The 218281-nt window shown below is 32.5% G+C and overlaps 6 protein-coding genes across 12 annotated transcripts; 3 read left to right on the forward strand and 3 right to left on the reverse strand.

Annotated features, from left to right (window-relative positions):
• Positions 1 to 14327: 14327 nt before the first annotated feature.
• LOC132715089 (circularly permutated Ras protein 1-like) lies at positions 14328 to 23395 on the reverse strand. The gene is made up of 7 exons (XM_060698060.1): positions 23219 to 23395; positions 20863 to 21101; positions 20137 to 20221; positions 19075 to 19281; positions 18233 to 18419; positions 15233 to 15475; positions 14328 to 14464 (listed from the first exon to the last, which is right to left on the reverse strand). The coding sequence occupies exons 1-5, from the start codon at positions 23356 to 23358 to the stop codon at positions 18236 to 18238; spliced, it is 855 nt and encodes a 284-aa protein (XP_060554043.1). The 5' UTR covers positions 23359 to 23395; the 3' UTR covers positions 14328 to 14464; positions 15233 to 15475; positions 18233 to 18235.
• A 16798-nt stretch (positions 23396 to 40193) lies between these two features.
• LOC132715094 (uncharacterized) lies at positions 40194 to 42753 on the reverse strand. The gene is made up of 3 exons (XM_060698072.1): positions 42490 to 42753; positions 40930 to 41382; positions 40194 to 40862 (listed from the first exon to the last, which is right to left on the reverse strand). Exons 1-3 carry the CDS (start codon positions 42587 to 42589, stop codon positions 40249 to 40251), a joined length of 1167 nt encoding a protein of 388 aa, XP_060554055.1. The 5' UTR covers positions 42590 to 42753; the 3' UTR covers positions 40194 to 40248.
• A 2093-nt stretch (positions 42754 to 44846) lies between these two features.
• On the forward strand, positions 44847 to 54070 carry LOC132715095 (uncharacterized). Its single transcript, XM_060698073.1, has 9 exons — positions 44847 to 45136; positions 48412 to 48450; positions 49244 to 49336; positions 49729 to 49834; positions 50782 to 50823; positions 51467 to 51576; positions 52201 to 52360; positions 52719 to 52859; positions 53982 to 54070. Exons 1-9 carry the CDS (start codon positions 45125 to 45127, stop codon positions 54068 to 54070), a joined length of 792 nt encoding a protein of 263 aa, XP_060554056.1. The 5' UTR covers positions 44847 to 45124.
• Positions 54071 to 59051: 4981 nt separating this feature from the next.
• LOC132715090 (uncharacterized) lies at positions 59052 to 128627 on the forward strand. 6 transcript variants are annotated; one of them, XM_060698062.1, is made up of 25 exons: positions 59052 to 59173; positions 59613 to 59901; positions 60600 to 61352; positions 61701 to 61969; positions 62354 to 62547; positions 63932 to 64038; positions 64665 to 64761; positions 65257 to 65323; positions 65640 to 65798; positions 66313 to 66360; positions 67285 to 67389; positions 68612 to 68779; positions 72392 to 72436; positions 74122 to 74262; positions 76890 to 77013; positions 77661 to 77775; positions 79098 to 79250; positions 80022 to 80150; positions 80415 to 80483; positions 81009 to 81097; positions 81878 to 82018; positions 97329 to 97410; positions 103932 to 104083; positions 114548 to 114635; positions 124248 to 128627. In XM_060698062.1, the coding sequence occupies exons 2-25, from the start codon at positions 59660 to 59662 to the stop codon at positions 124377 to 124379; spliced, it is 3669 nt and encodes a 1222-aa protein (XP_060554045.1). In that variant the 5' UTR covers positions 59052 to 59173; positions 59613 to 59659; the 3' UTR covers positions 124380 to 128627. The 6 variants fall into 6 exon arrangements, with proteins under 6 accessions (XP_060554045.1, XP_060554046.1, XP_060554047.1 ...); XM_060698063.1 differs by lacking the exon at positions 72392 to 72436; XM_060698064.1 differs by lacking the exon at positions 67285 to 67389.
• A 26414-nt stretch (positions 128628 to 155041) lies between these two features.
• LOC132715091 (bone morphogenetic protein 2-like) lies at positions 155042 to 170581 on the forward strand. 2 transcript variants are annotated; one of them, XM_060698070.1, is made up of 3 exons: positions 155042 to 155598; positions 167565 to 167918; positions 168862 to 170581. In XM_060698070.1, the coding sequence occupies exons 2-3, from the start codon at positions 167576 to 167578 to the stop codon at positions 169899 to 169901; spliced, it is 1383 nt and encodes a 460-aa protein (XP_060554053.1). In that variant the 5' UTR covers positions 155042 to 155598; positions 167565 to 167575; the 3' UTR covers positions 169902 to 170581. The 2 variants fall into 2 exon arrangements, with proteins under 2 accessions (XP_060554053.1, XP_060554052.1); XM_060698069.1 differs by lacking the exon at positions 155042 to 155598 and adding an exon at positions 166031 to 166157.
• Positions 170582 to 181299: 10718 nt separating this feature from the next.
• LOC132715092 (uncharacterized) lies at positions 181300 to 207841 on the reverse strand. The gene is made up of 3 exons (XM_060698071.1): positions 207703 to 207841; positions 183530 to 183653; positions 181300 to 182440 (listed from the first exon to the last, which is right to left on the reverse strand). The coding sequence occupies exons 1-3, from the start codon at positions 207777 to 207779 to the stop codon at positions 181349 to 181351; spliced, it is 1293 nt and encodes a 430-aa protein (XP_060554054.1). The 5' UTR covers positions 207780 to 207841; the 3' UTR covers positions 181300 to 181348.
• Between the last annotated feature and the right edge of the window lie 10440 nt (positions 207842 to 218281).

A 218281-nucleotide genomic window follows, 5' to 3' on the forward strand; every position in this document is an offset into this window, starting at 1 on the left:
TGGCATAAGTCAATCTAAATGTTACAGATATTTATGGTAAAGGAAATGGCATAAAGTCAACCTAAGCGTTATGAGTTACGTACATGTCAAAGGAATGACATTATTTAGTCCAAATATTCAGGGTGTTGTGTGTATAGGAACAGGAAGTGACTTGTTAGATGTCTACAGGTATAGCACAGGACATTAAATCAACCTAAATGTTTGAGCTTTGTACAGGAACATGAAATGGCATGAATTCAACCTAAATAATGAACAATATGGCATGAAGTCAATCTTAATGTTAGCCAAATGTGCAGGCATAGGAAATGGCATAAAGTCAACCCAAATGATAGAGATGTGTATTGTATAGAAACTTGTATTATAGTCAACCACGAAAATGAAGATGTGTTCAGGTACTGGAAATGGCTGCGGAAGTTAACCCAAATTTCAGATATGTATACAGGTACAGGGAGAGGCATGAAGTCAAACTAAATGTAAGAAATGTGTACAGCATAACATTAACCATAATGTAAGATTTGTGTATGCCATTAAGTCAATCTAAATGTTAAGAATCCAAATAGTAAAGTAAATTCCATGAAGTAAATCTTAATGTAAGCCTAAAGTTCAGGCACAGGAAATGGTTTAAAGTCAATTGAAATGTTAGAGATATGTACATATAAAGCAAAATTAATGGCATGAAGTTAACCTTAAATATTAAATGTTAAGGGTGTAAATGGTATGATGTCAATTTCACGGGGGGGTCAACCTAAATCTTAGAGATATGTACATGTGCAGGAAGTGGCAGGTCAACCAAAATGTTGGGAGATGTTTACTGGTACAGGTACAGGAAATGGCATGATGGTGATTTAAAGACGTTTTCGGTAGTTTTTTGTGCGTATTGTAATGCGCTTCCAAGAAAGATAACCATGGATAATTACTCTTCAAAAAAGAAGGTAGTTGAATAGTACTCTGATAACTGTTTAAAGATCATGTATTTTGTAATTAAATTTTTTAAAGTAATATGTTCAGATTATCGTTTGTTTCATACAGAACCCTTAGATAGGCAAGTTTTGTATAAAATTATGCATATTGTGTGTGTATTAAGCTGTCTTGTACATATTTTATAACACAGTTTGGCTATTTTAACAGTTTTGAGACATCAATTACCATGGAAACTGCCATTTTACAAGAAATCTAACACATCAACATATATTTTTATTTTTGAATTTGTCAGTAAATTTTACACAACATACATAAAAATTTAGAAAATCCTATGAAAGAAATTTTTTGGTATCTTTAATTATTTAGAATTCATGTTTATTTTTCTCATTTTTTGTTTAGTTAAGAAGCATGAAAAACTCATTTTTTAAAGAAATATGTTCAGAATATCATTTGTTTCATACAGAATCATTGGATAAGGTTATCTTTGCATATGATTATATTTGCTGTGTGTATTAAGCTATCTTATACATGTTTCATTTTTTATAACACAAGTTGGCTATTCTGACAGTTTTGAGAAAAATGGTTACCATGGAAACTGCCATTTTACAAGAAATCCAACACATCAACATATTTTCTTTCTACTTTTGAATTTGGCATTAAATTTTACTTATCATACAAATATTCTACAAATTCTATTAAATAATAAAGTTTTCATGAAAATGGAGAAAATGTCTTTAAATGTTACAGAATGATATGTACTTGTATAGGAAATGGCATTAAGTCAACCTTCATGTAACAGAACTTATGTAAACAGGAACATCATTTTGTCAACCTATATGTTAAGAGGGACAGGAAATGGCCTGAAGTTAACCTTAATGTGAAAGAAATTAGCAGGCAAAGCAAATAGCAAAAAAAACTAACATAAAGGTTATATATCTGTACAGTTTAAGAAATGACATGAAGTCAACCTAAATTTAACGGTGTGTACAACCTCAATGTGAAAGAAATTAGCAGGCAAAGCAAAGAGCATAAAACTAACATAAAGGTTAAATATGTGCACAGTTCAAGAAAAGGCATAAAGTTAACCTAAAGGTTGAAGATGTGTGCAGGAAAAGGTATGAAGCCAATGTAAATGTTAAAAGATGGCATCAAGTCAACCTAAATGTTTGAGATCTGAACATGTGTAGGAAATGGCATGAAGACAACCTTAAAGTTAAAGATATTGCTATTGCAGAAAATGGCATCAAGTCAAGCTAAATATTAGGTCTGTATAGGTCATGTCATAAAGTCAACCTAAATGTTAGAGATACGTACACAGACAGGAAATGATACATGTGTATATTGTCAACCTTAATGTTAAAGACATGTACAGGTACACAATATGGTTTTAAGTTTATCTTAACACTGGAGATAAAGTGTTTTTTTTCCAGTATTCAAAATTTATAGGGGAACCCACCAATCATTTAAAGCTAGGGATGATGAACCATATAAACTTCATCCAAATTTATAGAAAATTTTATGAAATAAAATAATTAAAACAAAGGATGTAAAAAATCAACCTAAATGTTAGGGATGTGAACAAAAAGAAGAGGTGGCATAACTTTAACTAAATATTGGTGATGTGTAGGATTAAAAGAGAAGGCACATGAAGTCCGAGATCAGATGCATAGTCATCAAAACATTGGAGATGTGTACAAATAAAACAGATGACAACAGTTTTACTGAGAGTTAGAAATCTGTTCAAAAGGAGAATATGGCATACAGAAATCCTAAATATTAAAGATATTTTCAAGTAAAACAGACAGCATAAAGCCAGTTTAACTTAACATAAGAGATGTTTACAAGTACATGGGGAAACATATTCAGTAAATTTATTTATTAAGAAAATAATTGTTTGTCTAAATCCATGGAAAGTCCACTTGTCTTCCTTTCAGATGGTTATCGCATTTAAAGGCTTGTGTAAGATTTATTGAGAGATACAAAGCCCTTCTGGACACCCTTGACAGCCTTATCCAAGAAACAAAGGAACCTGAGTTGACAGGGCTGCGCATCAGCATGACATCACCAGGAATTGTAATGACTTCTTGGTATAGGCGGACAAACTGAAGCCTGTGACATTTTTGTTGCTATACCTCCAACATGATGTTGGTACTTTTACTGAACTTCCGGCACAGGTACACACGTGCCAAGATGACCTTCGTCAAATCACTGCTAGTTATGAGGCTGGTACATACCAGGTACAGTTTGGGTAAACTATTTTTTGATCTATCTAGAGTTTGTGCAATTGGTAAACTTTATTTGATAAAGTTAGGTTAAACTTCTGTAACGTTAATTATGTTCTAATTTTTAACCTTTCATTAAAATATTTGAAATAATAAACATAATACCACAAAAAACAAAACATTTAAATTAACAATGACTTTCCATTAAAGCATGTTATGTTAATTCAAGAATTTGTTTGTGTTCTATTAAATTAGTAAGTGCCATGGAATGCTACAAAATATTACTGTTAGGACACAACTGGCTAGGCATATGAGGGCTCATGACAGGGAGATAGATCCAGATGGTAGTACCTTGTTATACATTATGTTACAGATTATAAAAAGCTGCAAATTTATTACCCTTTTTTCTCTCTCCAGATAATATGTATCATAATTTAAGTTAGAATAATTGTATAAAATTACTGTGACAGAAATTATGCCTTGTAATTTTGCTACTTAAACTCATGATTATTTAAAAGCTACAATAAGTACTTAATCTCAAATATTAATCTTTCAATACACAATACTTTGCATTTTATGACATTCTAGATTTTCTACGACTGAAGGGATCCCCAATGGTTTACACACTAATTAATGAGATTGAGGATGCCTTTGCCAACCATACATCAGTTTTGTCAGCTTTTAGTGTACTAGACCCAATGAATCTTCCTTCTGATGTGTCAGAATTACACTATGGAAATGTAAGTATTTAAAGGCAAACAAGAGTTACCTTCTGTCATGCAAATACTTAAAAATTTAATATGCCTATTACCATTAAACCATTTAATTCAGATAACTTTTATCATAAGCATAGACACGGAATGTGTTATGTTTACTAATGATATAATATATATTTAAAAATCTTGACTCAAGTAGGCCCACATAGAAACCTTGGGTCAGTCCTATGGTACTGAACAAATAGATGATTTTGAGGGTAACAGGACAGTGGTTCCACCTGAACTTGGCTGTCCTGTGACTGTTAAAAATGAGCTTGAGGCTTTTAAGCCACAGCTCTATAATGTACAAGTCAGTAAGCATGTTAGGTTGTTGAAATTGATGTTTCTAATTTTTCTCATTTGGTGTTTTTCATATTAACTGTTAAGTTTGCAAATTTCAACTTGTTTTTGATGTTTATAAACTGAAGTGCTAATTGCAAAATGCTCAATTTTATTCCATAAGTTGTATATTTTCTTTAACAAAATCTTTTTGGATCTCTATTAATATAAGGTGTAACAACTGATACATCTCTTTTGCAAATTTCAAGTTCGATTTTCAATGTAGATGTCAGTTTTATTTTGGAATAAATATGAATCCCTAAGTTTTGGAGTTAATGTATAATAATAATAATAATAATAATAATGATTATAATAATAAAAATAACAGCAACATTCTCTAACAAGTATATTCAATTTGATTTCAGGTGCAGAGGTGAAGAGTCTATGGCAAAAGTTGCAGCAGCCATTATGAAAGATAACATCATCAAAGTATGCTTTCCAAGAGTGCATAAACTCTATGAACTGGCTCTGCTCATTCTCCCAATCAACTACTGTTGTTGAGAGTGGGTTTTCTGTCATGAATGACACATTTACAATTTTAAGGACCAGTATGAGTCAGAGAAGTCTCGATGCACTAATGCGTATTTACACCATGAGTAACACAGTTAAAGACTTCTCTGACGATGACTTAAATGCTCTGGTGAATGTTTTTAAATCAAGAAAGAATAGGGAAATGATATAATACAGTTGTGCAAGGATCAATGAATAAAATGTTTTTTTTTGTTTGTTTTTTTAAATTTTAAAGAGTCTATGTTGTTTATTTTTCCATGTTATATATTCCTTTCTTGATGGTAATGAAACAGCCCAATTTTTCCCCAAATATGCAAAACTCACGCTTATTTTCCCCAAGAAAAGGCTAAGGCCCCTTCCCCAAAAAAGTTGTTTTGGCCCTGCCAGCCTTACTGCTGGAGGAAGACCTAAGGTGCCCCTCCATGCATTATTTTAGGTAGTAACAGGACCCTAAGAAGAACCACTGACGTTCAGTAAGCTAGTTGATAGCTTTCTCACATAAAAGAATCGTAAAGTCACTGTATGGATTCAAACCCACAGCAGTGAAAGGCAATAAACTATACCACTCAGCCATGGACACCCTGTGAGATATATACAAGTATACATAGTAGAATGAAGTAAACATAAATATTAGAGATGCATACAAGTAAACAGGGTGGAATTATGTTTACATAAATGTGTGGAAAAGTATACAAGTAGACAGGGCAGCAGATGTTTATGAATTGTGTTGAAGATGTATATAAGTAGAAGGGGAAGCATGAAGATTAAATAAATGATGGAGATGCATACAAGTAGACACAGTGGCATAAATTGAGATAAACATTAGAGATGTTTACAAGTAGACACGGTGGCATAAATTAAGATACACATTAGAGATGTTTACAAGTAGACACGGTGGCATAAATTAAGATAAACATTAGAGATGTTTACAAGTAGACACAGTGGCATAAATTAAGATAAACATTAGAGATGTTTACAAGTAGACACGGTGGCATAAATTAAGATATACATTAGAGATGTTTACAAGTAGACACAGTGGCATAAATTAAGATAAATATTAGAGATGTTTACAAGTAGACAGGGTGGCATAAATTAAGATAAATATTAGAGATGTTTACAAGTAGACACGGTGGCATAAATTAAGATAAACATTAGAGATGTTTACAAGTAGACACGGTGGCATAAATTAAGATAAACATTAGAGATGTTTACAAGTAGACACGGTGGCATAAATTAAGATAAACATTAGAGATGTTTACAAGTAGACACGGTGGCATAAATTAAGATAAATATTAGAGATGCATACAAGCAGACACGGTGGCATAAATTAAGATAAATATTAGAGATGCATACAAGCAGACACGGTGGCATAAATTAAGATAAATATTAGAGATGCATACAAGCAGACACGGTGGCATAAATTAAGATAAATATTAGAGATGCATACAAGTAGACACGGTGGCATAAATTAAGATAAATATAAGAGATGCATACAAGCAGACAGGGTGGCATAAATTAAGATATTTATTAGAAATGAATACAAGCAGACACAGTGGCATAAATTAAGATAAATATTATGTAGGAATACAAGCAGACACGGTGGCATAAATTAAGATAAATATTAGAGATGCATACAAGTAGACATGGTGGCATCAATTAATATAAATATTAGAGATATATTCAAGTAGGGACAAGTAGAAACCATGCAGTCTTTGTCATCAGTCAGACTATTTTACACACTGCTAAAATACTTAATACACTTGCCTTTGCTGCCCAGTCTCTTATGTTGATTTGAAATGATGCAAATAGCTCTTCTATATCACACACACAAACTTGTTCTTTGTCCACCAGTACATTACTTCAGGCTTTTAGCAGCTCCTGAAATTCATAAGAATGGGAATATTGTAATATTTTGAATCAAAAATTGTTACCCTTATTTAAAGGTGAAAATACAAAAGAGCCTAAAATCATCATTCATTTCCTGAAACTTGGTAAGTTCAAAAAAATATAAATACATTGTATTGAATTAATTAAATTAATCTCTAAGTGAAAAAGCTACATTTATTCTATCAAAAGCTAAGACAGATATATGTCCTCTTGCCTTGAAGTGGGGATGATGGTCATTTACAAGTATTTAACGTTCCAAAGCAATACCTCAAATTGTAAAGGAAATAAGTTGGGTAGTACGAAAAAAAAAACTTACCTAAAATTTTAAGTTGAAAAGGGGTATAATTTTGTTAAAATCTAATGGAAAGTTATGTCCTTTTGCCTGTGGATGGGGAATATGGTCACTAACAAGTATGCAAAGTTTCAAAGCAATACCTCAAAGGGTAAAGGAAACATGTGGGTTGGTACGGAAAAAAAATTCTAAGTTGAATAATGGGCGTAATTTTGTCAATATCTAGGAGTTATGTTCTCTTGCCAGAAAGTGGGCATGTTGGTTGTGATACATGATGCAGCATTAATGATATATATATAATAAAGATGAAAAGATTATGATAAATAATATTAAAGATAAGAGCACGGCAAGGCAGAGCATTATATGCCCGAACATGTTTTTCCTTTTTGTATTTTCTGACCGAAGGTCAGTAAATACATAGCTGGCATTTAATCTCTGACACAGAATTTCCCGACAAACCTAACAACAAGTAGTTCCCAAAACAGCTTAAAACTAGCGATTTAAAAGAAAGAAATATCTTTGTTTTGTTACAAGTATCCAACAAATTACAACGCATTCAAAGTTTAAAAGTAGCGTTGTCTTATTGAATTGTCAATAAATGCACAATCACAAATTACGCGGATGAATTTGATTTTAATCAATGAAAATGCTATTTTTAGCGATGTCGATTACCGAATACTACACAAATAAATCTGACTGCCGAGTAGTGGAATATATAGAATCTACATGTCGGACTGTTTGGGCGAGAAGATTTTCGCTAAATTATTTACTTCAATTTTAAACAACAGGTTTATCCTGAACCTAGCCTGGGATTCAGGCGTTGATATTTTTTGCTTATTTTTAACATACGCGCTATTTCATACTCGATCGTCATAGATAACGCACAACACATCTGGTTTTGATAGTATCAACGCCTGGGGAAACCTGCGGGGTTTCCCATGTAATTATGGACTAATGATAATCCTATTAATAGACAGATTAGCACGTGACCAACAAATTACATGACTAAATCGAAATCGAGGCAAAGAGACGCCATTTACTATTATAAATTGCGTCCAGCACAATTCTCTGATGCTCACAAACTTTATCCAATTTAACTAATCAAACCTGTTGATCGAATTAACTCATCATGCAATAAACTTTGTCAACAAGTGTTATTTTAATCGGAAATGGTGTTTTGAAAGCGAGGCTCTGTAACTGTTTGTTGAGCTTCAGGTCACTTCGTGGAAATTCCGTTTCTATTTTTAGCAACTAGTTTGTCGTTGCATGAGTTATCGTTCTTTAAATAACACCCATAATTTTCGGGGTGTATACTAGGTGGCGCTTCGATCGAAAATCGTATTTCCCCAGGCTGTCGATTTGCCAAACAGAAGCACATAAAAAATCGACAGACTGGAACCCAGGCTATCCTGAACCAAATACCTCGAAATTAATAAGTATTACAAACCTGGAATGCAATGGAAGTTTTAAATTTAGAATGACTAGATTTTATTCAGACAATGTTTATATAACTTCTCCGTGGTGCAGGGGTAACGTGCTCGTCTAGTGTGTGAGAGGTCTGGAGTTCAAATCCAAGTTGAGGCAACTTTTTTTAAATTCTTTTTTAAGTGTCTTGTAAAGGAAGCAGCCATGATATGCAATGATAAAGTGTGGCTGTCATAAAAAATGGACATAAATGATTTTTTGATCAAACTCTACTGTAGTTATGCAAAATTCCGTATGTATCAAACTCTGGTGTTTTGCAAGATGAATTATAGTACATAAAATAAACTTATACAGGAAAATACATACAGATATACAGTACGATTTAGATTGCAAAGATCAGAAAATACCACAGAGCTTGCAGCCCTTTGATTTTTTTAGTAAGGATGAAGCATTTGTAAGACATGGGAATGAAATAAAGTATTACCTCCTTCAAATAGCAATCCTCCTATGAAGTTTGAACATTGTGGGCCAAATGGAACTTAAGTTATGCTCCGAAAACTGTTTTCAGTTTTAAAGTAATAGTGACCTTGACCTTTGACCTTGTGACCCCATAATCAATAGGGATCTTCTACCTAATATAGACAATAATCCTATGAAGTTTGAACACAATGGGCCAAATGAAACTTAAATTATGCTCTGGAAATTGTTTTCAGTTTTAAGGTAATAGTGACCTTGACGTTTGAACTTGTGACTCCAAAATCAATAGGGGTCTTCTACCCAATATAGACAATCATCCTATGAAGTTTGAATATTGTGGACCAAATGGAACTAAAATTATGCTCCGGAAACCAAACTGCTAATGGACGGAGAGATAGACAGACAGGTGCCAGGGGGTATAACATAATATGCCCGAAATTCTTTCGGGCATATAAAAAAGAATTTCAAATGAAGCCCAAAATGAAATTTCTTAAAACTTGGCATGTTGTTAGAATATGATAATAGAAACATTTTAAGCAAAACAAATTTGAGAGTCACTTCTGAATGATCTGTCCTTGAATCAGAATTTTTTTTACTGATTTGAGGTTATTTCAGATTACTTAGTATATGTCTATATAATCTTGTTTTTACTTCTGGATGTTTTTCTTTTTTTGTTGACAGATTACTTAGTATATGTCTATATAATCTTGTTTTTACTTCTGGATGTTTTTCTTTTTTTTGTTGATCACAATACATAATTACAGGTAATTATGTATTGTGATCTTATTTGTTAATTTTTTTTTCAGTCTGAATAAAGGGACTTAAAATTCTTTAACAATTAAGAGCTGTTGGTAGGACAGCAACGCTCGACTATTCTTAGTGCTTGATAGTAAAAAAGCCTTGATAATGTAAAATTTTCTAAGTTAACAAAAGAGAAATATTTTTCTTTAAATCCATGTTACAGTTATAGGCCTTGAAGAGAGTCCTATCATGCTCTCAAAGAAGAGTATAAAATTTCAACTTGTTTAAAAAACCAGATGTCAATAGAATATGAAAATATCTGAGGTGGTATGCAAACTTAAATGTAAATTGTAAGTCGAAAAGGGGGCATTATTTTGCAAAATGCTTCATAGAGCTATCTCCTCCTGTCTACAGGTTGGGGTCAGGATGGTGAACAAGTGTGCAAAGTTTCAAAGCCATATGTCAATGGACTTTGAAAATATTTTCGGTGTTACAAAAACTTTAAGGTAAATTCTAAGTCGAAAAAGGGGCATAATTCTGTCAAAATGCTTAAAACAGTTACCTCCTCCTGTCTACAGGTTGGGGTCATGATGGTGAACAAATGTGCAAAGTTTCAAAGCCATATGTCAATGGACTTTGAAAATATTTTCGGTGTTAAAAAAGCTTTAAGGTAAATTCTTAGTCGAAAAAGGGGCATAATTCTGTCAAAATGCTTAAAACAGTTACCTCCTCCTGTCTACAGGTTGGGGTCATGATGGTGAACAAATGTGCAAAGTTTCAAAGCCATATGTCAATGGACTTTGAAAATATTTAAAGTATTACAAAAACTTCATTGAAAATTGTATGTTGAAAAAGGGGCATAATTCTGTCAAAATGCTTGATACAGTTACCTCCTCCTGTCTACAGGTTGGGGTCATAATGGTAAACAAGTGTGCAAAGTTTCAAAGCCATATGTCAATGGACTTTGAAAATATTTGAGGGATTACAAAATTTTTAACGTAAATTCTAAGTCGAAAAAGGGGCATAATTCTGTCAAAATGCTTGATACAGTTACCTCCTCCTGTCTTCAGCTTGGGGTCATGATGGTGAACAAATGTGCAAAGTTTCAAATGTCAATGGACAAGTGGTTACGCCGACGCTTGGGGGACTACAATAGCTCTACTTACTCTTATTGAATAGTCGAGCTAAAAATAGCCCTTTTGTAAGAAAGTGGAAAAAAGCCTATCTTCTTTATTGAAATTTTTCACATTGACTCAACTAGACGTTAACTATATAAAATAAGCAAAAAATTGGTATTTTTTACTTTCATTGTTAACTAGAAGGATTTTTGTATCAAAAACATATCTCTCCCAAAACTATGTATGGTCACTCATGTGAAGTTCCACTGAAATCCCATTTGACTTGACTTGTGAAAGTATGACAAGATTTTTTTTATTTATAGCTCTGACTGCCATTTAATACAGCGATGCAGAACATGCCAGGGATATGCACAACTATGGATGGTAATGATCACTACTGTGAATATTCATTGAAATCCCAAGAGCAGCTTGACCTGTGAAAGCCAGACAAGATTTTTCTATTTATAGCTTTGGCGGCCATTTTGTGCAGCAGAGCAAAATGTGCCGGCGATATGCATAACTGGGGATGGTACTGATCACTCCTGTAAAGTTTGGTTAAAATCCCACTAATAGTTTGATCTGTGAATGCAGGATGAGATTTTTATATTTTAAATTTAGCTCTGGCGGCCATTTTGTGCAGTGAAGTGGAACATGCTGGAGATGTACACAACTACGGATGGTATTGATCACTCCTGTAAAGTTTAGTAAGGCCAGACAAGATTTTTTGTATTTTAGCTCTGGCAACCATTTCGTGCAGCTAAACAGAATGTGCCGGCCATGTGCACTGATTACTTCTTTAAAGTTTGGTTGAAATCCCTTCAGTTTTGACCTGTGAAGGCCGGACAAGATTTTTATATTTTTAGCTCTGGTCGCCATTTTGTGCAGCAAAGGGGAACATGCCAGTGATGTACACAACTAGGGATGGTACTGATCACTCCTGTAAAGTTTGGTTGAAATCCCACTAATAGTTTGACCTGTAAAGGCCGGAAAAGATTTTTCTAATTTTAGCTCTGGCAGCCATTTTGTGCAGTGAGGCAGAATGTGCCGCTGATGTGTACAACTAGGGATGGTACTGATACCTCCTGTAAAGTCTGGTTGAAATCCCACAAGGAGATTGACCTGTGAAGGCTGGACAAGCTTAATGCAGATGGACAGACAGACGGCTAAGGTTAAAACAAAACGTCTCCCAAAATTTTTGGGAAACATAATTATATGCACTTCATTTAAGCATTAAAGTCCAATTCAGAGGCAGACAACTTAATAACAAGGACAGTGACCCCTAAATTTTTTTCGCTTAAAATGTTTCCATTATCATATTCTAACAACAAGTTTAAATAAATTCTATTGAACAGTTTTAATTTTGCCTCTATATGAAAACTCCCGAAAACGTCTTTAAATATTTTATTGCACTACAAAGGGCCATTCCACAGGTATTGGTATGCAATTAGTTTTTGAGGCATGGAGGAGCACGTGACCTGTTTTCGGTACATGCAGGAGCATGTGATCTGTAAACCGTACACAATTGGTTAATTGACCTTTTTGAAAACGTAATTTAACACTGTTTTTCGTTATGTTAGGGATTTAGCTCTGTGGAATTATTACTTATTAAGTAACTTACACTATAATGTGATATTTCTATTTTTCTATCATTATTTTACCGTTTAATGAGGAAAAACCTGATAAGTTTGAAAATTATCAATATTCCTTTAATATCTATCTCAAATTTTACAAAAAAAAATTGTTTATAAAGAAAATGTATAAAATCTGGAACTTCTTCTGTCCATGCTAAAACGTACTAAGTGGCATCTGCCATAATAGTGATAATATAGAGAGATATTTTCTGCATAAACATGTTTATTTACTTTATCTTTTTTTGCATGTAATTATTCATACAATATTACAGTTTTAAATCATATTCTTAAAAGAAATGAATTGTTTTATTTCACTCAACTTTAAAAACTACCATATCTTTTACTACATTTTGTAAGTAAAGGGAAACAACTTTACAAATACTGAATAAATCCACAAGCGAACCCCAAGGTGCACAAGTACACATGCTCACCAACATTCTTGTAAACTTTCAGGCCTACAAGTGAAATACTTTTTGAGCTATGCATGAACAAGTTGAAAATTGCAAATTTATAATAAGTCAAGGGCAATAACTCTAATAAAACTGAAAAAAATCCACAAGCAAAATCCCAGGTGCATTGCTTCACAGTGATGTTGATCATTATTCCTGTAAAGTTGGTTGACTCAAGCACTCAAAGAACAAATAACACATAATGAAATGGTTTTTACTAAGTAAAGGGCAATACATCTACAAATACTGGATAAATCCACAAGCCAACTCCAAGGTGCATGAGTACACATGTTGACCTACATTCTTGTAAACTTTCAGGCCTGCAGGTCAAATACATTTTGAGCTATGCATTAACCAGTTGAATATTGCAAACTTTTACTAAGTCAAGGGCAATAACTCAAATAAAACAGAATAAATCCACAAGCAAAACCCCAGGTGCACAACTTCACATGCTGAGCAATATTCCTGTAAGGTTTCATGACTCTTAGTCAAATACTTGTGAGCTTTGTGCGACACAATATGAGAACAGATGGATGGAAGGACAGATGGACGGACTGACAAGGGTAAATCTAAATCCCCCCCCCCCCAAAGAGGGGACACAAAAAGACAAAGTTCATTAAATATTAAAGAGAATCACAAGCAGTAAACTCTAAAACTCACTTACCAGTTCATCAACTGGATAAAGTCTCTGAATTAAACATCAAGTATGTCTGTTTTGCCTCATGTCCCACTTGCAAGATATTCTTTGTTATTATGTTATTATACCATTGGCTCTCTCAAATAATTGTCTTCTTTAGCCACTTTGTAACCCACCTGAAAATATAACAAGAGGGCCAAGATGGCCCTAGATCACTCACCTGACCAATCAAACTCATCCGAGCAATTAACTAGACAAGAATTCTAACCAAATTTGATGACAATTGAGTCAAAAATGTGACCACTAGAGTGTTTACAAGGTTTTCCCATATTTGGGCAGTGTGACCTAGTTTTTTCACCCCAGGTGACCCGTATTCAAATTTGACCTAGAAATCATCAAAACAAACTTTCAGACCAATTTCAAGGATAATTGGATCAAAACAGTAGCCACGAGAGTGTTAACATGATTTTTCTATTTTTAGCTCCTGTGACCTAGTTTTTCATCGGAGATGACCCAAACTCATCTAAGCAATTACCTAGAAAAGCATCCTAACCAAGTTTGATGACAATTGAGTCAAAAATGTGACCACTAGAGTGTTAACAAGATTTATCTATTTTTAGCTCCTATGACCTAGTTTTCATCCGAGATGACCCATGTTCAAACTCATCCGAGCTATTACCTAGAAAAGCATCCTGAACAAGTTTGATGACAATTGAGTCAAAAATGTGACCACTTGAGTGTTAAGGAACAAGTGTGGTATGATGACAGACATTAACAATCCTAAAAGCTCACCCTGAGCTAGCTCTGGGATATATAACATCAAAATATTTACCTGGATTACATTACATCAAAATATTTACCTCGAATATATTACATCAAAATATTTACCTCGAATATATTACATCAAAATATTTACCTAGAATATATTACATTAAAGTATTTACCTGGAATGGTATAGACTGTTTAGATATTTTTTCTTAACATCCTTGGCCTTGTATCTGAAGATCAAATCAGTTTCCTTGGCAGCATTGCCTTCTTCTTTCAGCAGTCTGTTAGTTGCCTGTAAATAAACAGGTTTGTGTGATATCTTGGCAACAAATACCTTGCTTTAAGTATATGGCTAGCCTGAACACCTTAACAACACTTCCTGGTGCTGCTGTGATTCAAATTTGCCTTTTTTTGTTTGTTTGGTTTTATACCACGCCAACACCATAAGTAGGTCATATGGTGCCGAAACAGGAAAGATGAATTTGGCTAACCTTGGGTGTTACAAAATTAAAGCAACACCAGGTGTCAAAACCACTTTACCTGCTTGTGCTTAGATATTTATAGACTCCAGTAATTCACCAATTCAAGTCTATTTTGTTGATTTTTATTATCATGCAGGGATAAACAATGGATGCAATTCTGATGCCTCAACCTTAAAGGCTACTTCTCAACAACATTCGTTTGAACTTTGGTCACCTATGGTGGATATTTATAAGAGCTGGATAAATCAAATACATGGTTGATGTGGGGATAGGAGAAGGTTTATCGCTAAAGCTTGCCATGAAACACTTTCTGGCTATAACGTTTCTCTATAATTCAGACCAATAAGTACAATAATATTATACAGATTAACATAATTAAGACTTTCCAAAACAATGCAGTTTAAAGGGTGACTAATCAGAAATTTAGTTAATAAAATATGCAATTTAAGAGAATTTTGTTAAGTGTATTAAGGAAAAAGGCAGGTATATGGGAATTAAATGATTACCAGTCCTGGTACCCTTCTCTATCATAATATAAATATCAAGCAAAAAGCACTATAAGGCAATAAAATAATCACCTGGTACCCAGCTTCATCAAAGACAAGATCTGGATGTAGTATCACAGTAACATCTACAGCTGTAGCTATTGTATAGTTCTGAGCTATAAGACGGAGTTGTCTCATCATTTCTAGGGGGTTCAGAACATTGATTGTCCCCCCTGATACCACAGCACATTCTTGTACATGTCGAAGTCCAGTCTCCTGTCCTTCCACAGCCAGAACAGACAACCTTGTGTTATTTTCTTTAGCAAACTCTCCAATCTGAAAATCATAATCAATGTATATGAAAAAGGTGACTACCTAGAAAAAACTAGAACTGCCACTATCATGGCGTGAATACCCCCGCATACCACTCTGTCAGAATCAACAGTGGCCATTTAGAGCTCAATGACAACCTCCCTGCCAAATCTGAGGTTACTAAGCCAGTGCATTGCTAAGTTATGTATTCTACATGCTTCAAATGTGAAAATGTCAAAATCAATACATTGCGGACAGGACATTCTTTAGCAATTGAGAAGAAAAGCTTTTTTTGTCAAGGTCCCTGTGACCTTGACCTTTGACCCATTGACATCAAAATCAATAGGGGTCACTTTATAGTCATGATCAACCTCCATGCCAAATATGAAGACTGTGGGTCAAAGGAATCTTAAGTTAATGGGTGGACAAACTTTTTGAAGTCAAAGTCCCTATGACCTTGACCTTTGATCCAGTGACCTCAAAATCAAAAGGGGTCATCTACTAATCATGATCAACATCCATGCCAAATATGAAGACTGTGGGTCAAAGGAATCTAAAGTTATTGGGCAGACAAACTTTTTGAAGTCAAAGTCCCTGTGACCTTGACCTTTGAACTGGTGACCTCAAAATCAATAGGGTCATCTACTAATCATGACTCACCTCCATTCCAAATATGAAGACTGTGGGTCAAAGGAATCTTAAGTTATTGGGCGGACAAGCTTTTGAAGTCAAGGCCCCTGTGACCTTGACCTTTGACCTGGTGACCTCAAAATCAATAGGGGTCATCTACTAATCATGACTAACCTCCATGCCAAATATGAAGACTGTGGGTCAAAGGAATCTTAAGTTATTGGGCGGACAAGCTTTTTGAAGTCAAGGCCCCTGTGACCTTGACCTTTGACCTGGTGACCTCAAAGTCAATAGGGGTCATCTACTTATCATGACTAGCCTCCATGCCAAATATGACGACTGTGGGTCAAAGGAATCTTAAGTTATTGGGCGGACAAGCTTTTGAAGTCAAGGCCCCTGTGACCTTGACCTTTGACCTGGTGACCTCAAAGTCAATAGGGGTCATCTACTAATCATGACTAATCTCAATGCCAAATATGACGACTATGGGTCAAAGGAATCTTAAGTTATTGGGCGGACAAGCTTTTTGAAGTCAAGGCCCCTGTGACCTTGACCTTTGACCTGGTGACCTCAAAATCAATAGGGGTCATCTACTTATCATGACTAACCTCCATGCCAAATATGACGACTGTAGGTCAAAGGAATCTTAAGTTATTGGGCGGACAAGCTTTTTGAAGTCAAGGCCCCTGTGACCTTGACCTTTGACCTAGTGACCTCAAAATCAATAGGGGTCATCTACTAATCATGACTAACCTCCATGCCAAATATGAAGACTAAGGGTCAAAGGAATCTTAAGTTATTGGGCGGACAAGAAAAAACCGACGGACGGACGGCCGGTCAGCCGGAAGGACGGACAGACGGACAAGCTGATTCCAGTATACCCCCCTTACAACTTTGTTGTGCGGGGGTATAAAAATTAGTGGGCAAGTTTGATATGCAAAAAAACACAATAAGAAGTGTTCATAATAGAAACACATTGATTTTGTTTTCAAAAGTATACACATTAGGTTTGTAACTATTACACCAAGGTAAAAAATTCCATTCAATTTTTGAATTTGGTACCAACTTCAAAGTAATATACATGTATAAGGGTTTCAAATGCTTAGCATAATGCCAAAATATACAACACGATTTCAGAGGTTACCAAACATTAAGAGTAGCAAATTTTACTAATTATCAAGCCATGATTGCATAAAAACATACTTCTTAATTAATATAATTCTACTTTGTTGCATTTTTGTTTGTTCAATGTGCATTTAATACATGTATGTGTGAAAATATAAATGAGCCGCGTCATGACAAAACCAACATAATGGGTTTGCGACCAGCATGGATCCAGACCAGCCTGCGCCTCCGCCCAGTCTGATCAGGATCCATGCTGTTCGCTATCAGTTTCTCTACTTGTAATAGGGTTGGTAAGCGAACAGCATGGATCCTGATTAGACTGCGCGGATGCGCAGGCTGGTCTGGATCCATGCTGGTCGCAAACCCATTATGTTGGTTTTGTCATGACGCGGCTCAAATTTAGTATGTATTTCCCTAATAAAATTGATCCTTTACTAGCAAACTTGATTATGCCACTAGCTGAGACCAACAGGACCAAAATTTTGGGTCCCACACTTTGCCCCACAACAGTCAACATTTGTGTCAAGTTATACTGAAATAATATTACAGTCATCATCAACTTTACCCTTTTATAAAATTCTTGTCCACCATGTCTATTTAAACTTCCAGTTCCATAATTTGGTCCATCAGTTCACAATACTTTTGTTTGTTTGTTTGTTTCATTTTTACAACTTTTTCCAACAGTATTTCAGTCATATAGGCGGGTAGTTTCCTAACCATCATTCCTGGAGAGTTACACCAGTACTAGACTACCTTCCTCCGCGCTAAACTACCAAAGCATCTCCCGGAGATCAAACCCACGCCAGAGAGGTAACTGGATTAGAAGTCATTGACTCTAACCCCTCGACCACAGAGGCAGTACCAGTACACAATACCACCTTAGACTGTTAGAGGCCTGAAATCATTCCAGCACTTATTGCCAAAGCTGGACCAAGTGCAGTATACCCTCTTGTATGCAAACCATTAATTGTTTGGTCCAAATGTCTGAATTAAAACAAAAATGAAAAAGAGTCACACATTGTTTACCTTCTAATAGAAAAGCTCTCCAGCTGGTGTGTCGAGGTTACCAACTCCGGTGTTTGGTTCCCCATCTGTGCACAGCACTACCTCAGATATAGGGGAACCAGCAACAATTCCTGCACTTATAGCTAATGCTGGTCCAAGTGCAGTGCAACCTTCTGTTCTCAGGTTACCAATTTTCCTGTCTAAATGTCTACATGGAAAAAGAATAAAAAGTTAATATACAAATATGTTGTTTTGATATATGGACTGAATTGTCTGTTTTACAAAAGTCCATCATAAAAATGTGCTTTGCAAAATTTACAACAATTTTTTTCTTCACTGAAATCTTAACATTGTACTCCGTTTAACAAGAGAGCCATGATAGCCTTAGATGGCTTACCTGTGTTTCATGCTTTAAGTTTTTCATAATGCAGAGGTACATTGAAGTTCACTAGGTTCTGTTTAAAGTCATCTAAAGATAAATTTTGATTATAGCATGACTTGTGTTCCAAATTTGAAATCAAATGATCTACTGGACAGGTCATTTTGACTTAATAGCATAATATATCTAATTTTTGTAGATGACCAAAAGCTTATGTATCTTGATTTTCCTAAAGGTCAATGTAACCTAAGCAACCCACAGGGCTGGGCAAATTCTTGTTCAGGAAGCATGATTTATGTATAATGAGTTTTGTTCAGGACCATAGGGTACTGTAGCTGAATGCCCCAAATACTGCAGATTGGCCATACCCCTTAGCTAGCAATCTTTGTGCCAAACCAAAACCATTTAGTACTAAGAGGTCAGACAGAATGCAAAATCCTTGCTCATTTCAACTAGTGCAAAATAACAAATAAATCAAACTCACTCAAAGGTATTTTCAAGTCCTCCAAGTTCCATGGTTGTTGCATACTCTCTTCCAGCAGCTATTAGGCCGTCATAGTCATTGATGATATTTCCAGTAAATGATTTAGCATTATATGTGTGAAAATCACCCCAAAGGTAAATAGTCGAACCAAAAGTAACCAAAGCCACTTGTTTGTTTTGATACTCAATCTTCATTCTTTCTAATTGTCTGAAAATATTGTAAATAGTTGATATTGAATGAGTGTACTGTGCAGATTTAATACTAAATTTATTAAACAAGTTGAATGAAATTATATTATGCTAGAAACTGGCAAGAATAATATTTTTATTCAACGAGTTCAACAAATTTAGTATTGAATCTACACAAATTTAATATTTATCACATTTACAAAATACATGTAAGAATGGTTTACAGTTAAATAAAGTTATTTTTCATTGACACGCTTATTGTGTAACCCTAACATAAGGGTGCTTTAACCAAATGCTTGTATATAACACTAATGACATCACGTCAAAGTTATTACACTAGTGTAATACTGTTTTTATTAAATGGCTTTATATTATTAAAGTCTCCTGTGCCATAGTATATGTGATAAAAAAACCCACATCATCTATGTACACAATCTCAAGACAATATTTAAAAATTTCAAAGGAAAGCATGCCCTGGTGGTTACTGTTGTCACCTATGCACAACTATAATAAATAACCTCAAGATCATATAAAAGCACATACCGCCACCTTAGTGTAATAACTGATTAAATCCTATTAAATTTAGAACGACTTAACCCATTACTGCACTAAGGTGACGATACATTTACCTGCAGAGGTGACCATTCTGACTGATTAACCTGCTGGAAAAGGACCAGCCTTTGTGAAAAGATAGTGCCAGGCAAGCCTGTGCATCCATGCAGTCTGACCAGGCACAAAACTGTTACTTTGGTAACAGCACAGTTTTTGTATTTTGAAATTTTAATTGGTTATCCCTTAACAATTTGAAATGGAACGTCCCAAATTCAATACCTGGGCAAATCCGCAGGTTTCAGGGCTAGATTGTAAAGTTTACCTTCTAGCAGCATCTTTGATAGCCTTAAGTCTAGATATTGAGTTATCAGGATGGGATGTTCTGTCTCTGGCATTCCTCCATTGTGCTGAAATAACAACAGTTTTGATTTTTTTGGGAGGCAAACAAAAATTCAACACAAAAAATTATAATAAATTATTACTAAAATGGAAAAGGGTTACAATTTCATGTTTTTGTCTTAAAGATGTCACATTTATTTTGAAAACATTTTTTAAGGAAAATATTATAAATCTTTCTTGCAAATTACACTGATACACTCATATTTTGATTCACAGCAACACCCCTGGATATAACTTTTTTTTTTAAATTAATTTAATTTTACCGATAATCTTTACATTTTCAAATTCAAGTCACTTCCTCTTTAACCATAACTTGGGTGGAGATCAAATTTCCTTATATGACACCAATACTGGTCTATTCCATTAAGCAGACTCAACAGTTAGTCTAAATGTTGAATCTTGTTTCAGGATTTTATGTAAAATAATTATGTTAAAACCAAAATTAATTTTAACATACAGTACAAGCTCTGCAGAACAACTCACAAAGATTTTACGTTTTGCTCTTGAGAGGTAAATTTTATTGTGAAGTATTACAATCAATGGGAAAAGTTAAAAACTGTCATTAAACTGTCATTATAAAGAGGTTATTGCTCTACAGAGGGGTTGCTCTGCAGAGGCTACACTGTAAATATTTTGTGGTAGAATATACCTTGTAATTCCGAGAGTCTCACACTACTAGCCATGGACCCACTTATGTCCATACAATAAACAACCATTCCTTTACTCTCCTCTTTCTTCTCAGGAGTTGTCTCCCCTTCCATAGCCCCTTCTGCCTCAGCCTCCTCACTCTCTTGTCTAGCCGGGGTCAACACAAAGTCAAAACTGTCCCCTTTAGGAACCTCCTCTGGTGTAATGTCTAATCCTGTATTCTTGCACTCACAAAACTCACTGGAATAAAATTGTTGCAATACTATTTTATTTCATATTTGATTTCATTTCATTTCATTAAAACATTGCTATATCATTAAAGATATACTTTGGCTTTAGGTAAAATATTTCTATTGCATAAATGTATTGAAATCCATGAAAGTCTTACTCAGAATATGTTTAATTTGTGTAAAAGAATGTGTAAACTATGTATGGGAAGCTGCATTCCTTATTACGGGGCAAGTTAAGTTGGTCTTTTCTTAAAAATACTGCCAGTTTTTTTAATGACATTATATATTCATATTGTGTCCACATATAGTGTGTAGGGTTTAAAACATGTCATATGTACTTTAAATAAAGTCAAAACATGTTCATGTCATGTTTACAAAGAGACTGTGTAGCAATTCTCAATATTTTCAAACATCAAATTTAAGCATAGTATATATTTAAAGTTCAATTACCATCTATACATTTACCATTCTATAATGTTGTATTATAGATTCTGAACACCAAATGGTAAATGAATGCCTGTCATTATATTGTCACACTGTTGAAATTTACCATTGAAAATTATTTCAATGTCCATTTTTAAAAAAACAAGAGCTGTCGGTAGGACAGCATGCTCGACTATTCTAAGTGCTTGATAGTAAAAGAGCCTTGATAATGTTAAATTTTTTAAGTTCACAAAAGGGCTAATTTTTTTTTATAAATTCATGTTATAGGCCTTAGAGAGAGTCTAATTATACAGTAGTGGCTTGACTTTTCGGAAGGTAATGTCACAAGGGTGTTTTATTGAGTATAACAATACTAATTACCTATGAATACATTAATTTGACAGAAAAGGTACAAAGGCTTGTTATTAAGATGTTTTATCAAGTAAATCACTGCTTTATTATTATGAACGCATAAAATTGTCCCAAAAAAGCACAAACCCTTCAGTAGTTATTGAGATAACAGCTTACAAGCAAAACTTTACCATGAATTTCTAAGTTGAAAAAGGGGAGAAAAATCAGCCTAAATGCAAGATAGAATTATGGATCTTTGTCAGTGACCTACAGTTATGACCCTAAATGCAAATGTGAAGTTTTAAATAAATATCTTTAATAGTTATTGAGATATGTAAAACTTGCATGTAAACATTAACCAAGAGACTAAGTAGAAAAGGGGATATGAATAAGCCTTAATGCAAGATAGAGTTATGGAACTTGGTCAGTGACATACAATTATGATCCTAAGTGCATGTGTAAAGTTTCAAGTAAATACCTTTGAAGACCTTTAACCTTTAACCAAAATTTCTAAGTTTCAAAGGGGCAAATAATTCTGCAAATATTGCAGGCAGAGTTATGCAATTTTGCAAACTGATGTACATTGTTACTATAAAAAAGTATTTTAAATTTCAATTGAATATCTCAAGCAATAATTGAGATATATGACTTTACAAAAAAACTTTAACAAAAATTTCTAAGTTCCAAGGGGGCATAATTCTGTCAATATTGTAGACAGAGTTATCCAACTTGTCAATCTGATGTTCCTTGTTACTATAAATAAGTACTGTAAGTTTCAACTGAATATCTCAAGCAATAATTGAGATATTTGACTTTACAAAAAACTTTAACCAAAATTTCTAAGTTAAAAAGGGGCATAATTCTGTCAATATTGTAGGCAGAGTTATCCAACTTGTCAATTTGATGTACCTTGTTACTATAAATAAGTATTGTAAGTTTCAATTGAATATCTCAAATACGCTGACGTCGACGCCGATGCCGGGGCGACTACAATAGCTCTCATATTCTTCGAATAGTCGAGCTAAAAAGGAAGTTTGCTGTATAATTAATTTGTTATAAAGATTCCTGACAGGTTATATGGCCATATATTAAATGGTTATTCTGTTATATATGCCAACAACCATCTATATAGTGTCATATAAACAAATATGTCAAAAATATATAACTAATAATATTCAATGCCTGTTAACCTTTATACATTTTGTATTTAGAATAATTAGGTACCTTTCAGTATATGCGTTATGATTCTCTGTACCAATTATATCTATTATTTCAGTGTCTTATGATGCCCTTGTATATGTAGTGATTGTATACCTATATATAGAAATTAAAAAGTAAATAACATGTATATACCAAGGCCATGTATATTTATCACCTTCCTCTTCTTTCTCTAGGACCGATGTAGAAGACAAAATGGCATCGCACTGTTGACAATGTGTAGGATCCCCTGTTACTATATTTGGCTCTTCTAGAATTTCCATCTTTAGTAACATGACATTGCCGTCCGCTCGACGTACTTTCTTTTCCTCTCATTCTGACATGTAGAAAAACAAGAGCTGTCGGTAGGACAGCAACGCTCGACTATTCTTAGTGCTTAATAGTAAAAAAAATGCCTGATACAGTTACCTCCTCCTGTTTACAGGTTGGGGTCATGATGGTGAACAAGTGTGCAAAGTTTCAAAGCCATATGTCAATGGACTTTGAAAATATTTGAACTATTACAAAAACTTTAAGGTAAATTCTAAGTCGAAAAAGGGGCATAATTCTGTCAAAATGCTTGATAGAGTTACCTCCTCCTGTCTACAGGTTGGGGTCATAATGGTGAACAAGTGTGCAAAGTTTCAAAGCCATATGTCAATGGACTTTGAAAATATTTGAACTATTACAAAAACTTTAACATAAATTCTAAGTCGAAAAAGGGGCATAATTCTGTCAAAATGCTTGATAGAGTTACCTCCTCCTGTCTACAGGTTGGGGTCAAGATGGTGAACAAGTGTGCAAAGTTTCAAAGCCATATGTCAATGGACTTTGAAAATATTTGAACTATTACAAAAACTTTAACATAAATTCTAAGTCGAAAAAGGGGCATAATTCTGTCAAAATGCTTGATAGAGTTACCTCCTCCTGTCTACAAGTTGGGGTCATGATGGTGAACAAGTGTGCAAAGTGTCAAAGCCATATGTCAATGGACTTTGAAAATATTTGAACTATTACAAAAACTTTAACATAAGTGGTTACGCCGACGCCGACGCCGACGCTCGGGTGACTGCAATAGCTCTACTTATTCTTATCCAATAGTCGAGCTAAAAACAATGAGATTTCTATTCATTGACCTTTTCGAAAACCTAGCTAAACACCGTTTTCCAGTACTTTACCGTTTTAGCTCTGGGGAATTACACCAAATGAAGTACATAAAACAGTTAAGTGATATTTCTATTTTCTATCATTATTTAACCGTTTAAGGTGAAAAAAATTGATGTTTTTGAAAATTATCAATATTCCTTTAATATTTATTGCAAATTATTCAAAAAAATAAATTATTTGTAATGAAAATCAATAAAATTCAAACAGACATATTGATAATAAAGAAGGTTATTTTCTGCGTAAACTTGTGTATTTACTTTATTTTTTGTATGGAATTATTCTTACAATGATATTTAATTATTTTCTTATAAAGACATAACTGTTTTATTTCAATTTAATTTAAAAAAGGCCGAAAACATCGAGTTCGCTATTACACTCAATTAGGTGAATTCCCCAGAGCTATGTACAGAAAGTACCGGAAAACGGCGTTTAGCTAGGTTTTCGAATTCGTGAATTCTATTTCAAGAATATTTTAAATATTTTTTATATTATTATATTATTTAATATTTAAATATTTAGCTATATAAAATAGAAAAGCCCCAGGCAATGATTAATGTCAGTGACCAATTTACAAAAATGATGAAGCCATTCCTCTGAGCTCCGGAAATGGCGACAGCACCATAAATATGGTTGACATAGTTATCTAACTTGACTTTGTCATGTCCTTTTGTCCCTGTCTTTACTAACATAAATTGCTATGACATGTCTATTTCTTGATTAAAATATTCCATTTGTCAAAAATTTGTTTGTTTTTTCTGTTTTTTTTTTAAAGCAGCATGCCTCCAGATCCATGCTTATGTTCATGAAAATGCATTTAAAAGTAAAATATTGTGAAGTGAACAAAAAAAGTAATTTGCACTTTGCAAATGGCACTTAAAATTCACATCAATAACAAAAAAGATGTAAAAATTTGCAACAACAATCTTTACTGCGTTAGTCACACAGTAGAAATATTTAATAACTCATAATAATCAATTTCTCAACAAGTGACTATCAACAAATCATGATTTCTGAGTCAGTGGTGAAAGACAAATGACATCAAAATTTCATGGATGCAGCACAGAGGTTTACCTGGTTACCTCTTTATATGTCTCTCAATCACATTTTTTTTTTTACTTCCTTTCTTTTTATTATTCTAACATAATTTTTACTATAGACATGTAAGAAAAATCAGACCCGCAGGGCAGGCCAATTTAACCCTGGGGCTTTCATTTGAACAAATCTGGTAGACACTCACTAGAAGATGTTTCATGTTTAATATCTAAGCTCTAGCTCTATGGGTTTTTTAAAAGAAGATTTTACTATATACATATAGGGAAGATGTTTCATGCTAAATATCTAAGCTCTAGATCTTTGGATTTTTTAAAAGTTTTTACTATAGACATAATTATAGGAAAAACAATGACCCCTGGGGCAGGCCAATTTTAACCCCTTTTATTTGAACAAACTTCGTAGACACCCATTAGAAGAAGTTTCATGCTAAATATCTAAGCTCTATCTCTGTAGGTTTTTTAAAAGAAAATTTTTTAAGTTTTTACTATATACATATAAGTATAACAATTATCCCCAGGGCAGGGCCAATTTTAATCCCAGGGCTTTTATTTGAACTAACTTGGTAGACACCCATTAGAAGATTTTTCATGCTAAATATCTTAGCTCTACCTCTTTGGGTTTTTTAAAAGGAGATCTTTTAAGTTTTTACTATATACATATATAATGGAAAAAAATAACCCCCTGGGGCGGAGCCAATTTTGACCCCAGGGCTTTTATTTGAACAAAAATGGTAGAGACTCACAAGAAAATGTTTCATGCCAAATATCTAAGCTCTAGCTCTTTGGGTTTTTTAAAAGAAGATTTTTTAAGTTTTTTTTGTTTGGTTGCCATGGCAACCAGAGTTCTGCATGGAATTAAATTCTTTGAACAATTTTTAAAGATGATCACCAAAGGAGCATTCCTGTGAAGTTTTGATGAAATTGGCTCAGCAGTTTATTAGGAGATGTTGTTCAAAGTGAAAGTTTATGGACGCCTGACAGACGCCAGACGGAAATCAATCACAAAAGCCCACAATGTCACTTTTTGACAGGTGAGCCAAAAAAATACATTTTGCTATTAATGTTTAAATAGTACATGTATAATGTGAATGTGGACAACTTTACAAGTAGACAACTTTGAAATTCATCATTACAGGAAAACCTAAAATTGACAATAAAGTTGTTTAAATGAATATACAAGAAAGTAAATTAACAGTTTAAATTAACATTCTTATGTTTCTCAATGAATAAATAGGCTACTTACATGTAAAGCATTTGCAAAAATCTAAATTCAAAATGTTGTTGGTCAACTGTACTTTCTACTACATGTACATGAAAATAACTTGGCATTAACTGTTATCTTGTGAAAGTGTGAAGAGTAAGATCATGTGACCCTGTATTTTGTCACATTGTTACAGGATGAATTATTGTACAGTTATAGTGCTAGGGGCTTTACTTTGTGCTATGATCCTTACCCTCAATTATCAATCAATTAAAACTGACCACCTTTACCAGTCACCAATAGACAGGTACAATTGGATTAAGAGATTATGGCTGTTGCAAATACACTATTATTGAGGGCTTAAACATTTAACATGCTGAAAAAATAACAACTCATAAGGCATTGCCATCAGTATAGAGCCAGACCAGTCTACATACATGTATCTGTGCAGGCTGACCAGGCTCTATATTTTTGTTTGATTAAGTTTTAATTTTTATGCTGATATCCCTAAATATTGGGCACGGTTCAGAACTGTTCACTAATTAGGGGAGATAATGTGTAAGCAGCCTGACAGTTCAGTCAGTAGAGCCGAGATACGGTATTCCGAGGGTCTCATGTTTGAGTCCCAGTCAGGCTGCACATTTTCCTCACTCTTTGACATTTGGCCCCTTACGGGGGGCTGTGGCTACATAATTATAGAGTTTAATTTACACTGCTCTGTAACTTTGTGAAATTCAAAGACAAATTTCAATATAGAGGGGATTGAGTATGTCATGGTTCAGAACTGTCCACTATTTAGGGGTGATAGCTTAGTCTGTAAATTGCAGAACATACTTTGAATTCATGATTTTTTAAAACAGGTTTCATATTAAATATCCTCATGATAACAAAAAAATTGTAACAAGTGGGCCCAGAGGGCCTTGGATCGCTCACCTGAAAAATAGGTCAAAAGGTCAAAGTGTAGCCCTTTTCACCCCAGAAGCAAATTTGAAAATATTTGTACACCAAGTTTTTGTGTAAAATTATTTCAAAACTGAACCAGTGGTTATGATGTTGTTTAGATGTTGTTTTCTAATTTAATTAAACAGTTCAACCTGTCATTAAGTGAGAGGTGAGCTAATGAAAAGATGATAGAAAAAGAGAGGGAAAACAAACATTTGAACTGTCGAACTCGATCCCCTGGGGTGGGGCCAATTTTGACCCTAGGGATTTTATTTCAACAAACATGGTAGACACACTAGAACATGTTTCATGCCAAATATCTAAGCTTTAGGTCTAGGATTTTCACAAGAAGATTTTTTTAAGTTTTTACTATATACATGTATATATAAGGAAAATTAATGATCACTGTGGCCGGGTCAATTTTGACCCGAGGGCTTTTATTAGAAAAAAACAAAGTTTTTTTTAGTTTTTACCATATATATACATATATAAGAAAATCAATGACCCCTGGTGCAAGGCCATGGCCAATTTTAATTCTAGGGCATTTATTTGAACAAACTTTGTAGATATCTACTAGAAGATGTTTCATGCCAAATATCTAATCTATAGAGGTTTTGGATTGTCACAAGAAGATTTTACTATATACATATTAGGAAAATCAAAGACACCCTTAGACAAGGGTAAATTTTGACCCTAGGTGTTTCATTTGAACAAACTCGGTAGACATCCACTAGAAAATGTTTCACGCCAAATATCTAAGCTCTGCCTTTTTTGGATTTTCACAAATAGATTTTACTATATACATATTAGGAAAATCAATGACCGCTAGGGTGGGGCCAATTTTGACCCTAGGGCTTTTATTAGAACAAACTTGATAGACATCCACTAGAAGATTTTTTATGCCAAATATCTAAGCCCTAGCTCTATAAGATTGTCATGAGAAGATTTTTTTTTTAGTTTTTACTATGTACATATAAGGAATATTAAAGACCCCAGGGGTGGGGCCAATTTTGACCCTTTGGCATTTATTTGAGCAAACTTGGTAGACATCCACAAGAAGATGTTTCATGCTAAATATCTTATCTATAGTGCTTTTGGATTGTCACAAGAAGATTTTTTAGGTATTTACTTTATACATAAAAGTGAAATCAATGATCCTCTGGGCAGAGCTGCATTACTGGTACTGGTACTGGTACTGCAGTATGTACTGCAGCGATTTTGCAAGTACTTGTACTGATACTGAATTACTCTTACAAAATTTTGCTACTACTGGTACTGGTACTGCATTACTGTCGTAAAAAGTGGTACTGCTACTGCATTACCCAGTACTTTTGGTTTTGATAAAAATTAAAAATAACATCAATTTTTCTCATAAAATAAAGCTGTAAAATACATTAACTATATTTTATTTTTTTGAAAATGTAAGTTATCAAATCTAAAGATAATTTGCTGCAATATTTCTTCAAATGTTAACATAGTATTCACCATAAAAAGCACCAAAGACTTGAAGTAAAAATTAAATTAAGATAAACAGACTCAATAACTCTTTACCCTAAAATATCCTTATTAAATTTTTTATTACTTTGTATTTACTAGTAAAAGAGCAAAATAAACACTAATTATTTTCTTCTATTCTAAAAAATCCCATTTCAAGTGAAAAAAGTGATATTGTTAGCACCATAAAAAGTTGTTATTAACTTTGGTTTAAATTGAACAGATGTGTGAAGGTGTGAAAGGCAACAAAAGACTGTTGTGTTTTAAATGAAAGATGTTTCCATTGTATTTATACAGTTGACTGGTTACTAAACAATTAGATATGACATGAATATATGTTGTTAATATTGTTTGTAAAAAGTATGTTAAAACTATAAAGTTTTAAATATGTTATGTTCACTTTAAAGCAGCACGCCTCCAGATTCATCCTAATTTTCATGAAAATTTTGAAAATTTATTTAAAGGTAAAATATTGTTAAATGAACAATGAAAGTACTTGACACATTACAATCGGCACTTAAAATCCACGTAAATTACCAAAAAAGGTCAAAACATGCATAAATAGCCCCTACTGCGTTAGTAACGCAGTAGAAATATGGTGATAAATACTACAAAATACAGTCATTAATTGCACATAAGATATAATTTATCACTTGAATCTTTAATTTGTTTACTTTTCTCAAAGTTTTAGTTATTTTTTCCAAGTTTAATTTTCTTGAAATATTTTGGGTCTGGAGGCATGCAGCTTTAAAGTAAATAATGATTTTATTTCTTTGCTGAATAATATTTGCTATTTTTTGTTTGACACTGTATTTATTCAAACTTTGATGAATATATAAAAGTAATGGTACTGATACTTAATTACTTCACCAAAAAAAGTACTGGTACTGCAGTACCGAGCTAAAAACTAGTACTGGTACTGGTAATGGTACTGCATAATTTGCCAAGTACTGGTACTGGTACTTAAGTACTACACCCTTAGTACTGATGCAGCTCTGCCTCTGGGGCTGGGTCAATTTTGACCCTAGGAATTTTATTTGAACAAACTTGGTAGACATCTTTTAGAGGATGTTTCATGCCAAATATCTAAGCTCTACCTCTTTTGAATTTTCACAAGAAGATTTTTTAAACTTTTTTACTAAATACAGATAAGGAAAATCAATGACCCCTGGGGCGGGGCCAATTTTGACCCTAGGACTTTTATCTGAACAAACTTGGTAGATGTCTACTAGAAGATGTTTCATGCAAAATATCTAAGCTCTAGCCCTTTCGGTTTTTTAAAAGAAGATTTTTTAAGATTTTTGTAAAAAAAAATCTTTCATGGAATTTAATTTTTTGAAAAAATTTGGTAGAGCTTCATGCAAGAAACATTCCTGCAAAGTTTCAACAAATTTGGCCGTGTGGTTTAGTAGGAGAAGTTGTTTTAAAAAATTGTTGACGCACATACGCACCGACGGACAGACAATAGGCCATCACAAAAGCTAACCTTTAGGACATTGTCCCCAGGTGAGCTAACAAAGCAGTTTTATTTTCAAGTTGTAAAGCTACATCATGATTGAACCTATTTTTTTTTCTTATTTTCTGATAAGATATTATCCTGAATATATTTTTGAATTAAAACTTTAGACTCTGAAGAATGTTTGAAAAAAATCATAATGTATTAAAGCATTAAAAATCCATATTGGGATTTCAACCATTTGCTTCATGACTGTTAAATACTTTACATTATGTACAGATAATTCACCCCTTAATGTTTACTTAAAAATCCTGAATGTTATAATTTAGGTTGTATACCATGTGTGTGTATTTGAGTTTATTTATACTCGCCACCGGTTGCCCATATGGGCGAATCCTCCAGAAGAGTATTAGTCATTTTAGATTTTGGAGGATAATGCAAATACAGATACAGATACAGAAAGATGCCCAATTCCAGAAGCTTCTCCTGGTTCTTTAGCGTGCACTCATACACGGGACCTCGATTTAAAGTCTCATCCAAAAGACTGATAAGTAATTTTAGTTGGCCAGCCAGGGAATCAAACACACAATGTCGAGATTACAAGTCTCGCGCTCTAACCAATTGAGCTATGCGGGGCCATCCTTAAAAAAATGTTTGTTTGCAGTAACCCGACCCAGAATTTTCATGGTGGGTAGGTAGGTCGATTTTTTTTTTTTTTTATTGAACTGTACTCCCAAATAAACATGGAATTTCAAAATGCTGGACAATATATGCTTTGATAATCTGGTAACAATTAATAAATTGATAACTGAATTCTAATTTAATAAGACCTACAATTTATTTCTTCTATTAACCTTAAAAAGAACAAAAACAAAGCACAAGGCATAATTTTCTGATTCAAAAAAAAAAATCTTTTTAACCAGACCATGAAAAAAAACTTTGAGTAGGGGCAAATTTTGTGAGTCGGTCGCGTTACTGCAAACAAACATTTTTTTAAGGATGGCCCGGGCTGGCATACCACACTTGTATATGTATATAATTATGCTTATAAAACAATTTTTAGACTTCGAAGAATATGTAAAATATTTGTGCACATTATATGTAATGATTAAAATATATGCATTCATTTTTTATTGAAAAATTTGACTTAGACTTTATAGAAAATAAATTTCTAATTATCTCCCTTTATTTACATGCAATGTAAATTCAGTAATATCTTATGTGTGCAACTTTGACCTTAAACTGAGGACCTAAAGAGGATTGTATACAGAGTTAACATTTCAGAAAGTAGTCTCTAATTTTCTTCCAGCAGTTCAATTATTATTGAATATATTGAAATTTACACATATGATCAACTAAAAGTAACGTGGAAGCCTTAACCTTTGTAGTACACATCATCTCTATGGTTAACATTTCTGTCAAATAATTTCAATTTCATCAATTTCATCCCATTAGTTGCATCAAAGATGAAATACAAATTGTATTGAAATTCATAAATAATGACTACGTGCAAAGTAGTTTTAATATCCATCCTGCAGTTTAAAAGCACTGTTATGATATCAAGAAAGATAACTTATTTAGCAACATTTCAGACTTGTTATTGTGTTACTTCCCTTTAATTGTTATATCTTAAAATGCTATGAATCGGTAGTATATTTATATATAAACGAAATACAAACATTATAAGCCAAAATTCTTTCAGGCATCAAAACACTTTAGTGCATGATTATTAATACTGCTTATAATCTGAGAAAATGAAAAAGTACATGGACATGTTATAATTTATGAAATGTTTTACTCCTAGGGGAAACTGTACAGTACAGGATCAGCAGAAAATGCTGTATACAAAATATATCTTAATTTTGTTCTGATACTTGCAGTTTCTGATATAGATATAATTTTCAAAATCTACTTTTGCTTCTATTTTCTTATAATGATTTATAAATATCAAATTAGTAGATGATGATTTCCACGTATGATTTGATGTAAGACTAATTCAAAGTGCAGCTCAAGATTACAAGAACATAAAATCTTTCAAATTACAATGGACAATGTCACTTACATAGGGCTGCATTGGCTTTGGACCATTCAGAAATTATTTGATTGTTAACCATATTAAGAAAAAAATTTGATAATGGATAACAAAATGTTTGCTTCCAAGGAAGGGCACATTCATCAATAAGAGACCTAGTAAAGAGAACATTATCATATACCACAGCCAATGTTCAAACTGGTTCATCATTGGGTATAAGGTGTACACTACAGTCAAAATTTAAGACACCATTATAAGACTCTGCATATCTATACAATGCCACTAAATCTGGTTTATGGCGGTCACTGTAGCCCAGTGGTTAACACATCAAACTAGTAATCTAAGAATTGATGGCCGCATTGCTTCAAACCTTGCCAGGGGCAAGCCGTTGTTTCTGTGAGCAAGAAACTATACTCATAGTTTAGTACTAATTGGTTCCAGGTACAGATTTGAAATTGCTTCACTTGTTGCTTAGAACTGGTTGGTTCTAGGAACAGATTCCATATAAGCATAAAGCTTCCAACACAATCAAACTAAAATTTGTATAAAGTAAATCTAGTTTCTCCAATGGCAATGATCTAATAAGGTTTCACTAATGTGTATTTCTTATCTTCATTCAATAAAACACAATTAATTTTGCTACTGGGCTTGCACAAGTGCAGCTGGATATATCTTTTGTAAAATGAAACAAGAGGTTATAATGGCCCTAAATCGCTCACCTGAGGCAGAATACTTGTTTTGATAAATAGTTCAAGACAAGAAAATACAAAAGCCCCCATCGGGCGGAGACAGCGCTCAACCTTTTTTTATTTTTTCTAAAAGCAAACAAATAAAAGGTTTAAACAAATCTTAGGTCACTTCACCAAAATCTAGGTCAGTTGATATCAAAACACAATTTAACATCTAAAATTGTGCATGTACATGAAACAACATAAAAGTAGATCACCACATCAAGTTATCTGGATCAGCTGATAGCAAAGGTCAAATTTACATCTAAAACCATACACATGGTCTAAATTTCATAGCTGTACATGAAAAGACAAGACAGAAGGTCATTTCATCAAATTATTTAGGTCAGCCAATAGCACAGTTCAACTATGCACATGGTCAAAATTTCATAGCTGTACATCAAAGGACATGAAAGAAGGTCACTTCATCAAATTATCTAGGTCAGCGGATATCAAAGTTCAATTTTACATCTGAAATTGGGTACATGGACCAAATTTCACAGCTGTACATCAAAAGACAAGAAAGTAACTCACTTCATCAAATTATCTAAGTCAGCTGATATCAAAGTTCAGAAGTATGCCACTTCATCAAAATTAAGATCAGCTGATATCAAAGTTCAATTTTACATCTTAAACTGTGCACATAGTCAAAATCTTATTGCTACAGGGAAAAAAAAAGAGAATTTTATTAATTTGACATTGACAGTCATGGTCAATTAAAGGTCAAGGTCACATCTAAATTATTCAATATGTTTGTTTGGGAGAAAGTCTTGTTTTGTTTAAGTGTAAATCAAATAAGGACATAACAAAATTATGACAATTTTACCAAATTTCAATAATTTGACCTTGATGGCCAAAGTCATTTAAAGGTCAATGTCAGTTCAACCTTTTATAAGGTTTTCTTCTTCTTGTTGTTGGCCCTTTTACAACGTCACCCCAGCCACAGTGATGAAATGTGCAGTCTTCCGGAGGGCCTCAAGGTTCCTGTAGAGTTTCTCCTCCAGTGGGGTGCCTGCTGGCCATACTTCTCTTTGCAGCTGCTCGTGATGTGGTCATCTTTGTAATAAATGTTCTGCCATTTCTTTTTCCAAGGCACAGGAGCAAATAGGTGATTTGGACAGTTTTAGCATGTGTGCGTTCAGCCGATTGTGGCCAGCGCGTAGCCTGACAAGGGCTATCTGTTCTGTTCGGGTAAGCAGATGGTAATCATCTTGTGCTGTCTTTGGCTTCATCAGTGCCTTTATCAGAGTAACTTTCTCCTCATGCCTTATGGTGTTCTTTGGTTGGTCTCTTTTGGCACCTAGTTTGGCTAGGCTGTCTGCTTGATCATTTCCAGGGACTCCACAGTGGACTGGAATCCATTGCAGTCCAGTTCTCTGCCGTGGCTAACATGGCTTACAGCTCTGGAGAGTTCTGGTAGCCGATAGTTGTTTAGGGCCTCAAGAACAGACAGGGCATCTGTAAGCACCACCAAATGTGAGCAGTCTTCTTGCGACTCTTTTCAATAAGACTAATAGCCTGCAAAATAGCTTCAACTTCTGTCCTGTTATTGGTGCAGTGTCTGGTGGGCAACTATTTGTCTCTGTTTTGCCTCTTGGGTAGACAATGTAGATGCCAGCTCCCCCATCTTGTACAGCGGCACTTGCTGAGCCGTCAGTATATACATGGGCCCAGATCTCTTGTGGGAAGTCTTCATGTATCATAGCTTGTGTTAGGGATTTCATGGTCATCTTGTCCTATTCCCCGTATGATAATTGTGGGACAGTAGTGCGAACTGGTATGTGTGACAGGTCATGTTTCCATGGCTCTGATAGGTCCTCCCTACCAAGAGGAGTGGTTGCTGGTCCAAGTCTAGGGCTGTATTTTTTGACTAGCTGCTTTGATTCATGTATAAAGTTGCTCCTTCTAGGACGATTCTTTGTTAGACCACACAGTTTGTTTTTCATGGGATGGTCTGTCAGCTACTGGTATTTTGTCACTTGTATCATCGTTTTGTCTTCTCTTCTGTGACCAAGTGGTGGAATAGGGGTGAGATCTTCCATAGCTTTTATTGGAGTGGATTTTATTGCTCCAGTAATCACACACAGGGCTTGGTTTTAGACCTTGTCAAGCACTTGCTGGTTTGTCTTGGCAGTTGTCATCCATGCTGAGGATCCATACTCCAGTTGGGGTCTAATAATACCTTTATATACTGTTTATAGTATGTCCTGACTGGCTCCCCAGGTGATGCCTGCAAGTTTTTGGAGGATGGCTAGCTTCTTCCGTGCTTTGCCTTCAGCTTGTGCTATATGAGCCTTCCATGTAAGCCGTTTGTCAAAGGTCACTCCGAGGTAGGTAGCCTCTTCAGCAACTGCTAACAGTGTGTGCTCACGCATATGGGACCTGCTTTCTGTTTTGGTGACATCGTGAACAGGGTCTTATAAGGTCTTGTCCAAAAGGTCCAAACTTGTAAGTTGTATGAAGATTATCCATTGATTAATTACCATTAAGTTAATTATTGCCAATTATACCAATAATCAGTGAATATTCAATAATTTGACCAAAATGGTCAAGATCAAACATGAGTCAAGGCCAATTTGAGTTTGATAAACATTAAGGACCTGTCCTAAAAGATGATGTGTCTATAAATATAAAGTTAATCCATTACAAATAACAAAGTTACTGAAAACAAGAAGGCCCTGATGGCCCTGAAGTTGCTCACCTGTATATAGGCCCCCGTAGCGGGGCCAGTTTAAACCCCAGGGCTTTTATTTGAACAAACTTGGTAGACACCCATTAGAAGATGTTTCATGCTAAACATCTAAGGTCTAGCTGGTCAAGTTTTTTCTTTACTCATATAGTTAAAAACAATGACACACCTGGGACAGGGCCAGTCTGGACCCAAGGGCTTTTATTTGAACAATCTTTGTAGACACTCACTAGAAGATGCTTTGTGCTTAATATCTAAACTCTAGCTATTTGAGTTTTTTCAAAGAAGAATTTAGTTTTTGTTATACACATATAAGGAAAATGAATGACCCCCGGGGCGGGGCCAATTTTAACCCCAAGGCTTTTATTTGAACAAACTTGGTAGACACTCACTACAAGATGTTTCATGCTAAGTATCTAAACTCTAGCTATTTGTTTTTTTTTCAAAGAAGATTTTTTAAGGTTTTGCTATACACATATAAGGAAAATCAATGACCCTCGGGGCGGGGCCAATTTTGACCCCAGGGCTCTTATTTGAACAAACTTGGTAGACATCCATTAGAACATGTTTCATGCTTTATATCTTAGCTCTAGCTCTTTGGGTTCTTTAAAAGAAGATTTTTTAAAGTTTTTTCTATATGCATATAGGGAAAATCAATGACCCTGGGGCGGGGCCAATTTTGACCCCCTGGGGCGGGGCCAATTTTGACCCCAGGGCTTTTATTTGAACAAACTTGTTAGACACCCATTAGAAGATGTTTCATGCTAAATTTCTTAGCTCTAGCTCTTTGGGTTCTTTAAAAGAAGATTTTTTAAGTTTTTACTATATGCATATAGGGGAAATCAATGACCCCCTGGGGCGGGGCCAATTTTGACCCCAGGGCTTTTATTTGAACAAACTTGGTAGATACTCACTAGACGATGTTTCATGCCAAATATCTAAGCTCAAGCTTTTTGGGTTTTTTAGAAGAAGATATTTAAAGTTTTTTCTTTTGGTTGCCATGGCAACCAGAGTTCTGCATGGAATGGAATTCTTTGAACAACTTTGTTAAGGCTTCACACAAGGAACATCCCTGTGAAGTTTCGTTATGATCTGCCTTATGGTTTCAGAGGAGATGTCGTTTTAAAAGTGTGAACGGACAACGGACGACGTACGACGGACAACAGACGACGGACGAAGAGTGATCCTAATAGGTGAGCTAAAAGCAAAAGACTTTCATTAATCTAACCTTGACGGTCAATGTCAATTAAAGGTCAATTAAAGGTCATTGTCATATCTACATTGGTAGCTAGTCTTGTTATTGTTTAAGTACAGTTGAGTTCACACTAAAGGTTACAGAAATTGCACTTGGAGTACACTACATGTAGATGTGCACCTCTAGTGCACCTTGAAGTGCACTAGACCTATTGTATGTATTAAACAGTTACCTTTTATTTCAATAAATAACAATTACTCTTTTTTAAAAATAATATCTGTATAATAAATATTTATAGGCCTAAATCGAACCTACTTGGCAGCTTCCATTTCGACGAAAGATTTGTGAGAATCTGGCTTAAACTTTAAAGGAAACCGTTGCTGTACCCGCTGCTTGTCTGTACCACAGCCAATAAGTAGTTTTAGTGGGATTTAGAGCTTGTTTTTTAACGGAGACACACTATTTTTTTTCTTCTTTAATTTCTTCTGGGTTATTTTGTTGTTTTTTGTTGTTGTTGTTTTTGGTGTGGACGCCATGTTGTTTCTTTTGCTAATTTTGTGACATCTGGCGGGAAAACCGAAGAACAGTAAAAATATAGTTCCCAAAATTGTCTTCTCTAAATTTTGATTTTGAACAAAATTTAATGTGGAAAAAAATGGTGTAAAAATATACAAGACAAATTAATTTCTTTATTTTAGAACAAAGGTTTTTTGAAAATTTTAATGTATTTTTGTTTACACAAATTACCTTGCTTTAGGTTAAACAGTACCAATTTAGTTATGTCTTATTTTGATGTAGGATGAATGGTAGTAAAAAACTGGTAGAAAATTTGCTATAATATTTATCTTCAAAATAAAATTCATAATTTTCTGACAATTGCAGCAAACAGTCCAAATGTCCACTTTAAAAAGAAATACCAATGTTTTAAAAAGACATATAAACCACCCAAAATCACCTAGAAAAGGCTTGGTAGTACATGTATGCAATGAGAATGAGTTCGTTATAAAAGGAAACTCTTTGCACAGGAACAACAAATGCAATATAAGCGTAAAAATATTTGTACAGTAACAACCTATATTTAAGATATTGTAACAATTGTATAACATTATCTGGGCGAGAGCCCATTGAATTTCCTGAGATAGGCTAGATAGGTGTTGATGTGCTGAGACAGAGAAATACAATTTTATGATCAGACCAATATGTTTCACAAGTTTCCATTGCACTTTCATGCGGAAAATCAAAATTACAAAAGGGGGCCACGATGACCAATATGAAAATCTTTGATGTTTGTATCATACTGCAATAGAAAAGATTATAACTGTTCAAGTTTTGATACCTAATATAGTGGTCACTCTGCTTCCTTATTTATCAACACATACCATTACATAATTTTCCCTGTGACTTTTATAATAGTCACTTATTGTTCATATTTCAGGCGCAATTAATTTATCATTGACTTTTCTGTTTTTCAACAACAAAGATACTTGATTTTTGTTCTTTGGAGGGGATCACAGCCACGGTTCCATTAGGGTGATGTCATTTAGTCAATATGATATAAGGGACATCCCGATCCACCAATGGATACAGTGAAAAAATGTTATTATTTTTCTGTATCAACTTATATGGTAATAATTATTAACATTAATATTGTATGATATATAAAAGTATATTTTGTCGGATATCTTTTCTATCTATAGTATCTATATATATTTTGATCAAAGATATTTCGATTTCGACGTTACAGAAAAAAAGCACAAAACGTTGCGTTAGTCAAAAAGTACCATTTTTGTAAAAGTGTCAAAAGCAGACCGTGTTAAACTTATACATTTGTACCTCAAATTAAGCATAGATATTGCAAAAAATGCTATAGTAATTTATAATTGCTCATTTTACGTGCATTATTTATTACAAAAATCTATCAGGCATCCTTACAATCAGCTGGTCTTTTCTATCTTATAAAAGCATTCCTCTTCTTCTTCTTCCAATATACTGTAGCATTGCTACTATTAATTAAAGCATAATATGTATAAAAGGTAAATTATTGTCTTTGAGTTATAGATACTTTACGTTGAACATGACATTCTTTTTGACAATAGACTTAATATCTTGAAAGCACAGACACGTTCGGTGGAAAGATTTATAATTAGGTTTAACAAAATAGGGATTGTTAGTTTTTATCAGACTGTCACAATTCACGCGTTTATTAATAAACTTTCATCTCAAGACATTGATTGTGAATATTTTGTTCGTTCTTCAAATCATGGCTGCTTCAAGAGGTGTACTTTCCTCTATGGTAAAGATGTCAGACACCCTGAAATATAATGGAATTTTATTAACCATTGACCTTCTGGTACTGAAAGAGAATATCCTTTGTCACCAGTGTAGAGACAGCCTCAGACAGGTCAGTCTGCGCGTCAGTACACTCGAACAAGGCAAGTTTTCATCTTAAAAACCTTCAAAGTTGATAATGGGTCACGGTTAAGGTATTAGAACACTGTATATAGTTATAGTGAGATCAGACAAGTTTGGTAAGTGTGGAATCAATGTTTTTTTTTCTTTTCTTAGGGGTTGGAGTGTGTTGTTGTTGTTGTTGTTTTTAGTATGTTGCAAAAATGATACATCATTTAATATAAGATGCTTACTTTTCGATTTCTAACAATTAACTAGTTAACATTTACACACTGTAAACTTATAGACTTATAGACGATTCAAAGAAAATAACAATGCCAGTATATTGGTTCATTATATAACTAGAAATACATGTTTGTATGTAAGAGTGAAGGTGGTAGCTTGCAATTACCACTTCCGTCATTCCAAGTTTGCGCTTTGAGCATTCTTTAGGCATTCCGTGGTTCTCTACATTAAAATTTAGCTTACATATAAATGGCCAAGTTTCATTGAAAGGATCTATTTAAAGAACGTGTTCCGTCTTATATTATCAGTTTATTTTGAATGTCTAGATTACTGTTTTTAATATGTATATCAGAGAATATTCGCAAATAAGTTGGTACATTTTTTATCCCTAACATAGCAAGTACATCATTCCCCTATTCGTTTCTATACTTTATTTTTTGACAATATCTATTTATGGCCGTTTTGTTAACACTATGGTTTTTATTCTGTTGGGATAAGTCATAAATTACGATCATGATATGTTCAATATCATTGCACTTTACTTGCATCAAATAATTATACAGGTAAAAAAGCACAGATTTCTTTACTTATTACATTTATTTTTCAAGCTTTGATTTAAGTAATTCCAGTTTAGCTCTATGTCTTGCATTGATAGGTTCTGTGCTTCCTAAGAGTTCAAGTTCGTGTCTTGCATCCTCCCCATCTAAAGCATGCATGGTTTCATCGTATACTGCTTTTGCGTCTTCTGCTGTGAAGGGATAATCATCTTGTTTTTGCACTGATTTTGTTTTACCAATCCCTTGTTCGTTATTTTTTGCAAGGTACCGCTTTTTCATTAATTCTATGTCAGTGAGAATGGTATCCGATACACTCGCTATTGTTGACCCCATCAGTGTCTCGTCTTGAAATTGTGGATTATTTATTATCCAATTAGCATATTCTTGTCTATCTTTCTCAATGAGTTTGTCGATATCTATCATTTTAAGTAGGCTTTCATCTAAACCAAGGTCTTTTATTTGAGATATATCACTAAAAACATCATGCGTAGCTTTTGAGTCTTCGTGAGAATGATCATGACCAACGTTAGAATCCCCATGCATGAGAATCCCATGCAGGTCATTATTTGGTCCAATATTTTTCTTCAGAACATTGTTGACTGCTCCTGTCCCTTGGTGTTTTGTGCTCCGTGCCACCTTCAGAATCACCAATGCTATTAACAACCATGGAATTGTGTTTTCAGCATCTTGTGGACCCTGGTTTTTTTACTTTTATCACACCTTCAACACGGTGTGTGTTCCGGACTACTTCTTTATGCTCAATAATTAATATCCCATGCATTAAAACATTGTGCATAAATTTTTCACCATCAACTGGCCCTTTAAAGCCGCCCTGATCTGATGTTTCCTTGTTCCAATCATGTTTTGCATGTGCACCTTCTCCCCCATGCATTCCTTCATGTATAACTTCAGACAAATCCTTTGGTGCAACATTTACTTTTGTTTCAGGAAGAACTGCTTCATTCACTAAATGATGATCTTTTGAAGTGCTATCTCCGTGCATAAGTATGCCGTGCAGTTGAGCTTCTGCATCAAGAGGACCATCTCGTTCTTTTTCAGTGTCAAGTACACCTTTAAACCTTAGATACTGGTCTTCAGCAACGTGCTTTTCTCCTTGCGTTTCGTCATTGTGCATTAAGACACCATGTAAACAATCCATTCCAACACAAGGTCCTAAAATATATAAATGTACATCTCTGATACAATAATTTGTTAAACATTTTGTTGTTTAATATAAATTGCAATGAGGCAATGTTTTTTTACCATTGGCTTAAACGAGTTTGTTGTGAGTGCACGCAAATGGATCATCATTCTGGCAAGTTATATATATATAACCAGCGTTGTTCAAGTATACTCATCACCAGGGTCTTTCTATTTGAAAGACCCTGTTATCGCATAACAAAATTTAAACGCTGAATACTAGTAATGCTAATATTGACAATGATAAAAGAAATTTAACGTTTTCGTAATCACCTCCTGTGCAATCAACGACATACATGTAAACTACACCACAATTTCGTTTATCTATTATACACTGTTTTAAAGAAAAAACATATTTCAAAATCCATAATATTACAGACGTTGAAATATTAGTTGCGTGCGTGCGTTGTTATTATTTTGTTTATTGTTGTTGTTGTTGTTTTTGTTGTTGTTTTTTTTTACTCAACAAAGCGTATACCGGTATTATGGGTTTTATTGTATATAGGCGATTAAGTGTATGTGCTTGGATTAACAAACATACGAGTACAATTCTTCTGGATTTTAAGGTATTTGGAAATCCATACCACAAGCGTCTGTGATAAAAGTGACTTACAGAAATGCAATAAATTTGGGAAATATTTTTATCGAACGAGTAGAAATAATTAAAGTAAAGTTGTTTCTTGTCAGTTTTTCTATCATACGCATGGAACATGAATAAAATATTGAAGTTACGTCTTTCCTAAAATTTAATTGGAAGTAAACAAAAACCCGGAAAAGGGGTGATCCCTCGGAAACAACAATGTTTTATGAAAACTGCAGACTCGATTTCATTTGGTCTATTCATGAGTAATTCATGAGTCAAATTATATATACAACATCTCCCACGACCCCTATTACTGTCTGTAATACATTTCATAATAATAATGTAGATACTCGTATGTTCAAGCGATCGCCTTAGAAAACATTGGAATGTGGGGGCATCGTGTAAAATTAGCTAATATTTTCATTGTAAATTCGTTCTTAATTTGTTTTATTCAATAATGAAATGAAGTAAACAAAAAACATGAAAACACAAGGTACCTTGCTGATCACCATTTTTGTCTTCTTGAGGCTTCATCTGTATTGTGTCAAAACAAAACATAAAAGTAAAAATAAAAGATATTCTAGTCCGTAATATCATTGTTATTTGTGTTGTAATAAGATAAGTTCCAATAGAGAAATTTGGATAGTGTAATAATAAATCTTATACTGTTTTGTCAAATTCCTTTTTATAACTTATATTATTTATATCTCACTTTGTGTAATATTTAGTATGTACGTGTAAGTATTATCTGGACAAAACAGGTTATTGTTTACGTAAACTCACAAAAATTTTCATCAGAGAGGGGCGATTAAAAAGTTTTGAATTGTTGGCGCATGCGCAATGAGCATTTTCAATGGCATTGTTAACATGTTTCAGGTAAATGACCAGTTTTTCATTCTTTTCTTTATGTAAAACATTCAACTATGCAGTTTTTCGTGTTTATTTTCTTCAGCTTTCCAGTCCGTGTACAGTACGTGTTTATTTTCTTCAACTATCCAGTCCGTGTACGTGTTTATTTTCTTCAACTATCCAGTCCGTGTACGTGTTTATTTTCTTCAACTATCCAGTCCGTGTACGTGTATATTTTCTGCAACTATCCAGTCCGTGTATGTGTTTATTTTCTATCAGGAGCAGATAGGCCTTCTTAATAATTTAGTATCAATTGTGAAAAGTATGGATAAAGTAAATTTTTGATTTAACTGAACTAAAATACGTTGTTTGTTCATATCGGACCGAAATTCAAACAAAGTTATATAAATAAGAAAGAAAAAAGCATTTTCTATAGCCTTTATGCGACAAATTCTAACTGAATATTAGAATATTATCGTTAAATTTGTGACATTCCTCGTTTTTCTGAACATGTCGTCTAATCAATGAGCGGATAATCCTCTGTGCAACAGATGGATGCAGAGCCACGTGATAAAGTATAACGATGATACTTTGGCGGTTGGTTCTACAAGATTATAAGCATTATCAGCTCCAAATGTAAAGTCGTTACATTTAAAGATACATTCAAATTCATTATTATCATCTCATAAACTTCGTCTAGATTTGAGAATAATAATATTTTATTTTTCACCGTTAGGTATCCATATAAAACTAAGTAGTTTCGTTGTATGCCCCTTTCTCACATCCGATCTATATATAACCAACTGTTACCAAGATATTATTACAAGATAAGTGCAGATAATAGTTAATAAATATAAATCAATTACCCTTGTATCTCAGTCTTGGTATTTAGATGACAGAAAAAAAGAAAAACAAGAAATGGAAAGACAAAATAAATCAACAATATAAAAAATTACTTTGATAAAACATCTAAAACCATCTTAATATTTGTGAATATTAACTCGAACTGACAACAGTTCATTTGCTTCTAACATTGTTATAGCTTCAGTCTCAAAACAATCTGCTGCTGCTGCTGCTGCTGCTGCTGCTGCTGCTGCTGCTGCTGCTGCTGGTGATTATGATGATTATGCTTTTGAAAAAAAAATGAAGTAAAAGGCAATAATGATGTTGATGATGGTGATTATGATGATTATGCTTTTGATAAAAAAATGAAGTTAAAGGCAATAATAATAATAAGATAATAATGATGATGATGGTAAAAGATAGAGATAAAGTTGTTGGTAATGACGATGATAATCATCATCAGCAGCAGCATATGAGTGCAGTCCACGTCATGGTACATTCATCATCATCATTATAATTTCTTTTGAAATGTAAAATATTTAGTTTTCTTTATAATATAACTGTTTTGTTAGTTCAAAACAATGCACTGTCATAAAATGTTTAAATGTAATACATGTTTTACTTAAAAAATTTGGTTATGAATTTATTTTACAGGTAAACCGTGTACAAGTACTGTATATTGACATCGATCACTTCCCCTGTATTTATTATTTACATAATTATTATTCCGACAGTGCTCGCTATATATAACTCTTCTTTAGATCATCGATTCACTTGTACGAAATATGGTAAAAAATAGAATAAAAAGTAAATAATAATATGAATGAAAGTAAAGAGAAATCAATACATATCATTAAAAAAGAAGACAAAATTAAAAAAAGACCTTCGATTAATGGATTTGAACAAAGACGTACTATTAATATAATTGAAGTATTCTGATCTTTGTCAGTGCAATTATGTTTAAACCATAAACAGAAACAATAAAAGCATTTCCAAGTACTGGGAAAGTCAAATTATTATCCTTGTTAGGCATAAAGGGATAATCTAAATCCGTCTGAAGCTCGCGTTATTTTACTTCCTTTTTAAAGAAGAAGCTAACAAAGCGGAACTATATGTTTCGGCCCAGAGATTGCCTTTATACTACATGTACTTCAATATCTATATAGATTTCATCTAGATGTTAAATATTTGTACAACTTAACATGAAATTCAATCGTTTAAAGTACCTTACAGAAGTGGTAGGACAATATTTATAAATAACAATATCACACTTGGAGACCATCCGGAACCTGTATTAAAGTTATGTAAGATATTTAAAACTCAGTTTAAAATTTAAGAAGTTTGGAATATGTATTTGTGCTTTTGAATAGTTTAGAAATAGGGTTCGTGTTTGAAGAAAGCTGAAAACTCTTGATAATTGTTGTAAAAGGATAAACCAACATGAATCCATTGGTAAGTTAATGTTGATTTAATTTAACTTAATATATTTTTTCTCTTTAAAATTTACTTTCTTCTGTTGGTATTTTAAAATTCAGTTTAAGATGCTGTAAACTTGATACATGCTTTGTCACATACCTTTTAGAGATCCTTTCGAATTGAGCACCAGAGTAGAGCTCTGTCGGGCAAATTGCACACCATACCATAAACTGGGCATAAAGGATGCACAACGTCGAAAAGAGCTCTCGTTATGGAAAGGAAAATGATGATATTAAGGAGGATGGCAACGATTTTTTGACGATAGAAAACATAGATAGAATGAATATTAGGCAATTCTTCGTGTGCCGTTTCCACATGTCAGATTGTTCTTTTTGCTTATTTAAAGGAATCACCTTAATTGTTTGTTGTTGTTTTTTTTTATATTGATCAAACTCCAAATAAAATTATTTTGACTCATTCTTATCAAAACAGTAGGCGGTACACATGATAAATTTTAAAGAATGTATCATATTTCATATAGAATTTTAACTACTGAAAACAGACGGACAGACAAGACAAAGAGAAAATACAGATAGAGAGTTTGGTAGATGGAAAGAGAGACAGACGGTAAGAAAGAACGTAAGAAAAACAGTGAGAATGACATTTTGACACAGGCAAACAGTAATTTGTTGGAGGCCGAATATAAAATATGTTGAATCGCAACTTATTTCGTGTCGTCATATGTTTGTGTACACAGTGAATCTGTCGTCGGCGTCGTCATCATCATCATTATAATCATCAAAAGAATAAAGTTTATTTCTATCAGGTAACTGAGGATCTCTATCTGGCAGCCCCTCGAGCACTAATCAATAGAGATCTCCCGGGAGCCCTATACGGCAACACCTAAGAAAAGTGCACCTTGTGGTGCTCTATCCGAAAGATCCCGAAAGGGCGTGACAGTGCTTCAAATATTATTGTTGCACTCAATACATACAGAAAATACTAAAGCACGATAATTCTCCCATTGTCAATGGTAATAATCATTCTCTCGAGCATCATTGGCTAGACTTTAGATTAATTATGTTGTGTTTTTTTTTTCAAAATCTACCACAACCTTGTAGCCAGTTGCTTTCCATCCAACATTCCAACTCCATCAATGCTTACTAGATATATGCACCCTCCTTCTAAGTCAAATCAGAACACCACAAGTTCACACTTTTTTACATTTCCTTATGAAGTTCTTAAAAGTCTATAACTGTCTTAATTATATGCATTTTTCAGGTTTTAACTTTCTCTCACACCACTTACTAACATTTTCCGACATGCACAATTCCTGGCTATAGGGGTGGCAACACCCAAAGATAGATAAATTAGAATCAGTGAATTCTTTTACATCAAGTTTATAATGCGTTGTCATAACTATATAATGCATAAAACTGATAGTGATAGAAAGGAAACTTTAAATCTAATGAGAATTTTGAAATGTGAGGATAATGATGATGTACAGTGAATAAGTTTTAAGAAAAAATGTTAAATAAAAAAAGGTATTTAATATTGATAAGCAATGTGAAATTCTCAAAATGAGTTTATAATAATAGAAATGATAATGATAATGATACATGTGATAGTAATTGGTGTTCTATTCCGATAATGAATGTTTAGTATCGGATGAAACCTTAAAAAATACGAAGTCATGTAACGGTGCTCTAGCTTCACCGGGCATGTAAAAGAACCATTGTCCCATCTGGGACGAATCAACTACTATAATATTATCATTATTAATTTACACGAAATAAAAAAGCTAGGTGTGGAAGGAAAACTGCACCTTACAGAAAGTAAACGGAAGAAACGATTGAGTCATAGATAGATTATGTATATAAGGAAAAATAGGATAATGCATGTCTACGTGTCAATGAATATCTGATATTTTGGCTAGAGTGTACTTGATTCTTTTGTTTGTGCCGAAATGATTTAAAACAACGCTTCCTTGTTTATTATCTTGCTGAAATCTTGGTATTAACGGTGTTTTATTCAATTGTTTTATTTGTATGCTAATGTCGCCTTTAATGAAAGACTAATACAATGTGTATGTATCAAATACCATAATGGTTGAACTTGTTAACGTACAAATCAGTATATAGCCTACATGTATATAAAATGCAATATAATTCATGTAAGTGCTGATGTACTGACGTTAAACATATTTTATTATTGTTCCCTTCTTATATTGTTACGGACCCTTACAATGCTTATTTCTACATGAAAAGTTAGTATAGGGTAATTTCTATATTTCTTGTAAAACGGCACCCTAAGACGTTACCGAGATTGGTTTAGAGGCCCATTATGCCTCAGAAATAATATCAGTTTTATTTCTCAAAAACTTTTAATTTTTACTTAATTCTTTCGCTCTGTTGGCAATAGGTATAGTCATAGTGATTGAGTATTTTGCATGGAAGTCAAAATACTACTTTGTATACATTTTGCTACCTTTATGACACATAACTGCACATGGCTGCACATTCAGTGCAACTTTCTTCTGTTATGCTCTTAATCCATTATGAATTCCTAACCATTTTTTGTACATGAAAAGTTATAATATTTCACTAACCACCATCACGGGCTCAAAATATGATATTATTTATGTGTTGTACTGTTTAATTAACGCAATAAATAAATGCTGATAGAGTTAACTGAAAAGTCAACAATACAACTTTATTCCTTACCGAATATAAATTTAACCCATCTTTTTACTTGAAATATTTTTAGAAACGATCGTTTTGCCTGTATATACATGGTCATAATATTTACTTAGTCTTTCGGTTGGAATCTGAAAATAAAACACGTGTGTAAAAAGTATGTCTGGCTCTGGACAGTATGAGTATTTAGTTATTTGACTATAGTGTTTTTGATGAAATTACAATTTAGTACGAAGTACGAAGATTGATATCAAAATAATGAATTTTATATTTTCTTATAAAAGAAATAAAAAAATCTTCATTTTTAACCTTTTATAAGACTGTGTGAAAGTTAATGTATTATTGCGCTTCTTCCTAGTAGCTTATATGACATACACACACGCACGCACGCACACACGCACACACCAACACACGCACACACACACACACGCACGCACGCACGCACACACACACACACACACACACACACACACACACATACATACATACATACATACATACATGACTTCTGTTTACATCTGTTTGATTTTATCCGAATGCATGTATTTTGTGACAATTTGAATTTGTTCACGTCTTAAAAAAAAAAATTTTCTATCTTTGTTTACAATTATTCAGGCTGTTACACAAAGAGAAAGAATTCGTCAGCATAATGAGGTAAGTGTTACTATTACATAAATGATACGCTTGAATAAATCACAAAATCTGCAACCCACACCTAATGACATGTAACAAATAAACTTTAAGCATTTGCACCACGTGATGTTCCAATTTAAATCAATTTTTGATCCAATTTCATCAATTTAACGTCTTTGTGCATAATCCGTATGCAATAATTCATTTTCCGAGTTCAAAAAAATCGTTATCAAATCCATATCGTACTTTTTGTAGCCTTGTTTTCATTTTTCATTTTGGGTGTTTTCTTTGATTTAATGTGATTCTCCGATGTGGTGTGAAATAAAGAGTTCATTGTGCATTGTTGCGTACAATACTGATTCTATTGAACTCGTACACCGCTGCAAAATAGATAAAAGGTCCATAGCGAAAAACAACCTGAAAGTTTTATAGAACTTTCAAGCTATTATATCATACATTACGGTAAGACAAATCCCTGCTGAGGACGAAGAAGGATAAAAACAGGATTTAAGGAAAGATGAAATTTTAAAATAGATAAAACAGGGAAGATAACTTAGAGTGAGTGACATATCAAGTATTGTTTACAGCCTTATTAAACATTGGGCCAGGCATGGTGAAAGGCATTGATAATCAAGTGACGTCATGTGAAAAAAACATAGCAAAATATGTGACCACAGCAGCATTCATATGTAAAACATTATATACTAAGTATCTTATTCCATTCGTACCATGTCAATATATATATTTTTAGTACATGTAACATTCATAGCAAAGTCTTTATATAGTATGTTTTGTTTGTTACTTTTTTCAACAGCAAGAAGATCAGGAGATGCAAGAAAGAACAAACGAAACTAAAACAGAAGATGTTCATGTTGAAGTTGACAAACATCCAGAAAAAGAGAAAAGGGTAACATTAGTAACCTCAATTAGAGCGAGTGAGAGAGTAAATAAAACTAAAATCGGTATTATTATAATTATGGCAATTTGATTGTTTATATGACAACATTGTTTATTTAATTGATATGTATCGATACATGAAGGAAATCATGTGTTCAGTGCAATTATACTAAACTATTATTAGATACACTAATTCTTTAAATGTTCAGTGCATGTATAACAATTCATTTAGTGGGCAGTGCATTATACTAATTCATTAGTTGCTCAATGCACATATACCAATTTATTAAATGCTCAGTGTATGTATAACAATTCATTAATTGTTAATTTAACTATGCATTCAGTGTAAAATCTACACATAATAAATATTAACATGAAATTTATTTTTTATATATCATACAGGTCTACTTCTTACCAAAGTGTTTTTGTCTTCTAATAGCTGTCTTGGCACTAATTGCTGCAGTTGTTGTTGTTGTTTACTACTTCCGGGATAAAACCTCAGTCGATGGTGAGTCACTCATAGATTTTATTTAAATCCTTCCAAAATAAAAAAAATTATAAAGTACTTACTTAATTGAGCCGCGTCATGACAAAACCAACATAATGGGTTTGCGATCAGCATGGATCCGGACCAGCCTGCACATCCGCGCAGTCTGATCAGGATGCATGCTGTTCGCTATCAGTTTCTGTACTTGTAATAGGGTTTGTAAGCGAACAGCATGGATCCTGATCAGACTGCGCGGATGCGCAGGCTGGTCTGGATCCATGCTGGTCGCAAACCCATTATGTTGGTTTTGTCATGACGCGGCTCAATTATTGATTGTGTTTGTCTCGTTTCTTGTCTATACTTTTTTACAATAAAACAGACTGTTCAATTTAATCAATCGATATATCATTTTGCAAAGAACTTATTTCTTAAATTTATACGTTTTAAAAAGGGGTTACTTATACACGTGTAATTGACGACAACATAAGTGACACGGTGCTATAGCGCAGACTCAGTGTGTAAATGTCAAACATTAAAGGTGACATTTTAAGGACTATTATTAACATAGTTTTTAGAGTCTGATCCCTAGATATTTAGTCATACAATATCAACATTTCTGTTGATATTCAAGCATGATATGTAAAATACCACTTGATATCCCATATATCAGACATTAGTTTACAGTACGGTGTCATTTTAAATACTGTATGTAATTTTAGTTTTAGTAGAGTGTGTTCCTAGAATTTTTGTCAAATTGTGTAACATCTGAGCCACGTACTCGATCATTACATTTCTTAAATTTTTATACTTTTGCTCAAATAAACGTGAAAATTATTTATTTTTTGACTTTTAAAACAAGATTATTACAGAGTGACTTGGAACCAAATTTTGTAATTTGATATACATTTTTGTGTACTATTGTTATTTCCCATATTGTTATTTCCCATATACAATATCACTTTATTCAGATTTACGTGGCAATGTAACACATGACAAGAAACCAATAGAAGGTGGGTATACTTCTTTTTATTTTTTAAATAAATGTATTAATTTCAAACTTCCTTTCCGGACTGTGAATATACTCAAATGGATGACGACTCTCTGTTTACCCTCCATCCTGCAGAAATATGTAATGGGTTTGCCCTGCTATGAGTTTGGAACAGTTCATTCCCAGATTAAGGGTTTTCAAATATCAATATCAAAATTAAAGACTAACCTACCAAAAGTAAAATCCCAGCCCAGACTGTACGGAAAAGTCGACTGATGTCTATACTGATAGCCAAAAGATAAGGCCAATCGAACAGGTGAAGAGTTTAAAACATGAGGTAGTCTTAGGGCTAATCTGGCAACATTTTTTAAGCATAGCATAGTATTTTTTATATGGTTTGTGTTTGTAATTACATGTTTTTGGATAAAAAAGGACATGTTCATCAAATCGATACAAGATATGTGTTTTTCCATTTATTTCACCGAACCTTAATTGTTTTTGCATTATGTCACAATATTTAGATAAATTTCAAAAGAAAAAATAGGTATTTCTTTAATCAATCTTCGAACCAATTAGGCCTCACATAATTTATTGTAAAACATGGTTTAAGCATCTAGTACATTTCATCAAATATTTATATTTTTTATTTTCTTCTTGCTTTACAGAGTGTCACGGTATCTCCGTAGAACTAGGAGATACAATTGTCATAAAATGTAGTTTTTTGGAAATCATCACTGAAGAAGTTGTGGCCATTTATAAGAACGTTGCTGGTGCAGTAAGTGTCGTCATCTCAATAAACTAGTGTCTCTAAAATACTTAATCGTTACTCGTAGCAATAAAAACACTAACTTTAAAAAACGTTTTCAACTTAATTTTAGTTTCTCACTTTCTTTTTCATTTAATCAGTTATCATCATCTAAATCTCGCTCGCATATTCATGCAAAGTAAGTATATGGCATAGCCCGTTTCAAAAATGTAATCCTTTTTTATTTTTATTTTTTTATTATTTGGTTGGGGTTGACATCGCACCAACACAGTATAATTATGTAATGTGGCGACTTTCCAGCTCTACTGAAGGAGGAAATATAGGAAATAGGAATTCCTAAAGAAAGTCCAAAACGACAAAATTGAAAATGTTGCAGGCTCGGTTTGATTTAGCCTGCTCCTCAGGTGCCATTCCGTGCATTATTTCAGGTACAAACGGACACCAGAGTAGAACCAACGACGTTCCGTAAGGTAGCTGGATAACTTTCTCACATGAAAGATCTCAAGTTCCTGCCCGGAATCGAACCCACAGCGGTGAGTGGCAAGTGTTTTAAAGTCAACGACCTTGCACCACTCGGCAACGGAAGCCCCAATTGAATCATTTACTTATTACTTGAAATTGATGTCATTTCAGAAAACGTCTGATTTTCAATGTCTTAAATCTGTTGATGAAAAGAATGTTACATGTACAGCAAATAATGTGACAACTTGTAGCTCAGATGGAAAAGTTGAACTCCGGTTTCTTGACAAGAAGAAAGTAAAGTTTACAAAGACGGTTAGAGTTAACGTTATAGGTATGTTGCTGAACTTTGTGTAGTTTTATTATTTAAGGTAAATTTACATGTATATATAAGTCGTTTCGTGGAGTAATCTTTCGCTAAACTCAGAATTATCAGGATACAGAAATGCTTTTTGTTATGGTAGTTCAAGCATATATGTATTATAAATTCGTAAAGTACGCACGTAAATTGCTTTTACACAATTTGATATTTAAGATGAGACAAAAACTAAAAGGTATTTTAAGTCTTAGATTTAAGTTAGTACAAATGCTTATGAACACATATAGCAAAGGTGAGTAGATAATGACCATATTATTATATAAACAACTATTACAAGTTGATAAAACATAATAAAATTATTCTATATTTTCAGTTCCAAGCTCGTCTCTTACAACTTCACTCAGGCAGATTTTTGTCGGAAATAATTCAAATTTCTTCAACCTGACCTGTGAATATACACAAGACTGTTCTAATCATGTAATAAAATTTCTTGGAGAAGGAAAAGATATAGCAGGTAGTGTATAGAAAATAGTGTGTAACTTCCGAATTCCTGAACTTCACCAAATCAGTTACAGATGATAATGAAATATAATAATCTAATAAAGAATCATCAAATTCAGCCATTTATAAATTTGAGCCGTGTCACGACAAAACCAACATAATGGGTTTGTGACCAGCATGGATCCAGACCAGCCTGCGCATCCGCGCAGTCTGATCAGGATCCATGCTGTTCGCTATCAGTTTCTCTACTTGTAATAGACTTGGTAAGCGAACAGCATGGATCCTGATCAGACTGCGCGGATGCACTAAAACAACTTATCTAAGTGAATGTTTAATGTTACTTCTTGTTCAGATAATTCTAAACTTCTGAATTATGGAAACTTCCAAATTCCAAACTTTTTGGCTAGTCACAAAGGTGTTCAGTTTTCACAAGTTACACTGTATCAAATAAGACTGCTCATAAATGCCGATACCTTAAAATATATTCAAATGCGACATTTTTTGACAATAAAATAATTTGTAAACTTTATGTAAAAAGTATTTCATGAAACAGTACGTGTTCTTCGTTTTGATAAATTGTTATGAATTTGTGAAAAGACCTATACAAATGAATTATTTGAATTATGGAATTTAAACACTTAAGTTCCCTGAAACCCCCTCTAACTCATTAAACATAATAATTCTGACATTTTATAATGTTGATAACAATTTAAATTTCATTGCAATGATTTACCAAAACGTTAAATCTCATCAAAAAATGTTTTGCAATATTTTGCCTCTTTAAGAAATTACCAACCATTAAACTTTAAAACAAGTACAAAATGTATTAAAGTTAAAACAAGAATTGTTTTAACCTTAACCCTGCTGACATCAGATTGTTTGTTACTGTTAATTTCAAAGTTAGGTTAGGTAATGTTGAGCTTGCCGGCGGCAACAGATTCTGCCTGTGCGACAAGACTAAGATCGGCCGGTGGGCACCGTCTGTATTGTTCGCTATTAAGTCAGTAAATATTATTAAATTTTGCCTATACTGTATGTGATGAATGGTTTTGCCCAGGTTGAAAGATGGACAAGTCCGTTTACTATATTGTGCGTGGAAAAGGGTAAACATCTACATTGTTTCTCTTTATTTCAGGTACTCGTACTTGCACAACGACATACTCTAACAAAGATGGATACAGCATTAAATGTAATGCCATAATATCTGGTAAAGTTTTTTTTTGATAAAGGGGAAACCCAAATTTTCCCTTAAACGTACATTAATGGAGGGAAAGTGACGTCTTTAGAGAAAAAGAGTTTTGTTTTTCTTGTTTTTAAAAGAAAATGAAACGGTATGCATCATTTTTCATCCCTTTTTTTTTAATTTTACTTTTTACTTTTGTAAATGTGTATGTTTATTACATTTTACTTTGGGTTTTTCGTAGTGTGTTTTTTAAATTTCCCAGGCAAATATCACAATGATTTTTTATGACTAAAGAAATAAGAAAAAACAAATATCATTTCTATGCGAAACAGTTTTTGGTAAAAAAAAATATATTTTAACGTGATTAACGCTACGGACTAGTAATCTAAGGATTGCTGACCGCGTGGGTTCAAACCCCGTCAGGTAAAAGCCGTTGTTCCTGTGAGCAAGAAACTTTACACTCAGTGCTTAGTAGTGGTTGATTCCAGGAACGGATTCGAGTGTTTCAATAAGCTTAAAGCTTCCAACACAATCGAACTAAAATAAATTGGTATAAACTAAACTAAGCTGTTTTATTTTGTGTTGATAATTTTTACATTAACACCAAAAGCGCTAAAGTATATAATTATGTACACTGTTACTAGCCATATACTCCTTAATTAAAAGCCAATAATGCCCTAAAAAATAAAAAAAATAATCATTTTTCAAAACCTTTTTATTTGTCGTGTCCTGTTACCAATTCGGCAAAAGTACTTATTTGGTTTAATTATATTTATTCAACAAAACATTTAACAATTTATCAATATTTACAAAGTACATTTTGGGCTATAAAGCTTATGAGTGTCCTCTCCCAAAAGTACTCATTTGCCATATGGCCGAACCATCTTTTACTTCTTATGCTGTTTTGGCATATAGTACATTTAGAGTGATTTAGTATTCTGTATGTCTTTATAGCAGATTAACTATACATGTTATCGGTGATAAGCGTCTAATATTGTTTAAATCCATTATTGAAACATTATTCAACTCATTTGTGCTCCTTCTAGAGAAGAAAAAATGAGCCGCGTCACGACAAAACCAACATAATGGGTTTGCGACCAGCATGGATCCAGAACAGCCTGTGCATCCGCGCAGTCTGATCAGAATCCATGCTGTTCGTTTACAAACCCTATAGCAAGTAGAGAAACTGATAGCGAACAGCATGGATCCTGATCAGACTGCCCGGATGCGCAGGCTGGTCTGGATCAATGCTGGTCGCAAGTTACACACTTTGTATGTTTTGTCACGACGCGGCTCAAATATGTATCTCTGAGGGATAATGAGCCATTAACATAAATGTACACACTTCTGTTTCAGACTGCAGCCCGAACAATACAACGCTGTATGACTGTGGCGATCCTGATAAAATGTTGGATAATTGCACGGACGTTTGTAGTGTAGCAAACATGTGTTATTCCGCTCGGGTGCTAGAATTTTCTACCAATTCAACTGCTTGTCCATTAGAATGTTCGTTGGGATGGTGTAGACATGAGGATACTAACGAAATAGACACAACTCTTGATAAATTATGTCAAACTCGCTCTTAAAATTAACTGGTTATTTAATTCGGAATCACCTGAAAGGGAGCTCGATCTAGTTCTGTCTGATCGACCTGAAAAATCTTAATTTGATAATACGAACATGAAAGAGAACGGTGGATCTGCCGCCTGTTAAATTGTTTTATCTAAATAATAATTAAATATATCATGCATAACGTTTATGAAGGTGTTTTTTTTTTATAATAAAAAAGTGTTTTCATTAAAAAAAGAAAAGAGTACACTATTCTATATTTGAATTCAATTTGCATAACTGATAATGCTTATATTAAATGTCCCATTAAGTGTTTTGTTGTGGTTTTTTATGCTGAAGACTCTTTTGTATATGATGTACATTTAATATGTTGATTGGCAATTACAAATTATTAATATTATAATGTTTCATTGTGAATATTTGGTAGAATTATATCAACAGATGCACCTCGAAAGTGATTATTAACACTAAGTCCTTCTTATTTAGAATTTTTTATGTTCTTTTCTTGAAGTTTAACAAATATATACATTTTTTTTATTAATACTGTTACATTTCCTATCCTTGAAAATTGTACAGCTCGATATTATTTGTTATTGTTGTAGTTTAGTATTTCAGCTACTTATGTTTGACCTTTTTCTCGTTGGAGCGTTCCCGTATTCCTACTAGAATACAGTACCGTATTCAATCACCCTTGCTATATACCTACTTTTAAAATCTGTTTTTGACGGCCTGTCTGTGATATGCAATCTTCATAACCTCTGATCCCCTACAACCTTCAGATGTGATCTTGTGACGACAGTTTTACATCGTTAATATTAACATTTAGCATAATATTATATTGAAGAAAACCTTGTCTTGCATTTGATCTTCAAATGTGACCTTGAGTCTGCACTGTTGCCGCATGAATTCTGCACATCAACTTTTTCATACAAGATTGTACAAAATTGAACACAATTCTACAAGAAGTATATAGAATTCGTTATAGCGCTGACCCGACATGTCTAATAATGACCTTCAATAGTGACCTGTACCTTGAGCCAGCACAACACAGACAGCTGCATAAAATCTTTACAATGATCATTTAAACAAAATTTGAAGAAAATATTCCAAGGAGTATAGAATTCATATAGCGAACACGGTGGAAGTGGGCAGACGGACGGTGTATTGTAATTTCTTTCATCAAAATATAAGTAAAATATAAATGATTAGTATTGCAACAGCTATTTCTGCTTTACCCGGATCTCTCTAGTGAAGGAGAGTGTTCTTATCATTGAACTACTGTAGTTACAGCTCAAGTAAGATATGCACTAACATGCCAGGCATTACAAATATCATCAAATTGATCATATTTAAATATCTTGTAAAAGAAAACAATTGGAAATAGATATAAAGCGAGCAAGTTTGTTGCATCGATATCCCCCGCCGTACAATACAACTCATTTGATAGAAATGTCTTTATTAGTATTAGTTATCTCAGAATATGAGTGAAATTAATTTGGTATCTTTAATCATTATGATACAAGTGTCGAGCAAAAAGACATCCTCCTAAGGTAAAATGACATTGCAATATTATTGACATTATTAAATATCCTCATTTGCTCACAACAAATTTAAGATTTTAAAAGAGTAGTGAACGCATGCAAATTTATGTTGCAAATGTCAAATTCCTGGAATCCAACTAGACCAGGGATGAAGAATATCAACTTGAACTAAGTCGTATATCTCATGGTGTTAAACGTTTCGATGGAAAGCTGTGAGAGTCCAGTTTAATTTAGCTATATATGTATAATTGTATCTCTTTCGCCAAGCTCGAATAGGAGTTGTCCTTGAACGGCACATTAAAATAAATTATCCCCAAGAAACAAATATTTTTCTATCCTCTAGAAAGGGCATATAGGAGTTTTAGAGCGTTAAAGTAATGGTTTTAAGCATGTTGTGTGCTTATTACCTGTAGAAAGTAGTGCCAAATGTAAAATTATTTGTCATAAAAGTAGCATTGTCAACAAAGTAGTAATTTTTCTTCCATAAAAATACTAAATTCTCCAACTTTAATTGCCAAACAGCTAAAGAAGCAAAAGCTGGATGGTTCATGTGCTTCGCCTATGGTGCAGCTTAATTTTAGGTAACTATGAGTATGTTCAAAAAGTCCGTGGACTTTTGCTGTCATTTTTTACTTGGTTCATGAAAACAAACTTAGTTGATATGAACTGAAAGAGTGTCTTCATTTCTAAAAGTAAGTAAACTTTTATTTCCTATACGAGCTATGAGCACTTTAATAATCAGTATATCAGGACAACGAAAATAAAAGGCTTTTGAGGGGGAAGGCAATTCTGGGTCAGAATGGGCCTTGAACTGAATTAATTTAATAATAAATACGATTATGTTCAAATGAAAATAATGAAGACATTTTTTCGAAAACTCGGGTGGTGCTCTGAGATACTGATGCTTACGTGTGGAGTGTTGTAAACAAAATATTTGAAATATTTTTCTTCTTATCAATGTTGTAAAACGGGTACTGTAAAGAAATTCGACTAATTTTGTCATTAAATTTGTAATAGTCAAATTGGCAAATGACGGAACGGGCTTGCGGGCGTTTGGGCCGGCGTTTAAAACGTTTTTCCGGTCAATTACGATAGAGCAGACTTGATATATTTAGGAAGTCAATATGGATACCTCGTCGCTCGTGATGTCTTTTGACTCTCTAGGGTCATTCTATGATTGAATGGTTTACGGTTAATAACAAAACAACTATGGGAATGACATTTTGTACTCAAGTTAAGTTTATAAAACAGTCTTATGTGGAAATCAGCTTGGGCTTTCTTCTGGCCCCCTAGGATCAAGGTCAAGGTCATAGCTTCTAAAAATACAAATAAGTAAAGAATTACATAATTTTGATTGCTAAAGGAAAACTAAAATAACAGTCAGCATTCCATAATTAATGTTAACATTTTCTGCACACATGTACAGGAAGATTCATTCGTTGATTGCTTTAACCAGGGTCATTCAAATTTGAAATACCCTGCTTAAACGTGTATACATAAGTAGAACGATTTTTTCTCTCTCTCAACTTCTTTTAACATGCGGATGACATTAAGTATATAGAGCTATACATGTGAAACATACAATATAATTGTTTGGATTTTGAAAAAAAAATAATTGAAATACCTGTATGAAAGAAATACGTTTGCATATTTCCTTAGTCACGAAATCATTGCTTAATGGTTAAAATCTCACTTAGAATAGCCGGAAACATTTTTATTCCGTTAACATGCAATATGCATGTGTATCAAATAACAGAGACATTTTGATACAACTTCATAAGATCGTGAAAACAACATAAATGTTATTAAATTCTTTAAATATATCATGAGATAAACCTTTATTTTATCTGATAACAATTGTTCGTACAGAATATTTTATATTTTATTACTATCATGCACAAGACAGTTGCGTATTATTGGCATGTTCTATGAGGAGCGAAATACAGAGGTTCGAAAGTTTTTTGTACGAAACAACATGGAAACAAAATGGCGGATGAAAACAACTTTCCGTCATTTTTAAGATAAACACTAAAAGTAAGTTAGTTTCAACAGAATGAAAAGGCTGATGTATTATTTTCATATACAATTTTACAGATCTTTAATTTTCTATTAGAATTTGATGTTATTTTGATCGCTGTCATACATGAAAGTTCCAAATAATTCCAATTACCATAAATTTTAGCAGGTGCCCAATGTCATGAATATTGGCAAATTTATTAAAACAAAATTATACATAATAATAGCACATAATTGTATCTGCGAGTTTGGTATATTTTATTTTAGCCCGAACGTACATGTGTATTTACAAGCTATTTCTGTTTTAAATATGCAAAAATAGCCCTTACTCCAGTTGTAACAAAAATATAAATGTAATCCTTTTTTTAACATGGTTTTAATTAAACCTCAGTATTTTGCATCTTACCCTTTTTTCAGATGGTTCACCTCAGTATTTTGCATCTTACCCTTTTTTCAGATGGTTCATCAGTGACCCTATAACTTTCATATCGACACACTTGCACCATGCCAGCCTTCATTGCCCCTATAGAGCATACTCGGGCTGCTTTTCTGAAGCACCCAGATGGACTTAGGTTTGGCAATTTTGAAGGGATAGTACACTTACCACCTGTGCCAGTAGATAGAAAGTTGGTTTCACAAAGTTACTCCACTCTCAACAATCAACAGATATATAAGACAGTATGTGAGTGGTATGATGGCTGGAGACCATGGCAACAGAAAGTGTTACTGTGTGGTATTGTGGACAGGTAAATTGACAAATGATTATATTTTGCTCCAAAGTAAAAGCATATTTAAAAGAAAAAAACTTGTTTTCTCAATGCTGATCAGATTATATTTATAATTACATGTATATTTAAGTAATGTAGTTAACCCTTAACTTGTTGAATTTCATAAATAGATACCAGCTTTAGAGCTGTCATTGATTCAGTGCAAAGCATATTGATGATACATCAATTTTGGATGCCAAATATCAGCGATACACTGATGTGTTGATAAATACTCCTAATTTCTTGTGTATAATTCACTGTCATACCTGTTTAAATGATTTTATATAAATATATGTTCTGTTCATACTGTTCATTCACTATTTCAAGGAAAAAGCTTCTAAAAACTTGGCACTATTTCATTTCTTAAGTAAATACAAGAAACAAACAAATATGTCAGAAGAGATGCTTGGTAATTTTACACCAAATTTTTCCATTTAAATATGGTATTGGGTGTTAAAAAAAACCAAGCATGACTGTAACGGAATATTCTACCAATTAAAATACATGTAAGCTTCGTTTAAACTTATTTTAAGATTTAAATAAGAACAAAAACCAACTAAATATTACTATAAGCTTTGACTTCTGTAATAAACAACAGCGATATTCATTTAAGATTTTTTATCTGTATGCTCGTAACAACACCATTTTAAGTTTTGTGCTCGCTTAATTTAATTTAGATGTTCTGTGCGGCAAGTGGATATACTGGCTACAACACTAGAACCAATACGTCACAGAGATTATACTGTGGCAGTTAAACACCAATACCCAACCACACCTCTGAAAAATATACAAGACAAACAAGGAAGGAAGAAAAAGAAGAAAAAGACGAAGAAAAAAACTGTTCGAAAAGATGAGAGTGAGTATCAGAGAACATTAAATGTAGATGGAACCTTGGCTGGTGCTGTAACACCGGAATCTGTAATTGATACAAACCGAGAAGTCCTTGCTTCACATGATCAGGAAACATTCAAGGAAAGGCTGGATGAAAGTCGAACACATAAGAAACAACTTTCTATGATACCGCAAGAGAAAACTAAAGAGTTTACAAATATTGAAGATAAATTTGACAATGTTGAATCCTATGCTGATTCTGTTGCTAAGAGAATTATTGATGAGTCTATTCCACAGACAGTACAGGTGTTTGAACCATCGGAACTCTATGCTCAGGACCTTGCTAGTAGTATAATGCAGCAAGCCATGGAACATGTTGGTAATATCATGGATGAGAAAGAGAAATCTATTAAAAAGCAGACAGAGAAAACAAGATTGCCGGAAGCTAAACCAAACGAAAAACCAAAGGAAGATGTTAAAGTTATTGCAAAAGTGGAACCACCAAAAATTCAGACACATAAAGGCAACTACACTGAAACCACGGCAACAGAAGTAGAAGAAAAACAGATTGATTTGTCTGTTCTAAATAAATACAGGAAGTAAATATATAGTTTTATCAATATAATATGTGCATATAAAATGGTAAAATTTTAGGATGTTATAATAGGTTCTATTCTTGAAAAATCTGTACTTGATTTCAAGTCCATGGCATTGATACTGATATTGATAGGACATGTATTATGTTTTATTTCAGTCAGAGAGTTTTATAATGTATAATTATATTTATTCCAAATTTTGCTCTTTTGGGTGTTCTCTAGTGACTACGTTTTTCTCTATTCTCTGACAAATAGATAGATTTAAAACTTGTTAAAAAAGGGAATATTTTAGAAATCTGTACTTAGATCTTGTTTGCTATTTTGTATTACAATTGTGTTCTACATTTCAAGGTATAAACCACCAAAAGAGGGTGATAAATCAAACAGATTTTACAAGATGGAAGGAAGACCCAAATCTCTTGTACGCCTCCTTATCCCAGATTCCAATGACAACACTGTAAGAGACAGTAAACGTGTGACAAGTCCTCGTTCAGTGGTATCTCGTAGTTTCTCCGCAGTCACTCACAGTACACTCAGTGACCTTAGGTACCATCTGTTTGGTGCCCGGTCTCTCAAAACTCCGGACTACTTCAGGAAAGATGGTGTCTCTAGTTTGCAAGGTAAACTGCTTGTTAACAAGTTTATAACTTAAATCTTTTTGATTGAAAGAGACAATTTGTATGATAATGCCCTAAAAACATTTTATTTTTTGCTCCTAGTTTATTAAGATAATTCAAGTATAGAAATATGCCTGTGCTCCATTAGTTTGTATTAAAAAAAGAAATATTGATATTTTTGGAAATATCTTATGATTGTTCTAACTTTTTAAAGATTGGTCACTCTTACTGCTTATAAATGTTTAAAGCAATGTATTTATGGACATATGATACATGTATCTTTCTTTGAAAAGTAAATAGTAAACAAGTTGACTACCTGTTTTTATGTAAACCCTGTCAAAAATTCCATTTGAATTGGAAAAACATGAGATATTACTTTGTTTGTAGGTGGTTTGCAGCATTTACGTTCAGGAATAGTAAGGAGACCAATTGGTATGCATAGTTTGCCTGTACCTATCTCAAAAATGTACAAAAGTGTAAAATGGTGGACAGAATTGCCAGGTGATGGTAAATCCCTGGTACCAGCACAGAAAGATGAACTTGGGGCCTACTTCAAGGATCAATTGCATCAAGTCTGGAGTGTAAGTTGGTTTGGATTTCTGTTTTCTAATGCTGATTTTAACACATCTTTGACAATATTTCTAGATAAATTACCAGTAATAACCAATTTCTCCAAGTGACTAACTAGTAATCTCACACTGAATCAGTATCGAGAGAAAAATGCCATTGGACTCTTATGTCCGAGAACAATTTCACAGAGAAAAGTGCATGCCTTTACTTTAGCAAGACAAAAATTTTTTTTCTAATTATGATGAATTATCCATCTATTTTCTATCATACTTTAACGTCAAACCCCTCCCGGGGACATAGACATTTAACCACGATAGTTATTGAATAATAGTTGTATAATGATGAAAGTAAAATATTGCTGTTTCATAGATATCCGGTAATAATAATTGTAAAGAAGCATTTACCAGGCTGGTGAAAATGCCCGATCAGGCTTATGACATAAGAATCATATTTCTAGAAAAATAATAAAGATATTCCTTTTAAACTTTGTTTGTTTATTCAGAATAATATTTGAGGTAAACAGAAAGAAGTTTATTTGGCTACTAGCTCTTTTGTGAGAATTATTTCCCCTTTTTCATGTTTTTACAACACATAATTTTTGTGCAAAGTGTAACACAAAATAGGTTAAATAACTTCTTTATGGTCTAATTCATTGCGCCAACACCTGTCAACATACATTTCCTTCAGTTTTCAGAGAAAACTTCAAAGTATAATGTTCAGTTTCTAAGAATTTTCAAAATATAAATGTCAGAAACAGAATATTTAATCCAAATATATTGAATTTAGGTACTGGCGCAATAATCTAAAGCAAAATGAAGTTGTTGGACACATTTCTATTAAGAATTTTATGTTACAACATAATTTTTATGAACTTCAATTTTTTTGTTATCAGAAAATGGGGAAAAGGGAAATAATTCTAAGAAAATAAAAGATAACCAAAATAATTCTATATTGATTTGTTTCATATATAAATGCTGAATAAACAAAACAAGTTAGAAAGAAACAATTTAATTATTTTTCTAGAAATATGATATTTTATGTCTTAAGCCCGATTGGGCATTTTCACCAGCCTGTTTACATGTGGACATGGACATGGGAAGTAAAAACTTTTTTTAAAGTTTATTCAGTACAAGTAATGAAATGATGACTTGTATCAAACCAAGCCTGTAATAATTTCAATTTTATTGTCTTGGACTTTTTTCAGTTTTTAGGGATTCTGTTTTTCTCTATTCTATTTTGTTGTTCTTAGCTATTTACTCTTAATGTGAATTCTGTATGCCGAAAATGCAAAGGCTTGAGATAAAGTTATAGTGATAAAAAGTTTAATGATATATTATGATATATTCCTCGTTGTCTTTATATGTGCTTTTTGAGATTATATTTATTAACTTTCAGTGGATGGAACTATGGGAAGACTATGAAAAGATTGCTTTATTAAAAGAATTGATAAAGTTATGTTGTCCAGAAGATCTGAACTTTCTTTGTGGTCATCTTGAACAAAAGTAAGATTAAAATTCTCTAAATTTACAAGAAATTTGATTTTAAAATATTAGTAATACATGTGTGGTTGAAAAACAGTTATACCTTAGCTTAAAAGTCTCAACAAATGTAACCGCCTCCGTGGTCGAGGGGTTAGAGTCGATGACTTCTAATCCAGTTACCTCTCTGGCATGGGTTCAATCCCCGGGAGATGCTTTGGTAGTTTAGCACCGAGGAAGGTAGTCTAGTACTGATGTAACTCTCCAGGAACGATGATTAGGTAACTACCTGCCTATATGACTGAAATACTGTTGGGAAAAGGTGTAAAATGAAACAAACAAACAAACAAGTTATTATTGTAGATCTACTTTTAAACAATTATTTAAGTCATAAACAGGTTGTTGTGTACCATGTTTTTCTTAATTCATTGCCTGTTCATGCCTGAAAAAATGCAAAGAGGAGTACCTGAGATCTTTCTCCACTGAGCTCTTCTGTATTTGGTGAGACATGAAACCCAACCAAAATAAACTATGTATTCCATGGGTTGCAAATTTCTCGTCTACAGTTTAATGCTAATTAATGTTATAAGATATGGATTCTTTCAGGGTTATAAATGCATGTAAAATCATATATTTGGTTAATTTTTCAGACTGAGAAATGCAAGAGATATTGGCAGAATGTCGGACAAACTTTTGCTCTACATTTTCTCCTTCATACCAGCTGATGAACTTTCTAAAGTCAAGAGGGTAGGTGCATGGGTATTTTTGTATCACACATTTTACACATTGTAAAAACTGTATAATATGAACCATTACTCACTTATGATTGATAATGAAAGCTTGTAAAATTAAAATGCAAAACTTGCTTGCTTGCATATGCCAAATTGTTTGTAACCCAGGTAAAATAATTTTCTCATTAACCCATATCAAAAAGGTAATCTAGTAAAAAAATTATTATTTTTAGGTTTTTGTGCAATATTTGCTAATAAAAAAAGGATTGGGAAAATTGTGCCTAATGTCTTATTGACAGCTCTTGTTTAGAATGAAGAAACATTTTGCATTGTGAAAATTATCTCATCATATTGGTACCTTCTTACTGCCTTACTGCTTTGGGTTAATTTATGGGAAACAATTGTCTTTTTAAGAGTGAAGTAGGTAATAAAATTTTAAAGGCCTTTTCGGCACAGTATGGATTTTGATTTATAGCCACAGGATAAGTTATGCATGTTTGTACAATTACAGGTATCTAGAAGATGGAGATACCTATGTGCCACTGATGACCTATGGATGGTAAAATGCCATGAGTTAGGTAAATATATTTGCTATATTTTCAAACTCTCACTTAAAACTTGATAATTATCAAAGATAAATATCATTATAGTTTAGACTGTATTGTATAAATAAAAACACATTTCCTGAAATAATCTTTAAGTTATATTATGCTTAAGAATAGTTCAATTTATCTGAATAATTTGTTGTTTTTTTTTTTACACTTGTCCCATGGCAGTCCACTTTGTGGCCCTTTAGAATCATAAAACCATCTCAGATACCCACTGATACAATGAATGCTTTGTTTTTATACAATTATAAGTAAGCACTTACATTAAGTCTTTGTTTATATACAGGTTTGGCTGAAGGTATCAAGAATCTAGAACAAATGATTGTTAAAGCTAAGGGTTATAGAATGGTTATAGACTGGAAAATGGCATATGATGAAATTAAGAGAATTACATACAACATGAAAATGGGCATGAAAAAGAAGAAAGTGAAACCAGTCCAAAAAGGTAATTTTCATGTTTTGACATCACTGAACATGTGATTCTAATGGATTGTGAAGTGAGCCTATTGAAGAATACATTTAAATTTGGTTCAAATGAAGAAAGTCTCAAAAACAGCCCTGGTATGGACTATTTCACACTTTAAATTATCTCTATGAAGTCATATTGTTTGAAAATAGAAAATTCAAGTAAGATGTAAGAAAAGTTTTTGGCATGTATAAACAAGCATTTTGTAAAATTTTCCTTGCTGTTTTACACCCCCATATTAGTTGTGAAATAACAATATGATAATGCCCACTTAGGCAGTCGTCAGATTGCTGATGTCATCAGGAATAATTTATACTGTTTATAGTCCCAAGAACACTTTTATAAATAAAGAAGACATACATTTATGTCAGGTATACTTTTTCAATAAGCATAATGCATTCAGGAGAACAAAGATGTATTAGTTTATAACATGACCAACTGATCACCATGTGACATATTCAAATCTGAAATAATAATGCTGTAATTATTGTAGGACGTACAGTTGAATTCAAGGAACAGCTGGAACTGTTGAAGAGAAAAGGTAAAAATATGTTCTTTTCTTCTGTAAAAAATTAAAGTTTTAACTATGTTCTAGTTAATACATGAACATGTATATATAATAAGACAAATCAAAATAAAAAAGTTTTAATATTTTTTATGTTCATTGGAGTATCTTGCTGTCATACCATGTAAGAACTTACTGTATCACAGAACTAAGCCAATAATAGCTATATAAGACATTACTTAACCCTAGTGCAGTAACAGGTTAAGTCTTTCTAAATTTAATAGGACTTACCTAGTTATTGCACTAAGGTGATGTTTAGTATACTTTTAAAATATTTCTCTCTGGATATTCTCAGTTTACAAAAATGTTTTATGTAATGAATTAAAATTCTTAAACGGGAAAGCTTGAATTTATTTTAATATGTATATTATCATTAAAATTGTTGACAGTTTTATTGAGTATATGTCCAATAGAAGATTATCATTTATAGGATCAAGATTATTCATTGATTTTTCTTATGAAACTGTACAATTTTGAGAAAAAAATCATTCTCTTTATATGATTATATTGTTGGGAAAGGTGCTTCTTGGATAGTAAGAAAGATCAAGTGAAATGTGTAAAAACTAGAAAAACAAATCAAATGATATGTATTGTTATTCAAACTATATTGGTTAAAAAAATTGAAGACAAATTATAAGATAATTTTGTAATTCAACTATATTGATTAAAAAAAATGGAAGACAAATTAAAAGATAATATTGTAATTCAAACTATATTCCTTAAAAACAATGGACTTTTTAGTGGCCAGTGAGTTTTATTATTCGCAAATTTAACGTTGCTTACTTGTGTTATTTTCTTCGTTATTTTCTTCGTAAGGTTTATTAGGACTTTCTGTGTTAAATAAATACTGTAATTAAAAAGAGTTAGTGTTCATTAAACAACTAAGATATATTACTATAGATGATGATGAGGAGGATAAACAACAGAAAACTGTTGTTGATAAGAAGCCAGAACTGCCCGTAACTTTTGAGATTCCAAAATTTGAAAAACCAAGACAAGTAGCGTGTGAGTTATACTGAATCACCCTAGTTTTTGTACCTACACCATGCACTTACTAGTCTTATGTTCACCTGAACTCTACCTTATTTTATATTTGACTGTATTGTTTTATATTTTAGTTGCACTTTAGAAATGTGAAATGATTGTGATTTTTGTAACATGGCATGTGATATTTGGCAATCTTAAAATATTTTTAATATGATGAAAAAAACATATTTTATTTTACTGTTATAGTGACATGATAGAAATTTTGCAACAAAAAATCTTCTTTGAATTATATATGTAATGTTTAAGTAATAGTAAGACAGTAAAAAGAAAAAAATTAAATGATTTAAACAGTTCAAAGACAAAAGGAGTGACCAAGACATGCATAGTGTATGACCAGATAGACATAACATCTGAAAAAAATACTAATATAAACATTTTTGAGGACAGTTTATCCGAAATAGACTGTCAGAAATTTCCAAATTTAGGTCTCCTCATTTGACGAAAAAGTAGGGCAAAGATCAAAGGTCATTTTAGTCATGAACTTTTTCTTTACAGTAACTATAAAAGAAAAATCAGTTTTATAGTAATAAGTTCAATTTATAATGCCAAAGATCATACTGCTTTCTTTTGTATTTCAGCATTCCCAAATCTTTAATTGTCTTTCATTTCTCACTAAATTGTAAAATCTCTCCATACTAATATACTTTTTTTTTCATCTCTTATTCTACAATAAAGTTATACGTGGTGAGTTGTATGTAAATGTGCATTTTTTAAATTTAACAAAATTTAACAACTCTTTACTAACCTGTTTTGCTATTTTTTGTTAACCGTTTAAAATATTAGGCATGGTTATGCTCAGCTTAATATTAAGTAATTTACTTAAGATTTAATTAGAATTTTTCACCTTGATTAATTGAATTTAATGAATTTTATTGTATGAACACATGTAACAGACTCAAAATCATTTTAGATATTAAATGATAATTAAAATATTTTCTTTTTTTTATTGAAATTTTAATTGTACATGTATGTTTAAAGACACAAGATAAACGACAGAATGTATAGCGCTACCAACATTCTGAAATTTTGATTTAAACTGCTATTCATTCCATCATCAACAGGACATTGTAAATTTGTTCATATTTTAGCATATCACCATGTATTGCATGTTGTTTGTTCTGGGTGTTAGTTTTCTTATTGTTGTTAACACTATGATGAGTGTGTAATGTTGGTATTTCAGCTGAGAGTTCATCAAACAGTCTGTTTTCTGAGTACGATCTAGACACTTACGATCGTCCTAGATTTCAGTTTAGAAATCGTATCGAAGCCTCACAAGAGGTCCCACGAGGGTCTCTTAATAGGGACGAGCTTCATGATATGATTAAGAAAATGTTATTTGAGCCAGAAGGTATTCAGTTTAAAACCCTAAATGCACCATTGCTTATTGCAGCACCCTGTTTTAATCTGATATATTATTAAAAAATATAAAAACTGTTGTCCATGTTAATATAACATAACCATTGTGATGTATTAATCCATTGTTTTAACTTTCAGGACCCCTCTCTTGTTATTATTTATGAACTTACTTTCTTGCGCACAAAATTTTCCTCTCCTCCCCATATTCCTAATAGTAATAACACACACCTTGTCTGCAAAATTTGTTCAGTTGTTATTAGTCTTTTTTCAGATGTTTCGTTCTTTTAGACAAATTAAAAAGTTTTGGTTATGACTGAATAAGATGAATTTGCACAAAGGTTTAGGTTAAGTATATGAATTATATAAGTGTTAGCTTAAGTACATTTGTATATGAATTATATACATTCAATGTATATGTATAAAGTTTTGATGAGTTACACATTATGCCTGTTACATTCACCTTAAGCTATTTATAAAGCCTTATTAGTGATTTTGATTAGATTTTGAAAGTTCGATCATTTGATTGGTATGAAATATATACCTTTGATAAAATATGTAATTTTAAATTATTATTTCATGTTAGGATGTCTTACTATAGAATCTTGACTCTAGCAATGCTTGAACTGAAATAAGCCTATGTCACAAGTATACAGTTTGGCCTGCCTGAGCATCTGTGCATTCTGGTTGAATCCAAAATTATTGACACAAATTTCTAGTTTTAGTTCAAGAAAATCCTAAAATTGATAATATTCCATTTAAAAGTGAAAGATGGAAAAATACATTAAAAAAAAAAATTAAGTTCAGCAGATAAGATGGAATAAGTTTAACAAACATCCAGCCATGAAATCAAAGTCATTTTCGTACTGGAATGATTATATTTCTGATACCTACCCTTGCTTATCAAGCACTTTTTTATTTATTTCACCATGTGTTTATGTAGATGCACTCAATATTTGCACCTCTATTATGACAGTTTGTCACAAACTACCTATAGTCTCTCTCATGTGACAGTTTGTCATGTACTATCTATATATCTCTTTTCAGGCCACTGCTAGGACGGTTGAATGTAATATTTATTTTATTGTACCCTGCTTCTCTAGAGAACATTTATAAGATACATGCCAGATTATGCCAATATAGAATATCTAGAGACAATATATACGCTAGTTATTAATTTATGATGACCTTGTATTATCCCTATATTTAGCCTCGTTAATCGTATGAAGAAATAAAATATACAGGAAGGAAACAACTTATTTGAAATAGTAATTGAACCTGTAATTGAATTCTGTAAGAGAATGTCCCACAATAATTATCATGTGAGGCAGTCTGCGTGAAGTAACAAATTTCTTTGAGAAAAAAAGAAAAATATTTGAAAATGGCCACAAAATTCCTTTCTGCTCTGCTGTATGCAGGTTATTGCATGTATAATTTCTTTAACTTACTATGCACCTTATTTTTCTCTGTTGCATAAATGTACAGACAGACACTTTAATTGTTAATATACATGTATGTTTTAATGGACATGGTTTAAATTTTATTACTATTCATTAAAGTTTGAGCAATTTAGTGTTTATTAATATTAATCCTGAGAAAAATCAGTTCTTTGAACAATTGTGAGAGCTAGGGGTATATGGATGCATATTTCCCAGACATTGGCCAATGATGCTTTGTGTTGTTTGTGAAATATTAGCAGTTATTTTGCAATGATGAAAGGTGCTCACTTAAGTTCAAAGCTAGTGTGAAATATGAAATGAGCCATGTCATGACAAAACCAACATATTGGGTTTGCGACCAGCATGGATCCAGACCAGCCTGCGCCTCCGCGCAGTATGATCAGGATCCATGCTGTTCGCTATCAGTTTCTCTACTTGTAATAGGGTTTGTAAGCGAACAGCATGGATCCTGATCAGACTGCGTGGATATGCAGGCTGGTCTGGATCCATGCTGGTCGCAAACCCATTATGTTGGTTTTGTCATGGCGCGGCTCAAATAAATGTAAAATTATAGCATCAGTCAATATTTAGCTAAGCATTCAGTATTGAGTTGGAGAAACAAGCAGTGTTTTGTAACATTTTCTTATGTACATACTGTACATGTAATTTCATGTTAAACTTCCTACATTGACTTGAACATTTTGTTTCCATACTGTTTGAATTCAATAATTAACCATTTTGCTCCAAGAACTTGTTGCTTTTGGATAAGCCTGGCTACATACGAATATTGCTATGCTATGTTTACAAATAAATATATAATAATATTTCAATTGATCTAAATTTTGTTGGTGGGCTATTAAACCAAACAAATATCTCAATACAAAAAGATCTCCTGATATATTTGTTCAGATTTCTAATCTTCAATCATGATATATGTATTTATGTTTGAAATATTTTATTTATCAAGTTACAAAATTTGATTTGCTAGACACTTTCTTAGAGTTCAATGCAAGAACACAAATAGATTCCATTTTAATGACTTATAACTAAATAATCACTTCAATATGAAAAATACCAATGAGGTTCATAGCTAAAACAATTTGAGCCGCGTCACGACAAAACAAACCTAATGCATTTGCAACCAGCATGGATCCAGACCAGCCTGCGTATCAGTGCGCTGATCAGGATCCATGCTGTTCGCTATCAGTTTCTCTACTTTTAAAAGGGTTGGTAAGCGAACAGCATGGATCCTGATCAGACTGCTTGGATGCGCAGGCTGGTCTGGATCCATGCTGGTCGCAAACGCATTATGTTGGCTTTGTCGTGACACGGCTCATTTGTAATTCTATCAAATTCCTTTTTTGTATGTTAGATAAGCAAATTATGTAATTAACCCATAGTCTGATGGTGATAACAGATTCCACCCATGTGACCAGTGTAGGTCAAGATCAGCCGATACATCCGTACCAAATGATCTTCGTCTGCACTGTTCGTCACTATTCATATTTTGACATTTTCATGAAAAACGTTAAATTTTTATAACCAGATATTTAGCAGGAAAAGGTTAAACTAAATTTTAGAGGTATAGATGTTGTATATTTGATTATAACATAAACTTGATTTGTTGTTAACATATATAACAAACAGACTGTATTATGACATGTAGACAATGTGTAGTTAATAGAATTTGTATACTTGTTACTTTTGATAATGATAGATATTGAATAAATTGTATTACCTTATCATAGTTTTGACTTTTATTTAATAGCATGCTTATTTGAGCCGCTTCACAACAAAACCAACATAATTGGTTTGCGACCAGCATGGATCCAGACCAGCCTGCGCATCCAAGCAGTCTGATCAGGATCCATGCTGTTCGCTATCAGTTTCTCTACTTGTTATAGAGTTGGTAAGCGAACAGCATGAATCTTGATCAGACTGCGCAGAAGCGCAGGCTGGTCTGGATCTATGCTGGTCGCAAATGCACTATGTTGGTTTTGTCGTGACACGGCTCATTTTTTTTCCAATAAAAATGCAAAAAAATACCTTATTTTTAAAGTTTTTGATAAGTTTGCTTTTCAAAGTTTGTTGTAGAATTTGCTGAATTATTTTTAGTAGAATTAATTGCTAGAATGCATGGTCTGTTTACTGAATGTTTATTAACGCAGAGAAAGAGAAACAGCGAGAAGCTGCTAGGGGGACACCTGTCATAGGTAATGTTGCCATGGTAACCAGAGTGATGTTTCGCTGCTTTAGTATATCTAGTAGAGCTTTTTTATGCTTCGTCACAATGTAAACAAGTGACAGCTTTATGTATGACACTTGCCTAACTTGTATTTTCTAAAATTATCTGTTGTTTTATTTTTCAGCTTCTCACATAAAAAAGCTTCTTTTTTTAAATTTTAATTCCGTTACTTTTTTAAATATTTTGTTTTCTTGCTCAATTGAACTGATGTCTCTCTCACAAATAATATTGCACCATTCTAGACAATGCATGACAGACCAGCATGGAAAAATCTTTACTCATTACTTTCATGAAATTTATCTTCCTTCTTATATTCTATTACTTTATTTAATGGTAGAAAGAAAGAATCTTGTTTCATACATTATGTTAAGGACTCTTAAGAAGACTTCAGTGCCTCTTAATTGAACCTCCCCATTTTAAAAATCAACTAAGCAAGAGACCTTTTAACAATTTTATATACGTAATATTTAAAATAGATGAACTATGAGTCACAATGATAAATGTTCCCCCAATTCTCATTTTCTAACAATAAATTCACTGTTTTCAGTGTAAAAGATCAGTCAGACTAGATATATTGTCAATGTTTTAAAGATTAGGGCTCCGAGCCTTTATCAAATACAACATGTATGTGATAATTCCCGTGATAATTCCCCGTGTCAATGTTGGTAAATATCCTAACTACCCATGTTCATAGACACTATCTTAATGATTACTTTACAATTATGCCATAGTTTAGATATAATACCAATGCACCTTATGTTATCTTCGTCACTAAAGCGCTTTATTATCACCGAAATCCATGTCTAAGCACTTGACTCGTTCTACGTCAGAAGTTTACGATTTGAAGGGATTTACTCTTGTCACGATATATCATCTGATTTCTAAACATTTCAATAAAATTTATGTTCAGAAAATCTTAGGTCAAAGACGTATTTTTGTTGTTGTTTTTTTTGTGAGTTGACAATAAATTTAAGCTTTTAAAGTGTGGTAAAGTCATTATAATTTCTGCTGAGATTTTTATTAGCTCTAATATAGATTTCAGGAAGAGCCAAGTTTTTTTGCTGTTCTTTGATGTTTGATGATTAATTTGAAAGGGGAAAAAAGCATCCATTGATAACCATACTTAACAACTAATTCAGACTTTTTTTTGTTGATTTTTGATCTTTTTCTGTAAACTAAACTTAGTGATAAGAGGTATAAATTATTTGTTGGAAAGAATCTTTTAAAGTAATGACAAATGAGTGAAATATGATATGACTGTGTACACATGTTTTTCAAAAATGTGCATGAGGAATTTGAGAAACCAGAAATGTAAGTTTTAACTTTCAGGTTTTTGATATTTAATAAATTACATTTGTGAACTATATTTATTATGCTCTTTTTCTCTTCTACTTATTATATTGTATATTTTTTTAAACTTTCCAATTCTGTATTATTATTTAGCTCTTCTGTTTCTTTACTATTGTTTATTATGCAGTGAGTTTTTAATCTTGTCTGTAATCAGTTTTAGACATTTTGTAATTATAATGAACTAACTTATCTTTTTGACTAATTTTGTGTGATGACATGAGATTTGCATGGACATGATAAAAAGTAGCAAATCATAAGAGTTTCATTAAGGATCAGTATGACATAACGTATTGTATATTACAGTTGAGTTAGAGGTACATCGAGGCACTATCTCGGCAATACGACGTCAAGAGAGAGGGGAGGATGATGATGCTCACAGCGTGTTGTCCGAGGACCTCCGTGAGTTTGATGATGAATATAAACTTAAATGGGAGAAAAAGCCAGGTATGTCATAATGTGAATCTGTATGAAATATAGAATATCTCAGTAGAATATTTACAAGGGCATAGAATACATTTTCATTTTGAATTATGCATGTTTTTAGCTCACCTGTCACAAAGTGACAGGGTGAGCTTTTGTGATCGCTTTTCGTCCGTTGTCCGTAAACTTTTACTTTAAATGACATCTCCTCATAAACCACTAAGCCAATTTCATCCAAACTTCACAGGAATGTTCCTTTGGTGGTCACCTTTGAAAATTGTTCAAAGAATTTAATTCCATGCAGAACTCTGGTTGCCATGGCAACCAAAAGAAAAAACTTAAAATATCTTCTTCTAAAAAACCCAAAGAGCTAGAGCTTAGATTTTTTGGCATGAAACATCTTCTGGTGAGTGTCTACCAAGTTTGATCAAATAAAAGCCCTTGGGTCAAAATTGGCCCCGCCCCAGGGGGTCATTGATTTTCCCTATATGCATATAGTAAAAACTTAAAAAACCTTCTTTTAAAGAACCCATAGAGCTAGAGCTAAGATATTTAGCATGAAACATCTTCTAATGGGTGTCTACCAAGTTCGTTCAAATAAAAGCCTGGGGTCAAAATTGGCCCTGCCCCAGGGGGTCATTGATTTTCCCTATATACATATAGTAAAAATTTTAAAAAATCTTCTTTTAAAGTACCAAAAGAGCTAGAGCTAAGACATTTAGCATGAAACATCTCAAATGGATGTCTACCATGATTGTTCAAATAAAAGCCCTGGGGTCAAAGTTGACCCCACCCCAGGGGGTCATTGATTTTCCATTTATACATATAGTAAAAACTTAAAAAATCTTCTTTTAAAGAACCCAAAGAGCTAGAGCTAAGATATTTAGCATGAAACATCTTCTAATGGGTGTCTACCAAGTTTGTTCAAATAAAAGCCCTGGGGTCAAAATTTGCCCGGCCCTGGGGGTCATTGATTTTCCAAATTTCCTTATATGTGTATAGGAAAAACTTAAAAAATCTTCTTTGGAAAAAACCAAATAGCTAGAGTTTAGATATTAAGCATGAAACATCTTCTAGTGATTGTCTACAAAGTTTGTTCAAATAAAAGCCCTGGGGTCAAAATTGGCCCCGGAGGTCATTCATTTTCCCTTTATGTGTAAAACTTTAACAAAAATTGAAAAATCTTCTTTGAAAAAACTCAAATAGCATGAGTTTAGATATTAAGCACGAAGCATCTTCTAGTGAGTGTCTTCAAAGTTTGTTCAAATAAAAGCCCTGGGGTCAAAGTTGACCCCACCCCAGGGGTTCATTGATTTTCCATTTATACATATAGTAAAAACTTAAAAAATCTTCTTTTAAAGAACCCAAAGAGCTAGAGCTAAGATATTTAGCATGAAACATCTTCTAATGGGTGTCTACCAAGTTTGTTCAAATAAAAGCCCTGGGGTCAAAATTTGCCCGGCCCTGGGGGTCATTGATTTTCCAAATTTTCTTATATGTGTATAGGAAAAACTTAAAAAATCTTCTTTGGAAAAAACCAAATAGCTAGAGTTTAGATATTAAGCATGAAACATCTTCTAGTGATTGTCTACAAAGTTTGTTCAAATAAAAGCCCTGGGGTCAAAATTGGCCCCACCCCGGAGGTCATTCATTTTCCCTATATGTGTAAAACTATAGCAAAAATTGAAAAATCTTCTTTGAAAATACTCAAATAGCAAGAGTTTAGATATTAAGCACGAAGCATCTTCTAGTGAGTGTCTTCAAATTTTGTTCAAATAAAAGCCCTGGAGTCAAAATTGGCCCCGCTGCGGGGGACATTGATTTTCGTTATATGAGTATAGCAAAACTTAAAAATCTCTTTTAAAAAACCCGAATAGCTAGAGTTTAGATATTAAGCATGAAACATTTTCTAGTAAGTGTCTACAAAGATTGTTCAAATAAAAGCCCTGGGGTCAAAACTGGCCCTGCCCCAGGTGTGTCATTGTTTTTAACTATATGTGTAAAGAAAAAACTTAAAAAAATCTTCTTTTAAAAATCCCAACGAGCAAGACCTTAGATGTTTAGCATGAAACATCTTCTAATGGTTGTCTACAAAGTTTGTTCAAATAAAAGCCCCGGGCTTTAAACTGGCCCTGCTCCGGGGGCCTATGTACAGGTGAGCGACTTCAGGGCCATCATGGCCCTCTTGTTACTTATTACATTTTCATTTTGAATTATACATGTATTTACTTATTTAACTTCTTTCATCTATCAATGTTTGTGACGAAACAGAACCAACACCCAGAGGTAAATGTGTTTTACAGTTGGTAAATGTGAATCCAGAAACACACTTTTAACATTTATATTTTAGAAATTGTTGAATTAAACATTATAATGATTATGTATTTGGGCCTGATTGTGAAAAAAGCTTATAATTTTCTTACTTGAACAACTCTCAGGAACTAAACCAGTACTGGTTTCATATTTTGAAATGTGTTTGTGACCCCTTGAGGGTTGACCCTAAGTTTCCTGGGTTAAGAGGCACTTTTATCACAAGGCGACCACTTTACCTGGATGAATTGTTGAATTGTTTTGCACTTTTTATCAAGCTTTTTAGGATTGATTGTTAAATATTTTGCCTTTAAATCAAGCATTTTATTTATTGTTTCCAGAGAAAAGACCAGGATATTTCAGTCAGGAACCTATACGTGCTGTATCTACAGAGGGAGGGGTTGAGATTTTATCTAAGTCTGAGGACAGATTTGATAGAATTAAGAGAATGCAGGCAGGCATGACGTAAGTTCACTTATATATATAAAACAAATAATATACAAGTGTAAAAGCTACTTTTTTAACAAGAAAATAGTTCCTTTATTGTTAGAGACTAATAAAGTCTAAAACAAATATATGAACATGTTTTGAATAAGGTAATTGTCCATTGTTTTTAACTTAAAAATTGTTACTATTTTTTTTAATGACCACTAAAATCTGGAACAAACTTAAATCAGAATGATGATTTGAATATTTCTGTTGTAAGTTAATGAGCTGATTAAAGAAAGAATTAACGCTTGGCCTTTATTGTCATGTGTTGTTTACTAAAAATTAATTGTCTGGGGTAAAACTGTTTGTATTGAAATTGTTTCAAGTTGTCATATAATGTAAGTAAGTAAGTTCGTAAATAACACCTGAATTTAATAAGGCTTACACATTCGGTTTCCTGATCTTCCATGTGGGCCTCAGCTGATGCACACAATAAAATTACAATATATAAACAGTTAACACAGTTAACATATACACAACATAAATACACAAACTGAAATAAATAAGTTAAATTGAAATACATGTAATGAATAATTATATAATCAAGCAATAATCAAAGTATGACTGTACAACATAAAACAGAGAGAAAAAGTGCAATAAAGTTACATTTATTATGTTGACAGTCCTAGAGCAGGTCCATCAATATTAAGAAGAAGAAAAGAGATGGTAGATGATGCTGGTATGGACGATGCTGCCTATGATATAAGACCTGATCTCTTTCCTGCTGAAGATATCATGGTAAATTATCATTATATGAGCCGCATCACGACAAAACCAACATAATGCGTTTGTGACCAGCATGAATCCAGACCAGCCTGCGCATCAGCGTAGTCTGATCCGGATGCATGCTGTCCGCTTACAAACCCTATCACAAGTAGAGAAACTGATAGCGAACAGCATGGATCCTGATCAGACTGCGCGGATGCGCAGGCTGGTCTGGATCCATGCTGGTCGCAAACGCACTATGTTGGTTTTGTCGTGACGCGGCTCATATCATACTTTGTACAGTCAAAGGTACAACTTGTACCGACCATTAAGGTATAATTTAGGTACTATTAATGACTACATATGGGGATAAAATTCAGTCAACTATTTCAAAAACTTTCTTTCAGACTGAAAGTTCATTAACATTAAAAAAATGGCTGACAAACAATCCAAGGTTCATGAAAAGCTAAATGTGTACTGGTATGTTGATGATTTTGACACACACACAGTTGAGTGCACACTACCTTCATAACTATCAGTACAACCGCTAACAATTGTGTCAGGGAATTGATTCTTTAGCTTAGCGGTCTAAAGTGTTGTCACCTTAGCTTGTGAGCAGGGGATCTCGAGTTCAAATCCCAGCCATGGCAGGTTCTTTTCTGATGCATTTGCATCTATCTATCACAAACCTAAAAATGTCCATTAGATGAAGGCTTGTCTGGAAAGTCTGGCTCCTGAAATTTGTTTAAACAATGAAATGGTTTCTGATTTTAAAATTGAAATGGTTTCTGATTCATTACCAAAATGGTTGCTGGCTTGGAAATAACTCATTCCTTCATCATAAATGTTGACTTTCTGAAGAATGGGTGTGTTACAATTGATAGCAAACTACTTTTGGAATTATAATTGCATCACAGAATCCATTCTCTGGTTCAGTGGTGTTAGCAGGAGGTTGTGAGTTTGAATCCCAGCCACCGCAGAATTGTTTGATGCATTTGTATCTTTCTGTTACAAACTATAAATTGTTTATAAGACATAAGACAAAATCTCCACAGCTTCTATCTAGATTTCACAGAAGCAATGTCTTCAACAGTACCTTAATTCTCATGTTATATTTGCAGTCTTGGTGACTGTGATGTTATCTTGTTTTAGCATTTTAACATAGCTTATTGCCAACATATGCATTTGCCAATTTTATTAGCTGATCTTAGTAATTTGGTACCTTTAATTTGCTTTTGTGAAGATCCCAAAGATTCTCTGATGAATGAATCATCAGAAGTGATATAACTTTTTTATGTTGGCATCTTAGTTGTGTGAAATTGTAATTACACTGTATAATTATTTTGATATTTCAGGGTAAAGCAAAGCCACATATGAGTCTAGAATGGCAAATGGATCAAACACCAAGAGATGATGAGGATGAAGAAGAAGAAGCTAGATCTAGAAGAAGGAAACAAGCAGTTTTTGTTGGAGAAGTAAGAAGTGTTCTCAGGGCTAGAAAACTACAGGTAATAACTATACAAAATATATTTGAATAAACATAGTGTCTTTCAAGTAGTTGTACTTTAGGAACAAATAAACATCAATCTATGCTGATGATGTAAAGATTATCTTCATATTTAGATATTGTTAATATGGAGATAAAATAATGTTTCCCTCAAAAAATCTGGGCCACTGCTGTTGAACAATAAAAGGTCATTCACTTGCTTGTCATTGCTCTGGGTTTGAAATCCCACCAGACACTTTGAAATCTTTCAAGCTAGGAAGCAATCTAGTGGGCTTATGGAAAGTTTATGGTTTTACTTGAGTGACTCTTTGTGCCTGAAATAATGCACAGAGGGCACTTATGGTTTCCCTCCACTAAATAAAGCTGTTAAGTTGTTTAATTACCTTTACAGTGTTGGTGTGACTTAAAACTGAACAAAGCAAAGACAAAAATCAGTAAATCAATTGAATTTAATAATCAATATTTTAGAAAAGGGAAGATCCTTTAAGAACGATATTACAAAAGTAAACAAGGGAAAATTGCATACTCAGTTTAATTGATTCTGATCAATAGAGATAATAGAAAATGGATTATCTCTCATATACCCCTTGCCCCTGGCACCAGTCTAATAAACAGTATTCAATTCTCAACACTTCACTCACTGGAATCATTGATAATAAAAACCAACAATATGTAAAAACCATAGGATTGAATGAAGGGCTGAATTAAAACAGGAAAATAAGAACTTACAAAAAAAAGACAACAAAGAAAAAAAATGTTTTATACATTGCAGGGTCACATGAGTGGTATAACATGTATACAATTTGACCAGCGTAGACTGATCTCTGCTGGTCTGGACAGAGTCATCAGAATGTGGGATATCAGAAGTGGACGCAGTCTGCACAAATTCTTTGGACATAAGGTAAAACTTAGTATTGATTCTACACTTTATAAACAAGAGCATTCGTGCTCAATATCTATGTTCAACAAGTATAAATAGATTTTGCTATGAAGGTTATGTGTTTATCCATTCTATATGATTTAGGTTAAAGATCATGACCATATTATAATTTACAAGGCAGTCTGATATAGATGTCATGGTGCCTTATCATGCAAGATATTAGAAAAAATTTCAAAGCATTAAAAGATACATGAACTGACAAATCATGATTTTGTTGTATTTCAGGGAGGAATACGATGTTTAAACTTTGTTGGTAATGAACTAGCTACAGGGTCCTGGGATACTACAGTGATGGTATGTTATTATCATTTCTTAATGTTAAAGATCTTTATTCAAGATATTCTCACATTTAAGTGTGTAAAGCTATATATCTGCTGCCCTTTTCTTTATAAAATTATTGTTTGAATTTTGAAAACAAGTAATTCTAAAATAACTGTCTGACAGTAATATGATTGTTTTTTCCTAATGCTGGGTGCATGAAATCATTGCTGAACTGCTGAAGAAAAACTGAAAATAACAGCAAAATGTATATTTGCTTAAAAATCAAATGGTGCATGCATGAAATCCTTGCTTAACTGCTTAAACAGTTCTGAAAACAGCAGCAAAATATTCTGCAACATTTTACTCTGTTAACGTACAAGATTCATATGTCTTAAATAATAGAAACACTCTTTGTTACAACTCTTTCAACAATCGAGCATAAGAGAATAGATAGAACATAATTTTGCCGTTTATAGAGTTTTTATAAAAATATTTAATTTGACCATTGAAGAACAGCAAGAATTGTCAGAATTTTGATCATTCTCTTTCTGTTTACAGATTTGGGATTTACGTAATTTATGCAGACGATACATTCTAACTGATCATTCTGATAGTGTTACATGCCTGGCCATGAACCAGGACTTCCTGTAAGTATTCGAAAATCTGCACCCATAATTTTCTTTTTTAAACCTCCTGAATTTATTAAACTTGCCTGTGCAGCTTAAAGAATAAAGATGAAATAAGAGTGGACATGATTTTGTTAAAGGCATTTTGAATAAATTTTTACTTCTTTAGAAATGGCAAATATGAATTTTATAACATTTATATAATGGTTTAAGAGCATGGTAGACGCTTTTGACGCGAAAAAATTAGCACTTAATGAGAAATAATTTGTTATTACAGTAACAAAATGTAAACAAAGTAGTATTTACTTCCATACAAAATACTCATTCACCATAACTGCTCTTTTTGCCAAAAAGCATCATAAGAAAAAGAATGTCTGGGTAATTGACTTTTGAGTAATGTTTTGGAAATTATAAAAAGTACACCAAAATAAAAAGTTTTGGAGAGCATTTCTTGGGCATAATGGGCCTTTAAGCTTTTTAGAATTAGTTTATTGCTGCTAACAATAAACAGGCTTATTCAACCAGAGCCCGGCAAGTCTATGGTTTCATGCAGTTTGGTCAAGAACCCAAATGCAATAATGGAGGGAAGCAAATTTAAAACAAGCTCAGTCTGTCATACAAATGCGCAGGTTTAAGGGTTAAATATTAAGAGTGGAGTTGCATGACTGCTTTTCAAATAATATAAGATACAACAGAAAAAAAATGCCTTAATAGTATCCAATCTTTTGATAGTATGAAATTATTGATAGGAAGTATTAAATATTTAAGGCAATCTTATGATACATTGTATATTTTTTTCAGAATATCTGGTTCGGCAGATTGTACGGTACGTGTGTGGAGACGAACATCTTACCTATGTTGTAATGTTATCAGAGGGCATAAAATGGCAGTTAATAGTATAGCTTTTGATGGTACTCATGTTGTCTCAGCTTCTAAAGATAGGTAGGTTCTTGTTTAATGTGTATTCATATCTACATGTTACTATGACAACTGTAAATAGTGTAATATTCCTTGATTCTAGGAACTAAATTTCTAGTGTCTAATATTCTGTGTATTCATCTTGAAAGAGTGAAAAGTCTTGTAATTTGAAACTGCAATGCCACAAAACTCTGATTCTGACACAAATTTAGGAGTTTTAAGAGTTGTTGCCCTTAGATACAAGTTTGTGAAAAGCTGGCTGTACTGTTGTGAATAAAAGAAATTGTTTTACCGTTTGTATTCTAGTTTCAGACATAACTTGCCTTTGTTAATATGCAGTATGGCCAGCCTCTTTACTATTGGCTGCTGACTTCCAGCATTTTATTGTAAAAATCCCTCACAGTGCCAAATTCAAAAGAAGAATATTATGAGATACGTAAAGACTGTGTAAGAGCAGTTAATCCATGTTGTACTGCTGATACGTGGTGATATCAGAGTTGCTTACCTTACACAATTATACAGGTAGTATATACAGTTAGCTACCTGTGCAGTTGTTTAAAGGTGATTAACCATTCACTGATCTCTCATCATACGGTTTCTGTTACTACACAAACAACATCTTATATCAATACCAATTATATACCACTTTTTCATAATTGTTTACAACTTCTTTCCACTTATCTTGTACCAATATTTACATGGTCAAATGTCAGTTAGCATTCCATCAGTCTGATAATGTTCCCTAGTACAGCTTATGAAGGCCTAACCACCAGATTATCATTCTTTTCAGTACATTTCATTAAATCTAATGAATCATTTATTTTTCATAAAAATACATGATTAAATACACTAAGTATGCAGTATGGAGGGTTGGTTTTTGGGGAGTTACAAAGAGTTCTGGTAATTCTGGTAGCCAAAACAAAAACCATAATGCTTGTGGAAAAAAAATCATGCTTATCTTTCCATTACATTAGAGGGAATACACTGTCCAGAGTTACGTTAATAAGATTTTAATTCTTATTTATTAGAATTCCTTTAATGAAGACAGTGTTCTTGTTGTTTATTACTGTACAGAGTGAAATAAATGATGGGATTGTTTGAGATCATGCTGGTCCTCCTCATATTGTTCATGTTATTTTATCATGTTTTTTCATCATGTTTTTACATCATGTTTTTCTAATTCAAATATTGTCTGAAAATTAAAATTTATTAGGTTGATTCATTAATGGTGATTTATAACATTTCTTTTATATACAGCAGTATGAAGGAAAAAGGCAATTCCTGTTTGTCTTGGACTGATAAGATTTTTTTTTACATATTTCATGGAAATTTCATGTAGCAGTTTCTTATACACCTTGTTTATAAATGTAAAGAACAATATAATACATATTGTATGATAATATAAAATAAAATGATTTTATGGCTAACCACAAGTTTTGTGTAAAATGTTAAAATGTTCACGTGAAATTTTCACATACAAATTTATGTGCAACAACCTGCTGATTTTCATCTCAAATAAATATCTGCCTTGTCAAAAGAAAATGTTACATTTAAACAGTTAAGATATCAAAATAATAAAATCACTTTTTTGTGACTATTACATTTTAAACATAAACATTTTACGTATCTGTTTATTTTGTCAATATATTTATATAGAAATGGATATTTATACATTATATGAATATAAAGAAAAAAAATCAAACTCAAAAACAAACTAATGCGATTTTGCGATCGTTTTGTCAGCAATAAATTATTTCCCCTGAAGACGGATTTTATCACTGATTTAAAAGTTTACAATAATTGTTCCATTAGCATAAACAGTTTTGTTATAAAACCATGAATGAAATAGTTTGCTGGCGAACTAGGAAAGATGTAAAAAAAAAAGCATTGATGTCTGGTGAAGGTTTATCTGTATAAAGATCAGTTAAAATGTATGTATATGATAAACTACTGATCTCATCAGATATACCATTGCCCACAGGATAATAATTCTTCTTATTGCATGGTGAATTGTTGTTGAAATATAAAATCTTAAAACAAATGACATATTGCCCCCAAAAGTATGTTAATGCTTTTTTAAGGGGGCACTGTGTTACAAATTGAAAACATGGTACTTTTTTTTACCTTAAAATGTTTTATTGATTGTTCAGTTTTAATGTTTCATCTATAAGTTTGTTAGCAGAAGAATTTCTTCTTTATTTTTATCATATTTTTAAGATTTTTCCCAAATATTATAATGTAATAAACACTTTCAAAATAAAATATAAGGTTAAAGAACATGGCTTGTAAAGTGTAATTGTGAAGCGAATATCAGTGCGAACAAAAAACACATTTTTTTTTTGGAGGTTTTTTTTTGGGGGGGGGGGGGGGGGGGGGGGGAGGGTGCTACTAAAGTTTTCATTTTAGTTTAAAGCATGCCATCAGATGAGCCAAAATATTTCATGAAACTCAACCCTGAGAAAAATGTATTAAGATGTCAAGAAAAGTAAAAGAAAATTGATAAATCAAGAAATAGTTTCATGTTATATGACTGATTTTGTGGTATTTTTTACTATATTTTTACTGCGTTAAGAATACAATTTTTTTTTAAAATGGAGGGATTTTTCGGTTAAAATGAAAGAACAAAAATGATTTTGGAACCATTTATCACATGTCCATGACTATTTTATCAGATCAGAGCAGTGAAGGATCAAGTTTGCTTAATTGTACATGTACCTTCTTCTTCAGCTAATTACTGACATGTGATTTCAATAGTTCTTAAAATGATATTTGTTTATACAACAACTATAACTCTGTTTTATTGTTTTAATTTATTGAGTATGGTTATGTTTTAAGTGATTTTTACTATCAACATAGCAGTATGGTAGATGATACAGTATACGGTGTACAATAAGTGTGCGTTTGTGGCCTTCGGGACTTAAGATGTGCACCGTATTACTGTTCATTTGTATTCTAACACCTGTTCTCTTTACACCACTTAAAATGCTTTTTTATCTCTCACAAAATTTCATTAGATTAGTGTTCAGTTACATAATAATGGGCAGACATATTTCATGTTTTTTATCTACGTATTTTTTTCTTTGTAAAATGACGTGTACTGTATGTACACAGAGTTCTAATATTGATGAGAATTAAATGACCTGACATAAGTAGGAGCAATTATCTACGTGGCTCCCTCTGCGGTGCTAGCGCCACCTGGTGATGTTGTATGTTAGCGTGCCAGGGAACGTCAAACTTTGTACCTATCTCCTTTAACATCGTAGACTGTATGTCAGAAACTATTTTATCTTACATGTCATTAGTGAAAATAATTTTAGCTTTCAAAATATCGGATAAAACAAAATGTTTGGTTGTTGTTGTTTTTTTTTTACAAATTAAAGCAAATGCATTTGTTAGTTGTTCAGTGTCCAGCATTCAATTTGAATGATAAATTTGTGAAATAGATAGTTATATATGTAAAAAAATATTGACCTACAATAAATTTCTGCAGATTGAATAACTTTGGAAATGTTAAAATCATGTAAAATTCAGTAATTTAAAGGATCCAAAGTCAATATGAAATATCGGAAGAATTGTCTACTATAAAGAACATTTTACTATAAAGGTCACCATTTTGTTTGGTCTTATAACTTGAACTTTACTTTAATTCAGATTTGTAAAATTTTAAACTAATTTTTATACTTTTACAACACAGAACATTACCTTTGAACGTTAAACAAATATTTTTTTCCATGTAACCTTACATTTATTTTTAAAGATGAATTGGTGAAGTCATTATTTCACTTTGACAGATTTATCAGTATACCTTAAGTTTTCTGTTTAACATCAAGTTTTCTAATGATTTTGATAAATGCTATCAACTCTTTGATGAATACCAAAAATTGTATCTTTGTAGATATACACCTTATCTTCTGATTGTTCTTTCTTTTCCAAAATCGGATGTTTTGATGAGTTTTTATTCGATTATTATGTACCTGATTTCGTACTTAACAAATATGAAATAGCTTTCTATATTAGTTACATGCGATAAATTTTACTTAGTTGCTAATATTCCCATCTTATGATCAGTATTATATCAATTGAAACATACATAATATGATTGTATCTGAGGATTACATAAGTTATTCTTGTTTCTTTTCCAGTATCATGCTAAATGACATAATGAGCATGACAAAATGTTTTGAAATTTATATTTTCGTTTTATGCCAAATGCCAAAATGATTGATTTTGCAGTACCATTATGCTAAATGGTAAAAATGTTCAATTTGCAGTGTATGCTCAATGTATAAAAAGGTTAAATTTGCAGTGTATGTTAATTGTAAAAAAAGGTTTAATTGAATGGCAAAATGGTTGATTTAAATTTTCCAGTATTTGTTCTTAAAAAAAGTTGAATTTGAGGTAAAAATATAAAAAAAAAAGGGTTTAAATTTGAGGTTAAGCCAAAGGACAAAAAGGTTTGAATTCGGGAAAAACCCAAAGGCAAAAATTAAATTTTTGAAGTAAAATGTCAATGGCAAAAAAATGAATACCTCACCAACATCTTGGGAAAAATTTTCTAATGAGGGAAATTTTGGTTTCCACATAAAAAATATTCCCAAAAAACCCGGGCAAAGATTTTATAATGAATCTTTGAATTCATTTTTGATCGAAAGTCATTATAACTATATATCTTTTTTATTGGCCCCTTCGGGAATCCCGATGTTTTTTGGGACAACAAACTAAACAAAAATAAATTTGAATTGAAAAAATAAAAACTTGAAGTGCAAAATAAAAAGGTAAAAAAAAACAGTTTCTATCTCTAATCTTTATGAAGATACTTGCATACAACCCCTTAAAGTAAGACGCTACAAACAACAAACAATTCTCTTTATAAAATGTTCAATAATCTTTCTCCTCATTACCTCTCTTCATTAGTTCCCGATACAGTAGGAGAATCTTTCAGATTAATAATTTACGAAATGCAGACAACACTAGAAATATATTTGTCACACACAACTTTATTCTCATTCATTTTTGCCATCATCAATTAAAGACTGGAACAATCTTCCTGTTAATTACAGAAATTCACCATCCATTTCAATTTTCAAAAGAAGACTTAATGAAGATGTTCAAAGTGTGCGTTCTCACTATTATGTAGGTGAGAGAAAATACCAGATTATACACACAAGACTTAGAACACATTGTAGTTCTCTCAAAGAACATTTGTTTTCAAAAAACAATAATAGAAAGTCCCCTATGTGAATGTGGCGACATAGAAAACACATCTCATTATTTCTTCTCGTGTCCAAGGTACCAAGATGAACGAAATGTCCTCTCTTAATAATTTAAGTGAAATAACAACTGTCACACTTAACGTTTTACTCTATGGTGATAATTCAATTGCTGACGATTTAAATGAAGCAATAGTCCTTCATATACACTCATATTTACACAGAACAAAAACGTTTTTGAAATGTAATAGAAAGTTATTATTTCGACTAATATGAAATAGAGATTTAGAAGCATAATATCTTCTCAAAAGTATATTATAAACTCGTTCCATCAACTCCATAGTATTTTAGTGACCATTCCTGTTGTCTTTCTTTTTCTTTCTCTCAAATCTGTCTCTTATTTCCTACCATCTATTACCCAACAATTTCAACAATTAACTTACGTTTCCATTTCTTTATTTTTCCTTAAATTTTTTAAACATGTTTAAAAGTTCTATTATTTTTCTTGATAAGTTTAAACGTGCTAATTTGTGCATTTATCACTTACGTGTATTTATGCTATAGAGCTATAGGGTTTTCTTTCACATTTTTATGTCAATATTCTATTATTAAGGTCGTTTCGATTAGGAAAACCAGAGTGTAAATTGCTAACTTTCCTGTACATGTAAAGAAGCAAGTTTATAGTGAAAATGTTATGTATATTTAACTCAAAAATGCATATAATTGTTACCATTTTACATACTGTTTGAGATAGTGATTACGGAAAGAGTTTCTAAAAAAGCTTTCAAGCTTACTACTCAATCTGTACTATTTATTATTTGTCAATTATCATGTAAATGTAATGCTTATAAATAAAATATTATTTAAACTAATGGCAAAGAGTACACCTCAATGGCAAGAAAGGCTGAACATTATGATCATGTATCTACACAGGTTAAGAAACACATTAGTATTAACTAAGATTTGTTTGTTAGGAATATGTTTAATCATTTGTTAGGTCCATAAGTCATTTTCTGAATTTAAACAGTCTTTTGCTTTGTTATTAATGTCTTTTGCTTAAATTTGATTGTTATTTTGTAAGTGGAGACTCATTTTATATAACTAAAATAATTCAAATGGTTATTGTCAGCAAATTTTGGCCTTTGAACTAACAGGTGTAATGTGGTGCAGTTTAAATTAGTTATTATAGATCTTTCACATGAAAAGAAGAACAAATTGCAGCTGGACTCTCCTTATTGTACCTTTTCTAAAAATACATCAATTTTAGAATTAGATTGACAACTTCTTTGATACTAAAAGATTTATCCAGTACACCTCTGTGATGTTGATGGATGAAGGAAAATGGTTTTCTTTTTATTAATTCTTTCATCATCTAACTTGAGTTAATATATATTTAATGATCAGTAGTCGACATGCAAAGAAAATTGATTTAAACTGCTGCATGTATGTCTTCATCTTCGAAGCCCTCGTAAAAGCCCGTGAACTCATTGGATCACGCCCGAGCGATCATAACATTATGTATAGATGAAAAATGAAGATGTTATAATGTTACAAGAATGTTGATCGTGAATTCTTTATGTTATATATTATGTTACAGTTACATTATGTCATTGGTAATTGCAGCAAACTTTTACCTCTTCTGTTTAATTTAATTTACCTTTTGAATGGTTACATTTAAATTTTCATTTTTTGATGGATAAATGTGATAATAAAAGTCACATAGGTAAAAAAAGGTGGGTAATGATTTAGAAAGTGGGAAGGTACATATGACAGTATTTTAGGAAATTATAAGTTATATATTTTTTAAAGAAAAACGCTAAACACATCCTGGGTAAACACCTGGGAGGATTGTTAAGTAATGACATTTGATTAGTAAACAAAAAGTTAAGTTGTGTTTTATCATGTAAAAATAATTGTATTATATCATTGTTGAATAAGAGCTTAGTAAAACAAAATTAATTTTATTCAACTATACCATGTACTGTCACTTTGAGTCATTAAAGGTGAAGGTCACTTGCATATCATATTCATTATATTATATACTAGTTCTTCTAGATGTAGTTTTTACACATGTATTCATAAATACAAATCCAAAGAAGAATTGTATAAATGTTGTTTTGATAAAGACTTTTCTGCAAAACAGCATCAAAGATCAAGTCATATAAAGCATCAGATTTCAAGGTCATAAAAAAGTTTGGTGAAGTATTAAATAGGATTGGATGTCAAGGTGATATAACTTTATGGTGATATCATATAAAGCATCAGATTCAAGGTCATAAAAGTTTGATGAGATATTATATAGCATTGGATGTCAGGATCATATAAATGTATGGTGATATCATATCAAGCATCAGGTGTCAAGGTCATATAGTAGTATAGTGAAGTTGTATATAGCATCAGGTGTCAAGGTCATATAGTTGTATAGTGAAGTTGTATATAGCATCAGATGTCAAGGTCATATAGTAGTATAGTGAAGTTGTATATAGCATCAGATGTCAAGGTCATATAGTAGTATAGTGAAGTTGTATATAGCATCAGATGTCAAGGTCATATAGTAGTATAGTGAAGTTGTATATAGCATCAGATGTCAAGGTCATATAGTAGTATAGTGAAGTTGTATATAGCATCAGATGTCAAGGTCATATAGTAGTATAGTGAAGTTGTATATAGCATCAGATGTCAAGGTCATATAGTAGTATAGTGAAGTTGTATATAGCATCAGATGTCAAGGTCATATAGTAGTATAGTGAAGTTGTATATAGCATCAGATGTCAAGGTCATATAGTAGTATAGTGAAGTTGTATATAGCATCAGATGTCAAGGTCATATAGTAGTATAGTGAAGTTGTATATAGCATCAGATGTCAAGGTCATATAGTAGTATAGTGAAGTTGTATATAGCATCAGATGTCAAGGTCATATAGTAGTATAGTGAAGTTGTATATAGCATCAGATGTCAAGGTCATATAGTAGTATAGTGAAGTTGTATATAGCATCAGATGTTAAGGTCATATAGTAGTATAGTGAAGTTGTATATAGCATCAGATGTTAAGGTCATATAGTAGTAAAGTGAAGTTGTATATAGCATCAGATGTTAAGGTCAAATAGTAGTATAGTGAAGTTGTATATAGCATCAGATGTTAAGGTCAAATAGTAGTATAGTGAAGTTGTATATAGCATCAGATGTTAAGGTCAAATAAAAGTAACAACGATCATTGCTTTAAAGTTTCAGTGTCCAGTTAATTAAGAACTAATTATGCATGTACATGTTTAACTATTTGACAGTTTTTGTTCAGAAGTGACTTTTGAATAAGTTGCCTTTTGGAGTATTATTTTTTGCAATTACAAAAATTATTCTTAGATGGAAGACTTTGCACCAAGAAAGTCTGTGTGAAATGTCAAACAAACTAACTGTTATGACATTTATGGTGCATGTTTGCAGGATCTAGAAGGCATTATCCAGGTGTGAGTGTCCCATTCATCAACTAGAATATGAAATATGCCACCGCCTTCCTCCCACCTGTGGAAGGTCAACCTATCTTTAACAGACCTGCACTTAATGATTGTCATATTCACAACACTACACTCTTGTCCTCTGATCTTATTGTGTTACCTTATTTTATACTGATTTGTTATTTTTTTTTATAAATGTAAAAGACTTGACATATTTAAAATGAAAACATGACATATTTTGGGGAAAAAAAAAATTTTTTCATTTTGATTTAAGAAGATTTAAATGCATGGACAATTATATTAAAAAAATATTTTAAAATCATTTTGTATGCTCTTTTTAGTATAGAAAAAATGTTAATAAGTAGCAGCCCTTTAAATTGAACTTGAGCAATGATAAATAAATTAAGGCAAGGTTTTTTAATGAAAATTATTGATTTTTCTAACTATAGCCCATTAAGGTTTGAAGAGCACAATATGACATTACCTGTTACAAATGAGTTAACTAGTAACTCAATGAAAACATTTCACTTCACCTTATTATTACAAATATAAGGTAACAAGTTTAAACACTATAAATATTTATTTTTTTCTGTGAAGGAAATTACAGCAAAAACAAATAAAAAAAAAGACCGTTGATTGTCAACACATATTTAATGCTTAAACTGGCATACCTTTTTAATAACTTTGACAAGATTTAACTTAAGACAAAATGTTGTTTTTTCTTGTTTTTGGAAAAAATAACAATATCAACTTATTTTCGCAGGGTCATTTAGTTTACAGACGGTAGAAGAACAGTGTCTTCTTGACAGTGCAAAAAAATTTTTTTTCATAAAATGTTGAATTTCACACAAAAAATTGTTACATTTTTTTCTTAGATGTTGAAGTTAATGTCAGTATTTACCAGGTGTGTACCGGATCTGTGAGAATTATTTATTATATCATATTTAATTTATCATAAAATTAGTTCAGTATTTAATGAGAGATTTCGCTTTTTAGTAAATTTTGATAAAAACGAAACACACACACAGATAATAATTATCATTAAGGTATATTGAAGGTTTTTTTCTTAATGGTTAAACATTTAATTGCAAGTAAAATTAATTAATTAACACATATTAATTGGTATGTTAGTCATTTATAGTAAATGATTTCATTAACCACATTTATATATAAAGTCATTGGGTTACTGCAGATGTCATGCTGTAAAATTTGCAATCCCCGATTTTATAATATATTTGAGCCACGTCACGACAAAACCAACATAGTGCGTTTGCGACCAGCATGGATCCAGACCAGCCTGCACATCCGCGCAGTCTGATCAGGATCCATGCTGTTCGCTATCAGTTTCTCTACTTGTAATAGGGTTGGTAAGCGAACAGCATGGATCCTGATCAGACTGCACGGATGCGCAGGTTGGTCTGGATCCATGCTGGTCGCAAACGCATTATGTTGGTTTTGTCGTGACACGGCTCATTTGATTAAAATCTTTTAAATATTAACATTTTTAACATTTCTTTTACCCCAACCACCCACTAGTTGATCAAATCATGAAAACCAGATTATAAAATTTCACTTTCTTTTTCTTCTGCATAATTCAATAACTATAATTTTATTGTAAAATTCAATTATATTTAAAGTCTATTTAACAAAGTAATTATGATTAATTTTGACTGATGTTATCAAGAACTAAGTTTGCCTTTGACTATGGTGAATAGGTTTTTGTAATACCTTAATTATGACAAAAGGTACAAAAAGGTTTGGCTGAAATTATTTACCCCATCCCAAAATTTATCAATAGGTTTACAAATTAGAAATATTAGTAAAGTATGACATCAAAGGGGTAATGTTTGTTTGAATAATATATATACAATAAATATTATTATTTAACTGTTTATTACTCATGGTTTTTTTAAAACTTGATTCATTTTTATCAAGAGTAAGTCATCTTTCCGGATGTATCTAAATTAAACTTTATAGTTTATTTATAGTAACAGTAGGATATTAAGGGGTGGCTTTTCCAGCAAATAGGTGTGTGACAGTATTTAATCTTTTAGAATAAATGTATCTTGTAAATACAAAATGATGATTTTTCTGTTTAAGATGTTGACTATTCCAAGAATAGGGAGATCTATTGTACTCACCAAGGCGTTGCTGTCACACTTTGCTTCAGTTTTTGCATGCAAGTTGGTTTTTCTCTAAAACTGCTGAAGGGAATGGGTTAAAACTTCACTCACTTATTTGAGAGCCTAATAGGTCATTGTCTTAACCCATAACTCTTACATGGGTTTTGACAGAATTATGGCCCTTTTTGAACTTTAAAAAAATTTCTACATTATCAAAAAAAAATTCTACATTATCAGGCCCTTGTTCAACTATCAAGCACCCATGGTTGGGTATTGTTAACCATGACCAATATAACCATGATTTACCATGGTTGATAATGCTCATTTTTACCAGGGTAAGAATAGTCGAGCATGCAGTCCTACCGACAGCTCTTGTTCTTTCTTTATTTATATCATGTAAAAAATAAGTGTAATGCTGTGTCTTTTCTGATGCATTTGCATTGTTATCTTACAAACAAAAATGTTCGCAAGATTAGGGCTGGTTCAGGATACTTGGCCCCTGAAATTTGTTTTAAAATCAATGTGAAATAGTTTCTGATTTATAACCTGAATGATTTCTGACTTGAAAATTAGTCACTCTGTCATCATAGATGTTGACTTTCTGAAAGAAGGGTTGTCTTACATTCATGTGCACACCTACCTTCATTACTATATGTGACTTTGTGACAGAATCAATCTTTTGACTCAATGGTCTAAAGAGTTGTTAGTAACTTTTGTATATGGATGGTAGCAAGTTCGAATCCCACTCATAGCTGAATTTTTTGTGATGCATTTGCATTTTTTTTGTAAGAAAGGAAAAATGTACAGTAAAATAGTAGGTTACTTAAACCTTTTACAAAGATAGTTATCACATGGGAATCCTTAAGATTTAAATTCATGAAATCTCGTGGACTTTGTGGGCTTCAGTATATAGTACAGAATCAGTCTATAGTGCTGAAATTGTGTCTTTTATACCACTGATGAGTCAATCTTGCAAGTTGATGTGACAGTCATTAAATCTTTTATTTGAAACATCACTCTCTTTATACAGTAGTCTAACTTGCATATATAGTTCATATATTTGAACGTTTATATGAAAATGAATGATTGATTATAAACGTGTCAGTTGTCTCTAATTAAGTAATATTTACGAGGACAATAGCACAGTATTATTTAATTTTTCATATAAATAGTTTGAAAATCAAATGAACTTACTGACCTACCCTTTTCATTTCAAAACTATACTGTACCAAAATTGTACACATGATACTTATATGCTTCTTTCAGAAAGTTCTTATTTTGTAAATTTGTCCTGTGTACCATAAGAAAGGCTATAATTCCTTAATTTATATTATCTATTCTTCCATGATCTCATTGTAGCTTTTTTTTTTCATTGAGATCCTTATACTGGAAAGATTGATTTACTAAACATCACATAGTAAGGCTTTAATTATATAAGATACTATAAAGGCCTTAATTGAATCAAGCAAGCTTTCCATGGCCAATTTTCTTGCACTAAGACATTGTCTGTCAGCCCTTATTCCTTAATTAAAAATGTCCATGTATAAAGAAGGCTCAAACTCAGATTTCAGGAATTTAATTGGTCAGAAACTGCCACAAAATGTACACTGACATATGAAAATCTTGAGATTTGATACAGAATTCAGATAAAAAAAGTTTTGTCATGAAGTAATTATTTTTCTGAACATTTCCACTGCTCCCATTATGTCTGTTTTATTTTACTGGACTTGTCTAAATGGGATGTTTTCTATATGAAATATAAATGTCTTTTATATTCTCCACATCTCCACAAACACTTTTGCACTTCTCCACACAACTTCCTTTCATTTTTTGAGAGACTAGTGAAATAATCAGTGATAATAATACAAATGGTAAAGAAACTTTTGTAGAGTAGTGTACTTATAAAACAATGATGAATAAGTCCACATGTTCAATTTGAATGACAATTCATTTCAATTATTTAGGATATGATTAAATACCAACAGTGTTTAGAATGTTATGTGCATTTTTGCATGATTATGATAAAGTATAACATATTTACATTTATTGTTGTACACACATTTCACTTAAAAGATGATGATGTATTATATAAGGCACCACCTTATCATTTCACTGACAATTTGTAATTTATTGTCAAAAGAAGTGTGTGCATCTGGTATGAACGGCACATGTATATATGGTGGTAAAAAGTACTAATTTAAAATCAGTTCTTATGGCAAAATATTGTATATTAGGCAATTGAGATTTGTTGGTGAATTTACTCATTAAATGAGAAGGTTTAAAATTTGTAAATGCCAATTACAGAATAGTATGTGTGAGAGAGGATGATGTTTGTTGTTGTTGTTGTTTCCAGTGTTGACATAAGAGAGAGCATAACATTGATTTATACATTAGTATATGCACATAGATAAATGGTAAAGCATATATTTGCCATACTGTTACACATGCAGCAAAAAGTGATTTCTTAATGACATTCAAACATAGCAGGGGTTAGGAATCCATGTTTTGATTTGGGCAAAGTAAGAGAAAGCCATCCAAATGCTCATGTTAACATGAAAGAGCATAAGTTTATCAATATTTGAGCCGCTTCACGACAAAACCAACATAATTGGTTTGCGACCAGCATGGATCCAGACCAGCCTGCGCATCCGCGCAGTCTGATCAGGATCCATGCTGTTCGCTATCAGTTTCACTACTTGTTATAGAGTATGTAAGCGAATAGCATGGATCCTGATCAGAGTCTCCGCGGATGCGCAGGCTGGTCTGGATCCATGCTGGTCGCAACCCATTATGTTGGTTTTGTCATGGCGCGGCTCATTTATGTTAACTTATAAGCACAAATAGATTAATTATTCTGATACTCATTTCAATGAGAGAACAAAATTGCAATTGTTATGCCCAGGCAACAGTATGCCAGTGCATAGAATGACAATAATTTGTTATGTTCAAGTAAATATGAGAAAACATGGGATGAAATGTGATGTGAAGCCCAGTATCAGATGATAGTGTTATGCTCAAGTCAATATAAGATAGCATGTGATAAAATGTTATGCCTAGGCAAATATGAGAAAGCATGGTATAATATGTTATGCAAATATAAAAGGGCAAAGGATAACTGTGGTAGAGAATGGCAGTTGTTACATGCAGAGGTTAGATTACATAGGAGATTACATAGGTTTGCCTGTCCTCTAATGAAAGAAATATGAATAAAGTTTCCTTTTAAAAGGATAGGCTTGCTCAGTTGTGCCATCATCCCTTCCCTTTAAAATTGTTTTTTTTTTGTTTCAATTTATTATCACATTTTTTTTGAATTACGGTATTTGTATATCATAAAGGGTTTATTTAGTTTTTTTTCTCGAAAAAAAAAAGTTTCACTTTTAAAGGGATAGGTAGGGTAAGCCCAAGACTGGACGAGCACCTGTGCCCATTTGTTTGAGCACCAGTGTTATGCGTGCAAACTTGGACCAAATAGGGACCAGAAGTCCACTGATTATAACTGAACGGGAACATATGATGTCAATACATATGATGACGATAACAGTAGCAACTTTTTTTTGTAAAAACGAATATTTTTTTGTCAAAAACGATTCGAAATCTATTCTCTATTGTATAAAACTAATAAAGAAAATGATCAATCGTAAAAATACTAAAATTGGCTCTCACGTGGAGATCAATCTATCATACTGAAGGGAAACAAGTGTGAGACCTAGAGTGTCATTCCTTTTGGCAGTTGCTAATTTCATTTATATAGCAGCTTTAGAGACAAGTAAATGCACTAAAAGACTTCGTTACGTGGTACCAATTAAAAAGCATGTATCAACTATGTTACACCTAAAATATCTATGATCACAGATATACCGACAATACAGGATATCAGCACGTGGTAAGGTTAATGATATGCATGGGCTATTTTTAGATTACCTCACCACTGTCAGTAGATCTAAATATAACTTGATCATGCACTAATATTCTGCGTGATTCGGTCACGATCTTTTGGTAAGCAGGACCGCCCTTTGGAGACGGATTACTACTACAGTAACCATTCTCTATTGTAGACAAAAACCAATTATAAAAGAAACTAACTTTTGCGTCTTGAAAAAGAATTGAAACGGAATCAAGTAAAAATAGAAATCCTATTTATATAAACAAACTGGGATTACCGAAGTAACTAAAATAGCTTAGATTTCCGTAATATTACTTCGTCTGATTCCGCAGTATGACGGAATCGCCCGAATTGTCACGATTGCAATCGGAACTACCTCGGCTATTATCATTAATCCGAAGAGTGACGGAAAGGGCCGAAAAGTTGCGATTGGCACGATTGCAGCTGGTTTCCCGTTCAATCATGCACTAACAAATGGAAGCAGGAAACCACCTAACCGGAACAACTTTTCCAAAACAAATGGCTTGCAGCCGTGGCTGCAAGCCAATAATGCAAAAATAAAACAGCATGGATATTTTTTAATAGAATGGTATGAAGTATATTGTTGTACTGTGTTTGATATATTTCTAGTTTATTATATATTTATAAATATATTTATACTTTCAGAACTCTGCGACTGAGTAATATAGTATCAGGAGAATGTGTGCGGACATTTAATGGTGCTGATGCTGATATTGTCACTGTAACTGTAAGTTGATATGATTATTTAAATGTCAGGGGATTTAATTATAAACCTCTGCTGCCAGTATAGACCCAGGCTTGTGTGCATATTAGTGCAGTCAGACCTAATAGTGAGTGCAGTTGCACTTGTAAGGTAACTGCCCCCAGTATATGATTGAAATGCTGTTATTCACTTGTACTTAACCTGAATAATCAATTTGTGTTGTATTAAGTACAGTAGCTGCCTTTATGAAAATCAAAGGGCTGGAAGCTCTGTGGTATTTTCTGATCCCTGCAATCTAAATCATACTGACTATCTGTATGTATTTTCTTATATAAGTTTATTATGCCCCCACAGAGTGGGAGCATATAGCGTTGCACTTGTCCGTCCGAGTGTCCGTCACGCCGTACGTCTGTCCGTCCGTCCATCCGTCCGTCTGTCCGTACGTCCCGAAATCTTGTGAACGCAACTCCTCTTAAACCGGATGGCAGATTTTGCTTAAACTTCCAGGGATGAACAACCTTAATGTGTAGATGGTAGTAAAAGAAGGAATTTTTGCTGCGACCAAATTTAACAGAATTATGGCCCTTTGTTGATTTTTTCACTATATACTATGTAGAAATTTTGTGAACGCAACTCCTCTTAAACCAGATGGCAGATTTTGCTTAAACTTTCAGGGATGAACAACCTTAATATGTAGATGGTAGTAAAGGAAGGAATTTTTTGCTGCGACCAAATTTAACAGAATTATGGCCCTTTGTTGATTTTTTTCACTATATACTATGTAGAAATTTTGTGAACGCAACTCCTCTTAAACTGGATGGCAGAATTTGCTTAAACTTACAGGGATGAATAACCTTAAGGTTTAGATGGTAGTAAAGGAAGGAATTTTCGCTGGGACCAAATTTTACAGAATTATGGCCCTTTGTTGATTTTTTCACTATATACTATGTAGAAATTTTGTGAATGCAACTCCTCTTAAACCGGATGGCAGATTTTGCTTAAACTTCCAGGGATGAACAACCTTAATGTGTAGATGGTAGTAAAGGAAGGAATTTTTGCTGCAACCAAATTTAACAGAATTATGGCCCTTTGTTGATTTTTTCACTATATACTATGTAGAAATTTTGTGAACGCAACTCCTCTTAAACCGGATGGCAGATTTTGCTTAAACTTTCAGGGATGAACAACCTTAATATGTAGATGGTAGTAAAGGAAGGAATTTTTGCTGCGACCAAATTTAACAGAATTATGGCCCTTTGTTGATTTTTTCACTATATACTATGTAGAAATTTTGTGAACGCAACTCCTCTTAAACTGGATGGCAGAATTTGCTTAAACTTACAGGGATGAATAACCTTAAGGTTTAGATGGTAGTAAAGGAAGGAATTTTCGCTGGGACCAAATTTTACAGAATTATGGCCCTTTGTTGATTTTTTCACTATATACTATGTAGAAATTTTGTGAATGCAACTCCTCTTAAACCTGATGGCAGATTTTGCTTAAACTTCCAGGGATGAACAACCTTAATGTGTAGATGGCAGTAAAGGAAGGAATTTTTGCTGCAACCAAATTTAACAGAATTATGGCCCTTTGTTGATTTTTTCACTATATACTATGTAGAAATTTTGTGAACGCAACTCCTCTTAAACCAGATGGCAGATTTTGCTTAAACTTTCAGGGATGAACAACCTTAATATGTAGATGGTAGTAAAGGAAGGAATTTTTGCTGCGACCAAATTTAACAGAATTATGGCCCTTTGTTGATTTTTTCACTATATACTATGTAGAAATTTTGTGAACGCAACTCCTCTTAAACTGGATGGCAGAATTTGCTTAAACTTACAGGGATGAATAACCTTGAGGTTTAGATGGTAGTAAAGGAAGGAATTTTCGCTGGGACCAAATTTTACAGAATTATGGCCCTTTGTTGATTTTTTCACTATATACTATGTAGAAATTTTGTGAATGCAACTCCTCTTAAACCGGATGGCAGATTTTGCTTAAACTTCCAGGGATGAACAACCTTAATGTGTAGATGGCAGTAAAGGAAGGAATTTTTGCTGCAACCAAATTTAAAGAATTATGGCCCTTTGTTGATTTTTTCATTATATACTATGTAGAAATTTTGTGAACGCAACTCCTCTTAAACCGGATGGCAGATTTTGCTTAAACTTCCAGGGATGAACAACCTTAATGTGTAGATGGTAGTAAAGGAAGGAATTTTTGCTGCGACCAAATTTAACAGAATTATAGCCCTTTGTTGATTTTTAGTTTTCAACTTGTGGCACATGTAGTCCAAAAAATATTTGACCTAGAGTCATAAGATTGACAGAACAGTGGCGTGTGGGGGCATCCGTGTCCTATGGACACATTTCTAGTTTTTATATACTATAATTCATCTTACGCAGCGACTGCGTTAAGATTTCTTTCTATAACAGTTTGAGATTGATACATATGGGATTTTGCATGACTAGAGTTGCATCAAAAATCATTTTTTATGACAGCCACACTTATCCTTGCATATCGTGGCTACTTTCTTAAAAAAGACACTTAAAAAAAAAGTTGCCTCGACTAGGATTTGAACCTTAGGCCTCTCACACCCTAAACAAGCGTGATACGAGCGCGTTACCCCTGCACCACGGTGAAGTAATACGTAATATGTAGCCTGAATAAAAACAAATACATTGTAATTCTAAATTGAGAATTTCAATTTCGTGTTTGTAATCCTTATCAATTTCGAGGTATTTTGTTCACGATAAACCTGTTTAACACTGATAAAAATAATTTAACGAAAATCTTCTCGCCAAAACAGTCCGACATGTATATATTCCACTACTCGGCAGTCAGATTTATTTGTGTACTACGCCCTGGAGTATTCAGTAATCGACATAGCTAAAAATAGCATTTTCATTGATTAAAATGATATTAATCCGCGAAATTAGTGATTGTAACCTCATATTTCTATTGACTAATCTGAACTTTCAATGCACTGTAATTCGTTAAATGCCTACATTAAAAATTATTCTGTCTTTTAAATTGCTGGTTTTTAAGCAGTCTTGAGTTAGAACTACTTTGCGTTGTTAGGTCTGTTAGGAAATTTTGTGTTAGACCGTGGATGGTAGCTATGTATTTACTGATCTTGCGATCAGAAAATACAACAAAATACAATAACTAAAAATGGGCCCAACTTGAGCTTTTTAGTAACAAACATTACCGGTATATTAAGCTTTAGAACAAAAAGTGCTATTTTAATGGTCAAATTTTCTGTGGTATATTTTACATTGCTAGCTTTTAAAATGTTGTGCATTAGTTATGAAAATCTAATTTTAAAGTGTGTACTTTTAACAAGATAAAATATTTTAATACCATGTCTGTGTTTTTTCATTGAATTATGCTCCCATTTCAAACACGAGTTCACAGTTAATGTTGCAAGTACAAATGAGCCGTGTCATGACAAAACCAACATAATGGGTTTGCCACCAGCATGGATCCAGACCAGCCTGCGCATCCGCGCAGTCTGATCAGGATCCATGCTGTTCGCTATCAGTTTCTTTACTTGTTATAGGGTTTGTAAGCATGGATCCTGATCAGACTCACTCACAGCACGGATGCGCAGGCTGGTCAGGATCCATGCTGGTTGCAAACCCATTATGTTGGTTTTGTCATGACACGGTTCAAATATTGAATATCAAGGGAGACAATGCTCATTCTTTTGAAGACAATTTTCCCAGGAAGACATTAAAATGATATCAAATAAATTGGACCCATCAACAAATTATACAAAATTGAATGTTGATTGAATATAAAATGCAGAATTACTTCCTTTATCTACAGGTAATATTTCTTCTTCAGTGAAATTCACTCTCATTTATTTATGTGTGCATAGTATTAACAGATTGTACAAAATAATGCAATAAAATGACAATAAAGTTCCCCCCTTTATCCTTTGAATGTTTAAATTCAAATGAATTTCATTTAACATTTACGACCGATGTACTTTGAAATATAAAATTCATCAAAAAATAATTTCGTCTGGCTATATGCACAGTCATTAATATTTAATGATAGCTGATTTTTCAATTTAACCAATTTTAGTACCATATGTTTCTCAGCGATATTTTTTGTGACTTTTAAAGTTGATATTAAAAAAAATGTTTTATAAAAACGTGACTTTAGATTGGTACGTTATAACGTAGGAACGATTAGGCATCGCAGTGATCTATGAAGCATAGGGTCATTACTTTAACGATTTATTTCAATTCCCACACACTTCATCTTCTTTCAAATCCCTATACAAACTCAACCCTAAATCAAAACATAACAATCAAGGTGTCCAATTATGAAATTATTATTACAGTTTTATGATGTTACTTTGGCCCAGGTGTGCTTGTTTTTTTCCCAAAAGTTTTTTTTTTCGGTGAAAGTCACAACAGAAAATAAAATCTTCACAGAGTATATGTAATTAAAGTAGCATAAAAAGATACTTGTAACAATAATTGGATCAAATAATAGATTGATGTATAGTTTAATAGATTAAAGACTGTAAACTCAATTTGTGATTTACAGGTGTTCCCACTTACCAAACAAAATCAAACTCCAATTTTACAGTGAAACAAGGAGGAAAGTTATGTATGGTACATGAGGTGAAAATGTCAGACCGGTTCAGTTTTTGTTTACTGTGAAGCATAATTTACTGTTTAAAACACTTTAATGTTGTACTGACTGAAGTTAACTACCCTTTGATATAGGACTCCCACCTCTCAGCTTTACTAACTGAGAGCCAACTTACAAAAAACTCTAATTTCTCTTTAAAGTATCAGATATAAGTTTATTTCATCATTTCTGGTATTTATAGTCAATAGTAACATTATATACTGCACTAAACCACCTAAAACATATCAAAATTGATCAAAAATTCTTAGGTGTAACTCATTTAACCTTTAGCCTGTTTGTGGCAACTGAATCTATCCACAAAACCAGTACAGATTAAGATCAAATGTCATTTCTTTGCCATATGATCATGGTCTGCATTGTTCCCTATTTAGATAGTATATATATTTTGAAATTGTTCTGGAGGTCTTTCTCCACTAGTAAAGCTAGAAAGTTGCCATATGACCTATACTTTGTTGGTGCCACTTAAAAAATGACCAGTTTGAAAGATGGATAAGTTCATTAAAACATAATTTTTGTGGTAAGGGTCAAATTGCCCCTAACCCCTAACACAGTCAGTTTTTTGTATATTGAACTTGTCTTGCTAAAATTGAATTTGGAATAGTTCATTGTAATTATAAGGGATTTCAAATTTTCAATGTCAAAAATCCAAAATTAAGCAGCCAACAGTACAGAGTCTGGTCATATTACAACTTATCAGATTTTAAGGGGAGTTATGGCTCAGTGGTTAAAGTGGCTGCTTCTCAACCCAGGGATCATGGGTTTGAGCACTAATAGGGTTACAACCATGTTTATTACTGATAACAGCACTGGTTTGTTCCTGAGAGCAGACTAGAAAATGATAAATATAAGTTGCATGAACTTGTTTCGCAAAGTATGTGCATAAATAAGTATGTTTAAACCAAACTTCTCAGATGATTGCTGCTTAGACTAATATATTTTCCACATAGACATGTCACTGTCATCACTAGCATTCAAAAAATTAATAAAAGAACGGGTTATAATAAATTATTATGTGAAATTGTCAAATTAAACAATAATGTCTTCAGCACAGCTTGAACCAATCCTGTCTGCTGAGATTTGAAGTTAGAGTGGGGGATTAAATAATAAATTTCTGATCTCATAGCCTAATCACTTGTTCAAGTCAAAATCTCTTGTCATCATTTGTGGTATAAAGACATTGATAGTTTAAAGATTTTAAGTTTTTTCTTTTTGTGAATGTCAGAAAAAAGTAAAAACTTGAGTGTTGAGTTACTTATGGCATTGAAAACAAACATTGTGTTAGTGAAACATGTTGTGTTGTTTCACCATCTTTATTCACAATAATGATGTAAGATCACTCAAGAGAATGTTAGGCATACAAATCAGATTCACAAATTCAGTCTTATGTCTAGTGTTTGCAATCATCATTTGGCTCGCTTCACAATGTCCTTTAATGTCATTTGTCCTTTACTCTTTTTCCTAGAGATTCATGCAGGAAACTGGAGATTTACTTGAGGAATAACAAGCCAGGATTAGTATAGAAACCAAGATACTTGTTAGGTTGCTGCCCTCTTGTATATGGCACATAATGGCACCATATTATTTATTACCAATTTCCAAAACCCTGTGGTCAAAAAGTAAAAACAGTGCTTGCTTACTAAAACAGTCAGATCATTTGAAGTGTTCAAGTTACTCAATAAAAATGGTCATGGAAGACATCCAACCGGTTGGATGGTGGTCTTCCAAAGAATTGACCTAAGCCACATTTTATGGCTTCAGTACTGTTACAAACTGCCTTTAGTCCCCGCAGACCAAACAAGGTACTGATGTCAATGAACTACATGTATTTAGTATATGAAACAATTTTTTACATGATAAATTGTTAATTTCAGATGAAGGGCAGTTTAATCTTGAGTGGTGACATGAATGGTCATGTTTATTTCTGGAACAAATTATCAGGAGAATGTGAGGCAGCAATACAAGCACATCCTGAGTCTGTTAACAGAATTGTATACAGGGAAGGCAGATTCTATACAGCTTCTGGGTAAGTCTGTGAACAGAATTGTTTACAGGAAAGGCAAGATTCTAAACAGCTTCTGGGTAAGTCTGTGAACAGAATTGTATACAGGAAAAAGCAGATTCTATACAGCTTCTGGGTAAGTCTGTGAACAGAATTGTATACAGGGAAGGCAGATTCTATACAGCTTCTGGGTAAGTCTGTGAACAGAATTGTATACAGGGAAGGCAGATTCTATACAGCTTCTGGGTAAGTCTGTAAGCTGAATTGTTTAAAGGGAAGGCAGATTCTATACAGCTTCTGGGTAAGTCTGTGAACAGAATTGTATACAGGGAAGGCAGATTCTATACAGCTTCTGGGTAAGATAGAGTCTTAACTGATTTTTGATGAGTTTGTGAACAGAATTCTTTACTGATTCTGAGTAGGTTTGTAACTGTTCAGGCAAACTCTGTGCAGGTTCTTGGTAAGTCTTTGAACAGAATTATATACAGGGGAGGCAGATTCTATACAGCATCTTGGTACGTGTATACATGGGAGGCACATTCTGTACAGCTTCTTGTAAGTTTATGAACAGAAGAAAGACAGATGCTTACAAACTTCTTTGAACAGAATTGTACAGAAGGCTTCAACAGAATTATGTACATGGAAGGTAGAATTTATATAGATTCCAAGCAAATCACTGAATTGATCACAAAGGGCAGAACAGATAACTGTAAGTTCAGACCATGTACAGATATGTTTGTAGGAAAAGCCTAAATGTAAGTCTGTAAACAGAATGCTGTAGGGGATGACCATCACTATATACAGCTCAACCAAAGTAGATGGAAAGAAAACATTAAAAAATTTTAAGTGGGCCTACAACAAATAGGGAGAAAGGTTTTATTATTACTTCATTTAATTTCACTTAATCAAATGTAAACTGTTCAGGGAAAGGTTGATTATGTACAGTCATAAGTTCAAGGGAAAAAGCCTGATTTTGATGAACTGTATTTTTTTAAAGCAGACAGTGTGTTACAAGCTAGTCTGTTGTATTGATGGAGGATCATAGAGGAAGTTGTACATCATTTTTACAGTGTTGTGAACAACTTCAATAGACTGCAGCATTCCACCATATTATCATAGTAGTTTTATGAGTATTTAATTACTGTTGCCAGGACCCCCCTCTAACAGATTATTTTCTAGATTTTCGTGATTAAACTGTTAGAAATATTGCAGTGTCAGTGTTTTCTCATTAAGTGTTGCATCAGTTTGTTGTTTGTTATGGTGTTCAGGTATGTAGTTGCTGTTGATTTTGGTGCTACTTTTATTGTTGTTAATTTCAAACCAGTCAAGTAAAGGAGAACTTGTGAAATGTGAAGTCATAAGATAATTCTTCAAAATGTGTTGAGTTTTTCCAAACTCTTGCAGCTTGTGTAGAAAATGTTACAGTACCTCAAGTACCAATGGGTTTAGATAAGTCCTGAAACCATTGTTTTTTAAATCTATTAGTTTTTATCTTGAATGAATTTTCTTGGACAAGGTTGCATATGAAAATGTTGTTTTGGAATTTCAATTTTGTTTTGAGCACAAGAAAAACATATGATTAATTTCAAAATTTGTGAAAAAGTAAATTTCATTTTGCTGTTATTATGTTTGTTTTCTTATTATGCTCCCCGAAAAATTTCGGGGGAGCATATAGTCGTCGGGTTGTCCGTCCGTCAGTCCGTCCGTACATACGTCCCGAATTCGTGTCCGGCCCATAACTTTGTTATTTGGAGTCGGATTTTAAAATTATTTCACAGAAATAATCACCATATTGAGACGACGTGTGGCGCGCAACATTTGGGTCGCTACCTTGAAGGTCAAGGTCACAGCATGACCTTGCAGCAAAATCGTGTCCGGTCCATAACTTCAATATTTGAAGTCTGATTTTAAAACTATTTCACAGAAATGATCACCATATTAAGACGACGTGTCGCGCGCAACATTCCGGTCGCTACCTTGAAGGTCAAGGTCACAGCATGACCTTGCAGTAAAATCGTGTCCGGTCCATAACTTTGTTATTTGAAGTTGGATTTTAAAACTATTTCACAGAAATAATCACCATATTGAGACGACGTGTGGCGCGCAACATTTGGGTTGCTACCTTGAAGGTCAAGGTTACGACATGACCTTGCAGTAAAATTGTGTCCGGTCCATAACTTTGTTATTTGGAGTCGGATTTTAAAACTATTTAACAGAAATGATCACCATATTGAGACAATGTGTCGCGCGCAACATTTTGGTCGCTACCTTGAAGGTCAAGGTCACAGCATGACCTTGCAGCAAAATCGTTTCCGGTCCATAACTTCATTATTTGAAGTCGGATTTTAAAACTATTATACAGAAATAATCTACATATTGAGACGACGTGTCATGCACAACATTTGGGTTGCTACCTTGAAGGTCAAGGTCACAGCATGACCTTGCAGCAAAATCGTGTCCGGTCCATAACTTCATTATTTGAAGTCGGATTTTACAACTATTTCACAGAAATGATCACCATATTAAGACTTATTGTCGGGCGTAACATTTGGGTCGCTACCTTGAAGGTCAAGGTCACGGCATGACCTTGCAGCAAAATCTTGTTTGGTCCATAACTTCATTATTTGAAGTTGTATTTTAAAACTATTTCACAGAAATGATCATTATATTGAGATGATGTTTCGTGTGCAATATTTGGATGGCTACCTTGAAGGTCAAGGTCATAGCATGACCTTGCAGGAAAATTGTGTCCGGGCCATAACTTTGTTATTTGAAGTCGGATTTTACAACTATTTCACAGAAATGATCACCATATTGAGACAATTTGTCGCGTGCAACATTTAGGTTGTTTTTACACTTTGAACTTTGTCTGTGACATAACTCTGACACTACAAGAGGTATACCTTCCTGTGTCCAAAACCTATTCGGGGAGCATCACCCGGTTCAACCGGCTCTTGTTTCTGATACATGTAGTTATATTAGCTGATCTCTGTTTGCCAGTATAGAGCAATGTCAAACAAAAGTATTTTACAGTTTGGCCAGACAGTATTTTATCAACTTCTCAATGTAAATGCTTTAATATTGTTTATTTGAACGCAAACCAGGATAAGTTCATAAGGAATAGCATTACACCGAGGTAACACAGATTTTGTAGACTTTGCCTTGATAAGAAGATGTCATCTATGACATCTGAATCTCAATCTGTGTTATTCCACAATGCTGATATCCCTTCTTGTCATTTGTTACAGTTAGTTATTTCGAGAAATAAAGCACTTTTCAATAATTGTTACATTTATCAAGCACTCACTGTTCACCAATATTCATATTTCATCAACACTATTTACCAATTGTTACATGTCTCCATCTCTGAAATCAAACAATACTCAATAATTGTTACATTTATCAATCTCTGAAAGCAAGCACTACTTACCAATTGTTACATTGCTCGATCTCTGAAAGCAAGCACTACTCAATAATTGTTACATTTCATCAATCTGTGAAAGAAAGCACTACTTAACAGTTGTTACATTTCTTCATCTCTGAAATCAAACACTACTCTACAATTGTTACATTTCTCGATCTTTGAAATCAAGCACTACTCAATAATTGTTACATTTCATCAATCTCTGAAAGAAAGCACTACTAAACAGTTGTTACATTTCTCCATATCTGAAATCAAACGCTACTCACCACTTGTTACATTTATTCATCTCTGAAATCAAGCACTACTCACCAATTGTTACATTTCTCATCTCTGAAATCAAGCATAAACGCACTTGTTACTTTCCTCCATATCTGAAATCAAACTCAAACTTGTTACATTTTTCATCTCTGAAATCAAGCACTCCACTCTGAAACCAATTGTTTACATTTACTCCTTCATCTCTGAAATCAAACGCTACTCAACATGTTTTTCTCAATTGTTACATTTGTTACATTTCATTTTTCATCTCTGAAATCAAACGCTACTCACAGACAATTGTACATTTCTTCATCATCTCTGAAATCAAACGCTACTCATCAAACACCAATTGTTAACATTTTGTTCACAATTCTCCAAATTGTTACATTTCTTCATATCTCTGAAATCAAACGCTACTCACCAGCAGCTTGTTACATTTCTTATCATCACTGAAATCAAACGCTCAAAGCACTCTCAACAATTGTTACAATTTTTTACATTTCTCCATATCTTGAAATCAAACGCTACTTCAACTTGTTACACACTACTCAAGCACTACTCAACAATTGTTACATTTCTCCATAACTGAAATCAAGCACTACTCACACACTATTGTTACATTTCTCCATATCTGAAATCAAGCACTACTCACCAATTGTTACATTTCTTCATCTCTGAAATCAAACACTACTCACCAATTGTTACATTTCTTCATCTCTGAAATCAAGCACTACTCACCACTTGTTACATTTCTCCATCTCTGAAATCAAACGCTACTCACCATTGTTACATTTCTCCATATCTGAAATCAAAACACTACTCACCAATTGTTACATTTCTCCATATCTGAAATCAAACGCTACTCACCACTTGTTACATTTATTCATCTCTGAAATCAAGCACTACTCACCAATTGTTACATTTCTCCATCTCTGAAATCAAACGCTACTCACCACTTGTTACATTTCTCCATATCTGAAATCAAACGCTACTCACCACTTGTTACATTTATTCATCTCTGAAATCAAGCACTACTCACCACTTGTTACATTTCTCCATATCTGAAATCAAAAGCTACTCACCACTTGTTACATTTCTCCATATCTGAAATCAAACGCTACTCACCACTTGTTACATTTTTTCATCACTGAAATCAAGCACTACTCACCACTTGTTACATTTTTTCATCACTGAAATCAAGCACTACTCAACAATTGTTACATGTCTCCATCTCTGAAATCAAGCACTACTCAACAATTGTTACATTTCTCGATCTTTGAAAGCAAGCACTACTCACCAATTGTAACTTTTCTCTATCTTTGAAAGCAAGCATTACACAATAATTGTTACATTTCATCATCTCTGAAATCAAACACTACCAAACAATTGTTACATGTCACCATCACTGAAAGCAAGCACTTCTCAACAATTGTTACATGTTTCCATCTATGAAAGCAAGCACTTCTCAACAATTGTTACATGTTTCCATCTATGAAAGCAAGCACTTCTCAACAATTGTTACATGTTTCCATCTCTGAAATCAAACACTACTTAACAACTGTTTCATGTTTTCATCACTGAAATCAAGCACTACACAACAATTGTTACCTTTTTTCATCACTGAAATCAAACACTACTTAACAACTGTTTCATGTTTTCATCTGTGAAATCAAGCACTACACAACAATTGTTACATTTTTTCATCACTGAAATCAAACACTACTCACCAATTGTTACATTTCTTCATCTCTGAAATCAAACGCTACTCACCAATTGTTACATTTCTTCATCTCTGAAATCAAACGCTACTCACCACTTGTTACATTTCTCCATATCTGAAATCAAACGCTACTCACCACTTGTTACATTTTTTCATCACTGAAATCAAGCACTACTCAACAATTGTTACATTTCTCGATCTTTGAAAGCAAGCACTACTCACCAATTGTTACTTTTCTCGATCTTTGAAAGCAAGCATTACTCAATAATTGTTACATTTCTTGATCTCTGAAAGCTAGCACTACTTAACAATTGTTACATTTCATCATCTCTGAAATCAAACACTACCAAACAATTGTTACATGTAACCATCACTGAAATCAAACACTACTAAACAAGTGTTTCATGTTTTCATCACTGAAATCAAACACTACTCACCAATTGTTACATTTCTTTATCTCTGAAATCAAGCACTTTTCAACAATTGTTACATTTCATCATCTCGGAAATCAAACATTACTCACCAATTGTTACATGTTTTCATCTCTGAAATCAAGCACTACGCCCCAATTGTTACATTTCTCCTTATCTGAAATCAAACACTACTCAACAATTGTTACATTTCTCCATAACTGAAATCAAGCACTACTCAACAATTGTTACATTTCTTCATATCTGAAATCAAACACTACTCACCAATAGTTACATTTCTTCATTTCTGAAATCAAAGGCTACTCAACAATTGTTACATTTCTTCATCTCTGAAATCAAGCACTACTCACCAATTGTTACATTTCCCTATATCTGAAATCAAGCACTACTCAACAAGTGTTACATTTCTTCATCTCTGAAATCAAACACTACTCACCAATAGTTACATTTCTTCATCTCTGAAATCAAAGGCTACTCAACAATTGTTACATTTCTTCATCTCTGAAATCAAACACTACTCACCAATTGTTACATTTCTCAATATCTGAAATCAAGCACTACTCACCAAGTGTTACATTTCTCCATATCTGAAATCAAACAGTACTCACCAATTGTTATATTTCTTCATCACTGAAATCAAACACTACCCAACAATTGTTACATGTTTTCATCTCTGAAATCAGACACTATTCACCAATTGTTACATTTCTTAATCTCTGAAATCAAGCACTACTCAACAATTGCAACATTTCTCCATATCTGAAATCAAGCACTACTCAACAATTGTTACATTTTTCATCTCTGAAATCAAACACTACTCAACAGTGGTTACATTTCTTCATCTTTGAAATCAAGCACTACTCACCAATTGTTACATTTCTCCATATCTGAAATCAAACACTATTTACCAATTGTTACATTTTCTTCATCTATGAAATCAAGCACTACTCACCAATTGTTACATTTCTTCATCTCTGAAATCAAGCACTACTCACCAATTGTTACATTTCTTCATCTCTGAAATCAAGCACTACTGAACAATTGTTACATTTCTCTATCTCTGAAATCAAACACTACTCAACAATGGTTACATTTCTTCATCTTTGAAATCAAGCACTAATCACCAATTGTTACATTTCTCCATATCTGAAATCAAACACTATTCACCAATTGTTACATTGCTCCATCTCTAAAATCAAACACTATTCACCAATTGTTACATTTCTCCATATCTGAAATTAAGCACTACTCATCAAATGTTACATTTCTCCATATCTGAAATCAAGCACTACTCACCAATTGTTACATTTCTCCATATCTGAAATCAAGCACTGCACCACAATTGTTACATTTTTCCATCTCTGAAATCAAAGACTACTCACCAATTGTTACATTTCTTTATCTCTGAAATCAAACACTGCGCAACAATTATAACATTTCTCCATATCTGAAATCAAAGCACTACTCACCAATTGTTACATTTCTCCATATCTGAACTCAAGCACTACTCACCACTTGTTACATTTCTTCAATCTCTGAAATCAAACACTACTCAACAATAGTTACATTTCCATCTCTGAAATCAAAGCCACTACTCACCAATTGTTACATTTCTCCATCTCTGAAATCAAGCACTTCTCACCAATTGTTACATTTCTCCATCTCTGAAATCAAAGGCTACTCACCAATTGTTACATTTCTTCATCTCTGAAATCAAGCACTACTCACCAATTGTTACATTTCTCCATCTCTGAAATCAAGCACTACTCACCAATTGTTACATTTCTCCATCTCTGAAATCAAGCACTACTCACCAATTGTTACATTTCTCCATCTCTGAAATCAAACACTACTCACCAATTGTTACATTTCTTTATCTCTGAAATCAAACACTGCTCAACAATTGTTACATTTCTTCATCTCTGAAATCAAACACTGCTCAACAATTGTTACATTTCTTCATCTCTGAAATCAAGCACTACTCACCAATTGTTACATTTCTCCATCTCTGAAATCAAGCACTACTCACCAATTGTTACATTTCTCCATATCTGAAATCAAGCACTACTCACCAATTGTTACATTTCTCCATATCTGAAATCAAGCACTACTCACCAATTGTTACATTTCTCCATATCTGAAATCAAGCACTACTCTCCAATTGTTACATTTCTCCATATCTGAAATCAAGCACTACTCACCAATTGTTACATTTTCTTCATCTTTGAAATCAAACGCTACTCACCAATCCTTATATTTCTTCATCTCTGAAATCAAGCACTACTCCCCAATTTTTACATTTAAGCATTTTTATATCAAACATACTTAAAAAGATATTGATTGAACTGTTTGTTGAAATCTATCAGTACCTTTTTTTCAGGTCAAAATAATATATTTCTATAATGGTTATTCGTAATAATTCTATTTTAGTAACATTTATTGTGTATGAGTTAAAGGGTTCTTAAAGAAAGTTCAAAACTATTACAAGGAAATATAACTTCATCACAACTGTGGTGTTATTTTCTTCTATTATCTTGTTATTTGATTATAAGTACCGCCTACTGGCAACAACAAATGATAGATTCCAGTTTTACTAATTATGCAATTAATTTCTACTAATTAAAAGTATTTTACATACTGAAGGTTGGTAATAATTTCAGTTATAATTAGAATGAACATACACCACTTGGTGTTTTATTGGTTATTTACAGGCAGAACATATGGGGAACATATTTCATCATGGTGAAAAAAACACTAACATGTGTTCTAAACATGTCAAATTTAACTATAAGTGAAATAAGCCAAAGAGGCGAAATGCTGTGCAAAGATAAGCAATATAGTATTAACATCTAAGGTGCAAAATTACTTGTTAAAACATAAATTACAGTAAGAGGCCAATAAAAACTATATAAAGTGTATTTCTGATTATGTTTAACAAAGAGGACATTAAAAGATGATAATAAGTGATACAGATGAACCTGTTGAAAGAAGGCCACTAGATAAGAAGCCATCTTCATTAAAGAATTCCATTGTTTTCTAAATGATATAGATATATGGATATATGTTTTCTCTGATTACCTGACTATGTTATACTAGGATTCAATTTATTTATTAATTAAATAAACATGAAAGAATGGAAAAAAGGAAAGAAATGTGGTTGATTTTGTTTGGTTGTATATAAGTTAATAAGTTTCTTATTGTATGGAGGTTATTAATTGTATTCGTTTTTTTTATTTATTATTTATTATCATTATAGTTATTATTATTATTATTATTATTATTATTACTATTATTTTTATTATTATTACTATTATTATTATATGTTAATATGCTAGGAAAATGTAGGACATTGTCATTATTCATTTATTTGATTGTTTAGATTAAGAAATCATCATCATTAGATATAACAATTCTATTGGGAACTTTTGTAAGGCGCTGTCTTCAAACCACCTTCCCTTTACTCAGATTTATTTAAGGCACATCCTAGGGTCTTCTATATATTGTATAACCCTGAAAAATGGTAACTTTTTATTATTTTGTGTTGTGTTTAAATGATATTGACTCTGTAAAGTTTTAGTGACCACTGAGGCCCCAAATTATATAAACTCATGACTTATTCTATAAATTTCAAATTATTTAAAAATTAATACCTTTAGAATTAGAATTAAAACTCACTAAATTCATAAATCTCCTCTTATGAAAAGACAATAATTTGTTATTCTTCACTTAGACTTCATGTAATCACTACTAAATTATATTTTTCAGTTTTTATGAAGTGTTTAATTTAATAACTGAAAAAAATGTTAAAAGTGAAGATTGTTTTGACTGTCAAAGTTAAAGGTCAAAAATTATATATTGTTTAATCCAGTAGAAACCTGATAGTGCATATTTGTCTTTTAAATGTTTTTTTTTCTTTCTGTATTTCTAATTTAAAATTTTACTGTCTTTCTTGAAACAGTTCTTTTGAATGTTGACATTTCACAGAAAAACAACACAAAAACAAGAAAAAAAACAAACTCTGACACATTGATATGTTAAAAGTCCAAAAGTGAAAAAGTTTAAAGGTTATATTTCATATAAAATTAAGGAAATACTAAGTTTGAGTCATGCTAGAAATTTATTGTTTAAAAAATATTACGATGCATTAATTTATTTGGCATGATGGGTCAAATTATTCACCAGCATTTTATGTCTTAAAATTACTTAAAATTAGACATTGACAATTAGATGCTTGACTTATGTTTCTCTATTTTCTGACCTTCTGGAGCCAAAATTGATCCTTGCAGTGTGACCAATACTGTTGGCATTCTTACTTTAAATTTTCATTTTGATGTTCCCCAAAATGGACATTTCCAAAGGATGGTGGATAAGTTTATTGAAGAAATTCAGCAGGCTGAGGGTAACTGGACAAATTGTTAAGAAACAATGTAGAAATATGTTATAAATTATGCAGTTTAAGATCACTCAGCCAAATTCCATTGCGATCAATGCGCAACTGAATAAAATATGGTACACAGAATATTACCTGAAAATATTTCAAATCCTTTATACATGTATAAGACTTTAAACATTATGTTTAAATTAATATAAATGTTCTAATGATTATATAGAATAATGAATTAAATGTTTATCTTTAATGTCTTTATTCATTTCAGTGATGGAACAATTAGGGAATGGGACCTGGTTACAATGACAAGTGTTAGACTTCTACAAGGGCACAAGGGGCCAGTCAAAGACCTTAAGGTTAGTAGAAGTTTTTTCTGATATTCAGGGGAGATAATTATTTTCCTTTGCTACTAGTATAGTCTGACCAACCAGAATGATAGTGCAGTCTGACCTGACTATACTGAAGGACAATTCATTTGAACATAATAATGTACATAAACTAACTATCTGGAAAAGTGGATTAAAAAAATGAGACAGTATAAAAGTTTAAAGAATCATGTCTCTATGTTTTGACAGCTTGTTAACCCTTAAATGATGATTTATGTAAAGTTTTAGCACTAGAAGAAGAAAAAAATGAAAATATTTGTGGGTAATAATTTTTAATACCCATATATTAATTTTAAAAAAAGTGTATTTTTGCATAACATGTAATAGGTTTTAAACAAGGCCGTTGACAGTGTAAGCCCCCTGCAGTGGCATCAAGATTTCCTATATATCTTACTTACTTTATCATACACTCGACACCAGATCAAAGACGACTTTTGATCCTTCTTGAAATTCAACCTTACTTTGTATCACATGACAGGTTGTGGTATACCCAGGTGAAATATATCTCAGATAAAAGCTCATTTGTTGGACAGAAATACCATTTTACAATATTGGTAGTGTTCTAAAATCATATTGTATATGGATCGTAAATTACCATTTGTGACAAGGGTAGGATCTTGTCAGTTTCGGGTCTTGAAATCATTTAACTTCATTCCAAATTTGTTAAGTTGAACAGAGTGGGTAAGATTGAATGTCCTCTAAGTGTGGTATAATATGAGAAACTTTTGGAAGTCTTTAAACCAAAGGTGGACAGAAATACACACAGCTGATACGTGAATCTCCTTTACTTTGACCTTGACCCCACCTCCTTGTTTCTTTACACTTTTTTTGTCTTACTATGAATAAAGGAATGATTAAGAAGTCTTAAAAAACAAGGTAAGAGGTGTAAAATATTTAATTACCTGAAATGGAAGGTGATATTTTTGTCTGTTAATAAGTAGAATGTCTACAAATTAGTAATCATTATTGTTGTATAGTACAAAGTACATGTGTATCATAAAATGCAGTATTTATATAAATAGCTATGTTATATTCTTAGATTTTTAGTGCTTCGGAACACAATAACTAGCAAAAAAAAAACTTTGAAAAAGTTATTAATAAAATCCAAGGGCAATAACTCATTTTTACATAAAAGGAATCTTTATACATTGAATGTTTCAAAGTTAAGTGGCCAATATTAATGAACTTCTTTTCTTTCTTTGTTTAAATTGAAATTTAGTGAAATGTTAGAACATTATTTGTTTGGGAAAGTTTAGGGCTTTTGTCACACTATCAAAGAACTGTTTGTAATTTTTCTGCAAATCTACTGAAGGCAGTGAAGGGCCTTTAAGTAATGGTATTTATCCCATACCTGTAGATGATTTTAAAGAAATATGTTGTTACCCTGTGAGTAATGGCTCTTGATTTTATCAAGATGGTAAATCAAGGGACACCTATGTAGTTAAAATAATAACCTCTAGATAAACATAAGACATGTTATAAGAATTTGCCATTTAAAAAAACCCAGCCATCATTGACATGTAAATCAAAATCAAAGTTGGAATGTGAAAAGAAAACAAAAATAATAATTTTGACACCTTTAGAATTCTCCAGTAAAAGCTATAAACACCCACTAGATGTCAGTGCTAAGGCTCAGACAGAGGCATGATATATGTATGTTCATCATTTTATAAATATGTAAACATATGTACTTCATACTTCAATACAAATCATATAGTCTGTCTATATATACTGGTCTATCAATAATGATGTAGGCATGCTACCAGTGTGTATGGCCAAAAACAATACCCGCATTTATGAGATAACTTAAGTTACTAGTGAATTTTTAATGTAAAGAAATCCTAAGTTTAAATATGAGTATAATAATGTTGTCAAGAATAAAAAGATATGCCCGATCAGATTAGTAAAACTTTTAACTTCAAAATTTTAATATTCAAATATAGGAACCATCTTATCTTATAGGTACTTTTATGGGACACAGTTTTCCTTATCAAATAATTCAAGATAATGTTATTTTCTCTAACATTCATACATTTAAACTGCTAAGAAAGTTAAAAAAAAAGATTGCTTAGTGAAGGAAGTTTTCTTCTTAATCTTTCTTGTGTACAAAACTGCTCAAGATTTTCTTCATCTTGCTTTTGTACAAAACTACACAATGTTATCTTTGTGTACAAAACTTTACAATGTTATCTTTGTGTACAAAACTACACAGTGTTATCTTTGTGTATAAAACAGCACAATGTCATCTTTATGTACAAAACTACACAATGTTATCTTTGTGTATAAAACAGCACAATGTCATCTTTGTGTACAAAACTACACAGTGTTATCTTGGTGTATAAAACAGCACAATGTCATCTTTGTGTACAAAACTGCACAATGTTATCTTTGTGTACAAAACTACACAATGTTATATTTGTGTACAAAACTACACAATGTTATCATTGTGTACAAAATTGCACAATGTTAAATTTGTGTACAAAACTGCTAAAGTAAGTTTTCTTTTACTGCTTTGTACACAAAGTTGTAACAGTTTTTTTGTCAACTTTAGTAAACAAAACTGATAAAGTAAGTTTTCTTCTGGCTTGTGTACAATATTGTGCAATTAAGCTTTCTGGTATACACAACTGTTACAGTATAGTTTTCTTCTGATACAAAGCAGCTGTAGAAAGCTTTTTTTTGCTTGTGTACAAAACTGTTCTAGTACCTTTTTCAACTGATTTGCTTCAGGTACCTTTATTTGCTTTGTGTACATAAGTGTTAAGAGTATGTTTCCTGCTCTATACTGTTTAAGTAAATTATCTGTTTTTGCTTTTTGATTTAGTTTGTGTACAAAATTGTAAAAGTTTTCTTCATTTAGTTTGTGTACAAAACTGTAAAAGTTTTCTTTATTTAGTTTTTGTACAAAACTGTAAAAGTTTTCTTCATTTAGTTTTTGTACAAAACTGTAAAAGTTTTCTTTATTTAGTTTGTGTACAAAACTGTAAAAGTTTTCTTTATTTAGTTTGTGTACAAAACTGTAAAAGTTTTCTTCATTTAGTTTGTGTACAAAACTGTAAAAGTTTTCTTCATTTAGTTTTTGTACAAAACTGTAAAAGTTTTCTTTATTTAGTTTGTGTACAAAACTGTAAAAGTTTTCTTTATTTAGTTTTTGTACAAAACTGTAAAAGTTTTCTTTATTTAGCTTTTGTACAAAAGTGTTAAAAGTAAGTTTTCTTCTTGCTTGTGTACAAAACTGTTGAAAAAAACTTTCATTTTGTGCTAATGTTTTACTTCATGGTATTTAATCAGATTATTCTCAATAGAATTCTTCTAACAAAAAAAAGAAAAGATGAAAAAAGGAAATTAATTGGTTCCGTTGAGTCATACAGGTGGTTGTTTCCTGCGATTAGTTAACGAGGTACGTTAAATACGTCTAATGCTGAATGTACCTTTAGTCAAAATAATTTTGAAATATTACTACATATTGCCATAATGTAGTTATTTTCACATGAATTTTAAGTAGTTTCATTTATCATTATAAAATTACTCTCTAGTTCTGAATGGAATTTTTAACTAAATTAACGTAGGTATGCTACTTAAACTAGGTTCGCTTCTCGTTCCACGTCATATTGTCATTAACAGAGAGGCTTGAACAAATAGATTCGGAAGAAATGAAGTTTTGACTTATGTTTCACTAGAATTCAAATGAGCTTGCACCTGTATTACAGGTATTTAGCAGTTTTAAAGTAGTTAATCATGCCTTAATCGTCCATATTTAAATGTCATGGTAGGGGGTGTTGTAATTCAATCTGAAACATTGGATATATTCGTTTCTGTAAAGGTGTACCTGCTATTTTAGACTGTATAAGCATATTGAGTTTCCCAGGCATTGTTTGTTGCATGTTTTTATGAGGGACCTTATAGACCTGCGAGTAATTCTATATCCAGATCTACAGTTACTTTATAACACATACGCAGCTTAAATTGATTTACACCAAGAGTTACGCAATATGACTATATGTTTTTTACAGTTGAAAATGTTTTAGAAATAAGAAAGTGGTTTTCTTCTGTTTTCCTCACACACTAATGAATGATTGTAGCAAGTTTAGATCTTAGAGGTAAAAGGCAAGACAATTACTGAAATGCCAATAACAAGTACATTTTCTGCTTTTTTGAATCTAACAATTTGTCTGACAGTTATACTTTGTCAGTCACATTCATACAAAATGCCGTACAAAATAGTCCCTTCAAATTTGAAGCTGACCATTCAAAAAACAGAACATCTTTAGTATGTTTTTTTTTAATATATGAAAAAATGAGAATCATTTAAAATGACTTTTGATAAAGTTCAAATGTTCATCTGTGTGATAAGTTCAGATGGAAGTGTGGTATTGTATTTTTAAATTGGCTGTCAATTATCATTTGTGACCTAAACTATCCTACTGTAGATTCATCACACGATAATGCTGGGTGACAGACAATACAGGTCACTTAAGGGTAATAATATACCAGGGTTATATTTCAATTTTTTTTCTTTCTTTTTTTTGGTCATCACAAGTTGAAATGGGCAATATTTTGACTGGTAAAATGCCTTTAGAAATAATGTTTTACCTAGTCACTTGTAAAGAGATGAGTCACTCTGCACAAACAGGCTCCTTAACTTAAACATTTTCACATATCAAGACTTCAATGAATGATATAAATGAGCTCCGGGACAGATACCTTATTTCTGGGACAGTCCCGGACGTATGGGACATTAATACACTTGTTACTATATATAGTATCAAAAATGCCTATGATTTCAACTGATTATGAGTGTCACGTGACCTATTATGAGTTTGCGGCCCGGGGCCGAGAACTAGTTATCAGCCCGCAGAACATGTGCACGTGCACAAACTGAAACAATGACGTCATATTTTACGTCATCAAACAGTTAACTGTAAAAGTGAAAGTAGGTTGTCAGCAAGAATTGCTTTATTTTTATTATGAGAGCTTAAGCGTATTTAGTACAAACACATTTTTGTTACTATTGAAATTTGAAGAAATTATACGACAAATCCATTCGGAAAAAAAAGGAAAATAAAACTTGCTTCTAGATTCTACTGCTTTGAACACACAAACAGTAAACATCTCTGGACAGAACAGTAGAAGAGTAGACAAGAATTTCAACGAAAGAACTTTGTTGTTGTATTTTTTTAAATGCTACTTTTAGATCTACCAAGTGTATTAAAGACATAAATACACGTCAGAGTAGGGCCGGGAGGTGATAATCGGCCCTGAATGAATAATGGCCCTCGGGCTAAAGCCCTCGGGTCCATTATTCATTTTGCGGGCCGATTATCGCCTTCCGGCTCTCTCCTGCCGTGTATTAACCTCTTATTATGGCATGTATGACTCCATTCATTAGGAAAATACAGTTACATATTTAAATAAAATCAAGTCTATTATGCAGAATTAACAGTGTAAAGGGTATAAGCTGCTATTTTTAGCTCGACTATTCGATAAGAATAAGTAGAGCTATTGCAGTCACCCGAGCGTCGGCGTAACCACTTATGTTAAAGTTTTTGTAATAGTTCAAATATTTTCAAAGTCCATTGACATATGGCTTTGAAACTTTGCACACTTGTTCACCATCATGACCCCAACCTGTAGACAGGAGGAGGTAACTCTATCAAGCATTTTGACAGAATTATGCCCCTTTTTCGACTTAGAATTTACGTTAAAGTTTTTGTAATAGTTCAAATATTTTCAAAGTCCATTGACATATGGCTTTGAAACTTTGCACACTTGTTCACCATCATGACCCCAACCTGTAGACAGGAGGAGGTAACTCTATCAAGCATTTTGACAGAATTATGCCCCTTTTTCGACTTAGAATTTACGTTAAAGTTTTTGTAATAGTTCAAATATTTTCAAAGTCCATTGACATATGGCTTTGAAACTTTGCACACTTGTTCACCATCATGACCCCAACCTGTAGACAGGAGGAGGTAACTCTATCAAGCATTTTGACAGAATTATGCCCCTTTTTCGACTTAGAATTTACGTTAAAGTTTTTGTAATAGTTCAAATATTTTCAAAGTCCATAGACATATGGCTTTGAAACTTTGCACACTTGTTCAACATCATGACCCCAACCTGTAGACAGCAGGAGGTAACTCTATTAAGCATTTTGACAGAATTATGCCCCTTTTTCGACTTAGAATTTACGTTAAAGTTTTTGTAATAGTTCAAATATTTTCAAAGTCCATTGACATATGGCTTTGAAACTTTGCACACTTGTTCAACATCATGACCCCAACCGGTAAACAGGAGGAGGTAACTCTATCAAGCATTTTGACAGAATTATGCCCCTTTTTCGACTTAGAATTTACGTTAAAGTTTTTGTAATAGTTTAAATATTTTCAAAGTCCATTGACATATGGCTTTGAAACTTTGCACACTTGTTCACCATCATGACCCCAACCTGTAAACAGGAGGAGGTAACTGTATCAGGCATTTTTTTTACTATCAAGCACTAAGAATAGTCGAGCATGCTGTCCTACCGACAGCTCTTGTTTACATTATTAAGGCTCTTTTACCATCAAGCACTTAGAATAGTCGAGCGTGCTGTCCTACCGACAGCTCTTGTTTCAACAATTGTAAATGTCGGAGTCTTACATCATTTTACTATCTTCCTGGTTTTCCACTTCCGCCTCCTCCCCCTCCCCTGTCCTCTCTCCCTGCCCTGCCCTAGCCTCCCCTCTCTTCAATTCCTAAACAAGTAGTATATTTTTTTTTTTTATTCTCTTTTGTCAGTTTGATAACTATTTGGATATAAGATATAACTTCATTTTTAGCTATTCAACAGACATTTTTAAGGATATAGTTTTAATTCAAATATATGATATTATGTATATAGAAAAGCTTTATTTTATATGATCTTAAATTAACTGTTATTTAAATGATAGTTCCATACGTAGTGAAAGACTGATGTTTTTCTTGCCAGTATAACATACAGTGTAGCTCAATTATTAAGAAAATAAAACGAAGAATTCCCAGAAATAAAGAGAGAGAGAGGAGAAAAAACTAATTTATCAACAAACTCATTATTATCTTGAACGACTACCAGTAGAATAGATTGGTGTATAATATAGTACTTGACATTTACTACTTAATGATCTATCAGTCACCCAATTCTGGTGAATGAAACTTAGTGAAAGGAGCAAAATTATGGCAATAAAATTTTGTACAAGTTTTCATCAAAATCTGGGCAGAACCAGCATTTAGATTGATCTTTACAGAATTTATATGGTTGACAATCACTCTCACATAATATATTATACAAAAAAAGAGAAAGAAAGATGGAATACATTGGTTCAGTGTACAGGAAGTGAGGGTATTGTGTCTGGAAAGGTCATGCTGGTACAAATGCATGAAGAAATGAAGTATTTACAGTAGTTTTTTCTTCAGATTTTGATGCATTTATGCTCCTATTGATACCTTAAAAGTGACCTCATAATTTTTAGGCCCAGATTGCAAACTTCGCCACCTAAGGTACCTGGGTATGCAAAATCATGTACTTCTTTATTAAGTTCATCACTTATTATTCAGTATATATAATATAATATGTAGCAGTTGTATGATTTGGTCTATAATTTTCACATGATGTTTTACCACATGACATGGCTTATTTTACCACATGACATGGCTTATTTTACCACTTGACATGGCTTATTTTACCACATGACATGGCTTAATGGCATATTTTACCACATGACATGGCATATTTTACCACTTGACATGGCATATTTTGCCACATGACATGGCTTATTTTCAATTAAAATAACCATACTGTCTTTCTTATGTTTAATATATTACACCCTTAGCCTATTAGCCACAACGGAATATGCCCATGCAACCAGTGCATACCAAGATCAGCAGGCACATCTGTGTAATCTGATCATGGTCTGCACTGTTCCCTTTTCAGTCTGTAGGTACTTTGTATTTTAATTTTTTCCTTAAAAATGATGAAAGTTTTTGTCCAGACTGAATGATGGACAAGTCCATTTTAGGTAATTATATCTACAATATTAAGCATCATTTCAAATTTAACACAAATAAATTACTGGTTGGAGAGATAACTCCGACACTAAATCACATATTTTTTGCAATATTTTAATTATCTTCCAGTATATTTTAAATATTGAACCACCTAAACAAAGTTCAGTTCAAAGACTTTACATTACACCACAAAAACTATGTATGAAAATGGAATCTGGTACTTCTTTAAGGTCTTGAATGAGGTATACAAAACATGGTCTTTTTACACCACAACAGTAGATAAAGTCGACACTTAAATTTTTAAGTAAAAAATGACTGGAAAATCAGCATCAATAATTTATTTTTACATCTTATATGGTTTATCTATTTTTTGTAAATATTTAAACAATTTTTCAAAAATCTTTCCCAAGTCAGTGGCCTGTGGTCAATACACTTCTAACTACCTTACTGTAATTTAGTAAAAAGAACATTTTGAAGCAGTTTTTGCCTACAAAAAGTTTAGGTTATTTGAAAAACATTAAAAGTCTACCAAATTATAACAAATCATCACATTCTGTCCTGTTCCTATACTGTTAGGTGAGCATGTGCTTATTTGTTGAAAAACAAAGCTAAAACAATTATATTTATCAAGTGTCGGGGTTATCTATGCGTCGGAGTTATCTCTCCAACCAGTAATAAAAAAACAAACAGTTGGTAAATGCTGATAAAGTATGAAATTGATTTAAATTATAATAGCAAATAAAAAGATGAAAAAAAGGATCACCTTTTAGGAATTTGGATAAGATAAAAATCATTTTACTGAAACATATGGAACCTTTTTTGATTTATTACCTTTGATGGCTGTTTTAATAAATATCTGATTTTTTTGTCTGATATGACAATGTTTTTGTGATAATCTTTACATGAATAATGAGCTTGTTTAACTCTTACTACATTTCTTATTCCTCAACAAACCATTCTGTCATACAATATACCCAGGTGTTTGTGACAAACATGATCTTCGTTATTCTTTTTAAAAAAATGATGAATTTTTAAACTTTTAACTTTTATTCCCCCCTTTACGAATGCAGGAGAGAATTTTATAGTTATGAACTAATGTTTTCTAGCTGTCTGTGAGAATACACAGGGAAGTTCAGCTACCATGATGCTGTTTGTAGCTTTATCTTATCTTCAGTTATATTATTAGCTTATTGTTATCTTTATTGTTTCAGATTGTTTACTTTCACCAAGTCTAGAATAAGTTTGAATGAGGGTTCTTGTGAACATATAAATTTGGTCTCTTTGGCAGTGGGTGAAACTTTCATTTTGTGTCAAAGCAACTTGATTTTGAGATCAGAGTTCTGACCTTAAGGTTTGACCTAATTCTAATATACAGTTGAATGACCTTGACCTATATTTGCAGGTTTGACCTTGACCTATATTTGCAGGTTACCGAAGATTGTATGTATGGTCAGCTGTAGTGATGATGGCAGTATAAGAATCTGGGCTCAGTTTGAGCCCAGGAAGATTTGACGTAATTATAATATACCATTTAATGACCTTGACCTATATTTGCAGGTTACTGGAGATCGTATGGTCAGCTGTAGTGATGATGGTAGTATAAGAATCTGGGACCTGTTTGACCCCAGGAAGAAAACAAGTGAGGAGGAACAGATAAAACAGCTGCATCAAGAATGTCCAACACTTTGACCTTCTGTGCAGTGACCCTGACATCTGACCTTGCCAGTTGATATAGGAAAAATTCTCATATTTATGCATTTTATAGGGAAATGTTGAACTACACTTTCTGTGATAATAAAATGTATGCAAAGACCAGTGTGATGTTGGTTGATAGAGTTATGTGAAGTTTGTTTTTTTCTGTGATATTTTGTCTTAAAATGTTTTACAATAGACAGCCATGATATATTCATACTGTGATATATTTTATATTAATATACAATGGTTTAATGAGAACATTACATTTGTTAGTAATAAACAAATATTCTGATATGACATTGTCAAAATTTGATGCAATGAAACTTGACAAATACCTGTTAAGAAATAGATTGTGATTCAAAGGAAAACAATTTGTTTGTAACATTTCTGGAAACACTTGATGCTAAAGAATGTTATCTTGATTTCTTTATTCCATTTGAAAATGAGTTAAAGACTTTTCGCATCAAGCATTAATTAAATAGTACTTTTATACTAGCATCACATTATGGTGTTTCTGTTTGCTGCTGATGTTGTTATTGCTGTTGTTGTTGTTGATTTTTGTATGGTTTTTAGTTCTATGAACATAAGAACACTTTTCATACGCATTTTACATTTATTTAATCAAACTAGATAATCAAAAGCAGAGCTTTTTTTTCTGTGCATAACATATAAAAGTGAGAATCATGTTTTGTTTTAAATGGTGCAAGTATTAAATCATGTATTGTTTTTATAACAAGTTGTAGTGAAGTTAAACTGTGTTTTGTTTTGATAAATTTGTTACTTTTTGTACACCAATAAAACGTTACATTATAAAATAAGAATGATTATTTCAAATACAATTTAAATTATACTGTACATCATTTACCTGTAAAAGATTATTGACACATTTTGTGAAAACATTTTATTTTTTTTTTTACAATTATTTTCATTAAATTAAGATGTTGTACTTCTGAGCATTTTTTTGTTAAGACTGCGTTTTGATTACAGTGTTAAATATTAGGGGCGCCAGTGCCTTATGCTTAGCCAACTTAGCTGTAAATGTATCTGCCTATGTGATGGAGGGATTGTGGGCTTGAATACTGCTGTGGAAATAACAAATTACAAGGTTCTTGATATGACATTAGCAGTACTGCTTGGTTACAGGAAACAGACTATACATGTAGAATGGTTCTAATAAAGGTTTCAAGCTTTCTATCCAATTGATATTCGGGGTCAATACTCTTCTGTGCCTGAAATGGGGGAAGCACTCTTATTAAGCTTAAAGCACATAATTGATCAAAAATAAATAATTTTGAAACTAATAAAAACAAAGTACCATCAGAGTGAATATGGCATATCTCAAGTACTATTAATTGTATTTAAAAGTGTATCAATTGAAAAAAAAAGAAATTGAAAAAAGAAAGAAGAAAAAAAGAACAAACTTGTTACTTTTAAGTAAACTCTTAATTTATTTTCGCTAATTTAGATAAAATGTAACATGTAATAATAAGATATACAAGGTATTGTGTTTACCAGTAACTGAGATTACAGCTGGTTTTAATGTTTTGTTTATAGGTTGAAAAGACATGTAGATTGAAGTTAATGAGTTCAGTAGAGATATTATCTATGTATTCGGGCAGTTGATACTATATTTAACAATGCGACAGATCATCTGTAATAAATTACGAGCGGTATATTAAATGTACGTGGACAAAACCGTATGAAAAGTTTAAGGATGTTAATAGGTCCGGAGGATATTTGATTACCCAGATATACCCGAATTGCGGGCAATGTGAAATATTCGATATGACAGGCAGGGTGTGATGCCCAATAGATATATTTATACACATTTTTGCTGAATCAGCGTCAATCAAATGCTTGTTTATTCTAAATTCAAACCTCTGTTTACCCGGATGGTGTCATTATTAGATACTGCTTACTGGAATTCCTTTACTTTTCTTAAGAAATTTAAGATGGATACAATATGTATTGAATATCTTTTAAATGAACAGACTCTGATATTATCAAAATGTAAACACATTATTTATTGAGGTAAACGTTACAGTGTATTCTTTATGTGTTTTTGAAAGTATTGTTTTACAGGAAAACAATGACGATGAAAATTGAAACCTGTAATTTTATAGAAATATAGCGTCAGGGCATCTCGCTGCGAGCATGTGGAATGTTATCTTGCACTCGCCACTATTCATCACCCAGCCACACAATGGATATCAGTTTTTGCTTCTATCAATATCAAGTGACAATAGTTTATTTTACTATAGTACAAACATATGACATGTGGGTTTATAAGATTATCAAATAAAAGGAATACTTTTTGTGTACTCGTTTGTTTTCACCTCATTTTGTGCTTGCCCTAAATGGCATATCAGATTGTTTTACAATCATTGTACTATGTTGAACAATTATCCTGTATATCAGTATCGTAGAACAGGGTGTTAGAATGTTATGTTTTTATTTTGCTACATCATCATGTCATGGCTTCCCTCAAACATTTCTGAGATTGAAATCTATAAAAAAAAACTAGTTAAAGACAATTACCAACAAACCTGATATTCATATGATGTTCTGCTTGACAAAAAACAAAACAAAAGAAGCATAGTTTGATCATTTTTTCTAGGGTTTTTGGTTGTTTGTTTTCTTTTCAAATATTTTAATGATACATGTACATTGAGAATCAACATTTTATTGTAATATTCAATGAATGTTAAACCTCTGATTAGAAAATTTTCAAGTCTTTGCTGTTTTGATCATGACATAATTAAAAAAAAAATTGACATTTTATTTAGAAAAGAATTTGTTGTTTCATTGTGCCCATTCTACTATTAACAATTTACCGTTTTCTCCTAAAGCCAGTACAGGACAAGGTCAGAATGCACATTGAGGTAGTCTGACAACATTCTATACTGTTGCCTGCTTAACATTTGATATTAAAAACCCCTTGTAATTAATAATGGAAGATTCCAAAGTTAAAGCAGGGCAAGTCCTTTTAACCAATTAAGCATGGTTAAGATTTTAATTACAGTTTTAAAGCTTTCACTGTGATTCAGGGTGTTAACAATAATTTATTGCAATGTGCTTTTTTTCTAACAAGATTTTTGTTGCATTTATTTTACATGATATGATGTATTTACATTGGGTACTCCGCTTTGAAATAGGAAAAGTTTGAGGATATTTATTTTAAAAACTCATTTTGATTTAATTTTCATTTTTGTTTGTTTAATTAATCAGTATTTTTGTTTATTTCTGAATCTCAGGCTTTTGTTGTTGTTGTTTGTTTCTGGTAGTGTTGAATCTTTGTAGTGTTGTAATGATAATAATAATTTACACTTGTGTCTATATTAGGCTTAGAGGTACATCTATACACACTTTGTGTGAGTGTAGGACCATAAAATGAACTTATGTGTTTTGTTAAAATATAGTTAGACTTTCACCAGATTTGGTTTGAAGCTACATTCAAAATTTTCTCTCTCAATTTTGACCTTAATTTTCAGCATCTTCTTATAAATGTCTTAAATTATGAGAGAAAAAAAAACACTTTTTCTGAACCATGCATGACCTACTTTTAACCCTTGACCTGCTGTAAGAGAACGTGATTAGCCTTTGCTGCCAGTATAGAACCAGGCCAGCCTGTACATTCTGTAGAGATCTGACCAGGTTTTATACTGTTGGTAGCTCAGTTTTGATAGTTTGGTAATGAAACCCCTATCATTGCTAATAGACTGTTCCAAATTTAAAACTTGACGAATCCATTACATAAAATAGGCAGGTTAAGGGTTAAATTAGTTTCTTTTGAACTTTGGTTGGTGCCTAAGTGCATGTAATAAGCAATGGCCATATTTCAAGAATATTTGAAAACTGATCTTGAATTTATATTTATAAAATACATGTATTGTTATTGGTGAAAAAGAAAAAGAAATACACATTTGTTTGGCTGGAACAAAGATGTACATTGAATTAAAATAGAAAAACAACATTTGTTATTGAAAATAAAAAAAATATTTTTGTCAAAAAATTATTTTTGTCTTAAAAGTAAATGTTTGAAATTTTATGACATGCTTTAAAGAGTTAACCGTCTCAAATTTTTGTTTTTGGTACATTGAGGTAATGTTTTAAAAACATTTATATTGAAAATTGCAATATATTTATTGGTTAAGAGCAAAATGTCAAACAATTATTACTTTTGTTTATACCAGGGATGCTTGTTATATTATATTTTTCTAATATAATCATTAAATCACAAAATCGTATTGTTATTTACTTCCATCTCTCTGACCATATAGCTTGACCAATACAACTATATAATATACACTATGAGAAATGCAATGATTTTCAGTCTCCTGCTATGGGATAACAATCCTTCTTGTTTTCTTCATTGTGTCACTGAGCTAAGCTCGAGACAAGAGTGATTTATATCAGCTTAACGGAAAGGCTCTTAGCTGTCCAACTTACACTAGATTCAAGGACCCTCTGGTCGTCTAAAGATGTTTGTCGAAATGCATGGGAAATGGTGCATATTAGGTAATGGTTTTGTCACAGAGGCATGATACATTGTTGTGGTAGGGTAAAACACTTGAAAGCATACCCTTTGTGTATTTACTGCTAAAAAGATAATTATGCTTATTTTGTTTGTTTGTTTCATTTTACGCCTTTTCCCAACAGTATTTCAGTCATATAGGCGGGTAGTTTCCTAACCATCGTTCCTGCAGAGTTACACCAGTACTAGACTACCTTTCTCCGCGCTAAACTACCAAAGCATCTCCCGGGGATCGAACCCAAGCCAGAGGTAACTGGATTAGAAGTCATCGACATATAAATATGCATATTTAATGATTATTGAGAACTATTTTTACACTATTTCAACACTGCAAGCCCCTATGGTGTATTCGGTCAAATACGTTGGTTTGATTGCTACTGTAACACTACCCTGGTTCCTTATGATTATGCCACGTGTATTGGTTCCTTGATTTAGCTTGCCCATTTTCGAGTTTTACTAATTAAACATAAACTTTTCATATAATGAAAACAGGTTTGCGCATGTAGCAAATTTGTTGTCATTGTCATTGACGTAAAATTGGTAATAAAAATAAGTCTTTGAAAGAACTGTATATATGACAACTCGCCTGAGCACGTAATGCGACTGTAGTTAACGCGTTTACGCTCATGATAAAAAAAAGTATGATTTTTTTTTACTTTTCTTAATAGATAAAGCCCTCAATTGCTCAAACTTACAGAAGTTAGTTGCTATCTTCATTCAGGTAAGCAATATTAGGACCATCATGACTCTCTTGTACGAAACTCGTCCTCTGACGACTAGAGAAACAATAGACTAGTGTCGTAACTTCTGGAATCACGCATATCAGTGTAGAGCGGTTGGACAAAGCCTGAAAACGTTTGAATGATATTTAGAAAAGATGAGGATATGTCTGTAGCCAATGGTACGAACTAATGTCTGTAATAATATGACATTTTAACATTATAAGTAAGATTTTTGAAGAACCAACACATTGTGTTTTCATATTATTCCTTACATACGTCATCACATTAATATTGTCATTGCATCTTTTTTACTACATAATGATTTAATAATGTAGAAAATTTCAGAAATGCTAATTCTTTAACTTATACAATTACCTATGCGTGCATAACCTCAGACAACCTAAAGTTAGATCTTTCACCTCAAATATTCCAAGTTAAGTATGATAACAACAGAATATTACAGATTTTATCACAATAAGGAATAGAACGTGCGTTCCTCTTCCATACATATAATACAATTACATGACAATAGAATAATAATCTCGTGAAATAGAACTCTCTGGAATTTCTTTCTTTGAAATGTCACAGGAAAAGATAGGTTTTTTAAATATCAAAGTATAAAAACGCAGTCTATCTTAACATCAGCCTGCAATAATGTGTTTGTCAATAAGAAATAATTAAGCAGTGACCCGTTGAAAAGCGCGATCTGATACTGTCATTTTACGGCCTATAAATATCGACATGACAATGTTCTTGTAATTAGATTGATACGTAGATACTTTATCATACCCCGATATTGTTCTACTAATTACTCCTATAATACTATCATAAGTTACATGTTGACAACTGGAATTTCGACACGGCGGATCCCACGGTTAATTTTAGAATCACTACCGCGTTCTCAAAGACTACTGGCTACTTATATAGATTCTGGTTCAAGTCTTTCTTTTCATTAAGTTTGAAGTCATCTTTTTTATACAGAATGGAAACTATGGCACAGTAATTTTGATAACGTTTGTTGTTGTTGTTTTGGGGTTGTTTTCTTCTCACAGATGTTTATTCGTCGGCACGCAAGTGAAGTTTATCTAAAACAAGAAATGGGCTCACGTACACTTAAAGCAATGGTGTTAGGCCGCTATTCCATTTATACGTGATCAGTGGTCCGCGTCAGTGATCCGTGTCCGGGCATGTCCGTGGGTATTATTCCATAGGTACGTTATTTTCTATATATTTTTAATTGAAGTATAGCGAACAGAGGATAATTATTTGTAGAATATGATATAATTTCATTCTAATACCAAAAACAGGTGTAACATCAAAGAATTAGGTAACAAACATTGAATATCAGTTAGGTTTTCAAATAACATCTCTTTAGCAACGGATGACCAGATGTTGTTTTTTTTTAATCTGTCATTGCTGCATCATAAACTTATATGTTCTCCTACACTATTTTGGTGACTTCTTTAGTATTTTCTTTCGAAATCGATAAAGTATTTAATTTCGTTCGAGGCACTTTGTAGGGATGAGACATGTCAGTGACTGTCCGCGTCCGTAAAAAATCGCTCATCCTGCGAAACGTCGCGGGTGCAGTCGCGGAAGCGGATGGTAAACGGACAAAAGGAATAGATTCAACGTATTCTTTGATTAGCGAATCGGTAACGGATGCGGATGACGGACGCGGACCACTGATCACGTATAAATGGAATAGCGGCCTTATTCTTTATTATAAGTTTTATATTATTTTGATTTTCCGACCAAAGAGGTGACTACTTCGCGTTCAAAAGGAAGGAGTAAATTACTCTTATGGATCGTGTTTTGCAAAGAAATGACTTTTACAAATGTCAAAACTGTTTTCACAAAGTTAATAAACTGTTAAACGTTCACAAATATTACAGAATGTCCCCTCAAAAATCCGCGTTATTAAGTATTATATGTGATATATACAGGCAATCGATTGATATTCTGTCAAAAGCCTTAAAATACGAACAGGTGGCTTGCCCAGGTGTGCCGTGATAAACTAGCGTTAACTTATTATCGTCTGCTGTTTGCTCGAAACTAAACATCAGAGCGGGAAAGGGTCAACAGTAGGTCTGTTGTTGACTTGCAACAAATAAACCATAAAATAATAAACTAACTACCGTAACTTTTATTTTCGCCGTAGTTGTATTTTTCTTACATGCAAAATGTATGGTGTGCAATTCGGGCCACCTTTTGTTGTTCGAGGTTACAAAAAACATAATTGCCCCAAAAGCCCGGTGTGTTCGATCTGTATGCCTCAACACGTTTAATACAACTTTGTGTTCAATTATCTTGTTGTTGTTGTTGTTAACTTATATTTTGTCACATCTTAGGTACTTTATGAGGATGGACAGTCTTACTATAAATCAAATTCAATTTACTCCACTTGTTCAATTGACGACATTATAAATTATAATAATTTTATATCTTCAAAGAAACAGGCAATAATATAGAAACGTGCTCCTTTAAACTACGTATATTATTTCTTATGATGTATCATTTTGTTGTTATAAGAAATCCTCAAGTGTATGAAATAAAATCCTTGTCTTTAAATCTGTTGTGCTCAGTTTCATTGCCAAAAAATCATTATTTAACAGTAATGTCAATGCCGATAAATTTAAATTTAACAGTCTCAAAACAATAGGGTTTGATTCTCTTTAATCGAACAAAAAATTAGGATGTTTGAAGCACTCTTGAATAGAAAATGCTGGCATTGAGTATCGAACACCTGGGTGTGATAACAGACGATAAAATATACATAAAGCTACATTAACCTAAAGCATATTGCTGATTACACTCTAATACAGACATTCTGTAGATATAATATAACATTATTTACGAGGAATCACTGTTTTATAGAGTATATAGTTGTTTATGTCATGCTCAAAGCTAGCATACAAATTCATATAAATTTTGTTTCGAATCACAGAGTAATTAACTTTACTGTAGGTCTGTATGTTTGAGCGGCTTCAGTTCAAATCGAGGCACCGCCCTCAGTCTGGGAAATTGTTCATATCAAGGAAAGTAATTTAGATTGTTTAGTACATTAAAAGAATACTGGAGTGGATTTAGTGCTAATCTTTAGAAACCTGTGCCAACAAGTGTTTCGATTCGAACAGGTGGGAATAAAATATTCTGAGGTTTAAGTGAATTTCTGTTACCCGAGTCATCAATTAATCTTTCAGACAATCGTTGGTGAACTAATACATTTCTAAGAGTTTTCAATACCTTTTATTTCACCTCAAAGCTGTATTGTGGTAATATAAGTAGATCTGTCCGTTTTGATACGAAAGCAGAAATAATATTTCTGTTGGAACCTTTGCTCTCTTAGATACCTAGTAAGCCCCAAAAATGCTTTTTTTACTTTTCTCAAAAAGTTTTTTCGTCCTGTTTCATCTTTTAAATACTTATTAACTATATACGCTCATAGCCAATTTGAACCATCTTTTGCTTCGTGGCAATTAGTTAAGTTATTTATATAAGTGATAAATATTTTGTATGCAAGTCAAAATACCAGTTTGTTTACGTTTTGCTTTCTTTATGACACATAATGCCACACGTAGCTCTTCTTACTTCCACTGATTGTCATCTTCATTATTAAAACATAGGAAATCATATTCATTTCTAGGGCCATAACGTGCTTTTAATAAGCAGGTGACTTTCCACGCCTGAAGACTTTTTTCCGATAATTGTAAAATTCTAGTTTTACGGGAGGAGACATTTAAATCTATTGCAATAGTTTAAAAAAAACGTACAGTTAAATGATTTAATTTACGTCTGAAGGAAGACCACACAGTTTGTTATAATCACAGATTATGTTATCATAATATAAAATAATAAAAAAATGTTAACAAATACTTCATAATCTTGATCGTTTACATTTCAATGATTCGGCATATCGGAGGTATCATCATTTTATTATTGATTATCGAACATTTAATTCCTCTTAAAACCGCAGACTTTACGCTGATATTTTTGACACATTACTTACGTGTTTTATCACGCGCCTATTTTTACGAATGTTTTGGTAAATCGCGCACTTTATTTACAAAATGGCAATGAATAGAATATACTTTAAGATTGTATGAAGCATTATTTAAACTGATGGAACTGTTGATTAAATTCCAGAGCCTTCTACAACCGAATGCTGCCAAAATTGAGAAGTTTTATGAATGAAATATTTTAGAATTATTCGTGCAAACCGTAATATGACAGCACAAATATGGTGAGAAAATTAAAGTACGAGACTTTATCACGATATTACGTCACGCAAAATATGTTTACACCATCATTAAAATATAATGAAAAGGTTTTTCTTATTTTGTATAGAGAAAGTATGCGTTTGTCTTATGTTAGTTTAATATTATGTATATCTCACTGAGGGAGTGTCACTGAGTGGTGAAAAAAAACAACAACAACAAAAATCATCGCACCACTTAAAAGTAGAAAATTACGCAATATAAACAAAATATATTAATATATTATCTCCTCACTGATGTATAGCACAATGTGATGAATATTTATTATTAACTCAAAGATATCGTCCAGATTTTTTACCGACGAGCATGCATTGAATGTCTCTGGTAAATTTTAGATCTCTTGCCATGACTGGAAACTAAAGTTTGTAAGAATTTTTTCTTATGGAGTCTGATAACAAACGCGGAATTATTGTTATTATCATCGATGAAAAAGATTACCTATTTAGATTTTTTGCGCTTATTTCAGTGCACAATAAGTTACAATATCTGATATTGAATTTTAAGTTTGCACCTCGTATCAAATCACAAGCGGAATGATACAGGATGAGCGGAACAGTTACAAAATCACAATACCCTTTATTAGATAAACATTATTATTCTCTAAGAGTAAGTCGTTTTCATTGAAAGTACGCCTAATTTCTTTCCTAATTTGAAAAATGTTATCAAAAGTCATCTTTAAGATCTAAACAGAAACAGACCAACGCAAACCAGTAAATGACAATTTCGGTTAAACTGCGAAAGGTCATTGAATTATAAGCCCAACGCGTAGACACAATTTAGCTCATCAGTTGGAAGAATATGTAATTTTCATAAAGAAAAACATGACTTAAAGTCATTCTTTAAACAAGAACTGCACAATAAGTAAACAATTCAAACACATTACTGTCTTATAAATACAGTTAAACAAGGTTAATATTAGAAAATGAGAAAATATTATTATCAAAGTCAGTCAATCTGCCCTTCTATTCAAAATGTACGATGAGTAAAAAAAACTTTCTTAAAAATCCTAGGGTATTTTATTTATTTAATCACACAAAATTAAAAAGACACAATGTAAAAATAACAAATCTTCAACTTTGAAATCTTACAAGATCAAATAATACGTAAATAACGTTCAAATTTAAATTGCTGACGAGTATAAAGCAATCTAGATTAATGCATGTAAAGTATTTAAAGTTTTAATCAATTTCATTTGAAAAAAAACTCAGACAGTGAAGCATGTTTTTATCTTCAAACGTCTATAATTTGTTAAATTGAAAAAGACGGAAACAAAATAGTTACATCATTTTTCTTCAAGTGTATACATGAAGTAAGTTTGAAGGGATAAGCCGCCCAGGTTTGAGTGTTTAGTAACATGTTTAAGACAGAAACAATATGTAACATTTCAGCATAATCTGAGAGTTGTGCAGTCAGTTAGATGATAATGTCTAAGATATGTCCACGATTTGTCTTTGATGTTCCCCAGAACCTCACGTTCATATCTTCTACATCTACAAAAACATACAAGTTGTAAGTACACCCCTGACATAAATATTCCTCATCGTAGGTTTTGTTTTTTATCTACCCTACATAAAATCTAGAAAAAAAACAACAGCAAAACATTATTTATCGAAATCAATTTTGTTTCTTTCAATATTGCTTCAACGATTTACACTTTTCGCCAACCACCAATGTTTAAACTTTTTTCTGTCCTTGGTGTATCCGAATTAGTGCATAGGAGATGTAGAAACGCTTCATTGTTGCCATCAACAATTGCATTTAGCTAACAATCAACTACAATATCTTTATATCATAAAGTTATTGTTACAAAGACCTTGGCAGATTTTACCTGCTTAACATCTACAAAACACAATATAACTGGCGAGACAAAAACAATATTCTTGAATGTTTTATCTTACTTTTATTGTTTAAGGTTATCATGAACTGTTTGCACCAAAGCATAAACCTTTTAAGCTTTAACTTTTTTATATTTTTTTTAAAATATTTGCAGGAGATTTTTGCACCGTCCGACTACCTCTACCATTTTCCAACGCCTTCCGCTCATCTTTATCTTGTAGGAACTGTAAAAGATTCTTGTAGCGTCTTACAATAGTAGTCTTAACAACATTCCCTTCCGCTCTTCTGTAACAATTGCTGCTTTCAAACGACTTCGTAAAAAATTTATATCTTCAAACAAAAACTTTGACCACCATTCCCGATTTGCAGCTTCCACTGAGAAACGACAATGCTGTAGGTATTTCAGGAAAATATCGTGTGTAACGGATTGAACTGTGACCATAACGCACTCCGTAACGTCTAACACCATTCGGACCATGTCCAACAGTCGTATTTGATCTGTTCTTTATTGAACACGGTACTAATATATACGCTCAAATCTTTCTAACAACAAGTTTCGTGACCATATCATTTTTTTCTTCATTTGTACAAGTTAATAAAAAGGTGTTTGATACAAATGTTTGTTAACTAAACCATTACAGAAACAGGAGTGTATTTCACATGCGGTTGGAATTATTGTCACAAAACACGTTCTTGATGTAATAGAAAACCAGTTGGGTTTACTTCCATTCCTTAAATTGATTATCGTTTATTTTGTATTTCACATTTTACCCAAAGAACGAAAATTCCAAAATGTAATAGGATTCTTTGATCAAGAAATTTCCATCAATTAGAAAATCTATGAAGTTGGACCAACTGAAACACGTGTTTATTTATAAAACCGTATTTTGCTCTTTAAAATACCACCTTTGTACGTTATGACAAATGGATATAACATACATCAAAGATTAGCGTTGATTCGAGGTAAGTGTTCCTAAGGGAGGTGTTGGCAAGAGTTATCTACCTTATAATCTCTCCAACTACCTATGATCCTGGCTGGTGTTTATACTATTTCTTAGCTATTTCTTTACTCTTCAAAGGAGCATAATAACTTTACAATACCGCTATTCACTTTATAGCACGTGGTTGATATGTTTAACAAACAAAAAACATGGATTAGTTTTCCTGTATTCCAGTCCTTTTACATTCCCAGTGGAGTAACAAAATTGTCTTTTTCAGTCATTCGTATGTGTGAACAAAGTATTAATGAAAGAACTAACAAGCTATCGCGTGCAGGGTCTAAAATAAATGGTACAAAAGTTGTTTAGGTTTAAAATGTACTTAAAACTAAGTAAAGAAAAAATATGATTTGTTAAAACTAAGGCTGTAGATAGTTTTGCAATGATTTGCACTTTGATTCCCTTGTTGAAATATACATATTGTAACATGAAAAGCATGTTAAAAGTCTTGTTGTCAGGTTGTCATTTATGAACATTTCTAAAAGTGAACATGTCAGTTGTGTATGCTATGGAATTATTCTTAATAACAGGATATTATTTCAAACATTGCAAAAAAAATGTTTTAAAAAAATAACGCCAAAGGCCAGAGATATCGATAGATAGCCCTCACTTATATTTCAAACGTTTAATTACATAATGTATTGCCATCATCAATTCAATCATTTCCTAGAAACTGCTGATATTTTATTAACTTATTAGATCCACCGGACAGTCAGTGAACTTGGTGAACCTTTCTTGTTAAAGATTTATACTTTTTATATAATTTGACAGGTGGTTTGTTTCAGTTCAATATAACGATGATAAACACAAAAAAATCGGTATACTACAATAACAAAAGTCCTAGCAACCGAAGTGGTTACTTGCTACCTATGTTCTCATCAGAAAGTGCTTTTTTGATCGCGACACGTATGAATTATATCGCCTTATTTCCGCATTCAGCACGAAATCTCGAGCACGTTTAGTGGAAAACAGTGTTCTCCATTGATCAATGTCAAGCACTTTAGATACTTTGAGTGCAACTTATACTTCTGTTTCCTGTCTAATGTTGAAGGTGTTTTCTTTCCCTCGAGAGGAGGGTGATATGGAAATATGCATGATCCGTCATTACTTAATTAATTATCAATTAACAGCGATAGTCTCATTTCGAATGCGATGGCGTGTCATTTAGAATGTTTGGGCGGGGCTTGAACATGAAACATCTGTGTCTATCAGGTTTTTTATTGCCCGAGACTCAAATAAATCTGATCTGGTTTGATTGATAGACATTTATGTAATTTGAAAACTTTACACGAATTTCTGACTCATTGTCTACACATATATTTTCAACCCACGCTTCAAAACGTCACTTATATACGTAGAACTTGGTCTATAAAATGCTTCATCACTCTTATGCACAGTGTCATTGCCCGCTCTTATGTTTTTGCCCAGCCGCTAAGAAATTATCAAAAACTTTCTGCCTAATGTTGCAGTAGCTATTTCAAATTTACTGAATAGGTTATCATGATGTTTACTGGCTGGCACTTTTTTTTAAATAAGTACACATTTCGAAAATACAAATGTATATAAATTTACATGTTTGCCAAGAGTCTTTTATGAAAATTGACTTCTTGTTAACCGTTGAGGATAGCAAGACGTTTCTTACAAGTATGTATAGAATTTACTTTCTTTTATACTTTTCATATTTACTATAGAATGGTCATGGCATATAAAATATCTTCCTTAACAATTGTACCTTTGGTGTTCACATGCCACCTATGTGTCAAATGGTACAAAAAGTGAAGTGTGTATACTAAGCAAGAAACTCTTATTCCGAGATAGACTGACTATGTATAAGTTGTTCTTTTGATACAAAATAGAGCTGCGGAATCTTCTGTAAAAGAATCCAAACTTCCGCTTCCGAAACGATAAGCATAACTTCCGTTGAAATAACTTAAAATGGCGGTTTCGAATACACAACGTCTTTTGTAAATTTAGAAACAACATAGTGCAATGTTTTGTGTGGCAAATTATCATCTATGCTTACATTAACTGCTTCTTCTATATAAACGTGTGCAATAGAAGTTTTCTCGTTTTTTGATAAATGTTTTACGCTTACATTCAGAAAAAGGAGGAAGTGACATCACACTATGTGATTTGTCTTGAATTTTACTGCAATCGCATAAGCAGTACACATACCGTATCCCTATTAATGTGTTCTGTAACTTCGATGTCACTTAACTCTAACATACGTGTCAGTGTTAACGGTTATGGTGTTTGTCGGTGGCTGAGACTGTTCGGTGTCACTGTATATTAACTTTTTTACGTCTTGATATTCACAGGTGGAAAATTGGAATTTGAGAAGAAGTTCTGGCAGTAGATTGAACTGTCTGGAAGAATTATTTCACCTTTCAATGTGAACAATTTCACGGCTTTTACGAATGTGCATACTTCACGACAGGTGGGGAAAAACATTTATTATGTCTCCGTAACATAGGAAATCTGCTGGATTCATCAGTAACGTATAATAGTCAGATTAGTTTGACTGCTGGCGGTGCATAGGTATGTCAGTAAGTTTGGCCGCCTTGGTAAGAGGTTGGCACGGTATCTCAAGCAGATGTGAAGTTGGACGGGTCTCAACGTGCAGAATAAGAAGTATATTTCTGTAGGCCGGGTGTGGTACACAAGAACTGATGTGATGTGTACAGTGATAAACCAATCATAGTCACTTCTCATGATGAAAAAGCAAATAAATCCTTCATAGAAAATGAACGATTTTTCTCGTGCTGACCTATTCTGTTGTGAAATGTCGTGACTATTGTTGGATATTTATAGTAACATAATGATGCAGGTGCAATAGTAATAGAATTACTCATAGAAAACATTACTAAAATAGCAACATTTCTTAAAAAAAGCAAAAAGACAACAATGCAGTTTATGCACCCTCCCTGTTTGACACAAACTATAACTGTAAGTGACAATTACTTTATTGCACTTTTCTTACGGGTAAAATGTTATTTCTTAGTTCTAGAAAAATCCTTTCCTTGGAATAACATTGAAAGTAAAGAATTTGTTTGACGAACTTAGATGATTTTATGAAAGCATGACTGTCCGTATATACGAGTTTATGAAAGCATGACAGTCCGTATATAAGGGTTTATGAAAGCATGACAGTCCGTATATACGAGTTTATGAAAGCATGACAGTCCGTATATAAGGGTTTATGAAAGCATACAGTCCATATATACGGGTTTATGAAAGCATGACTGTCCGTATATACGGGTTTATGAAAGCATACAGTCCATATATACGGGTTTATGAAAGCATGGCTGTCCGTATATACAGGTTTATGAAAGCATGACTACATACATGTACATTAATCTGTGGTTACATGAACATCAACAAAGACACTGATGAAGTTAATATTTTTAATCATTAATATGAAGATTTCCATATTATAATTTAGACACATTACCACACACTTATTTATTTATTTTTCCAATGTTTCATCTTAAATTTATAAGTTTGAAAAAATCATAGCTGTTCATATTTAAAGTACATGTAATAGAACAGAAGGAGATGAATTTAACAAATATATTTTTTCTTTACTTTTCTTTTTTTACATTTTAATACAATCTTTGAAAATGTTAAGATATGGTACTTTTAAGTGTAAATTATAATAGAAATTCCAAAATGCAAAACATCCGTAAACATAACATAATATTCAGGATAAGGACAATATTTAGAAACGCCAAATAGTAATAATATTATTCAAATAATCAAAAATCCATTATGATAACTGAAATACAAATTATACAAACTCTATTACATGTTACAGTTTATCGTTCATCATTCCTGCAAGTATTTCATGAATATGAAAGTACTGCGTTATTATCATAAGTTTAAGTAAAATCTTTCGTTACGATCAAAGGTTTTTAAACATTTGGGTATATGTACGTCAACGATATATTCTGTTGAAGTTTCTCGTATGTTCCGTGCACAATGTGCACGTGTCGACTGTCAGATGTTGTTTACACGTGTTTTATACAGTGAGCTGACATGTTCGACGGTATGTTTTCACATATTACATGTATCGTGTTGATGTTAGAGACCCTGCACGATGATGTATAGAGATATCTGTCACTTCACACGAGGCACGTGTTTCCTGGGGAAGTTTTTCTTGCCACCGTCTTTAATTTTCTGTAAAATATTTGTAACAGGGTAATAATGGGTTTAGCACACTCAAGAATCATAATGTGTCTAACAGACCCTATTTATCCACGCCGTCACCTTGCCAGCTTCCATCATTGTAAATACCTTACAGTACTAACTTATAAAGTCTACAATCGATCAACTTTGTATATACTTTGGCATGTTCCTTACATTGAAAATTGGTAAAATACTTGTACTTTTGCGAAATCGATTTTCAGTTTCATTTGCTTGATTTGCATGACTAATCGCCGGAAAATAGAGAGATTAATTTTACCTCAATTTTTCAGTAGACAATTGATATAGGGAAAACAATAACATAAACAATGGCTGGTGTTGTCATCAAGTTTAATGATAGAGTAATCTATCTTTCAAATGATGTGTTTTATATAATGCCTCTAACGTTCTATTTGTGTGGTTGCATTGACGTGAAACACACAACTTCTTACAGGTATCTTGCGCTCATAAAATCGCAATCAAAGGATTTGATTCACAAAGTATGTTTTTCAGCAATCTTTATCGATTCTGTCAATTGAAATTCCAGACTTGAGCAATAAAATGATACGCCATAATTTTATGAGATTCGGCATCCAGGACGTAGCACATTTCTTCTTGTTGATCCTGTTAGACATGAAGTACAGTGAAACTTTCGAATGTGAAGACCACACATAGGAGAAAGTACGCTATTGTTCAATGGTGTAACCCCAGGACGGAAGTAGAACAAATCCGTTGTACTCTAGAAAATAGTTCTTTAGAATCTTAAAAAGCCGTATGATGGCTTTATATTTGGTGTCTGTGTATTCTTCTGGGCGGAGGGATTAAAGATGTACTAAGTTCCAGCAGCGAGACTTTTTAAAGTGGACAGTTCAAACGGTGTCCGACAAAATGAAAATTTCTGTCTATCATATTATATTTCAGGCCTCATTTGACTTGGATAGTGTTGATAAATCAAGCATCATGGAATCAAGAATTAAGCCTCAACTGTGACTGTTTTACTTAAGAATGTAGTGTTGGCTGAGGCCAAATCAAAACTACATGTACAGCAAGTGGGTAGGTATATTATTTTCGTCTGACATGACAAAGAGATGGAACAGAGAGTTGAAATGTTAACAAGAATGTCTTACATCCTGTTTTATTATCATATTACAAATAATTTTATTTTACAAAGCCAAGAAAAAAAATAAAAGAAAACTAGCCATTAGTCTTCAGATATCTGTAAATTTTGAAACAATGCGGTTGTTTATTATCCACTTCTACCTCAGTCTATAAGTACTTCTCAATTCATTTCCGTCGCTAAGGAACTATGTCGACGGTTTTTCTTACCACGCTAAATATTTTAAGGAACCACACTGTGGTCCAAAAGCGTACATATGAAAATTTGTAATTCATACATTGATCACCTGGGACACATAAAACGGAAAAAGATGCAAAATTTAAAACAAATGAGCCGCGTCACGACAAAACCAACATAATGGGTTTGCGACCAGTATGGATCCAGACCAGACTGCGCATCTGCGCAGTCTGATCGGGATCCATACTGTTCGCTTACAAAGCCTATTACAAGTAGAGAAACTGATAGCGAACAGCATGGATCCTAATCAGACTGCGCGGATGCGCAGGCTGGTCTGGATCCATGCTGGTCGCAAACGCATTACGTTGGTTTTGTCGTGACGCAGCTCAAATACTGTATACATTGTATTTGATATTGAAAAAGTTTTGGGTACAATTTTAAGTCGTCTGATCTTGGCCTGAACTGGTCGTATAGGTAGAAACAGTTGCGGACAGCTAAAGGTTAAATAGTTTAAATGGTTCCCGGCAATAAAACATTTGAAATCTAAAGGAATAGCTTAAAACAGAAAATTGTGGTAAGAAAGTTCTTTAAGAGAACAGAACAGATTTTATTATTCAATATGACTTGAACATAACAGTTCCTCGTCATTACACAATTATACAGCATACATTTAAATACAGTGAGAGTGAAAATATAAACATAAAAAATTAACATTTGATATTATAAGTCATATACATTATTTATATTTTCCTTTCTGATACTAAATGATTTATTACAAAATATAATGCAATTTCCTTAAGTCAGAATAAGTAGGACAAATTAAAACAAAATGGTATTCATCTTCTATATCGTTTAGGTTGCAAAAAGTACATTTTCTTTCCGATCTCACAATGTTTCTATGTCTGCCAGTCTTTTATATGAAAGCAACACTTTTAAAAGAACATAATTTGTTAAGCATGAGGTGCATTTATTTATACTGTTTAACCAATTTAAGCCCCGGTCACATATTCACGGATTATGCCACGGAAGAGCTACGGTCTAATTGTTCACGGATTACTACGGAAATGTGAAATTCCGTAGTCCGCTACGGTTCCAGTACGGAAACACAACGGTATGAATACGGAGTTCGACGGATTTACCACCGAAAGCCCCGGGATAGACACGGATTGTTACGGACTGACACGGTTTGATACGGAGCGACACGAATCAGGACGAACGCACTACGGATACACTACGGTCTGCTACGGTGTAAGCACGGGTTAGTACGAGTAAGTACGGTCTGATACGGAGAAGAACGAATTGATACGGAGAAGAACGAATAGCCACGGATCTATATGGACCTATTATATCCGTCCACAACCTCTTGCATGCTCAATTTTATAAAATGCCTCACAAAAAAAGAACACAAAGAAAACGAATTGCAGAGTTCAATGATTTTGGCGGAGAGGATTCGGCCTCATCGCGTCCGATCCCCGAGACATATCAGGTCCGATTAAAGTGAATTTCTTGAACGACACCGGATCCTTAACAAGTTAGACTATGAGAGCCTCATACTAAACACGAAGGGGTCTTCGTAAAAGCCCATCTCTAGTTCACCTTTTCTTACCTGATTATATATGGACTAGTAATCATTAATGAAAAATGTTGATCAATACTGCTTCTCTTTTGATTTGAAAATTTGCTGTTCATTTTACAATTACATTAATTATCGTGGATGTTTATGTTTTAAGAATATGTGAAAAGCTTGTTAATTAATCTTATTATCACTCAAGGGCCAGCGTCCGAGGCTTATGAGACACTTCGTTTTATGTACATATTTACTCAAATTTCACGACCCAATGTTTTGTAAAATATGTAACATTAAATATTATTCTATTACTTGTGAATTGTAGTACAATATTAATATATTTTTTGCCTCTATTCATGTCATCAAGCAGCTGGACCACTGCTTCCGCGTTCTGAGCCATATCAATATACAATTGCAGCCAGTTAATGGCAATTATCATTTATTGAATGTTCACGCAAATATGTCTGTTTTTAACAAGAAGGTAGTATTTATACCCTTTAAAAAATACATGATACTAAATTTATCTGTACTTAACAGTGTTGGACCGTACCATTCCGTACCGTTTCGTGTTGCAACGCAATAAACCGTATAAGACCGTGCTTATCCTTGCCTCTCCGTAGTACATCGTATTACGATCGTGGCTTTCCGTGACAATGCCGTATTAATCCGTATTAAAACCGTAGCTTATACGTAGGGTTACCGTACAAATACGTAGTTATCCGTACCAAACCGTGGAAATCCTTGACAAGTTGGGGCCTACGAATCAGTACGGACTAACTACGGTTTTCTTACGGACCAGTACGTATCAGTAAGGTTTAATACGGACTAGTAGGGATACGCTACGGTTGATTTTTCCGTAGCAAATTTTTGTGCATGTTCAAAAATTGTCAAGGATCGCTACGGATATAGCAGGACTACTACGATTGATTACGGTTACAATACGGAGAGCCACTGACCAGTACGGGTAGCTACGGACGATGCCGGAATTAATCCGTGGCTCTTCCGTGGGCGTTTTCCGTGAATATGTGACCGGGGTATTAAAATGAAGGCTTGCTTTTACAATTAATACTAAAATAAGAACAAGTATTTATTAAAATAACTTTCCCATGCCAATTTCTTTATTAGAAATCAACCTGCTATTTTCAAGGCCTTTACTATATTTTATTTGTTATTTATACGAGGATACAGCCAGTTTTTAACCAACAGTTGTGAAAAACTTACAATGCGCATTATGATATTGGTATACAAGTCAATATATATCAACCATTATAAATATATATTTAAAAAAAAAATAAAGAAATGCTAGCGAATATAATTATTTTCAAGGTTAAACAAGTTTAAACTATTACAACAAAATTCATCAAAATAATAATTAAGGAAAAACCTCTGACGATAATTATGTCTTTACCGAGCATTTCTTGGAAATAGCAATGTAGTTAATAAAATAATCAGTTATTTTATGATCGCATTTATGTTCGCAGCAATATACACGCGAATAACGTGCGCTGAGTGGAACTATCTGTCAGAACAGTTACATTGAACAGACCTCAGATAATGAACGACTCATCTTCTTTAATGCCAAAACCGAGTATATCAATATCTAAACAAACTTTTAAACAATCACAAGTTTACCCTAGGCATCTGTTCGTCTATTCCCTTGTTTACTTTGCTAAGAAATAAATCCTGAATGGTATAGCATAGTGAAAACCGTTTTATTTAAAGAAACTATGAAACCTAACACGGGGCAATCTTTTATTTTGATTTTTAAACAACAGCGATAAGTATCGTCACTGAATCTTGATACAAGATTTCTAAAAAAAAATACAATGTTAAATAATGACAGTAATAATAATAATAATAATAATAATAATAATAATCATCATCATCATCATCATGATAATAATCATAATAATAGTAATCATAATAATGATAATAATAATTACAATCATCGTCGTCGTCGTCGTCATCATCATTATCATCATCATCATCATCATAATAATAAAAATAATAATAAATAATGATAATAATATTGATATTTATAATTATTTAATATATAAAAATTATAAAAAAATAATAACAAGACAACTATAATAGAAAGATTATTGAAAGAATTAGATATAAAGTAATAAAAAAATACGTGTTATTTCCTTCATTATAATCTTATAAGTAATAATTGGTTTCTGTCTCATTTATTTAAAATTCCTCAAACATATTTCATAGAAATCATATTTGCATTGTATATTACACGTGACTCTGATTCTTGCACGCATGTCACGTGTGTAGGAGTCCATTGATTGATATTTTTTTTATTGAGCTCATGCTCACGAGAATAACATTTTCCATGCATTTCACTTTCATATACCTACATCACTTTATTATTAGAGCATTGTCACTTTCACGATTCCGTAGATTTTGAAATGTCTGAAAGTCAGTGTTAACTTCGTGCACACCTGGGCGCGCTTATCTCTGTTTATACAACAATTTACTTAGCCTCAACCCCGGGCCAAGAAGAGGTATCTGTAATATGCCGACAGGGCCGACATCCAAGCGATTTGTGTATTCGATTAAAAGAGAAGATACGGATCAAAATCAATTAAAAGGTTTTGTTTCTGGTCAAATGTCAGCTAAACAGCTAAGGGCGAATCTGTTTTGCTGAGTGATTGTACGAGTGTGAAAGGGAACACACCGGTTGTGGTTGAAAGTTTGTTAGCATTCAGAGTGTTTGATAATTTCCCAATTTTACGTCACTCTTTCCTTTTTCGTCTGCGGTATGTTTAGTGCTTGTTTTTCAAAATGACTGTATAATGTTGCACATCTGCAGCTTATCAATTATCGTTTATTCAGTGAGTGAAAGCAGTACGTACCTTTAGGTTCATCGACGATTTCATCAGAATTTTAATTATCTATGTATTACAAGTGGTTACTTTTAACCTGACACTAAATATTTTTTCCGGAAATGCGTTGGTGGAGACACTGATGACTTATAATGCTTTGGTTAGGAAAATGACCGCAGCTACCTTGGTACTTTTAAGAAGAAAAAAAAAGTTTCGAAAGAGCTATTGGTATTGGGAGAAAATGACCAATAGTGCAATGATAAAGGCAACGGAGCAGAAGTGCTCAAACAGTGCAGGCAAATGACCGGAAGTGGTTTGGTAAGGACACATGAAAGAGTTTGTGATTTGGTGAGATCGGAGTGGCTGTGATTGATCGAAACTTGTAAAAGCAGATGACCTGAAACGTTTTAGTAAAAAAGGAAATGTGTGTTTTATGCGCGCGAATTATCGAAAATGTTATAGCGTAGGTAAATGACACAGATTTGATAATCTTAAAAAGTTAAACTTACTAGTTTATGTGGTCTTAAGCAGAGATTTGTCTTCGCAAGATGCTCACCAAAAAGAAAATATGATGATATAAAAAGTATTAAACATTGAAAACAAAATGTTCAAATGCCGAACGTGTTGTTTCAACACATTTCCTTTCAACAACTCACTTTCGTTCGTTTCATTAGACCCTGTAAATATTGTTATCCATCTAGATATGTGCGTGTATACAAGCAGATAATTGTTTCATCCGTCCAGAGTAGGTTTCTTCTCTGACAGCTATGCCAGAAACGCTCTAAAATAGCAAAACAGATAACCACGTGTTGATTTCTGTATTATTAATAACTCCGCCGAGAAATTGTTCGTGAGTGCAAAATAATCTGCTTGAAGCTGTTTTAGCGAAAAGTGAACTATATTTACGGAACGGCATTACTGGAAAGTAACGAGCGAGGACAACCACTGGGTCACTACTACAACAGATGAGTGGATGTTTTTATAGTGATTGTAAACAAACATCATTTAAGCAGCACGTTTACGTATTTCAGATTATGAAAATTAAAAAAGTTACCATTTCATATTTCTAATATTTTTACATACTAAGTGCCTTCTTGCACCTTACAAAATGCCCTTTTTGTTGGATTTTACGTCGCAGAAGCATTGTATATGTCATATGGCGCCTTTTCAGCTTTACTGATGGAGGAGGACCTCGGGAACAGTTCCGTGTATTTTTTCAGGCACGAACGGGCACCTGAGTAGAACCACCGACCTTCCTTAAGGTAGCTGGATAGCTTCCTCACATGAGAGAATCCAAAGTCCCTGTCGGGATTCAAACCCACAGCGGTGAGGGGCAAATAGTTTGAAGTCAATGACCTTAACCACTCGGCCACTGACGCCCCTTACATAATTCTTTCAATATATGTTAAATTACATTATTTCCTATTTCTGGAAAACTTATTAACTCATATTGTGCTATAACAAACAGAGTGGAGATAAACAAATAAAGTATCAAATAGAACAACTAAGGCCACCAAAATGGGAAACACTAAAATGAGAAACTATCAATAGAGGGTATACAGACGGAAGGCGATTATCAATGAAAAATAAATAAAACAAATGTAGAGATGGAAAATATAAATAATAAGAACGAACCAATAAATGAAGAGTCTAGAGGAGACATCAGTAATGAGAATGAGCCAATGAATATAAAAAAGTGGAGGCAACTTTAAACAAGACGTAACTGTAAGATAACCTCTAACAACTGCGTCCTTGAATCGATTCCTTGACTCAGTGGTCCAGCACATTGTCACTTTTACTTGTAAGCTGGAGGTAGAATACCAGCCTCTGAGTGGTGACAACATTGAATGCTAACATATATAGAGAGAGGAGTTGCGGCGAATACCAATAAAGAGAAAACGGAAACAAATGAAGAGAACGGAGGAAACTTTCGATATTGAAAATGAGCCAATAAATAAGGTTGAGGCAACTACCAATAATGATAATAATGCAACAAATGTAGACAATGAAGCAACGTTCAATAATGAGAAAGGACCAAATAAATATCGGGAGTGGAGGCAAATATCAATACATTGTAATAAGAACTACCAATAAATATTGGTGTAGAGAGTTGAGGTAACTATCAATAATAAGCATCAGGCAATAAATACTGGTATACTTGAAAAGAAAGCGGAGGCAACTATTAATAATTAGAATAGGTCGATAAATATTCGTTTAATAGTATAAAGAACGGAGGCAACTTTATTAATGAGAATAGACCGATAAATACTGGTATATAAGTATAAAGAGCGGAGGCAACTTTTGATAACGAGGATGATCCATGTAAATTGTATATTAAAACATACTGACTTTCAGTTCTCGCACAATATTACACTTGATACATATTTTTGTGAAGCTTTGATTGCATCATTGATTTGTAATTTGTAAATGACCGAGGAAAAAGCTTGACTAAATTCGAACGGAACGAAAGTTCAAACATATATGTTAACTGATGTATTGAATTTAATATTTACAATGAAATATCACCGCTACAAACTATATTAATCTATATTTCATTCAGAGTTCAGGAACTCGTATAAAATATGATAAGTTACGTATATTTATTATCTTGATTGTAATGTGGTGAGAAAATGTCAGTATCTCTAAACTAGATCAATAATATTCTAATATACTTTTACAAAATACATGACAAGAGAACAACTAAGAGATTAAACATGTTTTATATTAACGCTCGGTTTCCGAAAGTTTCTGTATATAATTATTATTATTTAAATATAACGACTTTGGTTTCTATTTTAATGACTTAATCGTTGGCAAACAGTCATAATCTGCTAACGAGGGTGTTGAACCTGCGACTGTCATTTGAGCCGCGTCACGACAAAACCAACATAATGGGTTTGCGACCAGCATGGGTCCAGACCAGCCTGCGCATCCGCGCAGTCTGATCAGGATCTATGCTGTTCGCTTACAGACCCTATAACAATTAAAGAAACTGATAGCGAACAGCATGGATCCTGATCAGACTGCGCGGATGCGCAGGCTGGTCTGGATCCATGCTGGTCGCAAACCCATTATGTTGGTTTTGTCGTGACGCGGCTCATTTTAGAATTGCAACAAAACGTTCAAGTTTATAATTAAAGGTTTTAAAATTGAAATGTTTAAAAGGCATGTTGTAAGAGATTAGATCAAAGATGAGAAATTTGTTTCAGTTAAAAAAGTACAGGTTGTACTAAGTACTGTATGATAGGGAGTTATGCGGTATTTGATGCGTATTTATGGCAAAATGCGTTTGATAACTTGTTTTTAACGACTGGATTTATAGAGGGAAATATTCAGGGTGCATTTGTCGTATTTATTTCATTTTAAGCCCGTAGCTAAATGTTCTGTTTGTCAGGATTTAGCTCCAGTTTGTGATCTGTAATGGACAGTTATCATAGGAGAAGTAGTGTCCCCAGTGCAAACCTGTTTCTTCCTCAACGCAAAGCTTGAATCAGCAGTGGAACAATCCACGTTAATAATATAGTACGCACGACATATATAAAACATATGTTGGTTTGAATGTTTGTACTCGCTTATCTGAGGCCCATAGGCCTAAATACTCCGCTTCCTTTCTTAACTGTACAAAAGGGAGTGTAATAAACCAATATGCTTTGTTCCCCAAAACTTGTTTTATAGCTGAACGAATTACTAAAGTTTTTCAGTAACATCACCGGATCAGTTTCCGTTTTTACGTTCATATTTGTATTATTTTTTTACTATCAATTATTTAAAAACAATATACTCAAATAATCACTATCAATGTATCAAAAACGGTGATATCTTTGAAGAGAACAAAATGCAATACTGAAATTACCCTAATATGCGAAAAGTGCTTTGAACAACGCATTGGTCATTTACCAAGGCGACAAATTTTCATATCCACGACAGAGTTTATGCGTTTAAAAGGAGAAACAGCTGAAGCTAATTACGATAGATGTCACTTGTCTTTTCTGAATATATCGGCCATACAACCAGCAAAACTATCGCAGTATTTACGATTTACACATCTTAAGTATTTTAATGGAGTCTTGTGATTGACCGAGAACGTCAAGTTCGATCTATTGTATGCTTACGATAACCAAGCTGTACTACAAATGCTTTAATTGACAGTTTATGAGATAAAAGAAGTTTGAAAATCGGTCCAACACCTGTGCACTAGGTCTGTACCATAGTTTCTGTAAATGATGTCCTCATTAGTTTATCAGCATGACAAAACGCACACATGAAAAAGAACGCCGGAAATTATTCCTGCAAATGATATCTGTCTTCACAAACACTACAAAGCGCGTGCATGAAAAAGAACGCTAGAAGTTAGTTCCTGCAAATGGTGTTCTCATCCACAAACATTACAAAGCGCGTGCATGAAAATGAACACCGGAAGTTAGTTCCTGCAAATGATGTTCTCATTCACAAACATTACAAAGCGCGTGCATGAAAAGGAACACAGGAAGTTAATTCCTGCAAATGATGTTCTCAGTCACAAACATTACAAAGCGCGTGCATGAAAAGCAACGCCGGAAGTTAGTTCTTGCAAATGATGTTCTCAGTCACAAACATTACAAAGCGTGTGCATGAAAAGGAACGCCGGAAGTTAGTTCCTGCAAATGATGTTCTCATTCACAAACATTACAAAGCACGTGCATGAAAAGGAACGCCGGAAGTTAGTTCCTGCAAATGATTTTCTCATTTACAAATATAACAAAATGCGCACACGAAAAAGAACGCCAGAAGTAAGTTCCTGCAAATAATGTCCTCATTCGCAAACATTACAAAACGTGCGCATGAAAAAGAACGCAGGATGTTATTTCCTGCAAATGATGATCTCATTCACAAACAAGAAATTTGTTGCTCACTGAATAGAAGTAGGAGTAAGAAACAAGAAAAAAGTCCTTTTACCATGTACATGTATATAACATAGAACAATTGAAATTCTTTGCATTACATAATATGTTTACAGTTCAAACACTACGCAAGGTGAATTGTTTTCATCATGATCACATTAATGATATTTTGATAGTCAAAATAATAGTCTGTATCTGATGTTTGCAAGTAAGGTAATATTAGCTCTTGGAGAAGTGGTTAGTGTATAATGTTTAGCATTTAGAAGCAATCATTAGCTACCTTTCTGAATAAATTCATTCAACGATAAATTTGGATTAAATTACAGCATCTACCTGGTACTCAGTTTAAATTCAATTAAGCTTACAATATAATGTTGTTAAAACGTGAGATATGGGGAATAGATTACAGGTCATTTATCAGGAATTGTACGGTAGTCCTTAAGTGGCCAAAAACTTTGATTTTACCTTTTGTGGGAATATGAGAATCGACCTGACATTGCCCAGGTGTGTGGGTATTTAAATACCGCGGATCTTGTCGCTAAATCGCGGGAATCTGACATCCGGGCATTTCAATCCGTCATCAGGAATGAATTATTTTTACGGCCGTTAATCTTGCTCGTAGGTTGTCCTTACACCAGCTTACCGGGAGCATACTATTTTGTTAGAGTGTTTAACAATAACATGTTAAGTCAAACTGAAGGAGGATCAAGTAATAATACGGTGATAAAATACTGTAGAGTTGTACTTGTGTGTAACGTCCACGATCGTAAAATGAAACCGAAGTCATCGCCTTTTCTATAAAATACTCATCCTTGCTGATGATTAAATCTTCCTCAAAGCAAAGGGTATTTTAGCATATGTTAAAGAGTAGTTGCTCGTTCAGGGCGGTGTAGGTCAGGGTGACTTTTCACTACCATTGTTTTTCTTGCATTTATATTAAGAAAGGAAAAGATAAGTACATATTTACAAACATTTCAACTGTTATAGAATGTACTGCAGGTGTGTACATATGTTAGTTTCTATGGATAATCCATCCTCTCCTAAACATGAAGTTGATTTTTTTCTGGTATTGACGTCTTTACATTAACACTCAACATGTCTCCGCATACCATTTCAAGAATTCAGAGAATGTTAATAATTATTAAACAGTAATTAAGCTTTTCCCTGTAACAAATTACAATTCGTTTGCAGGGGGTAAAGTTTGTTACAAAAATTTGTTGCACGTTCTCATCAGCGAAAATGTCTTAACCGCAATGTAAACAAGATATATCCAGAGAGAAATGGGCCCTGCTTTATAATTAATTAGGCCTGTTACAATAAACAACAATTAACGAATATACTTAATTAAATTAATTGACCATTGATTGACAAGGTGGTTGACGAGGTCTGTCAGGGCCAAGGGCCTTTGGACATATTACACGAGGCCAGCTGTCAACAACGGTGATTGACAACTGTTTTAGAAAGACAGATGACACAGATGACATAACACTTGATAGTTTCAATAATGACAATGATGAATTCCTCTTTACTGCTTTTCTACAACATAACATTGATGACTTAATGAGTAATGTACATGTCTGTCGGCACGTGACTCGAGATAAATGGCCACCTACAGCCCCTCTCTGGAGCCGCAGCACAAATTTAGCAAAATTGACTGTTAAAATACACGCTTAATGGCACATTTCTGTCTCCAAAATTGTGTTCTACTAATTATTATATACAGAGCTGTAATGCTTGATTAATAGCACTTAAAATATTAAAAACAATGGGTATACCTTAACACAGGGGAAAATGATCACTTATTAACCTTATTTTCATAAAAACAATTTGATCAATTTACTCTGGGACTTACGATTTCAAGTTCCAGATTTTCTTTACCAGTCAATGTATTTTTTTTCATCATTATATATGAATGCAAGTCCTGAATAGTTATATTTCTGCGCATATGAACCAGAACCTACACCGGCAATTATATATATTACCACATCGTTTATTTATGAAGCTATATTTACTGGGGATGCCAAGTTGTATTCCATTCATACAATTAAAAATTAAATAAACAAAAAGTTACTTGAATTGTAAATAAAAAGTTGCTAACATTGTTGGTTTTTGTTTTATTAGTTTTTTTTAACAGTTGACTTTTGTTATAGCGCACAAGTTGTTCTGTTCAACTTGTTCTGTGTTATCATTGAAAACAAACCCCATTCCTCAAGTGTTTATTTCGCTATACAAGTGAAATGAGCTACCAATAAAAGGCATTATTTAGCAGATGAGATATCTAACACCTTTAAGAACACTTTATTAATGGATATAAATTGATTGAAGATCGTCCCAAGTGACATTTCTACTTGAACCGCAGTCACGAGGTTAACTAAACTAAAACGAGCATTCCTACTTAAACACCTGGGTGTTACACCGACTCAGAAGAAAACTTCCGTGGTAGTAGGCACATTGCCTTAGCATAGATATTTGTTTTATTACTGCTGACATATATCATTTTGTCCCTTTACTCCGTGAATGTGATTTGTCTATAAATGCAAATTGTCAAAAAGAGTAGCGTTACAGTAAGAAATTACTGAACGCTTTAATAAATCTGAGCCGCAATTTAGGTACGTTTTGTCGATTAGCATACGAGAGACAAACACCTGTATATATTAGTTAACATTTATTTATTTAACTTGAGTATCAAGATACCTTCAGGTTTATAACGTCATTTACGCGTTAAGTGAGATTTGTCAACAGGGCACGAGGATATTGCCGGTACAATCTCGAACCTGTAACCTCAAAGCAAGCAGTGCAGGTGCAATATGTGCAGATATGTTTTGTTCCGGTTTGTTTTTAACCAAGAGAATGACCTTAAATGAAAATGTTTTCCATAGGAACTTGGATTTTTGATTTTTTTGCGAAAAGTCTGTTGGTAACAACCAAAGATTTACTTTTTAAAGAAAGCAAAGCAGACTTTCATAAAATGATATAAATCTTAAAACCAAACTAAATTATACTTTAAATGTTATAGCAGTTTATTTATTTTATAAAAACAATAATCGTAGATTCTGCGACTCTTTTACGGCATAAAAAAAATGAACGCGCTGTTGCAGCGATTATTCCGCGAGAATTACGTGCTTAATAAACAGTACCATGCATTCTTAAGATTATGTCATAGAATTTCTGTTACAGCGCGCGCCAGATAATATATTTTAACAGAGATAGTAGTATACGATATTTCTAAATTTCAACCACGCTTCGCACACACGTTTTAAAATCAATTTATTTCAGTTTTAAACTTTTACAAGTAATGACAATATTTTAATGTTATGATCAATTTTTATATAAAAATAGGTTTAGCATTTTGATATTATTCACGTTAACTCTACGCTTATATCGCATCGTATTTTTAATACACGATAGTCCTGATCGCATTTGATAAAGTCTTCAGGTGTATAACTGGTGGGCGTCCCGTAGACCGTTCAACTAACCAATGGAAGGCCTGCTGACTGTGATCACTTCTTTACTTTAAGCTTTACTAGAGATAAGCTTTCATAGTCGTATACTAAACGGCCGATAGACAAGCAAATGTAATATCATTATACACTCTACTTCATTGAAACCTAATTGAAAGTTTCAACTTGGATTTAAATATATTATCTACTTTAATACTTAACAAAGTTTCGTGAATTATTGGATTTATTGAGTCGTGAACCGAAGTTAAAAAGCTAAAAAGCGTTTTAAACATGGTTGATTGTAAACATATTCAATTCGTAATATACAAAACAAGAAATATTTGTGTATAAAAATATATTCTTATAAAGATTTTCTGCTTTATTTACTGTTATAGAGAAGCTTTAAACAACAAAGTAAAACATCTTATTTAATCTATTTGTGGATTTTATTCAACAAAAGGCAGTTGGATTTTTTTAAACGGGCATCGACAGTTAAAGAAAGGATTACAGCATATTTTTCGGATATATATTAACTTACTTTTCTTTGATGTTGAAATATACAGGAAGTTACATTGTGTCCATGGGCTAGGGCAAACAATGTTGAGGAGAGAATTACCCGTGCGGCACGGGACTGACAACAGATAGCAGCGTAAGTATTCGACTTACTGATTCACACCGGTCCTGTCATTCATCTTTCATCATGCTCTCAACAAAAAGTAAGACAACAACTAAATACCAAACATGTTGTACATTTCTTATATTATATAATGTTTTCGTTAATGGTGAGGAAGGTTTGGGCTAATGCCTTGCGCTTAATCATTTGATTGAAAGATCTATTACGAAAACGAGATATTTCACTTTAAAACACAAGTACATGTCATAAATATGATTCCGTAAACCCCCTTAAGAATTACATACATTTAAATAAAATCGTTATTCATGTTACACACGTAAGCTGGCAGTTTTGCTGTCATACAGGTTTCGGAGAAAATACTTTACATTAATAAAAACACAAGGTATTTAAAGACATTAACAATAAATCAAAGCATACATTCATGCATCAACAATTCCATTGTGAATCTTAGTAAAGTTCACAATGTGATTAGCATGCCAACTTTTCTCTAAGATTTAACCATCAACGTTCACTTCAGTTTAGGTATCTGGTGGTAATACAAGAGAAGACATTCTTTAAACAAAAAAAAAACAAGTAATCAACAAATTCATACTGATATCTTAACAATCACTCCAAAGGCATTCAAATGTATTTTAGCATGTTTAATTATGTCTTCTCGGTAGGGTTTATTGTGACATTTATTGTTATAAATCAAACATCTTGACACTGTAACAAGTTAAGCGCCCATTTAAATGTGACGTTTTCATTCAACGTATAAAATGTTCCTTCTCTTCTTTAATACGACACTGTCTTCTTTTCACTGCATAAAACCTTCATTTTCTTGTTTTGGACGTGACATTTTTGCACGTGACATTTTTTTGAATGTGACATTTTTGCTTTGCATATGTAACTTACTTGACATTGTTTAATTGTGACATTTCATTTACTACATGCAAGTAAAAATTTCTTTACCTTGTCCCCAAATGACTCAATATAAAATAATTATAAAAGTGTCTGCTCTATGACTTTTAATCTAGTATTTAAAGCACCATATGACTCAATCTTATATATAGAATCGTTTTCCTTTTGACTTAATTGGACTTTTCATTTTATTTATTAAATTATCTGCCCTTGATTAAAATTGTGACATACATTTTCTCTTCACTAGATCATACAAGATATTTCATCTTCTTCTCCAGTAAAACTTTATTGAGCATTACTTTGACGTTTTCATTCAGTATACAAAACATCTCATCCCGTAAGCTTATTACATTCAGTATTTCGGCCATTTATGAAAACTTCAAAACCCTTTTGCCGTAGTCCATTTGTTACACACGTATAAAGTATGTAATAAACATAAAACAGTAAAATTATGCTCGTTTAATTTTGAATACGTCCACGACAGGTGTTCACCACAAGATTTGACAAAATTAATATAAATATATCAAACTCTTGCTTTTCTAGTAGACGTGTTGCGAAGGTTAAATACTTTTGTAGTATATCATTCATTAACATGGCTGATAAAACATCTAAACAGTGGCTTGCCTTTTCCCGCTTTGTATAATATTATTTCGAAATGAGATGCAAGTTTTGATGATTTTTTCTTCTATATTTAGAAATTAGCAAGCGTTCAAATCACATAAATCATAAAGTTAATCATAAACCGTTTGGATATAAAAATTTTAAGTCCGGATTATGTAAGATGAAAGAAATCAGAAAAGGAAGGGGGGTCTAAAGGTCCGGTATGTAACGGCACAGTTTCATCGAAAGTATTGGTTCTTTTGTAAGTTTTTACAGTTTAGGACGACATATACAGATTTTATTTACAGTATTGGTTTCAAGTGAGATTTATTGGTCAGTTTTTGTCAGTTATTCGAGTGGCGGCCAGGGGGCAGTTTATCTGACAAGTTGAAACCGGCGGCCACGTGAATTGATACCAACCATCTGATATTGTCATAGCTACATAAACATTCTGTATTTGTTATATTTATTAAAGACAGTACGATAAATTATTGATACACAATTGGTTTCTTCATTTTCAAATTATTGGTATATATGGTATTATATTTCGCGATTCAGAGTGAACTTGAATATAGATAAAGAATAAAAACGTTACGTGCCTTGCCCTTGACATTCTACAACGTATTTTTAAATATAATATAAAGATTTCTATCACATTTGCCAGTGGAGTCAAAGGTTTTAAAAATACCTGAACTAAACTGGTATTTACCCCCCAAAACAATCTTGTCGTGTCGATATTTCTAACTGTAGTTTAATAGCTTTTGTCATGAAATTGCATGCGAGATTCTAATATCTTACAAGGGGTCTATTAAACACTGTAGTGTTCTCCCGGCCGTACCTCGCCAGTCATAATGTTTAGCCACAGCGAGTTTTAGGACGATTTTTTGTATATTTTTGCTTGTAATTATGTGTAAACTGTAGCATGGTATGAATCGTAATTATATGCTGTGATAAACCGCGGAGTTGAATTTCAATTGAAATCTGTTAAATGTTCGTTTCCTACATAGATAGTTCTTGAATGATGCAAAATGATAGGTTCCCAAATTTCATAGTATCTTGTGCAAACAAAACTTCCACTTGAAAATCGTGTATTTTATATAAGATGTACAACATTATACAAAATAATTTAGGTAGCTTTTGAATGAATTTTTACAATAAGTGGTTATGATTAGGAAAGATTATGAGTGTAGCTCGAAGGGGTATTTTCAATCGCTGATTACTACAGATACGGGAAATAAACAGTCGGTGAGGGTAGATTTTACAACTTCTTCTTACTGGTCCCATTATTTTGCTACTCTTTTCGGTGTTTGACTTTAAATGGTATTTGAAAACTGCACAATATTTATCTAAATCTTGTGTTTTTTGTGGTAAAATATATTTATTACTGTAAATTGCAACAGCGCATAAGAAAAATAAAACTCTTCGCTGTAAAGAGATAGTTTCTATATAGAGGGTTATATTATTACAGATTAATGTTTTTTTCATAATACGTTTGTTTATCACTTCGTCAAATAACCTTTATTTATATAACAATATAAATTGTGTCACTTTAGGCATACCTCGCTTAAATTCATGACAAACAAATATTTTATTTAAGGAAATCGAGTGTATCTAAATTTTAGCAATATATTCCAATCATGTTCTCCACCATGATATTGTAGACAAATAAGTAATACTTATTCAATACCCCGAACTAAATATGTGTTGTTGTTCGTTCTTCCTTTAAATCAACTTTAAATAAAAGCACTAGTTCTTAAATACATGACAATATTTTCTTGGCTTTACAAAAACTCACTTTTTTCCAACTGAGAGAGACAGTTGAAAATGAAAATATTTCTAGAATTTGGTCGTTATTTGCTAATGCAAAAACAGCAGCGAAACCGCACGGAAATTAAGAGATAACTATAACCGTGTATTAATAAATAATAATGTATATTTTCTCGTATATAATTATACTAAAGGTATATTATGAACACCTGTTGGTGAAGATTATCATCTGAGGGCGGCTGACAAGAATTTATGTCCCTTTTTCATCTTCTAATTTTCGCATGCAGATTACGCCAACTAAATTTGCACTGTCTTAACGTAAAACGTAAAGTTTATACCTTGAAATCGTAAATTGAGTAGATGTTCTCCAAATGAAAAAAAAAATGCGCAAGATTTTATGCGCAATAAATGAAGATATATTTTCAAATGGAACTAGTCGCTACGAGCATTAAATGTAAGTGATACATATTATCATAGAAGTTTAATATACAGGCAGACAGGCAGGAAATCAAATCTAAATAAATAACGATTCAATAAATACTGTATATATTCCGGTAGATTTACTCAAAATCCAATCTTTCCATGGTGCTTTCTAGATGTTTATGTTCTGTTTTACAGTTTTCTGTCTTGCTTGTGAAATTGCCAGCACGATTTTCACGATAACAGATAAGATTTCTTATTCTGTTCAAATTTCAGATAAGTGCTATATAATACTTGTCATTCTTATTACCAGAATCATCTCTCTTCTCTCTCCCTCTTTTCTAGAATCATCAATGGCATATTTATGGTAATGATCATTCTTATTATCGCCATTGTCATTATCGTGATTATCATCATCGCTATTATCATTATCATCGTCATTATCAGCATCGCCTTTCTCATCATTATTAGTGTTCTTTTCGTATTATTATTTCAATTAAGTTTTGTTTTTGGTCGGTGTTAAACATACGTTTTCTTTTTCAACTATTTAGTCAAATGAATGTTAACAAAAATTGCAGTGACAACCTTAATTGGAACTAAAGAATGTTTTAACATTTAAGTTGGTCATAAACGGTGACAGGAATTGATTGAATTTCACATTGATTTTTTTCACTGAACTTTCAATTACTTTAGAGTAAGACTAAAGATAGGATCAGACTTGGTAGATCAGTGGAGATATAATGAGGGAAGCATTTACTTCCTGTGTTCTTCTATCACATGCTATTGTTCACTTTTAATCGCTTTGAACTCCAGTTATTTCAGATATGCAAGGCCCACTCAAGGATTAATTGTTAAACTGTTAATTTGACTTGAAAGCCCTGTTTAGTCAGCTCTTTTGGTTTCGGATAATTGTATTTCTAATAAACTGCTAAAACCTATAAATACACTCGATATAAAGGTAGAGTAAGTTTGTAAAAAGTCTCTTCCGATCATTTGTAGTAATGAAACTGGTTCTAAATTTAAATTAAAGAATTTCAGAAAATCTCTTGTTTATAGTGCTAATGTTTTATTAAGTGTTTTCAAGTAAAGAGAATTTCATCGTTGACTTATCAAATCATGAATATATCTTATAGAGTAGATATACTGCTTAAGTTTGGGCACTGCATGAATGAATCATTGTAAAGCATTTTGATATGATTGGAGAAATAAGTAGACACATGTTACAATCGTACTATCAGTATTATTCTTATCTTAAGGAGGATTGAAATAAGTACCTTTAATGTTATCGATACGTTTAAGGCACGTTTTAAATCCCGTCACAAACGGTCCCTTCTTGCCCCCTCCGATAAATATTTAATCACCGAGCATCGCTTAAGTGAAACTTAAATGTCTAACTCGATTTAAAGCAATTAATATCGAGTTAATGTATTTACTTAAACGTTGGTTTATAGCGATTATAAATGAGAAAAGTCGTATAGTTGGTTTATACGGCATTTTGTACAGGAACATTTCCGTTTCTATGCACGTTATCACGTGTTATTGTTAGACTGTCATTGTGGGACTATAACTCTATACAACTTACATTACACGCTACAGGTTTGCTATAAGGTCTTTCATCACGAAAGATAAATTGTGAACTAATAGAATGGGTATTTGAAGGACAGGCTGTTATTTTCAGTTCTCCGTTCCCCTTTTATGTGGTTTAAATGGGTCACTACTTTAATAAATCACTGCATTCATGTGTAGCTTAAAGTTAACAGTGGCAAAAAAATCAAGCAATTTACAAATGTACAAATTACTTTGTTTAGATGTGTGTTTATTTATGAAATACACGCGTTCCAAATAATCCATCAATCTAACATCATTTATTATAGTCTACCATAATGATATCTTTTAAGTTTTAAACAACTTGCAACGGATCTTCTTTTTTCCCCTATGTTTTATATACCATTACAAAAAACGGATTTGTTTAAGTGAAGATTTCATTCAGACATTTCTAATTACGACATTGCACTAAAGAAATTTCTTTCGACAATCGGAGCGTCTAGCTTCCATTCACACACGATTATTCCTTTTTACTCCCCCGTTTGAATTAATTAAAAGTATGTAGTTCCCTGGCTGAAAGGAGATTCTCTATGATATGCTTTATCCATTAACAAGAAACTTTGTTTTTTCGATCTGATAATCATTGTGTAATTGGTACTAAGTAGCCCAGTAGACCTGTTTACTCCGCGAGGTTGAGATTAATGCGCCGCGGATGTTATTCGTTCCTGACAGTAATTATCACAGAGCTTCCAGACATGCTTCATATCTAAATATACAAACAAATTTTACAACATCATGATTTTTTGTGTTACCGTACCTACTACAGTAGATAAAAAAAGCCGGAGAATTGTAATTTGTTTTCAATGGCTTTCGTAATTATTTACAAGACAGAAAAGTAATGTAAAAGCCTCACCACAAAGCGTTCTGTTTACTTTCATTCATGATTTGTTTTGTTTTTCTTATTACTTGAGAATATAATTTTTCCTTAAATACGGTTTTTCGTTTGCCTTTTTGCCTTTACGTCTCTCTTTATTATTAATAAAGCATAACGCAAACTGTAAATTCTGCACCTGTGCGGTTTTGGGCTATAAAACGGGTACAAGCCGGACTACTTTTTATGATATAATATTAATTCCTTTTTGCTTCTATAATTTGATGCCTTTTTATGTCGTGCTTCATATGATATTTATATGCAAAAATGACAGGTTTATTAGTGAGCTGAAACTTTGATACCAATTATGTTTGCGTTTAGTGGGATTAAGTGAAATGTAAAGGGAATTAAAACGCGGATTTTGTTGGCACGCCTGGGTCTACCATTATTCATTTGAAAATTACTCTGTCAATTTCTTTTGTCTGTGTAATAAAGTTTAGGAACTAAATAGACGTTAAAATGCGTACTCCCAACATATTTCACTTGATGCATGTGTTAAAATTCAAACAGCTGATTTTGTAAGATGGCCTTGTCCCGCTTTGGCTGTAGAACATTTTTTCAGAGATTGAAACCATTTATATGTATTTTTATATGTCTGCAATCATTATTATACTAATATATGTCAGTTTCTTTTTGTATTGTAAGTTTCCCCTAGAAAACATGTCCCAGGTTCCTCGCTACTCCCACAGGATCCAATCAACCCGCCCTTAGAAATGAACCCCGTCCTTAGAAATGAATTAATAGTAATAAACTACAATATTCTATTTGAAACACAAACGTTTCACAGTTTTAATAATGTTTATTTATTCTCTTCTTTCCTTGAACTTTCTAAGAACACGGTAATGATTTGTTCATTTACAATTGTGTTGTCTGCGTGTAAATTAAACCTTTCATTTAAGTTAATGATATATATATATTTATATGTTGTTTCAACTAGCCGTAAACGTGTATCTTAACATGCATTTGTCATTACTAAAATACACAATTTGTTGTAAGATTTGAATATGTCAACGGTATAAAAAAATGACATAAATCGGTACAGTTAAAATAAACGTTAGCTACAGCAAAGGGATGCAGCGATGTTTACACTGTTTTAACTTGGGAGAAAGAAATGTAAAAGCTCGTCACATAGGTTAAACATTTTACATGCTACAGTTACGAGTATTGTGATTGACATTTCTGCAGAATAGATTGACAACATATTCAACTGTTTATGTCTAACCAACGCAGGTGTGTTATATAGCCGGTCAGTTTTTGAACCTTTTTTATGTCTCCCAGCGGTCAGTAATGCGCGGTTTTTTGTATATAGCGTAAAATGTTTAGCTTTAAATATATAAATGAGTTCCGCAATATTAAAATCAACTCATGTTTTTTTTTTCTTACGCAGTACGAGTAGCAAATTATAAAGAAAATTGGAGAATAACACTGTATGAAAATGGTTACAAATTAGTGTTAAGTGATACTTTAAAATGTTATAACAATATATATATATATATATATATATATATATATATATATATATATATATATATATATAATATATATATATATATATATATATATATATATATTTGATTTCTTGTTTTACTTTTTCTGTCGCAAATAAAGTTCTCTCTGAAATTATTTTTTAACGAAAATTTCAATAATTCAAATTAAAAGTATTCTCTATTGTGACAAAATAATTACGATTCATTCGATTTTCCTCTTCAAATTAGTATAATAAGTAAATACAGTAACGTAAACACAATATTTATATAAGTACATTTTTTTAAATTTTCGTGACTTACTTTCATCTGTCAATATTCTTTTTAAAGTTGCCTTGCTAAAAATGTTATAATATTTGAAATAAACAAACAGTTATTCCAGTATACAATAAACGTGTCGTGGACGATCATAATAGAAGTGTCATAATCAACAAGAAATAAGTTAAACATTTTAAAGAAGTGCCAATTTCTATGGAAACGAGTGTTTTGACACGTGCTATATATACGTGTCGTTTAGGTAAATTGTTTATGGCGGTAATTATCCCTCATTAAAATCAGTCAATAATTAACTTAATGCATAGTTAATTAGAAGTCTGGACATAACCTGTAAAATAATAAAACTTATGCGAAATTGCAATTTCATCGTCCTTATAATGTAAATTATCTTACAGGGTTATAAAGTCATCCCCTGTCACAAATATAATAATACCATGTATAAAAAATAAAATTATAATTAAGGCTCAATTAGAGTACGAAATCTTTTGATAAGTTTTTATCAATAAACCTTATAAAAATTATACCCATTTTTTTTTCTGTGGAAAAATCTGCTAGATTGAGATAAAATATATAGTTGTATTACAATAAAGTAGTACAAAGTCAAGTTAGCGTGGTTGACTAAAAAAATAAATTGTATTTCATACCAATGCCGAACTGTAGAAAAATAGGCACCATATGTTTTCATCGGTCAAATTTGTAGTATAAAACCTTTTATTTTATACCATATGTTAATTGCAATTATTATGTTCAAACTTTAGTGCAATAGCTTGGGTGGTAGAGGGGCCGGCACGACGATGGCCGGATTCAAGTAGCGCACCAGTGATTCTTTGATAGTCGATGATTGACAATCTATTTGTTTGTTTAAAACAATCAGTGGGTCCCTTTAAAGTATAGCTTACCCTCGTAAATGTAAAACAAAACAATAAATAATAAAAATAAATCGTACACATCTGTCCAATTTTCAAGAAAAGGTATATTTAATGAAATTGCCAGCGAACTGTTAGATCAAAATTGAAAGCGTATCAAACGGATTAGCATATACAGTTTATATATAGTAAGTATTTTGTTTCTGAAACAGTAAATATTTGGCAGCGCTGTCGCTTAGCAATTAAATTCACATTCATTTCTCTGCAGGTTTTCAAACGATTTTCTAAATGTTTGTATCCGTACGACAAAATGATTTTACATTAACGTAGGCCGTCTATGTTAGGATATCAAAGTGGTGTTTTAAGAACATTAATTGGGAACACGCTTGCTGTATTAGAACTTACGTCTGGTTGAAACAAATCTCGGATATAAACAAACGTTTCTGTAGCAGTATAATAGCAAATTCTTTAGAGAAAAAAAACGAGGGAGCATGCGTGTCTATTCTTCGCATTAACTAATAAAAATTCCGGCTTTTTCTCAATTATAAGATGAACGGACATTTTAAAAATAACGCATGTTTTCTAAAAACAATACGCCGGGATTGAATAGAACTTAATCTAAGTAATGTTTAAGGTGCATATTTTAGGGTATAATTTTACTTTTAACATTGACTTTTACTTGCTATTTGCATATTTAAAAACTGTTTATAGTTGAATTTATTGCTGTATTAATGTCGTATATTTAGGGGGGTTAAATCTCTTGTCTGTACAGAGGTTGTGGGTAGGAAACATTTCGAGTACAATGGGATTATGTGGGGATTAATTAGATTATCTGTAGAGTTGTTGAGGCAGTCAGTAGTCGGGGCAGACTGTCTGTCCGTTTTTGGCTTATGGTATAAGAAAAACATCTTAAATATGGACCAAAATATGTGAGAGAAATAACGCTCAATCTTTCATGAAACTGAAGCCACTAGAAATGCCTACATACATCGTTAACTTAAAATGCAATTAATTTATCAGTATATCAGTTTCATTTCTTTCAAAACCTTTTTTTTTATTATTAATTTTTGAACAACGCAGATCTATTGCAAAATACTTGAACAATTTTACTTCCCACTTACACGTTCGAGATATTTACAATCACCTCTTAAAGGATAAAAGAAATATTAACATACATGAAATATTTTACATTTTTGGTGTAATTGCTTAAACAAAAACTAAATTTGTTTAATGATGAAATATTATTTTCCCCCGTTGACGACACTCTTTCATTTCATATTTCTGTACCTGTCAGTGAAGGCAAAAGTTAAATCGAAAAATAAACAGTATTAATATTTAAAACAATTAAACACTCGCGCTAAGTATGGATCGATGACTCAATGCTGATCTAAATCACTTTCCCCACGTGTTTTGTCAATGGTTAATCAATAATCAGTAATGGATCGATCACCCTCATTAATTGATCTGCCTGATTTACTCAATTGTAAAGTTTTATTGGAGTTAATTGCCGTCTTTAATGGTTTTTTGAGTACGTCATTATTGTTTAGCTCAAACATGACACCTTGAGAAAAAGTGTATACTTTAACACACGTATATATATTCAAATTTAGACAGTATTTTTATTACTTTTATTTCTAACATTGTCATTAAGAATCTAGCGAAGAGAAAAAAGTTGTTTATAAGTGTTTATTTGGTCAAATATCTATAAACTTTAAGTTTTTACTCTGTGATTATTCATGAAGGATACAATAATTTACCGGAAATATTGGACGTTAACATGTAATGGTTAGTATAACATGTAAAATAATTTTATTATTACATAGGGAATATTTATAGTCTGGTGTATATAAAATAATAATAAAAAAAATCTGATTTATATTATAATACACGAATTTCTTTTTTTACGTGTGGATTTGATAAAAAATATCATTTGTTCATTTAATTATTCAACTTTTGAAATGGATTTCAAAAATACATTAATTAAGAATAGAAGTAAAAATTTTCCCTTTTTCGGATGAATGATTAAAAAATAACCGTTTTTTACTGTATTAATTTCTGATTATATTAACAGGTTAAAAATGTAATAAATTGAATATTGACTTATATTTGAACTTAAGAATCATTAATTTTCAATGTTTGTTTGAAACTTAACACAATAATTAAAAGTTAATTAAATACAACAGCTCATGAATTAATTAATATATTAATTCGTCCAATATTTTGACAATGTTATTTAAGGCATTGTTTATTCATATTATACGAAATGAACGTTTGATATTGAACTTGAAAAAAAAAAAAAAATAAAAATGACATCTGTTTCACAGTTATGAATTTAGAAAGAGAAATATTTTAACAATTGACAGCTATACACCAAGACAACTTTACAACATTGTTTCAGCATTGCTCGGTAGTTTATCATCAGTCATAATACTAATGTCGCTAGTTAATTTTACAAAAGAAAATCTGTTTATCTATGCAGGTACACTAATGTGATTCAAATTTTGAGACAAAAGAACTTAGCCCGAAGTGTACTTTGCCTATACAAAATGCAGTTATCCGAACATCAGTCATGTTTACGACCACGTTTATCATTAACATGCATTTGTTAAAAATATTTTATCTACATCAAATCAAAATCATTAGCAGATAATGTTTTGCAGAAGGAGTATTTGAGATGATACATCTAAAGAATACGACACACAAGTTGGTAACGCTAGCTTTCGTTGAGAACCCGATACGAGCAAACAAAAACATTCGTGAATTTCCGGAATTTGTTTAATAATTGTGGTTAAAAATCCTATATAAAATACTTTAGGTTAAACTAACGTGACATTAAACAAAATAGTGATTAAGGTGATTACAATAGTTTTTAAGTGTGGGTTATTGAATGGACATGCGCTGTTGACAATGATTGTTTAGTGTGGGAGTTTGATACATCGGACAGGAGTTCCCGTACATATTAAAACAACGCATTATCATGTAAGCTTACACCACAAATTCATCAAAAATTAATCACATCAGCACCTGTGCTAAAAGAATAAATATCACTGCTATAGTTGCATCGTCTTCAGATTCATTTTGACGAAACTCTTGAATGGTACTGCTTAACTGTACTATTACAAATTGACAACCATTGCTATGAATTATTTTGTTATAAATTTTTCTACAATATTTATTCTTTTATATTTTCAGGCATCTTCATCATGACCCCGAGCTACCGTTTTACTATACTGGTTCTCACAGTTCTACTGTCGGAGTTCATCGCGTCAACTTATACCCAGTCTACTTCCGGATTCCCAACTTCCGCTCCTCCACCTCTAACTGAGGAACAGAAGAAAAAAGCCGTTGAGGCGCTTGAATCTAGCTTATTGACAATATTTGGGTTTTCTCGCCGACCACGACCAAGTAAAGGCGTGGTTATACCTCAGTACATGATTGACTTATACAGACGAGAGAGTGGGGACACGGGCACCGAGATACCCACCGTGTTCGCACGCAAACAGTCATCACAGCCTGCAAACACAGTCCGCAGTTTCTTCCACGAAGGTAGGTTTCTTTCTTTCCATAAACACAAAATTATGTCTTTTTTTAAAAGCAGTTCTTTTTTTTCAATAAGGAATGGTCATAGGCAATCTTGTATTCAAATTGCAGTAAAGCTGAAATTAAAAGAAAATATAATTTTTTGCTCGTTCTTTACAATTTTGAAAAAAAATGTAGTTTTACCATAATGTAACGCTCTTTCATATGAAAAGTTAGATCTTTGAAAACCAATATTCAAGGTCATCGGTTAAAAATCAAAACAGAAAACGTTTAGAAATGCAAACAAATTCTCAAATGTATTACATTTTTGCCGACCGCAGAAAATAAAGCACTTTGAAAAATAAACGTTTAATGAAATATGGAGGCACACTTTAAATAAATTGAAAGTCATTTTCAGACGTGAAAAATGTACCGTATAATAAGCTTAATTTCATAATGTTCTATTTTTACAATTCAAACTCCACAAGCCGTACATATCCCATTCGTTTAGATTTGATTTAGATAGGTTATGGTTAAGGATTACTTGTGAAACTCTTTCAACTGTAAACTTCATAATAGCCATGGCGTCAGTGCTGCGCTTAGACCAACCGCAAAACTGCCTTCGAGCTAGCTGGATCTATCAGTTAAAACGGGGGTGGCTAAGTCATAATATAGTAATATTGCATATTAGATAAAGGTTTAACCCAGGCTGACTCACAAATATCTATAGTATTTAACTATAAACTCGGTCGCAGATTACGATGCATATTTTAGAAAAATAAGAATGAATAAGTTGAAAACATTCAGTCATGCGATTCATATAATTAAGTGACTTCAAAAATGATTTAAATTAACTTTTAACAGTAAATATATGAATACCTCTGACTAATTTTGAATATTTAAGTACTACAATTGTATTCAAGTATTGAATTAATAAATATATATTAATCTATTTTTTTATTACTTTCAGACAATGTCCAGCTTCACAACTGTGGCAACGAAAACTGTGTCAGGCTCTGGTTTAATGTAACATATATACCACAGTCTGAACTTTTAACGGACGCAGAACTCAGAGTGTACGTGCAGAGAAATCATACTTATGAACCCGAGACGGATAAACCATTACGTCATAAACTTCAAATATTTGAAATCATGAAGCCAGTATCAAAAGACGAAGAACCAATTAGTAGACTTATCGATGTTCGAGATATTATCGTGCAAAATTCATCCTGGGTTTCTTTAGACGTTCATCCCGCTGTGCTAAAATGGAAAAATAAACCCCGAGCAAATCATGGTTTGGAAATTCGTGTAGTTCCTCACAGAAACAATCCTACATCAAATCCATTAAAACATGTGAGATTACGGCGGGCAGCTGAAGTTGAAGATAGTGAATGGAATATTCAAAGACCTTTATTAGTTACATATACTGACGATGGTAAAGCCTCGAGTTTAGCACGGACTAAACGTAATAGTGATAGTGATGAAAACAATGATGATGACGATGATATTGAAGAAAAAGATGAAAGTGACTCTAAGAAAAAACGTAAAAGAAAACGTAAAAAGTGTCCAAAAGGCGATAAAGGTAAAAAGTGTAGAAAAAAGCGTAGAGAAAGAAGAAAAAAGAGGAAAAATAAGAAAAAGGATGAAGATAAAAATAAGCAGAACCCTCCTGGAAAGGAGAGGCCTGGACACAAAAATCTGTGCAAACGAAGGCCATTGTATGTAGACTTTAGTGATGTATCGTGGAATGATTGGATAGTTGCACCATCGGGATACGACGCGTATTACTGTGATGGCAAGTGTCCCTTTCCACTCAGTGATAACCTTAACACGACCAATCACGCCATAGTTCAGACACTTGTGAATGGAGTGGACCCTCGGGCCGCACCAACCGCCTGTTGTGTTCCAACTTCTCTTAGTTCTATCTCTATGTTGTATTTAGATGAACACGATAAAGTGATACTAAAAGTTTACGACGATATGGTAGTAGAAGGTTGTGGGTGTAGGTGACGTGTCGCCATAGCAACCGAAATATCAAAAAGTGTGCTTCCAGTCAAGGTAGTTTACGGACAATACCGGTATCTAGTGTTATAATACAGATTTGTGCTAATTTATTTTCGAAACCTCATCATATGGACGGTGTTAGCCGCGCTATTGTAGCAGATTCTGTTACAAAATGTGTTCGCAAAAGTTTTAGTAAAACCTAATAGTGCTGAAGGGTATTGTCAAATGACGAAGTCAGATGACATTGGGTGTGACTGAAATTCGAAAAGAATGTGCTCACGCGCAGTATAGAGACAGGTCTCGCTGAATGAGAGAAGTAAACGAACAAGAATGTCCCCGACCAGGAGGTCACGTGCTAAGTGCTTGTTGTTGTTGTTATTGTATAGTAAAATTGTTTAAAGCCAGTGACGTTCCGCCAAACATGATTCTAAAATTGTACAATAAATGTACAAATAAAATGACATTTTTAAATTAAATGTTTGAGCGGAAAACTACACAACTATTTATATATTGTAAATTTATTATTGAATATATTGTAAATATTATTGTTATTTTATTTCATATTTTGACGACTACAAAAAATTGGAATGAATATTTTTCTGATTTTTGTAGTATAATAATAACATGTCCACAAAATGAAAAAAATAATAGAAAATGACGAAGTTAAATAAAAGATAAAAATCTGATATATCATATTTCTTCTTACTTTTGAATACCTCAATTATTCATAAATCATTTTCTATGAAGATTAGTTAAATGGGATATAATTTATAATGGCAAGGTATGTTTTGTAAATAGAGTACAGATAAAAACTCTTCTACAATGTTAAATCTGCGATGTCATCTTTCAATTTATATGTAAGACCGGTGAATGACATGGTTTGAGTAATGTTTGAAAGGTCCATGAATTCAACTTCATGACAACGTTCTTTTAAACCGAAGATGGATACGTATAGTTCCCGATATTTACAATATTTAGCTCCCTCGACAAAAGCAGCATTTAGGTTAATTGTTAATTTCATTTTAGATATATGATGAAAATGGCAGAATTGTCAGAGATTTTTGTCAGAGAGGTATTTTGGAAATATGCCTCAAAATGGTAACCAGGGGAGGCAATGCATTTAATCATATCATCAATTATAATATGTATTTTTTATTATACTCTATAAAAAAATTGAAGGGAAAAAGGAAAAACATTACGAACATTATGGGTTTATCAACTGTGGTATGGCAATAAAAAAAGATAATAACCTAATTAAGAACACTTTTCAGAAAATCCCTGAACAAACAGACACTATTCCGCCATTGTTCGACCACGACCTCTACTTTCACAGAAACAGTTAAGTTCATTTTTAAGTTTAACAAATATTAATTTATCTTTGAAAATGTATTTAACAACTTAAAATATATACATTTGTATTTTATTTCAAACTCCACATAACACACATACACGCACCCAGAGCACCCGAGAATTCATTCATTTATCACTTGACTTTAGTCTGATTTTATTTTTATGAGAGAGTAGAATGTGTGTGCTTTCAAATATAAGAAATAATAATTATAATAAATTATAAAATATGCTATAACATCAAATTAAACGTTTCTGTATTGAAAATTTACACATCATCGACCCTTGCGATAACTTAAGAGGAAACATTTCAAATGAACATGTCAATTTATTTGGCAACTTTGGTCGAATGAATCAAAAGAAACCTGATTTAAACGCTAAATTGATTAAAGTAGATGTCAAATAGCGATATATCCTTTCACAGGTGACAAATAATCGGACACAAATATGCCGTGTTTAATAACCCGACTCGAACATACATTCAATATTTTGATAACATTTTCCCTAAAAAATATATACATATTAGGTTTTACAACATAAAACGCATTGAAATTGTTCAAAGCGAGAACATTTGTTGAAAATATTTCACAATTGAGCAAACGAATTTCATTAAAAGAAGTGTCACGTTAAAAAGAAAATATTGACTGTTGTTAAAGTATACAAAATATTTGACAGGTTCAGACACAGAGTACAGAATAACTCTCTGATTTAAGATACGACCACGAGAAGACACGGAATAAAAATAACCAAAGAATTAGGAAGCATGCTAGATGTTAGAACATATACCACTCTACCTGCTGGATTCATTAAACGGACTTCTGTTTTACACCTTCCCTAATTGGAGTTGTTCATAATCAATTTTGGTTGTTCAGACTAATGTATATCTGTAGTAAACAACCAACCCCAAAGAAAGCAACGAAATGAGGCCAAATTGTAAATTATTTCCGGGTAAATGGAAAAAGAAATTGTACTAACATGAGATACTAGGTAGTAGTCAAATAAATATATAACCACGACAATACTAGTAAATACAGAGAACTAAAATAATAAAGAAAACATGCAAACATTTCCTTAAGAATGTGAAGAGAAAAGTGTCTAGAAGAAGAGACAGTTAACTACATCTCTGCTAGAAGTATAGAAAGACAAAATATCCATAAAAAGGACTTGGAGTAATGAACAATTTGAAGAAAAGTACCCAAACTATACCTACTGAACATGTGTAATGGAGAGGAGTCGATGAAATAGTATACTGGGCAAGAAATAAAAAATTGGTAGCAAACAGTGTGTTTGAGATAGTATTAATTTCAGCAATGATATATTATACGACGTGGAAGCACCTTTCAAAGACACCGCTCTATTGTGGCCTGGATATTTGACTTCTTAATGAATAGTATAAGGTCAGCCGTGCCTAATATGATTGTATGCCTGGATATACATGCCTGTCAAATAAGGCATAAAATTGGTCATATATACTTCTTACATTACGCACACACACGAGGAAATGTTTCCTTGATTTATTACTCGTTCATCTTCTAGAGTTGGTTTGTATTTTCATGTCGTATACACATGACCCTTCTCCTCCTAACTAAATAGCTTGATCCCCCTTTGCTGAATTTATTCAATAGCAGTCCACATAGAGTCGTGTCAAAATAACAAAGAGCCACGTCTCTTGATATGTTTCTGTTAACTTTGTTAATTTTGATAGCTCGATGCTCATAATGACTTTTCGCTATCATCTAAATACAAGTGTAAACATTTTTTTCTTTCTCAAAAACAAATGGCTTCGCGTTTTGCACTTATCTTTATAAAATACAAAATATTATAGAAAACTTTAAGAAACACGATTTTTTTTATATTTCTAATATCAGCAAGCGTCTGCTTAATGAAAGAAAATGATCATTAAAGAATTTTTACCCCGAAAAAGAAAGAAAAAATAATAAAAACAACCATTTGTAAAAATACTGAATCATAAGGGGAGGTAATCAAACCTTATAAAAACTTTAGAATGATTTTGTTATGTCATTCTACTTTCTATCCGGTGCAAACACAGGGGCACATCTGTTGAAACCGCCTTTAACGCTAAAGGCACCAGAACAAAAGCCAAATGCAAAAGTATGCAATTCTCCTTGTGAGGTTTGGAACAGAAAATACATAAATCATAAATGTGAGAAATGTGCCAAATCAAATTATTTCACTTCATTAATAGCTCACTAGCTGAAAATAAAAGAAATACTGGGCCAGCTCACCGCACATGCTTTAAGTAAACGATCCCATATGGAACCTGTGACAACGGTGAAAATATTTGCTTCTGCAAACTCAAAATACATCTGTTGCTATAGTTGATAAAACACAAATTGTATATCTGAACTGAATTGGAAGTATTGACATGAATTGGATAGGGAGAAAAATTAATGAGGCTACAATAACAATATTGTTCTGAATCAAATGCGACATGTCTACATATTCTTTGCAATCTTATATATTTTGCCACGTGTACACAAAATCTTTTATGTATCAATTATTAAAAATTATATGATTCATTTGAAACTGGATATAATGATAATCGCAGGCATGGCAACAGCTCTAAATTGTCATACACCTTGGGCAATGTATCGTCTTTTATGAAAATGCACTATTGTCCCGAGGTCATATTCATGAAAGTTGAAGACATTACAAAAATAAGTCTTTTTAACACTTGTATTTTGACAAAGAAATGCAGTGTATAAATTTATTTAGGATGAATCAATAACAAGACTTACTTGCATCTGAGATTTATTATACCTAATCTTTATCCGTGCTAGTTATCTCTCATTTAACATCTCCTTTGTTGATTTACTGTTCTTACATTGACTTAATAAAACCGCAGTTATTTTACATCAGTAAACCTAAATCAGTTGCTCTTCTTTGAGAAAAGTAGCAGTCGCCAAACAGTGGGCAGACGCCAAACAGTGGGCACATATGGGCAGTCAACAATAGATCTGTGACATGCGCTGACCACATAGTCGGTATGTCCTGACATTCTTAAATGCCATTATATAAAATCAACCTTCCGAGTAAGAATATGCTTACATTAAAATCAGTTTGACCGCAGAATTGTGACATATAATCACGCGCCATGTTGGATCTACATTACAGCACGCGATTCGCACTAGGGCACGTTCGCGGCGGGAGATATACGAGAATGTCAAGATGGCGCCGTTGTGTATCTAAGGTTGAATTAAGGTCAGACGACAAACATATCATGATGAACTGAGGTTAAGACAAACAAGCACATAAAGATGTTATAGAAATTTAATTTCGAAATACATAACGATTTTTATTTGAACTGCCTCTCAATTGATCAAAAATACACACAAAATGTTCACATCCGAAACAGTAAAATCATAAAATATTGAATGAAAAAGATTATAGAAAAAGTATTTGAAACTTGCTTTTCTTGTTAAACAAGAATGAACAAGACGATGTCAATATTTCAATTGCAGACGACATATCGACAGTGAAGCAAGCAGAAATGTATGTTAACGCGATGGCCCAGCAGTTAATACATCATCCTCTCAACCAGGAATTGTGGGTTCGAGTCATTCTAGGGTAACGATTATATTTCCTCGTATAACAACAGTACAGTGGAAGATATGAAAAAAAAAGTTGCAAGAACTTCTTTTAGAATCTAGCTTAACTAAATACGTTCAAACTAACCAAAGATGTTATAAAATTAATTTTTCAAAACAAGTACATTTGTACTACATTTTTACTTGAACTGCCTTGAACTGCCTTTAATGCCTAGTCGATAGAAACAAACTAACGCATCACTGATGATAACTTTTATATTTTTATTGACATATGACGATGACAGTGAGTAAGATGCTAAGCACTTAATATATATAAAAACATATTCGACTGATGGGAAATTATCGATCTATATCTGCAAAAGATCTGATCGGTGAAAGACGGTGTAAGTCTACGTGCAAACCACATTTTGTATTTAAGTTCATGGAACATCATAATATAAAGTGGTTACACACACCAGACGTATTAAATTGTCAATTTTATGGTGTTTAATGCGCAATTAAAGATATTTTACAATAACCAGATACAACGGTTTCGACTGATTTAAAGTACACATTGGCAATAAACGCCACCGTATATGGTGTTACTGCGGTACTGCTACTGTTGATGGGAATTATGGAGCAAAAAAAAAATTAACCAACTTACATGTTTTATATTTTAAAATATCTTTAAAGTGACACACCTCCAGGTGGAAATGATATTTCATTCAAAGAAAAGAAGGACGTACAAACGTATTAGACAACAAAACTAATTGGACTGATGAACTTTTATCATTTACATCGATATTTTAATTATGTACAAAAAAGATTGAACTAAAAATCAAGCATTTAATTTTAGAAAATGCTTAATATATATCATATATATGAATACCACTTATTTATAAATATTACCTCAATTGTACTGAAATAACGTATTTTAAATTTCTAACATGATTACTCACTAATGAGCACATTTTCTACATTTTGAAAATACTTTAGACATGCCCTTTTTATTGTACCATACATCACAAAAAGTACACTACCTTTATACTAAAATGGAAATAAACTACTGTAACAAATTTATTGGATTACACATTCAGATTAGTAAGAGATCACGAATAATTAAAATGTGGCTAACCATACAATCATTTTTATAACGAACAAAGGGTACCATTTATAGTATTAAATCAAATTATTATGGTTTTTAAAATATGATTTAAATGCAAATTTCATAATTAATTGCTCTCTTTACCAGGATAAATGTTAAAATGCACAACGTGAATTTCTTAAAGCTGAAACAGTATTAAAAAAAAAAAGGAATCCCCCAATGACGATGAAAATGTTGCTGCCTCGATTTGATTGTTAATGAACTGTACTGGAAAGTCCAAGCTATACCCTAGCACCGGCTTGAGCAGAATTAAACATTTAACATGTAATGGTAAAAAATTGAGTTTAGAAACATCAGCAGTTATGTTCATAGTTATCATGGAACCTTAAATGTAACACGTCAGTGCCATTCCATTAACAGCGGCCACATTCTATCCATGGTATAAGAAACGATTACAAATGTCATACAAACAAACCAGTTTTTAAGAAAGACAAAACGGTTTATATACAGATATCAGGTTATTACATTGTAAACACATGTTTACTTTTTCACCTACTTTTTTACCACCCGGTTTCAGTATAATTCAATCATGAAGTCAACCTAAAACGGGCATGTCTGATCGCTTTAAATCACTCGAGTCTATTAAAAGTTGTATTGAAATTGAAAGGAGTTTATTTCATGCTCATTTACAGCTGTATTTTAACAGAAGAATGTTCATTTTACTTGACAGGGCTTTTCGTTTTCTATATGCTCTAAAATGGACTAAATTGCAAGTCCAGATAATAACTTTATTGCATCCACCATTGACTTTTCGAGTTCCTCACGTCAAATTTTCTACGCCGATGCCTAACCACAATAACAACATTCCAACAAAAGAGTTGGTATTATTTTTGTCAAAGGTTGTTCATTTCTGCATGGTTCACATAAATATGTCGCTAACACGGACCGTTTCGTCGTATCAATATCACTAGTAATCAAACCTTTACGCTACTGGAGATGTTTAAAATACGTGCAAAACTTGCATGGGGATTAAACACAACAACAGGAAGTAATCGTCAGCGTTCCTTAACCAGCAGCCATCCAAAAAATTGTTTGCACGAACACACCCTCAATGTCCACTGTGCATCATACCTTTACATTGTAATTACTGTCCATTTTTGTCTATTCTTTCTCTAAGCATTGTTTCATTTTAACTTGCAGTCTCTATCGTTTCCCAACCATGCACATTTTTTTTATTACCTGATTTGCAATGCTTTCTTGACGGTGGACGGATCATTGTACCACAAAACAATGACACATAAATATCGTGTCAGTATGTTTCATACAAGTAAATTATTTTCAAGTTATATTCACATTAAACAAGCTGGTCAAATAATTCACAACTTCAGAATATCGGGAAAACTTGTTGAAATAAAGATCAAACGTCGGGTACTGGCCAGGTGTTTCGTTATTAAGGACATTATCAAATATCGTGGACATGCCGGTGATTATCTAAAGATAGGCGTTTTTGTTCGGCGTAAATTGAAACAAAATTATAACCATTTAGAACGAACTGTGATTGACAGAAACTATTGGTACACGTTACCGTTTGATCAGGCTTCTAACAATATTGTAAGATCTCATTTTGACACGGCCGTGAAATGCGTTGATCTTACAACCTTTGGGTGATTACTTTAGAGAAATGTACAGCTAATGACATGAATAAGTTATAAATCGGAAAAACCTACATATATTGCTCTATTTACCTTTTTTAAACACAAAAACAAAGTAGCATAATGTAAACAAAAAGGGTAAGCTTTTTTAAAGTAGACGTTACGATCGAGACAGCAACAACCAATTTAAGTGACTCATATAGTAAAAGCGTTGAACATTGCAAAAACGACGCCCGTAGGATAAGCCTTTTCTAATTAAAAACTGTAAAATAATGTTTAGTAACGACTCTTTTGTACTATGCACAAAACCAGTCTGAATTCGGATTGTATTCTTAGCGGTACGGTACAACAATGATTCAACATTAGTCCATTAAGCAAAGGTAACAGGGTAGTTGATAAAGATCAGGTAAAGTATTTAAATTTCCCTCTTAATGAATACTCCCAGTACGACACTAGCGTACGATTATAAAGATACTGATCTTGTCTTTATTTACCATAGCCTGTTTCACTGCACTTAGCTATCAGCGGTGATTGTTCTGATCCGCTGTTCAAACAGAAATAACAATAATCGGTCTATGATTTCTGAAATATATTTTAGTGTTTGCTTCAAGGAATAACAAAATAGCAGTCCCTTGATTCAGAATGACAATACAAAGAAAGGAACGAGCGTTTTCGACAGCTGGGCAATTAAACAAGATAAAAATATATAATTTCCATTCATTTAATTTTATGATTTTAATGCATATTTCCAACATTCTTTCATAACTTAACGCTTTTGTCAAATGTACAACGTATTGAATGCTTTATTGATATGCTTTTTGTATGGGTTTTAAGCCACATCATAGCGGAAAGGTGATTTGGCGATTGCGTCTTTCAAGCTTTCTGTAGTATGCTAGCCTGCTTTAAGGATACAACTGAGCAAAATGAATTTAAAAAAAATATCTGCCCTAATGAAAAGTATTCCAAATTTGATAGTGAATTATTATTCTATGTTTGAAGTGAATACCTTTGATAGTTTTAACAACTATGTAACAAACATATGAGACCATTTTTGTAATACCACTTCTTTTTCATTACAAACTCTGAAAGAAGCACGTGTTGTTCTACTTAAACGCCAAAGCACAGCTACACAATCGATGCCCTTTGACATGAACAATCGTCTAAAAAGACAGCTCTTGCTTAGTGCATTAAAATGTTTAAAGGTGAAGCTAAGGTGTCAAACATTGTCGTAGACAAAACAATGCATGGTTATTCATCCAAAACGACGAAAAGTTCAATGTTACAAGCCCTTGGACATAAAAATTTGCCTTTTTGCTGGATTTTTACATAGTTCTGACCCATCTGATGTTGACATGTGTGCCAAAATCACCACCCCAATGTTTCATGCCGTTAGTATATAGGGTCCGTCTGTAAGTTTAAGTTTTGTAGTATTTAGTCAATGGAGAGTTGAACGTGTTGTAATCAGCCTTTCGATCTAGTCACACTTGTCAAGTTTTATAATAGAGTGTTGGCAGACCTTGAAACGTTAGGAATGTACAATATTCCCACATACCAACGCGACTGACATTCTTCTTTTCTTCCTGCATTTACCCCCTTGATCGTTTAACAATTAATTAACAACTGATTTTAATTAAGACAACGAACCTTCAAAAGTTCAGGTGAAAAGGTCCACAAGTGAGAAATATGATCGGTACCAGCTGTATTTGGTGATAGGCTCGCCCATCTCTCTTGCAGAGTTTACCACATGTCATGCAATCACAGAATAAAACACTTTCACATTTTAATTGATTCTCTTCCATTTCATCTACCAATGCGATTTTTATGATAACCTTTGTCTCACTCCTCTAACTCAGGTGTTATATTTAACTCTTATAATGGAAGAAAAAAGCAAATGCTAATATACTATTTTGATATTGAAATCGTTGCAATTAACAAATAACTGCCAAATGTTAAGCGGAAACAAGCCCAGCAAAAATTATTCATGAAATGGATGATCCGGATGACGGATGTGTGGATGATGTAAAAATGATATGTGGAATATGCTTACTTAACTTACCACCCTTGAGCATTGTTTATAAAACATGGAAGCTTTTTTACAATAATATAATATTTGTTTTTGGCACAATATTTAATAATCCAGTAAATAATTTATATGAATAAAAAGCATTTTCAGCTTAACAGTACATATGAAAGAAGGCTCGGGTATCTTTTTGATAATTTAGTTAGCATTTGTACCTGCGCAACACTCTGTTGGAATGATAGGGCAATGTTGTTGCTTTTTACATACTTTGTATTTACAACCTGACCATCATCTAAATAAGTTCTTTATTGCAATATCCATGAAGTGGGAACAAAAAACATTTTCCGTATTGTTCAAATTTTGAAGAAAAATCATAATTAAAAATTAAACATCGATTTTAATGCCTTCTTTTACTGTATAATCACAAGAATTTACCAAATTCAGCACATTTCTTTGATATGCAAAGACAAAAAACTATTAAGACATCTCTCTTTAAACTTTCGACACCTTTGGCGATTATAAAATCATTAACTCTTATCAAAAAGAAAACGCCTGTGCAAAAAACCCAAACAGTCAGATTTAAATGTTTTGTTCAGAATTTAGTTTCTTAAAATATAATATTCATAATAGAGCAATTTTGCCAATTAGAATTAAAACGTAAGCGAAGCTATTTAAACTATTACACTCGTGAATCGGTCATTTAAAGATAAAGTAAATGAAAAAAAAAAGAATAACAAATGTCAACTAGCCCATCTATAATGTTAAACTATATCAGTTGAAATGCAATTACAAGTTATCAAAATATTTTCCTCTTTACATACAAAAGGTTAAAATTCCTTTACAAATTATTCTGTCATATTCGACTGTTAACTGCGTAACACCCTTCCAAAGTACAATATTGAACCAGGACCGTATAGGAGGCTTATTGTCAAAATACAATCCGCCTATGTTGGCCTATCATTTCCAATCTTAAGAAAACATGTCTATTGATACCTCACGATTGTAAAACACCAATTTAAGAGCGATCAGACAAAAATTCGATTCAAAATTTATAAAGAAAATTTGTTCTTTTAAAAGTGGGCAGTTAATACCCTTAAGTATTAATCATTCAAAGTAAATATTATTATGGAAGAAAATAAGGTTGGTTCTGTTACACGATACATAAATCTTAAAGAGATAGGTGTATCAATTTGTGATTATTTAAAAGCAGATTAACTTATAAAAGTTTGAGAAAAAACGGTTTATTGAAATGAAATAATCTTGTACATATCATGTAAACCGCCCATTAAAATTCCATTAACATATGAACAATAATAGGAAATTATGCTTAACATTAGCCCTCTTTTCTAAAAGTATCATATTAGGATCATTCAAAAATGGAATCTTTAAAATTTAATTGGTATTTCTGAAATTTAACACAATAGACATGGTGTAAGAAAAGAACTTGAAATTTTAATTGCTGAAGGAGTGGTTCTAAATTTCCAAAACGAACAAAATAATTGATCAATTTATGAAACTAGGCGTAACAATAATGAACGTTAATGGACAGATAAACAAAATTAATTAAGGCAACTACGTGCTCTTCTATATAATTGACTGTATATACGTCATCGTGTTCCCTTGAAAGCCTAGAGGGAATTGCGATATTACATTGCCATTATTAATATATAGGTCATGTAGACATTTGTTACTCCATTTAAAACGAATCAAAATTGAAAACTTAAGACTATGAATTCGCTGGTATATCTTTATTGACTTGTTAAAACATCATAAAATATAATTCAAAGTTTTGTCTCAGCAATGCACCAAATGTCGCCGTCAGATTTTGATTGTTTCATAAGAAAGTTATCAATATATCTATTCTTTAACAAATTTCTATCATTCCAAAGGTTGTCAACTGTTCCTCGTTCATACAGCCCTGTATAACACGGGTTTTCAAAATGCCACCGTTTTCTTCTATCATCTTTGTCAATATTATCTGAATGGTCATGGTTGAGAATTTTCTCAGATACGTCAAAGTTGAAAGTATTCGTGTCAGTTGACTCAGCTGATGGGCTATCAGGCATTAGGTAGACCTCGCTGATTGCTATGGAAGAATCTGATTGGTTACTCTGTGACTGATCAGAGTCATCAGAAGCTGTACTACAAATTGCAGAATCATTCCTCTCACTGACATGGATGTCAAATGGAGTGAGATGTAGGTCAAGTCTGCCACAATCTGGACACTGTGAGAAACCACCGTCAATGGGGACTTCAGAAAATTTGCTACAATCTTCATACAGACCGGCTTCAAAGTCTGTAAGGGTTGCAAGCCTTGTACAACCTTGACAATTGGTGAACACATCATCTGAAGATGCACTCGTTCTGTCTGAAGATGCACTCGTTCTATTCTCTACAGCAGCTTTGTTATAACTGTTGACAGTATAATCTATATCGCTGACAGTATCATCTTTTTGGTTTGGCAAAGTATCAGTTTCTTCCTGTTGTTTATTTGGGACATTGGAACATATGTTGTCATCTGTATAAAGGTTACTACCAAATCTTATGTTTAACTTGTCTTTCTCACTATTTTCTATTGTAGGGTAGAGGCCATTATTGAAGGAGGAGGATGTTCCAACGCTGACAAGAAAATTGCTGTCAGTGTAAGAAATTGTATCCTCGTTTCTTTCTGCTTTAGACATCTCCTGTATAATACAGTCATGGTCAGGGATCTCTGTGGTTATAATCGACATCTGTGAAGGGATTTTTTCCACGTTTTGTGAAGTTTCAGGCATACTGTTTAGATTTATTGGATAGCCTTGGTCATCTAGGTCGAAGATGTCATCATCCATTGTGTCACTATTGATCCTATAGTAGTCATGTGCCAGTGGTACCTACCAGAGGGAAACAATTTAATGGTAAATACAATAAAACAAGACAAAGAATAATGTTTTAACTACATGTAGTTGAATAGAAGGACTTGTATACAAATTAAAAGTATGTCACTAGGTCAAAATCTAGGTCAGCTTATATCTAAGTTCAATTCTGCACCTGAAATTGTCACCGCATTGTTCAAATGTTATAGCTGTGTATCAAACACAAAAACGTTTATTCTTTTGTCATATCAAAGGGTCAAAATGTGGTCCACTGATATAACCCAATGGCATGTCATATTGAGATTTTAGCTGCTTTAACAAAGTAATTCACTAGGTCAAAAATCTAGGTCAAATGAAATCAAGTTGTCTACAAAGTTAATTGAAAAAATTTCTAAGCTTCATGATAAACATTTATCAGAAAGTATTTCTATATATGAGTAAAAGGTTTTTCCTATATGAGTCTATATACATGTATAATCAAGTGTTGCCCATGGTAGGACCAATTTGACCCCATAACCACGATTTAAATAACTCTTGTCAAGTGGTCTACCCAACAATGCTACACACCAAATATATAAGCTTCAGGCACTGGGGTTTAGGAGAAGAATGTTTTTAAAGATTTTCTAATATGAGAATGTGTTAAATTAAAAGCCTGCCAGTTTTAACTTTAGGTGAATGATTTGAACAAGCATATTAGTGGTCCACTATACAATGCTACACATCAATATATCTAAGCTTTAGGTTTTGTAATTATTGGAAGAATGTTTTTAAAGTTTTTTCCTATATGACTCCCTGTAAATTCAAGTGTACCTGAGGGGCGATTCTGTCCCCAGGTCATGAACAAACTTGATAAAGGTTCACTAACCAATGCCTTACACCACATACCTAAACAGTTGCCATTCTGGGAAAAAGCTTTTTAAAGCATTTCCTATATGACTTTGTAAAATCAAGTATTAAGAAAATATACTGACAATAATTAAAAGATAAGCTTGTAGAACTTACATTAAAATTGTAACAGATAATACACTGACAATTTTTTAAAGCTAAGCTTGTAAATTTACATTGAAATTGTAACTGACAATATAATACTAAGCTGGTAGTACTAACATTAAAATTGAAGTATTCCAGGTAAGAGTCTTCCTCAAGCATTCTGGTAAAGGTATTGCAGAGTTGACTGAAACTTGGTCTGGTCTCTGACTGCTCTTTCCAACACTCCAACATTATGTCATAGCTGTAAATAATAGTATAAATCTGTGTCAAACAGTTTTCAATATCTATAAAAATTTAAAGAAGACATATACTTGCTCCTACACACTGTCAAATGGTCCCTGTAAAAGTGCTGTAAAGCTGAAATATCACACAAGCAGGGACAGTGTATCTACAAAATAAACAGGAAAGTGCATTGTAAGGAAGCTGATAAATACTTGATGTATCTGTTTCTGGTTTTGTACAAAAAAACTTACAAGGACAAGAGTACATCCTGGAATCTGTTAGAGAAATTGGCCATTTTAAAAACATCACAATTGTCACAATTCAAAAAATGAAATAATAAAATATTTACAGTCCTTGACTAAACTTTTCATTGATTTTGGAACATATTCAAGAATACATTGAATTGCTAGGTAAGCATGTTATAGTCCTTTTATTTTTTTTTTATCTGTGTTGCCTATTAAATACGGAATGCCGTTAGGGCCATCGCCTATGAATGTGTTGATCTGAAACGCGATAGTCGATAGTACGATGGTGAAAACGCGAAACCACGAAACTACAATGGTGAAAACGCGAAATTACGATGATGAAAACGCGATAGTACGATGATGAAAACACGCCAGTACGATACTACGATGATGAAAATGCGATAAACTATCGTGTTTTCACCATCGTACTGTCGCGTTTTCACCATCGTAGTTTCGTGATTTCGCGTTTTCATCATCGTACTGTCGAGTATCGCGTTTCAGATAAAACCATTCATAGGCGATGGCCCTAACGGCATTCCGGAATGCCATTAGGGCCATCGCCTATGAGTGTGTTGATCTGAAACGCGATAGTCGATAGTACGATGGTGAAAACGCGAAATCACGAAACTACGATGGTGAAAACGCGATAGTACGATGATGAAAACGCGATAGTACGATGATGAAAACGCGATAGTACGATAATGAAAACATGACAGTACGATGGTGAAAACGCGATAGTACGATGATGAAAACACGACAGTACGATGATGAAAACGCGATAGTACGATGGTGAAAACGCGAAATTACGATGATGAAAACACGACAGTACGATGATGAAAATGCGAAATCACGAAACTACGATGGTGAAAACGCGACAGAACGATGGTGAAAACACGATAGTTTATCGCGTTTTCATCATCGAAGTATCGTACTGTCGCGTTTTCATCATCGTACTATCGCGTTTTCATCATCGTAATTTCGCGTTTTCACCATCGTAGTTTTGTGATTTCGCGTTTTCACCATCGTACTATCGACTATCGCGTTTCAGATCAACACATTCATAGGCGATGGCCCTAACGGCATTCCGTAATTAAAGTCATCATATTCTCATATTACAAAATTGAAGAAAAATATGTAATTATAAACACAGTTAAGGAGGTCATTACATGAATAAAGCCAAGGTACTTTCAAGGTATTAGGCTGCATTTAGATAATTATGCCACTTTGTGGAATTACCTATTTATAAAAAAGAAAAAAGAAGGAAAAAAATCTGTCACAGCAAAACTTAATGTTCTTGTTAAAATTTAGACACAAAAAAAGGAATGATCTTTACTAATAAATATTGCTTGCCAATTTCTAAATGCAATTATTTTGATCTCTGTATAAAAAACAATCATTATGCTCTCTTTGATCTTAAAAAAGCTGCTGAAAGGACTTTGTAAATTATTATCTAAAACACGCAATTTTCTTATTTTGGAAATAAACGTTTCATAATACAAGCTAAAATTATTATAGGAATTTACGTCAAATAGGTTTTGGTTTGATTACCTTGCTTAAAGTTTGCTTTTTTAGCTGTCAATCTGTGAAATAAGAGTTTAAACCGTTAAAGATAATTACAAGTATCGGTGCAAATGGAGACGATATCCGTACAACAAAAATGTATCAAAATTTAAGTCATCAAAATTGAAAATGTCAAAGACCACTATGGAACTACTTTTATGTCATAAAATTTATAGAAAAAAAAATCTTAATTGTTAAATTTTTCTGACATTAAACCTTTTGACTAAAGGCATAAAAAAGTCCATGCTGCACTTTCAAGTTTTTTTTGGTTTTACAGAAATGTGTAACTGCATTCAAATTTATTGAACAGCAATCAGCTGCAAAATGTGTACAAAATTTTAACGTTTGATTGGGAGTTTTTTTTATTCATTTATTTTTTGTTTTAATTTCTAATATTTGACGATTGTGAAAACTTGTCAAAGTACCTCAAAGATCAAAGATAAGAATTATTCTTTCTCACAACTGATGATAATACATGTACCAATCTTTTGTATAAATTTAGTCAGTAATGACTTCTGATATAAGGTATTTCTGGTAGATAGTAACAAGCCTTTTTTCTTTTTTTGTTTGTTTGGGTTTTATGTCGCATCAGCACAGCATAGGTCTTATGGCAATTTTCCAGCTTTACTGGCAGAGGAAGACCTCAGGTGCCCTTCCATGCATTTTTTAAGCACTAATGAACACTAAAATGGAACCACCGACATTCAATAAGCTATCTGGAAAGTTTCCTCACATGAAAGAATCCAATGTCCCTATTGGGATTGGAATCACAGTGGAAAGGGGCAAGTGGTGAAGTCAACACCCCTGAATTACATGACACTACAATATCTTATCAATACAGTTCATTTAAAGTACAAAAAAGCCATGATATATCTGCTGCAAAAATAATTGTTTGAATTTTTAAAAAGATTATCTTTAGCTTTAATGAAGCACACCTCCAGATTATCAATAAATATCAACTCATTTTTTCTCTGCTAAGAATTATAACATTATATCATCTCTATCAATTTTGTCATCATTTATTTTACAATATTTATGTATTTGATATTTTTACACTAATTTACACCTATTTGCAATATATACACCTATTTGTTATAGTTTACACCTCTTTACTGGATTTTACACTTATTTGCTAGATTTTAGTTTGGGTTTGTTTGCCTAACACGTTCAGGTGTTCACCATATTATCATGTTGTTCTTCTTATCATTTTCAGGATATCTTAGATTACAAGAAAACAAAAAGTAAGATACTGTTCACTAAAACAGCTATTTAGTTTCGAGCTTCAACAAAAGTTGAAATTCACTGAAAGACTTTAAAAAGCCTTGTTAACATAATTATTATTGTTACTATGTAAAAAAAAATTATTTTCCTAGTTCATTGGGTTCATTGATTCTATGATTTATATGCAAGTGCTGAGGTGTATGAAAGGAGTTGCACTATTAATCATCTCTCAGAATAAAACAAGTCTGCAATGTTCACCTTTTTTTGTTTGTTTTCATTACACTTGGGGAATCCCCTGTTTTCCAGATATTTTAGTTAAAAAGCTTTTTTTTAAAATAAAACAAAAAACAAGAATTCAGTCATTCTGCACCTAAAATCACAGCAACCTTACCATGAATAACATTCTAATGTTGTTCCAAAGAGTTGAGACAATGCTCTTTCGACCATGCACCAAAGTAATGGGACAATGAGCTTTCAACTTTGCACCAATGTAATGGGACAATGCGCTTTCAACCATGCAGGACAATGCGCTTTCAACTTTGCACCAAAGTAATGGGACAATGCACTTTCAACCATGCACCAAAGTAATGGGACAATGCGCTTTCAACCATGCTTCAAAGTAATAGGACAATGTGCTTTCGACCATGCACCAAAGTGATGGGACAATGTGCTTTCGACCATGCACCAAAGTGATGGGACAATGCGCTTTCAACCATGCACCAAAGTGTTGGGACAATGCCCTTTCGACAACGCACCAAAGTGTTGGGACAATGCCCTTTCCACCATGCACCAAGGTAATGGGACAATGCGTTTTCGACCATGCACCAAAGTAGTGGGACAATGTGTTTTCGACCATGCACCAAAGTAATGGGACAATGCCCTTTTCGACCATGCACCAAAGTAGTGGGACAATGTGTTTTCGACCATGTACCAAAGTAATGGGACAATGCCCTTTCGACCATGCACCAAAGTGATGGGACAATGTGTTTTCGACCATGCACCAAAGTGTTGGGAAAATGCACTTTCGACCATGCACCAAAGTAGTGGGACAATGTGTTTTCGACCATGTACCAAAGTAATGGGACAATACCCTTTCGACCATGCACCAAAGTGATGGGACAATGTGTTTTCGACCATGCACCAAAGTGTTGGGAAAATGCACTTTTGACATGCACCAAAGTGTTGGGACAATGCCCTTTCGACCATGCACCAAAGTGTTGGGACAATGCCCTTTCGACCATGCACCAAAGTGATGGGACAATGCGCTTTCGACCATGCACCAAAGTGTTGGGACAATGCCCTTTCAACCACGCACCAAAGTAATGGGACAATGCGCTTTTGACCATGCACCAAAGTGTTTGGACAATGCCCTTTCGACCATGCACCAAAGTGATGGGATAATGCGCTTTTGACCATGCACCAAAGTGTTGGGACAATGCCCTTACGACCATGCACCAAAGTGTTGGGACAATGCGCTTTCAACCATGCACCAAAGTAAAGGGACAATGCCCTTTTGACCATGCACCAGTGTTGGGACAATGCGCTTTCGACCATGCACTAAAGTGATGGGACAATGCGTTTTCGACCATGCACCAGTGTTGGGACAATGTGCTTTCTACCATGCACCAAAGTGATGGCTAGCCTTATACCAACCTAAAATTTCATATTCATTTCCCAAATTATGACAGTGGACAGTTCCAAAAATCGAAAGATGGACAAGTCAATTTAAGAAATTCAGCAGGTAGAGGACTATATATTAAATTTTCACTTGACAGTATTTTATGTTAAATATCTTAATATGATATATAAAATACCTTTATAAGGTTATAATCATGTGAGATCTGACATTTTATGTATCCACTTTATTTATGTTGGGTTTTAAAAAGGTGGAACTCTATCCCTATTTTAACTGTCAAATTTCTCAAGGTTGGGAAAATATGAATGAAATATTACTTGTAATAGCTGAAAACATTCATTCATGAATTATAATTGTTCCTATTAATATTTGACGACTTTATAATAAGAATTCATAGAACATTCGTTTATGCAAACTATTAAAGTTTCTGTATCAAAACAGCTGTATAAGCAGTTTATGTGACCGCAATTTAAAGCATTTTTAAGTTAACTGAAAACAATTTGATCGAAAATAATCACGGAAATTAATATGCCATTTAAAATAATGTTAAATTGATGATTTTATCATACACGGAATCAGTTCACTGCCTATCTTAAGTTGTTGAGATGTCAAAACCAATCTTACAGAGAAAATATGAATTTAAACAAAGCGGATGTTAAGTAATTTTGGAATGAAGAAAGTACTGAAGATATATTTCTGTTACTCCCACAATACTGAAACTAGTTATAACTAGTGAATTAACTACATGCAGTCATGATGGTATAACTTAGAACTGTCATAGATTCAGTCAAAGCAGATCATTAATATATATTGTAATCGGATAACAAATATTGATGATACACCCAAATACAGAGTGTTACTTATATTGAACATTCATACTTAAGTTAAATACATACTCTGTGCATATAATTTTTATGGTGTGCATTGTTTATAAATTCATGGGAATAGAGTAAAATGTGCAACTATCAATGGAAACTGCATCAAATGGGCAACCATCAATGGAAATGGTGTCAAATAGACAACCATCAATGGAAACAGCCATCAAATGGGCAACCATCAATGGAAATGGTGTCAAATAGACAACCATCAATGGAAACTGCATCAAATGGGCAACCATCAATGGAAATGGTGTCAAATAGACAACCATCAATGGAAACAGCATCAAATGGGCAACAATCAATGAAATCAGTGTAAAATGGGCAACTATCAATGGAATTATGAAACGAAGAAAGTCAATGGGTTACCATCAACTTTTTTACATCAAGGGAAACATGTACATGCAGTGAGAGATGGGCAACCATCAATAGTTCTGTTTTGACTTTACTATTTTGGTAACATATAGCCAAATTATCATTGCCAAAATTATCTAAAAGGGTTATCAAAGTATTAGTTTGAAATAAATGAATATTCTAATTAGGTACAGAACATATGCTTGTGTCTGAAAGCAAATGGTTTGTGGTGTGTCAAGATTATAACATAATTATGACAACAACTTAATCAAAGTGAAAGTTCTAACACACACACAGTTTGAGATAAGCCATGGTCCAAGATTCTTGTCACCTGATTTTGATGTACATGTATATAAATATAGAACAGTGAAACTTCTGACACTGTAAAAGGTTAAATTGCAAAGCCAATGTCCAAGATCAGTCAAGATCGGTCACCTGATTATGATCATTATTTCAATCTTTGACTGGGATTAGTGTTTGACTGATGGTTATCTGCTGGGAGTCATTGTCAACTTAGACAAAATCAAGCAGATTATTGCTGATGTTTATCAATTAATACCCCCATGATACATACAGATTATCCCCTGTTTTATAATAATATGATCTATAAACTTCTATTCAATTGACAAGAATAACAAACTTACTTTACTTATGTAAATAGTGAAAAGAAGCATTAGTGTCTATATTATAATAAACAATACAGCTTTTGAATTGATTTTTATTTACTTATCCTGACAGTTACTTTGTTACAATAGAATTGAATAACAAAAAAAATACCAATTAAATAAAGTTAAAGAACTGAAATGAAATGTACTTGGTCACAATTTTGGCTTTATGAAATCAGATAGATTAAAACTGTTTACTTGATGATTTGTTTTTTATTGATTTATATGTTAAAACTGTTTTAAAGCTATATTTTAAAGCAGCTCACATTCATATTCATGTTATTTTCCATGAAAACTTAAAAAGTGTTGTAATGTGTAAATATATGTTGCCAGTACAAAATGAGTGCTTTAATCTTTATAGTAAAAATATCCATAGAAATTAACTAATAATATGCAGACAATTCTCTTACTCCTCTTAATAGAATTTTGGTGATAAAAATACTTAGAATAGAAAACCTTTTGTTATATTTTGCAGAATACATTCATAGTTTTACCTGGATATTCATTCAATTAAATTTGTTTGTATTTTTGTTTGCTTTTACGGCCCATCAAGACAATTTAGGTCCTACAGCGTCAAAGCAGGAATATCTCAGGTGTTACAAACTTTAAAGCAACATCTAGGGGTTCAAAACCACCACACCTTGTGGACCTTAGAGATACATAGACTCATGATATTTGAACACATTTAGTGCACTCTTATGATCACACAGGGATAAATGTTGGCTGCAAATTCAGATGCCTCAACCCCTAAAGGCAACTCCTCAGCCAAAAGGGGGGCATTATTATTGAATGTTTATACATTTCTCAAACTAAATGTATAAAAATGAGCCGCGTCATGACAAAACCAACATAATGGGTTTGCGGCCAGCATGGATCCAGACCAGCCTGCACATCAGCGCAGTCTGATCAGGATCCATGCTGTTCGCTTACAAACCCTATAACAAGTAGAGAAACTGATAGCGAACAGCATGGATCGTGATAAGACTGCGCGGATGCGCAGGCTGGTCTGGATCCATGCTGGCCGCAAACGCACTATGTTGTTTTTGTCATGGTGCGGCTCATATATATTTTCAAAGATTCTTTTGAGAACTGGTATTTTACCCAATAACAAGCCTGCTGTTTGAATGATATATAAAACAACAGTAAGGGAGATGAAAAAACATTGGGTAATGAAATTAAAATAGGAAATAATCAAACAGTTGTTTTCTTAATCAAAATACTTGAATTTGATATGTAAAACATTTAGGGAGTAATATAAAACATAAAAACTGATGTAATTAATCATTCTTATAATTGAAATTTTGACAACATTGATTACATTTGATGTTTATTGTTATTTAAAATATATAAAATGATAAGAAAAGAAACTTTCAGTACAATTTACCATGCTATGGAAACCACTTTTAGATTATTTATTTCTGTTGATATATTGATACAATTATATATATATGGTTTTTGACAGAAACAAAGTTATTGCTTAATAATGGTCATTTTTTAATGGTTTCAGGCTATTTAAGTTATAAATCAAAATATTTAATCATATTTTTACAACACTGTATTGCAGTAGCTCTGAGCTATTTAGAGAACACAGATGGATAGTAGTGAATAGCTTCACTTGCATGTGGGTGGTAGTGGATAGCTTGTCACAGTAGGTGTTGAAATTTAAATAGCCTTCAGTGATATAACAACACTTGAAACAAAATGTTGTAATGTTCAGCTGCACAAGTAAACATAGCTGTCAATAGGGCTGGTACACATAAAAATATCATATATCATTATAATATCATATTTCATTGCCTGTTTCAATGTGGTTATTGTTTTTTGAATGGACAATGATTTTTGATAAATGATAATGTGAGGAAAATTGACATAATTTTCAATAATTATGGTTTATTTTTGTCACAAGTGTATAAAAATAGCACATTTGTTCTATATATGTGTAAAAATAACATGTACATCAAAGGTTATGGACCGATCCTTATTAAAGACTGACATGAAAATTGATGTCTACGGAGAACGTTATTTTATTGTTACACGCTTCAGATCGTACGGTGCGGGGCTATACACGTACAAATAAATCTATCTCCGAGCATTTCTCGGTGACATCCATCACCGATTTGGCAGATTTTTATGAAACTTTCGTTTCAGCGCCGCAATTGCAATACCCATAACTGTCAATTTTATGCTGAAATTTTGAACAAAAAAAGGGCCAATGCATGAACAAAGGTAATCAAATGCCTTTAAAAGCAATGAGTTATAGAGTATAAACAATAATACATCAACAATGAAATTCATTAGAAATAATAAAATTTCTCCATTTTTTGCAACTATAAAACCTCCTGACATTCAATGTACAGTGTAATATGTCACATAGATGTAAAACTGTGAATAACTATATATAAAACAAGAACAGTTTTACTCAATCATACAAAAAAATCTACTAATGTAAATAATGAAATTCTTAATACTGAATGTTAACAATTTATTTCTACGAATTCTAAACATACAAGTATTGAATAATTATTAAAAGGTAAATACTGATATAATAATAAAACAAGGCAATTCTCCAAAGACAATGGATGCTTTCCTGAGGATAAAAACTACATATGATTTTTACATACCATTTATTTTAGACATGGATCAATAAATGAGGGCTGCATGAGGAAAAGTGTACAAATCTATATTATAAGCATGACTGAGTGACCTTAACTTTGACCTAACTTGACCTAAAATTAAATGACCACCATAAGTATATACCTAGACTTAATATGTAACCTTGACTTTTGCCCTAATTACTTCAAAATAAACAAGGGTCATCTCCTAGATTAACAAACTTTAAGGCTTATTCCTTCACAACTTATTAATCAGATAAGAATTTAACACTTAGTAACACTGTGACCTTGACCTTTGTCTTAATGACATCAAAATCATTGATCATGGGTAATGCTCTTTCCAAGTTACATAAACCACAACTTATACCTTCTCAAGCAATTAATCAGGTGTACATATGTACCCACCACATTTTTTTTAAGTTGTATATTATGCTGTCATCCTTTCCTGCCCATTGTTAATATGAGGAATTTTGACAATAAAAATAAACTAAAATTAAGCAGCCAATAGTAAGGGAGTCTGATCAGACAGCACAAATGTACCCTGACCTGGCTCTATATGACTCTATTGAAATAGACAAATAATAATCACTAATGGCATTAAATAAGTAAACCTATGATAATATACTAAAAAAAACATAGTTTTATACCAAATGTAAATTTTAACTGAAGCAATTACATTGTAAAATTACCCGGTATATGATGCTAAAATATATAAAAAAAATTTGATGAAAATATAGACCACTACAATCATCAACTGAAAGGAATGAATTCAAATCTTCTCACTGTTATAATCTAATCATGACCTTCCTATTCTGTCTTTTATGTCTGGAATTTCTAGGAAAACAAAACTAGTATGATAAATTAAGTTGATCTCAGTGAGAAATGATTATAGGGAATGAGATACCCATAAATCGTACAGGTGTTGTTGTTAAAGTAAGTCATATTTCACAGAGAGCTACTTCATTCCTGGGTAGGGAAGCCGGAATCCAGCATTGAGGAATTTAACCAGGTGTGGGAGCCGTTACAGATACAATCAATAAGTGATATTTACCAACATTTAACCCTACCATCAATAATATATCTTCTATCTTACAAACAGTGGGCTACAATGAAACAAGTATGCCCTAATCTCAGAGTATCAGGTATAAAGCCATCTTTTCTACTGGCAGTAATTCATAAACCTAATTGATATTAGGCAATTAAGACCTGTGAAATGAAAGCTAACGATAAAGCGTATCTAGATGAGACTAGTGAAATGAAGAAGTTAATATATTACTTCTAAATGATTTAGTTTCTCAGCAAGAGCTACCACTAGATCATAGACTGATGCAGGTTGGCAAATTCTGAGAGAAAAAAATGGGGTAAAATGTTGTTGTTTTACAATGCATATATAACACAAGTCTGGTGCATAAAACCAATCTGTTTGAAGATGTTCTTTGTCTAAGACAGACCCTGATTTTTAAAGAATTTGGTCATAAAAATTTAAATGTACCAAAATTTCTTCTATGGCACCACTATTCATTTGTATTTATAAAAAAGAGTTGAAAACAAGCAAAAAATTGTTGGATTCAATAATTTTAATGTCATCTGCAACATATGAGATTGTACACTCCAAGTTTGGAGAAATTGCTTTCATTCAAGATGGCACATTTCATGTATTCTGAATGCTTTGGGCTCTTAGATTAAGTTCAGTGAGCACAATCAGGAGCAGAATGACTAAAAATCAGGATACACTTTGTTACTCTGCTGGTGGCACTGGATTCTACCTATTTGACCAGTGCAGACCAAGATAGGGCAAAGATAGGGCAATAAATATGTGCTGCCTGATCATGATCTGCACTGTTCACTAATCAGTCAGTCCATATTTGGAATATTTTCCCAATAAATGATGAATGGTTTTGTTGAGAATAAAAGACTGACACACAGATTTCAGACTTTAGTAAGGGTTAAACAGATTGAAGTATAACCTGAAATTATAGACAATAATGAAATACACTATAGGACTATAGGATTGCGTGTTTCAATGAAGATCAAATCAAGTCTGAAAGTTTCCAATGCTTGTAAGAGATCTTCCTATTTTATAATTTACAATGACTTTAGACTTGGAAGAAAAAAAAACAAGTATTGTGAAAAGAAATTTATGATGTACAAATATTAGTTTTGAATCATTTATTTATTGAGACGGTTATTTGTTTTTGTTTTCATTGCTCTTAAGGGATCCGAGCTTTCCAGAATTTTGCGGTTCAAACGATATATGAAGAGCAAATAAAGGTCACATATCCTAATTTAGGTTTCAATGCAGGATTAGACAGTTAACAATATATCATATAGCTTAGACAAGCATGATTATTGGACTTAATTCATAAAAAAAAACTTCTAAGACTCATGAATTATGAATATCATAAATTTGTTTTTTTTCTTCTTTTTTATTGGTTTTTGAGCTTAGACTGCAATAGGGAAGGTCTATACCAGCAAATCACGGAGCCAATCCTACTATCATATCTTTGCTATACTGTTGGGGACATGATTTTTTTTTATTCTATAATTTAAACAACTTTTAATCAAAAATGGATAGATAAGGAAGCAAAGACAGCCAAGACTGTTACATGAATTCAAGGGAGTAAAAGGGAGTAAAAGTTAATTCAAATTTGCATGCAGTCTTGTCCTTTAAGGTAATTAGTCAGAAGTTTAAGTCTTCCTATACAGAAATCATGTTTTCAATGAACATAAATTGTATCAATTCACAATCACCTGTTAATAAATTTGATTTTCTGTTTGAATATGATCACAATAAAGTCCCTCCCCTTTATGGCAAAGTTTGCTTCAATGTATCCTATACTTAAGCAAAGCTATTTATTACATAATGAAACCTCTGTATGAATTCTTTCAACAGATTCTTGCTAGTTGGGGTGAAAAAACTTTGTATTTCTTTATCAATTCATGAAAATTTTACAAAATGAAATATTACAAAAAAAAATAATATAAAATTGAGAAAAAAAAAACAACCAGAGCTGAGGATGATTTCAATAGGGAGGAAACACTTCATTTTCAAACATAAACCATTTTTAGAAAACACTTTATAACATGTCATCTTTATCAATGTGAAGATAACATTGGCCATCACTGTTCTATACCTTCATGATATATTAGAAAATAATACAAACTTATTTACTTTTCCTATTAAAAAATCATAATACATCTTTGAATAATTTGCATTTAATTAATTTTCACAATAGTCACAAACACAAATATAGTCAAAGATGAGGGATAGCATTTTAGCCACTAAAAAGACGTAGTGTTCCCTGGGATGAGATATATATCATATAAAATCATATATATCATGATAGAGCAGATAAAGGTATGATCCTGATGGGCAGAATTCATATCAGAGTCGTTAAAAACTCATTCCAATAATTGTCCTGAGGTAGGTGGCATTGGGGAAATATCGTTTCATCCCTAGACATGTATACACAACATGTAGGTAAATAGGTTTTTCTACCTGAATAAACTCTTTTGAAGTTCATTTTCTCCATACAAATACATTTTATTCGCTTTCGTGTAACTCACTAAATTTTCCAGTTGGAAAGTTAGCTTACATAAAATGGAGCATCATAGGTGATTTTTTTTAAAAATTGGAAATGTTTAGTTTCATTCGAACATAGGCTTTGAAATTATAAAGGTATTTACTAATTTAAAAAGTACTGGCTTGCTTAAGTGAGAAAACAAAAATACAAAACAAAGGAGGAGAAAGAATGAAGTCACAAAGTAAAGTGATAAAAAAAAATAATATAACACAAGAAAGTAAAGTAAGCGGGGGTAACAAAAACAGGAGAGAAAGTCAAAGTGTATCATATGAAGCTGGGTGAAGATATCAGAGCAAAGACAGAAAATAAATTGATTTATAAATAAATAACAAGGATGGAAGGTAAAGTATTTACTGAAAGCAGAAAATGAAATAGATGAAGAGCATGCGCAAGTAAATGAAAAGAAAATTGCACACAAAGTTGAAGTAAACGAAGAGGAAGCTGAAATTAATGAAGAGGAAGATAAATTAAATATGGAAAAGTGAATAAAGAGAAAGACTAAGTAAATGAAGAGAAGTGAATAAAGAGGGAGATGAAGTAAATGAAGAAGAAGCTAAAGTAAATGAAGAGAAAGATGAAGTAAATAAAGAGAAGTATATGAAGAAGAAAATGAAGTTAATGAAGAGGAATCTGACGTAAATATTGAAAAAGTAAATGAAGAGAAAGATGCAGTGAATTAAGAGAAGTGAATAAAAAGTAAGCTGAAGTAAATGAAGAAGAAGATAAAGAAAATAAAGAGAAGTCAATGAAGAAAAAGATGAAGCCAATGAAGAGAAAGCTGAAGTATACGAAGAGAAAGATGACATAAATGAAGAAAAGTATAGAGAGGAAGATTGAGCTAATGAGGTGGAAGATGAAGTTTATGAAAAGGAAGCTGAAGTTAAGGAAGAGAAGTAAAATAACAGAAAGATAAAGTAAATAAAGAAAGAGAAGAAAATGGAGAGGAAGCTGAAGTTAATGAAAGGGAAGATAAAGTAAATGAAAAGAATTAAATGAAATTTAAGATGAAGTAATTGATGAAAAGTAAATCGAGAGGAACCTGAAGTTTTAATGTAGAGGAAGCTGATGTCAACAAAGAGGAACTGATGAGAAAGATGAAATAATTGTAACTAAAGAGGAAAATGAAGTACCTGAAGAGAAAGTAAACAATGTGGCAGATAAAGCACACAAAAAGGAAGATAAATAAATTTAGGAAAACAAGAAAGACAAGGAAATGAGAAAACAGTTTGATGAAAGAAATACAGTAAGGTTTTGAAGGGGGGCAAAAGGGATCATTACAATTTCACAAAAGGGAGGAAATAAAGTAAATGCAGAATACAAGAATATTTAGCATAAAGTAAATGAAGAATACAATAATGTTTAGCTCTTTCACGCTAAATGCTTTGATGTACTTGTCCAGATTGTTCAGATCATTCATAATATGCTTAGGAAATTTCAAAATATGTACTGACTGAATAGAAAAAAGTGCAGATCATGATCAGAGGGCATATATGAGCCAGATGATCTAAGTATTGGCTGGTTACATGGGTATAATCTGAATGCCCCAGCATAATTCTAACGGGGAGTATAATAAATATAATTTAGCAACTGGTTATGTATTACTTAGAAGGAATCAACACTTATAATATCTTTATGAAATATATCATTTAAACATTATGTTAAAATGGTATCATCATCTTTGAAATAGTAAAGTTTAATATTCATAGACCTCCCACATATAGAGTAATTCATCATAAGTTATAAGACCACATGAAGAATCTGGTCACCAGCTTCTACCACATTGTGGTCAACTATGTCAGAGTTAATGGATTTACTCACAGGCTAATATATATCCTTCAAAACAGCTAGTAGACACTGTGGCAAATATTAAGAAAAATATGATAATTTTGAAATTGCAAGTAATGTCGACTCTCGTTATCTCGAAGTATTCGACATCCAAAATATCAGAAAACGAAATGGAGATAACATATTAGTTTTGAATAAGGCAGAAATATTCTTTAACATAAGATGCATACATATATAAATTAAAGTATGATATCATGTTCTTGTTTATCATACTATCAATATTTAAAAAGTAAAATAATGTTTACCAGCGAAATACGTCTGTATAAACATATTAATAGCAGAACCTTTAAAGTTACTTTAAATATATTAATAGGTATAAAGGTATCCTGTACATATATTATTATAATGAAAATTTCTGTACTGAGAATTTCTAAAAATTTTACAGGGCTTCTTATTTGAAGTTCCATACAAGATGTTTGTTCCATAGAATACAAAATAAGCTTATTTTCCTTTCCATACTGATGAAAACAATTGAGCCACATCATGACAAAACCAGGATAGTGGGTTTGCGACAAGCATTGATCCAGACCAGCCTGCGCATCCGCGCAGTCTGATCAGGATCCATGCTGATCGCTATCAGTTTCGCTACTTGTTATAGGGTTTGTAAGCGAACAGCATGGATCCTGATCAGACTGCGCGGATGCGCAGGCTGGTCTGGATCCATGCTGGTCGCAAACGCACTATGTTGGTTTTGTCGTGACGCGGCTCAATTATCATTGGAACCCATGGTACATTCGGTATATAATACACTGGTATATGGTAAGTAGTCTGTGTTACTGAGGATGGAAAATAATGTGATTTTAACAATATCAATGATGGACAGTGACAGATATATAATTTATTAAAGTGATTAAATCAAGGCATTAATCAGCTTGAGATATTTTCTATAATATTCATTATTATCGCATTTCTTAAAACACAAAAACAAGCAGCCATCTAGAATTTAATATACAGTTGAATAGTACATATTTTCCTTAATTCTTGAGATTTCCAACTCACCATCAGTGATAATGCATTTTTCATTTCAAGGATGAAGCATTATGATCCTTCTTATGTTTGACATCTTACAACAGTTAGTGGTTAATTTACATTAATTGTAAAAAACAAAGGTTTAACCACATCACAGGCTATTGGCCGTTACATTTATTACCTACCCACACTCACCACTCACTCTGTTATTGCGTGTATTGACCACTAACAATCTCATAGTCATGTGACTTGTGAGTTCACTATTGAGGGCAAGCTATGATATCATGAGAAATGACTGTATCATAGTTTGGAGACTTTAAACTATTGAAAAAGTGTCAGAGTTAAATTGTATACCAATACATACACAGAGTGCAGTTATTAGTTACCTGCACTCACTGTCTGCCTGGAGCATGCACGTTGATTGGGGTTTACTTATTGTGATGACAGGGAAAGATATAACAATAGAAGAGACATATTCAGATGCTCGTACATTGGTTACATTTTTCTGGGGTTTAGTAGTGTGATGACAGGGAACTTGTCTTTATTTGTGCCTATGATACAAAAGAGAAAGAAGATAAAAACACTCAGCAATCTGAATTATACTCGAAGGCTAATAAAAATCAGATAGCCTCGTGTTTAGATGCTATTTCTGTTACATAAAAACTTAAAAGGTATAAAGCTAAATCTCATGAACTAATGAGTATTATTATAATAATAATATATATATATAATATATAATAATATTATAATAATTTATAATGGTAAAATTATATTATTTCCATAAGCTTATGGTAAATTCTAAAAAGAGTTGTAACATAGAATGTTTGCTTAAGAAATATGTATCCCAAACAGTCATTTTATCGAAAATCACTGTTTGGAGTTCCGATGCACAAGGGAGTAGCCCTTGTGATATAATGATGCGTATCTGAACAACAGGAATGGTTTAGTGCATGCACAATTTGCGTGTAACAAAAAATTCAAAACCTTTTCAAAATCAAAACATATTAAGTACTGTAAATTACAGACAGCTTAATACATTTTAATATTATGTGATGAAGTTAAGTAACACTGTCAACACCTAAGATCTCATGGTTTGAAATATTATGTTGAAAATGGTGTTCACCTAACAGGATATAACAGACCCACAACCTCCGTGATCGTGACCAAACATTGTTTATAAAAATTAACAACAGAACATTTCAAAATACAAATATTATGAAATTGTGAGATATAATATTTCTTGGTTAATTAATTCATAACAGATCATATTTTTGTCGAAATTTTGACATGTAAACAATAATGATAAAACACAATAGAGCGTTAACATGAAAAATGATGCAATATTTAAAGTCTGGTACCAATCACATATTGTACGAGGTTTTATCATGAGACCTCCAGTACTGTTATAGCTTCATGTTTACAATATATTGCCAAATGTTTCCACAACTATCCTTCCCATAATGTAAAGATATTTTCTACACAAATTATACTTGTGACGTCAACATAAGATCAATGCTGAAATACGCCAAGGAACGGGTGGCTTTCATTATAGTTCTTACTACATCCAAACATCATCAAATATACCATATAAGTTTTATATACAAACAAAAGAGCAGGGTGTGTCAGGCATACCATACTGACCAGCTGGGTTTAGAAATGTGTATATAAATCCTGAAATAAACAGACCACCTTGATTGATAATATAGCGCTTTACATATGCCATTATAAACATTTTTTTGGTACTTTAGAAGTTTACAAAGCATCAGGTATATAGTGCTGTATAGCTCTGTAATGCATAATGTTTAACTTGCAAATCTCACTTTCATAAACAAATGGCAGGAATTGACACAAACAAGGTTTTCTGCCAACTGGTTGAAATCTCTTGAGTATTACTCTATTATGTTGCACCAACACTGCAAAGGTCATATGGTCAAAGAGTTCAAAGTCCCTGGCGGATTTCAAACCCACAGTTGTAAAGGGCAAGAAGTATAAAATGACTTTAACCATTTGGCAAAAGAGCCCTTTTTATTGTTTATATATGAAAAAACAACAAACAGCCATTACTGTGTCAAAAAATTGATTGAATCACAAACCCTGACAGAACTTTCCATGGCTCTTAGTTGAAATTCTTGGAAGCAACAATCAGAACAAACTGTTTATGCCCACCTGCCCAAAGACATTCACAAATCTAAAAAACCTGTATTCTTTTTTGGAAAACTTGTTTTAAAAGAGTAGAATAATGCTTAAAATAATTGTGCAGCAAAACTATTTAGTTTTTGAAACATTTTCTGTTAGTAACTGCCATTTAAGACAAAGACTTAAAGTAAATATTATGACCTCCATTATTGTTAGAATTATTGCTATTTTCACTCTGGTTTTTTATCACATTAACATTATTAAGGTCATATAAGGACTTTCAGCATATCTAAGCAAATACAATTCAGTATTGTTTTAAAAACATGCTGAAAAAAGGTTAAAATTCTTTTAACCTTTCATTCAACTTTTTAAGTGTAACAATTTAGTACATGACATTGGAATTTGTAAACTTTTTTTCAATTTCCTTTTCTCTGCATGTCCATAAATTTTTGCAAATCAAATAAAAACTCATACTTTGATATGAAGTGCAATAGATCATTAAAATGCTATACAAACACTTTTTTAAAACAGATATATATTTCAGCTATGCGTCACAATTGGAATTTAAAACATGAAATCTCAATCAGATTTTGACAATATTTGGTATTTTCAGGGCACTGAGTCAATAAGAAGCTGGCTAATTAATGAAGAGTGTAAAAAATCATACAAGTGTTATAATGTGATTTCCATGTTGATGTGACGTGTATGGGCGTGATTCTTGTATCTTATTGTCCGCAACATGACACGTTGACAGTGAAAATACTTGTTTGCTTCCACTAACACCTGACTACTTAACGCTCGTAACGCATGTCAACATGCAATAAAGACCTGCTCCTTCTATATCATCGTACATAAAAATGAATCGCAAAAACAACAAAAACAAAATCTCCCGTGTCTTTCTACGCACAAAACAACATTTTCAAGATTAACATTAATTATTGTATGGGTGTTAAAGTTATAATTAGGAGGTCAACAAGCATGCCACTATATTTAGACCCTGAAATTAAACATTTTAAAATGACAGTGTGAAAATGCGATGAAACACCTATTAATTCAAAGGCTACAAGTACTTGTTCAAACTTTGGAGATGTACTATTAAATAAGGAAAGATGGCGTTGAAAGACTGATTATCTTTACTCCAAGGAGCATAACAAAACAAAACATTTCATAATTGATTTTTTTTTACAGATAGGTCAATTATGATTAGTAAAAAAAACATTCTTCTGTAATAAGAAACTCTTAATTTACTATTTCATGGACAAATCACCTGTATTACAGCTAGTATGATACTTCCCTTATTTAAAACAAGTCAGTCATAACTTATTCTAAAGGTTCATTAAAATATAATAAATGTTGCAACAAGCTCATACATCACTAAAATTTGTAAAATGGACTTGTTCTCCTTTGAATTTGGTATGGTCCATTGTAAATTTAAGGGAAAGCAATCAAATTGCCAAAACAGAGCACTCCATTAAAACTTAAGTCTTATCTGCCTTCATGGATGTACATACTGGCCTGGCTTTAAACATAATAAATGTGTCAAAGGGAAGTAATTATAGCTACTACCATTCAACAGAGTTATTACCCCTAACCTGCTGGTACCTAGCATGATTAGCCTTTGCCACTATACTCTATAGCCAGCTGGTACCTCAATTTGATCCTGAAATCCCCCTTTTATAGAGGGCAAACTTGAAAGTCATTACATTAATTCGTCGGGTTAAGAGTTTAATAAACACAGCTTCTTTTCAAACACGAGTACCTACGTGGTTATTTAACACAGGAAAGTACAGAATAGAGTGTTGAGTGACAGGTATTCTTAGGTCTATTATCACCCTACAACAGTTTAAAAACTCTTCCCTTCAAGTCGTCTTAAAATGATGAACCCAATTATAATTATAATAAAAGCAGTAATAACAAATGGAACATCTGGTCTATAAAGATTGGCTTATAGTATACAACAAAAGCCTCACTGTGCCATCCTTTATACCATTTTAGAAGATCATCTGGCTCAAAGAATTTCATTCAAGTTTTTTATAGACATCGAAAATTGAACATTTGGCAAATAATGGGCCAGGATCACACCTGGGGGAACATCAAAAATGGCTTACAGTTATTTTTGATAAACTGTTTATTCTTGTGTAAACAATACAAAGCTTGGGATTTAACTATGGACAACAGTAAATGATAGATAAAGTCAACATTTATTGAATATAGCTTTTGATATTGGCAGTATGAAGGGAGAATTTGAACAGCCTTATAGTACACAACATTTGGCTTGATGATAGATATGACGTACTTTAAGATTATGAATTTAATCAGAGGATTTTTATATATTTTCCATTTTCATAATAGGTTATTATCCTTAGTTTTACAGCAATTTCATTGAATCATTTAATGAAATATTCTTCAACATATCTTGGTGGGACAGAATATTACTATTAAATCAGATATTTGCACTTTTATGCATTTGCAAACATACATGTACCTGATTGTTCATGAACTGTATTCATGAACAATTCAAGATGATAAATAAGGAGATGAATTATTCATGAACTGGACATGAATATTCCAGCAATTTCATTCAATGATTTAATGAAATATTTCTTGAACATATCTTGGTGAAACAGAATATTATTATAAGACTTAGATCTTTGCACTTTAATGCTTAGCAAACACTAATGTTCATGAACCATATTCATGAACACTTCTGTAAAGATGATAAACAAGAAGATGAATAATTCATGAACTGGACATGAATGTTCCAACAATTTCATTCAATGATTTAATGAAATACTTCTTCAATATCAATATATCTTGGTGAAACAGAATATTATTATAAGAATTAGATCTTTGCACTTTAATGCTTTGCAAACACATTTAATTTTCATGAACCATATTCATGAACACCTCTTCAAAGATGATGAACAAGATGATATTCATGAACTGGACATGAATGTTCATAAAAGGTAAATGAGTGTTCATGAACTGTACATAAATGTTCCAGCAATTTCATTCAATAATTAATGAAAATTTCCCCAACATATCTAGGTGGGACAGAATATTATCATTATGATGCTTTGCAAACACACCTGATATTCATGAACACTATTCATGAACACTTCTTTAAAGATGATGAACAAGATGATATTCATGAACTGTACATGAATTTTAATGAACTGTACATGAATGTTCATGGATGTTTGTGCATTGTACATGAACTGATGAACATGTGCTAACAGATCTGAAGTATGATAAAAAACATCCATACAATACACACAAGAATAAACTGCTAAATATTTATTTGGGTATTCCATCACCCTTAAAGGATTTTAAAATAGTAATGGCACATGTCAGCGTAAGTTTGGCAGATACAACACTGTTGTATTGTATATTATACATCAAACACAAACTATTATTTCTATATCAGATCACCTGCAAAACACATTTGATGAGCTTTGATTCATGCTGTAATTAACCTGCCACCTGTATAATCAATGTTAACTCATTTAACAAACATTATACTGTATAACTAAAACCTTACAAAATATTTATTAAAATCCTATTTCTAGACTAGTATGATTTGCTGTCAATATCTTTAAAATATTAAACAATTATTCAAAAACTTGTTTTTCACTTATCTTAATAATAATTAAAATTAGTTTTTTTAAAATACTTTATTCTTACACCGATTCCTAATTACTTTATAATGAGCTTATTTAAAAATACTTTATTCTTAACTAATGTAAAAGATATTTTATTCTGAACTAATTTCAAAATACCTTTTTTTCTGACAACACAAGAATGATATGAAAGAACTGAATTTTCATTTGTCTCAGAAGGTACTGCCAAAACACTGAATATGTGAGACGTTTTCTTTTTTAAGTCACAGAATTTTTTTTAAAATCCTTTCTTAAAGGTTCTATAATCTTATCAGTCATCTATTTAATGACAATATGGTGGTAACTAAGCATTCAAAAACACTGCTGTATCATCACTATAAAATACCTATAATTCTTATATAGATATTTTTCCCTTTTTACAAAAGACCATTATTCAATAGCTGCAAATTTCCTTTTCCCTGAAATGATAATATGATATTTTTTTCCCAAGTGGTATCAATAAGTATCAATGGTTATATTTTTAATAAGACATTAGTTTACTTTATACTCACTTGTTTTAATTTGATTGTGTTGGAAGCTATATGCTTATTAAAAAAACTCTTGAATTCGTTCCTGGAACCAACCAGTACTAAGCAATGAGTGTAAAGTTTCTTGTTCAAGGAAACAACCACTTGCCCCTGAGGATTTGAACCAACATCCTTAGATGACTAGTCCCATGAGATACAACTCGGTCACGATGCCACACAATTAATATGACATTGAATGATATAGTTTACAACAAGTCAAAACTAGGAAATTATGATGATAACTCTTAAAACATTTAATTTCAAAACAAACAGCAAAATGAAGGCATGAATGTTAACAAAAAAAGAAAAGTACAACAGTACTTCAGTACATCTACTGTTGTATGAACTATGATAGTTTGTTTTGCCAAGAATACAAATATTTGATGACTTTGCTCTTAGATATATACTTTTAATTGCTATTGAAGTAAATATGTATTAACTATTTATGTTAACCACTGTATGTAAATTGGATCAAAATTCTACAAATATATTTGATAGTATTCGATAGCAAGAAAAGTAAGCTAGGGCATTCTGGGATTGTAATAAAACTAATGGTATTTTCAGAATATGTAATAGACTTTGCAGGATGTATAACAGTTTTGTCAACATGGTCAAATAATTAACATTTTTACCCAACAATCATAGATGTATTTTACAGTATTACACTGCTAACATAAGGTGTTTGTTATAGTCAACATCAAGATGCCCATATGATAATAACCTATCTTACTGTGTTACACTAAAATCCCAGCAATGTTCACTAGAACTTGGCACCTGTTAACTCATTTTTCTTTGATTTCTGCTTTTTTTTATTACAATATTGATTGACTTACAAATATTTACGCATGAAATAATAATATTATGAACTATTTAACTTGGTGCAAATTATTTTCTGACAACATATCATTCAAAATTTGCGTGAATAATTTAACATAATAGTTCAAGTACCAGGAATTTCAAAGTCATAATCCAAAATGGAACATTGCCCTATAATTTATTCTATAATCAAAATTGATAGTACAAAAAATCTAAAAGCAAATAAAGAAATTTCTACAATTCTCATTGCCATGATTGTTACTGAATTTTTCAACTTAGCTCCAGCTTGTATTATTTTATTATTACTGAAAATTTATGTAACAACTGCATTGCTGATCTTTTTCTTACATTTCGAATATCTTTGATCAAAGTTATCGTTTTTGGTAAAAACGAAACATTATACTATTTTCCTCTATTTTAATTGTTTTCAAAATAAATAACAGCAACATGGTTTGGATCAGAAACAGTAAATGATCTGAGTAAATTTTAGAATGTGATTTTTTTTTAATTTTCACATTCAAAAACATTTAACATTTCTAAAATATTTTACATGAATAGTCAACTTGAACATTGGGTTTTTGGGGGTGGGGATCTTGTCTGTGGCTTTAGTTATAGATTAGGTACAGACTAATCCCTTTCCCTTGACTGTCAGAGCATGTAACAGAAAGTCGGTCATCAATATGGAAAAGATCAAACAGTCTGTCAAAACTAAGGTGGCCAGTATATATTTAACATGCACAACAACCTGTTGTGTACGCATAATTAACATGAGAGTAAGATGTGGTTTTCATCATTGAGCTAAACCTATTAATTACATGTATCATTAGTAATGTACTATAATTATACTGTACATCACTTACCACCCAAAAGATCCGAGTTATTAAAATGAATGGTCATAAGAAGTCACTTTACATTTATCATGTTTTAGAATAATGTTTTAAGAGTAGACCTATGTAGCTTTCACATATCATGGACTTCTGTTTCTACATTTCACTTAGACAATATCATTGTTTTACAACATGTACACCAGTTTAATTAAAGTTATAGACTTGTATTCATAAAGTATACACTTATGTTCTACATAAAACATATTTCATTTTTCTAAGACAGTCACTAAATGTTACAAAAAAAAGAAGAAAAGAAGGAAAGAGAAAAGAAAATTTTAGTCATAAGACAATTTCTTTTTGCTTGAAAAATCAAAAGATGAAATTGAATAAGTGTTTCTGTTTATATATTAGACATGATGCATCCTTTTCTAACTTTATATAATCTCTGACCATTATAATATTACATACACTTTTTGTCAATAAGTATACCAGTACAAAATTAATATATATCAAAAGGTACCAGTACAATAAACTTACATTTCCTGGCTGCAGTTGTCAGGTTTAGGCATCCTGTAACCATGTTTGAGGGCTTGCAGGAGTTCTACATTAGACATGGCTGGATATGGTGATCCTCCTAGTGTAACTATCTCATATAGTACAATACCAAATGACCATCTGAAATTATAACATATTAAATGTATCATAACTACAATAAACGGAAAAAATACTTTACAATGTGATCACTACTATCATGACCTTTGACCTCTAAATCAATAGGGTCATTAAATTTTACATGCAATATCCCTAACACATTTCATAAAGGCTTATCCCTTCTCAAGTTATTGAGTGGACAAAGATTTTAAATTAAGTGTCACTGTGACCTTGACCTTTGACCTTGTAATCAATAGGGGTCATCAACATGCCATAGGCAATGCTCCTAACTAGGCTTATTTGTTCTAAAGTTATTCAGCAGGCAAGTATTTTCTTTAGGTGTCATTGCAACTTTGACCTTTAACCCAATGATCTCAAAATCAGTAGTGGACATCTAATGGCCATGGCCATACTTCCTATCAAGTATAAAGACAGCACACCAGTCCTAATAGATACCAAGTTATTAAGAAGACAGATATGACTAAAAAACAGACAGACAAAAAGCGGCAAACTATTAAGACTGAAATAACCTTCTACCATATAATAAAAAAAAATTTATAAGTCACCTCCATGATGATTTTTGTAAAGGACTTATGTCCAGCCTTTCATTTAGAATTGCACATTGTTACTTTATATAAAATATTAAAACTGAGCACCTAACAATAGTCTACTTAGACTGCAAAGATGCACAGACTGGTGGAGTTTGGTGATTTAAGGTCTCAAAATTTGCTTTGTTTGTTTCAACATTTATTCTTGTTCTATTAATTGCCATTGAACATCATATTTTACATTAAAAGGTCAATGTCTTTTTCCCCTCAGGAGAAATTCATATTGTCAATAGTCATTGATTTGGACCAAGTAACAGTTTTATGGTTTTTATAGTTTTGACCAATGATCACTCAAAAGGTAGATAAGTGTACAACATAAAAATAAACCTATTTAGTGGACATTGGAAATAAAAGAAATTAAAATTGCCACCTCGCACTCTGCATCCATAAAATCAGTTTTTGGCTAAAGTTCTCAATTTAGGACATTCCTTTTTCTTGCCTAAATGATTTGGCCCATTGAAAAGCCTATAACATGGATAATTGCCATCTTAAAAAGCTACAAACAATAAGATTACAAGTAAAAGTTACTAAATTAGAGTAAAATAACAGTAGTTTTAATATCAAATTTGTAAAAATGTATATGTTTTATATTAATACCAAGAAATTTTGTTAACTAGACAAATAAACATCTATAAATAACAAAAATAAAACCCTTCAACATGATGTAGTACATGTCAAAATGATATTTTTGTTTATCTTTCAGTGTTTTTCATCATTAACAAAACAATATTTATACAAGCTATCCTCATTTAAAATAAAACAAATATGACTGCATTTAAAAGGTCCTTAAATATAATAAAGAATACTTAATTTTCAAGTCTTACTTGACAATATTTATAAAATTCATAAATAAAAACATTACCTGCAATGTTTTACTAACATTTGACAAATTGCCATTTGCAACATAATTATGTCTATAACAGATATTGTAAAAATCATTGCAAAAAAAGTTTTATGATATTATTAAAATGATTTATGTACATAAAGAAAACAACTTCTGAGATGAAAGCAAACACACACACATTTTTAAACTAAATCAGTATCCTGAATAGCCTCCCTTGTCTAAATAACACCATTTGTAAAAAAATATAATTCTCACAATAATTATTGTCTCCCTTTGTCAAAATATTGCCATTTGCAAAAAAATAAATAAAAAAAAATAAATGGATGAATTTCTTATCCTAATGACATAAATATGGACACCTGTCACCAATGGCATCTACAAGCTGTTCTCTCAGCCTGCTATAATGTTATTGTATAAAAAAGGTGTAAGAATTAAACAATTACTTGAACTTTTAATTTTCATTTGGTTTTCTATTAATGTAAAATCTTTAATCAGTTTTCCATGTACATAAAATGTGTTGCAAAAAGTTTGATTGCCATAAGAAAAAATGTTTCTTTATAGCTAGAAATAGTTTGAAAAATCTTTATCATTAGAAATCTAATACTATATTGTTTCTTAATAAGATAATAAATCTCAAATTATTCTGTGCTAATATTATTCAATGACTTGAAATAGCATATTTTTGTGGATTATTCTTAATTCACTATATGACAGTAGACAGTTATGAAGCATGTAATTCTATGATATTTGATTTAATACAGAGAGCTTTTTGATATTTAGTATTTAACATTAACAGCATGTAAACCACAGTTTTAACATCAAATCACTTAAAAATCAGCATGATTATTAGTTCAAATCAAACACACAAGCTGGAACAGATGTTAAAACAGTGCAATATCAGTTATAGTTTAGAAAACACTTGTTAATTCACAATATGATTATTGTAACCCCTATTTATTTGAACAGTAACAAATATGGACAATGGTGCTACTGTTTTCTTACCAAATAGATATCTTAACTAACACATGTTTTGATTAATCTCTGACAGGATCAAAATGAGCAGATTAGGTGTAACTTTGTAACTAAAAGCTTGAAAAACATTCATTTCTAAGGTTAAAACGCAAGATTTCATGCTGATACGTCTTTGATTAAAGGTGAGGAAAGTCTTTGCAAAGTTACTGATGGTAATCTTAGGTAATTAGCACAGAGATGAACAAAGGTGGTACCAAACAAAAGATGGCACACGACTTAAAGATAACTTTAGCCCGGCAATTCATTACATCTTTCAAGCATTCTGTTGATCATAAACAGAGTCAAATAAACCTGTCATAAAGGTACTCATACATATATGGTAAACCCATCTGTTTGTAGGCCTTTAATATAAATTATTATAGAAGTGTCAGGTGCAAACTTTAGGTATAAACAATTCATGAAATTATGAATTAAAAAAAATATAATTAAAAGGGAAATAGTATAGCATGATAGACAGGGTTGGACATTGTGATACACAAAGAAATCACATATTTTGAATATGTACCTAATAAACTTAGTTGAAATTAATTATTCCCAAATTATGCTGCTAAAATATTCCAAGTTCTTTTTAAATTGAAATGTTCAAAATAATGATATACTGTACTCATATGTTACCAATTTTTTGGCTTGTTAGAGGATGATCAAAAGTATTAAAAAAATTCCAAAAATTACTGTCTTCAAGTTCAAATATCCAGTAAAAACATTGAGGTATTAAGGCCATCAAAGGCTGGCATAAATTTGACAAGCATTGTCACTGGTATATGCACTTATTTGATTGAAATATGGCATGCTGACAGTATTATTGTTGTACCTAGTTACAATGATACTCTCTTTTCCTCATTTCCCTGCTTACTGCTAAAATGATTTAACCCTGCTCTTGATAAGTAAAATGGCATATGCCCTGCTTTATCAGAAAACTGACCTTTGTTTGCCCTGCTTTGACAAAAGTGAACTTTCCCTGCTCTATAAGTAAAATGACCATTACCCTGCTATATTAGTAAAAGAAAAACAACATTAGCCCTGTTTTATAAGTAAAATGAACTTACAGTACTTTTTTTTAGTAAAATGACCTTTATTATGTTTATTAGTAAAATGACATTTGCCCTGCTTTGTTAGTAAACTGACCTTTGCCCTGATTTATTAGTAAAAATACACTGGCCTGCTTTTAAAGTTTAATGTTTTATTAGAACTATAACATTACTCTATTTTAATAGTAAACTGACCTTTGCCCTGATTTATTAAAATGACATTGCCCTAATTTTATTAGTTATGTAGCCTTTGCTTTACTTTAATAGTAAACTGAACTTGCCCTGCTTTATTAAGAAAAAATGACATTGCCCTGCTTTGAATTTTGAAACAGCACAAGCCTTTCCTGCCCTATTGTAGCTATATATGTACAGAACCTTGACAATAGAACTATCGTCCTATAACAAGCTTGCTATTTGGCCTCTTAAGATGACAGGCCTTAATCTGCTCCCCCCCCCACAGCCCCGCCTTAATGTGAAGAACAACCCACACCAGTTTAGGGAAAGTGGCTGTCATATCTTTTTTATCTTTATAATAACTGTAATGTCACTGTAAATTCAAAAGTATTCAATCATTTTATTTAAAGCCATAAGTACCATTGAAATGCTTTGCATTCAGTAATAAATTATACAAAAATGTGCATTCTCAAATCTTAAAAAATATCTTGCTGCAGCTATAAATCATTTTCTCTACAACATAAGATCTTGCTTCACTCAAAGGTGCTTATAAATTAGTGTTTTATGAAAACATTTCATTACATGTAAGATTATAAAAAATTACTGTATATTAGTATTTTAAACTTGATGTTTTTTGTATTCAGGTTAAAATATGCACAAATATATAACTAGGTTTAAATTGATGTAAATATGGATTCAACTCTAAGTGAAAACTTTTCTCCATGACTTTTTAAGGTAAGACAAAGGTTTCAATTAATAAAAAAAAATAATCTTGACATTCAATTCTGACTTAGTTATCTCATTGACCTTGACATTGAATTAGGACTTAATTAGATATCTAAGTAAACACCTTGACCTTTTGCTTTATTGACCTTGACTTTCAGTTGACATTGTTACATGTATCTTAGTCCAACAAATTGACCTATTTGCTTTATTGACCTTGACTTTCAATTGTGACATAGCTACATGTATCTTAGTCCAATAAGTTGACCTATTTGCTTTATTGACCTTGACTTTCAATTGTGACATTGTTACATGTATCTTAGATCAACAAGTTGACCTATTTGCTTTATTGACCTTGAATTTCAATTCTGATATTGTTACATGTATCTTAGTCCAATAAGTTGACCTAGTTGCTTTTTTGACCTTGACTTTCTATTGTGACATTGTTACATGTATCTTAGTACAACAAGTTGACCTTTTGCTTTATTGACCTTGACTTTCAATTGTGACATAGCTACATGTATCTTAGTCCAATAAGTTGACCTATTTGCTTTATTGACCTTGACTTTCAATTGTGACATAGCTACATGTATCTTAGTCCAATAAGTTGACCTTTTGCTTTTTTGACCTTGACTTTCAATTGTGACATAGCTACATGTATCTTAGTTCAATAAGTTGACCTATTTGCTTTATTGACCTTGACTTTCAATTGTGACATTGTTACATGTATCTTAGATCAACAAGTTGACCTATTTGCTTTATTGACCTTGAATTTCAATTCTGAAATTGTTACATGTATCTTAGTCCAATAAGTTGACCTTTTGCTTTATTGACCTTGACTTTCAATTGTGACATTGTTACATGTATCTTAGTCCAATCAGTTGACCTAGTTGCTTTATTGACCTTGACTTTCAATTGTGACATTGTTACATGTATCTTAGATCAACAAGTTGACCTATTTGCTTAATTGACCTTGACTTTCAATTGTGACATAGCTACATGTATCTTAGTCCAATAAGTTGACCTTTAGATTTATTGACCTTGACTTTCAGTTGTGACATAGCTACATGTATCTTAGTTCAATAAGTTGACCTATTTGCTTTATTGACCTTGACTTTCAAATGTGACATTGTTACATGTATCTTAGTCCAATAAGTTGACCTATTTGCTTTATTGACCTTGACTTACTTTCAACTGTGACATTGTTACATGTATCTTAGATCAACAAGTTGACCTATTTGCTTTATTGACCTTGAATTTCAATTGTGGCATTGTTATATGTATCTTAGTCCAACAAATTGACCTTTTGCTTTTTTGACCTTGACTTTCAATTGTGACATAGCTACATGTATCTTATTCCAATAAGTTGACCTTTTGCTTTATTGACCTTGACTTTCAGTTGTGACATAGCTACATGTATCTTAGTTCAATAAGTTGACCTATTTGCTTTATTGACCTTGACTTTCAATTGTGACATTGTTACATGTATCTTAGATCAACAAGTTGACCTATTTGCTTTATTGACCTTGAATTTCAATTCTGATATTGTTACATGTATCTTAGTCCAATAAGTTGACCTTTTGCTTTATTGACCTTGACTTTCAATTGTGACATTGTTACATGTATTTTAGTCCAATAAGTTGACCTATTTGCTTTATTGACCTTGACTTTCAATTGTGACATTGTTACATGTATCTTAGATCAACAAGTTGACCTATTTGCTTTATTGACCTTGACTTTCAATTGTGACATAGCTACATGTATCTTAGTCCAATAAGTTGACCTTTTGCTTTATTGACCTTGACTTTCAGTTGTGACATAGCTACATGTATCTTAGTTCAATAAGTTGACCTATTTGCTTTATTGACCTTGACTTTCAATTGTGACATTGTTACATGTATCTTAGTCCAATAAGTTGACCTATTTGCTTTATTGACCTTGACTTTCAATTGTGACATTGTTACATGTATCTTAGATCAACAAATTGACCTTTTGCTTTTTTGACCTTGACTTTCTATTGTGACATTGTTACATGTATCTTAGTTCAACAAGTTGACCTTTTGCTTTATTGACCTTGACTTTCAATTGTGACATTGTAACATGTATCTTAGTCCATCAATTTGACCCATTTGCTTCCTTGACCTTGACATCTGACAAAACTACCATAGTTCAATAAAGTGCACTTTTGGAAAAATGTCTGCCTATGTAACACATGTTTTCATTAAAAAAATAATGATTTTGACCAATGAATGAGTTTTAAATTTAAATGATTTTAACAAAACTACTTAAGTGTGACTGTCTTAATGGTGCTATATGGAGCTCACAGAAAATCTCAATGCTCACAAAAATTGCCTAAAACTCAAGCTAGGTATAAATACAAAATAATGAAATATAATTGATATGAAATTTGTTACATCTTTTAAACCATTTTATAGATAGTATTTATGTCTCTTTTCAGCAATTTTCTAAATTATTATAATTATTTACAATTATAATCAAGATTAATAGACAAATACATTGATATCTATTCAATTTTCCCCTCCAAAACTTATCCGATGTAATAAACCCAACAAGATTATTCTAACACGTTATAAACATGGAAAAATTAAGACATGAACTTCGGCAAAAAACATAAACCCAACAGTAAAATGTGTCCATAATATAACAAGCATGCATTGCATACAAATTATATAACAGCACTTTACTAAGTAGCTCAGGTGTTTAATTAGACAGATTTCCCCAACAATCTTTCCATCTTTCAAACTCTATACGGCCTTTATATATTACAATTACAGATGTTACGATAATGTTATTTTCATGATAAAACTTGGAGAATCCTTTTATACCATAGAAAAAAACTGTGAAAATTATCATGGATTTCTAGCTTATTTAATACATCAATGTCAAGCTAATATCTAGATCAACCCAGATTTGGCATAATTAGAAAATGACTTTTATTAAGGTAATATTTTGTTATAATATTATTCTGTTACAAGTATTTGTAATAATATGGCAAAGTCCAAGCAATTACAATGTCATGTCAATATATTTGCTTATAATTTCAGCATTTAAAAGCACCTTAACATTGCAAATTGGCAAAGTATATGCAATATATTTTTTTACATCTCTATACACTAAACAGACTTGAACATTGCAAATTGGTATTGTACAGTTGAGTTCACACTAAAGGTTACACAAAGTGCAATTGTTTTACATGTGCACTTCTAGTGCATAATGTACATGCATTACTTGCTATTTCAGGGTTTTGACAGAACTATAATGGTATTTGCAATTTCAGTGCAACTGAACCATCTTGCTTTCATGGACGGACGACAGACGGCCGGACAAATTGTGATCATAAAAGCTCACCTTGCCTGTCCTTTTTGTGACAAGGTGAGCTAAAAATGAAAGATAAGAAACAGTAAATAACTTTTTTGAGGGGTTGGATTTTACGTCACACCAACAAAGTATAGGTCATACAGTGATTTTCCAGCTTTACTGGGGCAATTTAATGCTGCCAGTATGAGTAAGAATTAGATCAGCTAGGCTGACCAGACCAGGGGAGCGTTTCACTAACATACTTACGTTATCGTAACTCGAGTTTGAAAGTAACTTTTTGCCTAAGTATTTATTTGTGTTTCACTAAACCTTCTTAGCTACGCATTTGCGTAAGTTTAAACGTAAAGTTACGCTCACTTATATGACGTAAATTGAACGTTCTGTTTAATGAAACGCAAATAACGTAAATTTACGTTTTGCATTAGTCCAAATTTAGGTAAAACTTATGGAATGATAGTGAAACGCTCGCCAGGTGAACACTATGTCAGTATTCTGATCTTAAAATTTACAACCATTTAATTAACTTGTGGTTAAAAGCAATCAGTGCCAACAACCTCTTGTTTAATTTTCATAAAAGTTCTAACCAAATTTAAAACATGAATGAGATGATACAAACAGAAGGTACATTGTTTTTTTAAATCTAATCTAATTCATTAGCAACTTGAAAAACTGAATTTTAACATAAAACTCATTTGAATAAATCCGTAGGGCTAATTCAACTGTACTAAATGAGCTTACTTTGTGATTAATAAGATGTTTTCACACAGGTGTTTATTTTGACACCTGTAAATTGGAAGTGTTAGCGTACAAAAATGCAGTAACCCCTGTGGCATGTCACTGTAGTATTATATAGTACTACTAACCAGTTAAATTAATTCTGTGCTGGTCTAAAGATGACATGAACAAATAGTGTTGTGTTGCCACATCATGGGACATAGATATAAATAATATTATCATCATGAATTATTTCATACTGTGAGAATTATGTAAACCATATTATATTTATATGGACAGTTAACTTAAATTCTTTCACCACTAAATCCGTACCAACTGACTTGTATCACCATCATTTGTTACTTTAAGGGCTTATAATATCAGAAATGTAAAATTGAGCAGTTAGCCAACAACAGTATAGAGACTTGTTCTCAGACAGTTCTGATTTTGATACAAGCTTAAGTAAACTCATTTTAGCAACAGTGTAACAACCACTTGTTTTGATCTATGATAAAGAATCATTTAACCAATTGTAAAACAATGATATTAACAACAGCGTAACTACACTATGCTCTGGCTAGTAGGATAAAGACTGATATGGACAACAGTACGTGTAACATGATATGGACAACAGTGTAACAACATATGGACACCAGTGTAACAACACTATGCTCTGGTCTTTAATAAAGACTGATATGGACAACAGTGTAACATTATATGGACAACAGTGTAACAACATACGGACAACAGTGTAACAACATACAGACAACAGTATAACAACATTATGCTCTGGTCTATAATAAAGACTGATACAGAAAACAGTGTAACAACATAAGGAGAACAGTGTAACAACATAAGGACAACAGTGTAACAACATACAAACAACAGTATAACAACATTATGCTCTGGTCTGTAATTAAGACTGATACAGAAAACAGTGTAACAACATAAGGACAACAGTGTAACAACATAAGGACAACAGTGTAATGACATACGGACAACAGTGTAACAACATTATGCTCTGGTCTATAATAAAGACTGATACAGAAAACAGTGTAACAACATAAGGACAACAGTGTAACAACATTATGCATTGGTCTATAATAAAAACTGATACAGACAACAGTGTAACAACATTAGGACAACAGTGTAACAACATTATGCTCTGGTCTATAATAAAGACTGATATGGACAACAGTGTAACATTATATGGACAACAGTGTAACAACATAAGGACAACAGTGTAACGACATACGGACAACAGTTTAACAACACTATGCTCTGGTCTATAATAACAAGAGCTGTCCGTAAGACAGCGCGCTCGACTTTTTTATTGCTTGCCAATATAAAAAGTTTTTGCAGTAAAAGGCAATACAAGAATCTCTGTATTTTTAAAGTGAACAATGGCCATGAGCATTAAGATATTTAGTGAAGAATTATTTTACTGAATTGTGTGATACCCTTGAACACTGCAGCAAAGTTTGAAATGTTTAAGTCAAAAGAGGGCTGGTAAGAAAGAAAAAAAAACTGAGTTGAGCCTTAAATAATTTTAATAGTATTAAACCCACTTTGAGAGAATAAGGTATTTTTACGTCACTCAGAACACCTTGGTAAATGACATAATAACATAATTTTTCAAGAAATCTATGCCAAGGAAGCAGTATATTTTTGTACAATCAGCATAATATATAGATTTGACTTTGTATGTGAAAGTATTATAGTTACCTTATAATACAAGTAATAGATAAATTTTATCAAGCTTTTTTAGATGTTGTCAGTTGGTCACAAGTGGATCTCTTTCACACAGGCTGTGGGTGACTGGTTACTTTTCGTGGGTCCACTATGTAGATAATGCGTTGTAAACTGATATTTGAATTACATGAAGGAAGTTCAATTAATTATTTAATGTCATGCTAAATGTTCATGAAATCGTGACATTGAGTATATTTTTACCAATTGGGGCATCTCGTTGAACACATTCATTCTCACTATCTTCGAATGCT

Source organism: Ruditapes philippinarum, unplaced genomic scaffold, assembly GCF_026571515.1.
Source record: "Ruditapes philippinarum isolate M1 unplaced genomic scaffold, ASM2657151v2 ctg577_1_1_1_1, whole genome shotgun sequence".
NCBI classification, from domain to species: Eukaryota; Metazoa; Mollusca; class Bivalvia; order Venerida; family Veneridae; genus Ruditapes; species Ruditapes philippinarum.

Coding starts and splice junctions, on each gene's coding strand:
- LOC132715089 (XM_060698060.1), bottom strand. CDS start 23,358: ATGTTACTAAAGATGGAAATTCTAGAAGAGCCAAATATAGTAACAGGG. Junction 20,222..20,862: donor GAGACTCTCGGAATTACAAG/GTATATTCTACC, acceptor TTGTTATTTCAG/CACAATGGAGGAATGCCAGA. Junction 18,420..19,074: donor GGACTTGAAAATACCTTTGA/GTGAGTTTGATT, acceptor TTTTCCATGTAG/ACATTTAGACAGGAAAATTG.
- LOC132715094 (XM_060698072.1), bottom strand. CDS start 42,589: ATGATATTACGGACTAGAATATCTTTTATTTTTACTTTTATGTTTTGT. Junction 41,383..42,489: donor CAAAAATGGTGATCAGCAAG/GTACCTTGTGTT, acceptor TATATATTTTAG/GACCTTGTGTTGGAATGGAT. Junction 40,863..40,929: donor GAACACACACCGTGTTGAAG/GTGTGATAAAAG, acceptor GGTTGTTAATAG/CATTGGTGATTCTGAAGGTG.
- LOC132715095 (XM_060698073.1), top strand. Junction 49,835..50,781: donor GGATAAAACCTCAGTCGATG/GTGAGTCACTCA, acceptor CACTTTATTCAG/ATTTACGTGGCAATGTAACA. Junction 52,361..52,718: donor GGTTAGAGTTAACGTTATAG/GTATGTTGCTGA, acceptor CTATATTTTCAG/TTCCAAGCTCGTCTCTTACA.
- LOC132715090 (XM_060698062.1), top strand. CDS start 59,660: ATGCCAGCCTTCATTGCCCCTATAGAGCATACTCGGGCTGCTTTTCTG. Junction 72,437..74,121: donor TAGGGGGACACCTGTCATAG/GTAATGTTGCCA, acceptor TGTATATTACAG/TTGAGTTAGAGGTACATCGA. Junction 79,251..80,021: donor TCAGGGCTAGAAAACTACAG/GTAATAACTATA, acceptor TATACATTGCAG/GGTCACATGAGTGGTATAAC.
- LOC132715091 (XM_060698069.1), top strand. CDS start 166,109: ATGAAGGATACAATAATTTACCGGAAATATTGGACGTTAACATGTAAT. Junction 166,158..167,564: donor TTGGACGTTAACATGTAATG/GTTAGTATAACA, acceptor TTATATTTTCAG/GCATCTTCATCATGACCCCG. Junction 167,919..168,861: donor CCGCAGTTTCTTCCACGAAG/GTAGGTTTCTTT, acceptor TATTACTTTCAG/ACAATGTCCAGCTTCACAAC.
- LOC132715092 (XM_060698071.1), bottom strand. CDS start 207,779: ATGTCTAATGTAGAACTCCTGCAAGCCCTCAAACATGGTTACAGGATG. Junction 183,654..207,702: donor GACAACTGCAGCCAGGAAAT/GTAAGTTTATTG, acceptor TATTATTTACAG/CTATGACATAATGTTGGAGT. Junction 182,441..183,529: donor TGGAATACTTCAATTTTAAT/GTTAGTACTACC, acceptor TCCCTCTGGTAG/GTACCACTGGCACATGACTA.